Source organism: Pteronotus mesoamericanus, unplaced genomic scaffold (assembly GCF_021234165.1).
Source record: "Pteronotus mesoamericanus isolate MK-2021 breed Mesoamerican mustached bat unplaced genomic scaffold, CSHL_Meso_final contig_82, whole genome shotgun sequence".
In the NCBI taxonomy this organism is placed as follows: Eukaryota; Metazoa; Chordata; class Mammalia; order Chiroptera; family Mormoopidae; genus Pteronotus; species Pteronotus mesoamericanus.
Genome location: NW_026555265.1, coordinates 17,155,182 through 17,443,539, shown reverse-complemented (window position 1 = coordinate 17,443,539; position 288,358 = coordinate 17,155,182). Strand labels below are relative to the sequence as shown.

Here is a 288,358-nt window from a genome sequence, read left to right as displayed (position 1 = left end):
AATGCTGATGCTACTGATTAGTAGACCACACTATATGATCAATGGATCTATTAATTCACTATTATCTCTGAGCACATAATGACAAGGAGATGCTACCCTGCTTCGGGAGAAGAGAAGTTCATATCGCCGATGCTTCTTAGAATAAAAACCCACAGAACAATTGGTTCTGTTCCCAGTTAAATAGGAATTTATTTATTTGATTTTTTCAAAATTGGACTTTGAGTCCTTTTAACTAAAATTACTTTTCTAGAATTACTTTCAGATTGCAGCATTTGTATGTGGGGATATCTTGCAGGAATAAAAAGAACAGCTCAAGAAAATACTATTATTCCTTGATATTGGTTCCTATAAATATTATATATATTACATTTTGTATGTGTGGAATATTTAATCATTCAAACCTCAAATATCAATAAAACTGATTTTCAAAATCTGTAACATTCTCACTCTCAGTATATAATCTAATTACAGAGTTTGAGGAAACACAACCTAAGGTGAGATATTAAAAAATTGGAATATTTTTTCCAATTTTAAGTTTTGATGCTTTAAATTTTATAATTAAAAGCAAACCTTATATTGTATCAGTTTCCCTGATGGGAAGGTAGAGGCATGAGAACTGTCTTGCTCGCTTCAAAGGCCCACTCGCCAGGCTCCATGACCAGTCCTGGATCCTATCTGACTGAGTCTGGGATAGATGATATGTTAAGTCATTCCTACAGGAACTGAAATTGTTTCTCATAAACAATTATTTAAAAAAGGAAAAGGAAAACTCATAAGAGCTGTTAACATGAGATCTGATGCCCAAGAGGCAAAGCATATCCATCCCTGGAGGTGGCTGAAGGAAAATGAGACTAGTCCAGCTGGAAAAAAAAAAGAGATAAGAATTATTTAGTGATAAAACTTTACATATTCCATAAATTGTACTGACTCCAATTCTTCTACTAGTAAGAACTATCCAAGTGAATTCCTGTCAATGATTTGAAGTTCTATCCTCAAACACCTTAAGCATTGATGTGATGTAGTTTATGATTTAATGAAGGCTGAGTGAGAGGCCAGATACCTCTTTTTTAATTCTTTTTGTTCCTTAGGTGCAGAAAGTGCTTTGATTACATTGCTCATTATATGGCACATTGTATTCTTGCAAAACACCCCTAGTTTTTATTCTTCCCTTCCATCCCATCACTATTCTTATTTCCACCATGGAATGTGGCAAGTGCTACAAACCAGGACCTTTTTCATATCCTTTTCTTTTCCTCTTTGGAGCTCTGGTTTTTATCAGGACACCAATGTTTCTTATCCTAAGTGCTATTACTTGTGTCTTGAGGAAATCTCTACACCTCACTAGGCCTCACATCTCCATCTGAAGAATGAGCGATATAATAATTAATTTTATGGGTCAACTTGACTGAGTCACAGGATGCCCAGCTATTTGGTCAAACATTATTCTGGGTCCTTCTGTAAGAGTGTTCCTGGATGAAATTAAGACTTAAATTGACAGACAGTGTAAAGCAGATTGCCCTGCATAACATTGGTGGGCCTGAACCAGTCAGCTGAAGGCCTGAATAGAACAAAGAGCTAACCCTTTGCCGAGTAAGAGAAAATTCTCCTGCCTGACAGCCTTCAAACTGAGACATCAGCTCTTCCGGCCTAATAGTCTTCGAATTGGGACATCAGCTCTGCAAATTTTAAACTCATCAGCTTCTATAATCATCTGAGCCAATTTCTTACAATAAATCTATTTATACCATTTACATTATTATATGTTACTAAATATATTATATATTATAATAAATTAAAATAAACCTATTTATATATTTATAAATAAATTTAGATATAATACAGGGGTTGGCAAAAGTAGGTTACAGTTATTCATATGAAAAATTAATTAATTGTAAAATAAAAAAATAATGAACTGTGTTTCATGTACTCACAATTGTAAACCTACTTCTTCTGTCCCCTATAAATAATGTATAATAGTAAATAGTAATAAATATCTTTATAGATAAACATATAAAGTAAGTTGCTATGTATATAAAGAGATATATTATAATTTTATAGGTATCCTATTGGTTCTGTGTCTCTTAGGAATCCAGATAAATATAATGAGTTTGAGCCCTGAGCCTGAATTATCCAAAATCTTTAAACTCTGTGGTTGTAAGTAATACTGACCAGACAGGAATGTACTAATTGTGTTACCAAGACCCTTCTGGTCTAGGGGTTCTAGTTTATATTGATATTCACATCTTATATTGGTATTTGCAGACTCAAAATGTAACATGCATCTAGTAAAACTTTAGCTAGCAGGAACCCAAGATCATGTTACAAAAACATACCTGCCATTAAAGAAAAAGATAAAACAGGAGCAATTCTTTTAAAAATTAAAAGAAAAATAATATTGTCTTGGGGAGCTTTACTGTGTTTAACCTAGCTTCAATACCTTAGGAAATATTGGGAAAACGTGATCAGTTCACCAACTTCAATAAAAACTGTACAGCAACTGAAACTAATTCAACAAGTATAAATTGGAGATACAGCTTTAATCAAAGCCAAGTCCCTGCCCCTAATCTTTAAAGAGTGACTTTGGAAGTAGAAAGTTCACATCCGTTTAAAATCAGTTGTGTTTCTGGGTGTGTTATAGACTGAAGGTTTATGTTCCCCAAAATTTGTTTGTTGAAATCATAACTTGCGATGTGATAATATTTGGAGGTGGAGCCTTTGAGAGGTAATTAGGTTATGGGGGCAGAGTCCTTACGAATAGATGGGAGAGAACTCTCCAGCCCTCCTTCTTCCATGTAAAGACATGGGAGATGGGGGTGGGGGGAGACAAAAAACAGCAGTCTGCCACAAGGAAGAACGACTTCACCAGAATCTGACCATGAGTAATTGCAGTACTCAGTGTCTAAGAAGCAACAAGCTGCTTTAGCAGAAGTAACTCATTTTTATGTATTTGTACCAGGTGCTTTATGTATAGTATCTTAAGTCTTCTTAAAAAATGTTGTTATTCTCATTTTATGGAGGAGGAAACTCAGGCTCACAGATAAAGTAACTCACCCAAGGTCACAAAGACAATAATGAAGTCAGGACAAAAAAACAGATTTATCTGGTTTCAAATTCAATCTTCCTCCCTTTCCACAGCATTCTGAAAAATAGATAAAGGACTTTCTTCAAGGAAATTGCTCTAGCTAAAAAGAAAAGTAATCATTTTGATCTCTTTTAAGAGCAGAAGATATTGGGGGTATGGATCAGTCATAATTGTAGTTGAAACTTTTAAGAAATTAATGAATATTTATTAAAGCAATTTTAAATGGAATGCTTCTCTCCCTTTGATGATCTCTTTTACCCATCTCTCCCTACCTAATACCAATCTCCTCCTATGTATCCACTGCTTTAGAATTCTAGAGTAATGGTAAGGGAAGATATTTGGAAGGCGATTCCACAAGGAAGAAAAGTAGAAGATACAGACTCTGAAGTTTACTAAGTTGAATTACAATAGATAAAAGAACACTTCAATGTTTTCCTCCCACAACCAACTCTGGAATAGATTCTCAAGTGTACCCTATCATAGAATACATATCAAAAGATCAAAGATTATAACTAGTAAAATACATAAATCAGTGTTTCTTTAATTTTTATATTCTCTTTATTCATTATCTATTGTTACAATACTACTTAACAAAGCTAGATAAATAGGACATTAGAGGAATGGAGGTGTGAGAGATCCCCTTGGTCTCTCCCTTGAAGTTCCAACAATTTGAACAGCTATAACTCAAAAAAAGATTCCCTGTTCAATGCACAAACATGCCTAACAGATCCATTCACTGAACCATCAATGAATAGTAGGCAAGCAAGAACAAATGAGGGAAGCAAAAAGGGAGAAGGGCTGAGATAACCCACACACACAGCCCTGCAGCCAAGAGCTCACAGCAGGACTCAACCCAGAGAGGGGAGGAATCTGTTTGTGGCTGGTGGAGCAAAGAGATTCTGTGGGCACTCCTCTAGGAGTGAGCAATATGAGCCCTGGATGAGTACAGAGACCTGGACAAGGACACAGCACAGGGGCTCAGCCATGGTTGTCAGGCAGTTGGCATTCTAGACAGAGAAATAAAGATGTGAAGCCCTGCCACCCTATAGCCTCCCAGCGTTCACCTCTCTTGGCCCTTGGTGTTGACTTGTGGAGCGCATTATCTGCAAATTCAAGAGCTGGTATTAGAGAATCAATTTTTTCCCTGACCAAGAAGTGCACTCTGTGACTTGTTCCAGAGTCAGGGCATAGGAGGACCCCGTGGAGGTCCAAGGTCACCATTACTGGGAGGGCAAAACAACACAGAAGACTGCTGATCTGTACCAGCCCACCCCACCAGCAGCACACATTGTGACTACTCTGACAGCAGCATCTCACTGTGGAGGACAGCACTGGGATTTCACACAACTAAAAAAAATCATTTGATTCAGTGCCACCTACTGGAAGAAAACAGAAAGACCTCTTTGTATTAATCTGCTAAGGAAGTGCCACTCCTACATGGATGCCTAGATATAGAAGGAACTCATTGTATACCATGAATAACCAAGGTAGCGAGGCAGCTCAGAAAGAAAAAAAAAATCTCCAGAACACAAACTTAGAGACATGAAAATATGTGATATAAGTGACAGAAGTCATTATTGCTGTTCTGAAAATACCCAGTGAGCAAGAAAATACCAAAAAAAAAAGTAGTTCATTGAGTTCAGAAAAGAAATCAATGAACAAAATGAGTACCTCACCAAAAAGATTGCAACTTTAAAAGTCAAACAGAAATTCTAGAGATCAATAACTCAATAAAAGAGAATAAATTAGCAAGCAGAGGAAATAGAGCAGACCAGATGGAAGAAAGTATTAGTGATATCAAAAAGGGAAATCTAGAAATGATGCAGAAGAGAAAAGAAACAGACCTGAGCATAAAAAAAAGTGAAAGAACTCTATGAGAACTATCTGACTGCAATATCAATATAAGAATAATAAGCATACACAACAAGAAGAGAGGGAAAGGGAACAGAAAGCCTATTCAAACAAATAGTTAATGAGAGCTTCCCAAATCTATAAAAAGAACTAGATCCTTGAATCCAAGAAGCAAACAAAACATCTATTTACCTCAGCCCAAAGACGGTCTCTCCAAGGCACACTGTATTAAAACTGTCAAAAATTAATAACAGAAAAAATTCTCAAAGCAGTCAGGAGAAAAAAGGTAATAAACTATAAAGGAAAGCCCATTAGGTTATCATCAGATTTCTCAGCAGAAATTCTACAAGCCATAAGAGAGTGAAACCAAATATTCAAACTACTAAAAGAGAGAAATTACCAGCCAAGAATAATTTATCTAGCAAAGTTATTATTAAATATGAAGGAGAAATAAAGATATTTCCAAAATGCAGAAACTGAGGGAATTTATCACCAGAAGAGCTTCAATTAACATTGCAGAAAATAGCCAAGGAGGTTATTTTATCTGAAAAAAGAATAAAAGGTCATAAAACTATGAGTAAGATCACCAAAAACTTACATAATAAACAGGCAATTTGTGACAGCAAAAACATAAAAGGAGTGAGGGTAAAGGTCTGAATTTGTGAAGAGGATGGAATCAGGTAAATTCAAAAGAAAAAGGACTACTATATATATAAGAAAATTTCTTTTTCATAAAGCTAATGGTAACCACACAAACACACACACACAAAACAAAATTGAAACACATATCTTTATAAGAAGAGAGAAAACAGAGAGAAGAAGTATAGAATACCACCAAACAAAAACAACAGAGAGCAACACAAAAGAAGAGAACCAGTGGAGTCACAAAATTACCAGAAAACAAAAGATAAAATTGCCCTCATACATCAATAATTATCCTAAAAGTAAATGTACTGAATTCACCAATAAAGAGTCACAGAGTGGCAGATTGGATCAAAAAACAAAACCAAACCATATGCTGCCTTCAAGAGACATATCTAATGTGCAAAGACAATGCTAGACTCAAAGTGAAAGTCTGGAAAATAATTATCCAAGTAATTAACATTCATAAAAAAGCAGATGTAGCAGTACTTACATTTGACAAAATAGATTTCAAGATAACAAAGGGAACAAGAGACGAAGATGGATATTTTACAATGATAAAGGGGATAGTGCATCAAGAAGACATAACACTTTTTAATATAACATATGCACCCAATCAGGGAGCACTGGAATGTACGAAGCAACTACTAACAGAACTAAAGAAAGAAACAGACACAAATACCACCATAGTTGGGGACCTTAATATTACATTGACAGCTCTATATAGGTCATCCAAATAGAAAATCAATAGAAATATTGGCCTTAAATGACATATTAAACCACATGGCCATAAATGACATTTACAGAACCTTTCATGCCAGGACATCAGATTATACATTCTTCTCCAGTGCACATGGAATATTCTCCAGATAGATCATATATTGGGTCACAAAACTAGCCTCAACAAATTTAAGAAGATTGAAATTGGCCCTGGCCAGTGTGGCTCAATTTGTTGGAGTATCATTCCATAAGCAAAAGGTTATAGGTTAAATTCCTGGTCAGGGCATATGCTATGTTGCAAGTTTGATACCCAGTGTGGATGCATATGGGAAGCAACCAGCTGATGCTTCTCTCTCACATTGATGTTTGTCTGTCTTCCTTTCTTCCTTCCTCTTTCTCTTGAAGCAATGAAAAAGAGTCCTCAAATGAGGATAAAATAAAAAAGATTAAAATTATACAAAGCCTATTCTGACCACAATGCTTTGAAATTAGAAATCAACTACAAAAAAAGAAGTTTGAAAAAACTACATATATGTAGAGATAAAAGAACATACTACTAAAAATGGACTGGGTCAAAGAAGAAATAAAAAGTGAGATTGAAAGATATATAGAAACAAATGAAAATGACAATATTACATATTAAAATTTCTGGGATGCAACAAAAGGAGTAGTAAGAGGAAATTTACATAATTACAGGCCTGCCTCAAGAAACAAAAGAAATCCTAAGCAAACAACCTAACATTACATTTTAAGAACTAGAAAAAGAAGAACAAAAGCAACCCAAAGTCAGCAGAAGAAAGGAAATAATAAAAGTTAGAGTAGAATTGGATGAAATACAGAAAAAAAGACTATATAAAAAATTAATAAAACAAAGCTGGTTCTTTGAAAATATTAATAAAATATGAGAAACCCCCCAAAATGGAATTTATTTATAAAAAATTGTGTATTTATTATTACATGTTTAAACTTCAGTCACCTTCACAGTATTCCCCATTTGATACAGTATACCTATTGAGATGTTTTTTCCACTGCTCCAGTTTTTTAACTCATTGATTTTGATGCCTTTTAGTGTTTCTGCCATTTTTTGTTTCACCTCTTCCACTTGAGCAAAACATTTTCCTTTGAGGACTTTTTTCATCCAGTGAAACAAAAAAAGTTACTTGGGGCAAGATTAGGTGAATAGAGAGGGTGGGGCATGGGGGTCATGCCATTTTTTATCAAAAACTGCTGAACAATCAGCATGGAATGGGCAGATGCGCTCGTTTAGCACCCATTATGAAAGCACTGAGTCCTCACCACTAAACCACCAGGGAGTTTAATTGTGAAATAGGCAAACACGTTGAAAGAGTCTTTAAAAAAAAAATTAACTAAAACTGAATGCAGCCTCTCACAACAATGCCAGCTGGTACATTGATACAGATGGGTTCCTAGAACACTCACCTATCAGGGGAAGCCTGTACTACAAGGGGGGCCCGCCCTCCAAAAAATAATTCTGGGTTCTTTTTGAGGGGGTCCCCCCTTGTAGACAAACCCCTGACTAAGTCACTAAGAAAAAAAGAGCATAAACTCATGTAAACAAAATCAGAAATGAAATAGGAGAAGTTACCACAAACAACAGAGATACACAAAATATCATACTAGAATACTATGAAAGATGATATACCACCAAATTGAATAACCTAGAGGAAATGAGTAAGTTCCCAGAAATACAGAATCTTCCTAGACTAAATCACAAACAATTTGAAAATCAAAATAAACCAATCAAAAATGAGGAAATTGAAACAATCATTAAAAGCCTTCCAAAAATAAAAAGTCCAGGACTAGATGGCTTCACTAGTGAAATATAGTAAACATTCAAAGATTTGAAATCTATCTTTCTCAAACACTTCCAAAAATTTGAAAAGGAAGTAATAATTCCTAACACATTTTATAAGGCCAACATAATCCTGACACCAAAATGTGGCAAGGATAACACAAATTAAGAAAATTACAGACTAATATCTCTGATGAATACAGATACAAAAATCCTAAACAAAATAATAGCAAGTCAAATATAATATCTTAAATAATAGTACATATCAATCAAGTGGGGCTCATTCCAGGGGCACAAGGATGGTTCAACATATGCAAATCAATCGAAGTATTATACCACATTAACCAAACAAAGGATAAAAATCATATGATCTTATCAATAGGTGTAGAAAAAGCATTTGATAAGATACAACATTAATTTATGATTAAACTATTCCATAAAATGGGCATAGAAAGAAATTTCCTCAAAATAATGAAGACCATATATGACAAACCCTCAGACAATATCATACTCAATGGTGAAAAGCTGAAAGGTTTTCCTCTAAAATCAAGAACAAGACAAAGATATCTACTCTAACCACTCTTATTCAACACAGTTCTGGAAGTCCTAGCCAGAGCAATCAGACAAGAGAGAGAAATAAAAGGCATCCAAACTGGAAAGAAAGAAGTAAATAGAAAACCATAAATACTAAAAAAAAAAAAAAAAAACTATTAGAAACAATAAACGAATAAATTTGTAGGATACAGAATCGATGTACAAAAATCCACTGCTTTCCTGTATAATAACAATGAAATGTCGGAAAAGGAAATGAAAAAAAATTTATTTTGCGATTGCAAGCAAAAGAATAAAATACCTAGGAATAAACAAAGATGTGAAGGCCGTATATCCTAAAGACTACAAAGCATTATTAAAAGAGATTGAAAAAGACACAATGAAATGGAAATATATTCTGTGTTCATGGATTGGAAGAATCAATTATTTAAATGATTTAAAGAATCAGATTTAATGCAATCACCATCAAAATTCCAATGTCATTTTTTTAAAAAAATAGGACAAAAAATAATCAGATTTGTATGGAACCACATAAGACATGGAATAGCCAAAGTAATCATGAGGGAAAAAAATGAAGCCAGAGGTATTATATAACCTGACTTTAAATTATACTACAGAGCTACAATAATCAAAACAGCATGGTACTGGCAGGAAAAAAAGACACACTGACCAATGGAACAGAATTGGGAGCCCAGAAATTAAACCACATGTATATGGAAAAATAATTTTTGACAAAGGAGTCAAAAACCCTCAAAAGGGAAAAGAAATCCTCTTCAATAAATGGTATTGCAAAAATTAGAAAGCTACACGAAAAAGAATAAAACCAGATTACAGTTTGTTCCCAAGTACAAAAACTAATTCAAAATAGATCAAAGACCTAAATATAAGATAGGAAACAAGAAATTACATAGAAAAAATCTTACATACTAAACTTATGAACGTTGGTCAGAGAGAACATTTTATGAATTTGGCTCTAAAGTCAAGGGAAGTAAAGGCAAAAATAAATAAATGGGACTATATCAAACTAAAAAGCTTCTGCACAGCAAAAGCAACTGCCAACAAAACAAAAAAGCAATCAACTGAATGGGAGATAATATTTGCAAACAACAGCTTTGACAAGGAGTTGATATTCAAAATATATAAATAACTCATAAAATTCAATACCAAACAAACAAACAATCCAATTTATAAAAGGGCAGAGGCTCTAAACAGACTCCTCTCCCAAGAAGACATACAAATGGCCAACAGATATATGGAAAATTGTTCAATTTCACTAGCTATTAGGGAAATGCAAATCAAAACTACAATGAGATAGAACCTTACACCTAGGCAATAACAAGAGTTCAAGAGGTTGTGGAGAAAAAGGAACCCTCATTCACTGCTGGTGGAAATGTAAACTGGTACATCCACTATGAAAAACAGTAAGGCAGTTCCTCAAAAAATTAAGAATAGAGTTACCATGTGACCCAGCAATCCCTCTTCTGGCTATCTACCAAAAAACTTAAAAACAGTTATGCTAAAGAAATATGCACCCCTATGTTATTTGCAGCGTTACTCATGGTGACCAAGACACGAAGAAAACGAAAGGATCCTTTGGTAGAGGACTGGGAAAAGATGTGGTACATATATACTATGGAATACTATTCAGCCATAAGAAAAGATGAAATACTGCCCTTTGTGACAACATAGATGGACCTTGAGAATATTATGCTAAGTGAAATGAGCTAGAAAGAGCTAAGAAACATATGATTTCACTTATATATGGGATATAAAACTGATACTCATAGACACAGAATGCAGTATGGGGTGACCGGAGGGAAAGGGTGTGAGGATAGTAAAGGGTAAAGGGGGTCTAATACATAGTGAGGGAAGATAATTTGACTTTGGGTAGTGGACACACAATGCCATATACAGACCATGTATCATAGAAAGGTACACTTGAAACCTATATGATCCTATTAAAGAATGTCACCCCAATAAATTTAATTTAAAAAAAAAAGAATAAATTCCCACTCACAGGAAGGGCCTTCAACAACACACAGGACATCTCACTGTTCAGATATCAGAAGTCAGAAGAGGACTGAGCCACACCTGAGACTCCAAGGAAGCCCTGACAGAATCAGTTCCCAATCATATGGAGGCGATCAGCCCTGCAACCCGCATGGCTGGAGAAAACAGGCTGAGATGTCTGGCATGCTAACAAAAACAATCCAGACTAAAAATCAAAGACAAAAATACAACTCAGGGCCAGCCGGGTGCTTTCATTGATTTCAACCAGTCACAGCTGATGCTGGCAGGGCTCTCTTATGCATTTACAGCTGGCCGAGGGGTGCCTGGGACCTGGCCAAGCTAGAGTGGCCACAGGTTGGAAGACCCAACTCCCAACTCTGCTCCATTTGGTTCCTCATCATCACCCAGCAGGCTCACCTCTGCTCATTCTAATTCCTTGTTAAGATCGCAAGGGAGCAAAAACGTGGAAGGCTTGTGAAGCCTGGACTTGGAACTAGCATCTTTATTCTAGCCATATTCTGTTGACCAAAAAGTTACAAGGCCGGTCTGGATTCCAAAAGTGAGAAAATGAATATCACCTCTTAATGGGAAGGGCTGCAATCTCCAATTGTGAGCAAATAAAAACTATTCTTGCAGTCAACCTACCACATTGATTATCATCATGAATTTTGGAAAGTCCTTTATCTGCTCATTGACATGCCTAGTATTCATTAGGTCTACATTCCCCTAACCATGTTTGTGAGATCACGGATTTCAAGTTTTATTTTATATGCATTAAAAGCCATACATATTCAAAACTGAGGGAAGAAAAACACTATATACTAGTTAAAACTCTCTCACTAAAATACATTGAATGAAGATCATATTCAGAAGCTTTTATGGGATCCAGAGAGCTATGAAAAATCTTTAACTTAAAGTGAGCTCTCTCACAAGTGCTAGATCTTCCATCATAAGTAAAGCACTCAGATTTGGAAGAAGATACTAAGAACATAAACCTTGTCTCAAAAGAGTTTGTAATCCAGGCTGACACACAAGATCATCTTGGCTGGCACATTTGCTAATATAATGAGTAGAAACATTATGTGTGCCACACAGAGAATAAGTAAAGTGATATTCCAGAAAGAAAGTAATCAAATGGAATAAAGGGGTAGAAGATATCATGGATATACTTGGCTTTGAGTTGACCTTTAATTTGGGTAGAAGAATAATAAGCAACCTTGAGGTAAGGAGGTTGTAAAGTCAGAAGAAAGCCCCAGCCAGAGGCTCAAAGGCAATCAATAAACAATCCTAATTTATGCTCAGCAAAATGAGATAATGTTAAAATCAACATTATCTCCATTACAGTATATAAATTAGATTATATAACTGTTAGCTTTGATCTTCAATGTGGTGGTCAGTGAGTATTACCAAATTGAAGAGAGACAAGGAAGAATATAAAAGAGCTGTGAAATGGGAATGGACTCTACTTATGGTTAGGTGGTGCTGCATATTTTGAACCAAAATAAAGATAAGGAGAAAAGCTCACTACAGTATAAAAGTCATTAGCTAAATGGCATTGGAAAGCTCACAGAATAGGTGGAGAATTGCCAGGTCAAGATCTGGACAGAAGATAAAAGCTCAGAAAGGCAACATCAGCTTTGGGGACAATTTTTCATCTGGAAACATTAGCTACTAAGAGTCACACCAGCATTTTCGACAGCCTCCCATGAATAAAGACACCGAAGGTGGAGTCCTGGCTCACATTTTAGGTTGCAGCTCTAACAGCTTTATCCTGAGTTGAGGTCAAGTAAAAACTGCCCATTCACAGGCTATATGGCCCAGCCTCAGGGCATCTAAATCTTTGAAGTAAAAGTTATGATGTCCTGGGGCCTCTAGCATTTTAGAAATTTTGTTTTTAATTCTATTTCATTTTCCTTTCAGCTGAGTGTTCCTACTGCTGGACACAGACAGAATCTTGATGAGAAAGAACATACATCCATGAAAGTACTAAGATAATATAAAATGATTTACCATGTTTGCTACAAAGGGAATTTTACTTATCAGACTAAATCAGAGTAAAATGTTGCATTTTTTTCATTATAAAAACAAAAAATGAATAAAAATAAAAACTTTTCATTGATTCCAGCATGGGTCATCCATATAGGTGGTTTCTTTTTTATCTTCTTTACTTGACAATCTGTTTAAATGAATTTTTTCATGTGCTGTTATGTGACAATGAGTTGTAAGACATAGAATAAAAATAATTCTAAGTAGCACATGAATTATCAAGTCAGAAAGAAACAATACAGTTTCTGCAGAAACAATACACTCAGCTTTGTGGCATTAGTCTTGATGAAGTTTGATTTTTATGAGATAGGGATGTTTTGAGACATCCTTGATATAGAGTCTCCAGATAAAACCAAGAGGAGGCTCTCCTAAGCAATAGAAATGACTTGCAATACATGACAGTTAGTATGTAGATTTACAATCTGCTACTCAAAATATCCCAATATATCTTCTTGTTTAATTTATTTTTCTGATTCCCGAATATGCCAGAACAAAATGTTCTCATTCTTTCATTTTTAGGGACACAATTCTTTTCTTGCATAATTTTAATTGGCACTTGTCTACTCTGTTCTTCACAGAATTTTTTATACATGGGCTGCTGTGTTATATCACTAAGCAAAGCAGGAGCCATCGGATGCTGACTTGCAGAGGAGAATGGACCAGACATATTCAGGTATATTAGGTGGTAAATTTTCCATGGCTGAATCTTACATTACAATGCACTAAACAGGACTCTATAACTAAGATATTCAAACTAATTTCAGATATTTAGTAAAATCAATTAAGAATGATGACCATAAAAAACTGCAGGCAATTATAACCAGATTAAATACAAAATGTTCTTTCTCTCTTGACCTTCTTTGGTGATTAATTTTGTGGCTCAACTGAGCTAGACCATGGTGCCGAGTTGTTTGGTTAAACAACAGTCTGGGTGTCCCTGTAAAGGTATTTTTTTAGATGATATTAGCATTTGAGTTAGTAGACTTTGAATAAAGCAGTTTATTCTCCAAAACGTGGGTGGGTCTTAAGGGGAAATACTGAAGTTTCCTAAAGTAGAAGGAACTCTTTCTCCAAATTGCAATATGGATATTCTACCTAAATTTCCAACCTTCAAATTTAAAATTGCAACATCAGCCCTTACCTGAATTTCAAGCTTTTCAGTGTACGTTATAGATTTCAGATTAGCTAGCTCCCACAGCTGGGTGAGCCAGTTCTCGAAAATAAATCTTTCTCTCTATATGCATATATTTATATTCTATTAATTCTGTTTCTCTTGAGAACTGTAATATACCTTTAAAGTTACACAATGTAGTTACATGCAATAAATTTCAAATAGTCATTTGCAATACTTTGGGAAAAGTTATAGGATGTACCCAGCATGCATTCTTAGAGGGACATTTTAGTAGTATGTCTTTGTGATTTTTTTATACAAGTGGATAGTAACCACTCACCACAGCCAGTTTATTAGGTATAATTGTTTCATATTCCCCAGGAGGATATGTTCTTTTTGACTCTCCTAGATTTCTTCCCCCAGTCTTATCCTACTGCTGCTTTCATACTAATCTTTAAACTGCATTAAAATTTATTCTTTTCCCTCCTGAATAAATGAAAAAATTGTAGTTATGTATCTAATGGCCCTTTGGGGATTTCAAGCCAATGTTTTTATTTCTTTCATGAAAACAGCTATTGCCTTTAATTTTTATCTTGAAACACAGTAAATCAAAATATACTTAAATCTATGGAAAGAAATACTGCCCATTCTCTAAAGAAGTTCCCAGAAGATTATTATTAAGAGCAATGCACCAATAGCATGAGTGTTTGGAGCCATCTTAAGGAGACCTTCCAGTGGCGGGAGGGAACCAAAATCATTTATTGAAAAAAAGTGAGTTTGGAATGGAGAAATCTAGAAGAAAAGTGTTTAATGAGTGTGTGAAGATAAATGTTGATATTCTTATGCTCAACTCTCTTTTCCACTGTGGCTAAATGGAAAAAAAGAAGTGGATGTTAGACAATAGGATGAACTCTAAAAGGTAGACGTAAAATTGTTCCTTAATATATTATCTAACCTAGTGAGACACTATATCACTGATAGTTGTGGAAAATAAATTAAGCATAGGCAGCTAAGGAGATGTAGGAATCAAAAAGAACTGTTGACAAAGTTGCATAATCCATTAAATTTGTAGTATTTCAAATATATTTCTTTATACAGTCACTTGGAGATAATGATTAACTAATTAGTTGCTTCAAAACACACATGAAAAAGGTTTTAACAAAGTTACATAAGTATCCATGTTCACAGTATGGCAAGGGACAATTTTATCTTAGCAACTGGTACCAGTGATCTAAAAATGTTTCAGCCTTTACCGTGCACCAAAAAATCTCTTCTTAAACACATCCTCTAGATTTTTCCAATGTAAGTCAGCAAGTCTTCCCTTCCTTTTCATGGATACAGCACCAGTCCAACTGGCAGGGCTTTATTTGTTGTTTATCTCCTTTGCTATACTGACACCTAATTCTTTTCACAGGTCTCGATAAAGTAGGGAAGGGGAGACAGATGTGGGTAATGGGCTTCCTCTTCAAGGAAATCGCTAATGTGAGAGACGAACAGAATAATCTTTAATCAGTGAGAAAAGACCATCAGGGATAAAAACAGAATCTGCTTTTGAGGGCAGAGGATGCTTAGTGGAAGGTGGGTGAAAGCCACCTATGTGTTCTATTTCTAGTTCTTAAATTTAGATATTTGAATTAGTAATTTCCTTTCTCTAAGCTATCTAATCAGAAGGAGCCATGCAGTTCTAGAGTTCCTGCTACCATTCTTCAGTGGCAGCAATGCCTTCTCTCAGAACGTGTTCCTAGGTAAACACAGAATGATTGAAGTAGGAGTTTCACAACCAGTGCCATGAATTACTAAATTTCTGGAATATTAAAGGACTTTTAACTGTATACATCCAAATCAGATCATCCATCCCATTTTCTCCATATTTCCCCAAGGATATTTTGCTTGTGCTTGTCTAAATATCAATTAGGACATTGTTTTATAGTGAGTAACAAGTATATTGTGGCTAGCTTAAGCTGACAGATGACAGATAAGTACTGACATATTTAAGGATATATGAGGCCTGTCCAGAAAGTATCCAGCCATTATTTTGTGCTATGATAGACAAATTTATTGAAGAAGATACAAGATACAGTAAACATTGTACACAGAACAATGACGCCTCAGTCCCCTTCAAAGTAGGCACCTTGGGACCTCATCCAGTTCTCCCAGTTGCTATCAGCTGCCCCATCGTATTTTCCTGAATCTCATGGAGGGTCTGAAATCTCTTCCCTTTCAAAGGTGATTTTAGTTTTGGGGAAAAAAGCAGAAGTCGCAGGGTACCAAATCTGGGCTGTAGCAGGGACGAGTCACCTGAGCAATTTGATGTTTCACCAAAAAACTGCACAAAATGTGATGCATGAGCAGGCTCAATTGTCACGATGAAGCTGCCAAATGCCAGTTGCCCTTAGCTGTGGCCTTCTGAATCATCTGACTATTTTCCACAGAAGAATGCTCAAGCTTAACACAAAATCTGATTCAGATTCATTGCTCTATCAGCTCATTTTGAGTGCAATGGCCACAGTACACATGCTCACTCAACAGCATCTCCTGCCCCCACTGACTGGCACAGTGAAGTCATCATTGTTCACACATGCACATTCCAGTCCACTCTCCTCAGCTGCCAGGATACATCGATGTTGTGCAAACCATTCTCTTATATTAACAATGGCTGGACTTTTTCCAGACAGACCTCATATATATGTGCATATGTAGGTGCAGATAGATAGGTAGACAAATAGATGGCTCATCTGAAAGGGCATCTCTTAGCACCTCATCTGACTTAGATATGGGTACTGCTGCTCAGAATGAATTGCTTCTATCCTTATATGGATTACAGAATAAAATTTCCAAGTCATGTGTGGAAAAATCCAATGCGGGGAACTAAATCAGTATCACTACCTGGCTGCCAGGGTGTGCCTCCCAACAAGATTATACACTGTGAGAAGTTACCCACTAATAGTATAAAATACAGCCTCATAAGGAACATTGGGTACTAAAGCTTATACTTCCAAGAACTCTGAATTACTTCCATCCAGGACATGTCTTGTTTTGTTGTTGTTGTTGTTGTTGTTGTTTTGTTTTGTTTGTTTGTCTTGCTCCTAGCAAGGATCAAAACCAAAATTTTTTATTGTAATTGTTCAGTCATCATGAACCTATTAACTTGTGTTGATTTGTAAGACAGAAGTCAATCGCTGTCACAAAAGCAGAAGCCAAGTATCCTTTGATCACAGACTCATCAATAAGAGTCTGTCACTGTGTCTAGCATCTGACAATTCAGGAAGTACATCTTAATTGAATTTGTATTTCCTGTTTCTCAGGCATTTTGAGTAGGAGAAGGGTAGACCTTCTCTACCATCTAGTGCCGTGGCTTGCATCATTTTAATTCAGTTGGTGCCTTACACCCCCTAAATCCTGATTGTCTGCATTCCAAGCTGTGAGGTGTGGCAAACAGCTCAGTTGTTTTAATTCCAGAAACTGCTTAATGAGGTTTTGTTAAGCCTCCTGTTATTTGTACACCCTCAGGGAGAGTGGGACAATTATGGACTGTGTGTTTCAGTTCATGGGCTATATTCATTGAATATGTAAGTGATCCAAGCACATTTGTTTACTTGGTTTTAACATTCCCAGACACTGTTTTCTCAACACACATAGATGGAATACCAAATGAATCTTGTTCCTCATTTGTTCCCAGTAAAATGGCAGAAACAAAGGTTTGAGAAATTAAAGGATAATAAAAGATTATGTGGTAGGTACCAAATGATTAGTACGGGTAACACAAAGAGCAAGAAAGAACTTTGGTGGTGATAGTAATGGTGGGTAAACCCCTCCCACAAGTTCTGCTTCAGAGAGAACAGGGTTTTTGTGTTTTTGTGCATGTGTGTTCAGGTATAACTCAACCAGAACTTGTTTTGATTTGTGCTATTGCTAGATAAATGTTTCTGCCTTTATTACCACAGAGGAATATATTTATGTGTAAACTTATTCTGCTATTTCTGGAAATATGTGTTCCAACCAACTTTGAGTAAAGTCTTAGCCCTGAAGCTGTCGACTGCATTCTGCCCACAGTTGCCCTCCTTAAATATGTATAACTTGGCATTGCACATCAGGTTAAGACCTTGGAGGAAAAATCCTTAAGTTACTATATCCAAGGAGAAATGTCTCAGAGTGCGACATATGGAGCATTATGATTTTTTTGCTCAAAGTCAGACAGGAACTACATGTGTTTTTAAATCATACGTCCATCTGGTAGTTAATAATTCTTATAAAATGGATGATTTTGTGGGACTACTTCTGATCAAAGCTAAGCAGAACTATAGAGTTATACAAATAGAGAAAGAAAAAGATTTTTAATAAACTGGTATTACAGGATTTTTCAGTATGAACCCCAGGGTACCCTCTCTATAGCCTCTCTGGGTGAGTTTTATGAGTGTGAAAGTGTAAAAGAATGAACAACAAATCCTGTTGAACTGGTTCATGCTCAATCTCTAGCACCTAATTTGTTGTTGGATATACACTGACTTTAGGAGATTCCTAAATGCCAAGCACCATACTAAGCAGATTATGGGCACATAAGCATGTAAAGGAAAAGAATTCTTCAACATGGGACAGAAACCTCCATTAGAACCAGTACTAGGAAGGCAAACCTGAACTATAATTGATGAATTGATGGTAGCTCAGCATGGACAACTCTGAAACATAAAAACTTCAGAAGAAACCAGTCATGTGGAAGCCCCCACAATTTTGTGAATACTACCTCCTGAAGCTCTACCAGGTTCTCAAGGTGACAAAGGAGAAAAATACCCTTGGCTTCCCACAGACAAGAAAAAAAAGGAACCATCATGAAATAAATCACATCATTCTTTCTCGTTAACAAAGTCTACACTCAGGAGAAACTATTTAACCAGAGCCTACCTGCCACGGTCCCATCATAGCCTATCTGACCTGGAGAAAGGGAAATAACCAACTCCAGTTTACTCTAACCATCCTGTTTCACCTTGGAAACCCACATTAAATTCAAAGCCACATATAGAATACAAATAAATCCATAGATAAAAATAACCATGCTAATACTGATTAAAAGAAAAGAGAAAGTCATAATATTAATTTCAGGCAAAGCAGACTTTAGAGCAATTAAAGTTATCAGGGATAAAGAAAGGTCTAACATAATGATAAAGTTGTCGATTCTCCAAGAAGCTACAACAATCCTTAACATGTATGAACTTAACAACAGAATATTAAAATATGTGAGGGGAAAATTGATAGAATTTCAGGGAGAAATAGGTAATTCACTGTCATTGTTGGACACTTGACCACTTCTCTATCAGAAACGTCTGGGGCAGTAGGTAGAAAATTAGTAAGGCCATAGTTAAATACAACATCAATCAACTAGATGTAATTGACATCCATAGACTACTTCATCTAACAACAGCAGAGTACACATTCTTTTCAAGCTCATATAAAATATTTACCAAGATAGACCACATTTGGGGCCATAAAACACACCTTAACAAATTTAAAAAAACAAAAATTATGCAATTTGTACTCTCAGACAACAATGGAATTAAACCAGAAATCAATAACAGGAAGAAAACTGAAAAATCTCAACACACTTGGAGATTTAAACACACACACACACACACATACACACACACACACACACACACGTCTAAATAACACATGGATCAAAGAACTCTACAGAAAAATTTTAAACTATTTTGAATTTTTTAAAAAAATGAAAATATAACTTATTAAAATTGGTGGGAATAGCAAAAGCAGTGCTTGGAGGAAAATTTATAGCACTGAAAACACATATTAAAAATGAAGAAAGATCTAAAATCAATAATCTAAGCATTCAGGTTAGACTATTGGAAACTAGAAGAAGGAGAGCATATTAAATCCAAACTAAACAAAAGAAAGTAAATAAGTATTAGAGCAGAAATCAATGTAATAAAAATAGGAAATCAATAGAGAAATCAATGAAACCAAAAGCTGGTTTCTGAAAAGGTCGATAAAATGTATACTAACTAGGAACTCTCTAATTAGGCCTTTATAAGCCTTTAGAAAAGCTAACTGGTTTTTTCCTAACTAGGAAAAAAAGAGAGAGGATCACAAATTACTATACTCAGAAATTAAAGAGGGACATCACTGCAGATCTGCTAAAACTCACACAAGAAGAAATAGACAATCTAAATAAACCTATATTTATTAAAGAAATTGAATCAAAACCTGATAACCTTACAAAACAGAAAATGCCAGACCTTTTTATACTCAGTAATGCATTATACCAAACACTTAAAGAAATTAGACCAATTCTCTACAATCTCTTTCAAAAGATAGAAGCAGAAGGAATACTTCCTAATTCATTCTATGAGGCCAACATTGCGTGATTACTAAAACCAGACAATGGCATTACCAAAAAACTACATGTAAAAATTCTCAGCTAATCTTAGCAAACTGAATCTAACAATGTAGATTCATAACCAAGCAGGAAATTTAAATGCATATTGCTAAATGAAAGAAGCCGAACTGGAAAGTCTGTATAACATTCCAACTATATGACATTTCAAAAACACAAAAAGAAAAAGAAATCAGTGGTTATTAGTAGGAAAGTATAAAGAGGCAAGGTGCAGGAGAGTTTAAGGACAGGAGAATTCATGTCATTGTACATATTTGTCCAAACCCAAAGAATGTACAACACCAAAAATGAATCATAGTGTCAATGATGCAGTTTAGATTATAAGGATGTGTCAGTGTGGGTTCATCAGTGGCAACAAATGTGTCACTCTGTGGGGGATGTTGTTAAGGAGGAAGGCCAGGCATGCACGGGGGAAGGAGGTATATGGCAAATCTCTGTGACTTCCACCCAGAATTACTGTGAATTTAAAACTGCTCTAAAATATAAGGACTAATTTAAAGATGTAAAATCCATTGTCTGCTACATGCTGCAGACCTGATCCCTGGAGGCCAAGGATAACAATGTCTTTAAGTGAACTTTTCATTCATGTATTAGCTTACGGTAAAAGTACTTGAAGCACTTGAACTACTGTTCTATCTCCTATCTGTCCTTCTTACATGAACGTTACTAAGCTTTCCTTGCAACAACCGAAGTGCGAAGAGAATGAAAAGGAGGATGGGAAAAGATGTAAGTTAAAGTGTTAGTAGCATAAGATATCTGGAGAAGTAAAGGAGGACCTTCTTCACTTCTCAATGAGTTTTTCCATGAAAAATCCAAGGACTGAGCCAAACATACAGTGTTGCTCCTGAGCACCTTAAGCTTCTTGGAAAACATTTCACTACATAAACCAGAAGAGTTTTGTCACCTTGTACTAAAGACGACAGAAGCCTATGGAAGGTAATACTGGTGATTCGTGTAAATATTTTAATTTCTAACCTTGATTTCCACCTGAGACAGTATCTCAGGCATGGTAAAGAACTACAACTGTGACTGGAACAAGTCAGGTAGCAGTGTTACCAGAGGAAGACCCATCTGGAAATCGGTTCTTTTGGTGTCAAAACAAAATAAAACAAAACCCCATTTCAGGAACACCCACAAAGGAGGATTTCGGCGACAGTGGCACGATTTATTAGAGTTCAGAAGTACCGCCCGAGAGGAGAAAGGGAACACAGGGCACAGGTGCCCTTGAAGAGGCTCCCGCACTCCATAGGGGCTTCCCCAGGTACACCACGCGCGGCCCCTCACCCCGACCAGGTGGTTCAGCTCCGTCCGCCTGCAGGAATCTAGCTTCCAGGGCTGCAGGCCTGGACGCGCACCTGCAGGCCCAGGAGGGTCAGGTCCCAGAGCTGCAGGGCCATCCTCCCCAGCACCCGAGGCTCCAGTAGTCCATTTCAGTCTCTGCTCTCAGCTGGCATCAAAATTCTTAGCTGTGTGACTGTGGGGAAGTTAGGTAACTGCTCTGGGCCTCGTTTCCCCGTCTGTGTGTCCCCTGCCAAGGCTCCACGGCTCCCACGCGGCGCTCAGCCCGGTGCTCCAGCCAGTGCGCAGCGGCCACCCGGGAGATGGGCCTTTGCTTCTGCCTCACTACACTTCCCTGAGCTTGGGTAAAAGAGCAGGCTTCTTTTCAAAGCACCAATCTCTTTCCTGGCTTTTCTGGGCCTGTGTCTGTGCCCTCCCCCTAACCAATCTTTTTCTTGGATTTGCCCAGGCTAGTGCCCTCCCCCTTTAATGGTTACAGTTTTGGCTCCTACTGCACAGTCGGTTAGTAAAGGACGATCTCCTCACTGTTTCTTCCTCCTCCTGTTAATCGGGGGATGGAGCCTGTTGTTCCCTGGGGTGACTGGAAAGTGGGTCTTCCCTGCCCACGTGGATGTGAATGTTTTTGGCAGAGCGATACCGGCTATTTCCCTGCAATGACCGTGAAACTACCCCTTCCTCATTAATCCACCTTAATCAGATGTTTGCTGCATTCCTTTTCATTAACAACTGCTTGCCATCACAGTAGTATCTGAATTCACAAGAAACCTGTGTGCCCTTTAGAGGTCTGCTGGGGCACTGAAAGTATTAGCGGCTTGGCCAGTCAGGGAATAAAGATGAGAAGAGAAAGCTTCTAAAATCATACTTGCTTTCATTTTACTCTCTGGCAATAGTTTAACTAAAAGTGAAATAGACTTAGTCTCTAACACAACTGTCTCATCACATGCTTGCCTAAAAGTTTTGAAAAAGCTTCTTCTCTTTTCCATTTCTAATCAATATTTTACAATTTTGCCTGTAATTATTCTAATTTATTAATAAGATTAGTGCCTGGTCATAAGCACTCAAGCATTTGTTGAGTAAATGATGTTTCCTCCCATGGTTTCTAATTGCCTACAGTAGAGTCCAAATTCCTTAGCGTGATGCCTAAGACTTCAAGACTTGTTGCATCCTCTTCTTTTCTAAGTCTTTCTACATGTACCTCTTATCACATGTACCTCTTTCTTGACTTGGAGATTCTCTCTTATGCTTCAAATGACTTACATGTGCTGTTTTTGCTTTCTGTCTTATCCTTCTTCTTATTCTGTGTTGAACATTTATATTTTTCCTTAGGTCTGTTCCTCAATGAAATCTTCCCTGATTCTAAAGACAAAGTACATCAGTCCTACAAAAAAGTTCCCATGATACAACTTTGCAGTTAAAAGATGTATAAGCTCTGGAGATCCAAAGCAGAGCATACCGACTATAATCAACGATGCTGTATTACATACTTCAAAGTTGTTAAGAGACTAGCTTTTAAATGTTCTCACCACAAAACAGAAATGATAATTATGTATGTCACAGAGGTGTTAGCTAATGATAAGGTCGTAATCATTTTGCAATATATAAATGTATCAAATCAACACATTGTACACCCTACACTTGGGGAGTGTAATATAGCAATTGTATCTCAATTAAAAAAAAATTTAAAGTTTCCATTAAACTAGTAAAACTTATCCTGCTTTCCAAGTGCATTATATATGGTCGTTTACATAGTTGTCTCTACCTTTAGACAATATCTTTTGTGGGCAGAGATCTCAGCTTGTCTATGTCAAGGTATGGAGGGTGGTGGACTAAAAGTTGTGGTATTAGGAATGCCCAGATGAGACTTCTAGCCTCCATCATCAAGTTGTGAACTTAGTAAAATTAATTAATTTCTCAGTTTAGTGATCTTGTTTACAAATGCAAAATAAAATGATCTCAACTGGGTTGGCGTCTGGCAGATAAAGTTTCTCATCCTGAATAAAATGTAATGAAAGACAAGCAGTGTGTGTGTGTAATTAAAAGATTTCCAAAAGATTATTTTAATATTAAAAGATATTTAGATTTCATTGTCAAAGCTTAATCCCATTCAAAACGTATGATAAATGATGCATGGACAAATCTATTGTAACCACACACATTTGAAGTAACTGTGAAACTGAATGTTTTTGTTTTGTGAAACTGAAAAACTGTGGCTTATGAGATATACTTTTAGATTTCCTTCAAAGTAGCGTTTCTAAAATGTTTTCCTCCTATCATGTGACTTAAGTCATTTGCTTAACTTAGGTTTTAGAATCAGCAGTTCTTATTCAGAAAGACCCACAATTTTATCATAACATCAAAGTAACTGAATTCAATAAGATAGTAACATGGATATGAACTAGGCAAAGTCAAAATACAGAATTATACTCACTCAGTTCAGAATTAGAATTGCAGATTTTACATGTGAACCAAACTTATGCATGGTCTATAGAAAATAAGTTGATTAAAAGCTCATCAAGTTCCCAGAATATTTTATTTTTTGCAAGCCCTCCTATTATATTTGTGTTTGCTTCTTTGAGTCCTAAGTGTGAAAGTCAGGATAATTGGAGGGAAACTAAGATGAGTGAATTATTGTAACCAGAGATTTAACACTAAGAATTGTATAAAAGGCCATAAAATTCCAAAGCCATTTTCAAAGAGGAAATGTGTTGCCAGTTCCAAGAAAAAGGATATTTCAGCTTGAATTCAGTATGCAGTATCTCTTTGTTATAAAGTAATTGCAAGTCAATGTACTTTTGAGTGTCAAATTCAGAAATGTAGATCAAAGTGTAGAATTTATCCTCGTTAAATTCTTTACCTTTAAGTGTTTGAATTTCCTTTTACTCTATGCATACACACAAAAAAATTGAAGAATAAAAACCAAAGCTCCCATTTTTAAAAAACACCTCCACAATTTGAAATTTGGTTGTTCTCAAAGGGTAACATTTCTGCCAAATGGATGACAAGCTGTTGTCAAGGCTTAATGGGAAGCTTCTGTGGGAGTATGCGAGGGGCTAATGCACAGAAGCTGCATTACATTTTGAGCTCCCATACTCTTTGAAATAGAAAGAATCTAAATTTCAGAGCTTTGCTACTGTTTCTCAATAATTCTACTATTTATTCATAGACATAAAATATAAGCTTATAGCATTAACCCTAGAAATTAAAATACTTTTTAAAGAATTATTGAAATTATTTTCAGTGCTGTTTTACTGTTTTTTCTTGAAAATCTAAAATAATGTCCATGAAATTTAAACCACACTTATATTACAGATTAGTAATTAGTCCCTAAATAGTAAGTTAATAGGAAGTGTAAGTACCAAGACTTGCTGAGCATACCGTGACCAATGACAAAGATTCTTTGCTTGACCAAACTTTAATGAGGATCCCAAACCTTTTCCGGGGTCCACCTGTGTGCACTTATTTATAAAATTCAGTTTTAGCAAGAACCTTGCTAAGTCAGTGGAGCAAGAGTTCCCGATGCTCCATGTTCGATCACCCTGGATATCTCACTCGGTTACTGACCCTCCACCACCCGCAGGTGATGTCCAATCACCCTGGCCTGCCTTCAGCAAAGATCCTGTCAGGTTGCTTTAGCCAGAATCACCTTTATCTCTGATGTCTCCTCTAAGTAATTTTTCATCCACTGACCCCCACTCTGTTCCTCGGCTATAAATTTCCACTTGCCCATGCTGTATTTGAAATAAGCCCAGTTCTAGAGCAAGTTCTCTTTTTCCTTATTGCAATAGTTCTGAATGAAATCTGTCTTTACCATGTTAACTATTGTTCAACTCTGGTTTTCCCTGGCACCAAGGATCCTTAGGCCTTTTAGCATACTTGTATCATTAAATTCTTAGCAACCATTGAATGTTTTATTATTCTCATTTTAAGCTTAGAAAGATGGAGAAATTAAGATTTATTGAAGATCAAATAACTACTTAGTGCTGGAGACAGAACTCAAACCCAGTGTTTTGTGGCCTTTAAGTCTTGTTTATTAACAAAAGTTGTGTCATTTTAAATTTTTTCTAGTGATTCGAAATTTTTCCCAAGTATAGAGAACACAGGAGCAGTTACATTAAACAGGTACTTTTTTTCAATATAAGAGATATAGATAGCTTCCTGTTTTAAGATATCATAAATTTATCTTAGCATCAACACACACATTTTGGAAAGAAGCCATCATCATTTTACAAGGAAGTTCCCATAACTGAATCAAAACAAAGCCCTTGAAAACAGAATCATGTGAATCTTTATTTTACATGCTCTGGGGAAGTAAATGAAGAATGTTCACCCCACGTGGTAATGCTCCCTGCTGACCATCCCAACTCTGGGAAGAGTCATGCTGCATTCCTAGAATGTTTGAGGTCAATATGAGATTGGCCGCATTCCCATGCACAGTAAGGAAAACAGTGTTCAGATTTATCTAGCTGGTGATTACAAACTAACCCTTTATAACATACAGCTGCCTTTGACTCTAGACTCTACAAAATAGATGCCAATGTAACCTTATAGCAATAGCCTATCATTGATTTCTATGGAAACGCTTCTTATTTTGTTGTTGATAATGATGATTTATTATCTGTTAACCTCACAGTAGCCAGGTTAATTAGTTTAAGAAATTAATTGATTCCCAAGCTTAAGAATGAGACATTTTACCTCCAATCTGAGAAGGAAGGTGTGTTTTGGACATGGAAGTATAACGCTACAAAGAGCATGTGCTTGTATAAGCTAGATTGGCTCATACATGTCCTTCTGGTTTATTATTGTGCTTGAGAAGTCAGACAACCCATTCCACGCACTTTGTTAATTAAGGATAGTAAGTGAAATATTACATTCTAGCTGTCTATTTCCTTAAACATTATTCTTATCTCATATTCAGATGGGCTTAATCAAGGGTTTGAACCATGAACAGTATAGGGAAAGAAAAATAAATTCTCTGTATCTTCTTAGATTCCATGGCTGGGCCTGAGAATTACGCTGACAAAAACAGATTAAAAAGAGAAAAGCATACACATTTTATATAATATTTTATGTGCACATGACAGCCTTCATAGCATTAGCAGCAAAACTGTACCGGGTGTTATCAGTGGAGTACCTCGGTTCAGCAACCTTGGTACTTGAGTTCAGCAAAGAAAGAATTCAGAGCCAAGGAACTCAAACGAAAGAAGAGTTTATTTAGAACGCCACAGAGGTAGAAAGAAGTGAGCCAGCTGGGCTGTGTGGGCTCAGGAAACAAGTTACAGAGGCAAAAGAAGGGCCTTTGGCACTTAGAAAAAAGAAAGAGCAAAGGTATACGACTTGAGGGAAGAAAAAGGGGGAAGAACACAGGCATACTCCAGAGAGAGAAAGAGCACATGCTGGGTCCTCCTTCCTGAGGGTTTTTATCCCCTCTTTAAAGGTGAGCATCTCAGGGGAGATCCCAGGGGGGATTTCAAGAGAATGTTCATCAGCTTTTCCAGGTGTGTCCTTTTAGGGTCATGGCCTTTACTGATTTGTCAGCACTACAGGAGGGGTCACTAGCCATTGCATCTGGCTCCTGTGTCAGCCATGGTGTCTCTTCATCTGGTTTTACTCTTTTTCTGGGCCTGGAGCTGAAACACAACTGAGGCCTAAATGTCATCTCTAGTTTGGCCAAAATTCTGACTCCATGGTCAGCAGACCCAAGGCTTTGTTCTTTAGATTTCTTGATGTGGATCAGAACCTCATTGTCCTGAGGGCTTAATGCTTAAGGGAGTGGTCATGCAAGGGCTTGTATGGGAGTCTTATGAGGCTTTTATCTGGCCCCTATGTTATTCCTCTAAAGGGGTCTACCGCATGACTAGGGCCATGCTAGAGGAGGAAAGGACACCCTGGGAGCGAAGTCCCACCCCACAATTGTCAGTTGCTAGGCACACAAGGCTTTCCACCCTGGGTGACTTACATACCTGGCCTATCATCTTTGCTCTGCTCATGCCTGTCTAATTGTCTACTACAATAGGAAAAATAAACACCCAAAGAAGCAATTAAGTCTAAGAGTTTACATACATTTTTTAAAAATCAAAAATAATAAATACGTGGGGAAATGACAAGACAAAGGAAAATATGCTTATGCTTCTAGGGGTGGTAAAAAGTCAGAAAGAAACTTAAACATGTATTAGGAAAACTAATAGAACACAGAGGTTATTTTGATAGATTTGTTTTTACAGCTCCATTTGGTTTCAACTCCCTGACTTTAGTAATAAGAATGATCTTTTCTTGGTATGGGGAGGGTACCTTTCTCATGGGAAATTTAGTGACCTGCTTTTAGATAGAAAGGGGGAAGTCAGAGAGGACTTTCTGCATCTGCTGTTTCTCAAATCCCTTCAGCTCAAAATAATCAATATACCAAAGTGTCATATGTTGAGTGTCATTTTCTGAACATTTCACCATCTTTAGTAGTAGAAAATGCATGTACTTTTAGGTCTTGGAGTCTCAGAAAATATAACAAAATAAAATTCTAAGATTCCATTTAATTCATGTACACCATCAAGTAATGGAAGTCACTAGAAAAAAGCTGGGAAGATGCATAAACCTCCAATTTACTAGAATGTTTTACTTTAATAATTCACCATCTTAGAGTCCAAAAATTCACACAAATGAACTGTACTGCACACGGCTTACTAAAGAGAATTTTCCAGAGAGGAGATATGTCTAATAACAAAGAGAAGAAAAAGAGATTTTCACATGATTCTCAACACTCATGTTAACTATTTTATACCACATCTCTCAGTTTTATGAATTAACTAGACAGTTGCTGGTTGACTTGAGAGCATGTGAGTAACTACTACCAAGGGAGAATAAAACTGATATGAAAATATTGGCTATAATACACCTAGAATAGGACCATCAGTACAGAGAACTATTGAACAAGTATGTGATTAAAGGTCTAGTGAAAAAATGCCAAGATGACAAAGATGCTCTGGAGAACTATATATCATATGGAAAAACAAACACAATTGGAAGAATGAATATGCTAAATGTTGTAATGAGTACAAGTGGGGTTTTATATTGACTCTAACAAGCAGAATAGGAAAAGACACTTGGAGGCAGACCGCTATACCGTGAAGTCTTCTTGAATCCCAATTCCAATCTAAAACCACAAATGTAAACCTTGAGTAATTGATCAATACATCTTCCATTAAATGGTCAAAGCACATAATTTGCTACATGATGAATGTAAAGTTCTTTATTCTTCTGGCAGTATTTAATTTCAGAAATATATTTTAATGAAAAAAGTTTGATAAGCAGATAAGGCATTTGAATACTTAAAGGAATAATGTAAAGACAACAACATTATTAAATGAGTTGTTCACAGAATATATTATACAACTCTAAAAACATAAAACCAAAAAAATGACCAGGGTCAAGGGCTATTTGCCTGTTACTTGATTCAGATACAGATGTTTAATAATCAGTGAATAAGGCCTGAAGCTCAGTATTAAGATAATTGTCTTGTCTGATAATTGATTCATATAAACATTTCTAGGAATTACCTGCTTGATCATCTTATAAAAGAAGTTCTTTACCAATAGGAGTTTCTGAGTTAAAGTATATCAGAAAATTCCTTATATATCACAGTGACCTTGGGAAAACAGAGGTATCCCCATCCCTTGTACATCAGCTTTCTCCATTTTTATAGAGATCTATCAAATAAAATTTATGAATGTACTTGTAACATGCTGTTTTCCCAAACCTGTAATTCTTCAATTGACCCCATTAGGTTTGGTGTGAAGAAATATTCACATGACCATATGAAGTCAAGGTCAGGTCACAGCCCACCATCTGTCCGTGAGAAATGGACTGGGAGGTTGTCCATTACTGATCAGGCATGTCTGGCACTTAAGAGCAGAAACTGATCATCTTCTAAATTTAAGCAGTTTATGTTGGACACAGGAAGTCCTTTTCACATTAATGTAAAATAGGTCACCTATGAGGGGGGCTTTTTAAATAGAAATTGCCACTTCCTGATTATATGGTGCTTATTAAAGACCGTGCAGAGTGATTGCCATTAAATTATGCATTTGTTTGACTTTGTCTCAAAACCTTCAAGTTTATTTATGTCTTTTGCCACAGGCCCTAGAGACTTTCTGTTTTATATGAGAGAGCAAACTTTATATAAATTAACCAAATTCAAAGAAGTTTGGTTTGTACATTAGATGGTAAAATGGTAAATATGACCTTAACAAGGGCAAGTACAAGCACTTAAAATAAATCCCCAAATACAGTTTTTTTTCTACAGTCTTTTAGTTTTCTTAAAAATCTAATTTCCCTCATGACATTTCTGCTTATTACAATACCTACTTTGTATTCAAGATTTAACTTTCCCTTGAGGACCATATTTCAAATCATCAACAATATATGGCCTTCCTTGAAAATTATCACAAAAAGTAGAAAATAAGATAAAAAGTAAAGATGGAAGTACTGAGTGGCAACCTAGGAGCCTGTGCCCAAGTCACCAAGTAAGGGACTGTCTCAGCTCTCACCATGTGATTAAATCATGCCTTGGCCAAATTAAAAATGACTCCATTTAGTTATGTGTAGAATGGGTCAAAATCATCTTAACTGCTAGGATGCTACTTGATAGTGATCCACGCTGGACAATAGATAAGATATTCTTGTTTCCTTAATTGCTTGTCTGAGATCAATATGAATCATTGTCAGAGTGTCTTCTGTGTTGTTTGTATCCTACTTATCCCATGTGACATTTCCCTCATCTCTGGCTAACACAACTAACACAACCACCTTGGTTCTACAAACTTGATCCAATATTCTTAAATTTGTTATCTTTACTTTGTCTACCTCTATTGATCTAGGCCAAAAGTGTGTTGTTGCTGCTATGGCTATTTTGTCATTTGTTTTGTTTTTGTGCATTGTATCTCCAAGTCTCCCCGCATGAATACCTACCTGCCTATATCTCGTCCTTGCCCTGTCAGCTGTGGTCCCACAAGATGACAATAGATTGATTCAACAGGTTACTTGAACACTCTTGGCCTTACTTCGCTCAGTCATGGAATAGAGAAAAAAACGTCATTCTACATGGTTAAGAAGGTCAAGTGAGAAAAGGATTTATCTGCTCACAAATGAGAAGTTTTTGTTTATGACAACAGCAGAACTCTAAGATTCTATGAATGACAGTGGAAAAAATACCTTTCCTATTTACGTTGGAGAAGAGTTATGGTCAGGATGGAATGACACTAATATTCACTAAAGTCTGGAGGAAGGCATTTTTCAAGAAAAAGGGGTCAGTTATCGTCTCAGATTAAACAGCAATTCTTGGTACCTACACATGTATCCCAATTCACAAGCTCCCTTCTTGGTATAAATGTACCAGGAAAGGTCATTGTTAAAAGAACCCAACTTAGGAAGTAAAATGATAATTTTTAAACAGATATTGCATTTACTTTGACATAGCATAATGAATCATTCTTCTGAATCCCTAAAACTTGTACATATTGTAATAAACAAATCCTTGACAAATTATCTCGATTGTACTTTCAGGAACCATGTCGAGAAAAAAGTTAATTTCTAATTCTATACTTATGAACCTTAAATCTAGTCTGTTGGTATATTTCATTTAAAGAAATACCTAATTCACACCTGCTCTCTCTCTCTCCTTCTTCTAACTTTTCATTTCCAGTTTTACATCATCAATATATATTTGCTTTCTTCCAAAGGTTTGGCATTTCCTTATGTTCATTTGCCATTTGTTCAGATGAAAGAACAAGACATGAAGGAAGAGGCTTTGTTTTGCACACTTGATGTTCTCTCTTGGATAACTGAAGCCTTCACTATTGATATCTTTGAGAAGAAAAATATTCTAAGTATAAAAGAGAATTTGACCACAGTCATGGTCCTTAATTGCTAAACCTCATTTACAAAAGGACTTTACTGGACTCTGTTTAGAACCTTCATATAGAATAAATCAAGTATGGACTGTCATAGCAGATACTCCCCCAAATGTTATGCAAATAATGGTTATCATGTTAGAAATTCCTACTATTTGTGTACCAGAAGCCACATGTTAATTGACTCAACCTATGATAGGTACTCAGGCATTGGATGTTTCCAGATCATATTTAAGAGACCTGTGTCTACAAATAGAGAGATCCATAGATTTAAAACAATACGGGATAAACAAGATAGAGATGACCAGTTAAATTGCTCACTAACTCTATGATCTGCGATAAACCTCTTTACCTCTGTTTCTTCACCTGTAAATTGAGATTGGTGGGCCTCGATCAAAATACCACTCTGAAAATTAATATATGAAAAAGCATTTTATAAAGTGTTAAACCCTATAAAACTACAAGATTTTAGTAGTTGTGCTGTATTATTGTCATTAGCAGTAGTAATAGTAGAGTTGTATTGTATCATCCTAACAAGGCATATATTTTGAAACCATACCAAAGGCAGAGAAGGAAAGCAAGTGAGAACTTCTTCTTACAAGGAGACAGTTTCTTAAAAAGACAAATGTGATGTAGCAGTCATAAGGATGCATTTCATAATGTGAGACTTTAATACTTATCTAAAATGAAATATAAAGATTAATATCTTTCATTTGAAAATAAGCAGTAAATAAATCACCGGCTTCTATCATTTACTCTCCTGATATTGAAAAATTACCAACAAAATGTTTATTTTCAAAAATGTATATTTTATCTGGATATCACTAGTGTTAATACAGGTTGAATGTGTAAGATGTTTTCATCTTTTTCCAAGGCTACTTATTTTTACAGTTGGATTTTCTTCTTAATCCTTAGAATGAAAGAGAGGAAATGTAATTTTTTTGCCAGAAGCTTTTTTTAATCAAAATTGAATTATATTTGGATTCAATTTAAAGAAAAAAAATGTTTAGAATAAAATATTTTATCTATAACATTAAATACAAATAAAACTAAGAATAAATATTTTATACTTATAGATATGCATAACAATAAAACCAAACAAGTTTTCAAGTACAACTAAACAAAACATTTTAAATATTTAAATTAACAATGACAGATGTTACTGAGTGTAATAGAAAAATGCTGTCTTAGATCTATTCTGGTTTTGATCTGTTTCTGCATTTTTACATAAATCCTACAAATGTAATAATTGCCTATTCAATATACGTATTATATGAAGTAAAGCAGTTTCAAGACGTTACTAACTCAGAGTAGTGACAATTTAGTCAACAAGCAATTTTCAAGTGCCAAGCTAACACATAAAAAAAATGAGTAAAGCTATTGTGTGTACTTAAAGTACTGTGGCTTTGTTGAAATTGACATTACATATTTTTGTATTTTATTAACTTCTACCAATTAAAAGCAGCAAGTTTCTTCATTGCATATTTTTAACTTTATTTTTATTGCTGACACTCTTGCAGATGTCCCGTTTCCCCGGTTTGCCCACCTCTACCCAGCCCCCCCACCATTTCGCTCTGGCCCTCACCACGCTGTTGTCTGTCTGTGGGTTATGGATACATGTTATTTGGCTAATCCCTTCCCCTTCTTTCATCCAGTCGCCCTCCCTTCTCCCCACTGACAGCTGTCAGTCTGTTCCACAGTGCCCATTTTCTGTTGCTGAATTATTGCAGGTCAGTATTAGAAATATTTGCATCAAGCAGCCATTTGCCAGTGAATATGATGTGGTTGTAACATTTGACTCAAGTCTTTTCTATTTCAAGTGCTGTGAAATCTTTACTGTGTGGTGAGTTAGCTTCTGCTTCTCACAAACACACTATCATACTCCAGCGCAGACTTGGGCAATGATGTGACTGTATTGTTCATTATAATGTAGACATCTTCTAGATGATGCAGAATTTGTGGAAAGCAGTTTGAGACCCTTAAGATGCCATTTAATGACCTCAATCCGAAATACTGTGGTCTAAAGTAAATTCAAATTTGAGCTTACATGACACAAATGTATATGGTATCAAACTATAGTTTCCTTTTACTATAAGATTAAAATTATAGCTAAGACATCATAAGAACAAAATGATTGAGCTCTATTTCCTTAGGGAAAAAACACAGTTAATTAACCTAGACATAACTAGAGTAAGAGACCCTATGCAGCAGACAATATGCATTTAGATAAATTAGAGAAAACCAACATGTTGGTCTACAGCTAGAGCTGCAGCCTTTGTGGAGTTTAGGCAAGAAGAAGCTGTAATGAGGTTAATGGAGAGGTTAAAAAAGTACACAAACATATATTTTGTTAACTCCCTTCATTTGTTTCAACAGGTTATTAGGGAAAAGACTGCAGGAAAGAAAAAAAGAAAAACAAAAAAAAGTACTTTCCTTCCCTAGAAAATCAGTCAGCCCCTGAAAATTACCTCACAATTTACATAGAATAACACAAGCACATAGAGGCATTTTCCTTTTAAGTACATCCCAAAGAAAACTTAATGTGCAAAGTCTTTAGGAAAGCTATGTATATATACTGTCACAACAGTGAGAACAGCCATGGAACCATTAATTACCTTTTTTTTTTTACCATCTCCATCTTAATGGCCTTTGAGAAATAACTCAGCAATGAGCAGGCACTGTTTTTAAAACGAAACCAACTCTAATCCAAGTGATTATATTGACCAAGAAAATAGTATGACTCAGGGAGTGAACTAGAGCCCCTTATATCATGTTTGCTTTTTAAATCACCTATGGTCAATAAAAGATTATTATCTGGCAGTTATACCATTTTCCAAGTGATTGAATCACTCTGTCAAAAACAGGTACCAGAGCGAGAGAGAGGGCAGAGAAGGAGGAAAGGCACTCATGGACACGGACAACGGTGCGGTGATTGCAGGTGGGTTGGAGAGGGGTGGGTGGACGTGGGAGAGCATATAGAAAGGATAAAATGGTGACAGAAAAAAATTTTAAATAGTTAAAAAATAAACAGAAAAATCATAAAATGTCAAGAGTGAAAAAAAGAAGTGAGGTACAGTATATGATATTTATTCCGTGAATTTGCTCTTTTAAAGATCTCAGTTCTTAGGTTTTTGTTTTGGTTTTTTTTTTTAATCAATGCAAAAAGTATCATCTCTTATGTCTGAGATGATTGCTTTCTTACTGTGTCTTTTAATTTTACCTGTTTTTTGAATAATGATTTTTGGTAGTAATACATTTTTATATTATATACAAAGCCTCTCCAATGCAAAAATCTGAAAAAGAATTATTGTACTTTTCTTAGTCTAAAGTACTTTTTTAACCTTAACTGTTCAAGTCATCTAAATTTTCAGTTGTGTGAGATGCAGGTCCACGTCCTATTTTCATATCTCTCTTTTCCATCTTGGGACTTTTGACCTCTCAGCCTATATTTTTCCACAAGAGCTCACAGCTGACTTACTGGCTTATTTCAGTTTATAAGAATATCAGTTCTTTCAGCTTTAGTTTCAACAAGGGATGCTGAAAAACCCAAATCAATTCAGACCCAAAGAACTGGATATATAAGAAAAATTGCAAATGATAAGTAAATATCTCCATATAGCTGGACGGGAGCTCCTACCTCAAAATACTAAAATCATACCAACCAGTCCTCAGCCAATTTGTAAACAAGTTTTTTTTTTCCTTATATGGACTGTTTCTGAAAAATATAGGTTTTTAAAGTTCCTACATGTAATATGTTAGTATTTGGAACCTACTCACAACTTAAATTTAATTTAGACAATTTCAAGTATTAGACATTTTGAATGTTAAAAGTTTTAGAAATGACCCATCTAAATAGAGAATAGGATAATCTAATATTTTGCTTGTTTCAATGCATTCTGGAAATCCAGCACTTTGATCATTATCTGCAGATAGCCTGCTGGGTAAAAGCACTAGATTATTTCTATTTTATTTAGTGTGTGTGTGCATGCGCACCCTGAGAAAGCTGTCCAACTTTATCCATTGGTGTTTGGTTAAATCTGGGAGCCCATTTACCTATATGTAATTAAAGCAATATGCAATATACTATAACTATAATGAGATCTTTGAAATAGATGCTTTTTCTAAAAATCTGGAATCCCAGAGGGCTAGGTCAAGTTCCAGAATATTTTAGCACCTCTCCTGTACTTAACCAGCATGTGACTAGAAACTGAATTGACTACAGAACAAATGGATCTGAATAGTGCCCAGTCCCAGAGGTAAATTTCGTATTTACTTCATATGTAGTAAGTCCAAAAATTATCAATAATGACAACTAAAACAAAATCTGTTTCAGAATCTGTGTCCTTTGACTTAAATTAAGATTTCAGATAAAATGTTCTCTTTATTTGAAAATACAAGTAGAAATTAAATGAAAAAAATACAAAAATAAAAAAAACTACCTGTACTCAGTTAAAACTACCAAGTCTGCAGAATGTATGGAGACAGAGTCTGCAATCAAAATGTACTTAATTCTATATAGTTTATATGGAAAACACTGAATATAACTGACTCTAACTAAAACCATGACCAAGTCAACTGAATGCCATTTTCTTAAAACAACATATTAGAGCAACAAGTAAAAAGTAGATAAATTGGATTATATCAAAATTTTGTGCACTAAGGGCTCTATTAACAGAGTGAAGTAGGAACCACTGAATGGGGGAATATCTGTAAATTACATGTTTGATAATGGGTTAACATTCAGATTAAATATAGAAAACTCAACAACAAAAACAACCAAAAAACCTAAAAACCTGATTTTAAGATGCACAAAGAACTTGAATCTACATTTCTCAAAAGAAGATAAACTGCCAATAAGCACGTGAAAAGATGTTCAAGATCACTATTTATTAAGGAAATGCAAATCAAAACCACAATGAGATACCACTTTACACCGATTAGAATAGCTCTTACAAAGCAAAACAAAACAGAAAATTCTGTGTTTCAAATATGTGGGGAAATTGGAACTCTTGTGTATTGCTGGTGGGAATATAAATTAATGCAGCTGCTGTGGACAACAGTACAGTGGTTCCTCAAAAAGTTAAACATAATATTACCATTGTTTCAGAATTTTATTTTCTAGTATATACCCAAAAAGCATGAAAGGAAGAATTTGAACAGATAACTGTACACACGCATTCATATCAGCATTATTCACAACAGCCAAAAGGTGAAAGCAACCAAGTGCCTATTGACAGATGAATGGATAGACAAAACATGGTGTGTGCGTGTGTGTAATGCAGCCTTAAAGAAAGTTCTGACTCATGCTACAACATGGCTGACCTTTGAAAACATTATGTTAAGTGAAATATGTCAGTCACAAAAGAATAAATACTGTATGATACTACATATATACCACTTAATGAGGTACCTAGAGGAGTCACATTTATAGAGACAGAAGGCAGAATGATGATTGCCAGGTCCAGGCGGAGGGGTAAATGGAGTAATTGTTTAATGGATATACAGTTTCAGTTTTACAAGGTGAAAAAGTTCTTGAGGTGGATGGTGGTGATGGTTGCACGAAGTTGTGAGTGGACTTTATTGGCACAGAACTGTACCCTTAAAAATAGTTAGAATGGTAAATTTTATGTTGCACATCTTTTAAAATAAATAAATAATAAGGTATTTGAAAATAAAATAAAATATTTGGAACCAAATTTGGGCTTGTAAAATTGCCTGTGTCCCCATGAGTGGTTCTTGTTATCTTACTGTGTCACCTAGAAAATTCTTTAGCATAGTCTTGTTTTGTAAAATGTGGTAGTGATATCAGTTCCTTTTCTGCTTCCTTTAAAATATAAATGTATTTTACAATTATCCAGAGATTATAATTTATTGAAATCTTCTGTTTAAGACGGTATAAGTGAGCAGAATTGAGTTTCACTATCTAAAAAAATGGCCTATCATGGAAACTATCTTATCATTTGTATTTTTACAGTGCAGTCTTCACAATGTTTATTTCTACCTCAAGAACTTTTTCATGCAATGCAGGAAGTTTTTACCAGGTAGTAATGTCTTTACAACATATTCCAAAAAGCTTTGTCCCATGCTCAATATGATCATCTTCTTAGCCATTCATAAATTTATTCTTTTTTCATTAAAATCGCATTTTCTTCGTTACAAAAATTACAGTCAAGCAAACATCAAAAGTGATGCCCAGATACTTAGGTATTAGTAAAAGTAAAGTCAGAAAATAATTATTTTTGTCCATTTGCTACTAATAGCAATGATAGCTATCACCTATCTGTTGACTATTTTCATATTAGTGCAGCTTATGCAAAGCACTTAACTAGCATTATTTAATATCTTTGTTTATCAAGTCAGGTCATGAGTATTTCATTTCAAGGGATGCATTCTGCAATTACATTGACAGCCTCTGAAGCAAATTTTGTCTGTATTTTACACCCATCTTTATTTCCAGGTACCCAAACAATGAGATGAAATTAGCATCTATTCTTTGAGGGAGAATTCTTCATAAACATAATGCTTCTGGTAATAGAAAGTTCTCTAACATTTTACTCTAAAAAAGGGGGTGAGGGCAACAGAAATTCTCTTGACTTTTCAGTTGGGGAGTTGCTACTGCACTGTGCACATATGATAAAAGAGGAATGCTCTACTGTGAGAAAGGCCTGGATGGGGGATACTTAAAAAAGATCTGGGACTCTGTATTAGAAGTTCAAGTTAAGAAGTCCAGGAAGAGAGTGACTAATCCAAGCTTATACTAGCTAGTTCCTTTCGTATTCCTCTGGATGATGAGTCTTTGGGTAATCATTGCTGCTAATATTCTTCATTATACTTTGACTTCCGAATGTTGCATTGTTGCTGTTTGTGCATCAGGTCTAGTTTAGTATGAGAAATAGGTGTTCTTCATTTTGGTTTGCAGAATCTGTGCAATCCTAAGTTAACATCAATGTCACATTTTTAGGAGGATGTGAATGGCTCTGTGCAATGTTCAGGGTATTCAAGACTTTGAGAGTGTCTTGACATACATGAAAATTTTCAAATACTGATCGCTGGTGACACATTTACGGCCTCACCAGTTAAGATCCTGGAAAAATCACCAGATGAGATTCTTAAATGATAAATACCAATACTGAATCCTTCAGCTCCCTGAGAACATTCTTATGGATATGGCTTACTTAAATGACGAGAAAATGAATGGCCTGGGAGGCTTGATTAAAGTTGCATGGGAGAAAAAAACCTTGGCCTGGTTATGGTTTATAAAACTGACTTTTCGTGATGAGCTTAAAGTATTACACGTAGGTTGCCATGACACTGGCATGACTCATGGCGTCAACAGTCTTCTAAGCCCAGATTGTTCTTTGTTTGCACAGCAGAGTCATGACTACCATAAAGAGAAGACGATCATACTGGAGCTAATATTTATTAAAGTATGTGTGAATAAGAGAAAACTCCTTTATACGTGCACTTTCCTTTTGCTCTCTCTTCCAGGTGGGCCCAGAAATTATTTTTTTGATGATTTTTTAAAACTTTTTATTAGATTTATATGGCTGACACTAGTTAATAAAATGACATAGGTTTCAGGTGTACAATCATATTACACATCATCCATACATTATATTGTGTATTTAGCATCCCAAGTCTCCTTCCTAAATGCACTGCTTTTAATAAGTTTTAAAGTGTAGATTTCTTGCAAAATGTTCTAACATTATTAAGCTTTTATGAAATACATGCTTAAAAACACCACAGTGAAATTATTGCAGTAAGTTTCATTCTCCATAGAGGTCTTCAGTCAGAATTATACAGGCTTTTAGCAGCCCAATTCCATACTCAGCATGGGTATCTTCCAAAGCAACCTCTACAAATGTAATGGAAAGTCTGCTTGGATACCTCCAGAAGATACAGTGTGTAACCTTTCAAGAAAATACATTACAAATAAGTGAAATGTATATCCTTTATTTTTACACATGTTTTATTGTTATTCTTATCTATGAAATCAATCTTAACTAAAATTTTCAATCTTACAAGAAACATTCTTTGCTTGTGGAGGATTACTACATGATTGTGTACTGTTTTAAATGTTTTAAAAGTAGAGGAGAAAAACATTGGGAAAATCTACTTCTCTAGTTGCCTCCTTATTCTCTTCACAGATGCACCACCAAGGGTTTCGCAAGTGCTTTTAGCATTTTAAATAAACATAATAAAATTTTTCTAACAACATTATTGAGATAAAATTTACATATCATAAAAATCATCCACTTAGACCATACAATACAGTGCTTTTCGTATGTTCACAAAGTGGTGCAACAATTGCCATAATCTAATTTCAGAACATTTTTATTGCCCAATGTAAATAATTTTTAGTTTTGTTTGGTCTTATTTTATGAATTCTGTATTTCTGGATAAACATAAGAGGCATTTTATTAATTTTTCAATGGCTGTACCAGATCTAAAATGAAAGAAAAAAGACAAAAATTTAGACACTTGGCAATAACGAAATAAGAAATAATTATTTTATTTGCTGTGTTTAGAAATGTAAAGTTTTGGGGGGAAGAATTTTTAAATTTTAATTTAAAGTAGTGGAAATTCTAGAAAGTAAAATATGCCAAACAACGATTGTTATCATTCAATTGTTTTTGCACAATAATAGACTGGGTGTATAAGGCAAATTTTGACCTAAGATTACAAAGTCATTGGTTATAGATCTCTTTTGAAGGATTTGTAATATTCTAAGGAGAAAAATAAGTTACTTCGATTTAATTCTAGCTTTTGGCATATATATATAATCTAACAATAGAGTATTTCTATAGTGCCTGTTTATACAGAATTTTTTTTTTTTTGCAATCCTATGCAAACAATTAAAGACAGGATATATGTTGTATTACAACATCTAACTAGAAAAAAAGGTATGCATTCATTCAATATTCACCATTCTTATATAATTCTTACTCATTTGTGTGATTTATTTTACTTTTTTTGTTTTTATAGTTCAATTATTATTGTATTTTGCTCCATTACCATTTATCCCCCCATATCCTCTTCCACTTCCACCTTCCCTCCCTCCCCAACACAGTCACCACACTGTTGTCTATGTCCATAGTAAGATTTATTTTAAATTTGTATTGCATGAGTTGGAAGAAAAAGTTCAATGGTCAAGTTATTGGGAAGGATTAGTCATTTTTCCATATTACGGTCATTTATTACGCGTTATTTTGATAATTTTTTTCCAAACATGACTAAATGTGTTTACTCAATCAACAATAAAAATTCTTTTAAAAAATTTTTAGTTTATTTATTTTTTCCTGTATTTTATCCATTGCCATTTAGTTCTTTTATACTCCCCTTCCATCCCCGCAATCACCACACTGTCGTCCATGTCCATGAGTCCTTTTTCCTTTTTGCTCAATCCCCTCACCCCCTAAATCTCCACCCCCCAGTAGCTGTCATCTGCTCTCCATCTAAAATTCTGTCTCTATTTTGCTTCTTAGTTCAATTTGCTCATTAGATTCCACATACGAGTGAAAGCACGGTATTTGTCTTTCTCTGACTGGCTTGTTTCACAGCATAATGATCCTTGGGTCTGTCCATACTGTTGCAAATGATAAAACGTCCTCCCTTTTTTTTTTATTTTTTATTTTTTACAACCAAGTAGTATTTCATTGTGCAAATGTCCCGTAGTTGTTTTATCCACTCATCTACTGATGAACACTTGGGCTGCTTCCATATCTTAGTAAATGTAAATAACAAGGCAATGAACATAGGGGTGCTTATGTTCTTTCAAACTAGTGTTTTGGGTTCCTTTGGATATATTCCCAGAAATGAGATCTTTGAGCAAAATGGCAGGCCTATTTTTAATTTTTTGAGGTATTTCCATACTGTTTTCCACAGTGGTTACACCAACAGTGCAAACCAACAGTGCAAATTCCAACCAACAGTGCAAAAGTGTTCCCATTTCTCTACAACCTCACCAGCACTTGCTCACTTGAATTTTTAGATATTACAGAATTTTTCTGATTTTCAAACATTGCCCCATTCACTCCCAAACAAAACACACTTCTAAAATGGTTTTTAAAAATTATTTTTTTTAACTTTTAAAAATTAAAATACATGGTTCAATAAGCGCCTACTGAAACAAAATCCCTGGGCTTAACAGGATGAGAATGCAAATCTGTAATAGCGTCCCAGGCAGTTTCTATGAAGTTGTCTTATTCCTTTTTGAGAGAGAAATTTGCAGAACGCTGGGAAAATATAGCTCAGCAGGATTTGGGAAGCAACTTGTTCCCAGTTGTGGGCTGATATTTCATCCTGCCAAGGCCACAGCTGATCTGAGAGATACAAACGAACTCTTTTTTTTCTTAAATATTGTTACATATATTGGTGCATAGATTCAAGGTCAGGGCTAGCTGCACATTTGTACATGATGAATGTTAAGCCATAATGTTTAAGTTGTCGATTTGGTAATAACATGTGTTTTGTAAAGGAGTGTGATATTCGATAGTAAATTGTATCTGAGAGATACCACGAACTCCAAAGTCAGTGTTGATGTAGTTGTTTGTTTTTTTCCATGAACTTTGAAGTTGGTGTTGTAGATTTTTTAAAAAATTATTTACCATTGGAGATGGCTGGTAAAATACATCGATTTGATAATCCAAGAGATGTTGAAGAACTTCAGTGAATGCTACTCTAGTCATTTATCAAATAGTTTTGCAAGTGTTGTGAAAAGTATTTATGCCTTGAGTATAGCAATATTGTTTGCAGTGACTGTTACAAATGTTTTGCAAAGCCAACTATTGAAGATTCTGATCAATTAATATTAAAAGCATTTTGTTGGTTGTATGTTTTAGCAATATCCATGTTTCCATTATTTGAAAGAAAAGAATTTTATTCTTTGTTTTAATATTTCTTTAATAATTTCTAGATTACAAATGAAAATAAATAAAAATCATGTATTGTATTATATAAACATAATAAATGCAAATTTGTAGTGTTTTAAATTTTTTTCACATTTCAGTACATACTAATAATGAATGTATCTCTCAGATATACATTACCTACACTGTAATTTTTTTGACTGTGACCTCCACAAGGTTCAAGACAGAAGATCAGTAGGATGAAATTACTACAGAGGTAGGCACCTTCTGTGCCTTGTTCTCTCCTCTCTCTAACACTTAGCACCACATCACATACACATAAATATTTGTTGAATGAAGAATTTTCTTTACAGCAGAGCTCAGATTGAACCTGAGTTCACTTTAGAAAATAGTAGGTTTGTGGGCAAACAATCCAGGATGAGATGAATATTTCATATGACTATGTTAACCAAGAACTCTGATTTTTAAAGTCAAGAAAATTCTAGATGTTTTGGTGAAAAGTTCACCCTTATTAGATTCACCTTTCTTGATGTTTACTAAATCAAAAGAAAATGTACAAAGAGAAAAAAGAGTATGGTGGACGCCTTTCCTAAACCTTGAAGTGCTTATTTGAAAAATCGGTAGTTCCAGAATATTTAATAGACTGACAAAGGTTAGCCTTCAATCCTGTGCTTTCTCCTTGTTTTTTTATAGTTGAGAGAACATTGTGCAACATTTGCCTCACAACAGCAATGGTAACTGTTGACTCTCCTAATTGTTTGGGGCACAGCCTCCACTCTGAAGAAGATCGGGGAGAAAACAGAAGGAACAGCACAGCTGGTTCCTCAGACAGCGTGACTGGAATTCTTTCTTAGCTTTTGTGTTCGCAGAGAAATGTTATCTTAATCTCAATTGACGAGAGTGTTCTTAAAACAAAGCTCAGAGGTAAAAGGCTAGAGGAATGCTTCAGGGAGATCTAAGAAAAACAAAATGAATAAGAACTGCACAGCAATTACATTTAGAAACTGAAACTTGTCACCCACAATTTAGACACTAGATGAAAAGAAAAATTGTTCCTCTCTATTTTAGGGTTGAAGATTATAAAAGATCATAATGTCTTTTCACATTAAATAATGTTTTTCTGTTTCTGTAAATGCCTTAACGTCAAGAAGGAAGGAAGATCATTTAGTCGTACAAAATGGGAAAAAATAAATAAATCTATGTAGTGGCAATAATTAATTTATTCCTCCATCCTATAGTTACTAAATATCTATTATGTGTCTAGGTTTGGTCTAAGCAGAGAGAGAGGTAATGTTCAGTAAGGGCTCTAAAAGAGAAAATCTCAGGATCTTCTAAAAACCTGTAACTAGCAGGCACATCCAAAATCCAATGATGAGAAAAGTCCTCTCAGAACAGATCAATATTTGTAAATATAGAGATTTTAAAAATTGAAATGTGAAACATTTTAAAGCAGCATCATAAAATTGTCTTTCTATGTAACTTTACCTAATGTTATTGAAATATCTGGGTCCTAAGCATCTATAACTCCCAGAAGGAGAAAAAGAAGCAGCTCAGTGCTGTGTGAGGGAGGGAAGGATTTGATTTAAATGTTTCTAATAATCCAGACCCATTAAAATAGCTATTGGTCTTCACAAGGTTCAGACATCATGCTGATAAATGAAATTAGGAGAGAAGGAGAATTTTTCAGGAGTACATGCGAAGTGCAGCCTTGAATCATAAAGCTTTGTTTGCTTGTTTGTTTTTAATTTTAAATTATCATTGTGGGGTGATTAAATGAGTCACTATTCTCTAAGAATCCAAAGACCTTTCTTTCTTTCTTTACTCCCCTCCCTCCCTCTCTCCCTTCCTTCCTTCCATTCTTCTTCTTTTTCCTTCCTTTCTTCCTCTGTCACTTTTGCTTTTTGCAAACCTTAGATCTCTATGGAACGATAAACTTGACACTATTCCTAGGCAGGTCCCATGGCATTGCAGGGGAAGCAGGAGTCCCTTATGTATCGAGCGATGACTGGGACAGAGTGCAGGTAAGGGCTAATATGCAGGAAGAAAATTGTGGTTAGCACAGAAGGGTATCTGAGGATTAAGAGCAAAGAATGGAAACAAGATGTATTGAACATCATGTTTTCAATGCTGGGGATGCTTCCTTCTATCCTTTATTGTAAGATACTATGTTTAAAATGATAAATAACAAATGATTGGTAATAGTATCTCTAAGCTCCTTTATGTCCATTTTGTACTATTCTATCCTTATGACAAACCAGAGTCAGAGAAAATTTTAGGTCACAGGCTAAGAGAAAAAGAATAATGAAGGAGAGGAACTCCAAGAGTGAGAGGGAAGATGCCATAGTCTTTAAAGCAATGATCAAGACGCAGTGCCTTTCCAGTTTGGACCTGGGGAGGGAGAAAGGAGTTAAGACTGCAGCAGATCTCATTATCTAACTACTTCACTTAATTAGTAATTCTCCACTTTCAACCAGTGTTCTCAGACCTCAGTGTTTATGGAATTGGAAGGGTACTTGTTCAAATTGCAGGATGTTAAACTCCATTTAAGTATTCCTGACAGCTTATCTCTTTTTAACAAACACTAACTAAGATATGAAGTACAAGTTTCTTAAAGCAGAATGTAAAGTCCCTCGGGAAACAGAAAGAAATCAAACTGATCATTTAATAATCATCAGATTCTTTTGGCAAATATTGACAGCTCCCATCAATTAAAGACAGGTGTAGGCTGGCATTCCTCTCCCACACAACCTTGCTACCCCATGGTATGTTAATAATGAAAACAAGTTTTAGGTTAAGTCCCATCTAACACTTACTAACAAGCAAACACAAATAGTTCTGTAAACTGTGCTTGTGAGCATGGGGTATGAAGGCTGTTAAGACATTCTGAAAGCAGAGTAGCTAGCCATCTAATCTGGGTCAAGCAGCACCGTCTTTTCTGAAATGAAGCTGCATGACCAAATGGAGCTGTGAACCTAGAATGCTGCTCCAAAGATATTCGCTGTTGCTAGACTTGCCACATCCTTACACCATATTTATACATGGGTGTTGTTGCCTGTTTACTCCTCTTACAAACATTTGTAACTGATATTTGTAGGACCAAAAAGTAGAAGCATTCTCTACTGCTCTGATTTGAAGAGAAATGTAATGATTTCCCTTGAAATCATTATAGTTCACTTTTTTCTATATCACAGAATTCTGCTTTTCAAAAAAAATAACAATTCTATTTCTGTACACTTTATATTATTTTTTTCTAGTGTTGCTATAACAAATTACCACAAGATATAGTGGCTTAAAACAAAGCAAATTTATTATCTTCTAGTTCTGTGGAATAGATCTCTGACATGAATCTCACTGGGCCAAAATCAATATGTCCACATGGTTACATAGTTTGAGGCTCTAGGAGAGGATGTTCCCTTGCATTTCCCAACTTCTGCAGGCATTCCTCAGCTCACGTCTCTGTTCTCCATCATGAAAGCCAGCAGCATAGCACTCTGATCTCTGCTTGGATGGTCAAATTTGCTTTCTCTGACTTTGACTCTCCTACCTCTTCTTTCTTTTGTAAAGACCCTTGTTTTAGCATTGGGCAAATGCAGATAATTCAGAATAATCTCCCCAGCTAAATGTTTTTACTTAGTCATGTCTGAAAATTCCTTTTTAACCATTTAGTATTCACAAGCTCCAGGAATAAAATGTGGGCAACTTTGGAGAGGGCAATATCCTGCTCACCACATCCATCAGTTTGATCATCTAAGAATTTCTCCAGGCAGCAACCATTTGTAAATCATTTTGGATAATTCTCATTCTACTTGATGTATAGATATAACTATCCACCAAATTTCCTCTAAACCTATTTTCTGATTGTATATGACTTTGGGGACAGGGCCAATACAGTAACATTTTACATCTATGATTTTAGCATCCTTGTTTTTGAGAATTTGCTGAAATTTGTGTAACAATTCTAATTCTTATGTTGAAGTTTTTGAAATTAATAACTTTTAACATTTGTATTGTTTAGTTAATACCCTTAAAGGAAAGAATTAGAGAAACAGAGCTGTAATGCCCAATATTCTAAGCCAGTAAAGTGTGGTTTGATTATAAAAATTCATAATCTGCATTATATCAAACTTTGGGGAAAAAATATGCTGTCCAGAACGAAATCACTTCAGTATTTCCTGAACAATTGAAGGAAGTGATTCATAAGAGCTGCTACCTGTTGGCAGAACGTTCTAACCTTTTCTACTCTGGTTTGGTTTGGAAGCCAATACCTTCTAACATTCCTTTTTTCAGTGGCCAGCATTTTATTTTTTTCCTCCAGTTCCCAATGTTCTATGAGAATTTGGTCTTGCCAGTCTGATTTTTGCCAATCATGGAATTTATCAGCAACACAGATCCTTGGCTAAAAATTGTGGTCCTTTACTTAATTATGACTCCGTTTAAAAGAAAATGTGCTCTGCAGAGTAAAATTTAAAAATCAACTATCTACCAAAGGAGTATTTTTGTTAGCTCAAAGATGTTAAATTGTTCTTATAAATTAGTTCTCCATCTCCCTTTCCAATCTCATCTTAATTCTCCATGCTTTGAATAGCAAGGTGCACTTGCTGGGTCCACTTGGTTTATTGCTTCCCCTAAAAATAATTTGAATAGCTTAACTAGGCTTGTAAGTTTGGTTCTTTCTAATATTTTTATTTATAAGAGATGACATGTTCTCTCTCAAGTACAATTTAACATTTCTAGTGTACTTTGGCTTGCTTTGGTTTTTAAATTATGCATCTATTTCAATTCAAAGCTACTATTGTTTGTAATCAGTACTAGCCCAGGCAGATGTAGCAGAACCTACACTAATCAGTAAATGTTCCTTGGAATGTTTACAGTAATGGTTCATTGAATTTTATTTCATCATCCAAGAACATGTCTCCATTGATTTCAGAGAAAGAGAGAGAGAGAGAGAGAGAAATATTGACATGAGAAAGAGAAACATTGATTGGTTGCCTTTTGCCTATGCCCCAAATGGGGAGTGAACCCACATACTAGGTATGTACCCTGATCAGTAATAGAACAAACAACACTTCACATGGAATAATGCTCCGACCGAGCCATGAGGCCGAAGCTCATTGAGGCATTTTTTGAGTCAAAAGAATTGGTTATAAACCAAGCAGAACCCTTCAACTAGCCTCTGGAAGCAATTAACTATGAACACTGAAGTCAAACCCAGGTGTGTAACTGACTTTGCCACTGATTAGCAGTTACCATTCTTTATTGCAATGACTTGGGGCAAATTATTTGTTCTCTATGAACCTCAGTTTCTCATCTGTGCAATCTGAAAAGCACCTATCTTGAAAAATGTAAGATCCACATGACAGAACATAGGTAAAACTTTAGGATAAAACCCAAAGTAAGCATCTAATCAACAACAACTATTATCATCTTAAATGTTTTATTTTGGCTTTTAAAAAATTCCAAGTATTCTTAAAGATTTTTAATTCATACATGTTGTGAACAGTTGTAACATCCATAAGGAATATACCACATAGTAAATAAAACAAGATCACAAAAATATTAAACTTAAAAATTCAATATATAAAAATTAAATAGTTTGGTAAGGATATATTAAACAGAATTTTTTTCTGAATACATTATAGATAAGTATATGTATGTGTTGGGAGATAGGGTTTGCTATAAAGGTATGAGACCATTAATTAATGTATATAAAAGAAGAAAACTAGTCCCTTATCCCACACCTTAAAAATGCCAATGCAGGTATAAAAAAAATTATGTGAATGAAAAACTACAATCCAAATTGGGTTGGGAAATACTAACCCAAAGTACAAAATAAGTATATATGAATATGTACAAAATACACATGAGAATATATACACATGAATAAAGATAAAAGAATGCATAAACAAATAAGTCGGGGAGAAGAAACACGTCTCCCATGCAGAAGAATTCTCTTTACCCGTGTGGCCTCTTCTTCCCTGAGGAGGCTGAGCTTCTTTGCCACCACTCTCTCCCTGGTGGGTGAGCAAGATGTGGTGACTCATTTCCAAGAACCAGAATATGGAAGAAGAAAAATAGTAACTTCACAGTGGAGAAATCTGGCAGGTCTTATAGACATGCATGTACCTTTTGATATTTTAGGATAGAACAGCACTTTACCTGACATACTGTTTCAAAAAACCCTTAATCCCATTCTAACCATGAGAAAGACATCTGGAAAATTTAGATTCAAGGACATTGTATAGCATTCCTGGCCAGTGTTCTGCAAGACTGTCAAGGTCAAGAAAAACAAGGAAAGGCTAAGCAATTGTCACAGACTATTGGAGAATGGGAAGAAATTACTAAGAAATGTGCTCTCGCATAAGATTGGATTCAGCAACAGAAGGGGAAAACACTGGTGAAATCCAAATAAAATCTGGAGTTCAACTAATGTTGAACTAATGTGCTAATATTGATTTCTTAGCTTTCACAAATATATCCTTGTAACATAAGATATTAACAAAGGGGGAACTCAGGGAGGGATATAAGGGGACTCTCTGTAGTATTGGTGAATTATTTCTATAAACCCGAAGTCACTTCAAAATAAAAAATGTATTAAAGAAAAACTTAGAAAACAATATAAAATATCTTTATATTCTTATATTCTTTGGCAGAATCACAGTCCTTTCTTTTTCCTCCTCTCTTTGTAACAACAAAGATTCTACATGTTCTTGTCTACACACCTGAGCTCTTCAATGTTGTGATAATCCATGCTTCCTGAGGATTCATCCCCAGAGTGTTTTCCTTCCTCCCTAGGACTTCCTTCCTCTTCACCACTGTCCAAGGACATGAACACACTGGTAACGGAAAATTTTCTAATGCAAATCTGGCCAGTCATTGCCAGAAACACCTCTCATCTTTTCCTGTTCAAGCCATCTGTCAGGAATCCAAAAAAAGTGGCCTGAGAGAAATGTAGACCTCTTTTCTTTTCTTATCTCTTTTTTTGTTTAATCTTTGTTGTATTTTTTCCATTACTATTTAGTCCCCTTATACCCCCTCCCCCCAACAATCACCACGCTGTTGCCCATGTCCATGAGTCCTTTTTCCTCTTTTTAAATGAGTCTATATTAGCTTTGAGAAGGTCTTGTTTGCTTAGAATGACAGATGCAAGTATAGAGGTATGGAGATGAATGAACTAATCCAGATAGAGCAAATGGTGTACCAGGAGTGCCCAACATCTTGGCATCTCTGCGCCACACTAGAACAGTTATCTTGGGCCACACATTAAACACACTGCAACACATAATCACAAAAAATCTAACAATGTTTTATCATCTAACAAATTCACGATTTTGTGTTGTGCTGCATTCAGAGCCATCCTGGGCTGCATGCTGCCTGTGGGCTGCAGGCTGGACACCCTGGAACAGAAGGCCGTGGATTTACAGCATGGGAATAGAAAGGACAGGACAGATATGATTTCCTAGATCCTTGTTCATTGATGAAAAGCTGTCCAGAGGGAATGTTATAAAAGTGAGCCACCATCTCTGTGATACAATGAATATAAACATGTGAGAAAGCTATAAAGAAAAACATGAGAATGATAAACATAATTATTTTTTTAAAGATTTTATGTGTTTACTTTTAAAGAGAGGGGAAAGAAGGGAGAAAAAGGGAGAGAAACAACAGTGGGCTGATAGATTTAAACCTTTAACCCCAGCTCACTGTCTAAGATGAGAAAATCAGAAAACTTAAAACATGAAAGCTAAAGATTATTGGAGAAAAATTCTTAATGTGCTATTATCTGCAAGAAATAATAGAGTGAAAATTACTTGTAACCTAGTAAAACCTTCAGAAACCAATGACTCCTCTTGTTCATTACTTGCTATCATTATTAGTACTATGCATGGCTTGAACCATTTTTAGGATCGTATATGGGTTGAACCTATTTTTTTGACAATTCTTAATCGTTCACATAGCAAAATAAGGTAAACAATATTTTTGAAAACCACAGATGTGGTTCATATAGTATTCTTTTGGCTGGATAACTTATTATTTTAATATTTACAAGGGCTTTCTGAGAAAATACTCCTATGTGCAAACTATTATGAAAATGTTTGTATAAATGATAATAAAAGATCTGGAGAGAGGGGAGTGTTCTGCTTAAGTCAACGTTCATGCCATAGATAAAGTTTTCAAAACAAAAATTAATTCCAAAAATAAAAAGAATACTTCAGCCTCGTTGTTTTAATCAAAGACACCAAGCCACCATTTAAACTGTAGAAAAAAGATATCAGGTAAATTTATTTTATGACACTGAGATCATCATAAAAAAAGAGCCCCTCAACTTTAGGCATCTATTCTGTTTTATTATGCAATAAATATATTTTATAATGTAACTTGGCACATTTTGGGGCTGAAGTAAAATATACAAAAATATACCATAATATGAATGATACTCTAAAAGCAAACTACATGGCAAAAAAAAATTACCCAAATATCTATTAAGTAGAACTCAAGATAACAGGTTTTGTCTTCTTCATATACGTTTTTTCACTTCTTAATCCAACCTACTTATTAGCTCAAAATGTGTATTCCCTGAACAAAAGTTGTCTTGCAGCCCTGTATATATCTTGTGTTTTAATTTAATTGATACAATATCTGAGTACACATTGTATTTTTATTGCTTTAATTACATTGAACTTTTTCTTTTAGTTGGTTCCTCCCTTACAATGTTCTTGCACTGAAGACAGAAACTGCAGTTTTTTAAAGGATCTCTTTAGTTCCTTGCACAGCACATAGGCACACACTAGATGCTCAATAAATATAGAATGAATTGACTAACACATATATAATGTCTACTCTCAGGATATTTAGTATCCCTAAAAATTGTTAGCTTTAAGCATGAAGTTAGATAAGTAATACTGACAGGGATTCTCACCTTTATAAATGCTTGATTAGAATCTGTAATTGTATATACACTCCGTGATGGAAACTTCGATTCATCCTTCTAAAATACCATGTAAATTATGTAAACCAAAGAAAACTTCAAAGTGCCTTCTCCCCATGAACTATAATGCAATTAAATGCTTTTTGTATATTTTAGAAAGGGATTACCTCATCTAGAAAAATAACAAAAAATCATAAATCGGAACATTTCTGTAAAATGTAGCATTGAAGAGTGTGAATCTTCTCTTGTCTCAGACATACGTACATATTCTGCTCTGTGGGTTGCTAAGATACACTAAACTTAAAAGTACGGAAGTATGATTTGGCTCTTTAAAAATAGGCAAGGCAGCTTTTTTGTTTTTCACAAAATAAGTCTCTTGGGTAATATACACAATCTCCGTAAAATTATTTATTTTACTTAAATTAATTAAATTGTGTTTGAAAAGAGTTTAATTTTAAATTTAGTGTTGGAATTAGCAAAATTATTTGCAAGTATTAACCACATACTTCTGCCTTTTGATATCCCACCCTTTTTCTATGCAATCAGTAGAAAACAAGCAAGATTCATTTAAGTGAAAAGTCACTGATTTCTATTTCCACAAGTCGCTAATTCATACTCTCTTACATTTCTTCTCCTTTTTACTGAAAAAGAAAGATTACATCACAGGACAAAAACCATTTGTTTTGAGGTGAAGTGATGGTGAAACTGGATGGGGGAACACTGGGCTGAATTCTTAGATTTTGCCAAATTCTTGGCAAGTATATTTTTTTCTAGTTGATCCAGATAACAAGGATTATGAATAACTCTAAAAAGCCTAAATTATTCCTACTGTGGAGCCTGACCTCAGAACCCAGCATTTGTTTTTAGTTGTTAGCATTTTCTTTTTTTAACTTTTAAAATTAAATTTATTGGGGCAACCTAGGTTCGTAAAATTATATAGGTTTCATGTGTACAATTCTACATCATCCATATATCGCACTGTGTGCCTACCACCTTGTGTCAGGTCTTTCTCTGTCACCATATATTTGACCCCCCACCCTTTACCTTTTACAACACTCTTACCCCCCTTACCTCTGGTAACCACTACAGTGTTGTCTATGTTTTTCTTATTTTTTCATTTGTTGCTTTCAGTTTTATATCCCACATATGAGTGAAATTATATGGTACTTGACTTTTCCTGTCTGACTTATTTCTCTTGGCATGATAGTCTCAAGATCCATCTATGGTATCACAAATTGCAGTATTTCATCTTATGACTGAGTAGTATTCCTTTGTATATATGTACCATATCTTCTTTATCCGAGCATCTATCAAAAAACACTTCCATTTCTTGGCCACTGTGAATAATGCTGTAATGAACACAGGGGGGCATATTTAAGGCAATCCCCATCAAAATCCCAATGATATTTTTTAAAGAAATAAAATTTAAAAATCATCATGTTTTCACAGAACTATGAAAGACCATGAAAAGCCAAAGCAATCCTGAGAAAAATAGAATAAAGCAAGGTGTCATACTCCCTGACTTCAAATTATACTACAAAGTGACAATAATGAAAACAGTATGGTATTGGCAGAAAAACTGTTAATGTTTTCAAGCTGAATGAAACTTGTGGTCATGTTGCTGGACACAAGCCTCACAATCTGTTCATGGATAAGAAATAAATAGAGTTGAATTTTTTTTTACAGGATCCTGGGCATAAAAAGGTATTTATTTTTATATATATTACATATATATGTACATGGATATATGTATACATATGTGTATGAAAACCTGTATCTCTGAAAGTGTAAAAACAATATACATGTAAAATGTTATCAGATCCCTGGACCTAGAGATAAATGCAGAGCAAAAATCTCTGCCATGTACTTTATCCTAATCACTTAATTTGTTTTTTCCTTTTTTTTTTCTTAAGTCAAGATTATATTTGGTAACTCTGGGGAAGGGAACTAGATAGATAGGACATGACTAGGAAAGGAGACTTAATTTTCACTATCATCCTTTTGAATTGTTTTAATTTTGAATCATTTGAATGACTATTTATTTAACAAATTGATTTTAAACTATATTCTTCCCCAGTACTTCCTTCTCTATACTGTATTTATTTGATCTCCCCTACTTCTTCTTATCTTTCCATTGCTTTTTTTAAAAAAATATATTATCTTTCTTAGTGATTGCTGGGGGTATGGAGTATAAGGAGAATAATTGGTCATGGAAAAAATTATGATAAAGATTATATGTTTCTATTTTTAGTTCATATATTTCCCATTTTCTTTGTTTCCTTTTATATCACTGCTTCTCTTAATTCTTTTTTAAATCTCTTTTTATTTTTCAGTTACAGTTGACATACAATACTATATTAGTTTCAGTGATTAAACATTATTGTATAACTTACTATGTGATCATCCTGATAAACCTTGTACCCATATGGCACTATACTAGCTGCTGGAATATTATCGACTATATTCCTGATGCCTTATATTACATCCCCATGACATATTCTGTAAGAACCTATTTGTACTTCTTAATCCTTTCACCTTTTCACCCATTTCCCCCAACTCCCCTCCCATCTGGCAATGAACAAAATGTTCTCTGTATCTATGAGTCTGTTGCTGTTTAGCTCATTTGTTTACTTTGTTTTATAGATTCAATTATTGATATGTATTTTATTGCCATTTTATGGCTCATATTTTTATCTTTCTCCTTCTCCTTCTCCTTCTCCTTCTCCTTCTTCTTCTTCTCCTTTTTTTCTCCTTCTCTTCCTCTTCCTCTTCCCCCTCCTCCTCCTTCTTTTTTTTCTTCTTTTTCTTCTGCCTCTTCCTTTTCTTCTTCTCCCTCTTCTTAAGGAAAATTCATTAACATTTCATGTAATACTGGTTTGGTGGTGAACTCCTTTAGCTTTTTCTTACGTGGGAAGTTCTTTATATGTCCTTCCATTCTAAATGATAGCTTTGCTGGGTAGGGTAATCTCAATCGTAGGTCCTTGCTTTTTATCACTAAATATTTCTTTCCACTCTCTTCCGGCCTGAAAAGTTATATTGAGAAATCAGCTGACGGTCTTATGGGAGCTCCCTTGTTGTTAACTAACAGGTTTTTTTCTTGGTGCTTTTAACATTCTCTCTGTGACTTTAAACTCTTGCATTTTCATTAAAATGTATCTTGGTGTGAGACTCTTTGGGTTCATCTTGTTTGGGACTCTCTATTCTTTCTGGACTTGTATGACTATTTTCTTCACCAAGGTAGCAAAGTTCTCTGTTGTTATTTTTTTCAAATAGCTTTACAAGTTCTTCCTCTCTCTCTCTTCTCCTTCCAGCACCCCCACCGTGTGAATGTTGGTTTGCTTGTAGTTGTCCCAGAGGTTCTTTATACTCACCTCATGTTTTTTTTTTCCCCTTGCTGTTCTGATTGGGTGTTTTTTGCTTTCTTATCCTCCAAGTTGCTGATCTGATTCTCAGCTTCATTTACTCCATTATTGATTCCTTGTAAATTATCTTTTATTTCAGTTATGTATTCTTTATTTCTGACTGGTTATTTTTTTAATGGTATCTATGTCTTTTTGTGCTGTTAAAGTTCTCATTAAGTTCATTGAGCATCCTTATAACCATTGTTTTGAACTCTATGTCTGGTAGTCTTCTTGCCTCCATTTTATTTAGTTCTCTTTCTTTTTGAGATTCCTTCTGTTTTTTTCACTTGGTACCTGTTTTTTTTTGTCTCTGCATTTTGGTTGCTTCCCTATGTTTGTTTCTATAGGTAGAGCTTCTATGTCTTTCAGACTGAGGAGGGTGGCCTTTTGTATTAGGTATACTGTGATGCAGCCCAGTGACACAGCCTCCCCGGTCACCCAAGCCAGGAACTCCAGGTGTGCCCCTGTGTGTGCACTGCCCTGTTGTAATTGGGCCTTGATTGCTGTTGTCATCACTGGGAAGGATGGATCCCACGTCCATCCCCTGTAAGGACTGACTGTGGCTACAGCAGGAGCACTGTTGTGCAGGAGTCAACCCTGTGGAGCAGGACTTGTTGCAGCAGGTCTTTGGTGCTCACCACGTTCATCCCTTGAGTGTGCTGTTCATGAAGATGGTAGAGGTGTAATCTGGCATGGTCTGAAGCTGTCCACCAGGTTCACTGGCTTGGGGCCTCCCAGAACATGCAAGCATGCCCACTCAGCATGAGCTACAGAGCAATCTGCAGATGGCTGCTGCTTGTGCTAGGCTTGGAGGTGCCTAAGAGAAGTTAAGCTGTAAACCAAGACTAGCTGCCACTAGTGCTGGGCCTGTGACCACTTAGCAAGGGCTAAGGGATACAAAGAAGCCAGATGCTCCTTGTTTGAGACATTTTAGGAAAGCCCAAAGCATGAAGACTTGCTTCGTCTTGACCAGAAGTTCTCTGCCTCTCTTCATTCTTTGCAGAATGTATTTTTTTCATTTTTCTTTCATATAGCACTTCTCATTTTACCTGTGGCAGAATTCTACTTCTTTCCCTCTTCCTTCTTCACTATATACTCAGTCCAGGTGAACTTCACTGTCACATTTCAATTAGTGTCTACATATAAGAGATTTTAAAATATTTATCTCAGCTCATACTTACTTGTCTCTTTAATCCTCTAAATTCACATCTCTAAAGCCATGCTTTCAAGTGTAATATTCAAAGAACCAAACTCATTATTCAATACTCCATATCTGCTCCTCCTTCTCTTTTCCTTTTCTATGATTCTTAAGACTCAGATATTGACTCAGTCAAGTGTCTGATAGTAGAGACTTCTAGTAATGTTTCCTGATTCAGTATAAACCCACTGTGTCTACCTCCATTTATTTATTTACTAGCTTGTTATAATATATAATGCATAAATGAGGTACAAAAATACAAAAGATACAATTTCCCCAGTTCCCTTTCTCACAGAAACTATGACCAGTTACTGTTCTGTTACTTGTCTTTCCAAGATGGTCTTTTTCTCTGTAAGGATTTGTGTGAATACATCTGTGTATACATGTGCACACACACACACACACACACACACACACACACACAGACCACATACTGTTCTTCATCTTTTTTCATTCAGTAGTGTATTTTGAAAAATATTCTATATAATTAGAAAAAATTCCCTTGTTTATTTGTTCTCTTTTTCCTTTTAACTGTTGTAAGTTACTCCATTAAATGTGATATATGGTATGGCATTCCATTTAGTGTACAAAAGCAAAATGTATGACAATAATGCAAAGGCTAGGAGAGGAAAAACGGGAATATACTATTGTAAAGTTTTACACTGCACAAAGTATGATATCCATGTTAAGCCAGATTATAGATTTGTGCTATAAACACTAATACAACAACAAAGATGCAGAATATACTTCTTCAAACAGGCTTCTCAGAAACTTGCAGCAGCTACCTGGACATACCAAATTTCAATTTTAAAAGAGCAAATATTGCCTTTGTTCCACTCTTTTCTAAAACCAACAACAATTGCATAATGCATTGTGTTTATTTCTTGTTGTCCTCCTTTACTCTGATCAAATCCCCCCGCCACTAGTCACCCTTTTATACATATATACTTTCAATGCTAAATGGTTTCATCATTTCATTAAAGTTGACATTTCCCTTTCTATGTCTTTATTTGTATTAAACTCCTGATTGGCTTGAGAAAAAAGAAACAAGGAAGAAACAATGTCTCCTAGGAAAAACAAGGTAGAAACAATGTCTCCTATAATAAAACTTGAAGTGCCTATTTCTCCTTCAGGAATTTCTCCAAAGAGAAAAAGTTTCAAGGGTCTCTGCCAGAGGTGTTTGTATTTATTCACAGCTACTATGCTTAATGTTTTGGTTTTTATAAATTCTGGGTATTGAGTTTGAAAATCTTTATTATCCTTAAAGACATAATATGATCTAATTACGCAGGTACAAGGAAAGGAAAAACAACTGATTCTGTGAATTGTAAAACTAAAAACCATTCTTCCTTTTTCTTATATCATCAATAAATCTTCCCCATATTCCACTCAGCAAAATAACTATTGCCAAAATTGGTTTCAAAAATCCAAATATAAAACATCAAAAATGTTAAAGAAATTAAATACACTGTGCATCTGAAGTGAGAGTCTTAGGACAAACAGGCAAGGACCTACCTGAGCTGGTACAATCCTACCATTTCCTGATATTTGAGAAAACTAAACATATGATATCAACATGTCTTTTATACAATATATTTAACAATTGTTTTGTGGCACAAAGTTAGACTGCTTAAATGTCTGCTCCAAGTGGATTATAGAAAGATTCTTGAATATATCACTTTTTTATTTCACCTTCCACTGGGCTTTGTCACCAGAGGTCACTTTGTTACCCACCCCTAAGTGATGACTTCTTATGTTTCTGATGACATGATGCTGCCCTGGGAATGCCCAGAACACAGCTCTCACCACCGTATGTACATTTTCATGATCTCTATGAAATATTTGTCTCTTACCATCTGATATTCTGACCTTTCCTAATTACTCCAGTGGGGTAAAATATTTTTTCCCCACCAGCATTATATCCCAGTCATCTGGTAGCATTGACTTATCCCCATAGTTTCCAGCAATAAGACTGGTGAACCAACTTTTATTTTACTTACTATTTATCGCAGCTTTTACCTCCTAATGACTTGGGCAATAGTCCAAAGATGAATAGATCACAAATCAAATTGAATATCCTCACATTATCATGTACCAGTTATGAAAATAAATATTGAATAATTTGCTATTCCTCCTATAAGGTGTCATTCGGTGAAGTTAACCCTTCTATAATATACATGTCAATCGTCTACATTTAGTGTCATCTGCATTTGGTGTCATCTTCATTAACATATTCAAGCTGACATCTCAGACAACCTTAATTGCTCCTTCCCTGTGCTCTTTATGATAGCACTGACTGTCATTATTTCTTTACCCACCTGTAATACATGTGTTCAACTACTCAGGAGATCTAATATTTAAGAACTTCCTCTGTAATGGCATTGTGCTTAATACTGCACAGATTTTTAACACTCACTACACTCATTTAACCCACACAAAAATTTAATGAAGTAGGAACTATTACTATCCCATTTTATAGTTGCAGAAATGGAAGCGCACAGAGGCTAAATAATTTGCTCACACAGCAGTAAATGGAAAAGCCGAGATTCCAAGCAGTGCAGCCCCAGAGCTTGTGTTCAGTACTATAGATAACCTGCTTCTCCTAATCAAACATATACAACCAGCGATTTCTTAACAGAAACCATACTGGTGGACATTTAGGCTGATGGATATCTTTTGCTTTTATGGACAGTTATAATGAATATCTTTGTTAATACATTATTTTACACATAAGAGTTTTCTATAGAATAAATGTATTGAAGTAGAATTTGAGTTCTATATGATTTCCATTATATGTGGAATCTAATGAAGAAAATAAACCAACGAAGTGGAGAGAGTCTCCTGGATACAGAGAGCAGACTGACGGCTGTCCCAGGGGGAGAGACTGGGGGCTGGGTGAGAAGGGTGAAGGGATTAAGCAAAGGAAAAAAATTCATGGAGATTAACAGGATGGTGGTTACAGAGGGTGGGGAGGTGAAGGGGAAAGAGGGGGAATAAATGGTGATAGACTGAGAATTGTCTTGGGATGGTAAACAAACAATATAACATACAGATGATGTACTGTAGAATTGCATACCCGAAAACTATTTAATTTTATTAACCAATGTCACCTCAATAAATTCAATAATTTTTTTTAAATCAAAGAGTTTATACATTTTAAATTTTGATAAGTATTGCCAAAATGTTCTCCGTAAGTGGTGGTAAGAATTTAGATTCCCAAGAACCATAGATTAAAGCATGTGAAGTCGGGGGTTAAAAGCTGCTTAGTATGTCAGTAAAAAAGAAAAGAAGATATAATAAAAAAAATGTAATTTACAAGTTTTACATTATTTTTGAAGTGCATCCACCTGTTCTTTGCTTTTTGTTTCTGTCAGGTTCCCTGCTATGCTAAATTGATGCAATTATAAGGCCTTGAGCAATATTCAAAATCTAGGCAAGAGTATGTTTTTGGTACTTCTGAAGGATAGGGAAGGATGAAGTTATCTAAATTAGATCTGTTTCCACTTCAACTGTGATGTATAAACTAACAGACAGTAAATAGGGGGCCACTGTGTGTGCACAAGTGTGCACATGTAGAGGGAGAGGCAGCTATATCCAAAGAATTTTTGAAACTTACTCCCATATAAAATATAATTAAAGGGTTAGTAATTTTAAAATGTGCCTATTTTAAACTTGCATATGTGTTATTAAACTCAATACCATAGTTACCACAGCAATTGTTTAGAATTCAGACCAACAAGAGATCCTTTCCTGGCAGGAATATTTTATTATTGACATTGTTTGGAGATACTGATGCTGGCGATAATAAAAAGCAGATTGAATTTAGTCAGTTTTGTTATTGTTTTTGAAATCTCTCCCTGCAGAGCATTCCTTAATCCCAGTTCTGCCCTTGTTTTTCCACTGTCTGAAACCTACTATTCTCAACTGAGATAATGAATGTGAAAATACATGGCACTGGGTCTCAACAAGTTATTTTATGGTGGTGATTGCAGTGGTGAGTGTTAATCATTGGCAGAGTTCATCCCTTGCGAAGTACACAGAGGCTCCATTTTAAACCACTTTCAAGCTTAGTACATTAAATTAGGTTTGTTGTTTGGACTGTGACTGCAAATATATATTTGACCATTTTTCTAATGATACTATAGATTGTATTTCAATGCTCAAATACATACTACTTCTTAGCTGTTAAAATTAACTAGGTAAAGAAAAGGCTTTCCTTCTCATTTTCCTCTTGCTGTAATACCAGTATAGGAGAGCAATTCCAAAGTGCAGCTTATAACTGAGGACCTCAGTCAAAAAGCTGTTGCTTCTTTCCCCCAATTTCACGAGCTGTGAACAGTGTGACCTTGGGTAAATATCTTAACATCCATAAGCCTCAGTAAAATGATTATAATACTTGCTTTCATAAGGTTGTTGTGAGGATTAAATTAGATAATTCATATAGAGTAAGTTACACAGTATCTGAGCTACTGAATGACAAAGTATTCAAAATTACTAACTACTACTACTACTATTAACACTGAAATTAGAAAGGTCAAACCAAAGTAGTTCCTTATTGCACCCACAATTCCCACTCCCATCCTTCCTCTCCCTAAATTCTACATTGCTACAACCAAAATAGGTTAATTTATCCGGGTATTTTTCCTTCTTTCTTCTTCTCTCATTTTTGCTCTCTTTAGTTCCTGTATCACTTCAAAGTAGCAGTGTTTGTGTGTGATGTTGCATATTCATATTGTAGTTTTCTAATAGAAAGCACTAACTTAAATACTAAAATTCCAAACATTTCGTCCGTGGAATATTATTGCTTATGTACTTTAAAAATCTGACATCTGAGTTAAATTTTAGGAACTTATTTTTAAGTTAAGTACTTAACTTGTTTTTTTTTAAAAAAAAAAAAAAAAGACAAACCATGGGTCAGCCTGCATGTCTGGCAGACCAGGACCAGCATAAACCTCAATATGCAATAGCCTGTACTTATCAAGAGTCAGATGCAAGAAAATATTTTTCTAGTCCAAAGACTTTCAGAACAACTAAAATATAAATGTAAACATGGTAGTGCACCCAAATCTCCATCAGTTCCATCAGTGAGTAATGAAACTGAAGGTAATGCAAACCCTAAATGCTTTATCTGAAAACAAATAAATAACCTCAGCTTGACACCAATAAAATATCACGGCATTTTCAAAAGCAAATGTTGTTCAAAAAGCACTTCACAAAGTTATCAAATAAGATATGGGGCTGTTGAAGATGGTGATGGAGAATCATTTTGATTGGCTAAAAATGAACTCAGGGTACGACCACTGGCCCTAACTAGTTTTAAATCAGAAAAAGTTTCATTGGCAACTGAAGATTTTTTCACAATAATAAGCTTATTGTTATTCATCAATAATAAGTGACTCATTTTCACTAAAAAATCAATAATATTACATATTTAATACATTGTCCTCATTTTATATAGCATTAACTATATTTTTAATTAAAATTTCACTTTTATAAATCTTGCTTGCTAACTATATATTATATTGGAGTGTTGATTCTGTTGTTATTAAATTTATGTTATATAGTACCTTTATAAATGTTTTACAACAATAAATACTTATCTACAAATATTTTATAAATGGATATGTTAAATGTATTAAAACTCCAATACTGGCATTTGTTTTATTAGTTCTAACAGTTATTGATGGAAAACGGGTATAAATAGCAGTATTCCAGCATTGCTCAAAGTAAACAAATTAAACTGCCTCAAGATACAGGTATTACAGTCACTGTATACATGCTGCCTTGCTCTGGAGGGAAAAAAAGAAAAGGAGTATTTAAAATTCATCTTCAGTTTATCTTCAAACTCAAGTGATCTCATCTAATTTCTGGGTAAGCGAGAAACATGCCATATTAAAGTATGATGGTAATTTTTCTTCTATGTTAACCTTTTTTTTTTTCCTGCTTTTAGAGCTCTGTCAATGATTTTCAGTACATTTCACACAGGATCACTGAGGCAAATTTAAATGTGTCCTGAACACTCATTTGTCTCTGCATGTAAAAGTCAATCAAATGTCTGGTTTTCTTTTCATGTTGCAAATGAAAATGTGTTCTAATATACTGGTGTTGAAGGAAACAAGAAAGATTCCATGGAATGTTTTTGATGTCACCTTGAAGAAATTGTCATACACCATCTGCTGGTTTATTGAGCGTACAAAATGGCAATGTTGATGAATTCTTCTTTAATAAATGACACATATCGACGCAGTCATATCCTAATGACTAGAAGCATGCCAAGGTGCTTTGAAATACATCCAGTTTCAATTATCCATAGGTCTTTTGTATTTGTAAAGTGACAAACACTCTAAATAATCTATTTTGCTTTGTGCTGTGCTTCATTTATAAATGCTAGTGAGTATGTCTTTTAATCCAGCTCACAAATGAGGGTTAATAGTCTTCCTGTCCTCATTGTCCTTGTAGGTTGTCATCTGAGAATTCTTATTCTGTTAAGAAGAATATAGGCTGAAAAAAGTCAGTCTAGTTCAATGTCAAAAATAATTTAGAAGCCACCCTCTCCACTCTATTCCTTAGATTTAATAACATAAATGTGGAGCAAAACGACAATGTAGCCTAGAAATGAGAATTATTTCATAAATCATTAAGCTCAAACTCTTAAGTGACTCCCAAATAAGAATAAATTTTAAAACAACTTCTTAAGCACAGAGTTGAGAGTTCAAATGTGGGTGATGAGGGAGAAAGATTGTTGTTATAATTAATAACTAATTTTTTTTAATGAAGGAGACTATGATATGTAAAAAAAAAATCATGGATTACTTCAGAATCTCAATTCTACAACTTAGTTTATAAACACATAAGCTGAAAGGCTCAAAGGTAAATATAGAAATGTACATTCAATTATTGGCCCCCAGTTCAGCATTGCTTTATGACTGATGGTACTGACGGTATTAGTCAGGGCACTCTAGGCACCTTGAGCAGGAAAGGAATACAGCCACCTAATTATGTAAAACCCTTCTGAGAACTGGAGGTGTGGATTGAAGGCTGGGCCGGATCTAACCTCTGCCTGAACTAGGAGGGCAGGGAATCAGGAGTCACTGATAAAACTACTGAGTTACTTTAAAAAATAGTATAAAATAAAATTAAACAGTGAAAACACAACCAGGACTGCAGCTCTCCAAGAATAGAACCCACTACCAGAGTAGATCCCACAGCTCCCAGGAAACTGACCCTAGAACGCTCGCCCCAGAGGTCAGCTGCCTCATCCCGCACCGTTTCCCCCTGACATCTTCAGCTCTACTTCTCAAACGTGCCTGCTAGCAGCACACGGCATCAGGCAAGCAGGAGACGTCCCCAGCTCACCTCCCCGCTCCCTGATTTCAAATACAGAACCAAAGATACAAGAGAACCTGGGTATTGTGGTATTTGGTCCCTTTCCACCTCTTTCGTACAGAAAGGCCCACGAAAAGGATACAGACATGAATATCTTACACCAATAAACTATATTCAATATATTTACAAAGTGTTTCCACTATCAGAGTCATATATCCTCCTCATAAAAACCTACTGAGATAGGTAGTGCTATACCCATTTAACAGAGAAGGAAATTAAAATTTGAAGTTGTCCTATGTATAAAATTGCAGATAGAGTAAGGTGATAGGAGGAATAACTTGATTACACAGGTTTACTTTGGAATTCTTTCCGTGAATACCACACTACCTCTATTGGGGTTTGCTTAGTAAAGCCATTGTATCTTAATTATCAAACATTTATGAAAGAAAGATTCATTTAGTTAAAACTTAAAAAAGAAAGACCATCCACTGAAAAATAACATATACTTTTATAATAAATATGAAGAAATGGTTCTAAAATTAAATAACAGAATACATTTATTGAATCAAAAAAATATATCATCCAAAACTCATTACCCAAAAAAGTAGTTGTGTCAAAAAAATCTGAATATGGGGAATGTTCTCTTTACAATAGTAAATTACAGAAACAGGTTATAAAACACTGTATCATATTATCTCAAGTTAGAAAAAAAAAAGGTGTGTGAAAACTACCTCAAAAATAAATGGCCATCTCTGGATTATGGTAATTTGAGTGTCTTCGTGACATCACTCACTCATAGGGTTGCTAGGAGTCAGAGCTGACTCAAAGACAGGCAACACGCATTTAGTTAATATTCTCTCTTTTTCAAACTCATTTTAATTTTAAAAATATTACACATTCTTCTTAAGACAAAACAAAAACTTTTGAGAGTATGAAAGCATTAACAATTAATAGACATAGGACAAGGGTATATAGATGAATGATAGGCAGGTAAAATTTTCCAAATAAAAATAGTTTAAGATAAGTTTTTTAATGTGTGGTTCATATTAAAAAGGAAAACAGAAAAATCTCTCAACTCCTTCTTGAGATTTTTTAAAACAAAATCATAGGAATATTATAGATTTTAGATATCATAAAACATCACTTACATACATTATTTTTAAAATCCATTTTTATAAATATAAATTTCCTGATAACAAAACTAAAGCTGTATGTTAACAATAGACTTTGAGCTCAGTATCTTACCTGGCTATTTTGAGTGACTTGTTTATTCTTGTTCCCTTAACTCATTTGATATATAATCATTTATATAAAATTTAAATATTATTCACTAGTTTTTGTTATCCAACATAGCATTGTTCAAAATAAATTTCACTTTTTTCTATAAATTGTCATTGTAATAAGAAAATAAGTACTATGTGAACCTCACTAGCAACTTTGAAAATAAACTTTTTCCTATCCTTATCTGTAAATGGAAAATACAAAATAATTTTCAGGCAGGTCAAGTCATTTAATTAAAAGAGAATAGTGATAGTTTCAGCAGCAAGAATGGAACCAGGAAGAGTCAGACGGGATCTTGATTGATTCAGCAACCTCAAACTGTAAGAGAAAGTTGTAGAAGAGATGAGGTCAGGAAATAAATTACAGAGGCAGAAGAGGGGCCTTTGGAGCTTAGGAGAGAGAAAGGTAAAGTACCTGGGGGAATAGGAAGGGGACAAGAAAGGCACAGTCCTGGTCCTGAGGGAACGGTACACAAGGTCCTCTGTTCTAAGGGCATTTAAAGATGGGAATTTTAGAGAAGGTCCCAGGGGAGGACCTTAGTAGAATATTCATCAGCTTTTCCAGGTGTGTCCTTTCAGGGTTGTGGTCGTTACTGATTGGTCAGTACCAGGGCAGGGGGTCAGCAGTCATTGCAGCTGGTCTTGAGGCAGCTGTGACAACGCTTTTTCTGATTTTGTTGTTTTTCTGGGCCTGGAATGCAACTGAGGCCTAAATGTTATCCCTAGGGATTAATACTTAAGGGAGTGGTCGTGGAAGGGCCCTCATGGGAGTCGTATGAGGCCACTCTTCAGCCCCTGTTCCTCCTCTAAGGTCTGCTGCATGACTAGCGACATGCCAGCGGTATGAGAGGTCAGGGGCTCTAAACCTCATGACTAGCAGTATGCTGGGGAAGGAAAGCCACCCTGGGGTGAGGACGTTGTTTTCCCAGTTTTTCCAGTTGCTAGGCACCCAGGGCTTTCTGCCCTGTTGACCTTCTGTTCCTGGCCTATCGTCCTTGCTCTGCTCCTGCCTCACTGCCTCCCACAACAGGAACAAAAGAACGGAGTCTAGCGCCTATAATTTTTTAGTTTAGCTACTCTTTTAGTTAGTTCCATATATTAATAGAATAATATATGGAAGTGAGCTTCTCAACTACAAAATGCTATGCTTAAGCTCTTATTTTAATCAGAAAAGAACATATTCCATATTCCTAAACTAACGTTTTAAAAACAGACCATAATCCATGCTTCAATTAATAGAATGAAGAAAACAAATTTTAGTTTTTGTTTAGCTCTTTGGATGAGATTTTGTAGTAAATCAAATGTGATTTTGAAATTTTTTACAATTGGTACTTGTCTCTTGTAAGACTAAAAGGCTCCTATTTAATTTGCATCTGATGCTATGTGTTCATAGATGAATCACTGACAATGATATCTTCACTTGTATTTTAATTTCTAAAAGTGAAATAATTATGTAACTTTCCAAGAAGACTCTCGATATAATTTTATTGAATTAATATGTCTCTAGATTGCCAGTAGTTATTATATATGTCTAGTTAGAAAGCCATTGTATGTCTAGTTAGAAGGTCATTGTATGTTTTCCCCATTTAGCTTCAAATATTTTTGAAATAAAACCTTAAATGCTGAAGTTTATTATTAAATGAAAGTAAAATTCTGGTCATTTGAAACACAGTTCATCTTAAATACTTAGAAATAGAAAACTTTACGTGTTACGACAATAAACTAGAACTAAGGTGACAAATTTTTCCTTCTGGGACCTTGAAAAACTACATACAGCACATGCACACATATGCATATATATAGCTAAAAACTTTGGTTCAGGTAATGTGATTTCAAAAAAAATTCAGCTGTAAATTATTACACCAATAAAATATAATTAGCCAATCATTTACTTTCTTCATGAGTATACTCAAAATTAATAATACTATTTCTCCTCAGATGACCTTTCAGACTTTATCTCTGGACTGTAGCACACCGTGCTCTGCATAGTGCTATTCATACCTTGGTACTGAATTGAATTCCAATTTAAGGAGTTAAGTCATCCTGAACTTAGTAAATATTGTACATAAATACAAGTCTGAATATCCATGGATAATTTATAGCTTCTACGTCAAATGTTGATGGAAAGCATTTGAGAATAGTTTGTGGATTAAGCAGGGATGAAATTTCAAGGGGATTGAATAGGGATTAGCTGCTACTCTTTTGGAATCTCAGGCCTATGGAATGCTAGACCACTCAATCTCACAACTCAGATATTCTAACCCAACAGTGCCACTCACCCCAAAAGATTATGCCCTCTCTAGTGGTACCTCCATATCTGTTTCTTAATGTCTCATTTTTACTCCCCAAAATATATTCTGATCTCTTTCAGAGATAATTCTTATATTCTCCCAAGCTCAGCAGTCTCCTCTCTGACTCTCTATCCAAAAATGGACATTAGCCAAGACATTCTTAAGAGATGATTTGTTGTCTGTATGACCATTACTGACAGCACTGAAAACCTAGATGGGTGCAGAAGGTGCTCCTATGGTGATCACCCTGGAGTTAACACTGCATCGATGTCCATGTGGCCCATTCATTTTGCTTAACTACTAAGGCTCATTTTTTCCTCTCACTCTCCCCCACACATCCACTCAAGTTATTAAGCATCTGTATTTTCAAGTACTCTTTGTATATTTAGAGACTGCAAGAACATATTTGCCCAAACTAAGTATTATTATAATAGCTTATAAAGTCATGTCATTCCTAGCCCAGGGGATACAGGGCTTCATCTATTTATTTGGTTTATTTGGGGGGGGGATTTATATTTGTTTAGAATCATGAAATTTTCAAATTGAAAAAATGTATCTTCTCTATGTGTGAATAACTAAGATATATTAATATTAAAGGAGTTGGACACAGAGGTGTGCATATGAATTTGAAACAGATGGGAAGAGTGGGTAAATGTATGCTAAAGAATTCAATTTCAGTAAAACATGAAGCCAGAGATAATGTTTCCATAAATCTCACTCAGCACTTCTTCCTTACTCTCCCCTCACATTTTCTCCCATTCACTTCACCACCACCACCTTAAAAACCTTCAGTGGCTAGGATGATACAGACAGGGTAGGGAAGGAAAGTCACCCTGGGGTGAGGTGGGGAAGGGTACAAAAGTAGAGAGTGGGGTAGACAGAATTTTGAGGATTTAGAGGAAAGGCAGAAGGACTAAAGTTTTGTGCTGTCACTGGCACTCAGACTGAAGGAGTAGCCAGACCTCCTGCTGTGAGTTGGTGATTTCATTCCAAAGCAGCCATAACTGAGCTCTTTCCCAAGGAGGAATCAGTAACTTCTTGTAAAAGGCAGAACTGCCCAAGTGCAATCCCAAGAGAGTTACTGACCTGTTGTGAGATAGGCATCAGAATGTTTGAGAACACCTCCCAATAGTCCCCATTACAGGGAACAAGTTCAAACTGTTAGCAGATGGTTTGGGGGAGAGATGCTTGACACCCCCTAATTTTTATATTAGTAACATGGAAGAATTGTCAGAAGTACAGGAAATCATCTAAGTCAAAAGTGAGCCTGAAGTTGCCGTTGTATTTACAATATGAAAATTTTATTTAAAAAATAAGTATAAAGTATACCAGTTTAAAAATGATGTTAAAATGTTTTACAACTGGCACAGCATAGGTAATGACCAGTTAAAATGGACACGGGCCAGACTGTTAGGAAACAGCTTTAGGAGGCCTGGGGGGGGGTGTAGCAGAAGGGCTGGGCTAACCTCGGCCTTAATGTGTATTTCATGACTCTATTGACCTGTGCAGGCAAAACAGTGTTTGTACCATTTGAATTAGAGCCCCACCTTAATATAATCCCGCTGTTGATGACATTCCATTCATGGTTTCTAGCAGCCTGATCTCCTACCTTGCAACTAGCAGGAACCAGCTTGCTCACAGCAGCACACGCCTTTGCGTTGTTTGTTGCATACATATTTCGCTCCATGTCAATCATTTGGCATTCTGACATTAGATAGCTATGGTTTGTTTCCCAGAAACTTTGATTCATACGAACATAATGTTAAAACAAATTCTGTTGCTTTTCACGAAAACTCCAAGAGTTTGGCTACCATATTATTCAAGGGTACTAGTGTGTGAAATAATGGAATACTTAATCAAATATTCAGTCAGTTATGGCTAATACCAACATAAATATAGCAAATAAAATTTCACATCAGAAGTCTGCACCAAAATTTTTCAATAATGTAAAGGTTAGAGTAAAGCTGGAACTTTTAAAGAATATGTATTAAAATGTCCATTTCTTCAATTATTTCATATGTCTTATACTATACATGTAAAATAATTAGATATGCTTTCTCCATTTCAGTTATGTATGGTTTTTATGTGATTACTCCACCCAATTTACTGTTAAACAGAGTGATCATGGTAAAAATATACCTATTTACCAAATTAATAATGTCAAATAATAAGTACATAAATAACTATATATAAGAATTATGTGTACTTTTTCAATGCTTTTTAAATCTTTTTTAAATTAATCTCAGAATTTCACACATTGCTATATTACATACCTCCAACTAAGAAAGGGCATACAATTGTCTGAGTTTCATGTCTTCTAAAGCATTTTTACATGATTTACTTTTTAAAAAGTAAAAGTATAAATAATGCTAAATTATTTTTGAGAACTAAGAAGACACCTAAATAAAACAGAAAAAGAGAAAAAATAAACTAAAAATCAGGACAAAACACTTTTCTGTCTAAACTAGAGATAGTACTCTGAAGGAAGCAGAGAGCAACTGGACACAAAGACCCGGTTTCCACAGGATGATTCAATATGGAGGAATAGAACATACTCACAGTTTTCCTACCCTGAGTGTTAATATCAGTTAGAACACTTAGCTCACAAATAATAGAAAGTCTTACTCAACCTGACTCAGAAATTAAAGAGAATGTATTAGCTCATGTAATTAAAAAAACATAAAGGTGTGTCTTGTTCAAGTGAGACTTGAACTATAGGTGCATCACAAATGATCCAGTTTCTTTGTCTTTCCAACCTGCCTTCTGCCAAGCTGATTTCATGCTAACAATGGCTCTTCTTATAATACTGTGATGACTACATGCAGAACCCTGGGACACATGCTTCTTCATTTGTACAATGGTGAAATTGTATTTACTCAAATATTTCAGGATTAACTATCTTTGCACTGGCTGATGCCCCCCGCCCACCTCTTAAATGACACCTTGTATCAAGGGAAGTGGAATCAACTGACTGGAGTAGTCTAGGTCACATACATCATACCTAGAACTTTTCTTTAGCTTCCCTAGAACCATACAGAGCCATACAGATCACCTTCTGTGCCCAACAACACCAAACAAAAATCTGATACCATTGGGAATGGGTGCTGGGAAAGCATCCAACAAATGCCCTCCATAGTACAGAGGTGTGCGAATATTGGGAGGAAAGAAAACACAAAAATTGATGATTTATCAACCATGTCTTTGATATTTTGGTGTTATCATGAGAGCTTTTTATAAGAGATATGTAGAAAACAAAAATCAAAGGCAATATGTAAACATAACAGTCAGCAATGATATTCACTTCATTTGGTGCTATGACAGAATAAATTACCATGTGTTTTTAATAGTAGTTGATCTTTAGAGGTTTAATCATTGAATATTAAATATTAAATCTGAATATGTTGACAGTGTTAATTATGCATATATTGAAATAAATGGATCAATACAAAAAACAAAATAATACTTGGTTAATAAATACTGTGCCAGAACACCATATTTGTACTGGTTATAGCTATTGATATAAATAAGTAGGATTTCCTTGTACTTATTTTTCTGCCAACAAAAATTCAATTATGAGGAAAAAAATGGCTAAGGACTTCTGTTTAGATAAATGTTCTAGAATATCCTGAGGACTTTAAGTAGAATACATTTGAAATTAAAATTTTTAAGAAATGTATGAATTTGCAGTGAAACTGGTAAGAAAAAATTATTAACACATTTTCAACAGAATAAAGGAATGTGATGCATCTGAAGTCCATGTATGAAAATGATATTTCATTAAAAAAAGCTCTTATTTGAAAGAGATTGATGAGCTTAATCTAAAAACAAGAAAAACTATTAATGGTAGAACTGGATAGTTATGCCAAAAAGGAATTTCAAAATAATTTGTAAGTTCAAAACACCTTTCCCTTAAAGAAAAAATTCTAGGGGTAGAGGTGGGAAAAATTATAATAATTCAGTGTATAATTTTCTCATCAGAAGAATAGTATACAATTAATATTTATTCCCAACAGTTACTGGATTTTGAATTTATATTTAATTTATTTATAAATTTATATTTGTATTATATATATATTTCTATTTTGTAGAATTCAGATACTTTATATGGTACCGTATTGTAAGGATACTTCATATCCAGGGTCTCTGGGCTAGAATTTGTAACTAAAACTATGGAGCTAGTGTATTGTGCGAAGTGAACAGCATCAGCTAAAAGACTTTTAATGTTGCTCTCACAAGAATTTTGAACTTCAGTTATTCTGTGCATGTGGTTTACAAATTTTGTTAAACTTACGAATTCCAATATTTACTTTCATGAATACAATTGGCTGTTATTATTCCAAATTGTATGCTGCTAAACACAAAGGAAATTAACATCTTATTACAGGAAAAACAGATTTCTACATTAGTAAAATGCAAATTATCACTTGAAAAAATATTTCAGATGATGAGAAATGATGTTTTTCACCAAATATTACCTTTCCTAAAATTTTAGTGATGTGATTATCACTAACATGTTGACATTCTCTGTGCTGCAGGTACCTCTCCTCACATGCCCCACCATTACAGGAATAAACTTCTTCTTACTTTTCTAAAATGAATGATACAAATGTGACAAACATAGCCCCTTTAATATAATCACTGGGCTCTTTCATCCAACCTGTGAAAAGTCCATATGTGAGAAGAATTCCTTATTTCCTTCCTTTGGTCTTTCCTACTATCTCCTGTTCCTGTGAAAAGTCCATATATGAGAAGAATTCCTTATTTCCTTCCTTTGGTCTTTCCTACTATCTCCTGTTCCTGCCTTTAAAATTAGGTCATGCTTTCCTCTCTTTTTTTCTCCTCAGTTTATTCCTCATGGTTTTCTATTTCTCCATATAAAAGTCCTTCACATGCACGCTCACAACCAAGCCCTCTGCCTAGTTCTAACTTTATCCAATTTTCCTCACAAAAAAAATTATCTTTTCCTCTTTCCTTTTGTGAGGCAAAATTAATTCTGATCACATTCAATGTGTACAATGGTGATAAGAAGTATGATTTATTACAAATAAAGAGACCCAGGATTTTGTAGTGAGGTTAGACTCAGGAAAGGAGGGAGGAAGGAAGGAAGGAAGGAAGGAAGGAAGGAAGGAAGGAAGGAAGGAAGGAAGGAAGGAAGGAAGGAAGGAAGGAAGGGAGGGAGGGAGGGAGGGAGGGAGGGAGGGAGGGAGGGAGGGAGGGAGGGAAGAAGAGGGGAAGAGAGGGAGGGTGAGAAAAAAAAGACTGGCTCCATTAATTTCTAAAAACTTGTAAATAGGGTTTCTTCAGAATTTAGAAAAAGGACTCATCCATTTTCTATTTGTGTAGTTCCCAAATACTAGAATTTAAAAAAAAAAGAAAGAAAAGTATTTTTCTTACTTGTTTCATATCACAAAAGTCACGAAACGGATATAAAGATGTTTGCTTTTGTATTTTTACTACAAATGTACTATCTTGGCTATTGTCTGTATTACATAAGCTTTTGTTATGCGAGCTTGGGAATTAGAATGTGTACAAAAAAAGCAACATATTCTTTGTTCCAAATAATCAATTTAAAAGTCTGCTTTTGAAACACAGCTAATTGATATGCTAACTACTTATATCAATATATAGTTATAAAAGAGGTACATTTATTATAACATTATAGTACTTAGCAATGTTAAACACTCTAAATGACAAATTAAATTAAATTCAGACCTTGTTTACTTACTGTGGAGATTTTTAGCTGATAAACTCTCACTAATGCTACTTTGTTTCTTCTAGATTAAATTAAGTAAAAAGCACAAAATATTTTTAAAAATATAATTGTTTTATTAATATCTGGATAACAATATTTTTTCCTTTTGGAATATCCATCCTTCCCCTGCCATCTAGCCCTTTTCCCCTCCCTCAAAAGCATTGACACATTCACAGAGGGGTGATTCTGTATCATCCATGTTAGAGATTCTCCCCGAGATACCAGCAGCAGAAGTAAACATTGAGTCCATTTCTGATTTTAATAAACTAAGTTGTCAAATTTCACTTATGATCCTTTTTATTTTCTTTTCAAATATGATAATTCAATCAACTAAATATCTTCTGTCTGGCACAAACATCCATATGCTTTATCAACTATGGGAAACATTTTTCCTTTTGTCTGCATCTGTAATTAGATTTAACCACTAATAATCAGACTGTTTTGAATACTTTGAAAGGAATGCTTTCAGAAACCAAGTAGTCCTTTAGTGCTCATTTGTTCTTTACTCAGATTAAGGAGAGAAGATGGCAGTGTCCGTAAACATGGCTCACCTTCTCACACAACCACATCAAAATTGCAACTAAACTATAGAAAACCACCATTCAGAACCATCAGAAACTGGGCTGAATGGAAGTACTACAACTACGGAATTAAAGAAGAAACTACATCAAGACTGGTAGAAGGGGCAGAGACACAGAACAGGCTGGTCCCAAACCCACTTTTTGATAGATGAAAATCAGGAGGGATATCTCAGGAGCAAGGGCTCTCAGCCCCATACCAGGCTACCTGGCCCAGAGTTCCAATGCCAGAAAGATAAGTCTCCTTAATTTCTGGCTGTAAAAACCAGTAAGGATTGAGACTGTGGAATAAAGAAACTTCTGGAATCCCAGACAGTCCCTCTTTAGGGGCCTACACACAGGATTTCTCAAACTCACTCCTGAGCTCTAGCACCAGAGCAGCAGATTGAAAGTCATAAGAGACATACAGGGAGGAACTGAATTGTCCAGCCTCAGGGCAAGAGCTGGGGGACAGCTTTCTCACAGATAGAAGTGCTGGCAGAGGCCATTGTTCCTTTTCTGGGCCCTCCCACCACGGAGCCAGCATCTGGCTTCAGCAAGGCCCATACCCACTCACTAAGTTGTCCCAGGTTTGGCACTCGCAGCAGTGTCCTTGGCTTTTCCTGGGCACCTCCAAGCCCAGCACAGGTAACAGCCATCTTCAGATCTCTTTGTAGCTAGTGCTATGTGACCCTGGACAGAACAGAACACAGGTGGTAGCTGACCTTAAAAATACAAATAGTAATCAAGGCTCAACCACAAGAGATGGGTGCACACAGCACACACTGTGGGCACACCTTGAGTACTCAGCTTGGGTAATAGGGGAGGCTATGCCACTGGACCCTACTACATTAGGCCAATTTATCAAGCTTGGGAGGCATAGTAGCTCTACCTCATACATAAAAATAAACATAGGGAAGCTGTCAAAATTAGGAAACAAAGAAGCATGGCCTAAATGAAAAAACAGATCAAAACTCCAGAAAAAGAACTAAACAAAATGTCAAAGGGACTTATCTAAGAAAGAGAAGAAGATCAAAAACTATGAAGAGTAAAATGACAACAAACTCGCAACTATCAACAACTGAACCTAAAAAACAAAAACTAAAACTAAGCAAACAACTAGAACAGGAACAGAATCACAGAAATGGAGATCACATGGAGAGGGGAGAGAGGAGGAGGAGAATGGCGGAAAAAGGTACAGGGAATAAGAAGCATAACTGATAGGTAAAAACAGTGGGAGGTTAAGAATAGTATAGGAAATGGAGAAGCCAAAGGCCTTATTTTTATTACCCATGGACATGAACTAAGTGGGGTGAATGTAGGAGGGTAGGGGGGGTACAGGGTGGAGGTGGGTAAAAGGGAGAAAAAAATTGGACAACTGTAATAGCATAATCAATAAAATATACTTTAAAAAGAGAACTAAACAAAATGAACAAAAGTAATCTATCAGATGTTGGATTCAAAACACTGCTTATAAGGATGCTCAAAGAACTTAGTAAGGATCTCAAAAACATTTAAAAAAAAATCCAGTCAGAAACAAAGGATATACTAAATGAAATAAAGAACAATTTACAGGTAATCAACAGTAGGTAGATGAAGCCAAGAATCAAATCAGCAATTTGGAACATAAGGAAGCAAAAAGCAACCAATCAGAGCAGCAATAAGGAAAAAACATCCAAACAAATGAGTTAGGAGCCTCTGGAACAACTTCAAGCCCACCAACATTTGCATCACAGGGGTGTCAGAAAGAAAAGAGAAAGAGAGAGAAATTGAAAACCTATTTAAAAAGATGACAGAAAACTTTCCTAAATTTGCGAAAGAAATAGATATACAATTCCAGGAAGCACAGAGAGTTCCAAACAGTATGAACCCAAAGAGGTCCACACCAAGACACATCATACTTGTAATGCCAAAAGTTAAACACAAAGAGAGAATCCAAAAATCAGCAAGGGAAAAAACAGTTCTTTAAAAGGGAGTCCCCGTAAGACTGTCAGCTAATTTTTCAAGAGAAACTTTGCAGGGCAGAAGGGATATGCAGGTGATGAGTAGCAAGGACCTAGAATCAAGACTACTCTACCCAGTAAAGCTATCATTTAAAATTGAAGAACAGATAAAGAGCTTCCCAGACAAGAAAAAACTAAAGGAGTTCATCATCACCAAACTAGTATCATAAGAAATGTCAAAGGGTCCTTTTTAAGATGATGAAAATCAAAAATTTGAACAATTAAATGACAATAAATGCATATATATCAACAATTGAATCTAAAAAAGAAATAAACAAACAAGCAGAACAGAAACAGACTCAAAGATACAGAGAATATTTTGATGGTTACCAGAGGGGACGAAGGTCAGGAAGACAGCTAAAAAAGTGAAGGGGTTAAGAATTACAAATTGGTATTATAGTTACAGAATAGTCATGGGGATGTAAAGTACAGCACAGGAAACAGAGTAGCCAAAGAACTTACACCCATGACCCATGGACATTGACAATGGTGTGGGGATGGCCTGAGGGAGTGGGGTGGGGCTGGGTGGAGGAAGACAAAGGGGAAAATTTGGGAAAACTAGAACAGTATAAATAATAAAATATAATAAAAAAGAAGAGATTAAAATTATTTTAACCAATATGCATCTAACAATGCCAAATCAAGCATTAAGATACAAATTATGCAATAAGTGTCTTAATGTGCAAAAATAGCACGCTGTAATAAGTTTCTGAGAAATGCAATTTATGTTCAGAGATTCACAGTCCATGTTGTGCAATTAATATGCATCCATATACAGGAAAAAGCACTTGATCACTAATATATTCACTGCTGAGCTCAAATCTATTCCTTGCAGTTAATTAAAGTTAATTCTTACTGTTAATTAAATGAGATCACCACAGGTCTTTTTTGAACTATCTCCATACTAAAACAAGAAGTCAAGCACTTTAAGGGCAGAGTGGTTTTATTAACACCAATAGTGAATGAAGACTTTCAAAAATTTTTTCTATCTTGATAAGAAGAGGAAAAAGTAAAATTCAAGATTAGTTCATTCATGTTTTACATTTATTGATATTATAATGAGGTTGTCTTAATCAATTAGGGCTACCAGTACCACAAACTGGGTAGTTTAAAACAATAGAAATGTGTTCTCTATTTCCTGAAGTCAAGGTATTGGCAGGGCTGTGCTGTCTCTGAAGTTTCTAGAGGTGGACCCTTCCTTGCCCCTTCCAGACTGTGGTAGCCCCGGGTGTTCTTTGGTGTGTGGCAGCAGAGCTCCAAACTCGGCCTCTGTTTCATATCACCATCATCCCTGTGTCTCTCTTCTCTTCTCATAAGGACACCAGTCATGGTGGATTAAGGGCCCACCCTACTTTAGTGTGACCTTATTTTAACTTTACTGATGAAATCCGCAATGGCCCCGTTTTCAAATAAAATCACATTCTTAGATACTGGGGATTAGACCTTCAAAATGGGGGACATAATTCAAACCATAGCAGAAAGCTACCAACATAACACATTTGTTTCCCACATGAATTCTGAAATAATTGAGAAATCTAAACAGAAGACAAATGGTGAATAAAATGCCACTTCTGCTGATGATAAAGCTCACTTTGGAGAATCTGACATATATGAAAGCAGGTAATGTTCCTAATGCTAGGTACTGAAGTTACATTTACTTATTTATTTGGTTGCAGACAGTGTTGGATTGCCACAGATCTCTTCATGTGATTGCTTGCTCATGAAGGACATTCAGCACACAGAGGCAAGCAAAACCTGCCCCATTCTTTGTGTACACAGGCTGGCTGTCTTTCCCCCTCCCAAAATAAAAAAGAAAGGAAAAGGCTCAAGAATGTCATGTTAAGTAGAGCTCTCTCCACATATAAGAAACATCAGGAACAGAGAAGAAGTTTTTCCATGACAATTAACACACGCTTATTAAGACATTTTTATTATTATTAATACAACTAGTAACGTTTCTCCTGTAGCTTAATTTTAAAGATATTTTCTTAATATTTCTTTTTTTAAAGATTTTATTTATTTATTTTTAGAGAGAGGGAAAGGGAGGAAGAAAGAGAGGGAGAGAAACATCAATGTGTGGTTGCTTGTCACGTGCCCCACACTGGGGACCTGACCTGCAACCCAGGCATGTGCCCTGACTGGGAATTGAATCTGAGACCCTTTGGTTTGCAGGCTGGCACTCAGTCCACTGAGCCACACCAGCCAGGGCTGTTTTCTTAATATTTCTATTAAAATGTATAAATAGTTTATTCTACCTGTTCTGCAGAACTTTATGTTCTATGCTTTACAGAATTTTAGCCTGACTTTAAGATAAAACTATCTACAATATTTTATGTAATAGAAAACAATTTATAATCTCAAACCATTAAAACCCATTTGACATTGAATAACTTAGGGCTCGTCATAGGAAAAGCTACCAGGGGAGTCATTTGGCTAAAACTATGAGTTCATGAAAGATGTTAAGCACTGACTTTAAAAGTATTTTCTAAAAGGAGTAACATAAAATCATACAGAATTGAAAAAAGTTATGTGTTCCACAACTTTAAAGTTGTAGCCTAGTACCAGACCATATAATCTATAGTAAGCAATTAATTTATTGTTTTTATAAATTCTGGAATTAACTTGTTTTTTTAATTTTTATATATTGATTTGAAAGAAAGAGATGGTAACATCAATATTTTATCATTCATTGGTTGATTCTTGTATGTGCCCTGACAGGGGTCCAACCTGCATGCCAGGTGTGTTGGGACAATCTTCTAACCAACCTAGCTACCCAACCAGGCCTGGAGTTAACTAGTAAATAAAAAAATTATACTGTCATCTTCAAAGGGTTAATTTGTTTCATGGAAACAGGAAAGGTAAACTACAATTGTATTAACCTTTCTTTAAAGATAACTTCATTTTTAATTATATGTTAGGAATGTCAAAAGTAAAAAACAAGGGGGCTATGCCTCTCAAAAACTTTAAAAAATGCACAAAGTTAGAAGCATTTTGTTTCTGAGCTGAGGACTTTCTGCTAAGGGGAGGATGTGGCAGGCAACCTCTAGGATGACTATGTGAACCCTATCACCTGGTATTCACCACTTGTGTATAATCATTTCCTCTTGAGTGTGGGCTGGAATTGAAGGCTTGTTTTTAATAAATAGAATGTATCCAGTGTAATAGTACGTCACTTCCAAGATGAAGTTTATAAAGACCATGGTTTCCATCATGTTTGCTCTCTCGTATCTTTTCTTGGTTCACATGTTCCGCCAGTAGCCCTATGGAAATACTCATGTCATGAAAGATCTAAGAAGCAGATACCCTGCCCTCCCCTCCAGTTGGGCCTTCACATAAGACCACAGCCCAGCTAACAGTTTAAATACATTCTTACTAGAAACCTTGTTTCAGAGGCACCCAGTTGAGCTATGCCCAGGATTCCCAATCCACAGAAAGCCTGAGTAAACAAATGTTTGTTGTTTTAAGTCTTTAAGCTGTAAATTGTGGAGGAATTTGTTACACAACCACAGACAACTAATAAGGGAAAGGAGAAAGGCCAAAGATTCTCTATTGTAATATAGCATTAAGATCATGCGTTTAGAAGTAAGTTTTTCCAATAACTTGAAACATTTCATTTAAGTAGTGCATAATTTTTTCTTGATCAAATACTGAAGACATATAAAGAGTAAAAATCAATTTCTTATCTCCCCAAATTCTACATTCCTCTCCTGAGTTAATAATTAAGTTATTTTTCCAGACCTTTTTCTCTGCATTAACATTTTTATATATAATGTTTTATTCCACAGAAGTTATATAAAATATTCTGCAATTTTATTACTTAACTTGTCTGAAAGATCTTCACACAGCTGCACATAGATATCTAACTTATCATTTTACCTTCTGTAGTATCTTTATCTATCTCACATATAATTTATAGCTACCTAGGTACCTACCTGCAATATGCCCATTACATAATCTTATTTAACCACATCTGTACTGATGTACATAGGAGTTGTTTCTAGTATTTACTATGACCAAAACTGTTGCAGTTAACAGACTTGTACTTATTTCTTTGTGTTTATGCACTATTATATCCTGAACATAGACATGTACGTGTGAAATCTCCAAAAGCATGGACATTTTTTCAATGAGTTCCCAACTTGTCCTTTTTTTTTTTTAGAAAGAGGGGAAGAGAAAGAGAGGGAGGGAAACACAATGTGTGGTTGGCTCTTGCACACCCCGCACTGGGGACCAGGCCCACAACCCAAGAATGTGCCCCGACTGAGAATCGAACCCAGTGACCCTTTGGTTCGATCCACTGAGCCACACCAGCCAGGGCCCAGCTTGTCCTTTTTAATACATAACAACTTTCTCTGTCACAGCAGTATACTGGAAAACTGGTTTTCACTCACACTTATGTCAACACTGGATATTTTCCATTTTTGAACACATTCCACACTCCTCTCACTAACATGGATTAGTGATATTTTATATTTCTTCTTCTAATATCTATAATTTTGTTTTTAAATTGTTTAGATCTTTAAATCATCTGTCAGTTTTCTAATAATGTTTATAATTAACTTATAGGTCAAATTTGGAGAAGATAATAACAACAACAAAAAAACTCTTCCAAAACTGAAAATAGGTAACATTTTTAGTTGTCTTTAAAATAACCCATAAAATATAAATCCTGTTGTATCTCTCATTTCCTTCTCATTAGAAGAGGCTGAAGTTTCTCTACATAGTTAGTAATGAATAAGTATTGGCCTAATTGAATTAATTAAGTTGCCTGTGAGATTTTGTGTCAACTGCCATCAAAATGTATAGTGATGACTTAGAGCCCAGACCTGGTTTCTAAAACAATTCTCCACTAAAAAACAAAAAATAGGATTGCCAGAGAAATGCATAATTCATAGCTGAGGCAGGGCAAGTATTGTGACAGAAAGTATAGAAGAACTCAAAGTATGACTCAGATATGCCAAAAATCACAGGTGTTGGCAAGAAGTGGCTCCAAAAGGTCAAACTAGAACAATATAGGAGGAAAAATAAATAACAAAAGTAGCTGACTCTAATCTATTGAATGAAATAAGAATCCAGAAGTCTATGCTCATAAAATTAAATATTTGAAAATAAAAAACAAATGGGAAAAAGGAAAATTCTTTTTTGGGATGCCAACTAAATGAGAAGGGATAGAAAATTACCATTGGGCAACCATTAGAGCAATGTTTGATTTGATCAAGAATCACCAGTGAATGATAAATCTAGCGAGTGAAAGTTTTATGAGTAATGGATTGCATCAGAGTTATCCAGTGAAATAAAACCAATAGGTGTAGTTATGAACAATGTATAGTTCAACACGAACCTCAACACTTAATTCTCTAAGGAACCTGGGAGCTCTCTTCCCCTCAGTTAAATTTTCCTTTGATACTGTGATTACTATGAAACCTATAATTTATGGGTTTCAAATTGTTGCAAATCACAAAACAGCATAAAACTAATAGAAAAATGTTCAGAATTAGGAGACTAGGCTAATAATCTAGAAACATGAGCTCTGTTCTTATATTTGGATAGTAAGCGTTGCAGATTAACCCCACTTTGCTCATGTGAATACTGTGACTCTTACTGTCCATGAACCATTTTATAATATTTTAACCATTTTAAATTGAGGTTATCTTTGGATATGTTGAATTTTAATACAGAAAAAAATGAGACTTCTCCAGAATATGATTATGATACAGATATATTTAGGAATTTTTTTAAATTATAAGAACAACAGAAAGGGAACAGCCTTTATGATTCTACCCACTGACTAAGCTTCATTGAAAACTCTGGGTACTTCACGCATAGGAAAACTCGAAAAATAATTGGGAGGAAATAATTCATTTTTTAAAATACTAGTTTCTATTTTCATTCCTGGTTTTAATGTGGAAAATTCAAACCAGAAATATTATTTGTTCAATATTGTTAATTAAAACATTCTGTATCTGTGAACCACATTCTGAGTTACACTTTTAGACACCAAAAATAACAATGGATAAGAATATATTTTCAAGAATGTAGCATTTGTTTTCTAAAAAGGAATAGTAGAAATTTTGACATTTTTGACAATGGATAGATATACTATTTCAAACTGTGTGGTCATGGTTCTGAATATGAGTGTAATTTCTTACATATAACAATAGTTATTTCATAAAGAATTATACTTCAGTGAAAATATGAATTGGAAATTATTATTGTTTAAACATCATTTACTGGTACTGAAAGTACTTGTAATTTTAATAGTCTTATAAATTCAATCTGATCTAGTAAAGGGCAATGTAAAATTTCATCTATTACATAGATTCTAATTTAGGAAATCAGCAACATATTAGTGCATTATACTCTGGTGATAAACGATCTTAATGTCTTTTACCATTAAAGTAAACAGGCTCCAATCAAAGCCTAACATAAAAGGATTAACCATTTTATAGAGGTTATTGTATACTAAAATATTAGGTTTTTTAATGTAAGAAAAATAGGTGCAGTTGTCTACAGTTGTTTTGGACAACTATTTAGATATGGGTTGAAAGAACTGGACAATGGTGGAAAGAAGGGAAAGGGACTAAACAAAGAACATGTATGAATGACCCATGGACATGGACAACAGAGTGGGAATTGACTGTGGGAGGGGGTGTGGGGTGGGATGGGTGGAGGAGGGCAAAGGGGGAAAAATGGAGACCACAGTCATAGAAGAAACATGATTAAAAAAATAAAATAAAACATAACAAAAAAAGAACTAGAAAGCTATTCTGTTTTCTAAGTATTGTTCAGTAGTGCTTGTATTTAGAGAATGAATTCTGAACTTAAAAATACACATGATACCAAATAGTTTTCAGTTGTCTTTCCATTTGCTCAAGAAGATAGTTTTGTCAATGTATGTAGTTACCACTTATTTTAGTAAAATGGGTGCCTTAACAAGGCACTTTTGTTATTGCATTTCTTCATTAACAATAAGATACAGGTTTTTAGAAAGTTATGATAGAATTGTGCTGATCTCTTTTCAGTACCTGAGCCTATTTGTGACTAAAGGCAGGTGTTGTAAAGATGGTTAACTAAATCCAAGGGACTGGCTGAACTCAAAGTTCTGACTGTTAACTAAACCTATATATGGAATAAACCCATTACTTTACCCACTACTTTAACATGCTTTCATAAAATGGTCAGAGGAGAGTAGCAGTTGCCTAAATGGAGTATCTCCCTATGTAAGATGCTTGCTCAACTAAGATTTATTTGCAGTATTTATGTTCAGAGTTGCATTTTTATTCAAAGAACTTTGATTCCGTGGCTATTGCACTGACTCAAGCTACTGGCATCTTTTCCTTGGACTAATGCATCTCGTTCCAGCTTCTCTTGCTCAATTATATTTTTAACATAGCACTAGAGTGACTTTTTTCAACATCACATTACTCCTGCTCAAAACTCTCCTGTGATTTTTAATTGCGCTTAAAATCCAAACCTACATGATGTGGCCACAACTTCCCTCTGCAACTTTGGGCCCTCTGGTTCTCTTCCTGTCTCTCTGATATGCCAGCATGTTTTCTCCCTTGAACCTTTTGTATTCTGTGTCACCTCTACTCTTCCTCCAACTTTCTGCAATGTGTTCTTCCCAACACTCAGGCCTCAATCCAAATGTCTCCTTCCCTATAGACTCCCTGTCTGGTTACATTCTTGCACTGTGTTCATAATAGTTATCACTTTCTGTCATTATCTTGTCAGTTTATCTTAATGAAAACATAATCTCCATAAGTCTAAAGACATTCGTCCCCAGGACAATGCCTGATATAAAAAAAAACTCGGTAAATATTTGTTTTATGAATGATTCTTCAAAATCAGTAGGATTTTTCTTCTGCTGGCTAGTAACTATTACTTCTGGTGAAACCCTGAAGTCTTACAAAGTGGCCCTTGATTGTACATTAACAAAGAATTTCTTTAAAATTAAGATAGAATTCAACACTTTCTTTAATGTTTCTGTTTTTATTCTCTTTAAAATTAAAATATATGTATAGATAAAGTTCTGTTTTGTGAGTTTAGGAGAAACATCAAAATGCCTGCCTTGTGTTCAGATCCAATTACAAGGGAAATGTTATCACTCTAGTGTTATGAAGTGTGTAGGTATTATTTTTCTTTAAGCATTTACATAACACAGATTCTGATCATTGCTGAATTTGTAAACAACACTTAGTTGAGAGGAGGAGGTGGCAAAAGACTGTCTTGCTTCATTACAGTGGAATAATATTTAGTCATTCTGTTGTTTAAAATGTAGAACAGGCAGTTCACACAGGTCTTCATCTTGGAAATGACAAGAATTAGATTCTAATTGTTCCCTGACTGCATATTTTCCATTGTAATCATAGGTTTAGACACAAATGAAAACTATGCACAAACCCCTCTCAGGTTATTCGAGCATGCCTAGTCAACATGGTCTATGGACTAGGCTCAGATGCCCAAGAAGAGGAGCCTGCCAAGTCCATACTTACATTGTCCACACCTGGCATAGTTCCTTGTGATGAATGAACAAATGAACAGGTCACAGAGGTGAGAACTGATCAGCCTATCATATCAGTTATCAATGAATTAAAAAGTTTGTTGTAAAATTCCAATTCCAAGCCAGCGTTTTGTTATTTGAAAATTGTTCATTGGCTCTAATGTTGGCAGTCTAAACAACCCATTAAAAAAAGCAAGTTTTGAATTCATTTCTCCAACAACATTTATCAAATGCTTTTTCCTATGTTAGGCAGTTTAGATACAGTAGTGGTGGGGAACTACCCCCTTGGACCGTAAGGTCATCTAAGGAGAAAAAGTGTGTTCAGTCACCCAAGTATATAATTTTGAACTGTGATAAGTGCATTTGAAGAAGCTCTGACAGTATGTGACAGGGACACATGATTTAGTCTGAGGATGCAAAGAAGTCTTGGACATGAAGGTGACTTTTGAGTTGAGATTGGGAAAAAAATGATTAGGAATTAAGTAAAGTTAGGAGTTCAGAAGAATTGAATTTCTGGGGAGAAAAGAACATGAACACAGGCCTGAGGTGGGAGGGTGAATGGAATATTGAAGGAACTGAAAGAAAATGAGTGTAGCTGGAGATGAAGCACTGAAAGAGAAGGATTGGGCCTACGTGAGACTGAAGAGCTTGGCTGGAGCTAGAGCAGGAGCAGGTTGTATAGATATTGTTAAGGGGCCATTAATATATCTTAAGTCTAGATACCAGGATCAGATTTTCTGCACAGTTGTTCCAGAAACCTGTTGTACATGGAACCTAGTCCAATGAAATTCTTCTACTGGAGATCTGGGAACTCTGTCAGGTGGGAAAGGGAGCTAGCCAATGGCATCTGACCTCTTAACCCAACCTCTTCTTGGTACACAGATGAAAAAGCTCTTACCATAAGCTAGGAGGAACTAACTTTGAAACATAGGCTTGATGTACACACTTGGGGGTGGGGACACACAGAGCTTGTCATAATTATGGAGTCATGATGCCATAAGCAATCACAAGTGAAATTCATAATCTTAAGGTCTTGGGATGAAATATTTTTCAATTCCAAATAATTTTTTAAAATTTTCTTTTTGCTACATAAACTGAAATGTAATGAATATGTACTTTTAATATGTTTAATTTATAGAAGCACAGAATTTAAACATGAGATTATACTATGACCTTCAGGGTCTCCTATGACTTTGCTACTTAAAATGTGACCCAGGGGCCAACAGTATCAACATCATCTAGGAACATATTAAAAAGTCAGAACCTCAGAATCTCAACCCCCAGTGAGACCTATTAAATTAGAATCTGCATTTTAACAAGATCTCCATGTGATTTGTTTACACAATAAAGTTTGAGAAGGATTGCCTTAGAACTTTATTCATGTTCAGCATAGAAAGCTCCATATGAATTATTGAAAGGGTTAAGCTGTATGATGTTTTTGTTCAATTTCATTAAATGGAATACTCTGCCCTTTCAATGCCTACATACTTAATACTGAGCTGTAAGAGTCAAATTGGAAGAGCTTCGTAAATTAACATTTTAAAATTTTCCTATTTCTCAAACTTTTCTTCTCCCTTCCCTTCAATAGGCACATTATTTACACATCCCTATTTAAAATGCACTTTGTAGCCCTGGCTGGTGTGGCTCAGTGGACTGAGCGCTGGCCTGTGAAGTAAAAGGTTGCCAGTTCAGTTCCCAGCCAGGGCACATGCCTGGGTTGTGGGCCAGGTTTCCAAGACAGTTGTGTGAGAGACAACCACACATGGATATTTGTCTTCCTTTCTCCCTCCCTCCCTCCCTTCCCCTATGTCTAAAAAGAAACAAATTTTTAAAAAACTAAAATGCACTGTGTAGTATACATGAATGTGTTTTAATGTCTTCCTGAAAGAGGGATAATATTATTTCTGGAGTCATACATTAAACAGTGTATTTATGATAAAAATGAAAAATGTCATAAATATAAAAGGTCTTGAACATAAGAGGGCTCTTTTCCATTCATCTTAGGGATAGATAGTTGTTTTATAAAAGAAAGTTTGTTAATATTATTTTTAACTTGGCAAAGGAAGTCCCAGGACTTAGGCTGGAGCAGATTTCGAGTGAAAAAAAAAAAAGATATGTCATATCAAAATAAATATGGATTTGTTATCTTGGTCCTTGTATATGTGTTCTGTTTGCTATTACAGCAAATTATTTTTTAAAAAGTTAATGGCCTAAAACAACAAAAATGTATTGTCTTTTAGTTCTGTAAATTAGAAAGCCAACACAGGTCTTAAAGGACTAAACTTGAGATGTCAGAAGGGCTAAGTCTCTCTGTCTGGAAGCTCAAGGGGAGAATGCATTTCTTGTCTTTTCCTGCTTTTAGAGGCCACCAGCATTTCTTGGTTGTGGCCCCTTCCATCTTTAAAGCCAGCAATAGTTGCTGTCTCCCTCTTTGCTTTTAAAATCCATGTGATTATGTTGGATCCACCTCCTTTTTTTTTAAGAAAATTTTTTATTCTCACCTCAAGATATGTTTTTATTCATTTTAGAGAAAGAGAGACAATAAGAGAGAAAGAGAGAAATATTGATGTTAGAGATTTGCAACCTGAATTCCTCTTTGTCATGTAATATAGCATATTCACAGATTCTGAGAATTAAACCATGGACTTCTTGGAGGGATCCTTATTCTGCTTACCATAGTCCTTGCAGGGAGGAGTGACGCCATGGCACGGGAGAAAAGTAGGGAAGACATTCTGGGGAGAGGTAAGGATTGGGCAGTCCCTGCACAAGGAGGCAGGCTGTGTTCTCATGAGGAGGAGATCCAAGGAAGAGTTCCCCTAGAGTAAGGACTGATTGTCAATGAGACTTAAAGCTGATTTTTATTGTAGTTTTTGATATCCCACTTTGTATTGATTCCTGTTCTGCCCATTTCTACATTAAGCCCTAGCATTTCATGAAAAATCTGTTACTAAGAGCAGCTTTTTGTAATGAAGAAAGAAGGTGGATGAACCCATGTCCATGAAACCTGGAGTAAAGCCAGTCTTGTAGAGAACAGCTGCAGGGAGAAGATGATTAAACGTGAGTGAAGCCAGCAGATTCACAGCAGGGGAGGACAGGAGATTACCTGCCATCCCTGCACCTGCCACTCAGTGTTCAGGGGAGGTACGCCATGGCACTTCATTTCAGTTAATAGAATTGATCATTAACATAACAAATACAGAAAAGTCTCCTCATATCCATTTGGCTCTGAGATACAAAGGCAAGTAAGATGTGTTTTTTTCTTTTCAATCTGAAGGAGGAAATTGACAAGTAAATACCTGTCATAGGAGCAAGTATGCACAGGGAGCATCGGAGAGCACAAGGAGAAACTTCCAAAGTAGATTGCACATACATGCCAAAAAAGGCTTTCTAGGAATAATGTTGGAACCATGCATGGGAACATGAGTAGGAGTATATGTGTACATGGAGGGAGGAGTAGGGCATTTCAGAAAGAGCAATGGCAATGTGTGAAAATGTGCAGTTCTAACACAGATATTGGAGATGTACTCCAATTTTATCTTTGTTGCCCGTTAATCCATTCTTGCCTTGGTCACAGTGATGAAGGGCTCCTTTTCCTCTAAAAATGAATCATCTGATCCCATCCACTCTGTCACCTAAGGGTCTCTGTGCTGCATCATTTTTCTTTCTCCCATTTGAGTCTTCAGTCTTTTCCTAACTTCTGGATCCTTCTTTTCTGTATTTAAATAAGCACTCTAATATCTCCTATGTTTAACAATTTTGTAATACCAACTCCAGCCCCACCTCTCTATTCTGCTACTTCTTCCTCTTTCTTCCCTTCCCAGCCCAGCTCCTTGACAATTCTCTACAAACTTCTCTACACTAGATTTGTCTACTTTCTAACATCCCATTTCCCTCCAATTCTTGGCTGAGTTCCACATGCTCCCTGCAGACCTGCCTAAAACTGCTTTCCCTGAAGATACCAACTTCCTTGTTGAAATCAAGTGGTATTTTTCAGTCATTAATTTTCTGAATTCTCACACACATTTGACACAGTTGCTAACTTCCCCTGGGGAACACTTTTCTTCTCTCTTCACAGATGATAAGACTCTGATCTCCCACCTCCCTGGCCAAGCCTGCATCTCTCTTTTGGTGTCTTCTTCCTCTGTCTCTCCATTATTCTAGTGTGTGTCCATATTTGTTTTTTATTTTAAAGGTTATTCAATGAAAGATTTTTTGTTGGAAAAATACTTCATGTATGTCTTACAATTCATTGTATTAGGATTGAGTCTAAAAAGATTGCTTTAAATATACAGGTATTTCTTCAAAGGGCCGATGTCATAATTAGAAAAATAAGTAAAGTCTACAGAGATTACAAATAACTTTGTTATAAAGAATAGAGTATGAGAAATATGATAGTTCATGCTTGTTCCCATACACATTTTCTCCCAGACATTTCTGTTACTGCTATTTTAAGAAAGAAAATATGCCAACTTGATTTGAAAATGCTGCTCAAGTGTGGGAACAGTGCAGTGTAGTGGAGACAAGAGAGTAGGAAGCAATTGTGCTTATAAACTTTACTTTGAAATACTTAATGAGCAACATAACAATAATCAAAAGTAACATGCTAAGAATATTTAAATACAACTGCTATTTTATGATATTTCCAAGTTAGGGGCAATTTTTCAGAAGAAAAATTAAATTATCAATAGCAAATAAACTGCCATTTCTAATTCCTGTCTAATGATTGAGATTGGTTTTCTAAAATAGTAAATATTCTTTGAAAAAATCATAACCTTTTTTTTTTCTGGTATTGAGAAATAATTTACTACTTATGAGGCTCTATCACATCCCTCTGCCCATACAATATAATGATTTTGAAATAAGAATTCACTTAAGAAAAATGAAGTTTTTATGCAAACTAGCCAAATCCAACCTGTAACTACAGATTGAAAAGATTAAATGGTTGGGGCCATCGGAACAGCAAAGCGCCTTGCACCAGGAATTCAGTATGAATGAATGGAGACCCTGGTCTTGGGCAACGCAACAATATTCTAATGGTAATAGAGTTATCACACATATGCTAGAGAAACATGGTTTTGTAGATACATCCTTTTAGGTAGAGGCACAGTATTCATGTGGTATATTAGCATTGACATTTTGACTTAAATTCTACAGGAAAGTAGCAATTGCACTAGAGATAGAGGGCACTTTGCCTAATTGATGCATTCCCCAAAATGCATTGGCAACTCACAATTATTTTGTAAAAGTCATGACTTTTTACTGTTTGGGATAAACTCACCTGCACTAAGCTAAATTCTGAGACCCAGGCCCTGACTGAATCCAATGTCATACATAGACCAAATAATAGAATCAATGTCTCTTGCAGTAAAAAAAAGAAAAAGGAAGAAAAAAGTCCTACATTAATATGTTAGTTCTCAACACCTTAAAATAAGAGAACATTTCACTTAAAGAGGCAGAGTTTGCGCTGGGAGAACTATCATATTATATTTTTAAAAACAAAATTTAACTCTTAAAAATGATTTGAAAACCACCTTTCTGTTTTTGGCATTTAGTACCTAGGACATAATAATACTCAAATGTACACAATGCAGAAGCTTGAGGAGGAAGAGGTTTAATTAAGAGTTCAGTTTTGGATAATTTATGATGCAGGTATTTGTAGACACCCACATGGAACAGGCAGATATTAATTTTAAAATTTTTACAGAGATGTCATGAAAGCCATGGAACTAAATGGCATTACCTAGAAAGTGAATATGCATAGAGAATAAAATAGTTCTAAGGCAGACTGACTCAAGGTATGGTAGAGCCAGATCCCGCAAAGGCAACTGGAAAGGAATGGCCAGTGAGACGGAAGGCAATCATAAACAAGGAGGGTCATGATGTGCAGGAAGAAAGTGTCTTAAAAAGAAGGGAATGAACATGTGTGTCAGAAGTTATTTTTAGGCCAAAAGCTGATTATAGGTAAGGCGTCCAAGACTGAGAATTGACGACTAGACTTGGCCACACAGAGGTCACTAGTGACCTTGAACAAACAATTTTTATGGAGAGAAAGAAATAGAAAGTAGATTGGGGTAGCTTTAAGGAAGTATAGGAAAATAGGAATTATAGACAATGAGTAGAGACAATTATTTTTGAGAGGATTGGTTGTAAAGGGGAAAATAGAAATGGAAAATGGAGCCAAAGGAGATGTAAAATCAAGGTGAGTTTTTGTCCATTTTTTTCCTCTTCTTTTTCTTTTTAATCCTCACCTAAGGATATTTGTTTATTCATTGCTTTCTCGGGGGTGGGGAGAAAGAAAGAGAAACATCAATGTGAAAGGGAAACATCAAATGGTTGCCTTCTTGTACATGCTCCGACTGGGGATCAAACACACAACCTACGTATGTGCCATGACTAGGAATCAAACCCGTGATCTCTTGGTCTCTGGGGAGATGCTCCAACCAATCGTGCTACATAGGCCAGGGTGAGTTTTTATCCTTTTTTGTTTGTTTTTGTTTTTTGTATAGAAGGGGCACAACTGCACTAGCAAAGTCTTTAAACAGGTGAGAGGTAATAAGAGGTAGTAGTTGCCTTAGGACCAAGGGTGATCCATTGAGTTTAACTACAGGAGAAAACACAGGATACGTGATTACCAATACAAGTTGGCAGAGAGATACTATTTTCCATGAAGTTGAAAACAAGGCCATCGGTTAAGTATGAAGAGGAAACTGGGGGTATTAGAGGTTTTTGTAGAGAAGCAAATATGAAATAATTATGAAAGAGTAGGAGACTGACCTAACTCAGAGAAATCTCAGAAACTCCCCTTTTATGCAAGTCAGATACCTACTCAGGGGATCCTCAGACTGACGAAACAGTTTGAGCCCTTTTTGTAGTGGTTCATTCCATTGCAACTAGTGAGGAATTACTATTAGTTTCCATTTTTTCATAATCCAAAAGTACTAAGCTCCACAGTTTACCTTCTTCATTGCCCTACAGAAGTTCAGGGCTTTAGTTCACTTCCATGATGAATACAGATCCATTTAAATTTATTTCTATATATTTAAACCTATACTAATAGAGCAGTTCCAGAAACAAGCAAGGTGACTGAGTCATACTGAAGCGCCCTGCTTCCTGGGATTGGCTGATTGAAACCACAGCCTTAGACAAAGGGTCCCATCTCTTACCCACAATTGGCCTGGAATATGAAACAAGGTATCAAATTATCATAGAGCCACAGAGATGAGGAAATCCTTCAGTCTAACATGCCAAAATAACGATTATTTAAATATGGACAATGTTGGTGGTTTGTTATAACATCTGGGTTTGTTATAAGGGACCACCTCATGCAAACCCAAAACAAAAGACAAAAATAAAACTTTCATTGTCTGTATGTAAGAAGAAAAAAGTATTTTTCCTGTTACCCTTCTAGGTTCTTGGTTGAATCTTTGTAAAAGCAGACAGATTAACAATAAAAAGCATACAAATGTGTTTAATATAAGTTTTATGTGACATGAGAGCCTTCATAAGAGAGTGACAGCCAAAGGAGCAGTTAACTCTAAGTGTTTTTATGCTGGATTTGATGCAGAGCGGTAACTCGTGGAAAAATATTATAGGACAAAAACGGTGTGAGCTAAGCATAGTAAACTGGGGAAACTTAGCAAAACCTGTTCCTTCATTTTCAGACATAAGGATGTGCCTTTCCTCTGGGTATAAGGAGAAACCTCTCACATGAGAATCTCATGACCTGCTTCAGGGGAGAAGGGCGAAGAGGTCTTTCAGTACCTGCTATTTCTCGGATTCCTTCAGCTTAAAACAATGTGCCAAGGTGCCAGATTTGGGGCAGCATATTCTAAACCTCATCAGGAACAACACTTTCCCTTTATTCCCGAGAAGCTTCAATAATCAAAATAACCCTGAGATTGTGACACCACATGTGATTTTCAAAATATTTTAGCTTAAGAAACCAGAACAAATAGTTTCATAAATATTAAGTGAGAGAAACTTGATCAAAGTTTTCATATATCATGAGCTATTTAAAGAAATATAGTCATATCCAAAATAAACTGGAAGAATAAAATAAGAACATTTTCTTGATTAATGGGAGTATAAATACTGTAACCTATGAAGAAAATTTCATGAAATGGTAGTGATTGGGATTGCTATATTTATTAATTGAAAAACAATTTTTAAATAAACAACTAAAAGCAAGTTTCACTGTATCAACAACAAAACTTGACAGAAATTAAACACTAAACTTTAATATCAAACACTGACAGCTTTTTAAAAATAATATTTATGTTTTAAAATATACTTAAATGACAAGATTCTTAGTTTCAATATAATACTCTTAAATCTTGAATTTAACCATTACATATGCCTACAAGTTTAGAAAAATACAATTAGAAATAAGTTTGGCTTCCGCCTTCAGCTTTGATATGTAAAAAACATAGAAATTGTCACTGCTGTCCTTACAATGAGAAAAAAACTGGGCAAGCTAATAACTCATGCTTATTCTTGAGCTCATCAGAGAGCTGAGGTCACAGGGCACATTGCAACCTGGAAACCTGAAGAGGCAGGTTTACCCAGAGAGATACAGGAGAGACTTGCTGACCGGAAGTGAAAACTGCTGGAGCCATAGACTGGTAGGAGCACCGGACCAGTAATTTGGGTGAATAGCTAGAAGCTGAGCCTGGATGAGGGCAGGAGTGAAAACCTCCTGGCGGCTGTAGTTTTAAGAGGGCATCACATTTTCATGGGCTTTGATTCTGGTATCTCCACAAGGCTCTCCCTATGAAGACCGAAGAAAGATCAGTGTAGCTTGCCCAGGGAGGGGAAAAGTAATTATTGTGAAATACATGAACCATTTTAACCATAATAAAGGAATACTCTCTTGGGAAAAGGACATTTTTAGATCCTTATCCCAGCTGCTGGGAGGGAACTCCTCCCACTCCACCCCACTCCAGGTTTTCTGCTTCACCTAAAGTGGGAAAAAAAACAAAAGCATAGTTAACAGGGATCATGGCTTCAAGGAAAGAGACTGAGGACTCGGCAGCTGGGGAAGAGAGCACAGAACAGTGGGTGGGGGAAGCTATACCACTAGAGCAGTGATGTTCAACTTGTGTGCCATGGCACACTGGTGTGTTGCAAGACTTTTTAAAACATGCAGTACCTGACTATTTGGTCAGGGTCATGGACCTCTCTTCCCTTAGGTTGTCAAATAAAAAAAAATTGGCAACAGCAAACACAACAATAACCATCAGTTGTGAATAAATCAAAATTATACCTATATTTTTTGTCAGATGGGCAAAAAATATATACTTTTTGGTGTGCCACATAATTTTAGTATTAGTTTATGTGTGCTGAAAGATAAAAAAAGGTTGAAAATCGCTACACTAGAGAAATACTTATGAAAGTCAGAGTCCAAGGACAAAGGCCAACTAAAACACTGACACTTCACTGAAAGATTATCAAATGCTCCACCTCAGCCATATCATACCACATTCCAACAGGGCTCCAGTCTAACAATAGTTATACGTGTAAGCCCTGCACAAAGGAGACTTTCTTTAAGGAGGTGTCCTTAGGGAAGTCCAATGTCAAGGAGAAAAATAAAACAAGCACATTAAAGGAATTTGAAGCTTCCAACACCTATAGCTACAGCAAAAAATTAACCTAAATCCTCACACTAGAGGCCCATTTGCCTCAGTTCTAATTATTCATACATATCATATTCACCTTTCAATAACAAAAATTACAAGGCCTGCCAAAGGCGAGAAAAAGTATAGTCTGAAAGCACAAAGCAAGCATTAGAACCAAACTGAGACATGACACAGACTTAGGATTATCAGACGGGGACTTTAGAATAATTGTGATTAGCTTTTCCACATTACTTACAGAGCGGTCCATACAGCGTGTACAGGATTCCCATTGTAACTTAAAGAGAAACTTTCACAATGTCCAGATTCTTCGATGTTCTTCAAATGAAGGAGGAGAGCGTCATCAAATTTCTTGCAGCAGGAACTCATGTAGGTGGCACAAACCTTGACTTCCAAAGGGAACAGTACATCTACAATAGGAAAAGTGATGGCATATGCATCATAAATCTGAAAAGAACCTTCTGTTGGCAGCTCAGGCGAAGGTTGTCATTGAAAACCTGGCTAATGTCAGTGTCATGTTGCCCAGGAATATTGGCCAGTGGGCTGCGCTGAAGTTTGTTGCTGCCCCTGCAGTCACTGCTTTTGCTGGCTGCTTAACTCCTAGAACCTGGAACCAGATCCAGGCCGTCTTCTGGGAGCCGGGACTTCTGGTGGCTACTGATCCCAGGCTTATCACCGCTTCTCGGAGGGACTCACGTTAACCTACAGACCATTGCTCTGTGTAACAGTCTCTTCTCTGTACTATGTGGACACAGCCATCCCGTGCAACAACATAGGAGCTCACTCAGCACGTCTAATGTGATGGATACCAGCCTGGGAAATCCTGTGCATGCACCAGACCATCACGTGTGAGCAGCCATGGCAAGTAAGGCTTATCGCTACTTCTCTGGAGACCCTGAAGATTTTGGAAAGGAATGGCAGGCAGCTGCTGAGAAGGCCTTGACCAGGGAGGAATTTCAAAGTGAAAAAACTGCTCCAGCTCCTGAGTTTACTGCTATTCAACACAAGACTGGTCTGAAGACTGGCAAGTGCCCTCTGTGCCTATTCAGCAGTTGCCTACTGAAGCCTGGCGCCCAGCCTGCTACTGAAGCCTGGTCCACAGCTCCCGCTGCTCAGGCCATTCAGTGGGTAGGAACAACCACCGAGGGGTCATTAGCTGTTACACAAAAAATGGAAATAAGGTTAAGACAAAAGAAACAGAATTATCTAAAAAGAAATTTAATAAAATAAACTAACTAATTAATATGGTAAGGGCCCTAATGGAGACAGCGGAAACATGCAAGAATAGAAGAGCAATGTAAGCGGAGATAGAAAATCTGAGAAAGAATCAAAGGGATATGCAGGAAATCAAAAACACTGTAACAGAAATGAAGAATGCCTTCTACGGGCTCCTCAGCTGATGTGAGATGGCTGAGGAAAGAATCAGTGAGCTTGAAGATAAGTCAATAGAAATAATTTAGTTTAAAAAAAACCTAAGGATTGGAAAACATTGAACTTGTCTAATATATCGACTCATTTTCCTTCAAAAAATTGAATTAAAGGATTAAAAAAGCATTCTACTTTTGGGGGATGCTAATAATGTAAATAATCATCTAACTCATGCTTTCAAGGCTATTGCAAATAGAAACAAATAATTTTAACACAACTAGCATAGACGAAACAACTTTAGGCATTTAAATACCATTTCATCTCTAAAGAGCAATGCAGCATAAGTTAAATACAGTTAATTTTTTCTCTCCCCTCAGCCTGGCTATTTCCTCACTGCTTAGAATTGTGAGCCCTCATTCTTCTGGCATTTGTCACCTGGAAGGTGTTCCCCCATTTGTCTCCTCCTCTGGTGGGGGACTGGAGAGGGAGGACACTGGCATTTTCTTGCACGCCTACCAAGCGCCACACTGAAATCAGTGCTTTACATGTTATTTTAAAAACCTCCTCATTGTAATATAACATATATACAGAAAAGTGCAAATATATGTTATGTATTTTCCTATGTAGACCTTGCTGCATTTTCCCAAAGTGAGCACATGTGTGTGACCAGCACCAAGTCAAGAAGTAAAATATTACAAGCACCCAGAAGCCCCCTTCTAGTCATTAATCCCTGGCCCCCTGCAAGAGTAACCATAATCCTGACTTCCACCAGCATAGATTTGTTTTACCTGTTTTTGAGTTTTATATAAATGATATATGTGGTATTTAATCCTCACCATAACTCAGAAACAAGGAGCTGGGATTTGCCCTTCCTTACACATGAATAAGCAAATGCAGAGGGGTTGAGTAACTTGCCCAAGATCACACAGGCGGTAAAAGGTGGAGGATGGGGTCAAAACCAGGCTTGTCTGGCTCCAAAGCTCATGCTCTTTCCTCTATATCTTGCTTCTTTCTCCTGCTGTACCCCAACCCCTTGCCGCCACTGCTATGTGTCTGGGCTGGGAATCTCTGAAGTTATTGGTCCTCATAACTCATAGGTGTCTGGGATGAGAGCCTTGTCTCCCTCAGGACCTCCCTGCTCAGGACCCAGCAGAATGCCTGGGGCTTTCCGGGTGCTCAGCACGTCTACCGCTAATATTTAATTAGGAGAGTTAGAACAGGATTCTACATTTCTTACACTGTCTCAATAGCATCCTGACCAATTTTTAAATATCTTTGCATTGTCTTTTTTTTTTTTTAACTAAATGCCCTATATCCTTCATGCTATATCCTTACACTTGCCTACTGCTACTCCGATCCTTTCTGAGATTAAAGATCAGTTGTCAAACATTGAGACTAAAAGCTCTTATTTACAGCCTTGACTCCTTGGTTACCAGTATTTAACATCACTTCAGGTAGGGCTTGATTTCAGCCTAGCTGTTCATGTTTGCACATTTAGGTAACTTGCTTCCGAATATCTGTGATACTGAACTGTGAAGGTCAGGTTATTGTTAAGTGGACTTTTTAATGTCTTGTAATGTCAGAAGAAAAACAGTGCAGCAGTTTCTTAAGACTAATAGCTTTTCCTACTTTCATTAACTGAAATTAGTATTTGAGCTCAGGTTTACATATTTCACATTTCACATATGTGAAATTTTGTCCTGTTGTAGAGATGGCTAAGAAAAGGTGGCCCCTGTCCTTACAGCATGATTAAGGCACCTATGAGTTATGAGGACCAATAACTTCAGAGATTCCCAGCCCAGACACAGCGGTGGGGGCAAGGGGTTGGGGTGCAGCAGGAGAAAGAAGCAAGATATAGAGGAAAGAGCATGAGCTTTGGAGCCAGACAAGCCTGGTTTTGACCCCATATCTGTGATATTAGAATCACCTTGAAAGCTTTTTACAAATTCTGTTGTTCAGGCCTGTTTGGAGTGGGAACTCTTTGATTTGGGGCCCAGGCACCAATAATTTTTAAGAGCTCCCCAGGTCATTCTAATGTGCAATCGTAATCAAGATTAGAATTACTAGACTTTATAGTAAGAAAAATATTACACAAATAGATTAGGAAGTGATGGGAAAGAATTACACATGCATACATACATTCATGACATTTCAGGGAAGAAAGAGTTCAGATACAATGAAGAAATCGGCAACAAAGATTTTTAGAACAAAATACCTGGCTGAGTGGAAATGCACTTCTGGAAAGGATAAACAATGATAAAAGATGGTAAAAAAAAGTGCACACGACAATGAACTTTTTGAATGATATAGAGAGGAGGTGGACCCCAAAGACAGTACTGCCAGGGCCTGTAGAAAATAAAATAAGACAGGGAGCAGGGTCCCAAGTTGAGAAGACCTCAAAAACTTGAATTTTAGGGTGTTGTCAGTATAAAGTATTTCTTAAATAATTTGTTTGCTTTGTCTAAATATTCAGAAACTGAAATCCATTATCCTGTTGCCTCGCTTCAGAATTAACCATCGTTAAGGCAGTCGAACCCCCTGTGTTCCCTTCCATAATCATAACTGTCCCACACTCTGCGGAGCTAATTATCATCCTAAATTTGGTGTTTATTATTCTCATTCATTTCTTAATACTAAGATACATAGATGCTCACGTTCCTAAACAAAACAGAATTTTCAAGTTAAAAAACACAAAGTATAGAAGAAAATAAATATGGCACAAAGAAAAAGGTGTTTCAAAAGTTGGACATCCCAGCTGTAACATACAGGAAGTTTCTGTGTCAGCCAGGTATATTTGGACTTGCATACGAAATTGGGCTTAAAAAGAAAGGGAGAAATATTAAGAACTGGAAAGAACATCTTAGTGCCTTAAATACAGAGTATGAGGAAGCAGGGTAAGTCAAACAAAGATACTAGGCTTTGACTCGTAGAGATTAGAATCGCGTTGTGGTGTTGACAGATTCAGTGAATCATGAAGGAAGAACTAGTTTCCGGGAGGTTAGATGTTGTTTTGTCAAATTTGGCCCTGTTGGCCATTCCCTCACTGTTGAAGCACTCTCCCCTCTGGTCTTCTGCCAAACTTTCTTTTGACTTTGTTTATACCTCTCCCTACTGTTCCTTCTCAATGTCCCTCATGGCCTCTTTTTGGGTCCACCTCTTCCAGCTCACACTTTCCTGGAAAGACTCATTCACTCCCCGGGCCATAATACACAAACACTGATGATCTCCAAATCTGTGTGGCCACATAAATGTATGTCTGCTCTGCTCCAGACATGGATTTTGAATCGTCCGTGGGAATCTAGCCCCAGAGCTGCACTCAACTTGTCCAAATTAGTTTTACCACTATCTAGTCCCCTTCTACTTTATTTATACTCTTTATTATTACTTATTCCCACTCTGTTTACTTTCTATTTTAGCAAATTATCCCAAAAATCTATCTTCTTACCCGAGCCTTACGCCATGTCTTGCCAAGTACTTAACGGCACTTGTTTCGGCCACCCTCCCCAACTCCCTGCCCTGCCCTAATCCCAGGTTCTTTTTGTCTCTTCCCTGGCCTATTATAATTGCCTGGGAACTTATCTCCCTAGACCTAGTTTTGTCCAATTCCTATATGTCTTTTACATGCTCTCAGAGTGATTTTCTTAATTATAAAACTGACCATCTACACTTAGGTTGAAAAAAAAAAAAAGACTCCTCATCACCTTCTGAAGAATCTTTCCATTTTTTTCTTTTGAGATCTTTTTTTAAGGATTCTAGAGGTGACTCAAAGGGGGCAACCACTAGTACCAAGTTAGAAACTGAAAGGGCAGACAATTCTTTTGCAGAGACATAAAAAAGTTGGATTAAAAAGCACAGACCCATTTCCCCTCTCCTATCCCACTATTAAGTAATTCATTCTCAAATATTTATTGAGCATTTTTCATATGCGGGACAGTCCTCTCAGTAGCATTATATGTTAACTTTCACTTTCACTACAACACATAGATGTAGGTAATATTATTATTCCCATTTTATATATGAGGTATATAGATGTTAAATTACCCAAATCCACTCAGTGTGATGGAGTCAAGAACCAGGACTTGAGTGCAGGTAATTTGACTCTACAATTTGCTATTCAAAGTGAGTTACATGGACAAGCAGAATTGTATCACTTGTTATATTACTAAAAATGCAGACCCTCTGCCCCATCCTATATGTTTCCAATCAGAATTTAACTTTTTACAAGATTCCCAAGTAACATGTATATTCATTCATGTTTGGAAAGCACTGCTTTTGGGTCTGGGTTCTCAACCATTATATTGTCCCCATATATAATTAGTTAAATTTCTCTTTTTTCTTCAAACATACAGGTTGATTCTCTTTTTATGGGAGAAAAACAATCCCCCAAACCTTTCCATTTTACTTTTCACCAAAGGGACGATAGCGGGAAGAGCCTCATCTGTATGTTCTGTGTATGCTCAGAGGGTGAGCTCCCAGTAATGAGCTAGGCCTCTCTGAGCATTGCCTCTTTTTAGGACTGCTTCATCATTTGACTTGAACCTGGCATCTAACACTCTCAACACAATTAGAACAGTAAATTAAGGAGCTGGAACTTTTCCGGTCAGGGGAAATATGAACCTTTAATCCTAATGGTTATTAGTTTTTGGTGTAAGTGCATTGTATAGCTCCAGAAGAAGAACTAGGGACTGATGTTCAAAATGACCACTGGTCACTTCATGGTTGTCCAAACATTTGATATTAACTTAGTACCAGTTGTTTAACAGGCAGGAGGAAGGGGTGAAAATAGCTATGACCTGGGGTCCAAGTGTTTGGGAAAGTGGGAGATTAGTTGCCATTACAATTTTAATTGACATCACAATCACACATCACAATTTTAACAGTGACTTAAAGTGACATGTATCTTCTAAGTTAATATGGGAGGGGAAGTGGGTTTCAGGATAAACTGTAGATCATTCACCTGGATGAAACTCGTTCATGGAGGCTTTTTGGGCTAGCCTCAGCCTTGACTCCTCACCCACCTGGAGGCTGTCCCCAGCCCTCTTTGGGTCTCTCATGAAGCACTCTAAACTCTGCCAAGCAGTAATGGGAAACGGATGGCTTACCTAAGATTTTGCACACAGAGGGAACATGTTTCTTATCACATACCATGTGGCAGAAACCTAAGCAAAATCCTTACTAGACATAAGGATTTTTCATGTCTTTCCTCCCAATCTAAACAGCTCATTCCCCTTTTTCTTTCTTTCCTCCTTTTTTCTTTCACTCAGTATCTAGCAAACCACTATATTGTTACCAGTATCAACTGTAGTCCCCAAGTTTAAATAATTAAAGCAACTTATAAACTGCAGAGTTAAAAAAAGAGACTAAAGTGTTTTTCCTAGCTTGTTTCACTAAGCATGATACCCAACCTGATTTTCAAGACCCTGCCAAAAAAAGCAAGCCTCTTCCTAGGTTAGGGGAGGGATGTCTATTGTTAAGACAATCACAACTAGACTGTTTTTTTTCTTACTGCCACAGTCTCCTTTATTGTGGTACTTTTTCATGTTTTTATACAACTAAATTAAAGCTTTTATCTTGTGATCAAAGGGCTGAGTGGACATATCACTCTCAATATTCAATCAATATGGTGCCTGGTCTTTGGATGTATGTATTTTTGTGACAAACATTTGAAACAGGTACTACAATGACTTTGGGCACTTCACACTCACTTCAATCAGAGAGGGCCCCATATATATATCATTTATACGTTGAATTTCCACATGATATTTCTTAGGAAAAGGCACTGCAGTTCTAGACTTTGTTTTCAAAGTATCAAAAGCAAGTGATAGACAACATAAAGTCTGATAAGCTCAAGCATCTTCGCATGGTACAAGGCTCTATATTACCTGACTTTTGCCAGCCTTCCCAACTTTGATTCCTACTGTACTCTTCTTGCTCCCAGCATGCCCACATACTGCCAACCCACACTCCTGAGGTGCCCAGAAGGCACATGGTGCTGCAGCTTCTGTGCCTTTGCTACCGCCATTTTGTCCATTCACCTTGAGATAGAATTTGTATTATTGCTTCTATAAAAACTTCACTATCTTAGAGTTCTCATTGCTGGGAAAAAGCACGATAGACTGAGTGGCAGTAAGAACAGAAATTTATTTGCTCACAGCTCTGGAGGCTGGAAGTTGGAAATTAAGGTGACAGCACAGTCGAGTTCTGATGATAGCCTTCTTCTGGGTTGCAGACTACTGACTTCTCATTGTATCCTATGCTGAAAAGAGGGCTAGAGAGCTCTCTGGGGCCTCTTTTATAGAGGCTCTAATTCACTCATGATGATTAGTTCATTCATGAGTGGTTTGCCCTCACGACCTAATCACTTCCCAAAGGCCCCCACTTCTTAATACCATTACGTACAGGATTAGGATTTCGAAATATGAATTTTGTTGGGGGACACAAACATTCAGTCCATTACATTGGTCTTCCCTTTTAAAGTGATCACCTCTGTCTTTGTTGTCCTGAACATTCTCATATCGTTGCACTTATATCACTGTATTTACCTGCATTTTATCTCTAGTAGACAAGCTTTCTGAGAGCAAGGAGTGTTTTCCTTATTTACTCTTGAACCTAAGCCAGTGCCTGACTAATGTAAATGTTTTTTTGAATCTTTGAATGGATATTCATTTGAATGGTCATGTCCAAACTTAAATGACAACAGACTTTGACGAAAGAAAAATATTGTAGGTGTATGGTTCACATTAAGATATAATTCTGCATAAGAAGAGTTAATGTATCATGGGTCTATTTTTTTTCCACTCCTGGATTCTATTTTTAAAGTGTCTTGGGTAAGCATACAACATTATTAGTTTAGTCAGAACTAGTATCAATAGTGCATTACAGGATAAAGGTGTGATTTCCAAGTGGTACTTCATAAAATCTGAGATGGCTCTCTAAAATATCATCTCCTCCCCCAAGAAAAGGTTGGGAATGAATGTGAATGAATCTCAATTTTTAAAACATATTTCTAAAAGTCTCTATTCTGTTGACAAATAGAATTGTTCTTAATTAAGAATAATTCCACATATCCCCAGGTATAGTGTCTGCTTGTTGAGAAAATAAATTTATCTACCCACTTTGATTGTTTCTAATGTAGCATCCAACAAAGGTACAATTATCTTCCCCATGTTATAAAAATCAATTTAAACACTTAAAGTATTGTTAAAATGCCTGAAAAAAATGATAAACAATAAGAAAGATTTATAATTTAATTCTCATTCTAAAAGATAGGACAGACATACATTTGTGTTTGACTATATGCCAATAAATAGAATGCCTGACAGCACAAGAACATTGAGAAATATAATCACTGTGTTTAAAAGGGAGAACAGTCTGAGTTAGGGCAATAAATTAATGCAGACCAGACCACTTATATTGTGTAATTAGTATGGGCTTGAATTAAAATTTTGAGATTGTTAGAGTTCTTTTTGAATTGTACTAAAGTTGGAAAATCTATTTCTAGGCCTGTGATTTATTCATATTCATTACATGAGTCACATTTATAATTAAATTTGGAGAACTGGCTGGATAGTCATCTAGATGTAAAGGAAAGAGAACAAAAATCTGTTTATCATCGTAAAAATGGAACTAGTAAAAAAACAAATTAATGTGTGGAAAAATGAGCAAGTATTAGTATGCTATTTTATTTAAAATATGAAAGGCAACTATTCACCTTTGTAAATCCAATAAATGCTGTTTGTGTCACAAAATATAGGCAAAATGTACTCTTTTAAAATGCCAGTTTTATAGTGAGGAAAGACCAAAATACTAAAAAAACAAAACCCAAAAATCTAAAAAACATTTTTAGTTCTAAAAAACAAAGGCAATAATTCCCAACTATGTATACTTTACTTGCATTCCAAAGCCACGTAGTCCAAATGTGAGAAAATGTAGTTTTTTAGTTGAGTTGACAAGAATATGTAGAATTCTCTAGATCTTTGGTTATCAGTATACAAGACATATATCTCATTGTTGGCTTTGAGGATGTCCCTGTGTGCAATTTTTTTGTCATTAAGTTTTCTTTTTCTCAGTTGTTTCAACAAATACTAACACTGAAACTCAGAAACCAATTCCTATTTGTTTTGGTGCATGTCTAGGATCAGAGAGGTTTTCAATTTAATATTTAAACACTTTACTAAATATTTAAACAGCAAAGTACTTGTGCTGGGTAAATTCTAACTAAAGTAAGATGGAAACTATTTCACTGTTCCTGTGTTACTAACTGTAAGTTGGGGATTCTCAGATACGAGGTATCTTGACTCGTGCGCGCGCGTGCGCGCATGTGCGTGTGTGTGTGTGTGTGTGTGTGTGTGTGTGTGTGTGTGTGTGTGTGTGTTATCATTTTAGTTTATTCAATGTAATTTCCAGATTAATTTTGGTTCAAGTTGAAGAAGCAACAAAATTAGTTGGAGATTAAAGTGATTCTTTTTAAACTTTTGTTTAGCTATATGCTTTTGAATAAAATAAAAATTTAAAGAGTAAAGGAAAATCCCTTTAAAATCCAAATTCTTAGCCATTGGTATTCAAGTCTGCTTTCATGTATTTATTTTTTTTATTTTGAATAGTTGGTTAATACCTTGCCCTTAAGCATACATTTTAGAGTCTAAATACTTCCAAATGAAATGCTTTGTATTCTTGTTAACTAACTTCATGAACAGCATCAAAAGTGAAAGTAATAAGGCTAGAATTTTATGAGGGATAGTTATATCCTAGAAATGTTAGGACAAATTTCATAGTGTACTAATAAGTCCCATCAAAGCTCTGTATTTTTAATGACCAAAAATTCATGAATTTAGATTGCGAGGTAAATTCAGGTTGGTAGATAATAATAAAGGGAATGTGGATTAGAGGTAATCTTTTGATAGCAGTGTGGTTGTAGCACAGAACTGCCCTGGTAGAATATTGGAAGAACCTAATGCACATTAAAGATTTTTACCAGTGTATGAATCTACTGAAATGAATTGAGGGTACATGTTTTTAAGAGCATGAAATTGTCTTCAATATATATTATTAAATTAAAAGGAGCAAGGTAAAGGAGAGTATGTGTGATACTATCTTTTTTTTCTCTGGTTTCTATCTGCTTATCTATGAACAAAGGATAAAAAGAAACTGTAAGAACAATTGTTTCCCAGAGGAAAGGAAGAGGATTTGATGAAATAAATATTTTCATCTATATATTCTTTTGAAATTTAAAACTTGACTCTGTATGCATGTATTATCTATTTTAAAAATCTACACAGTAGATGCTGGAGACCCAGCCCTACTGAATCAGAGTCTCTGGGGTCTGGCTGAGGTACCTAAACTTCTATAAGCTATTAACTCCCATTTGGCACTTATTGCCTTCTCTTAAGAGATGCTCACATGGCCCTGGCCAGTGTGGCTCGGTTGGTTGGAGTGTTGTCCAATAAACTGAAAAGTGGCGGGTTCAAATCCTGGTCAGGGCACATGCCTAGGTTGCAGGTTTCTCCACGGCTTGATCCCCTTTAGGGGCACATGTCAGAGGCAGCTGATCAATGTTTCTCTCTTACATTGATGTTTCTTTTCCTCTCTTTCTTCCTCCCTTCCTCTCTCTCTAAAATAAGCATGTTCTCAGGTAAGGATAAACAATTATTCATGCGAAAATATAACTTTTGTTTCTCTCAACTAGAGAAATGCATAGGATTGGGGGTGAGGGAATCTTATGCTTCCTGTGACAAGGGTTGTCCAGAAAAATAATTGTCATTCTGCTATTACCTTATGTTATAATGAGGAAGCATTTCTGGAAATAAAATTAAACATAACAGGATTATGGGGTCATTAAAATGCTTTATTTTGCTGACCAAATGTCATTAAGTGCCAACAATATGATATTTCAGCTAAGTTTTATTTATTGAAAGCCATAGTAATGAACTAATTGATCCCTAGATACCTGCAAGGGCGAACAGTAAAGTTTAAAGCTAAGACTGTAGGTCTTGCATATGTGTGGTTATCAGATATAGGAGAAGTCCCATTACAGAGAGGTTCCCAATCTCTAGGTGACGGACATAGGGCAGTGCCATGGTTTTATGCCTCTTCCTCTTTGTCAGTGTTCAGCAGGATGCACATATTCAGGTTCTGCATGACATCCATGAAGATCTGGTGTCCCATTATTTTCCTCTTTTGGACACAGCACTCCAAGTCAGGCCCTTTCTGACCATCAGGCAACCTCAGTCCCCTGATGAATACTTGGGCAGGGGTGCTTCTCCAAAATATCTCAGGATCCAATATGGTGAGGCACTCTAAACATTCTCTTTTTGTTCTATTAATCAATCCCTTTGGAGGTGGTTCAAATGGGGGAAGATCCCAAATGCCTAGAAACTTTAAAGACCCATCCTCCCCACGGGAGCATACTGCCCCTCCCTGAGCGCATAGAATGGTCTTTTCAGGAAGACGGTGGGAGTAGTAGCCACACTCAACTTCTCATGTGAAAGCGAAATGGAAGCAGTCAGTTAGGCCTTTCATAGACTGTTCTGAAGGTACAGTTTTAAAAACCACAGCAAAGAATGCATTACTTAGGCAATGAAAGGTGAGTCTTGTGGCTTTAGCACCCCTTAAAAGGACCAGAACCCTTTCACATCTTTATGGTATTAGCCAAATGTTTTGTGGTGCATAAGGGAGTTAACAAGTGACTCCATTCCTCGTCTCATACATATGGAAGCTCATTAATTTAGTTAAATTGAGGTTAGGCTCAATCTTTTCTCTAAATTATGGCAAGAATCTACCTTTGGAAGGGAACATGTACATGGATATGGAGAAATGTGGGGGCTTAGGAAGAGAGGGTAAATGCATTAGGTTTTTTTTTTCTTTTATCTTCGCATGAGAGCATGCTTATTGATTTGAGAGTGAAAATCATTAGTACACACACCAACCAGGGACAGAACTTGCAACCTAGTTATGTACCAGGTATTGAATAGTGACCTTTCAGTTTACGGTACAACACTCCAATCAACTGAGCCACACTGACCAGGGGTAAATATATTCGTTGTAAAATAGAAGAAATGTTGTTGACTCACTGCTAATCTGAATACTTGCCAATGTAAATTGGATGTTCTTGTCTATCTCTTTCTTTGGCTATATAGTCACTAAAGACAGAAACTTCTTATATTCTCTTGGGATTCCCTAGACTAGAATGTATAGCACAAAACTTTGTTGAAGGAAATTTAAAATGCCCCTTACCTATTCTTGGGAAACTTGTTTAAGACCTGAACTCCTGAAGATGAAAGAAGGCCTCTACTCCAGTGCAAGGGCTAGGCTGACAGTTTGAGTGACCTGTCTCTCTGGTTTGTCACTTACTCAACTTTCCTTCTCCTTCCAACATTTATGACTGAAGACTGTGCCAGGCTGTGTGGGGTAGACAGAATTCCAAGAAGACCCCCAGGGACCCACACCCTTGTGTTATCCCTCCACCGTGCTCCCTTTAGTGTGGGTGGGACCTGGAGCTTGCTTCGAACCAATACAATATGGCTAATGTTTTGGGATCTTATTCCCAAGATTATGTTTTATGGAAAATATAAAGGTATATTGCAGATACAATTAAGATCTCTAATCAGTTGACTTTAAAGTTAATCCTGAGGGGGATTGTCCTGTGGGGGTCTGACCTAATCATATGAGCTCTGTTAAAGAGGTTAAGAGACTCTCTTTCCTGCTATGCTTGGAGGAGAAAACTGCTGTGACTTCCACAGCTGCCTGAAATCTGTTCTGCTAACAGCCACATAAGCTGAGAAAAGGATCCCTGGCCGGATGAGGTCCAAGTCCAAATGATTGCTTACATGCAGCTGTGGGAGGCCCTGAGCAGAGGCCCTGGGAAAGGTGCGCCTGGACTCTTCACTCATGGAAAACTGAGATAATAACAGCAAGTTATTTTAAGCCACTATGTTTGTGGTAATTCGTTATGAACCATAAAAAACTAATACATAAATTATGAAACATTTTTGGCAACTCTTGTACCTCTGTATGATTATATTATATTTTTACATGTCTATCTTTTGATACACTTCTTGAGATCTGGACTCCTCTTTGATTCTCTTTGTGTCTCCCTTCACTTGGTACACAAAAATTTCTTGGATGTTCTTTGAATGAATAAATTAATGATGAATTCCTTTTTGCAGTGTTCTGGTTCTTTTTATGTTCAGTCCTTCTACTAACAAACTACTCTTTCCACCTCCTAGTTTTATTCCTTTCTCTGACTGTTCCCACCTGGAGAATAAGTTATATTCATTAACCAGCCATGTTTTGGTTAAAATTAGCAAGCATTAGCACTGAAAAGTCTAATGTAAGTTTATTCTCTTGGGTTTGGGAGTCCATGTGAGTGATTCAAATTAATGTATCTTTTTTCATATTCAATCATAAAGACATCCTTCCTTTGAGATGTCATCGCCTGTCACTTAGCAATTGTTAGGACATTCTTAAAATGTATTTCCCATAGAACTTGTCCAATTAGAAATACTACAAGATACAATTACATTATACATTCTGTTACTTAGGAAAAACTGGGCCAGTCAGGGTTCCTTGTTATAAGTGACAGAAATCAATTCCTTCTTTAAGAAAGGAATGTGTTGGTAACCAATCTGGCAGCTGACAGAATAAAAGAAAGGAGAGAAATTTCAACATGGAAAATAGGTAGGAACCAGGGAAGTGTGTGGGGTGAGTTAGAACTGCAGTTATCGAGCTAACCTTCAAGCAGCCAGTGCAGAGTGTTGCTGTATCCTTGGCTCCACACTGGACACCACTCAAGAAGCCCTCCCCCATCACCTTTCCATCACCCCCGCTCCTATCACCAGAGAGAATCCTAAATTACTTCTTTATTTTCCTCCTTAGCTAAAGAGTCAGTGTGTCTGAGCAAGCATCTCATTGGCAGAGTTTATTCTGTGGATTGGAGGGAGCAAGTATCTGACATTTTGGTTTCTGTGGCAGTAGGTGGGGCTCTACATCTCACCAAGTCACAATGTCCAGTAACCCAAACATGAGGTTCAGGTGGTGGGCTGCCTCTGCCCAAATCACAGCATCTGATATATCTGGTACAAAGTGTTGATATTTTCTAGAAATAGGCTTAGCTTGATGACATTGTTGAATGAAGATGTGGAGCAGATATATGAGTTTAAGAAAAACTTGACATATGGGCACAAAGATATAAAACATCAGAGCAAGATTATTTGATGGCCAAGTGTAGTTACATAAAAAGGAGGTAACACAAAATGGTTCTGGAGACTTCTCGTCTTCCTTGAAGTTGTCATTCATATTCACAGTTGTGGGCAATCCCATTTAAGTGGAATGAGGATTCTGCATTGTCCAAGAAGTGTCATTGCTCTTCCCAAGGGTGCTCCTCCTGCCCCCCCCCCCCACCATGTTTCTACTCACCAGCCTGTTACAGAGACTTTGGCTACAGAATTTCCTGCTCATCACATGCAGGTAATTGGGTCAAAAAAACACAGTGGATTCATAGTCACTTACTTCAAGTTTCTTCAAAGCAAAGGCAAAGGAAAGATCAAGTTCTTCATACCTTAAGTCAGTAGGCTGGTACATGAGGCCCATGCTGTCAGTTACTTCTGCTTTATTCTTTCTCCACCAAGGCCTATTTCAAAGGTCACTTTCTCTATGAAACCTTGATTTATTTTCTCAGACTGAGTCGTTTGTCCATTTTTCTTCCTCTGACCTCCAGTTATTTATAAATAAATGTACTTATTAACATCTTATATTGCGTTGTCAATATTTCTGGTTCTCCACCAGATTGTAAACTATGTCAAAGACTGTGTTTTTTAGGCAGAGTTAGGTGTTCTCTATTCCTTATTTTTTTTTCATTACCTTGTACAAAGTGACATTGTTTCCATAGCTGACTCCCCACTAGTTTTTTTTTGGGGGGGGGGGGTGTTGCGCAGTAGTAATCGTTTGTTTTTCTTTGGACTTTGTCCATGGTACTGAAATTTGAAAGAGCCCTTAGCAAGGAATTACTGATTTATCTTAAGTGGACTTGTTATAAACAAGATGTATACTATATTCCCACTCATTTGGCCAATTTATTTTACATATATATAATAGTGTAATACAGTTGTATTTATTAAATATACTACGGTTATTGCTTAAAGCCAGTTTCTAACTTATACAATTCTATTAACTACAAAAATATTATAATGTACAACAATATCATACATTTGAATTGTACTCTACCACTTTCAGATCACATTCAAATACTTCATTGTTGATTCTTTTAACAACTGAAAAGGTGGTACCACATTCTCTGTTTTATTCTTTCATCCACACATTTCTAGGGCTCCTCTTTTATACATGACAATATCTAAATGTAGAAATAAACTAGCTTTGGATTAGCAAGAAGACTGACATTGTTTGACATTTCACATATCTCTAATGTCTGATTTAACAGAAAACAGCAGAATTCTCTTGTCTGCTTCTGCATTCTATCTCTTGCCATATATTGTTTGTGTTGAAGTATGTGAGGACAATCTGGTCTCACACAGATATGTACATAGTTGTAAAGGGAGCATTTACAACCTCTTGCAAAACCTCTTGAAAGGGTTTTTAAGAACCTGTGGGAATCCATCTACCACCTTTACAAATGGCTGGTCGATAGTGTACGGGATTTCAATGCAGAAGCTTTCAAGCCAGGTAGACCGCCTACCTGAATCCAAACTGGTTTGGTGCCCTGGTTGTGTTCTTGGCAATTTACTTAAACAATAAGCTTCTTTCTCTGTGGAAATAGTGTAATTATTCTAACTTTTTATTTTACAGGTTTGAACTTGTGTATCTACTTAGATGCAGATTTATATTATTTTCCATTTGAGGTTGGGAGTCCATGGATGCTGAGGGCTGAATGTATGCATTGATATATACTATTTCATATACATATACTTTATTTCAGAGAGAGTGGGGGGGGAGAGAAAGAGAGAGAGAGAGAGAGAGAGAAATTGATGTGAGAGAAGCATGGATCAGTTGGCTCCCATATGTACCCTAGCTGGGAGTTGAACCTGCAACCCAGGCATGTGCCTGACCAAGAATTGAACCAGAGACCTCTGGGATTATAGGACGATACTCCAACCAGCTAAGCCACATTGGCCAGGGCTAATTATTCCAACTTAAAAATTAAATGCTCGAAGTGTAAAGTGCTTAGTGCCGGTTCTGGCATTTAGTATGTGTACAAAAAAAAAAAAAAAATAGTAGCTGTCTCTAATGTATCATAGACTGTTTTCTGTACTCCTCTCAAAATGGAAGGCCTAGAATAGTCATCCCAACTCACCAGACAAGAGACCAGTCATAGAGGGAATGTTCTGAAGTTGAAACCAATAGATCTCTCTTTAAAATATCCTATCCTGTTGTCACTTACATAATATTTATTCCCAGTCAGCATTCTTATATAATTATAGCTGTTTATAATATGATAAGACAAATTGAAGGCTATGTTAGACTTGAAAAAAACCATTAAACTTTAATATTCACATTAAAAAATTGTGTGGTTCTTGATGAAAAACAGACCATATTAATATGCTGAAACATATTTTATAATATAGACATACTAAATAGACTAAAAATATTTTTCTGAACACCTAGAAAGTAGGAAAGATTTTTAAAATTTGTTTTTATTTTTATTTATAAATTTATTTGAATAACAATTGAGTATTCATTCATTCACTATAAACATCATTGCCCAGAAAATAAGTATAAGTAACATTTTTAACTAATATTTTCCCTTTTGTATTGTTCCGACTTGCTTTGTTTGTCCAAAAATAAATTTCTGATTTGTCGTATTTTTAGTATATATTTTTTAAAATTAAAGGCATTTACACCTGAACTTTGTATCTTTTCTACTATCCAAGAAAGAACATAAATAATCATAAGGGTCAGAAACTAGCAGTAAAGTAGCTGCCTAGGAATAACTATACAAGTTATTTTGTACATAATCTGATACATGAAACTATTACAGAAATGTCAGTGGAACAGTCCCTTCCAGACTGTCAGATTTTGTAAACTTATTACTTAACTCTGCTTCTTGCCTTGTTTTCCTAGACTCAGTATATTCAGTCCCGGTTGACTAATTCTTCTTTTTAGTCAAGAAGACTAAATATAGTCTTCTATATTTATCTTAAGTGGACTTGTTATAAACAAGATGTATACTATATTCTCACTCATTTGGCCAATTTATTTTGCCAATAATAAATTGGGTCAAAAAAACACAGTGGATTCATAGTCACTTACTTCAAGTTTCTTCAAAGCAAAGGCAAAGGAAAGATCAAGTTCTTCGTACCTTAAGTCAGTAGGCTGGTACATGAGGCCCATGCGGTCAGTTACTTCTGCTTTATTAATTTCTCCACCAAGGCCTTATTTTGTGCCCATCTACACTGGTTTTAACTTCTCAATTAATAGGTCACAAGGAAGCCCTGCTAATAGCAATAGCGAGAACTTCTCATATAGATTATGTACTTATTTTTTGCCTTATAGTATTCTAAATATTTTACATGTTTACATTAATAATCTAATCATCAAATAACCCTATATTATTATGCTCATTTTATAGATGACAGAACAGACCTAGAGAACATATTTCAGTAAAGGTCATATCAGAAAAACAGAATACTCTCTAAATATTTAAATCAAGGGATACTTAATCCAAAGAATTGGCTATACAGGTAATAGAAGAGCTGAGAAGCCAAACAAGGACAGTTAGTTAAATCAGAGTTTAGCAACAACAAGAGTATGCAAGAACTGATTATAACTCTTATATGCACATGCACTCTTATATGCACATGATGGAAGGAAGCAAGATTTCCAGCAGAAACTTAAACCAGGGTATACCAGCCTGGTATAAGAACTAGAACCCCCCAAAAATATAGCCCTAGGAGATGTCACCTAAAGGGAGAGGGAGAAGAAGAAAGAGAAATAGTCTGGCTTCTCCCTATCCCTCACCCCACAATACCACACCTATGCCTCTCATTGGCCAAATCCGTTCTGGAGACAACTGACCTGAGGGCATGGAATATGCAGATTCAGAGCAAAGCAGTTGAAGTGCGAGGAATGTACCTGATTGAAAATAGGTACATTTTAGATGAGTTGCTTAAGATCACAGAACTAGCAGTCCCTGGGCTGTTCTTTGGGATTTGTATATGTGTAGTGATCATGTGCTCTGAAGGGGAGAGACAGAGGTCTTGGGAAGTGACCTGAGTTTATGTAGTATTATCTATCTGTATAGGCTACAGGGTAATTTTAGGAAAATGAATGCCTAACACTATAGGAAAGACCAAAAGGTAGGAAATGAGAAAGGGTGTAGGGACTCTAAGCCATTTTCATTATCAGAGTATGACTTTGAGCATGTTCAAAGTAAGGGGAGCAAGTGATTCACACTCCACTTTCGTGCTGGCTCTCAGTTGACAAAGTATAGCTTTTTATCCAAGTAGAACTTGGTTTTAAAGTAGACCTTGCAAAAAAAAAAAGTTTACATTGGACTAGATTCTTATTTTAATTCACAGAACCTCTTTTCCTTAAAGCTATTCTAATTGGAAGTGTCAGGATTGACATAAAATGCAAAAGTACTATTTTTAAAAGTGTGTCAAAGGATATTCAGTGGCACAAAGGTGTAAAATGTAGGATTAAGTAGATTAAATGACTGTTTTGAGCTGAATTGTGTTCCTCTAAAATTCCTGTGTTGGAGTTCCAAAGCCTAGTATCCCAGAATATAGCTGTATTTACAGATAAGGCCTTTAATGAGGTGATTAAGTTAAAATGAGGCTGTTAGAGTGGGCCCCTAATCCAATATGGCTAGTGGCCTTACAAAAACAGAAAGAGGAACCAGGAAATAGAGGCACTGAGAGTCAACCACATGCAAAGAGGCAGCAAATGGGTGACACCTGCAAGCTTTGACTTTGAGCTTCCAGAGCTGTGAGGAAACAAATTTCTGTTGTTTAAGCCACCCAGTCTGTGATATTTTGTTATGGCTGCCCTAGCATACAAAGAAGCAATATCTGGAGACTCTCAATGTTGTGTAAGTCACCATTGACTGCTGGAGATACTAATAATGACAAGCTTTGTTATATAAAACAATATGGCTGCCAGAACTGCAAAGCCGTACAATTGGAATGAGAAGTTAAAGTTAAGACATACATGCAAAAGCCTAAATAAAACTTCTTTTCTCTCCTTCGTGGCTGCCCATTTAACTCAATAAGCATTTTATTGTACATGTATCTGGCAGATAGCACTCTTACAGGTTCTGATCTATGAACACCCTATCTCTAAATGGTACCACTGTGACATCATACAAAGCTCCTGTTGAATAATTGCCTATGTTTTTCTTACTGGTGGAAATAATTTATTCCAGAATGCCAATCATCTAAAGAAAAGAAAAATTATTCTTATCCTCCTTAAAGTAGATTTAAGAACAACTCTTTTGTCATGGAAATTTTTCAAATCTACACTATGAATTGAATGTCTCTTATTCATGTCTTACAAATGTGCTTTAGCAATATATTAGATTTTTGTGTCCAGAAATGCATTTTCAAACTCTTTCTAAACAAGGGGAAATCAGTAGTCAAAATAGAACAATACCAATTTCCTTGGTTCACATAAAAACACAATACTGAATATTATAAGAAACAATTTGATCCAAAATAGAAAAATAGACAGTATTAAAAACTAAATTTTAAATTTTATGCTAAATTTATCACTTTATGTGTTTACCTGAATGTCAAGAATCCAGAGTAAAGCAACAGTTAAGAAATTATTAAATAATATCCCTAGGCTATCATTCCAACAATTGTACATGTTAAGGCTGACTCATGAACAGCAAAACTGACATTGTGACAAATTTTTAAATGAAGTAGAATCTGGCAATGGATTTTATACGCAGATTTATCTCAAATTCTCAAATTTCCATTTTCTATTCATTCCAATTATACTCTTCTAAAAAAGAATGCCTATAATGAAACTTGAAATTTTCTTTTCAAAGTTCTACAAAATAACAATTAAGGGTAAAAAAAAATAAGTAGGGAACCATCAGAAGTAAGATGGAAATGAATCACCAAAGTGGGCATGTATGACCCCCCTGTAAAAGAACTTTATTTGATGATTACCTAGAAAGTGTAGGTAAGATAATTCTTTGATGAAACTAAAATTTTAATTCAGAGGAACACATTGCCAAATTCTTGAAACTAGTCTTTAATATCTGGCAATATCTTTTTTTTAAAAAAACCATAATCCTAGATTTTTATGTTAGATTTAACTTTCTTAAATTGAAATGTGAACCTGATAGATTTTCTTTTTAAATCTAGAATACAGAGAAACATGAAGTGGATAGGTTGAAAAGAGTTTTAGTCTGTAAATCAGGAAAAGTGGGCTCTAGTGTGCCTTCTTTGAAAAGTCACTCTCTTTGGGTCTCAGCGTTCTTGCAAAAAAAAAAAAAAGTGCATTCTGTCAGAACTGTTGCATTGTTCCTAAAATACTGTTTCCAACCATCTCATTTTCTGAAATTATTCTGACTAGACATAAGATATCAATAAAATAAAGGTTGTAATTTGTCAAAATCATATGACCAAAAAACATGAAAACTAGAGGAAAAGATCTCAAAAAGTGCTTAAAGATAATCTAAGGTGCAAAAATGGTTGTAATGTGCGCAGATTTGTTACAAAGCCCTAAGGGTTATTTGATTTATGATTATTAAATAAAGCCAAATAATATTTCAATGGTTATTTACCAAGTTTGCTTTTCTTGTCAACAAATTTATACCAGGACTTGCATACGTGTGTATTGAATTTGTGACAATATGCACTGATTATTCCACCCTCTCACTGGAGAACCCTCACCTCCTATCCCCATGTTAGCTCGTAAAGATTTTAATTTAATTTTATTTTTAATTTTTTTGTGGATAGAGATCGCTTTGTCCACATTAGGTAAGTAGAGAGATATATGTAGATATATATATATATATATATATATATATATATGGCAATGGATTTTATATGCAGATTTATCTCAAATTTCCATTTTCTATTCATTCCAATTATACTTCTTCTAAAAAAGTGTGTGTGTGTGTGTGTGTTCATTCCACACAGGGTGGTCAATTGCTAATTCGACGACTGGGATATTACAATGTATTGTAGCATCTAGGCAGTGATACTTTTGTAATGTTGTCTGTTGTATAGACCGTAATTCATTTATATCAGATCTTCAGGAAATAATGCTTATTTCTCCAGAACCTAGCAGCGACTGGCACATGTTTGAATAAATGACGTAGAAGGAGAATGTCAATATTAGTTTATGTAATGATTAGTAAAGGAAAAAAGTACATTGTAGCAAAAGGACTTCTGACAGCCATCTCCTTAAGTCACTCTTGACTTTTCCCTTCGGGCAAGTTTATTGCTTGGGAAATTCCTAGAAGTCGCGGGCAGAGGACGGGAAACACAGAAAGAAGCCGGGGTTCGTGGCCCAAAAGGGTTTTGGGACGTTACGGAGCATAGATGGAAATGTTCTGTCTTGGAGGAGTTCGGAGAGCTGACGATCCGAGAAGTCCTGGGCACAGGGAGCAAAGCTGCCCTCCCGCTTCGGCTTGGAATTTCGCGGAGCCAACCACAGCCATCGCGTAACCAGCCGCAGGAGCGGCTTAGGGGTCCTGCCTGCGGGGCGCGCCCTCGCTCCACCCGGTAGAGCCGTGCCCGCGCCAGCCGGGGAGGAGCCCGGCCTGGGGGGCGGGACTCCGAGGCGGCCCCGCCTCGCCCCGACACCCCGCGGGTCACAATGTAGGGTTAGGGAGGCTGGCGGGAGGGGCTCAGCGGGGGCGGAGTCGCCTGGCTGGGGCGGTGACCGTAGTTGGGGGAAGGGAGGGGAGAAGGACTCGAGCGGGAGGAGGGCATCGCCATTCTGTCCGGCCGTTCCCTCCGTTCCCTCTCCCTTCCCCGCAGTGGCCCGTGAGCGCCAGCAAAGGAGCGCGCGCGCGCGCGCGTGTGACGCGGCCCGGCTAGCTCGCTCCCCCCACCCGCGTCCCCAAGTCTGCTGCCCGCTCAGGGCTGGGGCAGCAGCGGGCCAGCCGCGCTGAAGGCGCGCCGTACAGAGTCGTGAAGTCGCAGCCGTGGCCCTCGCTGTCCGCGCCTCCCCGCCAGCCCGCGGTGCCCGTGCACGCCAGCCGCCATCACCTTCGCGCCTGGCTGGCGGGGGCGCTGTCCTCCCCAGCCGTCCGTGCTGCTCCTTGGAGCTCGGCGGAGCGTCGCAGCCAGAGCCAGCGGAGGCGCGAGGAGCCGGACGCAGCCGCCTGCGCCGCGGGGGCCATGACCGTGGAGCAGAATGTGCTGCAGCAGAGCGCGGCACAGAAGGTGAGGCGAGCCCGCGAGCCGGCGTGGTCCGGCCCCGCTCCTCCTTCCGACGTGCGACTCGCACCCGCCTGGGTCGGGAGCTGCCCGGCCTCCCCCAGCCGCCGCTCGGGCCTCGGTTGCCCGGGGCTCCCTCCTCCGCCACCCACTGCCCCTACCCGTCGCCTCTGGGGCGTCGCGCCCAGTGCTGAGATGTTTGTGGAAGCAGGGTGTAGTTAGCGGGTTTCAAACCACTTCCTTCTTGCCGATTGTTTTTTTTGTAACAACCGGTGGCTCGTATTTATTGAGAGCGACCCTCACGTTTCTACACTCTTCAGTGTGGCTTCTTAAACTTGTCCTCCTTAAAAAAGAAGAAGAAAAAAAGAATAGCCAGTTGTCATCCCTTCTGAGCACAGTTTGTATTTCGAAGGTAGAACCATTCCAGGCCTGCTATTTGCAAAAGGGTCGCCCTCCCGAATTGCTTGCCTGGCGGGGCAGGTACGTTTACCAGGTGGACTCGATGTACAGAGATTTGGTTGTTTCCCTTTCCTCTTTCCGTTTCTTTATCTTAGTACAGGAAATGCCCCTTAAGAAAGGAAACCTTTCTGGCCATATTTATTCCAGGAATCTTTTGTCCCCTAAGTTTGACCTTGTTCCATCTTTCACCCTTTACTCTGGCCTCACTCACACATTAAGATGGTCACTTAAAACAATCTGTGAAGCTTCAGATGTTTTATAGTTAGTAATGAGAGACGCTCTTTTTATTCTAGATTTTGTTTTCAGAATCTCAAGTGCACTATCATGGCTTGAACTATATATTCTGAAGAGTAGTTGGGTATGACTTAATTTTTTTTTTTTTTTTTTTTGTCATTTGTGTGAGAAGCATTTTGGGTAAAAGGAAAACATTGCTGTAGTCGTGTTGGAATTACGGGGAGATCTACATTTTACTGTGAGCAGCTACCGAAGCGATGTGTGGCTTATCTGGTTGAGCATGCATGCCCCACCCTGCTGTAGTTTTGGCATACCTGTGCTTATAGAATAAGGCCTTCTGTCTTAAAAGCGGTCTATGTATATGTTCACAGCCTGTTAGGTTTTTACTTTGAGATTATTCTTAGAATTTTATGGTAGTACTTCAGGTAATTGAAGATGCTCAGAAATTTTGGAGAGCAAGGACTGCATTATTATTTTAGGCCCTTTGGGAAAGTTCTCTTATAACTCTTGTGTGTTATAGTTAACTGTTACTGGTAAATTTAGAAGGTTATTGCAGACAGCTGTTTATTTACAGTGAAATAATTCTAGATTTAATAACGGGAGTTGAGAACAGTTTATCTGCTAATCCCCTGTATTCTGTTTTGAATTTGTTAAACTTTAGTTTTTGATGTTTTAGTTACTATGTGATAAAGTGTTAATATTTAGAACAGGATTTTGTGGTCATGTATAGTAAATTATGTTTAATAGGTTTGGTATCTTTTTTGTTTATAGTTCTTTTCAGTGTTGAACATTATAGCCTATTTCGAAGTGGGAAATGTAGCTAATTTTTTTACATCTCTTAAATTTGAACAATTGCAAAAAGTTTGTGAGTTTTAAATTGATTTCGACTAAAGTACTTCTTTAGCATAGAATCATATAATACAGATCTGCCTGATTCAGAGGTTTATACACAAACTTTTAGGATTAAGAATTAAATTACTGAAAGTGATCTTGGCCATCAAGTCCAATTTTCTTGTTTAATTAAACTTCTCCTTACATAAAGAGTGCAGTAGTTAATTTAAAGTATTACCATTATGATGCTATTTTTAGTGTATGTCAGATTATTTCATTGATATTGGGGAATTTTTTTTAGAGCAATATAATTTTTATACTTCCATCATGGTATTTATATTTTTTAAAGAAACAATGTGTTTACTTTCTGTATTAATATACTATTTGTTATTTATGTTAGAGCTATTTTTAAAAATATTTATATGGGTATGAATACTTTATACCACCTACTTAAAACAAATTGATACATTTATATTCACCAAGCTGGTAACTAGGAAGTAGACTTCAAGCTAGTAACTAGGAAGTGAACTTCATACTTTAGAAGAAACAAAAGTGAAACTCTTTGTGTTCACTTTGAAATTTTATGAATTATCAGTAAAACAAGACTTGTCTAGTGCATATTGCATAACCAAAACTTTAGCCTGTTTTCTGCTCTCAAAAAATGTGTGTGTATGTGCTTGTATAACATTAGTTTTATGTAAATAGTTGTATTTTGGTGGTTGGAACAGTTCCCTATATTTTCAAAATTCTTTTTTCCTCCAGAGGATATTATGATTAGTGATAATCTTTTTTTTTTTAAAGGGCATCACAACACAAAACTTTCATAGGTCTTTGTTTACCTACAGGGCAGCTTGTCACAATATAATACAGCTCAAGGGGCTGTCTTTTCGTCCGATGTGCTCTTTGCTTCATGCTAAAGCTGGGCTATGACGGGGTTGGGAGAAGTAGTACAACTACCGAGAGCTGCTTTTCTGAGGTTTAGCAGATACAGGTGAGGTGGGGTTGGAGGCAGATTAAGCATGGTTTAATCTGTCATTCGGTCGTGAACATGTATCTTCAGCCTTTATGCTTGATATTTTTCTAAGTGTAGGATCCTTAGATCTCAGAAATTTGATACATAGATTCAGGTCCCAGGTGAGGATTCTTTAGGGCAGCAATAGAAGCCTTCTTTCCAGGGACCTAATTAATTTATAGAGTGAAGTGAGCTGGATACTATTTACTTTAAATGCATACTTCTGAGTTGAATAAAATGTAAGGTTCATAAGGGCAGGTATGTTGGCTGCTTTGTTTCACCATAGGGCTTATAAAAGTTCCTTGCACATAGTAGGTTTTAGTAAATATTTGATGGTGAGAGAACAAGTGAATGTTTTCTCAAAGGGATGCAACTGCAGTACTTATTTTAGTTCCCTCTGAATCTTAAAATTTAACATTACAGAGAAACAAGGAAAGTTCCAACTGGAAACTGTTGGAATATAGGCAGTGTAGTGAAAAGATAATAGGATGTGGGTAGGATTTAAATCACCTTACAATGACCGTGGGCAAGTCATTAAATGCCTCTGAATCATCTTTTAAAGCCTCAAAATTAGTATGACTAGACATGAGCAACTTTTTAAGATCTAAATGTTTAGTAGATATATGCATGCATTTATTTAAGATAGGGAGGATAAAAAAATAGCAGAGGATAGAGGAAGAAGGAATTTTATGGATCACTCAACTTTCAGTTAATTTCTGTGGGAGTTAGGTGGGAAGAATGTCACATATTAATCAAATTAAGAGTTAAAACAAAATTTAAGAAACAGCACAAACTAGATTCAGAGTAAGTTTCTTAGATAAAATAATGTGGTATTTTCTAATTTTAGGTATCATCTAAAGTTATAAAAATACAATACAGCTTTCAAGAGACAGTTAACATTATGCTTGGTCTGTCCAGCCATATACTACGAAAAATAGAGACATTTATTGAAGAAGATACAAGATATAAGAAACATCGCACATAGGACAATGATACCTCAGTCCCTTTTAAAGTAGGCACCTTGGGACCTCACACAGCTTTCCTAGCCATCATCAGCTGCCCTGTCGTATTTTCCTGAATCTCATGGAGGGTCTGAAATCTCTTCTCTTTCAAAGGTGATTATAGTTTTGGGAAAAACCAGAAGTTGCAGGGCACCAAATTTGGGCTGTAGGGGTCCTGCGTCACATGGGTGATTTGGTGTTTCACCAAAAACCTCTGCATGAGACATGATGCATGAGCAGGTGCATTGTTGTGATGAACCTGGCAGTCACCAGATTCCCATAGCTGCATCCTTCTGAATCATCTGAACAGCTTCCGCGTAGGAATGTTCAAGCTTAATGCAAAATTTGATGCAGATTCATTGCTCAGCTGGCTCAGTCATTTTGAGTGCAACAGCCACACAGTACATAAGCTCTTTTAACGGCGTCTACTGTCCCCACTGACTAGTACATTGTTCCCATATGCTCACTCCAGTCCACTCTCTTTGGCTGCCAGGTTTCACTGAAGTTATGCAAACCATTCCTGTTATATTAACAGTGGTTGGATTTTTTTCCAGACAGACCTCGTACAAGTCACTGTAAACATTACATAAAATGAATGTTCTTTAGCACTAAAGAGTTGCTTGTCTTGTTATTAGTGTAAGACTTGGTTTGGACAGAGAGGTAGGTGTCCAGCTGCTTATTCTCTTCTTACTCCTTTCCTTTCTCATATAATTTTGATTTGTGTACTAACATTGTATCCAGCTTCCCTTATGAATTTTCATCAGTTCTAATACATATTTGATTGATATTTTCAGCATTCTATGTTTATAGTACTTATCATCTGCAAATAATTATTCTGTCTTTTCAATATTCATATCTTTTTCACTTACTATTTTATTGCTTTAGCTAAGATTATGGAATACTACTAGGATTAATTTTAGTTTCTGTTATGTGTTTTTTTTTTCATTATGACATGGAAATTTCCTTATAGATCAAAGTTTTTAAAATGTTTTGGAATCAGATTTAGCATGTTGACTATCATATGTCCTTTATTTTTTCCAATGACTGATGTGATATTCTGTACAAATGTTAATAGATAACTTGGGGAATATTTACTATATATCATATTAAGGAATTATGCTAAGAGTTTTTTAAACTTTGTTTTTTCATTTAATCTTTCCAACCAACTTATTAGAAGAGCGCTTTATTTATTTTCCCTTCATGTTGTGGTTGAGGAAACAGTATTAGAAAAGTTAAGAACCAGAGCGACATTTCATTGTTAGTGTGGGTCGAGAGTGGGCTTTAAACTCAGGGTTGTGAGACTAGGAAACACCTGCTCTTAACCATTGTGCTCTATGGCTTTCTGATAAAAACTCATTTAGTGATGATACCTCCACATTCATTGTACAAAATTTTAATCTAGAATTTGGTATCAGTATTCTTAAATGAGATTGGTTGCATGGTTTGCTTTTGTGCATATGGGCTTCCAAGGTAAGGTTAGGTCATAAAATATTTAGAATGTTTTTGTGTTTTTCTGTGCTTTTGGAATTGTTTACTATAGGATTAGGTTAAATCATTCAAAAATGGTGGTATTAAATGAATTTTTGTCATTCAACATAAGTACTTGTTACTTTGAAGTTTTGACTACTATATCAAGATGACCATTTTGTTTACAAGTTTTAGGTAAGCTTTCCAAATTTTCGTTATCTTTTAGGTTTTCTACCTCATCCAGGTCAAGTTTAAGAACGTTTTATAGATTCAAATTTTATTTCATTAAAATTTCCATATATATTAGCCTGATATTTTCTCTTAAATCTATATATATGTAGATAGAGACCTTTCTTATTCTTGTTTGTGTTGTTTTGTTTTCTCCGTAATGTTTGCTAGATGTCGATCTGTTTTGTTGGGCTTTCAAATCCAGCTTTCTCTTTCATGTGTAACTTTTGTTTCTCTTCTACCTTAATAATTTTTGCTTTTGTCTTTAAAAATTCCACCTTTCTGAAAAAGAAATCAACAGAGACAAGAGGGAAGGAGGGAGGGGCGGGCAGGGAAAGGGAAGGGAAGGGGAAAGTCAAGGAACATGTAGCAAGAACTCATGGACAAAACCAAAGGGGAAGCACATATTTTTCTGAGTGTCAAAAATTGAGTTTTTTCCCCTTCAGTCACCATTAAGATAAGACTTTTTAGCATAGTTTTTTTTTACAGCATTACTGGTTTTATTGAGATAATGTAGAATTGTAATTCTAAGTGATAACCTTTTAAATTTCTTAAGGTATACCTTATGTCAAAAGTATTACTTAGTTGTGTTACAGACATATTAGGAGTTAATTATCTTTTTTTAATTAGATATTTACTTTTACTTTTAACTCTGTTTTTCTGTACAGTATAATAGTTTGATGTTACTTTTTAAATTTTATGTGCGTGTGTATCTTTTTAAAAGTCCTGCCTAGGTTTTTTGATTTGAAGATTTTATTGGTCTTTCAGTAAAAAGATACTTTAAAATTATTGCTTCTAATTTCCTTTTTCTCTCCTTCTGTAACTATATTATTTGAATATTAGATATAATCTATTTCTCACTCACATTTTATCATTTCTCTCTCTTTCTCTCTCTTTGTCCTATGCGCTGAGATAACTTTTTAGTTTGATTGTCCAGGTTATTGTTTTTGTAATGCCAATTTTATATTTACTACCTCCTTAGGCGGTCACATATTTTTGATGATTTGTTTAAATAATATACATGTTATTTGGTTTTGAAGTGCATGGAATTTAATTAATTACAAACATTGGTTCATGATCAGCTGTATATGCAAATGTTTTATTTATGAAATTGCTTATTAATTTTCAATAATAAACATACATGAACCCACTACTTAAAAGCTAGAACTTAGAAAGTAATTTATATATAAACATATAGCCCCCTTATCCCACCTCTCTGTTTTCATAAGAGACTGTAATCATCTTGAATCCTGTGTTCATTCTCCCTATGATTTCCTTTTTATTGCATCTCTATGAATTCCTGGAAGTATGTTTTTAATTCTAGTACTTTAAAATTAGGAACTTTTTCCTACCTTGATATCTAAAAGATACCGTCTATCATTTCTTTTTTTAAAAGATTTTATTTATTTTATTTTTAGATTAGGAGAGGGAGAGAGAAGAGAAGAGAAAAACATCAACGTATGGTTGCCTCTTGCACGCCCCCTACGGGGGACCTGGCCCACAACCCAGGCATGTGCTCTGACTGGGAATCAAACTGGTGACCCTTTGTTTTGCAGCCTGGTGCTCAGTCCTCTGAGCCACACCAACCAGGTCATCTGTCTTTTTCTATTAAGAGTTTTTAAAGTTATGTTTGCAACATTTTGAGCTTATTTCATCTGCTCTTAATTCTTGTATGTGCTATGAGGTAGGGATTCAATTTAATGTTGTGTGTGTGTGTGTGTTTGCGCGCGCACACATATATTTATTTATTTATTTATTTATAAATATATATGTGATTTTTTGTTGTTAATCTTACCTTATTGAAAAGTTGCATGCTCTCTCCCGCTGAACTGACATGCATCTCTATCATATTATAAAAATATTGCTTAAAATGCTTTCTTTCCCCTTTGCTATTTTGTTCCATCATTCATTTTTTTAATACTGCTCTGTCTTCATTGCTCTAGCTTCATAATACTCTCTAGTACTAGTGAAATAAATTTGCTTCTTTTCTTCCAGTGTGACATGGCATTTTATTCTTCCTTAGAAATTTTATAGTAATCATACCAGTTTTTCTGAGAAACCCTTGTTTGAGTTGTTCATCAGTTCCCTTGAATCCGTAGACTAATTTGGCATTAGTAACACCTTTATGATACTGAGTCTGTCTACAAACAGGGTATACTTTTTTATTTAGATCTTCTTTCCTATCTCTTACTCAGAGTATAATTTTAACTGTATAACATAATCTTTATTTTTTCTAGATTAGTTTATAATTTCTGATAGTTATATGTGGTGCTCTAAAATATTTGTTATTTGTTACTGGTATGTACAAATGCAGCTGGCTTTTGTACCTTACCCTTATATTCAGCCACCTTGCTAAGCATTTCTATTTTAACACTTTTCCAGAGATAATTTTGGACTTCGTATGTAGAAGATTATACGCATAAGTCATGATGATTTTATTCATTTACTTCTAATTTTTATGCCTGTAATTACATTTTTTTCTGGTACTAGGTAAGACCACTAATAAATATTGATTAGAAATGATGATAATGGGTATTGTGTTTTACTGCTGATTTTGTAGGACGTTTCATACTTCAGTACCTTGTGCACTTCTAAAATATTTAAATGTGTTAGCTATATGAACATATGTTATAAAGAGTGTTCTGTTTCTAAAGAACTAAAGGTTATTGTGTTGTCTTAAATTTTGATGCTTGCATGTCCTTTCTTCTTTGGATCCAGGTGACTCCTGTGAAAGTTTTCACTCAGGCATCCTGGGCGGGGGTGGGAGTTGAGAATAGCTAGTTTGTCAGCCACTTCTCTGTCACTCTGTGTCTTGTGTTTTGGAGTTGTATGTGTATGAATCATTTCTGACAGTTTTTTAAATGTGTGTGCAGCATATGAAAACTTAAATATGCTTTAAAGAAATATAGATAACTACCCTTTGTACTACCTGGACATGAAATAGAATATCTTATTATTCTAGAAGTTTCCATTGTGCCTAACCCACACTATCCCTCCCGTCCACATCCCACTAGCTATTATCTTGACTTCTTGGAGTTAATATTACTGTAATATTTTTTTTAAAGTTAACACACCCATTTAAACGTATATAATTAGATGAATTTTTGGCATTATAGCATAGCTCTGTCACTCCAGAAGACATGTGCCACACTTTCCATTTAGTATCTGCACACTCCCTGTTCCAGGTAACCGCTGATCTGATTTTTAACACTGTAGGTCAGATTTGGCTGTTTTAGGTCTTCGCATGAATGGTTTGGTCCCTGGTCAGGGTGCGTATGACAGGCAACCAATCAATGATTCTCACTCATATGTACATTTCTCTCCCTCTCCCCTAACTTTCCCTTCTGTCTAAAATCAATAAACATGTCCTTGTGTGAGGATAAAAGAATAACTTAATTAATCAACCTAGCATGATATCTAGATGAATGGAGTTTGTAATAGCCAGTATAGTGTATTATGTATGTGTAATTAGTATGACCAAAAACAGTATTTATTGGTTTTCAGTAATTATGATACATATAGCTGCTAGGAGTTATATAGTATTCTTGTTTGGAAGTTCTACTTAAAGCATGTTCATTTTCTTTTATTAATATAAGAGATTTTATTTTTGGCCTGCAAGTGAATTCTGAAAATTTATGTAAGGAAACTAGAGATACAAAAAACTTTAATTGGACAATAGAGAAGTATTTTAGAAATCAGATTATTAGCATCAGAACAAGTTAAATACATATTTTATTTAAAATGCAGAGATCATAGTTTAAAGATATGATTTAATTCACAAGTTTTTTAAAATATATATTTATTGATTTTTAGAGAGAGGAAGGGGGAGAGAGAGAGAGAGAAACATCGATGTGAGAGAGAAACATCAATTGGTTGCTTCCCTTACACGCCCCAACCAGGGATCGAACCCACAACCTAGGTATGTGCCCTGACTGGGAATTGAACCCATATGACCTTTCAGTGTACAGGATGATACTCAAACCAACTGCGCCACACCAGCCAGGATGATTCACAAAAGTTTTCTTTTAACCACATGTTTTTCAGAATATAGCACTCTAATTAAAAAAAACACACTATTCCAGAAGATTTTTTTTGCAAGTTGGGTTTTCGGAACTCAAAATGCATGTTCCCATAGAAACCATGTTTCATGGTGTTGGGTTCTTATTTGGCCTGGAAATATATTTAATTCTGTGAGAACTTAGTTTATAGCATTGTGGAACAATATATTTGGGGAAAATTGCTAATGATACATTTACTTATTTTATCTGCTAGTTAATAGGGATGGGGGATTCCTTTTGGGGCATAGACATCGTGCAGATGTTAGGTTGGTTTTGGGATTGGGTGGCAAGTAGAGGGATTTGAACTGTGAGATGAGGGAGGAGGGAAACAAACATTTATTGAGGAGCAACTATATTCATTGCTTTTTGCTATGTTTCCCATAAAGTATCTCATTAATATTTTTAATTACATGAAAGCTTAAGAATGTTGCTCTAGGAGTCTATGAAAAGATAGGAAAAGGCTTTTTAAATTTAGAATTTCTGACATTTCTAAGCCTAAATGTAAATAGTGAAGAATAAAAAATCATACCTTCAGATTTATACACCCACAGAGGTATGTGATTAATATAGCACTTGAAATGCTGTTAACCCAAAATGATCAAGATAAGCCTTGGCTCTGTGGCAGTGAAAAATACAAGATAACCCCACCCATTCATGGGATTACTGTATAGGTTATTTGTATTTGGGAATTTCAGCAATACCGTATGTGCTGTATACTCAAATGGAAGCAGGAACAGAAGTAGAGAATGAGCCTCTGGAATTCTAGACAGGATGTAGGAAGTATAGAAAATTTGCTTATTAGTAAGTGGGCTTGATCTATGTATGCTTGTTGTTCCCGTCTCCAGTAATTAGTTGGTACCTCTTTCCTGTGGATGAGCCCAAGCTTTGTGATCTAACTTACTCCAGTTCACCCCTGCAAACTCTGCTCTATTCATTTTTCAGTCAGTACTCATTGAGTGCCAATTACATGCCAGACACTGTACTACTTACCAAGAATGCATCAATGAGTGAAATAGAGGCTGTGCTCTCTTTGGACTTACTCTCTAATCATTCACCATGGTATATTATTAAAATCTGTGGTGCCAGGAGAACCTCCAACCTTAAGAGAAGGCAGCTGAATATACCAAAAAACAAGAAAACGAAAAACGCTTTGAATTAGAAAGCAGACCAGTATTTTTCAGACTGAGAATAAAAGTTAGAAGACAAGGTGGGACTAGAGATAGCTGTGCCATGTGAAGGGCCCTTTAAGCCATAACAATTGTACTATAGGGAAATTCTTCAAAGAGGTCATAGAGTATTACATATGAAGGGAAGTGAAGGTTATGTTGTCCCCCATAAATTACATATTTAAAAAAAAACCAGCAGGTTCAGGAAATAAAAGTTCTTGTTTCCATGTGGTTTAGGGTTTGTTTCTTTGTTTCTTTGGTTCTTTTGTTGTTGTTTATATAGCTGGTTAGAGGCAGGATTGGGGCTTACAAAGAGCTACATGAGGGACATATTATGTACTTGAAATTATCTGTCAGTGAAGTTTGGGGATTTCTTGTTACAGTAAGAGATAGCATGAACTAAGGCAGTTTGGTGTTATCAGGTAGATACAGAAGGTACTCATGAAAATAGATGTGTGTGTGGTTACATACATTCATGGCAGTAGTATAATTAATTTTTTCATTAATTGGCAACATTGAAATGTGTATCACTTAGTGCCTAGCAGCATTTTAGTGCATGTAATTCTGAAGTTTCAGAATGCTTTGAGATTTTCTACAAAATTGGGTTTTTTCCCCACCTTGAAAATTTGAACTCTTTCTTAGAGGTCATAATAAAAACTGCCTTTTTCCCCCTGAATATGGAAATCTTTGACTTTCTTTTTCTCTGCACTAAACCCAGTGTTATTTATATCTGGAAATTCAGTTAGAAGAACCAATAACTGACTTATGAGTCATTCATCCTGCCTTGTAGTCAGTGGCACATCACTTTTTTTATACCATTATCTAAGCATGTTACATCAACAGAGTAGTGGAATATGGGGCTGAGTTTTCTTTTTTCCTGAATCTTTAATCTCTGAAATCAGGTATAGAAAAGAACAAATATAGAAAGAACGTGGGCTGTGGAATTTGAAAAACCTATTTTTATTCCTGACTCTGTACTTAATAATCTCTTGACGTCTCTGTTAGCTATAAAATGAGAGTAACTACCTAGAGGGTGTGGCTGAGTGAATGTGAGCATGTATTAAATGAGATTATATACTGAAAGCACTTAAAACAGTGTCTGGCATACAGCAAAAGCATAAGAAATGCTGGCTCTCTTTCCTTGGCCTAAGCCAGTGATCATTTTTTGCATCTTCAAAAAATTATGGCAATGCTATATATGTTGTAGTCTTTACTGAAATGTATTTAAAAGAGACCCAACATTAGGTATGGTTAATGGGAAAGGAAAAGAATTTCTGTGAAACTTTCTAATCTTTAATTTATATTAAAATTATTAGTGCCTCCTTTTCCCTGTGGTGCATAGTACTATATTTTGCACATAGTAGGCACTTAAGGATGCCATCAGGCAGTAAAAATAACATTGGCAAAGGAATCTGAAGGCCTGTATATAGACTTGGCTTCTTTGCTTATTGATTTTTGTGGTTTTTGCAGCCACTGACTCTCTTTGAGCATTGCACCTTGATCTCCTTGGCCCAGCAGTGTAAAGAGGTTGCACCCACCTCATATGTTAGTGAACATGAACTTTATACAAGGAAGACCTCAGAAGTTAGAAAAGGAGCTCTACGATGGAAGTGGTTGGATCCACCTTGGATCCAAAATTGCTGGTCAAGGAGGACAGAACCATACGTATGCAGGGCATCTTTGGTTGAGGATCAGGGTGTATCACAGACCAGAAGTTTGGTAAATAGAGATGTGCAAACCTTGAAAGAAAGACGAGGATCTTAATCACAACAGAAACAGCAGCAACAAAAGCATAGTTGCAGGGAATGAAGGTGCAGGTTTACAAAGACAAGAAGCACAGCTGGGAGATGCCAGTAATAAAGTGGAAAACTTCACAAATGAGGTGGCTTCCATACCGTAAACTAAAATTTTTCTTACAGCTTACCTCTTTTGATCTATTCCCCATTTCTTGCTAACTTACCTAAGAAAGTTCACCTTTTCTTTTTCTTACTTAGCTGCCTTCTCCACCCCAATGCTTTTCTCTTTATTGTTTCATTTTCAGTAAAAATTCATGAGATCATGAACCATGCAAGAGCTATTCCTGGGTTATTTCTTCTAGGATATTTAGCTGACTTTATTGTCAAAGATAAATAGAACACCACATGATAACCACCTTTCAGGGAGGTTGCTTTTGTTATAAAATGCTCAGTATTCTTAATGCACTCTGTATTAGCTAGTGGTCACCATAACAGCCACTCCAAAAGTTAGTGGCATACCAAAATGTTAGCATTATGTTCACAGATTTGCAGGTTGGTTGCATGGCTCTTTTCCACATGTACCTCATTCTTCTGGGGCAACTGGGCTACCCAGGTCATGTTCTTTTTAGGAAGTGGCAGAAGTTCAAGAAGACCAGCCCAGCCATGCAATCTCATCTCATGTCTGTTCCATGCTGTCTGCTAATATGTCATTGGTCAAAGCATGTCACATGGCAAGCACACCCTCATTGCAACAAGGAAATACAGCTGTTTCTCATGGGAGGAAATGAAGATGGCAGAGTGTGGTGGATAGAGTGACGGGAGAATTGGAAGTCTAACATAGGCTCTGTAATCTTTTCAGGGCTTTATATTTGTGTTTACATTATACCTTGTAGTCATTAATGTGCATGGATGAGATCCGTCCAGAACTGTCCACCCATGCAACATGAAAAATAAAGACATTTAGCGAAGAAGATACAAGATACAAGAAACATTGTACATAGGACAATTATGCTTCACTCCCCTTCAGAGTAGGCACCTTGGGACCTTACAGTTCTCCCAGTTGCCATCAGCTGCTCCATCGTATTTTCCTGAATTACATCGAGGGTCTGAAATCTATTCCCTTTCAAAGGTGATTTTAGTTTTACATTTCCTAACCACCTTTACAACGAGGATTGGCCTTGTGACTTTGTTTTGCCCAATGAGATTTTAAGTGAAAGTTACTTGAATAAATGGGGTGTGTTAAAGAAGGCAGAATCATTTCACAAACACTTTTTGTCCTTTGCTCTTTCCTTCATATTACTTAAAACTTGGACAGATGCTGGAAGAAGAGACATGGAGAGAGAGACATTTGATGACTCTCGTGTATAAGAATGTTTAGTGGGAAGATAGGAGGAGCTTAGATCTTTGATATCATTTAGGATGTCCTTATCAGATCTGGACTCCTCACCTCCAGTCTGCTTATATTAGGAAAAAAAGATTCTACAGTATTTTGAATCTGCTATTTATTGGGATTCTGTTACATGTAACTGAATATAATTTCTAATTTGTACATGTGGTTTCTGTGAAAGATTTTTAGATTAGGTTATCACAAACTAGAACTTAAAATTGCTTTTATATTTTACTTAATTTTGAAATTTATTTAGGACTCCATCTGATTATATACACACTATGAATATTTAAATTATTGAGCATGTTTTGAAATGCACATTTCTCAATTCTGATATCAGTAAATCTGCATGCAGAAACTTAAAACTTTTGAAGTAATTTTAAATTTAAAGTTGCAAAATTATTATAAAGAACTTTTATAACTTATTTTTTTCCTGAACTATTTGAGAGTAAGTTGCATGCCCCTTTACAACTTAAATACTTTAGGATGTACTTAGGATAGTGCAGTTATCAAATTCAGGAATTTAATATTAATACAATATTGTTACTAAGCAGTCCAGATTCATATTTCTCCAATTGTCCCAATAACATCCTGTGTGGTTTAATATGAGAAGCAGTCTGGTCTCTCACATTACATTACACATGCCTTCTCGGTCCCCTTTAATCTGGAACCTCATCCTTTGTCTTTCATGATGTAGACATTCTGAAGATAATGGTCCCTCAGTTTGGATTTGTCTGATGCTTCCTAAAGATCAGATTCAATTTGTGCATTTTTTGTCAGGAATACCCCAGGTAATAGTCTTCTTGGTGTATCATATTATGTATCAGGAGGCACACACTATCATTTTAACCCATTACTGGTAATATTAACTTTGATCACTAGGCATAGGGGTTTCTGGCAGGTTTCTTCTTTATAGTTACTCTTTCTCCCTTTGTAATTCCGAAGAAGAGAGCTTGAAACTGTGTAATTATCCTGTTTCTCATTAAACATTCACCCAATAGTTTTAGCATCCATTGATGATTTTTGACTGAATTACTGAGATGAATGTAAAACATTTTCAAGAAAGATTTTGTCAGATCCTTTAATCTAGTGATGCCTTGTTTTTCATATCATAGCCATTGAGCTGAGTTTATTTCATGGTGCTCTCTTGGGAACGTCTTTGAAGAAATATAGAGATGCAGGGAGGAAAATGGCTCTTAATTGGGGTAGTTTAGGGAAGGATAAGATAGTGGGATCCTATCCATCCACCATTTTTTCTCTCCAGTAGAGTATAATTACTATATATCTATAGACCAACAGAGTATAAACAGGTTTGAAGCAAATTTGGGCAACTGATCAATTCTATTTAGAATCTGTTATGACAGATTAGAGAATGAGATGATTCTCCTTTTACTCAGATAACTCTTAGTATCCCCATGATGGTCATAAACCTACCAACTGCATGGCCTGCCAAAAGCATATCTTTCTCAAACATTCCCAGTGCCTGGATGCCAGCTGACCCAAGAGAGGGAGGAATCACCAGAACTGCCAGATTTCAATCAGTAGTGCCATCCCCTATTGAAGTAGCACAGTAGATAGTTCTTCTTGGGTTTAGCCATCATGCAAATCACTCCTTTTCATCTTGGGAGACATAAATGAGGCTGTGAATAATAGGCCAGAAACTTAATTCAGCAAGAATTATTCTTGGGGAGTAATGTAAAAGTTCCCTTTCGGTGGAAACATTAGAATGGAATAAGGGCCCCCACAGCAAGGATTCATTCTCCCTAAAAGAATGAAGTTTGTTCTGTCTCCCTCAAGTTCCTTTTATTCTAATTTACTTTGCATTTTCTGCTCCGCCCCCACCCCTCCCCCCAAAAAAGTCATTTGCATTTTTGGATTTCAGAATATAATGCTTTTGGTCTTTCCCCTCCTCTAGCACCAGCAGACATTTTTGAATCAGCTGAGAGAAATTACTGGAATTAATGACACCCAGATACTACAGCAAGCCTTGAAGGTATGTCTCCTGTTTTATGACATGCAGTTTGTGTTACACCCTCATTTCTGTGGCCTACCATATTTGAAAGTTGAGCTTTTTAGTTATACCATGTGGTAGTGGTAGAGCTATAAGAAAGAACTTTTTATAAAGAAAGAGCCTTACTTACACAATTTTGAGCATGTTAGCTTGCAGCAATGCAATGTTCTGAGATATCCTGGAATGACAGATAACTGTCTTCACAGGAGACACTTTCCATGCAGAATGAAGGGGTGTGACTCCAAATGCTAATAGCTGGTTTTACTGAAGGGCCCTGAGTTAGAGTTTAAATGGGGGTAGAAGGTAGGGAGGAGAAACAGGAGGAGGTAAGGGGAGGGGGAAGAAGCAGAAAGCTACTAGAGGGTCAAAAGCTTACATACTTTTTTTTCCAAGAAAGAGAAATATAAATTGGTTAACATTCAGCTTATTGTACCTTGAAAATAATCAACATCGAACTGTTTAGTATATGCAACAAATAAACTGTGTTATTTTGGTTGTATCTTATGAAGTATCCTCATTTCCACACAGAGATACCCAGACGAGTCAGGTCACATGGATATGCGCGTTGAAAAAGATCAAGCTCAAGAAAGATATTTAGGAACTAGATGTGGCATTTTAAACTTAGAGCATTTGTGCCACTGTAGCCTGGACACAACTTCGATCCTTTGGAAATTGCTCCATGAGGCAAATTAATAATGTGATTCTGAGCCCAGAGTTCATTTGTTTCTAGAAATTTATCTTTTAGATGAATGTAATCATAATCATAATGATAGTGATCATAACTAGCACTTATTAAGCACTTAGAGTAGTAGATGCGATTCTGAATACTTTGTGTGAAATAATTTTCCTGATAACTCCATGAGGTATTATTTTCGTCCCCTTTTAAAAGATGAGGAAACAGATTACAATGACTTGATAAAGATCACACAGCTAGAATATGTAGGAGCTTAGAATAGATACCAAGCAGCCTGATTTTGGGGTGCCACAGTTAATTTCTGCTTGTACTAGAAGCTTTGCTTTAGCTTTTTTCCCCCAGAAAAATGATGAAACATTACTGTTCAGAGCATTAATACAGGTTTTATCAAGCCAGTACTAAGTATTTGGAGAGGGAGCAGAAGTGTCATACCTCAGTTTTTATGATTATGACATTTAGGTGATTCCCAGTGTTTTCTTGACTCTGATATATGACTTAAGCACCCCATGTGCATTTTCAGAAAGTATCTTTCCCATTCTTTGTGACTGAATATGAGTCTATACCTATCACCTTGTCAGGGCAAATTTAGGGAACTTACTTTTTTTTTTAACTTGGGAAACATAGAATATGTTTAATTATATAAGAATAAAGAATAAAATTAATTCTTGTTCACTTTTGCTTTGGGGTAAGTTTTGTGGCTGTAGTTTTGTTATTTATTTATTTTTGTTTTTTTACTTTTGTTTCAGGTACCAGTAGCTTGGAGTGGGTAGGGAAAACAGTGTGCTTAAACCTTAACTGTTGCCCAGTATATAGTTGTTAAGATGGTTAATAATGACTTAGTTACACTGACAAGTAGTTTCCTTTTGGAAGCCACAATGTATTCATTTCAGCACCTTAATTTTAAGTATCTATTTTAGCCCTACAGAGGTAGTAGCCTCCAGGTTGTACAAATCTTAGTTGTACTCAGTTTCTCACTGTACAAAATAGTATATGAAAAGCACTTAACACATTTATTTGCACATAGTAAGTGCTCAATAAATGTTAGCCATTGTTATTGCAAATTATCTTACAACTAGTTTACTTATCTAATTATAGCGTATGTTATACCAATATTTTGGATGAGTCATTCATTTAAGACTCTTACAATAATTGTGATAGATAACAAACTTTAAAACGGGTGCTTTTCAAACTGCACTCTGACTTTTTTTCTCTCTTCACGAGCTACTAGAATTGGAGTTGGAGTGGGCTGGGTACTTCATTCTTCCATCGCTCAGGCCCTATATCTTGGAATTGTCCTTGTCTTTATGCTTCTACCATCCCCCATATTTAATATGATTGCAAATGATACTGGGCTCTGCTGCTGCCCTTTCTGTCCTACAGTCTATTCTCACTGCACAGCCAGAGGGGTCCTTTTAAAACGTAAACCATCTCATGTCATTTCTGTCTATTACTCTCCACTGGCTTTCTGTTACACTTCATGCGTGTGGTCAGGTTCTTCAGGCCTGCTCAGCTTTCTGTGTTCTGGCATTAGTTAAAAAGATAACTTCATTATTAACACTTGTATTTTTCAAAAGATTTTATTTATTTATTTTTAGAGAGGGAAAGGTAGGAAGAAAGGGAAAGAAAGAAACCTCAATATGTGGTTGCCTCTTGCACCAGCCCCCTTGGGACCTGACCTGCAACCCAGGCACGTGTCCTGACTGGGAATTGAAACTACAACCCTTTGGTTTGAAGGCCGGCTCTCAGTCCACTGAGCCACACCAGCCAGGGCTAATGTCTGTATTTCTTAATGTTATTTGAATTAGCTGTCATAGAGTTAGTAGTATATTTATTGTTAAGTGTACAGAGAATATAGAGCTATAACTGGGCAAATCATTATTTTGTTGTTTTAGAAATTCTTAATTCCCTAGCATCTGCTTTTTTCTAAAATAATGTTAGAATAAAGTGATATCCAGGTATAATTTCAATGAGAACTACATAAAATTTATATAGTGTTTATAATTTGGGTACGGTTTTTCTTTTGTTAGTATTGAGTATTTCTGTCTAGGATTTTGCATGTCTCTTATAATATTATCAAGCTTCAGAACATTTTGCTGTTTTCTTTTGACAAGCCTTTTGACATTTGCTTGCTAAGTTTGCCTGTAGGTATGCATTCAGCATCCATATTAAAGGGATTATTTTTTAATGTCCTTGTTTGCAGAAGTACTGTTAGAAATATTCAGTTTTTTACCCCTTTATATGGCAAGCTCCAGAAAACATTTAAGTTTTTTTCAATGGTTTAAAAGTATGTTTGTGATTGCTTTTTGTTAAACAGTTATGAAAGTAATGGAAAACTAAGGAATTAGTTATAGATCTGATTTTTACATTATATTAGTAGTTTTAATAGGAACAGGAATTACAATTGATGTAGTATACTTTGAATACAATGAACTTACAGTACAAAATTAGAATCTTAGTAATTTCAAATATGAAAATTATTTTTGCTATTAAGTATTGTGGAGAAAATTACATAAATCATGTGAAGATATATAGAAAATTTTCAAAATATTTGATGTTCTGTTCTTGATATTTGAAGGATAGTAATGGAAACTTGGAATTAGCAGTGGCTTTCCTTACTGCAAAGAATGCCAAGACCCCTCAGCAGGAAGAGACAACTTACTACCAAACAGCGCTTCCTGGCAATGACAGATACATCAGTGTGGGAAGCCAAGCAGACACAAGTAGGTTTACTTTCTTTTTCTTAATAATTAAGGATGTAATGAAAAATTTCCTTGGGAATATATTTATTTGTATAAGCAGAGGTGAAGGACAATAAAAGAATTACTTAAACTTGGTTCTTATTAATGTACTTGAAAGGAGCAAATGTTTTTATTAGCAGCATTATCTATTTTTTCCAGTTTCCAGGAGTACAAGATTGTACTTAAGTTATTTATCCTGCCATAGAGCTTTTCATAATAGTATTTGTTGTTTTGAAATACGGAACAGCTACAGGTGTTATTAAAGAAACAAACTTTTCTAGAATTTAAATGGTGACCATCATTTCTTTTATGAATTATATGTTATTAGAGGCCTTAAGATTATTTTTGAAGATAAAATATTATTTCTAATTACTGATAGATTTACCATTTAATAGAATTTCTTTTCCCTCAACACCTGCCCCTCCCCAAAATAAACATTTTGGAAAAAGATTTATTACCATGTAACAAAATAAGTAAACACATACACATACATACATATGGAAAATATTACATGAAATTCCAATTTTTCTTCAAAGTATGAATACTTTATGAAAGTAAATACTTCAATTTATTTTTTAATACTTTAAAAATATGTTCAGTAACCTCCATATATTATTATGGTGTAATAACTGCACTCTATAAAATATAATATTTATTTTTATGCGTTCTGGATTTGAGATGTTTGATTACTAACTTGTATTTGGCATTTGAAGAGAATTCCTGATTTTGTTTGTAGACTTTTATAAAGTTTAGAAAGTAGGCAGGAAGAGTCCCTTCATATGGATGTTTCTACCTATTGATTGGCATTAAAAACTGCTTAGTGTTTGTTAGTAAAATATTTTCATTTCAAATTTTCAGGGTAATCTTTATATTGTTCCTGAACAAATGACCTTACGTTAGCCAAAGCTAGAATACTCCTATCCTACACAGAAAATAGATGATGGGAAAAGTTTTATACACTTCAGACAGACCTTGCTTATGTCCAAGTTCAAGACAAACTATCATCTGGCCTCAGTCTGGATCTCTTAACTTCATTTTCTACTGTTTTCCTCCTCACTTTATACCATGATAATACAGGATGGCTTGATGTTCTCATATACCCAGTGCTATTTAATGTCTCTTGTCTTTACATTTGCTGTTCCTTCTGTCTGGAATTGCCTCTATCATTTACTCCAGCCTACTTTCTTCTGGAATGTTTCTCCTGACCTCTAGGGTGGACCAAGTGCTTCTCTAGTACCTAGAGCATACTTCTGTCTTAAAGAGTACAGTGTTATTTTCTAATTATTTGCTTATGCCTTTTTTGCTTACCAAACTGGAAGCTTAACAAGGCAAGAGAGCATTGATGTTCCCACCATCATACTGGAATGTCATAGTTTCTCAAAAAGTGTTTGTGGAAATATTCTTATATGTATAAAAAAGCTATTTCAAGATTGATGAAAGGGAACAAGCTTGTTGCATGATAAAGAGAAAAAAATGATTTTTTAAAAGGTGAAAAAGAGAAGTGTATAAATAGAGGAGGAATTGGTATGTGAGAATAACATATCTTTCGAGGTTCTGAGACTTGAGGGAAAACATAATTAGGTAGAAAAAGGAAAAATAGAATGATTTTGATTGGGCAACTTCTTAAAGTTAAGGAAACAGTCATGGTTCAGTGTTCTAGCAGAAAGGATGAAAAGTTTTTAGAATGAGAGTTATGAATTCTTAATATAGTTGGTAGACTTTGTTTCATGAGATAGCATATATAGGTATTCAGAGGAATTAGGATTATAAGGCTGTTATAAACAAAAGAAAACCTCTCAGTTGCTGTGAGAAAAGTCAGCAAACAATGTTTAAACCATATGTTAACACCTGGTCAAGATTTTTGCCAAAAGAATAGGGAAAATGTTATGGATAAAAGGACGAATAGGTGCTCTGAGGGGAAAGACCACCTGATTTCAGAAGGCATATGTTCCATTTGCTCAGAATTAATTTTTTGTTTTTGCATGTGTGTAGCTCTTGGAAAATATCCACTAAGTAATTTTATATTCCACATGAAAGAAATGGTAGAAAAATAGAGTTTCTGGTCTCATCGCAACTGATTGTTGTATTGAGCAAATTGCTTGCTCTTGTGGTTTCTTTATTGATAAAATGTGCTATTTTCCTAACCATATGCTACTTAACATTTAATGATTCAGTAATTTGGATAGTGTGTCCATAAAGTTGGTGTAAGATTATTGAGAAAAAACTGTTGTTGAAATATAATGTAGTGATTGTATTATTAATAGTATCAAACTGGGAAAAAATAGCTGGTGAGGTAACAATAATTCTTTTCAATTTAACAGATTTATACCGTATTTTATAAAATTTTAAGAACTACAGCTACCTTTAAGAAGTAACCCTGATTCAACATTTAAATTTTATAGTGTCATAATGTTACATGGTTTAAAACTAAGAAACTAAGGAGATACCATGCATGCAGCAGATTCTTTAAATTACTATGCCATTATTGCTGCAAAAAAACAAACTCTTTTTTTTGTATTTTTAATTCTGGGAAAGAGTGGTAATACACATGGGTAGGAAAGAGAAATAATTACAAATGAAAATGTATTCAAACACAAGCCTTTATTGACAAAACTACGTTAAGTGCTGAAGGAATGTGTAGTATTGGAGTGATGCAAGTGTTAGGAAGTTTTCGAGGGATTCTTCTAGATATAAAAACTCCTTTTGAGCATTTTCTTAATTTTATGTGAAATACATTGTTATTTGAAAGTTGGCCATAGTTTAACTTATTTCACTTATTTCTTTCAAATATGCAAGGGTTTTTATTTTTTTAATTCTTTTTTTGCTAAGTATATGTCTGCTTTTCTAACTTTAAGTGTGTCGTCTATAACAATGTGGACAAAATATCTATACTTTGAAATAAAATCTCTTATGCAAAATGCATAATGATTCTTTGTTGGTATAAGCTGGAATATAACTTTATAACTATGGGTGTCTATTAAAGGAAATGAAATACAATTTTTTTAGTGACTAGAAAAATTTAGCTTTTTCACTAAGATCCCCTAGAAGTCATGTTTAAGGCTTGTAGGGAAATTTTCCTGTTTGCGTACCCAGGCACATCAGAAAATAATGTAAATCATTCCATTTGATTTGAAGAACACATATTTGTGAACCTCCTTTTAATACTGAAGAAGTAATTACATTTTCAGTAGTTAGTAGGACAACAATTGGCCTTTCCAGTGCATTTTTACCTTTTATTTTTGAGAAAAAGGAAACATTTCAAGGATACCTTATTCTCTCCATATCAAGGAATTCAGGAGTATTGTACCTGGTGTCTTTATATTGCTTTGGTAACAGTCCATACTATAATTTAACACTCTGTTGAAATCTGGGAAAATGCCTAAATCACTTATAGTGTTGTTAGCAAAAATTTTAGACACTTTTTTTTCATTGCTTAGATCTCCTGTCCAGATTGGATATTGTGGATTTTTCAGATTAGTGCCTCTCACCTACAGCTTTAATTTTAAATAAAATCATGTTGGAATTTTGCAGTACAAAATATTAATGCAATAGGATCTAGAAAACAATGCAAGATATTGAGATACCATAGGTGTGCTTAATAGTCAGAGGAAAGGTTCTATGAGATCTTTATGTCGTGGCAAACTCTGTCATAGACATGATGGTACATGGCTATTACCAATTTGAAATCAAATAGTTATATTTTTTCTTTCATGACCATTAAATTCTTTTGAACTTTTTTAAAACAGGAAAAAAACAGTATATGCCTACCAGAACGAGATGTGCCACAATTGAGCAATCAAAGTATGGATCAAAAGATAAGAGAGATTTAGGTAGGTAATTTTAACACAGAAAGTAATGCCACCTACTGGCTTAAGTTTTAGAGAACATGGTGTGACACATTGGAATAAGTGTTAAGTGGTCGATCCTTCACCAACTTTGCATCATTGCATTCCCCCACCCCCACCCCAAGGAACTTGAATACTTTGTAAGGATTGCCTAGAACATGAGAAGAATGTTGAGGTTATGTCCTAGAGCTGTGGTCTGGCCTGTAAGTATTTAAAGCACAAGTGATAATAGAGCCAAGTCTAGTGCTATCATTCCTGCTGAGGGTAAATCCCTTACGTTAATCATTGTAGGCTTTTATTAATCGAACACTGATATTTTTCCCGTTCCCCAATTTTTTAAATAACTGCAGATAGAAAAAAAAATGCAGTGAAAGTTAAATCTCTTTTTCCATCAAGATTTCTGATACAGAAAACTATGTTGGAGATTCACCAAAAATCCAGGTTAATCTTAGAAATAAGATGCTACAGTGGTGTGAAGTTACTTGTAACTATTTGGATATAATTAGGTTTACATTTCATTAGACAGGCATTATCAAATGACTTGAATAACTTTATGAATTTTTGCTAATTTTAGGGCAGAATGATAGTCATGGTCTTTGCTCTTTTTGTTGACTAATATAGAATGTTAACTAATTTTTCTTCACAATCCAAGTTGGAAAACAGTAAAATTGATGACAGAACTCAGGAATGGCTCAATTTACTATTTATTTTCCTAATCAATGCTGCCATTGTAATTTTAGCAGCTATTATTGAAAACAAAACAAGACTATTTAGAGCTGAGCTGTTCAATATAGTTATCAGTAGTCACCTGTGGCACTCTGACTGGTGTGGCTCAATTGGTTGGGTGTTATCCTGCAAACTGCAAGGTCATAGGTTCAATTCCCAGTCAGGGCACATGCCTAAGTTGCCAGTACAGTCGCTGTTCAGAGAGTGTAGGAGAGGCAACTGATGAATGTTTCTCTCTCTCTCAACATTGATATTTCTCTCCTATATAAAGAAACAAAACCTTTTTTAAAAAGTCACATGTGGCAACTTAAATTTAAATATAAATTAAAATGAAACAGTATTAAAATACTGTTTCTTTCACCAGACACATTTTAAATGCACAATAGTAAGTGCATGTGACTAGTGGCTACTGTATTGGACCGATAATAGTTCATTTCTATTATCACAGAAAATTACATTGGACATCACTGTTTGAGAGATCTGATGAATTTAAAAAGTGAGAAGATTTGAAAAGTATAGGAATATCTTAAGAGAGCTGACTGAAGGCAGAAGAGAATGGGAGAGTGGAGTGTAAAACAGTTTACATTGCTTATGTTATCCTCTTTTAAGTATTCTCTTAACATGGTACTTTATTATGCTGTCTTTCATTTATGAGAAAAAATTTTAGATGGATAGAGCATATATTCTGAAGTCTTCTAATTAGTTCTGTGAAGATGTCTTACTAATTTTTATCTCTATTCCACGGTCTCTAGATTTTTTTTTATTTTATTAACCAATATTTGTTGGTTGCCTAATATGGATCAGGTACTTTACCCTTTTAGGCCATTGAAAAACACAAAGAGTCTCAGTTTATACAGGGGAAGGCAGAGAGTAAACAATAAATAAATAAGGCCAGGTAGTAGTGTTTGATTGAGAACATTACAACAGGGTAAAGAGACAAAGTGTGACTGAGATATAGTTGTAGGTCAGGCACTGGATTTGGTATTTTAAATACAGGGCCAGTCAAGAATGTCTCTTGGATGAGGTCATAGTTTATAGATACCTAAGCAAGGTGAGGGAGTGAATTTCATGGGTGTCTGAGGGAAGTGCATCTCAGGCCAGGGCCTCAAGGCAAGAGTGGATCTGGCTCAGGAGGTGAGTAGTGAGGACACACCGTGGCTGAAGCAGAGTGAGTGAGGGTGAGAAGGGTCACGTTCTCAGTTCCACTGTCCTGCTCACTATCCCTGTGCTTACATTTGCCTTTCTCTCTAAGGGCAACCCCGTCCTTCTGGTGGCCCAGTGGTTTTTTTTGTTTGTTTGTTTGTGTTTGTTTTTTTTCTTTTTTACAGCTCTTCCTAATTTCCCAAAACAACCAGTTAATTTGCAGTTGTATCAGCTTTTGTGTGTGTGTATATATATTTTTTCTTTCAGTTGCTCCTGCCCTGGTACATACTCTTATTACAACTCTTCTCCAACACCTTAACTCCTAACTCCCAATACTGGGTTCTTTCTACTAATATCACTCCCCTGCCTAGAAATTTTGCTGGTGGTAAATACAAATTTGGCTTATTAAAAAACAAAAAGCATTTCTCCCAGGTTAGCCCCATGTAAACAAGGAAAACCATGGAAAAGCTTATTGTTTATTTTGAAATCAAAATCTTTGTAAACATTGTAGTTCAACTAGATTATGGGCTAAATTAGCTTTTGTCAACTAGTGTAGATGTCTCATTGTCATTGAACATATTATTTTTATGGGGAATGAATTATGATTTTAACAATCTCATACATTTGAAGTCTAATTTATTGGTAAATCGATTGTTGCCTGTCTTTTGGAGTTAGCAGAAAAGTTTTTGGTAAAATTTACTCAAATGGTAACTCTTTGGAAAGTGAATGATTTATGAGGGTAAATGTTTTGTGTTGGTGCATATATTTCTGACTTTATGGAAAAATGTTTTAGTTTGGGCAGTCTTGAAAATGTTGGAGATTACTGCTTATAGGCTTTTGTAACGGGATTTTCTGCAGTACTATTCAACTAACACTAACATGCTTGTGTACTTAATTGGGTTCACGTTAATATTGGGTTGGCCAAAAAGTTTGGGTTTTTTTCTGTAAGATGGCTCTAGTAGTACTTGGTTGTCTTTAACTTCATTCAAAACAATTTTATTATATTGTATTGTGACAGCTGTCATATCTCTGTGCATCTAAAAATTTATCAAAATTGGTAAATTTTTATGTAGTCATTTAAATATTGAAGATGGAAGAAAATATGCAACATTTCCAGCATATTATGCTTTATTACTTCTAGAAAGATAAAAACGCAACTGAAATGCAAAATAACAATTTGGCAGCATATGGAGAAGGTGCTGTACTGATCTAATGTGTCAAAAGTGGTTTGCAAAGTTTCATGCTGGACATTTCTCACTGGATGATGCTCCACAGTCAGGGAGACCCATTGAAGTTGATAGTGATCAAATCAAGACGTTACTTGAGAAGGCCAGTGTACCACACGGGACATAGCTGAGACACTCAAAATATGCAAATCAATAAAGTTGTTGGTGAAAATGAAAAATGTGTCTTTTATTTTATGGAAAAAACCATATGGACTTTTTGGCCAACCCAATGCTAGAAGTACGGTTTGTTAAAACAGAGTTTAATGTCTTCCCTTGACATAGATATAAAAATATTCATAGTACTTTGGTATTTGGATAGAACTGCTACAAAGGTGAAATTTTTATAATTGACTTTTGCCAATTAGATAGTTAATAGTCATGCTTATTCTCTGTTCTGTTTTGTGTGTAAGCATATTAAAAAAATCATAGAGGGCTAGTTTTCATTGTGAAATTGATAGTTCATTATGTGTTTTATGGAAATCATCCTATAAGGCCATACAAAGAATAAATTTAGGGCTTAAGTATTTTATTGAAAGGCCATTTTTTCCTTAGTGCTGGTCTTATATGTATTTGGTATATGTGTAGGTTATAATAGTCATATTTCGGGATTGCCGTATTGTTCTAAAATATCCTATGGAAAGAAGATGCTTTATTAAGTAATGGAAATATAATGAAGAAAATTATTATAGTTACATTAAAGCTACAGGCAGATAATAAACCTTCATTGCTTAAAGGAAGTAAGTCCTGGCTTTTCAGTTGAAGACCAGTCATTTCTGGTCAACCAATTTTTTTGCATTAATGATTACTATTGCTTGTTTCTTTCTCTGCTCAGACTCAGTACTTCTGACAATAGATGTGTGAGTTTTTTCCCACACACACAAACAATTCTCCAGCAGTGGCTGGATGTCCTAGAATTAAATCCAGTTCGGAAGCTATCTACAGGTTAAGGGCCCAGTCCTACAAGACTGCTACCACTTTAGAAGCCATTCACAAGTAGTGAGTCCCCAGGTTACCCATACTTTGTCTGACTTGGCCACACACTGGGACTTCTCACAAACCCTCCCTCATTTGATCATTTTCTATAGTGGCTCATAGAACTTGGGGAAACATGCATATTTACTGGTTTATTACATAATAAAGGATATGATAAAGATACAGATGAACAGTCAGGTAAAGAGGTCCGTAAAGCAAGGTCTGGAAGGGTCCCGAGCACAGAAGCTTCTAGCTTGTAGAGTTAGGGTGCACCACTCTCCCAGCCTAGCATGTGGATATATATGTTCACCAACCCGGAGGCTCTCTGAGCCCTGTATTTTAGTTATTTTTCTGGAGGCTTCATCAGAGAGGCACAATTGCTTATTGACTTAATCTCAGGCCTTCTCTCTTCCCTGCAGGGTAGGCAGTGGGGCTCAACGTTCTAAGCTTTTCACAATAGCTTGGTCTTTCTGGGAACCAGTGTCCATTCTGAAGCTACTTAGGAGCCTTTTACTCCGGTGAGGAGTAAAAGATGCTTCTATTTGAACTGCAGGCTCAGTTCAGGAAATTTCAAGTGTTTTAGGAGCTCTGCATCAGGGACTGAGGTCAAAGACCAAATGTTAGAACAAAATTTGCATCTTTATCACTTACTTTGCTCTTTGCATGATTTTATAGCACCATGCATTGGTAATTTGGGAAATATTTCCTTTCAAATATTGGAGGAATCTATACATTATAAAACAAATTGAAATTTTTAGCATCACTTAATTTCATCAGAAGAGCTTTTTAAGTACTGGGAAGATACTAAGTTCATAATGGTGGAAACAAGTTTAACAAAGGTCCAATTTTTGTTTGAAATTTTCATATTAATCGTTGGCAACAAACTCTTACTTGTTTTCTTCCAAGTTACAGGCTCACTTTGTTTACTTTTGAGAAAATGCCTTCTGAACACTGATGTCTGAATACTCACAGTTTGTAGTTTGCTGATTTTTTTTTTTTTTTTTTAGTAAAAATAGCGTTTCATGAAAAAATCAGCCAGCTGAGCCTGCAGCTCAAGTTTTGCACTAGTGCCTGCTCTAAAGCAGTAGCCTGTGCGGATACGCAGCCAAAGTACTTTCCATTTTGTGAGAGTATTAAAGAACATGTAAGTCAGTGTTTCAGATTTAATAAAATTTTCCCCTTTTTATCAAGGAATTACGAGAAATTAGGCTTTTTTTTTGAATAGTGTGTTTGTGTAGTTGTGGAGAATACAATGAATTGTGCATACAACTTGGTTCTGCTGCTTTGATTTGTGCTAAGCAGCAGCAGCTTTGGGCACTGTTTTCTGCATCATCAGTGCAAATGTGAGCCCAATAGAATAGGCAAGTAACATATTAGTAATACTGTAAGGATATTTTTTTTACTTTGGGAACCCCCTTTTTCTCATAGGGTTATGGGGATCCTCAAGGACCCATGGACCACACTTGGAGAACTGCTACTATGCAGACGACACCACTTGATTTAATAGTTAGAAGACTTAAATTGAAGCCTGTCTACATTCCTTATTCTTACAATGTTGTACTTCATTTTCACAACTTCAGTTATCTCATTTATGAAATAGGATTAAAAACATCTTGCCTTGTTAATTTCTTTTTTGTTGAGTTACAATTGATAAAATATGAATAGCTCTAAAAATGACTGTTGCTATTCTAATTTAGTTTTCTGCTCTAGCCAGTTTGGTTCACTTGTCAGTCATAAAACAGTAAACACTCCTGATCACTTCAAAGAAGTTTAAACGTGGATTTTGGGTTCTTCAGAAATCAGTGAAAGGACTGTAGCTCAGCCTTCCAAAAGGACCCCCAGATTCTGGCAGGACTGGCCAGCCAGAGGAGCTGCTCCCTCTGCCACAGTCAGGATGGGCGTGAATCAGGGGCCTGCGCCTGGGACCACGGAGTTCAGGAACATGCCTCTGTCGCTGCAGCCCAGGGAGCAGGCTGCCCGGATTAGCTGTGGCTGGACATTGGCATGCAGAGTCTATTTGCCACTTCTCTATCTCTTGGCATCCCTTCAACAGGAAACTGGACACTGGAACAACCCACATCTGTTCAATTGTATTGGAGAAAACAGCCAAAAGCAGGATAACGGTTTCCCCTCACTCCTGCCTTCCACATCTCATGTTAGTGCATCCAATTGGTAGACCTAAATTTTTCTCAGAACTTTAACCACAACTGAGTTGGGAAAATAGGTTTGTGTGTGTGTGTCTCTCTCTCTCTCTCTCTCTCTCTCTCTCTCTCTCTCTCTCTCTCTCTGTGTGTGTGTGTGTGTGTGTGTGTGTGTGTTTTAATCTTTACAGCTTTTCTAGTTGAAGAGAGCACACTAGGAGGATGAAAGAATGGAGTCTGAGGGCTAATTGATCATACCTGCCAAACCGGTTTTTCTGCTTCTTTGTGCTTTGCAAATTATTTCCCTGACTTCCATTATTCTTTCTTTACTCACTCATGTTACAGTCATTATTTAATGACTCATTTTTATTACCATTTCATGCCTCTCTTGTCCTACCTTTGTCTTCATTAACATTCGTACTGATTCATACTGGACCGGGTAGCTACACCCAGGTGACATCCGTCTGCAGCTGTGCGCTCTAAGTGGCCTTGGATTTTGTAAGTCAGACTTAGGAAACCTTTGGATGGCTGGTGTACGTCGTTGGCATGCTTCATCCTTTCAGTTACCTTGCTGTATAACTTTGTTCCACATTTTATTTGATGGAACTTTTTTTGATGGAATTTTTTTATCCTATTTATTACATTTTCATGAGATTTATTATACTAAGGACATTAAAAAACCTTCCATAGCTAACGATTATTTCTAATATTTTAAATATTCTTGTAAGCTACTGTTTGGAGGGAAAAAAACCGTGGATAACAATAGAAGTAGGCTTTTGAAACTGCCAATATACATTATTTCTTGCTCTTTAAGTGTGGGATGTTCTTTTCTAGTATCTGTATAAAACCTTTTAGCCAGATGGTAAAATGCAGGTACATTATTTCCAGTGCCCTACCCCATTTTATGTCTCTTGTAAAATTCCAAGATTACACAGAAAAAGTTAATTTTTAACGTGCCTCAAATACAAATAAACAAACTGAATACAAAACTTGTTCAAAATATCAGTAAGCATAATCCCAGCCATGCAAAGATAAGGTAATAATAGCTATACTTCTTTCTCTTTCTTATAATACTGTTTTGTAAACCCGTACTTATCAACAATTTATAGTTCCTATCATTGTTTACATGACAATGGGAATATTGTTGGCATCTTTTGCATTAAGGAAATTGACCAGTTTACATTGGCAAATTATATTAAAAAAGATTTTCTAATGATTAATTACAGCCTTTATTTTTTGGATAAAGAATACTCATAGCATCGACTATTTTCTAACAAAAGTATCATTTATTTGTATATTTCCTTTTGTGAAATGAAATATTGTTAAATTTAAAGGACTGCGTATTTATTAAATACTGCAGAAGGTACAGAAGTACTTTTAATAGAAAATAAAAGATCATAACATTTTCTTCTTTCTTAACTCCCCCTCTTCAAAATTAACCACTGTTAAGAGTTTGATACATACTTCCAGACTTTTAAAAAAATGTACCTGTTTGTATGTATTCATGTGGAGTGTATTTAGTATATATAGTCGGTTTCTGAAACATAATTTTTGAGAGCTCAGTTGTTAATTATTATGCTATGACAGATAATATATAGGCGCTTGTATGGACGAACAGTAGTATATTTGTGTTAACTTTGGAAAGCATAAATGTAAATGTTTATGTTGATTTTGATTTTTGTTAGTAAAAAACTTACTAGCTTTTAATCAGAGACTTTGTAAAAAATATTGAGATTCCTCTGCAATGAAAAATATTTATGCTGCTGTTTTAGGTATATTTTAGAGAAGATCATTAATTTTCAAAGTATACCAATTTATAATCTCTTTAGTGTGGTTTTCATCTCTTCTAAGACACTCTTAATACATAATTAAGTTGGTGTTATCTTTTGTTTGAAAGGGTATGTCGGGTATAAAAATCCATGATAAGAATTACCTTCCATTTTGTTTGACTTTTAATTTTGAGTAAGATAGTTTTGCTTTTCAGATGTGATTGATCTCACTGGAGATGATAAAGATGATCTTCAGAGAGCAATTGCCTTGAGTTTGGCGGAATCAAACAGGGCATTCAGGGAGACTGGAATAACTGATGAGGAGCAAGCCATTAGCAGGTAAAAACATAATTTGTATAAAATAGATATAAGTACTATTTATAATAGAAATAATAATTGGCTTTAATTTCAAGAAGCACAAAGATATACTTTGTTATTCTAAATAAACAATATACTTCAGTATTGTTTTTATGCAATATATAACAAAAATTTTCATATTCTAGTTCCAATTGCATTTGAATCTTAGATTTTAGGATTTGAAGTGGTAATATGGGGCATACATTTAGGTGTATATTTTAATATTTCTTTGATTTTCCCCCCATCTCTTTTTGTATCCATTGTCCAATTTTATTTATAGTCATTTATAGCTGGAACCAGCCAAGTTTTCCTGTAAAGGGCCTCTAGTACATGTTTTGGCTTTGTTGGCCATGTAGTTTCTGTTACAGTTACCCCACCCTGATGTTGTAGTGCAAAAGCAGCCACAGATCACACATAATTTAATGAGTGTGGGTATGTTCCAATAAGTCTTGATTTACCAAAACAGGCTGCCAACTAGATTTGGCTGATGGTCCAAATTTTGCCAACCACTGATCTATAGTATGGTGGCATAAGTTTTTTTTTTTTCATTTTTTTAAAAGAAGTTGGCAAGATCCCAAGATGTGTGATGGAATGATAGAATACATCTTTTAATTTAATAATAGCCAAAACTTTTTAGTTTGAAGCAATTTGACCCACAAGGGGATTAAATAAGTAAATTTGATTTTATCTTAAAACAATTCTAATTTTAAAAAACTTATTTAAATTATAATTAACTATAATCTAAACAGCTCTTTGGAGGCATTGATAACTCTCTTACTGAAGGAGAAATTTATCTTTTAAGAGGTTAAATGATTTTCCAAAGGTACAGGACTCCGTTGGGTCTTATGACTCCAGAGTTCTTTTCCCTATAACACAGGTTAGTAACAGAATATACCAGCTTTCTCAGATAATTTTCCTTGGCACAATATCAATAGTTAACTTCTAAATAATCTTAAATTACTTATAGTAGGAGATACTTCAAAATGCTTTGTTTATGCTGTGCTTTAATACTTTTAAATGTCTTTAATGTCTTAGTAATACTTTTAAATGTCTTTAAATGTTACTTTGGAAACTACCTGTAAGACTTACATTAAAATGGAAAGACTTAATTAAAATTCATTAACTTCTTTAGTGTGGCTAATATCACTTAATGACACTAATTTTAAGTGAAAACCAAAATCACATAGACATTTTACTTAGGCTTGTTTTGTGAAAGATTTGGAGAAATTATAAAATTAGTTTTTGTCTCAAAAATAGATGAAAATGAAATAGTTGTCCTAAGTAATTATAAAATTTGATAGTACTTAAGCTTTGCTAAGAAATGTTTTAAACATGAACTATATGAGATGGGTTTCATATTTAAGGGGTGTGGTGATCAATTATGTGAAAAAGAGGTGGTAAAATAGTATCAACAGTTTTATGTCAGGTGTTTTCTAATTTTAAAATAATATGTACTAATTAGATAATAAAAAGTAAAAAGGATTTAAAAAGTAGAGGATTAAGACTATTTCTAATCTGTTACTAAGTTCAACCTATATGTTTTAGCTTGTTTTAGATACTCATTTTTGTCCAGGTAGGAAAAATAATTTCTTAAGATAATGCTCTTTTAAAACTTCTTGGTCTTTTCATTTTTAATGTACTTTTAAAATAGTAAATATTTTATGAATACTTTTTATTGTAGATAACATGACAAAAGTTTTAGAATAGTGTAATTTTACATAAAATTATACTCTGTAGAAATAAAAAGGTATTAATTTACTGTTGCAAAATGTAATTTTTCTTGGTACATGTAGAGTTTATAGTTTATAGCATAAAATGTTAAATGTAAAGTATACAGTTAATAAACATGTACACATTTTATAATTTAAAGTTTAAAAATTAAATGCAAAATGTACAGTTAATAAGCAGGTATATAAATCACATTGTATCAGAAAACAGGGAATATGAGAATTCTAGCTAAACTTTGGCAGAGATATGTTTACTTCTATGGGTCTTCATTAAGGGTAGGACTTAAGTTCAAAAGGGTTTTAAAATGATGCATTTTAATGGAAAAAAGTTATATATTATGCTTAAAAGTAAATTTAAGTATTTGTTTATTACACAAGTTCAGATGACAAAATTTTGCCAAATTAAATCCTAGAATCATTTGACTATGTTTATATTTCAGTAGACAAATTTCAATATGAGTTCACACATTTGGAACACAACATTGTTGTGTATAATTAAATGAGAGCCTGTCTTTTTACATATTACAATCCTGTGTTTAGACACCCATAAATTTCATGGAATAATTTTTTTAAGTTGATTATTTTTATTTTTTATTTTTATAAGAAATGTATGCTGTATTTACATATAAACATTTATTGTATAAATTTATAATTATATGTATCATCTGTTGTGTTATGTCACATAAATCTATGCTTACACACATTATGAAAGTATACTTCTTAATATAATTACGTACTTTCAGGATTGGATGTATTTGTAATTATCTCTTGGTTTTTATTGCTTAGGTGGTGAATGAGTAGAGTGTGTGGATAGTTGTGATTGTGTTGTGATTGGTTTAGGTCTGTGGCATATTTCTTGTAAAAATGGATTGCCTCATGAAATTAAAGTGGCTTGATAAGGCTAGGTTCTAGTTAGAATTTGTTAAAGAGAGCATACCTCCAACTGTTTTCAAAAAATATGGTAGACTAACACACATTTTCTAGTGGAAACAACCAGAATGTGTTGTTTCTGTTGGATGTAAAATTTAATAAGATCTTTTTAAAAGTATTACAAAATTGGTAAGATGGTAAGACTAAAAATCAAAGTGAAAGAAAGAAGGAGCCCAAAAAGTAAGTTTGGAACACTGAAAGTCACTTTTTGACATGATGAATAAATTTGAATTTTATTTATGGTATCCTTTAGAACGCGGCCCTGAATGTGGGGAAAATAAGTTTAGGCCATTGTCAGTGTAAGGTAGGAAGCTTTAATAGGAGCTCATTCCCCTCATTAAAATGATTATGCCAAGGAATGACATATTCATAACAAGGGTAAAATGAGAATTATCCCTCCCCATGTAAAACCCCATGAGCACAATAAAGAGAGCTGCCTTGGCTCTGAGGAGTGCTGTTGCAGGTAGTGGAACTTGCCCTTGAAGAACTGTATCTTGGTTTTGAAGTTGAAATCTGTGTTACTTGGATGGTCCAGTACATCTTAAGTTGGGGATTTAGTTTTAAAGTATGTGATTGGTGTTGTCTCTAGCCCCTGGCAGAATCAAAAATACGTTCTCTATTTAAGAAGCTGTGTTTATCCTTGTCCTCAAAGAACTCCTCTTGGTAACTTTTGAAGCTCTATAAGCCCCACCAGTCAAAATTACCAAGTATACTTGGAAAAAAGTTATGCAGCAAAAATGCTCTCATTTGTTTAGCTATTGTGATTGATAGAATTATGTTTTAACCTTAAATGAAATAAGGAATGCTTGAAAAAAATGATCTAAAACATTTGAAAAAGAACTGAAAATATCCTATGGAAATGAAAACTGGAATTACTAAAATTAAAAAAAAATACAACAAAGGTTTAATAGCAGATTAGAAATAACTAAAGAACATGTTAGTAGATTGGAAGATATATAAGAAGAAATTATCCGACCTGTCATGGACAGCTGTAAAGATGGGAAAAGTTTGCCAGATTTGGAAAATAAACTGAGTGGGTCTAATGTACATTAATTGTCATGATAGGAGAGGAGAGTGTGGGTCAGAGGCAAAATGTAGAGAGGTAATCACTAAGAGTTTTTAGATGTGAAAAGAAAACCTGTAATTTTACGAAGCCCAGCAAATCCCAATCATGAAAGTTAAAAGAAACCAGCATTTAGATTCATTATAGTGATACTCCAGAACACTTAAGACTGAGAAAATCTTAAAAGCACTCAGAGGAAAAAGGTGGAATTATCCTAAAAATAGTACAGTGAAAGTGACAAAAGACACAAATTAACACAGCAAATAAGACATATGGAAACAATAAAATGATTTCCAGTGAATGGAAACAAAACTACCATAATTCTGTACTGGGCGGAGCAGTGTGGCGGGGCCTCAGTGTGACATTCTTCTTTGTGATGAAGGCTCCAGGGCAGTTCTGAAAGACCAGAGGTACTACCCTCTCTCCCCTATCTCCTACACCCCCAGGCTGGGGCGGGAGGTGGGGGGGGGGTGGCTCATACTGTCTCCACTGCTACAAATCAGTGTGTCCCATTCCAGTAATAATTTCACCTTTTCCCCCAGCAATTTTCTACTTGCATCCCACCTTGCATTCAGATCAGGCACAATAGGAACAAACACATTTTTCTAAAATTATAGGGACTCTTTGTGCCTCCCACTTTGGCCAACATGGGCCACTGATGAGGAACTGGATGAGAAATGTACTAAACCAAGTGATCATTATTTTTATATTCTAAGACCATTTGGTCCAACAAGGAAATCCAGGTGTCTGAACTGGATGGAGTTAAGTTTGGGAGCCACCTGGAGGGCTTACCAACCACAGCAGCCTAGGGGAATGAAAAGGGTGGAATCTGGAATTTTTTAAATAGGCATCTATTACTCCCATCCTTTTCCTCCTGATCGTTACCTAGGAAGCAGCTGTGAGGTGGGGCCGCCTTAGAGAGGTGTGTGGAGCATGAGTAGGCGAGGGGAGCAATTACAAACTTTTCTTAAGTTGACCTGTGAGGGTGGTAGGGAGCATAGAAGGTCCATTGAATAATATGACTATTGTCTATTTTTCAGTGGCTTTTATGTAAAAAGGTACGTCATTGTCAGATTACAAACGATTTATAGAAGTTGAAAATAGGAAACTGATTAGTTTCGAGGGCCACCAGGGTGTGTCCAGAGTTGGCTGATCACACTTGAACAGCAATACTCTTAACTAGAAAAAGTGTCAACAACTGTGAGGCACCACTCGTAGTCCTAAGAAGGGTTGGGGGGTGGGGGGAGCGGCCAAAGATCCAATGCGGTGAACCTGCCAAAAGTGGGCAGGCGCCACAACTCGTACAATGTGGCCTCCCTTAACTGTGCGAGAAACAGGTCAGGTTTTGGCAGGAGTCATATATGTCTGAATGTAGTGGTAGCCTCTGGGTCAGAAACATGAGTCCCTTAATTTGTACTCAGAATATGATTGTGGGCATGTTGCCATGTTGGGTATGATGAGAAATTGCAGGAGTGGTGGCGATCTGGATGGCGCAAGCTTGACGAGTCCTCGTTTTAAAGAACAAGCACCGCTGTACATCAAAATAACTTAAAGACTGATAATTCCAAGGGTTGGTGAGCACATACAGCAACTAGAACTGTCCTATGCTGTTTGTAAAATGGGTAATGGTACAACCACTTTGGAAAACTGGGAATTTCTAATGAATTTCAACACATACTCTGCATTTCCACTCCTGAATGTAGACCCTTGAGAAAGCCGTGCATGGTAGCTTTATTGATAATAAAAACTGTGAAAAAGAAAGAACCAAATATTTGTTAAGAGCAGAATAGTAAACAGTGATGGTATATTCATTCAATGGAATGCCGAGCAAAAAATGGAAAACATTTTTGTGGTGGTTGGAAGAATGTGCCGGAATCCACAAAGCAACACGTCGAGTGAAAGAAAGTTGACCTAGAAGAATAACTGCTGTGTGATTCCATTTATGTGATGTTTACAAGTCAGAATGGTGATTACCTGGGAGATAGAGCAGACACTGCTGGCTAAAAAGGGCATGAGAGAATTTTCTGGAATAATGGAAATTTTCTGTATCTTGATCTGGATGGTGGTCACATGAGTGTGTACATATGTAAAAAATGTCACTGATCTGTACATTTAAGATTTCTGTATCTTATTATATGTACATTATTTCTCAATAAAGTATTCTTACCAAGAAAAATGTATTTAGCTATGTTAATTGAAAATCACTATATACGAAATTGTATTTCTATATATAAGAATGACTGAGAAGATGAAATTTTAAAAAGCTACGGTTTATAACACAAAACTATTAAAGACTAAGAATAAATTTATTAAGAAATATGCAAGGATTTCCAAGAAAATTACTAAATATTGAGACAGATTAATGAATATTTAGTAATTGGAAATATATTCTGTTTCACAAATTGGAAGGCTTGAACACTCGTAAAACTGGTCAATTCTCCTTAAATTGACTTAGGGGTTTAGTGTGATCCTAACAAAAATACCAATAGATTTTTTTTTTTAAGGAAATCATTATGATGATTTCTCTCTCTCTCTCTTCCTTCCTCTCTCCTTCCTTCCCTCCCTCCCTCACTTCTTTTTTGGGTTGGTCTATACAGCTTAAATGAAATGCATGTTTTCCAGTGTGATGCTTCATGAAAATGGACTTAGAAAATGATCTAAATGGGATGTTTTCAATATTACTGCTATAATGCAATTAAATAACAATACAAAACAACATAGAACAAGTAAAAAAAAGACACACAATCAGTACAACGAGAGGTTAACCGAAAGATGAACATTTACCATCAACAGGCTCTTTAAGCTTTCAGTGTAATGTGTGGCAGGAAAAGCAACAGCAAACATTTTGTCATCTTTTTATCTGTTTGTATTACTGAATGCCATGGTTATGACCAGTGTTGGGAAGATAAGAAAGCATGTGAAGTGTGGTAGGGTTTAGGTTTTGATCTGTGGCTTTTGGGATTGCATTTTGGCGCTCTGCCTTTTGGTATAAGCTACATCTGAGCTATTTGAGATTTGCAATGTTTCCCCTGGCCCCCTCTCTGTCTCTCTACTGGCAACCTTAATACCTGGAAAGTAGCCATTACGTACTTTAAACTTTAAACCTGGGTAGTACAACTGGCTTTATTTTTGTGAGGCCAGGAAAGGTACTCTCAGGTAGACCTGGCTTTATAGAAAGTTCATATTCATTATGCCAGTACTGGACTATCGAAAGGAACAAAGAGTTTGAGAATAGAATAGTATTTGAGCAACAGGTTGGGCTTTTGCTTAAGAAAAATAACAAAGAAAAATGACAAAGAGGTATCTTAATCATCGATTTACTTTAAACACTTTTTTAGCACCAACTACTTACCATGTGTGCTCCTGGGATGAAACAAATCTGGGTTTCTACCCTCCAGATACTGAAAAGAGACAGGTTGATTAACAAATGTTTTTTGTACAGTGTGATATTATTAAGCCCTTTACGTGCCAGGAGGAAGCAGCAGGAGGAAACCTACTGAAGCATGTTTTAAGTCCCTGGCGATACAAAGCTGGATGTGTGTAAAATAATCTCCAAATCAAAGAGATGACAAAGTCATGGCATTCTTTCATTCACCATCTTTTAGTGTCATAATTCTACCATATGGTATGGTTTAGGAATATTATAATAAACCTATTTTTTTAGAACCAGTGACTGATGATATCTGCCCTATGACTGAATTGAGAGTTATATGAATATATACTTTCTTATATATGACATCCCAGGTATAAATATGACAGGATATTCCTTATATCTTAGGTAACTTTAAGAGCAATGAGCATGTATCTCCTGAGCCCTGATGAGTTACTACAGTTTGTACCTAATTTTACCTGTGTAAAGAAAGGTATACAGGAATGCTGGGGAGATGGTGTCTTGCGCTTCCAAATTCCTCTGTAGAGCAGTAACCCCAACAGCGCAGGAAAGCTCCTTGGTACTAGAAAATACATTTGAGGCCATACATACTCCCACGTCCTATGGGGGAAGTCCTGTAGAGCACATAAGGGCACTAAAACACTTTCATTGTCTCATTACCTTGAGGCAACATATACATTATATCATTTGTATGTATACATATAAATGAAGTGTATTGTTTTGGTGGGAAAGGGGCAGAAGAGGAGGTTGAAGGAATTCCTGTGTGGAAACATTAAAAAAACAAACTTCACAGGTTTTGGTAATCTTAACCGGGTCTGGAATAAGAATATATTACCTCAGTGCAGGCTAGATGCAGATTTGGGATGAGTTGGTGACACTTAGGCGGAACATGAGACTGAGTTTTACTCAGACTGGTATTGAGGCTGAATCTCACCTTGTTATTTCTTCAGGTGACATATATGGATTTTAATTTTTGCAGATTTTTTGTAGCAGTCAGGTGTTCTCAGGTTTTCTATAGTGTCCTTGTGACCCAATGCCTAGTCACTTTGGTAAATGTGATCTGGCCTGTTGGCATTATTAAGAAAAGTTTGTTTCTTCTTAGTATTTTATTGTAATTGGTAGTTAAAAATGTATAGTGGTAGAGGTTCAGCCACGAGGAGATTCAGTATTGAGTGTAATTCTCCTAGACTTTTGATCAGTTTATATTTTAAGAATAAACTCTAGAGTCCTCTATTAAGTGGTCATTGTACAAGCCACCTAGTATGTGTACAATTGCTAGATGCCTCTTCTATCTCCTATATGTGACCACTGCTGCTAATTTTTCCCTGCTGTTTATGGTATCACTGCTAGTTTTCTCAGAACTTACTGCTTATTTTAGTGCATTCATCTCTAATTACCAAGAAGGAAATACAAGGTTTCTTTATACTTGGAAGGATAGATATGCATTACAAAGAAAACACAAATTTCAAAAGAAAACACTCTCATTTATAAAGTGAATAAAATATGAAATATACCATCTTACATACAGCTTTGTGTTATATTTACCTTTTTTATACTCTGCATTAGCTTTCTGAGTATAAACGAGTTACCTTGTACAAATTCAGTCTGTTCCAGTTGATTATTACTGTGGTACATGTAATACCACATGTATCACATGATGATGAGCTGGACAGTCTTGACCAGTAGGAAGTCTTCAGTGGCTCTGTGACTTTTTATGTCCCCCTTATGTACTTGAAAGCTTGTTTCTGGTAACAGTGGGATGTTCTAGATAAATTTTGATTTTCTGCTGCCCCAGTTCATCTAATTAAATACCTTCCAAAGAGTCATGGTATCTTTTAGTGGTAAATAGTTTGAGAAAAAGCCTCTAGTGGCTGACGTTGCATTTGAGAGTTGATACTATGCAAAGCCTATTGCTCGTGTTTGAACACTCTTAATAGTGACAGAGATGTAAGCTGTTTATTTTTAAATATATGAGCTTACTTTGATCTTTACATTTTAACATGCTGTTATCTGCTTTTTAAAAACTTATTTCCAAAGAAAGACTCTATCCATATTCATGTTATTTTAAGTAATAACTTGGAATCTTACTGCATTGTATCTAATGTCATGTAAATAATGCTGTTTGAGATAAAAGAATCATTTACTTTTTCCCCATAATGAAGGAATATAGTTTTCTTATTTTGACATTAATCTGATAGGGTAAAATCTTTTTAGATGGTGAACCCCAAAGGTTGGAAAACCTCATTCTTGCCAAGGTTTTTATAATTAACAAAATGTGGTAAGGCACCTAAATATTATTTTTGCTTATTTAGAATAAAGGTAACACATTCCCTGAGCAGGTAATAGTCTTTGTTTGTTTATAGGTGGGAATTGGTGTTTCCCAGCATGCTGTTATAAGAAAAGATGATTAAGCAAAGTCCTTGCTTTTGCCATATTTAGATATATTTAAGATATTCTGTAGGTGAGTTTATTTTGAAGAGGTTGTTACTCTTTTATCATTCTGATACGTACATATTTATTTCCCTCGGCAAACTTTTGAGTAAAGAAGTGAACACATAAGAATTCTCTTCCTTTGTTCAGCTGTCATAGAGTAATAAGTCTCTAGAACTGAAAAGAACCCTACAATTTACCTTTACTTTCTTTATAGAAAAGCAAATTAATGGTCAGTCATAAAAGTGCATTTAGTTCAGTTTTTAGTATTTTCTTGATGATCAAAGTGTTATAAAAACTAATTATTTTATTATACTGTAAATATGCACTTTAATACAGTGATTTCTCAGAATACTTTTCTAGGTGCTCTATTCCTGGTACTAAGCCTTTAATTTGGTGAAATGTAATTTAGCATATTTTCTGTTACAAATATTGTCTTTACATTTGAATTTCCTCTTTCTTAGGGGAAAAGAAAGAAAATGCATGTCTCTCGATCCTTCAGCATTACCACTGCTCTATTTTTAAAGAAAACTAACCTCTACTGAGTAAAGATAGTCCTAAAAATTACTTCCCCAAATATATTATCTAAAACTTAAGTAATTAAAAATTCTTTGTTTATGCTGTTTCCTAGAGTATAGTACTAAATTAATACTGGGGTTTTTTTTTTCATTATTTCCCCCCATTACTTAAGAGTTCTTGAAGCCAGCATAGCAGAAAACAAAGCATGTTTAAAGAAAACACCTGCAGAAGTTTGGAGGGATTCTCGAAACCCTTATGACAGAAAAAGGCAGGACAAAGCTCCTGTTGGACTGAAGAATGTTGGCAATACTTGCTGGTTTAGTGCTGTTATTCAGGTAAGGATCTTCATGCAGATCTTATTTAGTGGGCATAATAGCAATGGCGAATGAGTTGGGGTTGTGTTTCTTTTAGGTTGTGTACTGGAAACATAACTGCTGAAGGTTTCAGTATGCTTTTCTGTCTAATGAACTGGTTTAGAGATTGCAGCATTCCTCATGCTCCTCTGTTCCTCACTCCCAGGATGGAGCTTGAACAGTAGGGCATGACCTGTGCCTTCCTTGGAATTATTTAGAATTAATTTCTTCTCCCTCCCTGCTGTTAGGAATTGTTATCAGAGTGGAAAGAAAATATTTCTGTACCTATTTTCTTGCAAATTTAGGGAAGGATGTAATCAAGATTTGAAATCAGTCCTGTCAGATTTATTTGTATATAATAGAAAATGTTTTTTTATAGAATTTTGTCCTTTACATATTATTTTTAATAAAGGGGGGCATTTTATTTGAGGAGGGTATAGATTAATAACACATTTTTTTTCTAACATGGGAAGTCCGTAATGAAATGTTTCCTGAGCCCCTTTTTCTAAAATGAAAAATATCTGTATGCATAGATATCCATGTTCTTCTTAATTTTGACTAGTTTTTCTTTTTTCTTTTTTAGTTTTATGTGATATGTCTGTTATTAAATTCTTTACTATTCTCAGATGTTGATAATATTCATCAGGTTGCAAAAACCTTGTATTAAAAAGAATCTCCATAAATGAAATAAAATAAGCTATGAATAATAACAATCTCTTAATTTTTATTACCCTTTAAGAAAATTAATATTTTGTGTTTATTTTCCTAATACAGTTGAATTACAGCTTATTATTTAGTGTTCCTGATGATCACTTTTTAAATCATTGAATGTGTATGCCGTTTTTGTTTATAGTCAAAATATCTCTTCATTTTGTAGCTTTCCAAACCTGTAAAATGACTGGATAAACTTGTATACGATGTTAAAACATCTACTTGGTTTTTACATTTTCTATAAGGTTGTTAATTGTATTTTCTAGGCAATTAATGTGTACTTTAACTTTATTTTTACTTCAGTGATATAATTTTGAACCCCTTTTGCTTCTGACACATAATGCCAATACAATTTGATTTCCTTTGGTTTTCTGGATTTACGCCTCTTTAGTATACTATGGTATACATGAGTTAGTAACTAATATGCGGTTTTTTGTTTTCCAGGCCATTAAAATGCTAAGGAATACCCGGATTAATGTAAATCTGTAGTGATACCTTTGTTCCCATCCTTGATTATGCACTAATTTAGCTACATGCCAACAGTATCTAAAATTTTATTTGCTATTTTAGAGTCTCTTAGAATAGAATACCTTGCTTTACTTTCACTGTTACTAAGTCTTTTGCATTTCATTGTCCAATCTAAATAATTTAGACATCATTTTAAAATAGGAAGCACAGTTTTATGGCTGTGATCTGAATGTTCATGAATGTGCTTTGCTGCCTGCATTTGGACAAGCAAATGCTATTTTGGCCAATAAATGAGGCTCATTGATTAGAAGCTTCTCTTAGAAAACTGTAAGAAGAAAGAAAGCACTTGCAAATAATCAATATTTGTTATTTAGAATAGGTGCTCTTTATTTCTCCACATCATATTTTAAGAAAGACACATTTTAAATGATAATTAAGTTAATATTCATAGGTTTGAGGAGAATCACTCTTTGTTTTCATAAGATAAACTTCTCTTACTATCCTATTTCAAATTTGAAAGAATTGTTCATCTGTTTTTACTTTGAGCGATGTTTGCTGACCTTAGCTTTTGCTTTCCATTTCATATTTTTGGGGGCATTTTTTTTTTTGGTTGGGAGGGAGAATGGACTGGAAAAAATTACCCTTTTTAACTAATTTTGGTAAATTGTAAAGTTGTAAAAGTAAGTTTTTGTAAAAATTACAGAAAAATATTTTTACAAATTTAGTAAAAAACTTTTACAAAAAAAGTAATTGTTTTTGTAAAAATTAGTTGTAAGTTTGGTAAAGTTAGTTGAGGTAATTTTAACTAATTTTAAATTTTATCTGCCACTTAACTGTATCATGGCTTTACAGCATTTCCAAGCAAGTATAGGAGACTTGGGGTTACTTATTTCTTCTTTTGGAGAAATCTAGACACCTAGAAGTAACTTCTAACCTTGAAAAAGCTGAGGTATAATGAAGGATTAAGATACTGATTTTTGGAGGTAAGGAAAAACATTAAGCCTTACATTTTGGAAAATTATGGGTAGAAAGAAAACTTTGTCTGAAGATCACTTTGTTTTGTTTTTTACTGTGATTTTAAAGTCTGTTTTAAGTTGCTTTATCATGTAATTTCTGGTTGACAAGAATACAAACATCTTGACGGTATTAAACACATCTTCTAGGTTTTTCTGTAACAGAATATAGTATAGTGTCTGACACCTTGGGAGGAGCCCATTATGTAATTATTGAATGAATGAATGAATGAATGAATGAATGAACCAAAAAAGGAGCATATATCATTTACGGTAGAATTAATGACCTTAGAAGCTTCTGTCACCCTAATGATGTATATGGGATTGAAAAGATGCCGCAGGCTTTCAAAAACAAAAAAATTCAGGAGATCATTTAACATGTTTATTCATGTCACTTGCTGTTATCTCTTTAATTTTCCTCAAAGAACCCAAATACCTAATTCAATGAGAAAACCAAGAATTTCATAGCAGTAAAAGGCTTATAGTGAGAAACAGCAATAGTCTGTCCTAAACATGCCTACCTGATAGCCCTGTGGCAACTACAAACAGGTTCAGCTGTTTCTCCTGTTATATTCATTTTTAAAAATGACATGCCTTCCTGCTGAGATAGGTAAGGATTTAGCTCTTCCATTTCACCTATCTAGAATTGCCTTCTCTTTGGCCTGCCAGCACAATTATAGTACAATTTAAAGATAGTAGTCAGTGTTTATGTTTTCTGTGGCTTTGTAAATATTACAGTGATTTACTAGGACTACCCTTCTGCAATCCTTTGTTTTCTTGGAGTTTGCCACCATTTTTTTCCTATTTTTCTGTATACTTATTCTTGAAATTTTCCAAATGCTCCAACATCTCTTAATGGTCTTATCAATAATATAGCCTATATGCTCAAGTGTATTAGCTCAATTTTTTCTTAAGTCTTCTACCACAGAAGATTTCTCTGCCTCAAAATCAGACTGGATTCTGATTTGTTGTGGCTAAGCGTGGTTTCTGGCTTTCCAACGGCAGGTCTAGAGAAAGGGGATTTGGGGAAAGATCAGTTAGGGATTTGTTTGCATGTTTTTACTTAATATTTCTATTTGTATCTCTGAATCTCAACCCCTCTTTCTATCCTAATACACACTACAACTGATTTTATAAACCTGAGTCAGTTAGGTTCAGTAATATTCAAAGACTAAATTTCCTATATCCCAAAGAATGAGGTAGCAGTTGTCTGGGATGGACATAGGCATTTAATTGCTCTGTATGCAGACTTTTATCTTTTAATCATTCCATCTGCTTTACCTACCTCACCTTGAAATGTATATGATACCATTCTATTTTTTAAATAATCCACCTAGGAAAATTTATCTTGCTTCTTCTCGGTATCCTCTGCTATAGGCCATTTATATGTCCCTTTGCTCTCTTGTCATCAACCCTTTTGTTTTCTACAAATTATTTGAACTTTCATCTCTCATAGCTCTGTTATTTGCAAGAATCTAGCCAAACTCCATTTCACAAGTGTTCTTCAAAATTCGCGTTTTAGCTTTGGACTGAATACAAAAATACTTACTTTCAGTGTGCATCAATCACAAACACAATTTAGGCAGTAGTGACGGTTACCCTGTCCCACACCTTTTGAAGGAATATGTTGACCAATGCATTATGACTGTGATTTAGGGAATAAAGTGTTTGGAACTTAAAAAAATTAATTTCTGTGCTATTGTTATTATGGTTACAAGTTCTGCTTTGAGTAATAGCTTAGCAGGTTGTTTTAGGTCACCTACCTGGTCATACTTTGCTGGAACCCAAAACAAAACAGCGCAAAAATCAACTTTTTGAAGGCATCATATAATTCTAAAATAGAGGAATTTTGAGGCTAAGTTCTGAGAGAACAGGATGTTCAAAGAACATGCTTCACGTTTTGGGCTGATTTTTATCCTTGAGGCAATTCCAAAAGTAGCTGCTGAGTGGCTGGGAAACTAAGCACAGTTTTGCACAGACTTGGAACCCTAGTAAACACCTCAGATTTTCAGATTACTAAAGGGATAGAAGAACCTAGGATTAATGGAGAACTGAAAACAGTTTAAAAAAAATAAATAAAAAGAAAAAAATTCATAGTTTTTTAATTTCAGCTTCATCTCAGAGTTGATTAGATTAAGTTGACCTGGGATTTCAGATGGCCCCAGACTTGTTATAAGTAATAAGAACTTTGAATTTTCTCCACTTTTTCACATATAATGTCTAGCACTCAAGTCATTCATATTGAGTCATGCCAGACGTAAGATGTCTCCAAAAATTAAGGGAAAATAATGGGCAGGAGAAATATACCTACTGGGAAACATGAAAATTGAATTGTTATAATAATTATTAATATGGTCAAGGGCTTAAAAGCATGATTGAGAATTTTGATAGAAAACTATAAAAAGAAGAAAATAGAAATTTTAGGATTGAAAATTACAATAAATAAGAAACCAGCACATTAGACACAACTGAAGGGAATTCATCAACTGACCAACTGGTCTGAAGAGTACTTTGAGACTAAAGTCATGAAATACAAGTGAGAGAATTTGGACATGTGAATAGTACGACCAGCACAGTATATTCATCGTTCTGTAGGGGGAATAAAGAGGGAAAAGGAAAAAAGCAATATTTGAAGAGATAACACAATTCTAAACTTGATGAAAGAGGTGAAGCTACAGATTTAGGAAACAATAGACATCAAGTAATAAAATATAAAGAACTTGCACCAAGGCACGTCACAATAAAACAGAAAAAACAATAGACAAAGACAAGAGAAAATCCTAGAAGTTGCCAGATGGAAAAGATATATCACTTTTATAAGGAACAAAAATAAGTCTTAGAGCTGACTTCTCAGCAGAAATGCTGTCTTTAAAGTGTTAGAAGAAATAACTGGCCATCTAGGATTCTATAACTAGCAAAAATCTTACGAAAATGAAGAGAAAACAATTTTCAGTCAAGCAGAAGCTGAAATAATTCATAACCAGCACACCCACACCAGAAAGAGATTCTAATGGGTGTTCAGGAAGAAGAGAAATATTCTCCAGTGGGAGCTCAGAGCATAGAAGCAGTGTTGGGATTCTTCTAATTTATCGGTATTTTTTCCTCCTTAAATTCCTCCTATGAACAATCTACATTTTGACTCCCTTACTTATATCCCATTTCTTCAGTACTCTTTGCTGCTCTTCTCCATGTACCATTATACTGAAAAGTGGCATCCCAAATGCCGAACCCAAAGGTTGTTTTCCTGCCCTTACCTTATTGGAATGTGGCAACCTTTGCGAGTATTGCTAATCTTGTTCTTGAAATTTGCCAGTGATTCTTTGATGAGAATGTTCTGTGGTACTTTATATCTTTGTCAAGAGGCCCCTGGTGTAGGTGTTTTTTTAATGCTCTGCAGCTATTTTGATACTTAGATATATTTGAAAGCCCTTGTTTTTTGTACTCTGTTTTCTTCTGTGATCTCATACTCTACTTCCCTTACTGTTCTTACTTCGTCTTTCTCATAACACTTTTTCCTGTAGCATTTAAATGCTTCTTTTTTTCCCTGAGGTTCTGATCTTGATCTGCTATTATTGATTTCACATTATTTCTGATTTATAACATCTACTGTCATTGTTTTAACCTGCCATTACAAAACTGTAATCTCCACAAGGGCAGAGAATTGATATATTTTATTCTTTACTGCCTGTCTCCCTTTGCATGTAGTGGGTGCTTAATAAACATTTCTTGAATGAATGAATGAATGAATGAATAAATGAATTACCTCGTGTTCATATTATTTAATTAAGAACTATTTTCAGATCACGAGATAACAAAAATATTTTCCAACATTTTCTATTAGCAGATTTACAGTTTTACCTTTCATATTTACATCTTTAATCCACATATATATCTATAACTATTATAGTAGGCCACTTTTCTCAACAGCCAACTACTAAAAAAACAAACAAACAAACAAACAACTTTTGGCTTATTGATTCGGGTGCTGCCTTTATTGTCTATCAAGTCGGCTAACCCATCTTTGCTTAGATTTAATACACTATCACTTCTTGTACAGTGACTTTTAAACTTTATAAACTGTGACTCAGAAAAGGAATACATTTTTCATTGTAAAGTATACAATGAATTCCAGCTTTATCTTAGAATTGATTAGAGTAAGTTGACCTGGGATTTCCTGCAATGAAATTTATAAAAAATACTCTGTATTTGTAAAATATCTACAATGTAAAATATCTACAATGAAATTTATAAAAATACTCTGGTGAATTTACTGTGTATGATGTGTTCTGATATTTTCCATTGTATTTTATTTAATTTTTTAAACAAGTGTTTATCATGATGATATTAATGGATTTTAAGCAATAGTTTAAAATCAGCTCAGCAAGTCTTACCATGGGTACATTTTATATGCTCTTAGTATGCACTGTGTGAAAAATATTACTATATCTTGGAGTCACATTTATATCTCTCTTCCTTCCAGGTTGTGTGTCTCCTTGAACATAGAGATAATATTCATTTCTTTGTGTCTCCATTACCAGGCATATGGCCCATACATTTATTTGTGCTATATTTTTATAGAATTGATATCTCTACATAACTTATAGTAAACATGATATATTTAAAAAGTTCTAGACTTTGCATTTGTATACCTTTTATTTTGAGGAAACTGCATATTAGGCACAAAATAACATAAAGAAAGCTTTTAATATATAGTATGCTTTTCTGAGTTGTCCATGTATAATTTCTGATTTGCAGTACAATAAATTTGTTAATGATCAAAAACAGTATGTCCAAATATAAGTAATTTGACTTTTTCTCAGGGGGAACAATAGAGGTTCTGGCAGAAGTAACACCTGCTTGAGTGTTGTTGGTAGGGTGTTAATATGGATGTAATTCTTTATAGTTTTAATTTGAACATTTCACCTGAAATGTCGTATGGTGTGCTTGAGTGTGATATTGTTATGTTACCGAATTACATGCTTATGATTCTGTAATAAAAGATTTTGTCATAAAAAAGGGGCGTTATTTGTGCTGGACCCTTTAGGCCTTATTGCACCAGTTGGATCAATTCTGTGATAAGGTGTACAGTTGCTAAAAATAAATCTCTGAAATGCATCATATTTTTACAGTTCTGTTAATAGAATTTTTTCCTTAAGTTTCTTAAATTGTTGTTTTTTTCAGTCATTATTCAATCTTTTGGAATTTAGAAGATTAGTTCTGAATTACAAGCCTCCATCAAATGCTCAAGATTTACCTCGAAATCAAAAGGTAAAATTAAACAGAGGGTCTCAGTTTTTAATCTGTGTTTATTTTGGGCGGATTTGCCTCTTATCAAACCTGAAACATTGTCAAATTTGAATATCAACTCATTATTCTCAATTACTACTACAGTAACTTTCTGTTCTTTGTCAGTGTATTGTAAATATGAATTTTTCTTCACCTGTATTATGCCAATTTTTTGTATAATTTCATACTTGCTTTTTTCTTTTTCTTTTTGGACTGACCAATTTCAATAAACTTTATAGGCTGCAATTTACAATTCAAGATTTTTTTTTTGTCTCCTGAAAAATTCTGTTGAAATCAAAAGTTTTTTCACTTGCTTTTCTGTAGACCGGCCCTTTAAAAGCTTAGTTTTGCTCTGGCCGTCTTTGCAGTGCAAATCTATTTTGTAAGTTAATATTGTTGGGTAATATAATTCGACAGTATAGACAACAAGGCCTAGTTCTCTCAGTGGACCTAGAGGAAGACAGCACATTACTCGATCTGTCTCTGCTCAGTTTCCGTGTCTGAAAAGTGTAAATAATAATAGCAATTATTTTTATAAAGTTGCTGTGAGAATTAAATGAGATAAAACATGTAAAGGGTTAGAAGTGCCTAGTACCTAACAAGTACCAGTTGTCAACCTTTGTTAGTTAAACTTATATTGTTCATACTAGCTTTTCAAAATATAGGACTGATTTGCATGAAGAAATTAATTATGGAGATAATATACTTGAGTATAGGTCCTCAGTGATCTTCTCATAAAAGTACTGTATAAAAGTACTGTATCCCTAAAGGGGACTAGGTTTCATTAAAGTCTTGAACTTTGTGTGACCTGTTTTTGGTAGTAACAATTAATTATTAATTTATGTTTTTCTCTTAGTGTATAATTTTGAAAATTACTTTTTCTGCAAACATATGAAACATAATTCAAGGTAATGGGAATAGAGCTTGATTTATAACCAGGTTTCCAGGCTATAATCTTTAGATTATAAAGTATCAGGCTGATAAACCACTTTCAAAAGGAAATGAAGATCATCTGACAACTCCTCATACCTCTCAGAGAAATTAAGCAAAACCCCTTCTGTCTTTACAATTTTTACATCATACTTTTTGGAATAGTGCTTCCCTTTATTGCAGTTTGTTAATATCAACAGCCCTCTCTTCTGATGTATCAGTTGGAGTATATTTATAATTTATATAACATTATTTAAAAATATTACTTTGTTACATATTAATATGTATCTTGACCTTTTCTTTTATGTCCTGGATTTTAGTGCTTTACAGAGTTTTAACTTCTTGTATTCTTCAAAGTGTTAACTATAACCGAGTTACTTTTCTAATCTTACTTAGTAACCATTGTGATATCCATGCTTATGTACCAGAGCTAGTTTTGGGGTCATGAGAATGTTCAACTGAATGCTAGAAAAATATATAGGTCCAATGTTAGCACCTTTGTAGGGAAATTTATTTCTTGCAGTGGAAGGGTCAGCATGTCCAGGTGTCCCTTTAGCTTAAGGAATAAAAAGAATATCTACTTCTATTCACAAAAGACACTTATTCAGAAGCATACTGCACAATTTTGTAAAAGACTGTTCCACAAATGAGGCTATTCTTTAATTTGGAATGGTGACAGTAATACATACTGTAATATGACATCTTTAAAGCAACCATAGGGGATTTATAGGTAGTTATTCAGCCACTGATTGGTACTGTATTTAGTTGAGGTGATAAAAGACACAGGTTTTTAAAAAGGTGTCAGTGTAATTGTTTTCACTTATTATTTAATAGTGAATTTATATTTAACTTACATTTACTGCTACATGGAGTTTGAAAACTAATGTGCTAAGGTACAGCATACCCTTGGGGATCACTTTGATCAATCACAGAGATGTTATTTGCTTGTACTGCTACGCAGGATATTTTTTTAATCAGAAATTAAAGGTTACTGCAAATACTGTATTACATTCATAGTGAGAGAAAGAGATGGAGTCCTTGAAATCAGTTTTTATTTTAGGTAGACTTGGTTGTTTTTTCTAGAAGTTAAAACTAATTTTATCCATTCACATTTATTTGTACTATTCACAATGTTAATGTCTAGGAGAACTGTGAGGTACCAGAAATTGAAAGATAGATTCTCACTGTAAACATCTCACCCTCCCCACCTTCACACATATTGTCTTTGACTTAAGAAGTTACAAACTGATGGCAAAACATACATCAAATGTTGACAACACAAAGATGTGTAGGCTTATAATACTTAGAAGTAATCTTTATATAAATAGCTAAAGTTTTATAGCTAAAGTTTTATTATTCATAAGTTTGTATTACTTGAAGTCTTGATTTACAGCATTTTCCAAATAATATCTCCCCACTTTTTACTGCTCACAAATGTGAAGCATATGAGCCATACTGTATTACTTCACAAATACCTGGAGGATTTTTGAATTTACAAATAATGGAGGCATTCTGGAATTTCTGTCTGCAGCCATGATGAAGTAACAGAGACTGGATTTACAACTCTGTAAATTTTACATGATTCAAAGCATAAAAAATGTTTTCTGACTAAGAAGGAAACCAACAATAAGATATCTAGAAAATCTCCCTGATAGTTTGAAATTAAATAATATATCTTTAATCCAAAGGACAAAGAAAAAGTCAAAAGAGGAAGTTCAGAATATTCTGAACTGAGTAAAAATTAAAACATGACGTATCAAAATTAGAGAGATGCAGTTAAAGCAGTGGTTAGTGGAAAATATATGAACCGGACACCTTATTAGAAAGTAAGAGTGGTTTCAAATTAATTACAGCTTACGCATCAAGAACTTGGCGAGAAAAAGCAATTAATTTAACAGAAGAAAAGGAATAATAACAATAAGAACATAAATCAATGAAATCAGAAAATCAGAAAGACAATAGAGAAGACTAATGAAATCAAAAACTAATTCTTAGAATTGGTAAAAGTGATGAACTTCTAGGTTGACTGAGCAAGGGAGAAGAAAGAAGAAACAAATTATCAATATAAACAGTGAGACCTGGTTGATGTGGCTCAGTGGGTTGAGTGCCAGCCTGTGAACCAAAGGGTCACTGGTTCGATTCCCACCCAGGGCACATGCCTGTGTTGCAGGCCAGGTCCTCAGTGGGTGACCCAAGAGGCACATTGATGTTTCTCTCCCTCTTTCTTCCTTCTTTCCCCTCTGTCTAAAAATAAATAAAATATTTTTTTAAAAAAAAGAGTAAAAGAGGGGCATATCACTGCATATCCCATAGATAATGAAAGAGAATAGTGGAATATTATAAACAACAGATAAAAATCTTAAAAACCATAAGCTATCCAAGATCACTGGATGAAAAAATAATGAGTATCGCTGTATTATATTTTAAAAATTGAATTTTTATTTAAGAACCCTGCCACCAAAAATTTAACAGCAAAATAGTTCACTAGTCAATTATACTAAATGTTTAAGAAAGAAAATACCAATTCTCTAAATGTTTTTCCAGAAAATTGAAGAAAAGGTAAAACTTCCCAAGTCATGAGCCCAGTGTTACTCTGAAATCAACAGTATTGTAGAAAAAGATATTCAAAGACAACTACAGACCAATATTTCTCACAAATATAGAAACAAAAGTTGTAGCAAATTTTGGTAAATTGAATCCTGAGATATATATAAAGGCTAATACCTAATTGGCAGGTGGGGTTTATCCAGGACTGCAAAATTAGTTATGTGTTCAAAAATCAGTGTAATTCACCACATTAACAGACTAAAGAAGAAAACCATATGATTATCTTAGTAGCTGAAAAAAGGGGGTTTGACAAAAAGGTAACGTCTATTTATGGCAAAATATCTCTAAAACTAGGAATAAAAAGGAACTTTCTTATCCTTATAAAGCTCACTTATGAAAAATATACAATGAATATACTTAATGGTGAAAGACTGAATACTTTTTCCCAAATATCAGGAAAAATCAAAGATGTCATCTCTTACCACTTCTCTTAAACATTAGACTGGAGTTTTTAACCAGTGTTGTAAAGCAAGAAAAGGAAACAAGCAGACAGATTGGAAAGTAAGAACTAAAGCTCTGTGTGTGTGCATGTACACGTTTATGACTTGATTGTCTATGTAGAAAATCCAAAGTACCAAAAAAAGAAAAATGGTAGAAGCAATAAATTATCAAGGGTATATGATACAAACATTCAAAAATCAATTATATTTCTAAATACTTGCCATTTAAATAAAAAAAACACATATACAATAGCATAAAATGTAGACTTTTGGGGTAAAGTAGGCAAAAGATATATATGGAAAACTACAGAATATTACTGAGAGAGCCCTGGCTGTTGTGGCTCAGTGTGTTGAGCACTGGCCTGCGAACCAAAAGGTCACTGGTTTGATTCCTGGTCAGGCCACAAGCCTGGGTTGTAGGCCAGGTTCCCAGTTGGGGGTGCATGAAAGGCAACCAATTAATATTTCTCTCCCTCTCTCTCCCTCCCTTCCCCTCTCTCTAAAATATATAAAATCTTTAAAGAAGACTTTAAAACTTATTTTAAAAAAATATTACTGAGACAAATTAAGGAAGTAAAGAGAAATATAGCATGTTCATGGATCAGGAGATTCAATATTGTTAAAGTATCAGTTGTCCCCAATTTAATCTCTTTATTCAGTGCATTCCCTGTCATAATCCCAGGAGGCTTTTTGATAGTAATTGGCATACCGATTCTAAAATGTATACAGAGAATCAAAATAGATAGGATAACCTTAGCAATTTTTAAAAGAAAGACAATTTTGGAGGAGTAATTATCAGGCAACAATGATCAAGGAACTCTCTTATTGGAGAAAAGATAGTCCATATAGACCATGGAGCAGAATAGAGTTAAGAATAGAACTACACATAAAGGATGAATTGATTCTAATCAGTGTTGCCAAAACAATTCAATGGGCAAAGAAAAATCTTTTAAATTAATGGTGTCGTAGACAGCAAAATAATTATCAATTCTTACACGATATTATACAGGTATCCCTGCTTTAGAAATCCAAAGCAGATTTTTTTGCTGTTATGTAAGAAAACTGTTCCAGTACTAATGTAGGTCTTTTGTAAAAGTGAAGTGGCATAATTTGAACTTTAGGAAAGGGGGGGATACTCTTCACCTTATGTCATTTTGACTTAGGTTTTATGAGAACACTCTACTTATAAGGGTAGTATGAGAAATCTGTATGAGAAAAATATAATGGGTTATAGATCTAAAAGGTAGAACTATAAGTATGAAAATTATTGAAGAAGACAGAAAATTTTGGTGTTTTAGGTTTAAAGGACTTTTTAAGTAGGACAACAAAAAAGCACAAATCATAAAAGGAAAAATGATAAATTAGACTTCATTAAAATTAAAACCTATAATCTTTGAAAAAATGTATACAGAAAGAAAAAGCAAGCCACAGACTAGGAAAAAATTTTAGCAAAACGTAGTGTATCTAGAATATGTCCAGAACTTCTATGAGTCAATAGTAAGACAAGTAACCGGTTACTGTATTGAGAAAAATATTTTAACATATATGTCACCATATAAGATATACAGATTACAAATAACCACATGAAAATATGCTCACATTATAAATCATTTGGAAAATGCAATTTGAAGCTACAGGTTCTGTGTACCTGCAAGAAGAACGAAAGTTAAAAACATAACTTACATGTAAGTGTTGTAGAATGTGGACCTAGAACTATCATTATACAACCAATGGGAATATTGTGTAATGCCTCTGGAAAACATTTGATTGTTTCTTAAAAACATCCATAAAGCTAGGCCTTCCTTTCCAGGTTTTTACTCAAAAAAAAAAAAAAAAAAAAGGAAAGAAAAGCATATGTCCACAGAAAGATATGTACAATAAATATCCACAGCAGGTATAACAGGTTAATGGGTGAATAAGTGTGGTATATCCATACAATGAAATACCACCAAGCAATAAAATGGAATGAATTTATTATTAATGCACAGTCACATGAATGAAGGTCAAAATAATTATGCTTGTTGCAAGAAACCAGACTAAAACAAATACGTAGTGTATGATTTGATTTATGTACATTTCTAGAAAATAAAGAGTGACCATTGTTGCCTGGGATGATTAGGAAGGGGAATGAGGGATGCAGAATCTATGGGGGATGATGGGTAGGTATGTTACCTTGATCGTGGCGATGCTTCCATGAATATACACATCTGAGGCTCGTAAAATCATATACTTCATAATGTACACCATATTGTAAATCAGTTATGTATTGATAAATGTGTTTGAAAACAAAGAACAATGTTAGAATAGTTTTTATGTGTGGTGGTATTTTCATGATTTAGGCAAATGCAGTAGCTGCTTTTAACACCATTTACAGTTTTGCATTTACATTTGCATTACATTTGAAATTCTGAAAGATTTTCTAGCCACAAGAATTATCTGAGAGAAAAATATTATATTAAAGTATTTTATTTTTCAAATATGTTTTTCAGCAGAATTCCACTTAATTTTCAAAAATCATTTATTTTATCCATGTCACTTGGCAAGGAGTGTCTCAAAACACAGCGCTGACTTTAAGAAATAGTGATAAATGAAAAAATTGATCTCAGGAAATTAAGGATATATATGGAAATTATTTTATGAATTAAAATGTGTAGTATTTACATTTTTAAAACATATTTTATAGGACAATTGTAGGGGAGTAGAAAATACCACAGAAAAATAATGGGTTAATTTTCAATCTCATTTAAAACTTTTACATTTAACTTTGATGGAATTTATTATATTTAAATAAAGTCCATGTTTTCCATAACTTAGCATTTTTATGTCATGTAGTGCACTTTGTGATCACTATATTGGTATATCGTTTTGGATCAAATGGCGAGTATATTTGGAATCAACTTTATTCCCCTACACCTATTTCTTAGGATTCCTTTTTGAATGCATTCTGGAAGCGGCTATTTCTATACCATTTATATTAGTCTGAAAACAACTATACACATTTACACACATTTTATAATACTGAGAACTCCAACTCTGCAAACTTAGAAAACTCTTCTAATATTTAAATTGCGTAAGTTTTGTCTGTTAAAATTGTTACTGCAAGAGCTAACTGAAGTAAGAATTACTTTTGTTGCTATGAAGTGTATTTTTACTATTATGTGAATTACATTTCTTTTAAGTTTCCTGTTTTAAAATAAATTGCTCATGATTGTTATATTGAGTTGTTTTTATTCTTTGGCTTAATCAACCAGTAAGAAGTGAATGAGTGCTTTGTGTAGCAAAACATTGTGGAAGATACAGCAGTTCTTATCTTTGAGAACTATACAGTCTTATTGAGAAACACACGATTTCAAAGGAACACTAAGTGTATAGTGGAGGAGGAAGGATTTTTGCTTAAGCTGTTTTGAGGTTAAGTACTTAAAATCAGTGCCTTGCACCTAGTTAGCACTCATTTATTGGTGACAGTTGTTACTGATGTCCTCAGCAGCATCTGGGCCTTGCTGAATGGAAAGGATTATAATAGACTTGAAAGAGGAGGATATTCTTGGCTGGGTAATGACATCATTTGCTATGAATATGAGGCATTTATCCTGAAATTGTGATCTTAGCCTAGGTCCTTTGCTGTGTTTGCACTTGACCGCTTTGAGTCTCGATACCAACACCTCTTTAATTAGGATGTAAGAATGCTGGGCTCATTCCTAAACTACATTACTTAAATTTTTGTTAATTTTAAAATGAATATCTGTTTGCCAGTAAAGATTTTGTTAATCTTCATTTAAAGGGTTTTTTCCCCCCCAATAGGAACATCGGAATTTGCCTTTTATGCGTGAACTGAGATATCTATTTGCACTTCTTGTTGGTACTAAAAGAAAATATGTTGATCCATCAAGAGCAGTTGAAATTCTTAAGGATGCTTTCAAATCAAACGACTCCCAGCAGGTAGCTGTATTGCGCTTAATTGTTTATTAACCATTTGTGTTTTACCTAATCTGATTGTTCAGTCAGCAGTTTTTTTAAAGATTCATGCAACTGAAGATGATGTTATTCATCTTTATTAAAATAAGCTGGAGCCATTTAAAACATTAATTTAGAAGATATTTTTAATTAAAATAATAAGGTATAAATCATGATTGAAACTGGTAAGTTAAAACAATAGGTAAAAGTAAGAATGCTCTAAAATGTGTAATTAAACATCTTCACATACGTATGATAACCCAATGCCAATGCACTGTACCTGCTTTTGATATACCTGTTTTTGCTGTCAGGGAATGGTTTTCCTTAAAAATTCAGAAAAAGTTTCTGAACTACATTATCTTTCTTGTTGCTTTTATTTTCCAATCTTTACGTATTCATTTCTTTACAAGAATATTGGGAATTTTTTTTATAAAATAGAAAACTTCTATAAACAAACCAACCTTTTCACATATAATTTGAGAAGTCAGAGAAATTAAAGAAGGAAAATGGAAGAGAAGCAAGAACAGCAGTGTTGGAAGCCATAGCAATGAAGCAGTAATGGGCGGAGATAAAACATTTTATAAAAGCCACTACACTTGCAGTGTAGTCTTTGTAGTAGTTGGATGTATCTCCGTTAGGTAGATGTGTGGAGAGGGTGATGGGAGAAGGGTTTTGAAAAATGCGTGATTCTGCCACTGAGCCACCGCCTTCTCTGTGCTTTTTTATTTTTTATTTTTTTACGTTTTATGGTAAAGATAAATGAACAAAAATAGTGCCTATGATGATGTTGGTGGAAATGGGTTCCTTACACGGAGTTGTAAGAAACGTGTTTCAGGGACCCACATAGAGGAAGAGGAGGAGGTGTAGTGGTAAGATTTATTGGGGGAGAAATAAAAGACTGTCCCCAGGTTCCCAAGGTTTCATTTCTATCTGTAGCACTGTGGAAGGTTAGTTCAGCCTTGTCTTCTCAAACCCAGAAGACCAGGGTTTAAAAATTCTGTGCCATTGGTTCAGTCCGTGCCAGACAGTTCAGTCTCTGCCCCGCGTCCAGCTGGGCCCCCGCCAGCGCTGCATCGCTGTGCCCAGGCTGGCGCTTGGAGCCCACGTGGCTGTTAGGGTCACGTGACTGCTTTAAAGCCCACCCAAATGAATGGGTGAGGGAACACGTTACTAAGAGGCCTTTGTTAAGCTTAATGTTACCGCAGGCTTTCAGAGTGACCAGTCTCTCTCCCAGTCTTCCCTAGGCTCTAACTGGGTCCTCTCCGTAACCAAGCTGATAACTTTGCCCACGCTGGAGTCCTCCGCCCTGTGGTTGCCATTTGCGGGCTTTCCTCCCCTAATGGGCCCGGGAGGGGAGCAGAATGGTGTGATGCCCCACCAATGCCTGTTGGGTTTAGTGTCTTAGCTGTTACAACCATTCTTAAATAGGTCAAAAGAAATATTATTCCTAAAAATGATTTCAAACCACCATTTTAGGACACTTTCTGGTTCTAAGTGTGCTTTTTACTTTTTTTGGTAGCGTTGTTTTCTTATTTAGCATGTGTACTCTATTTTCTTATGGCTACAGAGTACACGATTAAATTTGAAAAGGATACCTTGGTTTATCTTTCTTTTGGAATTGCTTTTTCTTGTCATTTTCTTACAAGGCAGCACAAGCTTCATTGGGAGCCTTGCCTATGCTTAGGTAGACTGGTTTTGTTTGGGGGGAAAGGAGACAACTAGCTGTTAATGCTGTGATATACTCCAGAATGGCACAGCGTGAGTGCCTCTGCTTTGGGCTAGCAGTGTAGAATCACTAGTTTTCTCATCATAGATTTTTTTTTCTCTACAAGGTCTTTTAAAGTATTTGCACATCAAGTGAGGTGGACATAGATTTGATTCTCTCTGTTCTTAAGACACTTGAATCTGAAGTACACATCAGTGACATAGTAGAATAAACCTGTAAGTGAAATAAGCATCAATATGTTTTTTTAAACAGGAATTTATACTTACATTTCACATTCTTTCTAATTATATCATATTTTGACATATGCAGGTGTCTTGGGGGAACCCTTTGGGATATAGTACTGCCAATTTTAATCATAATTATCACTTTTAATTTAAAACTAGAATGTTATAATAAAGGCCTAATTATTTTTCTCTTGATGAAAGCAGGTAGAATTATTTTATAATTATAAATTTTAGATTGATTGCAAAAAAAAAAGACAGGGATTAATTTCTTCTGAAGAGTATTGTGATAATTAGGAAACCTTTTTGTTTCTTGTCAGATAACCTTGAAAGATACATGAACTTTAAAAAAAATATGGAAGGTTTTAAGGTGCTGTAACTTGCTAGGATAACTGACACGTTACAACAAACCAAGTGACTTTAAAACAGTTGAAAATGTTCTTAGTTCTGGAGGCCAGAAATCCTGGATAAAGGTGTTGGCAGGGCTATGCTTCCTCCAGCAACTTTAAGGGAGGGAAGCCTTCCTTGCCTCCATCATCTTCTGTTGGCTCCTGGTGTTGTCTTGGGGCAGCATAACTCCAGTCTCTGTCTTCTTTTTCCCTGTGTGTCTGTGTATTTGCTCATTTTCTGTGTTTTATAAGAGCACTCATAATTGAATTTAAGGCCTGTCCTAGCCCTGGATGATCTCATCTTGAAATCCTCACCTTAATTATGTCTGCAAACACTCTTATTCCAAATGAGTCTATATTCAGAGGTTCCAGGTGACACATATTTTGGCAGGCCACTGTTTAACCTACTACAAATAGTATGGATGTTTATAACTGGATTTTTTGCTGAGTTCAGTTGTTTTTAACTATACAACTTTGGAGTAATTTATTTAATCTTCCTAGACCTTAGTTTCAGTATTTTAAAGGTATGTAGGTAGGCCTACATGCTCTTTAAACAACTTTTAGATGGAAAACATATGATAGTAAGTTTGTTTTATATTTAGGGATATTTTGATAATTAAAGACAAATTGCTTACACTGATTTATCGATTTTTACCCCCTAGGTTCTTTATGAACCTATTTTGTATGTTTCAACTCATATAGCTGAAAGAATTATGGTAGCTGATAAGTAAAATTACTATTGGCTATTCCTGTTTAGGGGAGCTAGAACTGACGGGGTGACAAAAAGTCACAGATGTGCTAGTTCTGAGTGGAAGATCAGTTTGAAGTTCATGGGACGGTAGACTCAATAGTTGGGCAGTCAGTGATTGATTAAACTCAACCTAAGTTAACATTTTTGTTAAGTGGATATGGCTTTTTAAAAAATGAATTAGGAAAAGCATATATTCCTTCTAAGAGAGAAGCCAGTAATAATTCTTAATAAAATGAAGAACATTTTGGTGATAGGGGCTTTTTTTTAAAATAAAGATTCATTACAGAGCTTTTTTGAGAGAGTAATAATTCTTTTTAAAAATCTCATTTGTAAGTTTGAATTTTTTTCCCTAAAGTGAAACCCAGTCACAATGATTATCAATACAATGCTTGTTTTTCTCAAATACTGACTATATATGCTCTGGTTAAGTTATAAATATTTCTTACATTTGATGTGAAAGATTTCATATGATACCTTTGTGAAGAGTCAGTAATTATACCTTTGAATGTCTGGCTGTAATTTTGATTGCAATATTTAGTATTTTTGTCAATAGGCTCAAAAATCAATAAGACTTTTTTTCTTTCCACAGCAAGATGTGAGTGAGTTTACACACAAATTATTAGACTGGTTAGAAGATGCCTTCCAAATGAAAGCTGAAGAGGAGACGTAAGTTACCATGACATTTATTGATAGGGTTTTAAGAGCTTTATAAGTAGCACTCATTTTCTTTCTTTTATGTATTCAGTGTCAACAGAGAAATAGGAACCTGAGATAGACACATGGGAACCCAAATGTTAGCTCTATGTTATTGACAAAGGTGTTTGAAATTTGCGGCCACAAATACTGGTAGCTTTAGATTTCCACTATAAGATCAGAATCTAGCCAGAAAGATTGAAAAACTGATCCCTGAAAGGGCAAGTCCCATATACCCTCTCCTTTTCCTTCGATTCAGTGAGGAGAGGGACATATTTCAAATAAGACTTAAGATTTCAGAGGAAATGGAAAAGTTCTAGCCTCTTTTTAAAACAGTTTTCAGTTTTAGAAAAGGGGGAGATAATGACTAGGGTCCAAAGAAAATTAACAAAAAGTAAGTTAATATGCAAGACTTCAACCTCAGAATAGGATGACTCCTTCAGAAGGAATAAGGATTCAGGAGGTAGTCAAGTGGCGCTCTTCTAAGTCTCCAGATAAGAAGCAGTTGGTGAGTAATGTGTTGAAGATAGGACACTATCGGAAGTGCTGACAGAAAATCTGGATAGATTTGAGAGGAGAAACTAGGGGTTTGAGGGTGAAACATTTAAAGAACTACTGAGAGCCCTGGCCAGTGTGGCTCAGTTGGTTGGAGTGTCATCTCATAGACTGGAAGGTTGCTGTTTCGGTTCCTGGTCAGGGCACATACCCAGGCTGGGGGTTTGATCCCTGGCCAGGGCACGTACAAGAAGGCCACCAATCAGTGTTTCTCAAATCGATGACTTTGTCTCTCCTCCCCCTTCCTCTCTCTAAAAGCAAGAAATTTTAGTATTAGAACCTTAAAGGTACAGGGAACGTGAGCTTTTGAGAAAGAGGAACCATAGATTAAGTACACATAGGTTCTCCATTAGTCTGACTGGACAGTAATGCTGGTGGAATCTTTCAGCTCAGAAGGTGGACAAAGCATGCTCGATTAAGAGTGGCTTTGCCCTTCCCAACAAGTCCAAATAAGCATGTGTCATACAAACTGAAAGTCTGGGACTGAAACGTACAGTATTAGAAAGATCAGGCACTCATGAGCACAGACTGTGTCGGGTCCTCTTGTAAGGGCATCCTGCATAATAACTCATTTTAACCTTTAAAGTAGCCATGTGATTTTAATTACAGATACTATTTTCAGTTGACAAGTGAAGAAATGGAAGAGTAAATTTAAGTACTTTAGCCAAGGCGACACTAAATAGCAAAGCTGAGTGCATGATAACCACATGCATTATTATTCTCTTAATGTTTTCTTCATTATTTACAGATCCAAAAATTATAACCATATTTGTTTTTTACATGCTATAGAGATGAAGAGAAGCCAAAGAACCCCATGGTAGAATTGTTCTATGGAAGATTCCTGGCTGTGGGAGTACTGGAAGGTATAGTCACATGTTTGCTTTTTATTACAGTAGAAGAGATATTATCTATTAGCTCCTTTATCTTGATACTGTTTATTTGTTGAATGATTGCTAATTTCATTTGACCTACACTGTCTAGAATTCTGTTACATTGCTACTACTAATCATTTATATACAAAGCACAGAATAAGTGATGAAAACAAAGGTACAGAGTGATTTATCACATGCTAATTGATACTTAATATTATCCTGTTGTTCTTTCTCTAGGAAGGCTTATATGATTGGTGAACTATTGGGATACAGGGATTAAAGGGGCAATTGGTAGATTTTTTAAAAATAATACTGTCGTTGAATACTGTGCTTTGGACTATTACCATTGTTTTTGAGAGTCTCAATTCTGAATGTTGAAAACTGTGTTTAACAGTTTAGCATAATCAGGATATTGCAAGGTTTTTTTTCCCTTTTTATTGAGTTTATTGGGGGTAACACTGGTTAACAAAATTATACAGGTTTCAGATGCACAATTTTACAACACATCATCTGTACACAGTATTGTGTGTTCACCGCCCCAAGTCAAGTCTTTGTCCATCACCATTTATCCCTCCATACATTCTTCCACCTCCTCCTCCCCTCAGAAATCACGAAGCTATTTTCCTAACCAAAAGTTTTCTTTTTCTTTTCCTTCAGCCCCTCCACCCTGCCACCCAGCTCCATCCCTCATAGCTGTCTATGACTTTGTCTCTATTTTACTTGTTAGTTCATTTTATTCATTAGATTCCACATTGGAGTGAAATCATATGGGACTTGTCTTTCTCTGACTGGCTTATTTCACTTAGCATAATCTTCCCCAGGTCCGCCCATGCTGTTGCAAACAGTAAGATTTCCTTGTTTTTGATGGCCAAGTAGTATTCCATTAGGTAAATGTACCGCAGCTTTTTTCCATTCATCTACTGATGGACACTTGGGCTGCCTCCAAATCTTGGCTATTGTATGTAATGCTGCAGTGAACATAGGGGTGCATATATTCTTTGAAATTGGTGTTTCAGGTTTCTTCAGATAAATTTCCAAAAGTGGAATAGCTGGGTCATAAGGCAGTTACATTTTTAATTTTTTGAAGTAACTCCATACTGCTTTCCACAGTGGCCACACCAATTTGCAGTCTTACCAACGGTGTAAAAGGGTTCCCCTTTCCCCATTGTTGCCAACATTTGTTTGTTGATTTACTGATAATAGCCATTCTGACAAGTATGAAGTGATAGCTCATTGTGATTTTAATTTGCATTTCTCTGATTAGTGACATTGACCATGTTTTTATATGTACAGTGGCCGTCTGTATCTCATCTTTGAACAAGTGTCTATTCAGGCGCTTTGACCGTTTTTTAATTGGATTTATTTTTTGGTGTTGAGTTTTATACGTTCTTTATAAATTTGGGTATTAACCCATTTTCAGATGGACCCACGAATATGTTCTCCCATTCAGTGGGTTGTCTTTTCATTTTGTTGGTGGTGTTCTTAGCTGTGCAAAAACTTTAGTTTGATATAGTCCCATTTGCTATTCTTTCTTTTGTTTCCCTTGCCGGAAGAAATACATCAGAAAAAATATTGCTACAACAAATGCCCCAGATTTTACTGCCTATGTTTTCTTCTATGAATGTTATGGTTTTGAGTCTAACATTTAAGTGTTTAATCCAAATTTATTCTTAGGTTGCTTATTCTTATAAGTTGGTTATTTAGTTTTATTTTTTGCACATACCTATCCACTCTTTATTGAATAAACCATTTTTACTTCATTGTATGTTTTAGCCTCCTTTGTCAAATATTAATTGACCATAAAGGTGTGAGTTTATTTCTGGGTTCTTTCTTCTGTCTCATTGACCTATGTGTATGTTTTTATGGTAGTACCATGCTGTTTTGAATACTGTGGCCTAAGAGTATAGTTGGGTACCAGGTAGCGTGATTTCTTCAACTTTGTTGTTCTTTTGCAAGATTGCTGTGGCTATTCAGAGTCTTTTGTGGTTCCACATAAGTTTTTGGAATACTTGTTCTGGTTCTGTGAAATATGCCAGTGGTATCTTGATAGTAATTGTGTTGAATCTATAGATTACATTTTAATTATGTAATTCTTCTTATTCATGAACACAGTGTATGCTTCCATTTATTTGTATCTTCCTGAATTTCTTCAGTCTTACACTTTTTCAAGTACAGGTCTTTTACCTATTTTGTTAAATTTACTCATATTTCTAGGTATTTTTTATACAATTTTATATGGGATTGTTTTCTTAGTTTTCCTTTTTGGTAGTTCAATATTGGCATGTGAAAATGCAGCTGATCTCTGGATACTAATTTTGTATCCTGCTGCTTTACTGAATTCATTTATCCTTTCTAGTACTTTTTTGATTGAATCTTTAGGGTTCTCTATATACAGTATCATATCGTCTGCAAATAGTAACAGTTTAACTTCTTCCCTTCCAATTTGGATGCCTTTTATTTCTTGTCTGATTGCTGTGGCTAGGGTGTCCATTACTTTTTGAATAAGAGTGGTGAAAGCAGACATCCCTGTTTTCTTCCTGATCTTAAGGGAAACACTTTTAGTTTTTGCCTGCTGAGTATTATGTTGGCTTTGGGTTTCTCATAAATGGCCTTTATTATCTTGAGGTATGTTTCCTCTATTCCCATTTTAGTGAGGGTTTTTATCATAAATGGGTGCTGGATTTTATCATACGCTTTTTCTGCATCTATTGATATGATCATGTGGTTTTTATCCTTCATTTTGTTTATGTTGTGTATCATGTTTATTGATTTGTGGATATTGTACCAATCTTTTGTCTCTGAAATAAATCCCACTTAATCATAGTGTATGATCTTTTTGATGTATTGCAGTATTCGTTTGCTTATTTTTGTTGAGGATTTTAGCATCTCTGCTCATCAGGAATATTGATGTAGAATTTTCTTTCTTTGTATTGCCTTTATCTAGGTTTGGAACTGGGATCATTCTGGCCTCATGAATGAGCTTGGAAGTCTTTTCTCATCTTGGATTTTTTTAGAATAGTTTGAGAAGGATAAATGTTAGTTCTTTTTTCAATGTTTGGTAAAATTCACCTGTGAAGCCACCTGGTCCAGAACTTCCATTTGTTGGGAGTTTTTAGATTACTTGTTTCAGTTTCACTGGTTCTACTCTGTCTATGCAGATTCTCTGATTCTCCCTGATTCAGTTTTGGAAGATTGCATGTTTCTAGAAATTTATCCATTTCATCTTGATTGTTGAATTTTTTTTGGCACATAATTGTAATATTTTCTTAGAATATTTAATATTTCTTTGGTGTCAGTTGTTGCTTCACTTTTATTTCTGATTTTATTTATTTGAGTCCTCTGGTTTTTCCTTGGTAATCTGGTTTAAGGTTTGTCAGTCTTGTTTCAAAGAATCATCTCTTGGTTTCATTGATCTTTTGTGTTTTTTTAATACTCTTTTGTTTATTTTTGCTTTGATCTTTATCATTTTCTTTCTTCTACTCACTTTGGTCTTTGTTGTTCTTTTTTGAGTTCCTTTATCTGAAAAGCCAAATTGTTTATGTGAATTTTTCTTTCTCTCTTTCCTTTTTTTTTTTCTTTAGATAGGCGTGTAATTCTGTGAATTTCCCTCTTTAGGACTGCATTTGCTGTGTCCCATAGATTTTGGGTTGTTGTGTTCTCATTTTCATTTGTTTGAAGGTATCTTTAATTTCTTCCTTGATCTCATTGTTAACCCATTCATTGTTTAGCGACATATTATTTTAGCCTCCATGTCTTTTTTGTTTTTCGGGGTTTTTTCTTGTGATTGATTTTTACTTTCATGCCACTATGGTCAGAGAAGATACTTGATATGATTTCAGTTTTCTTAAAATTATTGAGATTGTTTTGTGTCCTACCATGTGGTCTGTCCTAGAAAATGTTCCACATACATTTGAAAAGAATATTTGTTCTGCTGCTTTAGGATAAAATGCTTTGAAGCTATCAATTAAATCCATCTGATCTAGTGTGGCATTTATTGCTGCTTTTTTTGTTGTTGTTGATTTTCTGTCTGGAAGATCTATCCATTGATGTCAGCTGGTGTTAATATCCCCTGCTATGACCGTATTACAGTCCATCTCTCCCTTTATGTCCATCAAGGTTTGCTATACACATTTAGGTGCTCCTATGATAGGTGCATAAATGTTTATAAGGGTTATATCCTCTTGTTGGAGTTCTCCTTTTATCATTATGCAGTGTCCCTCTTTTTCTCTTATTATGGCCCTTGTTTTACAGTCTATTTTGTCAGTTACAAGTATTGCTTCCCCAGGATTTTTTTTCATTTGCATTTGCATGAAGTATCTTCTTTCCACCCTTTCCTTTACTCTTAGTCTGTGTATATCTTCTGAAGTGGGTGTCTTGGGGACAGCATATGTGGGTTGTTGGTTTTTTTTCTTCAATCCATTCAGCTACACTGTATATTTTGATTAGAATATTTAAGTCATTTACATTTAAGGTGGTTATTGATAGGTACATGCTTATTGTAATTTTATTCTTTTAACTTACTATACTTTTATTCTTTTAACTATATTTCCCTTTTCTTCTTAAAGCAGACCCTGTAACATTTCTTGTATTGCAGATTTTGTAGTAACAAACTTCTTTAGCTGTTTATTGTCTGAGAAGCTCTTTATTTCTCCTTCATTTTTAATGATAGCCTTTCTAGGTAAAGTAACCTTGGTTGTAGGTCCTTGCTTTTTATCACTTTGAATATTTCATGTCCACTTATTCTGACCTGTATTGTTTCTGTTGAGAAATCAGCTGAGAGTCTGATGGGAGCTTCCTGTAGATAACTGCCTGCCTTTATCTTGCTGCTTTAAAGATTCTCTTTTCATCTTTAACATTTGCCATTTAAAGAATGACATGTGTGCCTCTTTGGCTCCACCTTGTTTGGGATTCTCTGCACTTCCTGGACTTAAATGACTTTTTCCTTCACCAGGTTAGGGAAGTTTTCAGTTATTATTTCTTCAAATAGGTTCTCAATCACATGCTCTTTCTCTCCTCTTTCTGGTACCCCACTAAGTTGTGGATATTCTTACATTTTGTGTTGTCCCAAAGGTCTCTTAAACTTTTCTCATTTTTTTCAATTCTTTTTTCTGTCCTGACCGGTGTGGCTCAGTTTGTCAGGCATCATCCCAGAAAGTGAAAGGTCGCCAGTTCAATTCCTGGTCAGGGCACATGCCTAGGTTGCAGGTTAGGTCCCCAGTTGGAGTATGCAAAAAATGCAAGCAGTCGCTGTGTCTCTCATTCTGTTTCTCTTCCCTTGCTTTCTCTTTAGAAAGTAATAATAAAATAAATAAATAATTTTAAAAAATTTTTGCTTCTCTGATTGGGTGTTTTTTTATACCTTGTCTTGCAAACTACCAATTTGATCATCTGGTTCATCCAACCTACTCTTTATGCTTTCCAGTGTATTTTTCATTTCAGATAATTGTATTCTTCATTTCTGACTATTTTTCATGGTTTCTTTTTCTTTTTTCTTTTCATGCTGTTGAGCACCCTTATCACCATTACTTTAAACTATATTCTGCATCTGATAAATTGTTTTTCTTCATTTCATTTAGCTCTTTTTCTGGATATTTTTCCTGTTCTTTCTTTGAGGGTTTTGTTTTGTTTTGTTTTGTTTTGTTTTGTTTTGTTTTTGATCTGCCTTCTTGTATTTGTTTCTGTGTATTAGATAGATCTGCTGTGATCCCAAGACTTTGTGGGGTACATGTCCTGTGGGGTACTATATGGTTCAGTCTCCTTGATCACCTGAGCTCCGTGCTTCAGGAACATCCCTTGTGGGCTATGTGGGACCTCCTGTTATAATCCAGACTTGATTGCTATTGGCCTGTTTGTGAGTGGGATAACCCGCAGGCTGGCAGACTATGAGATTCAACCCTGACCACGGTGTATAAGCTGCTGTGCAGGTGCTGACCACATGAAATGGAATTTGCCTCAGCATGGTTTGGTGCCTGCCAAAATCTCCCTTTGGATATGTGTCTTGTGAATCTTATTGGATCCTGCTCTGATGTTGTCTGAAGCTGGCCACTGGAGGTGCTGGTTCAGAGCCTCTTGGGAGGGACTCTGGTGCAGGTCAACATAAAATGCTGCCAGTGCCTGGCCCTCAGCAACCTGTTTAGAGCTACAAAGCAATTCTTTAGACTCTGCTTTTCAAGAAAAAGTTGTCTTCTAATTTTAAAAAATCAGTTAAGAGTGATACTACTCCATCCACCATAAGTGCTCATTACTTAAAATCTGGGCCTAACCAGTTACTCTTTGATTTTCCTAACAAGGGATAGAACTGAGTCAGTAGATATACTTCAAATAATAATATTATGAAGTCCCAAAACATCAGTTTTTGAGAACTTGTTTTTACTGAATGGTTCAGTGCATCAACATTTGGAAGTTCACCCAAAGTATAAAATTTGGAAAATTGATTTGCCTTTTAGATCTTAAGTAATGAATTCCCACAAAGTTTTGCTTGAATATAGTTTTATAATTTAGAATTTGGATAAAGGCAGAGATGAGTAATTATTCAGTCATTTAAAAGGTTATATTAAGGTGTGAGTATATTTTTGTTTGCTTCAAATCTTAAATATTCCTTATATAAGTGGTGGAATAGTTTACATAATACATTGCTTTCTAATTTGGGATATTCACACTGTAATACTGATGTTTATTTGAAGAAGAACACTGTAGCTGAAGTCACAGAGCAGCTCTGATCAGGTTGTGCCTGGGCACCATTTATAATACCCTTCACGAGCATTTCTATCTGTATTATCTTGATTCTCGAAAGTAATTGTTCTTAAAATGCTTAATTTGTCAATCAGTGTTGAAGTCTTTGTACAGTAATTTTTCAAAGCTATTTTGCTACATAAATGTAATTTTAATGCATGTCCACATGAACTATGTGTTTGCTTCATTAAAAATAATTTACATTAGAGCACTTTCTGATCACTTGTACACATATATTCCTAATGCTTTCTTTTAGATCAGTAAGTCCCAATTGGAGTGATTTCAGTTTGTTTACTAAAGAATTCCCTTACAAAAATTTCTCAACTTTTCCACAACTTTTAGTCCACTGACCCCTCCCTCCATTTAGTTCCTCTCAGCCCTTTTCTTGATTTTCTTTGTCAATTATAATTATTTGTATAAATATCTAAAACTTCCTTTTTCACATTCCCTTCTGGCACCATCTCTCTGGTTATTCTCTGTCATTAAGCTACTCATCTTTTCTCTGTATGTAGTGAGTGCCTGAATATTGCTGAGGAAAAGTCACTTAAATGGACTAACTATAGTAAATCAAAGAATTTGTAGTAGATACTAAGCTTCATTGGTCCCAATTCACTCACACTGCCTGGCAGGCCTATTTGTTTTGTTTAATCACTGTCTTCTATCCTGTTTTCTGCATTAACAATTTCCATCTTTTCTACTTTCAGTCTAACTTCTTTGTTTCTTCATTGTCTGAAAAACACCTTACCCCAAATTTCATGAATTTCCTGTGAAGCTAATAATGAAACCTAACCAGTCATCTTATGGCCCTGAATCTTTTTTTTTTTAACAATATTGCATCATAGTTCTTAAAAACGGTATCATCAATTTTATTTGCTTCAAACTCCACAACCTAGATCCATTCCTAATGCAACTGCGTTTATACTTGTCTTTTCAGATAATAGAGGAATATTCAGTCCTATATCAACAGGCTACGTATATGTTCTCAGAATCTCATTCCTTCATGCTTTCACTCAGACCTTACTCTACTTGTTATCTTGTTGGTAGTTTTTTGTTGCTGTTCTAGTTGTTTTGTATCTTCAGCTTTTCCCTCTTTATTGTGTCTTCCTCACTGATCTTTAGACATGATTTGGTATCACAGATCCTAAAAAACTTCCCTCTTTACACAGCCTTTCCAGTTAATCCCATTTATACAGTTAAGCCCCTTTAAAGAGAGGCTTGATTTCACCTGCTAACTCTCCATCTATTCAAACCATCCCACTTCCACTTCTGGCCCAGACTTCTTCTAAAAGGAATCTCTTTAAGATTATTGTATTGATTTTTTGCATGTGTTCAGGTTCGTTGGATCCCTCTCAGTTCTCATATTGAACTCTTACCAGCTATTCTACTGACTCTACTCTTTCCTCCTCTTCCTTTATTTTCGATTCTTAAAAATCTCTGACCTCTATGGCACCATGTTTTGTTAGCTTTTTAAAAATTTCTATGTGAGCATTTCTTAGAAGTTATATTTATTGTCTCATATCTAAGGTAGGACATCTTTGGGACTCAGCTTACACCCTCTTCCTTATCCTGTTTACTAATTCCCTAGGCAGCTTAATTTACTCTCTTGATTCCTGCTATCAGTAAGCCAGCAATTCTCTCATTTATAACTTCGGACCAGAGGATTAATCTTACAGGCTCATATATGCAAGTATCTTCTCAACTTGAAATATCTCTTAAACAATGATGGCCACTACTACCATAAAACAAAAAAAAAAAAATCCACTGTGCTTTCTTCAGTGGTGTCCCTTTCTGTTCATAAACACCAATCCAGTTGTTGATGCTAGAAATCTGAGTCTCATTCTTCATATCTTCCTTACTCTTCTGTCCACCATCCTGCATGGGGGCGAGTCAGTCAAGTCTTGCTGGAGCCCCCTGTTGTATATATGCATTAAGGTGTCTATGCATTAATTTGTCTGTTTTTGTACAATTTTACTAGTAACACTCCCACGTTACTTTTATTTCTAGATGAACTCGGTAATAATCTCCTAGTAGTCTACTGCTCATTTAACAAAGAAGTCAGAGGATGTTTTAAACACATAAATCTGATCTTATTATTCTTAGATTTAACAATTCAGTGACTTTCTATTATACTCAGAATATACTGAAAAAAAAATTAACAAGGGCTGTTAGACTTTGTAGATTTTGACCCAGCTACCTAAACTTTCATTGTCATCTTCCATTGCTTCCCCAAGCTGTAGTGTCCTCTTCTTAGTTCTTCAAACACGCCAAGTTCTTTGCAGCTTTAAAGTCCTGTGTGTGCTGTTCCTTGGCCAAGAATACTCCACAGTTGCCTGACACTCTGGCCTGGCTAACTCCCACTCACTATTCAAGTCACAGCATAAATGTCCTCTTGCTATGGAAGTCGTGTCTGTTCTCCTCTCCTGACCTAAAGACTAGGGCAGCTCCTCTTTCTTGTCCCCCTCACAGCAGTCTGTCTCACCAAAGCTTTTATAACACTTATGGCAACAAACAATTATTTACTCATGGTTATATGTGCAGTTAATGTGTGTAATGTCTTCCTTCCAAAGATGCTGAGAGTTTCCTCAGCTCAGGGACCATTTTTCTTTTGTTCACTGGTCTACGTATTCTCAGTGTTCAGCACAGTATCTTGCCTTTAGAAGGTACCCTTTGAAAGAGTAAATAAATAAATAAAAATAGGTGTGTATTTATACATACACACATACATGTGTATGTGTAATTACATAAATATATATATGAGTGTTAATTGAATATCTTGGCTGGATGTGAATGTACATATGCACATGTATAAACCAACAGGAAAATTATACAAACTCATTACTCCACGGAACATAATCAGTCAGAGTTACAGTTTTCAGGTTCAAGAGATAATTCATATATAGAGTTAGTAGCTAAAAGGCCACGTTAAGGAGGAGTAATCTAATTAATTTTCCCCCCTTCTATAGGTAAAAAATTTGAAAATACTGAAATGTTTGGTCAGTACCCACTTCAGGTCAATGGATTCAAAGATCTACATGAGTGCCTAGAAGCTGCTATGATTGAAGGAGAAATTGAATCTTTACATTCAGAGAATTCAGGAAAATCGGGCCAAGAGGTGAGTTTAGCATTTACGTTATTCCCCTCCCGCAGGTCTTCCTTACAGTGCTGTAAAGCACAGTTTAAGGCCCTATTCTGTAGTTACGTAATAATTGAGAGAGCATACTCTGAATATGTGTTTGCACTTAATGATGGTAATTTAGATATATTTGGGAAACCTGCATAGTTAATATAGCCGATAATCTATGTTAAATTGTCACAAAAACAAGTGTTCTCAAAATCTTCTGTTAAAATCTTCCTATAGGACATTTTTCAGTCTTTAATTAGACTTTTCAATTAAGGTACCAGTCATTACAGCATGCTAGTCTTGAAAGTAAAGAAGAAAAGCACTGATATTAGGGTTGAATTCTATATAGATGTATGTTACTTATATTAAATATTCTTGGAATTTGTCCAGGCATACATCGGCAAAACCAGAACCCTTCTCTTGTAAAATTGCTGTGTGATATGTGAAGGGCAGATGGAAAAACTTGCTTTCTACAAAAAAGAATCAATTTGCAAAATATTAATATATTTTGCCTGTTTATCTGTGACCACTGGTCTCTGTCTTACTACCCAGCTCTGTCTCTTCAGCCCCATCTGTATGTCCATCTACCTATAGATGTGTTTATCCATCGGGGAATGGTAGCGCAGTAGAAAGCAAAGGACAGACATGTGTCTCCAAAGTCAGTCATCACTAAGCAATTGTGGGTGGTTGTCTCTTTGCAAGCTCCATGCATGAGGGCAGGATCTTCAACGAAGCTGTTCACTGCTGTGTCCCTAGTGGATAGTGTGGTAACTGCAAACAGAATTGTGTAACGCATATTTATTGACTGAATGAATGAAATGTCTTAGTGTTATCAAAAAAAATTCTGAGGTCTTCATTCTTGAATAGGTGCTTAGTAAATATTAAGTGATGCTATCTCTGTTGTTTATGTAAAAAGGGACTGGGTTCTTGTATCTTGAGAATAAATTAATTTTGTCTGAATTGTGTGATTTTTTTAAAAAGATGTAATTAACCATTTTTTGTTCTAACTCCTTTTCTTCTCTCAAACACCCAAACAAAAACAGAAATAAATAATATTTACTATTTTGGGTTTTTTAAAGAGGGAAAGAAAGAGAATATATGAAATAATTTTTTTCTCAACATCAGATTGTCTACCTCAGTAATTTTCTACAGATCCTTAGGCCCTACTGTAACACTGTCAAATCAGAATCTAGGGTAGAGATGTGGTACGTTGCACAAGAGCTCCGCAAGTGATTCTGATATAGGCCTGTAATTAAGAATATATAAATAAAGCTTATTTATTTTGATTGGGAAACAGATCTCCAAGGATTGCGACTTTCCCAGGATCCCATAAGGGAACAAGAAAGCAGGCGTCCTTAAAGTGTGATCTGCTTTCTATTATTAAGTAAAGCGATGATGGATGGACAGGTTCGGGCAGGGAAAGGTGGGATGGCATATTCCTTACTTTGTCAAAGTAGCTTGACAGATTTATTGGTAAGTAATCTTTGTCACACATTCCTAGCTTTTAAAAATGTTTTTCTTACATTGAATCTGAATTTCATTGTTTCTTTTTAAAAATCTAGCGTGCCCTTCCCCTTTGTCTCATAATCTAATTCCTTATACTGCATTATATGCTTTCTGCTTAGGCTTTCCCATCTGACCTGTGAATACAGTGGTTGTCATCTGCTCTAAATTCAGCAGTTTCTAAGCAGTCTCAGTAATATTTCTGTTACCAGTTTCCTAGATTTGCTGAACACAGTAGTTTCAATAATAATTTAACCTGGTTTAAGAGAATCGCCAACTAAAATTGACTATCTTAAAAGTTTCTAATAACATTTTAAAATTCTAGTCTTATTTCATTCATTACATCCTTCAGAATAACTATTTTATTTCTTCTTGAGTCTCTACAAAGACCAATGAAAAATATTTTAGGGTTTTTTTCCCTAAATTGGCATAGTCCCTGATAACACCTCTTACACTGTTATTTAGTAAAAATTGCTGATTTTATTTTGATACAGAAAAAATCTTTTTTGCGGAAATATTTGTGGTCAACTAATTGAGAAGACCTTTAGTCTCCAGAATTACCATGTTAAAATATTCAGTGGGCTGTAAGATGTTAAATTTCTGGAATGACATAACAGGGGACAACTGAATAAATTAAAAATGATTATATGTAAGACAAATACTTATAAAATATGCTTCCAAAATAAATGTTTTTAAGGTAAAAGGGCAAATGAGTAAACACAATTAAATGACTGAAACTATTTTTGAATTGGAATAGGAAGCTTTATGTTTCTCATTCTTAGTTTACATCTTGGCTTTGTTTGGTGTTCTAGGGGAAATTCGAAATGACATATATGTTTTTTCTGGGTGTCCCCCCCCCCCCGCATAATGTAATCTCACAAAAGGAAAATTTGAAACATATTAATAGAAAAATTAGCTCTTACAACTCATAAAAATGACTGTATTCTCTCTAGAATATATTTCTGGTAATAGGACATATTTATAGTCATGATAAATTCAGAAGCACCTTTGTTGCCAATGCTAATTATGTAAGTTTTTATTTATAAATTGCATTAGTCTATTACTCCTGTAGGTTTATTATATAAATATAAATATACTAAATATGTTTAGGGATGTGGAGAATATAAGCATCATTTTTACCTTTAATGACCTATGTCTCACAGGCATCACATACCAGTCATTAGACTAAAGAAGTAAATACGGTTTTTTACTGCATGGAAAAATAATATTTTGAAAGAAAAAAGTCTCACTGTCTTGTTTAATATTCCACTTATGTACTGCTGTACTTATAATCCTAAAGTCACAGAGCTATAGAGACCCATAACATTTTCTAAAATGACTTTAGAGAATGTCTCACTATCTTTTCTTTTCCCTATCAGCTTGAGAGCGAGGAAGTGAAATGCTTCTAATTAGGTAGTAGGAAAAACTGTCCCTGGTGTTAGAGAAATGCATTCACAACAAACACATGCTACATAACATATTATGAACATCCTTTTGTAAGGTATGGAAGCTATTTCCTGGATTTTTTATGGTCTACAGAGAAGCATACTCCCAATTTGGGTGATTTTGTTTCCATTGGCATGGTAGGTTCCCATGAATTAAAGTACATGACTATTTTATTTTAATGGTGACTTTTAAAGTGTTGCAATAAAATATGAGAGTAATAGTTCTTGAAATCTACTTACATACTTGAGAATCATCAAATAGAACAGAGAATCATATCCTAAGGTGTCAAAATGTCACATTTCTTTATAATATATATGGAGTATGTTTTAATTTCTTTTATTTAATCCTCACCTGAAGAAATGTTTATTAATTTGAGAGAGAAACATTTTTGTGAGAGAGAAACAGCGATCCATTGTTTCCCGTATATGCCCAGACTGTGGATCGAACCCACAAACTTTTTGATGTATAGGAAGATGCTCCAACCAGCTGAGCCACCTGGCCAGGGCTGTTTTAGTTCTTAATAGGAATTTTAGGTGTGGATTAAAGCTAACTAAAATTTTTGCCAATGCTGTATGTGAACAAAATAAATAAACAAATCTGTTCAAGAAATTTTAAAACTTAAGAGATGTTTCTGATATTAGATCTTTCATAACTTTCTCTAGTCAACCTCAGATAATACCCATATATAAGATAAAACAAACTCATTAAATTTCAACTTATAGTTGAAGATAAACCAAATCTAACTCAGGCAGTCTCAGTTCAGGTAATCATTAGCATTTGGGGAAGCAGAAATAGTTTTAAGTAACCATTTATTTTTATAAACTTTATTTAGAGAAAAGTAGCAACTTCCAAGATTTTAGTTAAATCCAGTTTGCCAAATGTACATCATTCCCATTTTCTCAGTGTTTGAGTATAAATTAGTGTACTCTCAGCTTATTGACATTTGTGTAGTATCATCTTTTAGCACTTGAAACCATTACACATAATTTAATATGTACCAATTTATTTTTATAGTAGTAAAAATACATACATTGCATGACTTATAATAAGCACTTTAAACATATTTGTTACATCATTTTGTACTTCTGTATTTGTTGATTCACAAGTTTGTTCATTTTTCTTTCTCTTTAAATGTTTATATAAAACTTGAATCTGTTTTATGAAAATAATTTTTTGAAGTTTTGCTGTATCTCATGCTTAACTGAGCAATTGCCAAAGTTTGTTGGAGGAGTTGGTTCATAGCAATGAGTCATTTAATTCATTAAATACTAGTCATTTAAAAAGATTTCAAATATAGTTACCATAAGTATGAACTCCATGTTTATTAGTGATAGATCTTTTTCTTAGTCAAAATTCCTGTTGCAAAATTGAATTTAAAAGTTACTACTTTTTAGTATGAGAATTGTGATTATATATGCTATAATATTTTTCCTTTATGTACTACATCTTACAAGTTTGTCACAGGTGTTTGACAGTATGACTAATTATAATAAGAACATGTACCATTCATGTTAGTAATAGTCATATAATATTGAAGAAGTCAGAAAACTTGAACTACTAAGTTATGATTTTCACCAATAGCTTTCTCTTTGGGTTAGATTCTCATGTAAAGAATTATCATGGAAGGACAGTTAGAAGATTTTTCTTTTTCCTGGTTGTATGTTATCCTCATCCTTGAAGTTTTCAAGAGGTGTGAAAATTTTAGGAAGAAGTTGAGTTTTATCTAAATATCGTAACTAATCAGTTCTTTGTGAAGTCAGCATTCTGATGATACATATAAAAAATGCCAACATCCTGAAACTGGCAGGGCGAAAACAGAAAGGTGATACTAAGGCTTTTAATTATTGTTTTCTTTCAGCATTGGTTTACTGAACTGCCACCTGTGCTAACATTTGAATTATCAAGATTTGAATTTAATCAGGCATTGGGAAGACCAGAAAAAATTCACAACAAATTAGAATTTCCTCAAGTTTTATATCTGGACAGGTATGGTTTGGTATACCGCATGACTTAATTTTGAAACAGTTGAGTAACCAAGTGAAGAATTACTGTGTTTTAAAGAAGAATTTTTGCTTAATTTCCTTAGAATTAATCTTTGCTTTTTGCATAACATGTCAAGTAGTATTTGTCAAGAAAAATGTAGTTCTTTTCTATTTAGTAAGGTATAGTTACTGTAAATAATGTTATAAGGAAGTTTTTAAAAAGATTTTTTTGTATTATAATTCTGTCAGAATTTTCAAAAATACTATTTTGTACTGTCTGACATTTTATTATAAAGTTTTGAATGAATTAATCTTCTGTAGTATTGCCTAGACTTAATACTGTATCTACTTCCATGATATTTAGAAATACTAATGATTGCTACTTTTCTTTTTCGTGATAGATATATGCACAGAAACAGAGAAATAACAAGAATTAAGAGGGAAGAGATCAAGAGACTGAAAGATTACCTTACAGTATTACAACAAAGACTAGAAAGGTATTGGAACTTTTATAAAACTATGAGCTAACTATAGAAATTTATTTTTTAGAGATTATCTAGAATCTTAATTTTAAGTTTTTCTTGAGTAATTTAAGATTCTAGGAGTAGATAATCATTCTGAATGGATATATCTGCTAGTATAGTTTAGTTTGAATTCTGTTACAAACTTAAAATAATTTATAGTTGACATTAGAAGATTATTTTAGTATTTAAAATTATTGTCACCAAGAACAGGTAAAGCTATGGTGCTGAAAAAAGATATAAAGACAAACCAGCTTACAACTGAGGTTCTTTTTTCATGAGACTAAATTTTACTCTTGAAATTTCCATTAATTTGGAAAAACCAAAGGGGAAGAGCTGAGGGAGGGGTGGGGGGGGGAAAGAGGGGGGAAGGCAGAGACAAATGTATTTAAAAAGTAAATAAATTAATTAAAAATAAAAAAAAATAAAAATAAAAAAAAAAAAGAAAAGAAATTTCCATTAAGACGAGAGGTGACTAAGTTTTCCTTCTTAACACAGAAGATACAAAGTCAAAGGCCCACGAGGGCCTCATGGAGTCTTTATAAAGAAGGAAATCAGGTCATATATTAAGTGGTGAGCAAAGGGTGCGTAGAGAGCAGGCCCTGGAGAGGGAGTGGCTGCCATCTACACTAGTGGGCGGTGTCATGATGAATAACATCTCAGGATTGTCTCATGGGTCAGATAGTTTCCAAAAGAAGCCAAAATCTAGACTGCCTGATGTTCTGTATCTCAGATACAGATCCGCATGCTGAAATGTGACCTGAGAGATGCCAATTTGCAACTGCTGATCTAATCTTTGTTCCCTTGTTTTACTGTTAATTTGAAAACTAATACCCTACAACTTTCTTACAGAAAAATAATGTATCATTTCAATAATTCTTATTCTTAAAAGTATATGTAATTATATTGAGAAATAATCAGAGGTAAAAAATGTAGGAAGATAATATTAGTCACCATGAAACCAGATGACAGATCTAAAAATAAAAATAGTCTCAGGGGATGAAACTGTCAGTTTTCATTTTCCTATTTGGTTACATGTTAGAGCACCCATTTAAAATTTGGTGCAGTGTATACACACATTCAGTCTTAATCAGCTTTGGTTCCTTTTCTTTGGAGAACATTTAATTTATTTCTTAAATGTATATTTCATCTTACTATCTTCATTTGAAAATTAATTTCATTGTTGAGATTTATTGAAGTACCTGTGTTATGTTTTACAAAAAGTATTGAAAAAAACAAATTGACTTTATATACAAATTAAAGCATTCATACATTTTATGGTTAACAGATATTTAAGCTATGGTTCAGGTCCCAAACGATTTCCATTGGTAGATGTTCTACAGTATGCATTGGAGTTTGCCTCAAGTAAACCTGTTTGCACTTCTCCTGTTGAAGATATTGATGCTAGTTCCCCACCTACTGGTTCCGTACCATCACAGGCATTACCAAGGTAAAAAGTGTTTTTGAAACAAAATACGGCCGTCTGTCTACATTACATAATAATGTAATTGATGCCCTTTGAAGAAGGTTTTATAAACATGTTGTGATTGATTTTAATGAGCCCTAAAAAGATTAGATATACTTAGAATATTGTAGTCTTCTGGGTGCTTTCTTATTTCATTGTTTCAGTAGATTTTCTGGTTATGGGTTGAATTTTTCATGTTTTTTCTATTCAGAGTTGTACTTTAGGTTGTTTTAGGTATGTTATCTGTTTCAACCTTTTATCCGCAATAATACTGTTATATTAGAATTTTCTTCTATAATGTAGGCTGGTGTTAGTAAGGGAAGGTCTTTATAATTTTGGTACACATTAAGATTTGTTTTTCTTGCTGTTAAGTAAATACAATCAAGCTATTTTTACTATAAAGCCACAATTTCTTGCGTATAATAATGTAGTCTTTGTATATTAAGGATCTCATTAGGATATAAGGTTAATCCACATTTCTCTCTTTTTTTTTTAAAGATCTTTTCTTTTTGAAATTATAAGCCAATTTCATGCTGTGTATTTGGCACAGTCTTTATCCAGAGCTTCAGTTTGGAAAGTTTAACAATATTTTATGCTTTAAAAATACAGCACAACAGAACAACAGGGAGCCCCTTCTTCAGAATTGCCAAGCACATCACCTGCATCAATAGGTGCCATCTCATCGAGACTGGTAATTCACAAACCATTCACTCAGTCTCGGATACCTCCAGACTTGCCCATGCATCCAGCACCAAGGCACATAACAGAAGAAGAACTTTCTGTGCTAGAAAGCTGTTTACATCGCTGGAGGACAGAAATAGAAAATGACACCAGAGGTAAGAAGGTTCTCGTAGCATAGTTACTGTTGCCTCATGGATATGTATAAAGATACGATTGAAAACGGAAATTGCTCTGAATTTGCTATGTAAATATTATAAAGTATTTTTTTTTCTAGAAGGGTTTTCTAAAAGATAAACTAGTCTGGCTTCCCATTTTTATGATCTTAATATCAGGTTCAGAGAGACCGAAAGACTTTCCCTGGATTACTTAGCTGATTAATGCCATAACAGATGGTCTGATTTTCTAGTTTAGTGCTCTAAATTTATATCAAACTGGTATTCACAGCTACTCCATTGGTGAAACATCATACAACATCATATTTTGTACATATAAATTATGTGCTAACCCTGATGTTTACACAATGACATTCAAGTGATAAAAATGTTCTTTAGGCTTAAGAATTAGAAATGTGAATTTTAATTTTTAATCTGCTCTAATGAAATTTCCAAATATGAGCTCAGTGCCAGCCTGTAATGAGATTTAACTGGCATGTAGCAAAATAAGAAAAAGAAGGACAGTGCTCCATGGGGGGTGGGGAGTCCGGGCCTGTGTGTGCTGGTGTTAAGTTGCCATCTGTCCTTTCTTGGAAGGAACTCTCCTTTATTCTGAAATGATCTCCTTCCTACTTAACTATTGTTCAGATGTCCTTTTTAATTTTTTTAAATGAAGTGATGTTAATATTTTATGGTAGGTTTTATTGTTTTTTCTTACATATCAAAAATATAATACCCTATTACAGTCCCCAGGTTTTTCTAAGGTTTTATTTATTTTTAGAGAGAGGGAAAGGGAGGGAGAAACATCAATGTGTGGTTTCCTCTTGTGCACCCCACACTGGGGACCCAGCCCACAACTCAGGCTTGTGCCCTGACGGGGAATCTAACTGGCCACCCTTTGGCTCATAGGCTGGCACTCAATCCACTGAGCCACACCAGTCAGGGTGTCCCCAGTTTTATCCTAATATTATTGATCTATAATAAAAGAAAAAACTAGGATTTTTAAAATTAGAGGTTTAAATTTAAAAATAGCTACTCCATTTTGTGTGCCCCACTTGGCACTTTATAAACAGTATGTAAATAGAGAGCAGTCCTAATTTAATAGTCAGTAAATAAGATATGATGGTGACTAACAGCTTTAGTAACTGTAAAGATTTCTCTTAATGTTTTTCATATATAAGGGATTTTTTATATTTTTTAATGTTAATTTTTTTATTGTTCAGTTACAGTTGTCCCCATTTTCCCCCATTACTGTCCCCTGCCCTACCCACTCCCCTTCCCAGACTCAGTCTTCCCGTTCATTTTCTTTGTACATGGGTCCTTTATACATGTTCCTTGACTTGAAACATACAGGTTTTCCTGAACACTGTGCTGCTAGGTTTGGCATAATTTTCTACTGGACTTGGTAGATTGTGTTTGTTTTATAAGATTACATTTGGAAGGGTGGAAGCTAGGAAACTTTTGACACCAACATAGTTGCATTGAGAGAGGAAAGAAATGAACAGATTTGAAATACTCTTTGGAGAATACTAACAGTAGTAGGTCACTGACAAGAGGTAAGAGGAAGAAATCAAAGATGATTCCCATAATCATTCATAACAGTATGAGTGTCACCTCCAGCGGGGAGATAGGAATATGATGAGTCCAATTCTGGTGTTTTAAATATTTAAGGACCTTGGGAGACATTCATGTGATAAGGTTTGGACCTATAATATGTATCAGGTAAGAAGATTTTCCCAGGACTATTTGCTGTTTTATTTATCCCTGTTAATATTAGTTCTTAGCATTATTTTTTAAACCATTGTATAGTATTCCAACATATGAATGTGATGTGACTTATTTAATATCTCTTTCGATACTGCTAACAGTGCTGGCCTTGTGCATTCATGTTTATTTACTTTTATGAGTACATTATATTCTTAAAAGTGCCATTCTAGTCCAAAGTGTACATAGTTTAAATTTGACTATTTTAAAACTGTCCCCCCAAAATATTGAACCAGTTGGCAAACATTTCCACCAACAGTGTGAGGAAGCCTGTCTCTCAACATCCTCCCTAGCCCTGGGTACTTTTTAGCCTAGTGCCCTTTTAAGTTGGAGGAAGAAATGGTATTTCGGTGTTTTACATTTCCTTAATTATGAGTGCAATTTTATTTTTCTGTAGATTTTTTGTTTGTAACATCCGCCCATTTTTTATATTGAATTGTTTGTCTTTCTCTTCTTACTTAATAGAAACTGACATTATGGGTATCAACTTGTTGCCTGAAATATATGCTGGAGATACTGCTTTTCCTGTTTGTCTTTGTCATTTGACTTCTTTTATGTTGGATTTCCTTTGCTTTTGTAATGTAGATTTTCTTGAGTTTGGGGAGAGAGTTTTATTTTTTCCTTTATGGTTCCTTGATTTTTCTATCAGGATTAGGAAGGCCTTTCCCCACCCTAAAATGACTAGTATTTTTTTGTAGTCTTTCATGGTTCATTCCTGATTCTTTCCAACAGATTCATAGTATAGTATAGTTATGCCATTATACTGTAATTAACCATTTCCCTGTTGACTGATATTAAGGTTGTCTCCAGTTTTTTAATTATATGGACCATATAGCTGTAAATATCCATATCTCCAAATAATTTTGTAGGATAGGTTACTACTGGAAGTAGAAATAATGAGTAATGGGAGTCTTAGAACTTATTTCCATTGGTGATTATAGTGGATTTTTATTCAATTATATGCCTTAATAGGATATGTAGTGAAGTTATTTCAGTTTGAAGTTTTTCTGTTTTATATAAATAGGTAAGGGGTTTTAGCTTTAATTTTCATTGAAACCTTTTTTATACATATGAACAAAGTTTAGTGTTACTTGTTCTGCACATTTTCTAAAAGAACCATGTTGTTTTTGTCCTTTATTATGAATTCATGCTGTATCTTTTATTAAGGAGAATTATACATATTTATTTTTACATAGACTTCAAATAATAATGTTTTAAGAACTGTTTTAGGAAATTTTTTTATTCTAATATACAGATAGGAAAACCTTTCATCTCTGCCTTGTAAATCTCACTAGAGACATACTTGATATCAATCATTATATTACATCTTCTATTCTTAGATTTGCAGGAAAGCATATCCAGAATCCATCGAACAATTGAACTAATGTACTCTGACAAATCTATGGTTCAGGTAAGTTAAATTTTGAGCTAGTAAGCATTATAAAAATTATTTTCATATTTTTATTTTATCTTAACCAAATTTTTCCTATATGCTTGGTTATAAAGTTGCTGAACTTAAAGAAGCCATATTAGTATTTCCCCAATTAAATTGTATTCTTATACTGTATTTATTGCTTACTCTTTATTATTTTATAATAAAATTTATGAGAATTTTCTTTAATATTTAAAATAAAATCATGACAGAGTTATAAAATTATTTATGGATATTAAGATTATGGGAAATAATAGTATAGGGCTCGATTACATTTTAAGTTCTGATATACTATAATAAGCCATATTACAGCTCAGCTATCACTTTATAATTGTGAATATTTAGACAAATTACGTGCTATATATATAAAAATATCCGTAAGCTTTTTATTCAAAAGAAATAACTGAGATCAACAAATACATGTTCAGTGTTTTGAAAGTGATCCTATTAACATACCTCTCTGCTTTCCATGTCTTTAGCTTTATTTCATAGTTTATTTTTTTTTCCAAACACTTAATCTCAGCCAATTTTCTCTTGTCAAGAAACACATGCCCTTATGGTGTCCTCTAGTAGTATGTTTTGTGGGTTTCCTGGAATGGTGATAGCAGATTACCTAACTGCCGTTTAACTCTCCTGTTTTCCCATTCAGGTTCCTTATCGCTTACATGCTGTTTTAGTTCATGAAGGCCAAGCTAATGCCGGTCACTACTGGGCATACATTTTTGATCATCGTGAAAATAGGTGGATGAAGTACAATGATATTGCTGTGACAAAATCATCATGGGAAGAGCTAGTGAGGGACTCTTTTGGTGGTTATAGAAATGCCAGTGCATACTGTTTAATGTACATAAATGATAAGGCACAATTCTTAATACAAGGTAAGAATATGAAATATATAGGGTGGTGTACATTTTTAAATAAGTAGCCCTTTTATGTGACTCCGTTCTCTGGCATGTTTAGTTAGGTATAATTCACCCAGGGGGTGATGGATATGGTTAGAAAGTGCTATTGGGTTATTGTGAGTAAACTGAAGTAATATGACCGGGGCTGAAAATTGTAATATATTTTGCATTCAAAGTTAACTATTTATTAACTATTATAAAATGTAAATCTGACAGATTTCTCCTTTCTTAAAAACCTTTAATGACTACATCACACATTGACTCATATTCAAATTCCTTACCCTGACATACAAGACCTCCATTTTCTGGCCTCTGATTGTCATTTATCAGAGGACTCCAGCCTCATTTATGACCATTGTCTATTTCAAAGTGATATTTGAACTTCTTGGATTCTGCTCACACCAAATCACTTCTTTCAGATATTTATATCTATATGTTCTTATGTTTTTATTTTTTGTCAGTAATGTTCTTGTTTCTTGTTTCTTTTGCCTGATTCCTGCTCATGTGTCAAGATTCAATTTAAGTGTCATTTGCTCTGTCACATGTGCTTTATCTTTCTAAAAGTAACCATCCTTATATTCTCATAACATACCTCTGTCAGATACTTACTGTGTGTTGGAATTGTGTTGTTTACTATTCTTTCCCACTTTACTCTTATTTGCTCAAAGCCAGGGACCATGTCATACTATGTCTTAATCTCTTTAATTTTTACATTCTAATTTAGGCTTTGCATATTGAAAATACTTAATTGTCCAAACTGATAAAGTCAATTTTCCTTTTGTGTTTAATCATTCAGCAAAACTAGCTAGGCAATCCACTTATGACTGAAAGCTAAAATTTATTTTGTGTGTGGAGTAGAAGTTAAGTAACTCTTTGAAATAATATTTATACAGTGTTTAAAAAAATCTTGCTATGTTGATTAGTTTTCAAATTGCATATAAATATATCGCTATATGTAACTGCCTCAGATGAAGAATAATTTTAGTTCTATTTTGAGCTTAATAAGATTGAGTTATTTCTTTTCATTTTGTGATAGGTTTTACTTCATGAATAATCAGACATTTGGTATTTTCTTTTAACGGAAAATAGTACTCTGTCAGTGTTTGAGTAGCAATTTTGGCTTTATATCTTGCTGCATTATTTTACTCTTCATATTAAAAATGAAATCCGACAGTATTACCTATAATGTATGAAATATTTGTATCAGCTTTTCTGAGTTTGAGTTTTCTTTTAATTTTAGGTAATATTGATTTGCTAAATGGTAATAATTCATACTTGAAATCCCATTTGAAATGCATTCTATTTTGAGCTTTGCATTTTTCCTTTAATTCTTAATTTTATATTAGTTTTTGAAATATAATTTGCAGAGGAGTTCAATAAAGAAACTGGGCAGGCCCTTGTTGGAATAGAAACATTACCACCGGATTTAAGAGATTTTGTTGAGGAAGACAACCAGCGATTTGAAAAAGAACTGGAGGAGTGGGATACACAACTTGCCCAGAAAGCTCTTCAGGAAAAACTCTTAGCATCTCAGAAATCAAGGGAGTCAGAGCCTTCTGTAACAACAGGTGCGTTCATTTTATTAAACTGTGTTGTATTACCAATATCATATTTATTATTGATGTTTTATTAAAAATGATCTGAAACTCCATCACTCGGAGGCAACCACAGATCACAACTTAGCTTACCTGTTTGCAACACATCACTGTGTGCATATACATTTGACCCTTGAACAATAGCATAGGGGTTGGGGTGCCAACCACCTCTGCAGTAGAAAATCCACATGTGCTGTTATACCTTTTTCAAGTTAAATGAAATGATTCTAAAAACTCTCCCTCTACCTATGCTTCCTCTTTAAATGGGCTTGACCCTTCTTGGCAGGAAGCTTGGAAAAGCTGTGAAACCAAAATTAATATATATTTTGAGTATACTCAAATATATATTCTTGATTGTTTCATAATTCTTAAGAGAAAATATATATACTAGATTGTTTCATAATTCTTAGAGAAAAGTTATTTTTCTAGTAGCTGGGGAAATGAGATGGATAAACACATTTTGTTTATGCTCATTTGTCTCTTTTTTAATAACTCTGAATGGATCTTCTTGAATGACCTTTATTTTTTTGGCAAGGTCTGCGTGTTTTGTTTTATTTTTTTTTTAGTTTCTTAGGGATCATTTTAGGCATTTGTTTAATTTCTTTACAGACAAATTCCCATTCAGGATTACCTAGGCAGGTTTTAGCATTATCATTTGAACTTAGAAGGAATTATTCTTTCCATGGGAGATTTACAGTATCCCAGTATGCTATTGTGACTAATGCAGATATGCGCAGCTCTATTCAGACTTGTAACTTATTTTTATATAAATTGAATAAATGAATCCTTGATATTAAGAGGCATTGATTTAGAATTTTTAAAAGACCAAAATAATGGTATTATACCAGCAAAGATACCAATGTTTTGATATGTAAGTGCAATACAGCATTATCTAAATAGCCCCTTTTTCATCCGGTGAGGTCTCCCATTATTAGTAGGACTGCACTTTCTTTCCATACATTAAGGGCCACTGTATAGAACAGATTTCACAACAATGCAGCTTCATTACAGTGACTTTGTCCACTTCAGTAGGAAATGACATAGCTCAGTTGCTATAAAGAGGCTTCTCAGCTCAAATCACAGTGTAGTAATTGCATTGTATTTCCTTTCGATTTCAGGCAATGCCATCCCTTTGTGACTTCCTTCCTCCTCTTCTGTACATACCCTTCCCAAGCCATTCCCCTGAACTTGCCCCAAGATGTAGCTACTGTGTTATTCCCTTAATCTTTACATAACTCTGTTTGCATGGGGCTGTTCTCATTTTTAGTGGGGTAGTGGGGCTGCATAATTGGCGTAAGTGGTAGTGGTACTTAAGGACTCAGCTGAGGCTGAATCCTCCATTCATTGGTTAAACTACAACTCTATCCTTGGTTCATCTATATTTACGGAACCAAACAACTAAATTCTATGGTCTCCTCTTCACCTGGTCTGTTTCTCACAAGGCTCTCTAAATTTACAGATTAACACATTTTATTTCTACTGAGTCAAACTAATACATATTCCCACATAAATGGGCAGTATTAATTCCTACCTGACAGGGCTAGCCAACTTTGCCCCACCATTTACGTTTGCCATCTTCTGTTTTCTCAGAATAAAAGGCCACGTCTGTATGCGCCACATCCTTTTTTCATGATTGCAGCATTCTACCATACACATCATGTGCTGTTTTGTAATTTTTTAAAAATCAGTAGTGGATATTGGGCATGTGTTTTCATGTCTCTTTCTTTAGTATTAAAAAAAACAACTCAAAGAAAATGCAAATATTTCAGAGAGGAGCTAGAACAACCAAAAAATAAAGAAACTAAAATGGTCAATTCACATATAACTGTTAACAATTATCTTCCAGACTGGGTTTTTAGAAAGCAATGGCAATACTGCCTTAATAGGAGACATTGTGTCTTCCATGGAAATGCTAGAAATATGCAATTTGTTTGAGTTAGTGGAAATAGAACTATAAATTTGGGATTATTGTTTAAAATGTTGGTTTCTGTTACCATATTATCTTACATGTCATATTACGAAATTCATCCTGTGTTGCAGGGTAATTTAAGATATCACAGTTGAATAAGGGATCTTATTATAATGTTCATTGGAACCACTTACTTTTAGTGGACAGATTTTACTTTTTAACGCTCATGTCATCTTTTCGCTGTTTCTCCTCACAGTTTTCCAAGTAGTTTGTTTAATTTTTAATTGTACTTTCAGAATATCAAAGAGAGCTTGTATTTAAGTCCCTTGGGTGCGCCCAAGGGTTATGAGGAACTAGTGAAGCAATAGAAGGAAGTCTTGCTGATAAAATCCATCAGAGTGATTTTCTTCCCTCCCTGCAAATGTTCTCAGTAAAAGTATAATGTAAGAGCCATTAATATCCAATTTCTTCTGAGTGATATTCCAATAAGAATAGAGCTTATATAGTATTAAATAAATTAGTATTTTGTTCCTCTTCTGCTAACACGTACAATCCACAGGCGCTAGTTCTCTAGCATCATTCATTATCTTATTGCAACAATCATAAATGATGGGAAAGGATTATTTGATTTATCTCATGATACTTCCGTAACCTGCTTACTGCAAAGGAGAACTTACCTGGACCTTCATGTTTGGGTATCTATTGAACAGTTCTTTATTAAAGGTGTATACATCAGAATTACCTGGGGGATATTTTTTCTGAGTACAAATAGCGTAGTCCACCTAGTACCACCTAAGACTTACTGAGATCAGAATCTCTGAAGAAAGGGTCCAGAATATATAAATATTTTATATCTATTTTATTTAAAAATAGGTATAAATATATAAAATACATATATATTTTAAAAGATCCTCAGGTAAGTCAAGGTATACTTAGCAGCATGGCTCTCAGCTGTATTTATAAAAACAAAGAAATTAATCTAAAGGAGAGAAGAGCTATGCCAGAATTACTATTTTTCTGTGTTATTCCTATTTTACTAAAAAATTATTTGACGTTCTTACATGTATAGAGTATTCAAATTTAATAAAAAGTAACTTGAAACAAAAGAATAAGGTGAAAATGGATAACATTGGTACAAAATGCGTATCATAAGATTTCATAAATTTGTCTAGAGGTATCTTGCTTGAGACTTTGCTACAAATAACTATCCAAAAGTTAAAAGTAAGCAAATGTTCCAGGGAAGTCCAGCTTGTTTCTCAGAGTAAGACCTGGTAGAAGGAGCAGAGTTCTTGGTATTCTCACGTTCTTTTAAACAGGGACTGTGTGACATTCCTATTTAAATCTCTAGAATCGAACATAATAAATGACACATGGTAGATGCCCTTCGTATGTTTTTTTAATTGAATTCATTCCCTACAGAGATTTCAGTAATGCGTTTCCTAAGGGTGATCCTCTGTGTATGGGAATGCCAACATTTTATAAGTATAGTCAAAATTTACTGTACATTAAGGAAGCAGGCTAAGAATGCGTGGTTCAGATATAGCTATGTCTGGGGTAAATTTTAGGTTTAACTAGTTTTTAAGCCTCTACTCCATCCCCTCTTCCCAAGATTCTGTTTGTGGTGGCGCCCAGGAATCTGAAATTTTACAAGTTTTGGGCAATTCTATGTAGCCCCCCGAGCATGGCTCCTCATAAACCACTTCTGGGGATTCACTGATTTTAATTACATTTCTAGAAATGAATGGACTGCATATCTTTAAAACAGTTCTCTTTAAATATTCTTCTAAGTGTGAATAAATGTAATGAGTATGACTCATTGGCAAGTCAAGGTTTTAGATACTTAAGGAAAATATGAGATGTTGCTTTTTTAAAATCATTGAAGAGCAGATCCATACATTTTAACAGAAAACCAATTGCTTGCCGAGTTGACTCTCCTCTTAAAATGTTAAGGAGCATAACCAGAAAAGAAGCTTAAGTAGAACACTTCCAAGTCCTTCCAAATAGCCCCACCATTTATACAGGCCAACAATGATGAGGCTTCTGTAGGGTTAAAGGATGCAGAAAAATCATTGTATTTACAAACACACAAAAAGCCAAACTTTTTGTCCTATTGTTATTTTTAACAAAGTTATCAAAATTGCCTAAATATATAGTAGAGGAATAGTTTCATGAGCCCTCCAGACAGAAAAACTCAATATAACCAGTAAAATTTATATTAACATGAATAATATTTATTATATTGTTAAAAACAGTACATGAGAATAATTTTGTTTGAAAAAATGTGGGTAGGTTAAATCTGAAAATACATAATACTAAAAATATTAATAATGCTTATGTCAGAGTAGTAGAAAGAGCTTTTTATTGTTCTCATTTTGGTTATTTGTTCCCATCAACAAGTTTCCTCTTCTGGTTTGACAAAGTGAAGCCAAAATTTTTCCTGTGTTATGAGGACCCTTTGTTACAATCTGGCTCCTTAGTAGTTCTTCCAGGACTACTTTCCTATGAGTACCTTATGTTTCATCTAAAATTATTCATCACCAGATTATTCCCCAGTCTTCTTGCTTGTTCGGAACCTATCATATAGCATTGTTCATTAAGTATCCTTCATTTAAAAATATCCTCTACCAGTATTCTTGAAGTTTTGCCTATGTTTTTAAAACCTTCCTCATGTCCCAGTCTTTGTGAACCCCCCCAAAATTACCTTTGTAGCAACTGTTGTCTTTTGCATCTGAATCCTAATCTATTTCATTATCAAATTTATGTTGTACTTGTTTTTTAATTTTGCTTAAATTAAGGCTCATTATATAGTGTAAAAACTCAATAGCCAGGATTTTATTAATCTTTTATCTGTCTTTACAGTGCTTTTGCATATGTTACTCCCTTTGCTTGGAATCTTCTTTCCCATCTCCAAGATAATCCTCTCTACAAGTTCTTCAGGACTTCCAGAAAGTGTTTCATAATATGCAACATCATCCCGAGTGTGTGTATTGGGCCCACAGTGCTTTTATAGAGCCTTGTGCATAACTCTGTTATTGCATTCAGTATTTTATACTGTAATGAAGTATATATTTATTGATTTTATTGAGAATACCTTAAAGTGAGTGAATTTATGTCAAAATTTTTTTACATTGGTAATACCAAGCACAGTACTGAAAATGGCACAGGCTCAATAAGCATATCAGAGATGAAGTTTGGGTTTTTGTTTCAAACTTGCATATATTATACCTTTACAGGTTCTATTATTATAGCACCACTCAAGTAAGTTCCCTGAAAGATTATACACAGGGGAAACAGAGGAAATAATTCTTTCTGTATGACATTTAGGCAACATCATTCAGGATTACTCATAAGGTTTTTGTACCCAAATTTTTATATAGAAGGGAACCTTGACCTTAATGTTTTGATCAGGTAAAGTCACTTTTGCTTCTCGGGACTTATTGTCCAGGTTTTGATGAGTTAGACCATTGTCAGACCAGATAGATTTCTTGGCCCTCATAGCATTAAGTTCACATGCTACTGTCAACCATTGATGTTTTATCTATTACAATGAGAAGAGACAAAGGTGGGAAAGCACAGGTAAAAGCATAATGAATAAGAAGCCTAAGACTTTCTTTATGTTGTCCATTATGCAAGTCACTGAAAGAACTTGCAGTCCAGCCACAAAATACAGAAATGAGGACATTTAACTCCCTTTAACTTCCCTCTTCATCAGACACATTGTAGGCATTCCTTTCTCTAATTTTCCTTGTTGTAATATATTTTACCTCCATCATCCTAGATACTCAGGCCAAAAACTTGGAGTCATCTTCACATTCAGTTTCCAGTCTATTTATGTCCAAACTATATCTTGAATCTAACTCATGTTCCTACCCCATTGTTGTCTGTTTTCCAAAAGAACAATCTTCTCTTGCTCATGCTGCTCTAGTACCTTCACTAATTTCCAGTTTTACTTTCCTCTCTAATCCACTCTTCACACTGTAGCTGGAATAAACTTTTTTAAACTTGCCGTGTTGTACTGAAAACATTATTTGCCCTTCCATATCTCTCCTCTTGTGCTGGACTGCACTCCGGCCATGCTGGCTGCCTTTCAGATACAGCTGTTGCTCACTGCCCAGGCCATTTATGCTTCTGTCTGACAAACCCAACCCATCACTCTTTAGCTAAAGAGTCATTTCATCTCATGTCGCATCATTTGTTACTCCTCCTCCACTTTATTCCTAGAGCATATTATTGTAATGTTGTCATAATACATTTGTGTGATTCTCTGGTTAATGGCTTTCTCCATAGTTGACTGCCAGCTCCATAGAGGCCGCGACTGGCTGTATTGTTCACACTCACCGTCCTGCTCCCAACCTAGTACCAGGCATATAGTTAGACGCTTAATTAAACTTTATTGGATAAATGGATGACTATGCATATATGTTGAAATTACAGTATTTTCTTTTGAATAATATTTTGAGAGGCTTCTTAGAAATTAATCAAATATTGGAAAGGATGACAGAAGCCCTGTTGTGTCCTACCAGTTAGTTGAAGAAGGACTTGCTTATTAACCAGTTCCAATGATGTAGGACACTTTAGTGTACTTTGTTATTCTTCACATCCATTCATTAATTTATTAGTTCATTTGTTCCATTAAGTTATTGTGTGCTCTATTATGTGCTAGGTGTTGAAGAAATAGCAATAGAAAAGGGAGATAGAGTACTTGCTCTCATATCCAGCAGGGGCTATGGGCTTGAAAAATATAATAATAATTAAGTCATAATTGTGCTAAGTGCTATTAATAAGAAAGTGTAGGTTATTTAGAGCAGTGGTTCTCATCTGAGAGTGATTTTGTCCCTTAGGGGCATTGACAGCACTGGAGGTCACACTTGGGGACAGTACTGCTGACATCTAGTGGGCAAATGCCAGGGCACATGGGACAGCCTTCCAACTCCCCATGTCAGCGGTGCCGGGATATGGTATAATCAGCAATACTTTTACAAGGAAGTAGTGTGATTAAAAAAAAGATAAATTAGTTATTAGATGATGGGAGTGAGAGTAGGTAAACAAGCAGGCAGAGGGAAGAAAATAAGGAAAGACTGAAGGTTGAAAGTAAGTCCTTTCAGTGTACTCAGTAAGCTGGAAAAAAGGCTGGTATATGTCCCTCGTTGGGCAAAGGGAAAAGACACAAGGTTTGTGTTGGAGAGGTAAGAGGAGACCCACTTAAAGCCTTTGGAGTTGTCTATGGAACACGCAGTAAATATTCGGAGTACGCTGTTGCATCTGTGGGTCTTATTGTCAGAAAATGGGTAGTAGATACTATTTTGGGAGTTCTTAGCAGGGATATTTGAAATCTTGAATTTATATTGATACCAGTTTGCCAAGTTGTAATTGTTTTTCCTCTTACAACACTCAGCTACCAGGTGCAGATTCAGAAAAGAGAGGAGGTTGGGTTCATTCAAGATTAGGGTTTTGTCAGGTGTGGGAACTGATACTGTAGCCAGAAGAACAGCTAGTGTGCTCTCTTTGGAAACCACATTCTTTGGAATTTGTACAAACCAAATTCATTTTTTTTTTCTTTTGGTAGAATGCTAGTGGCTTTCCCAAAATGAAATTTTGGTACATGTGGCAGAAAAATTTACAATGAATTCTGTATTATAAAGTATAATGGGTACTTTCTTCAGTAATTATTTGATTACTTTTGGATTTTTTTTTTTTTTGTAAATTCCGAAGGAAGTGCTGTGTGCTGAAGTGTGTATCCCTTTCAGTAGAATAGTAAAATTACTTATTGCCTAACTTTGAATTAGAAATAAATAGAAGAGTCATCTTAGTACAGACGCTCTGATTTTATCAGCCATATAATTGATTTCTTTTCTCATAAAGGACAAGCAGGAGAAGCAGAATATCTAGAGCAGCCATCAAGAAGCGATTTCTCAAAGCACTTGAAAGAAGAAACTATTCAAGTAATTACCAAGGCAGCACGTGATCATGAAGATAAAAGTCCTGAAACAGTTTTGCAGTCGGTAAGAACTTTTCTTTTAGCCTGTGAACACCGCCGTGTGCACGACATCCCCAGCCTGTGGCGGAGAGTGGCCTTGTCTGGGACTCGGCCAGTGGTGCCAAGGGAAGGCTCTTCGTCCACACAAACAGTGACTGAGGCATCACCCAATTCCCAGGCTGTAGTTTTCTCAGCTATAATTTAAAAAGTGATTCCTTTTAAAAATACGTGTCTATCTTCCTGTTAGGGGGTTAAGAAAAATTACAATCATAGACTAATTTGGTCATTGAGGAACTTAAAAAGAGAAACAGAACATTTAGCATTACAGGTTGACCCTTGCCCAGGTTTGGGGTTCGGGGAACCAGCCCTCTGAGCAGTTAAAAATCTACATATAACTCTTGACTCCCCACAAGCCTTCCTGGTAATAGACACAGTCAATTAACAAATATTTCACATGTTGTATGTATTCTATCCTATATTCTTACAATAAAATAGAGAAAAGAAGATGCTATTGAGAAAATAATAAGGAAGAAAAACTACATTTACAGTATTTGTTGGAAAAAATTCCATCTATAAGTAGACCTGCACGGTTCAAATCTGTTGTGGTTCAAGGGCCCGCTGCGTTTCTCCGGTCCCTCATGCCTCCTCCACCTCTAGTCTTATTACATCGGAATAGCTGGGAATGAGGTCTGATCTTCGTTATTCCATGCACTGTGTTCAACAATAAAATACCAAATGCCCAGGGTTAGAGTAGCATTAGGATAAAATGATCTTACAATATGATTTATGCATATTTAAATAGTATCCTATTCAAAAATTGTCATTGTAAATCTGTTGGTAGTTCTCAGTTGTTTTTTTATAACAGTGAATTGATCACATCGGTATTGCACTGTTGTCAGTGAATATGACATTCTGGGGGATGTTATTTCAAGAATTTGGCATTAAAAAAACTATTTGGTTGCTGTAGTCTTATTTTATTTTATTAGTGAGCACAAGCAGCTCTAGTATAGGTTTCATGATAGCTTCAAGTACTTTAGTATTTGAACATTCCCCTTCTGGGGAGTTAAAGAGAACAGGAGATACAATTTTTCAGCACAGTTTTCTACTTAGTATATGAACTTAATTCAAACAATAACCTGCTAAATGCACTGAGATCTTCCATGTAATACCTCCAGTCACCAAAGTGTCCAATTAATAGGGTATTATGTTATGTTTTGATGAATAAAAATAATCAGAAATTACTTTTCTTCATTTTTCTGTTGAATACTTTTATCATCTTGATATAAATAACAGTATATTAATAATAATTTTTTGATCTACCCCAATTTTGCAAATGTTGTATAGACTCTAAGTGAGCTTGAGATGAACACTGGCTAACAATTAAGTGGAAAATGCTTCTTTTAGTATATCAGGGATGTCTGGCTCTTGTGGGATGGTAAGATAGGAAAACCGAGGGAGGGAGAAAGGGCAGAGAAGAAGGTACAGGAGAAATATTTTTGCCAGAAATAAAAAAATTAATTTGCCAAGGTCTTTTTGCTAATTAGGATATTTATTTGTTAGGCTTATATTATGGTTAATAAATATAAACCTTTAAACTGATGTCAGAAAGTCAAAATGTATTGCCTACATTAATGTAGAATTATGATTCTTTTTTGTTTGGCTAATCATGTGTAATTTAAATTTGCAGGGATTAGCACTTAAGTTTTGATTGCATAGTTTATTAATAAGGATATCACCTTATAAGCTAGTAACCTACTGCTTCAACTTTACTTGAGAAAGGAGGATAGCATGGAGAGACTATGATAGACAGCTAGCATAAATTTCTTTCCATTTGGCTCATCTTCTGGAATAGCACCAACATTTGGCCCTATTGTCCCTAGAAATCTTGCACCATGTCTAAGAATATGTTAACCATGGCTGCCCGAAGCAGCCTGTGTCCTTCTCATGGCCAGTTGCTTAGAATCATGGTAACCACTATTGGGTTTTCTCATTTAAAGGTATACTTTAAAACTAAATTGCATAGATGAAAAGAGTCTTCACACTTTGAAATTAGGTAGTCCTGATTTTTGAATATTGGTCGTCTTATTAGATATGCAAACTTGAACAAGTTGCCTAATTTCTCTAAACCTCAGTTTTCTTTTACATAAAATGGAAGTGATTATGAAATTAATTCATATCTTCTTTTAAAAAATGCCTAGTGTGCCATCTAGGCACTCAGTTGCTGTTAGTTTCCTTCTGTCATTTAAATACTAAGCATTCCACAAATATACAATATGTTAAGCTTCAGCCTTAGTATAAAAGGAAATCCCTGGAAAGCTTAGAATATCAGAAAATATAGAGAGATACTCTCCAAATGTTGAAATAGCTTTCTTTTTAGAAGAATGTCCATAAATTTGAATAAAATATTTTAGGAAATTTGAAATCTATAAAAAGTGTATTCCAAGAAAGAATAATGCACAGTTCCAATATCCAAAGTTAAACACTATGAATATGTTAGTATGTTTTCTTTCATTCTTATTTTTAAATGCAGGTTTGGAATATATAGTTAAGTTACTATTACATATACAATTTTATGTCTTAATTTTTTAGTCATTTAACATTATAACCTAAACATTTTCCCATATCATAAACTGTTTAAAAAACATTTAATGGTTTAGTATTATTCCACTGAGTGATTAAATTCTTGTTTACTCTCACTGTATATTCAGTTCTACTTTGACATTATTTCAAGTAGGCTGCTTGAAATGAAACTTTTTTCATATTTTAGGTTATGTCTTTAGTTTCTGCATAGTTGAATTATTGGGTTAAAAGGTATGAGCATATTAAGGGGGCCAAAGGGCATGCAGTTATATAGCTTCCTGACCACTCTTTTATGTGACCACTTTTTTAAAAAAACATACATTTAATGGATTTCAGGCCCTCAATAAAAGTCTTTGTATTTTAATTATTTTTGCAACTTTTAACTGAGGAACTTATTTTTAACCCCTTTCAAATTTAGCCTTTGTTAAGGTGTTCTTACAGGGCCTGATATGAATCAAAAAAGATAAATATACATCTACTTTACTTCAGTGAACCCTTAAATTCTTTATATGAAAAATTTTTATGGTACCTTAGGACATCTGAACTTGAAAACAGTATTACAGAATTTTTATATGTTCCCAAAGCTTTTTCCAATTTTCAGCTTTTACCCATGTAATTAATCACTCTTGTGCTGTTGATACTCTTCTGTGGTAGCCCTGGCTGATGTGGCTCAGTGGACTGAGGGCCGGCCTGCAAACCAAAGGACCACCTGTTCAATTCCCAGTCAGGGCATGTACCTGGGTTGCCGGCCAGGTCCCCAGTCAGGGGCGCAAGAGGGAAGCACACATAAATGTTTCTCTCCCTCTCTTCCCCTCACTGAAAATAAATAAGTAAAGTCTTTTTAAAGAGAAGAAATTCTTCTGTGGTAACTGGAAAGGTTTATATAACATTGACTTTTTTTTTGTAAGTGTAATTTTTCCCCAAAGGGAATGTGTTGTTTAACAAGGATCAGTATTCTAAGGAATGTATTTCCCAGTTGCTATTTGCCTTAAATTGATCTTTTCTCTTCTTAACATGCTATGTTTTGGATTACCTTTCTTATGAGAGATTTTTCACCACAAAGTCCATACAGATTTTTAAATTGACTTATGTTTCACTCTTGTGAATGTAGACCTAGGACAATTATTATTCTCTTAAAATGTTAGAATTAAAAATTCTTAATTAAATGCCATTGGCCAGGCATAACTCTATAGGATATTTGTGATGGTAATATTGGGTTGAATTATTCAAATATAATCAATTTAAAATAGCATAATAGTATAATAATATTGGTAATGCCTGTCATTTATAGAAACAGTGATTATGTACCAGGTGTTGGGTTACCTGAATATTGTCTGAATATAATAACCAACATGCAAGTTGGTTATTTTCTCTTGAAAAACTGAGAACTCAAATAAAGTAAGGAAATCTTTTCTAAAAAATGTTAGTTAAAAATACCATTTATTTTAAAAGGAGAAGTGCCAGTGTGGTCCATTAGTTTTATTTTATCGTTTAATTAAATTCTTTCTGTTTATGTACTTATGGAGAGTCAGAATGTGTTCATATTCCTAATGTACCTATATTTTAAATTGAAACAAAAGCCCTTTATTTTATCTTATTAAAGTTATCTGCTTATTTTATATCAAAACTAAAATTTACTTTTCCTTAGGAAAACTTTTATGGTGCAATTTGAAATAAGCAATTTGCTCTGAAGCATTTTAGGTACTTTTGAAATTTGCTTATAGGTAAATTGTGAATATGCTAGTTATAAATCTAGTCAGTAAAATAAGATCTGAACAGTATTTTGAATGAACTGTGTAAGTGTTTTTGGGGGGACTTTTCTGAATTTCATGCCAGCTTCCACTCTATTAGTGTGGATTAGTGAAATTTATAGAATTTGTTAAAAGAAAAATAAAGAAAACATTATGTTGTTAAAATGGTATCACTTTTCAGCAGCTTTTTCAAAAACAATTCATTGGACATGTGATGTAAATATATGGTACGAGGTCATAGGCTGTACAGAGTGAGTTAAGCACAATAGAGTATGGATATTAAGTGGATATACATTTGATTACAAGACAGGATAGAAAAGTAAAATCATAAGCAAGAAAACCTACATACTCTCCTGAGTTCAAAGGAAGGTTATATATTATTTTTATGGAGATAGCAAGAAAGGCTTTATGAAGTTGTTAGTATGTTTTTAACAAAAATATATATATATATTTAGCTATGAAGATAGCAGTTGGAAATACACTCCACTGTTTATTATTTTTAAGGATTTAGAGTCTAAGATGCTTTGCGGGGGCGAAAATGAAAACTTAATTTAGTGTTTGAGATGTAAAGGGAGAGCTGGAGATCTTCTATTATCACCTATAATGCATTTGCTTCTAATACTCAGTTTTGGGTGGTTTTATTTTATACTAAGCAAGTGCAGGTATTTTTGAAAGACTGGAGAATCTCTGTACTTAAATGGGGTGCTTCCATTGTTCTCTTTTCTAATGTTCATGCTAATGATTTTCTTCTGCAGAAACCTGAAGGTACTCCAAGCCAACCACCTTCTAACCAGCAAGTTGTAGAGGTGGCGATTCCTCATGTAGGGAAATTTATGATTGAGTCAAAGGAGGGGGGTTATGATGATGAGGTACCTTTGTCATAGCACTCTGCACTGTTCCTTCTTACTTTTTGCCACTTAATACAAGTACTTTGGGCATGCCCGCACCCGCACACTTAACGTCTTTTGCTACAGAACATACAGCTTTGCCACCCCTCGTCTGAAATTACCAATTAATTGCTCACAGAGCTTTGAATTTCAAATGGAAATTTAAGCAGAAAGCTAATGGAATTTTTAAAAAGTATAATGTTATGTTTCTAATGTTCTTTTATGCAGATACAGGATTGGTTTACTCTCAGGTTGATACATTGCAATAAGGTTTGTTCGAATAGCAAAAATTTTGAACATTTTAAAAATAATTTTTGTTTTTCTTTCCAGTTATACTTGAATTATTTATTATAATCCTTTGCCCACCATTTCCTGCCAAAAGAACATACATCCTAATTGCAAAGTGATAATTGATATTTTTACTTCTGCAACTTCCATGTGACTATGAATTGAATGATTCTTCAACAGTTGCTGAATGACTACCAGTGTTTTATACACAGTGGGACCTCCATTTTATCTCTTCTTACCTCTTAATTAATTACTATTAATTCTCATATACTTAGTTTTCTAACAGTATGCAGGCATTTTTGCTTCTCATGATATGTTTTTTTGGGAATCCAGATGAAAATTTACTGTATTCGGTCCCCTCATATTCTCCCTGCACCTCCATTTTTCTCTTAAGACTCTTACATTTTGGTATTTTCCATATTTCAGGGAGGGTCAGGAAAGCTGCTTTGGCGTAACGATAGAGAGCACCTTGGATTCTATCATTTATTAGTTTTTACTGGCATAGATAAGAATTAAGTCTTCTAGGCTTACTCCAAGGTTATAATTAAACTATTATATTAGTTAAAATGTCTTTATGATACTAAAATCAGGTGTGATAAAGACATCAGTTTTACTGTGTCAATGTAAGAAAGTATGACTATAATGAGAATAAGAAGCAGGTATCTGAGATAAGAACTGGTCAAAAGAATTTTTCTTAAGAATTTTGTTATTGCAATTCTCATTATATAATCCAAAATAAATACCATGAGTAATAAGTTCAGTCAACCAGAGATGATTGATGCAGTCTCTTGATTAATATAATAGCTCCAGAGTGCCTTGATTATTTCATTTTGCAGGTATTTTAAAATATAAACAGCTAAGAATAATAAACTATTATGAAAGCAAAAATACACTTCAGTATAGTACTTAATATCAATATGTTGTCCTAGTTAACTGTTTTAATACCATATTGGTACTTGAAAATTTTGGAAATTATTATGTTTTTAATAAAAATGCTAGTTTATTTATCAGGCACCTAAGTGCTTGTTTTAGGATGAGCCTTCCGGCATTTAAAAAAAATAGAATTGTGATTAATCATTTAACACTCTCCTTTGTGCAATGCTTATGCTGCCAGCAGAGTTTTGCTTTGTTTTTTAATTCACTGGAGTGGTGGTTTAACAGTGCATGTGCCTTGGAACTAAGTCCTATGGATACAGGGCTACTGTTACGGATGTTTGGTTGTATGGTTTTGCAGGGATGCTGAGGCAATGGGCAGAAGTAGAGTTGAAGGTGAGCTTATGCTGACTGAGCTCCTCAAGCCTTAATGAAGAGGCACCTTTTTAAATAAAAAGATTGTTGCTAGCTCTGTATGGTTCTCTTACTCATAGAGCAGCACATTTTTCTAATTGGTCCAGAAGGAAGAAGGTGTCTTTTTAAAATGATTTGATTCAGAGAAAATGCCTTTTTGCATTTTGCACAAAGGCACCATATAAACTAGATGTGGCCCTGTATAGATGATTTTGAAACATACTTACATGCATATTGGATTGCGTTTGCTATAAAATATGCCATATTTGATTATAAATAATGAAAAATAAAGGAATTCTAACTTGCATGTGAAGAAATTATTGTGGTTTTTACATTTTTTTTTACATTACTCATTCAGAAATTCTTACTTTAAATCCCTTGTGGCAGATCATGATGACACCGAACATGCAAGGTATTATCATGGCGATAGGTAAATCCAGAAGTGTATATGACAGGTGTGGCCCTGAAGCAGGGTTCTTTAAGGTACAATGAACATTTTCATTTTATTTTCTTATTTTCTAAATTAGACGACTTAAAGTATTTTATTTACTTGAATTCAATTTGATTTCCTGTGTAATTTTCCACCGTAGCCACGGTCACCTGATGCTCTGGGGGTTAATTTTGTGCATGAATCCTAAGACTGATTATTTCTTTTAATCCAAATAATTCAACAAAAACAAAGCATTTTACCTGAGTTACCCTCGTAGTGCACCTCTGATTTGTTAGGGGAAATTTGAATGGTGTTTTGTGCTTTTATTGTATTTGAAAGGAATAAAGGGTATTGATGAACAAAACTAAGAACTGAGTAACTTTCTGATAATAGTTTTTTTTTCCTCATTGGTAATACTGTTAGTCAATCTTACAATATTTTTATTTAATTTTATTATCACATGGTGCTAAATTGCTTTTTTATTGGTTGGTTTGTAAAATGATTGATTCGTGTATTATCTTTTTATTTTTCTAATCTCTTGTGTTTTCCGTACGGTTAATTTTTGATATCCTAGTCATTTCAAGACATGTGAGAGCATCAAGCTGATGCATTATTCAGTGACTCAGTCTTTTTCCCCTCTAAATCCGGATCCTTACAGTGTTTTATTGCAATATTATTTGCTTTTACATATTTGAAAAATGAAAACACTGTATATTTTGTCGTTTCAGTTAGATTAACCAAAAATCTACCCATATTTTTCTACTCCTGTCACCTTGTTAGTCTTTGTTTTTTCTATTTAAAAAAAGCAAGGTTACTGAGTTATAATTCACTCCAACCAGCACATGTTCCCTTAACTTTACATAAAAATCTAAAGTTTCCTCTTAATTTTTTGTACTCTGCCATCATCAAACTCAGCCAGAAAACTGCTTATTTTCAGTATTTCTTTCAGTATATAGTACAAAACAAATGCCTTCTGCATAGTAGCCTATATCAACAAACACTTCTGCACTTGTTTGGAGTAGAATGACCCACCATCCTGGTATGCCCAATACTGTGGGAAATCCTGGGAGACAGGAACCTAAAGTGCTAAACTGTAGAAGTTCTGGCAAAATGGTCCCAGGACAAGCTGATCACCCTAGTAAGGTCCCTTAAAAAAAGGTTAAAAAGTTAATCTTAAACAAAACAAAGCAAAACAAAAAACAAGTTTAAAAATTCATCCTTATTCCTAGGTAGTCTATTTTCTTTTCTTAAAAAACATTGGGTATATGCCTTCTGAAGTTTTCATCTATTTCTCATGGAAAACTTATCTATCATTTACAGTGCCATTGTCATTTTTTATCAAGTTGGGTATCTTTAAGTTGAATTGGAAGTCTCATTTTTATTAAATTAATCTCTGCATATATTTTAAAGAGTCCACTAATTATACATACTACGAACACTACTCACCCCAGCCCTTCCCCTGTGGTAACAACTTTCAATTATTTTATCTAGTCCTTTTGGCATTATTTCCCTAACTTTAAATAGAATGCTTGTTTTTGTTTGTTTATTTGTTACAATTCTTAGTTTACACATTTTCTTTGAATTCCCTGCCATGGGATGTGAACAATGAGCCTCTTTCTTATCCCAGCCCCACAAACAGTTCCCATCTCTCCACTTTCATTGTCTGTCCCCCCTGCTCCCACCCCGACATAAAATCTTGTCATGTCGATTAAGTCATAAGTCTTTGTATTATTTCTGTGTGTGCTGCTCGGGATTGAGCTAAATTCAAAACGTTATTATTTTACTTTGTTTAACCTCAGCTTTCATTCTCCTTGGAGTCAGTTTTGTATTTTTGGTTTGCTTAATTTTGTATGTGTATCACTGTTTCACTTCTGAACTCTCCACCATTTGCTAAAATCCTCTCGTATTCTTTTCTTTGTGAATTTTGTCTTCTTGGGGAAGTCTGTCTGGCACTTTGCAGCCTGTACTGGTTTTCCTTTGCCCTGAGGTCTCCTTTCACCTTCGCCCCGGGGGTGCCTTTTACATCTTGTCCTGTGTGTATTTCCAGATGAAAATACATCTGGAATATCTCATATATTTCTTTTTCTTGGTTTACCCTCTTTTTTAATGCAGCAACAAATTTCTAAAGTTTGTGTACATTTTATTTTTACACATGTGTAATTGAGGATTATATATGCATGTAACTATGTAAATATTATCATTTGTTTATAATTAATGTGTATTTTTGGTATAGTAAATGACTAGTGTTTGGAAAATTCTAACTGATAATACATAATTTTAGGAAATCTGTCATGTGAATAACAAAAGTAATATGTGCAATATGTAGTCACTCAACAATATAGAGGTGTCCAGTATGTATACATAGCACATCTTTGTTGGGTTTACTTTATGTTGGCCTTTTAGCTAGGAAAAAAAACTTTTCAACTCTGTGCTGGAGTACTTCTAGATAGGGATTTCCTATAATCAGACTAATTGTTACTTAGTATTGGTTTCCTAGTGGTAGACCTGTGATGAAAGTGTTAACTTCTTTACTGATAAAAATGTAAGTTGCAAAGTGAAACTGACATCAGGCTTGGGTAGTGGGCTTATGAGGCTTCCCCTGGGAATTAGAAGTAGCCAGCCCAGTCAGTCAGTTGCTGAGTCAGCCCCCACAAGGAGTCTGCACTGTAAAGGTATAATATGGAAGAGTTAATAAACAGGCAGATCTGGAAAAATAAATGAGGAAAAATACTCACCTAGATCTTTCTCCCAATTTGACTATTTGTTAGGATTAGTTTTCACTGTTAACAGAACCCGCCCCCCCCCAAAAAAATAGTGACTTAAAGACAGAAGTTTCTATCATACAAAAATGAAATCCAGCGAAGGGCAGTGCAGGGCTACTGTGATGAACAAAAATAAAAGCCAGACGACATAAAAGAATAATATTCTCAAAGTACTAGTTCCTTGTATGTGTATGTACAGGGGTGGTAGGTGGAGATGGTAATTATAATTGTGGGATTAGTTTAACTTTTTTCATTTCCTTAACACTTTCATATTATGAATGTGTTTTAATATTTATTTCATTGCTTCATAACAATTGTTTCCAGTTGACATAACTTTCTCACTCTTAATTTTGAAATGCCTATTATTACTCCTTTGTTTATTCAAGGGATATAAAATACATCTGGAATAGAGAGACCCAAACAGACCCACGTATAAATGGTACTTAATGTGTGATAAAGATGATATTTCAAGTCAGTGTTTATAGGATGCATTAGTTAAATTTTCATGTGTGGACTGGCTATTTCTCTATTTAGAGAAAATGAAATTCTATATTAGGAATCTAAACAAAAAAGTAAAATCCCAAAAATACTAGAATTGAAGAGAGGCATAATTTTGGAAGTGTTCATATAAGCCCAAAGCCATGAAGAAAATACTGGTATATTTTAAAAGATTTTTTAAATTCTACACAGTAAGACACTGAAGACAAATTTAAAGATAAATGACAAAATACAATTTGCAACTTACAGATGAATCAAATTTCTTAGCAGAGTAAATGACTAATTTAATTTAAACAACAAAAAAAATCCTTAGGGTTTCCTTATTTAATGAGAATGTCTCGAGTTTTATTAAAGTACATTGAAATTTTTAAAGATTCCTCTTACAAATCTACAAGTACTGTCTTAAATTCATAATTAAGAGGGTTTTTTGAAACTGGTATGGGAATTTAGAAATTTTTTAATGCATCTATTTGAGATGCTGAACAGGTTTCTCTTTAATTCTTAATCTTGGAAATAAAAGATCTTAACAGTGACATTTTAAAAAATCATTGTGAACACCATCTACTCCTATATATTCTCTTTATGCACAGTGTAGCCTATCAAAAATGAATATGGATGTTAAGATCCATGTTCACAAATAAATTGATACAGTTTTTATATTTTTAAATTTTTTATTGTATTTTTTCCATTACCGTTTAGCCACCTTATACCCTTACCCCTCCCCCCGCAGCCACCACACTGCCATCCACGTCTGAGTCCTTTTTCCTTTTTGCTCAACCCCTGCACCCCCCCCAACACCCCCGGCCCGCCTTAGCTGTCAGCCTGCTCTTCATCTATGAGTCTGTCTCTGTTTGGCTTGTTAGTTCAATTTGTTCATTAGATTCCACGTATGAGTGAAATCCTATAATAATTGTCTTTCCCTGGCTGGCTTATTTCACTTAGCATAATGCTGTCCATGTCCATCCATAACTGTCGCAAAGGGTAAAATTTTCTTCTCCTTTACAACCGAGTAGTATTCAATTGTGTAAATGTCTCGTATTTGTTTAGTCCACTCATCTACTGATGAACACTTGGGCAGGTTCCAAATCTTGGCAATTGTAAATAATGCTGCAGTGAACAGAAGGGTTGATAGTCAGATTAAACTAGCCTTTCATATGAGGGGAGACCCCAAAAAATGGAATTATCTTCTGGAGGGCAGGCCCCTTGTAGAACAGGCTTTCCCCCATTAGGTGAGCGTTCTAGGAACCCATCTGTGTTGTTGTACCAGATGACATTGTGAGAGGCTATGTTTAGTTTCAGTGAATTTTTTTGAAGACTTTCAGTGCATTTGCCCACTTCACGATGGGTGATTTACGAGCACACCTGCCCACACTGCACTGAGTGTTCACCAGTTTTTAACTACAAATGGCATGACCCCTGTGCCCATCTTCCCTATTTACCCAATCACACCCTGTGTCCCAAGTGACTTTCTTTTTGTTTCCCTGGATTAAAAAAACCTCAGAAAGAAACGTTTTGCTGATGGGGAAGAAGTAAAACAAAAAAACTGCAGCAGTGTAAAAGGCATCAAAATAAAAGCTGTTCCAAGCAATGCAAAAATACCTTGATATTGCATCAAATAGTACTTTGAAGGTATCTAAAGTTTAAATATATAAGAATAAATACACAATTTTTATAAATAAATTCCATTTTTGGGGTCCCCCTTATAGTCAGAAAGGAGACTCTTCTCTGTTTTCAGGCTTTGGAGCAGTTTAAAAATGATAGAAACTATCTTGTCCTTAAATATTTGGCATAACAGCACAGCTCTAAAACAGTGTGGGCCTGATTCCTTTGTTGAGTACAGATCGGGAGCAACCTTTTCAGTTCTATTGTTTTGCTGGGTCTCTTCAGTTTTTCTACCTCTTGAAGCAATCATGGTAATTTGTATTTTAGTAGATGATCATCTGTTTAATCAAGATGTTATAGTTTATTAGCATAAAGTTATATGTATTATTCTTTTATGGTTTTTAAAACTTTTATCTGTATTTTTGGTATTATCACCTTTCTTATTTATGCTGTTGAGCTTTCTCTCATTTTTTGGTCTTTCATTTAGTTTTTTTGAAAGAAAAAGAATTGATTGTGTCCAATTGCTACATTATTTTATTCTAATTTATTTTGGATTTTGTCCTTTCTTTAGCTTCTTGACATTAATTTTATTCTGCTTTTCTTAAGTTGGAATTTTTTTTGATTACCAGTCTGTGTCATATATTTTGTTATCTCATATTCCCAATATTAATATAATTTTGATACTTTGGGCCCAAAAATTACTTATTTAAAACAGGATTTTTAAATTCCTAAGTGTTTAATTGGAGAGTTCTCTTTAGTTTTAATTCTATTTGTATTGCATTGTGGTAAAAAAACAAAAAAAAACCATAGCCTACATGATGCTGATCCCTAGAATGTGAAGTGGGTTTTTTTCATCTCTTGGTACAGTGTCAGTCTTTAAAAAACAGTCCATAAACATTTTAAATGTACATATTTATTTATATATAGACATACTCTTTCTCTGTATTTAACATTATTTTAGAGATAAAAGCATTAAGACTTGGAGAATTATGTGACTGGTTTTATGTCACAATTAGTAAATGATATCCTAGCTTTCAGAATCTTAGTCTAGCCAATTTTCCCTTATAGCTTACAGCCTCCAGAGTATATTGTGTGTTTGTATATGTGGTATCTGCTAATGTGTCTATATGTATAGTTATGTCAAAATAAGCCTCTGAGAAGTTATAAATTAAGAATGATTTTATAATTGATTTAGAAAAGTAAAAGAATGTTTAGGTAGAAATCATTTGACTCTATAGAACTGAAGATTTCAAAAAAGAGACTTAAACTAGTCTTACTGAATGAGTCATCTGTAGACAGATGGGGAGTGAACAAGACAAGACATCATGCATGTGGAGAATTTAAGAAACAAAGGCATGTGTGCATCTGGGGAGAAGAGCCTACCCTAGGTGGATGGAGGGGTCTTCGTTGAAGAGTAAGAGGAAGTAAGACTGAATAGGTAACGTTGGGCCTGATTAGTAGGACCCTATTAAAGGACTGGTGAAAAGAAATTTAAAAATTAAATGTAAAGCAGTTCTGTCGCTTCGTGACCAGTGTCACATTCATTTTCGTAAATGTGTGGCGGTGTCGTTGCAGTATGTGTAATAATTAAGGAAAGTATGGCAAGAACAAACATAATTCTAAGTATAAAGGCCTCCGAGGAATTAACATGAGGCAGATTTAACAATTCAACAGTATTAACTGTATTAATAATAGATTGTATAGAGCCCTGCTAAATATACCGACACTGAAGGAATAGATATGATTGAGGTATATTTTAAAAGTTAGAAAATTAAATTTAAAAAATGAGGAATGTACGCTGGTAAAAAATGGTTTGTGTGTGTTTGAAAAATTACTCCTAGAAATTAAAACATAACTTTACTGGTTTAAACACCTATAGATTGTAAATTTAGCATTTACTTGTGAAAATTAGGACCTTAAGTAGAGCAAAATCAAGAAATAAACATAATCTTAGAGTAAAAGAAGATAAATGTATATCCCAGCTCTCTAATAGAAATTATTTACTATTTATAAAATAATCACAGTCTTTATTTTGAAAGTGGGTAGGAAATGGATAACCATTTAGTATTATTTCTATCTGTAAACCATAATATTTAACATACTCAATACAAATGTAATTTATTTTGGCATACTAATTTTGGTCAAAACCACAGTATCTAAAATATTCAAAACACCCTGTAATAGCCCATAACAGTCATTGTCTAAGCGCATAATAAGGAAGAACAGTTGAATTTTTTTGTTTTACGTTTTTTCTCAAGTTTAGTACGGTTATTAAATGAACATGTGCCTTTTTTCAAATTGGGAAAATAGGGAGGTTATTTTAAAGAGTTCTAGGCAAAGCTTATGTCTGCTATAGGTATGCCAAGAAGTGAACTTTGATAATCTTACATGTCAAGATATAGTTAATTTTCATGGCTGTTTTTAACCATAGCTCTAAGATTTAGAATGACATGTATATTCTTAAGAATACACACACACACACACACACACACACACACACACACACTTTATTTATAATCATAAGCTATATGGAAGGACCTACTAGCATTCTTCTTAACAAAGTATTACAATATATACCTAGAGCATTTTATTTAATGTTTGTTAGTTATATTTTCTCCCTTATCTAAAATAGTCATATAGGTGGTAATATCTGTATGCCCAAGAATTGCTTAAGAAAGGCATACATTTGACAAAGAAAAACCCTTGCAATAAAATAGATAATCTGTAATATATTTTACATGCAGCCTCCAAATATTTATGGTTACTAAAGCTAAAATTTAAATGCCTAATATAAATTAGTATTTTAAAAATTATCTTTAATCATACAGGTTTCTTGTATATAGCACTATTCAATGTATATAACTGTATATTTCTATAGGAGCAAATATTTTCAAATCATTTGCTCATGTATGGAAACATATTAGTATTTATTTTCCATCATAATTTGTTATAAATTAGCCATGGCTGGTGTGGCTAAGTGGATTGAGCACCAGACTGTGAACCGAAACATCATGGTTCAATTCCCAGTCAGGGCACATGCCTGGGTTGCGGGCCAGGTGCGAGAGGCCAGGTGTTCCATGTGTCTCTTGCACATTAGCATTTGTCTCCCTCTCTTTCTCCTTCCCTTCCCTGCTCTCTAAAAATAAATAAATATTTTTTAAAAATAAAAATAAATTATGAGGTGTTTCCATCCTTAAAGAAAAAATACATGCCAGCAACAATGTGATAATAATAGTGATAATATTCATTAATAAATAATTATATTAATATGCAAATTTTTAAAGCAATAGGGATTCCTTCTATGGTAACTACAATCTTGAGGCTTGCGTTTTCACGCCTTATTTGTCGACTATTCAGCTAAAACTTAATTATAGTAATACTATTAGGCATTCAAGAGCCAGCCATTGTCTTTGGGTATCCAAGTGGAGCCCTAGAACTGGAATATTAGAGGCCACATCAAACCGATACTAGAAAGTATAGGATAGGAGATACTTAGTATGTCAATCTTAGGATACTTCTGAATGGACTTTGACCAGGCTTTTAATTGTTTAAGTTTTACATAATTATTCTCACAGTAAACTTAAATGTTTTATTTATTTCTCCACTTCTCTGTGTGGAAACAAAAAGAACATTTATATAATGAACTAGTAGGGGAGGGCTTCTGTGGTTACTTTCTTACAAAATTCTTTTAATCTGAGGAACATAGAACAACATTCTTAGATGTACTGCCTTGTTTATAATACTTTGAAAGGAAGGAGAAGCATATTTGTCTGCAGTAACAATTGAAGTTAAAACATTGAAGGATTTAATTGTTATAATTAACAAAAACTGACATTGTGTTGCTTTTTCTAGGCAATTAAGTTGGAGTATTCAAGGCTGGTTAAATTGGCCCAAGAAGATACCCCACCAGAGACAGATTACCGTCTCCATCATGTAGTGGTCTACTTTATCCAGAACCAGGCACCAAAGAAAATCATTGAGAAAACATTGCTAGAACAATTTGGAGACAGAAATTTGAGTTTTGATGAGAGGTAATTTAAAAATATGAAATATCTAATTCATATACTCAAATTGTTCTTGCCTTTATAGCTCCCAATGCAATATTTGAATGTTTATTTTATACATACACAAAGACATTTCAATAAATGAAGCACAAAATTACTTTACTTAATTCAAACAGTTGTTTTGTAATTTATCTACAGTTTATAACCATGACTTTTAAAAGCTTGAACTTAAAATTATTCAGATCGTTTTATTACATTTTAATTGTGAACCAGGGTATTGAACTAAGCAACACAATGATACAGAAGAGTACACTATATTCACTGCCTTGTAGGACTCCATATTTAGAGAAAAGAATTTCTCAACCTTTACACTATGAATATTTTGAGTCAGATAATTGGTTAAATTAATTTTGACTTGCAGAAAAAATATTTTATCTTAGAAGCTTCTATAAAACTATTCGCTAATGTTAAAATTTTAAATTTTAATTCAGAATGGGTACTATTTTAAAAAGGTAGGTGTCAGGTAAAGATCAAAGTGTTGGAAGTTATTTTAGAATATGAAAACATGTATGCTGTCTTGGAGTTCACTATCTCATTTTAATTCTGAAATAAGTGATTATCCTTGTATGACAGTTTCAAAAACACTAAATGAAGAATATGTTTAGCAGAGGAGAATGTGAGGAAAAACAGACATCTAGGATTAATTCCTGCCTCACCATGGATTAAGTAAAATAGTTCAGGTAAATGGTTTTGAACGATACCTACTAGACAGTGAGTGCTCAGAGAGTGTATTGGCTATTTCAGTTTTAATAGGGGGCATCGTTTATTTTGTTACATATGACTACAAATAGCTCAGAAGTATAACTGATTATGACCCTTATTATCTATTTGTTAATGCACTGCATTCCAGTGAATATATGCTATTGAATTTGGGGAAGAGCTTTGTGGAATAATCACGTTTTTTTCATTCTTTTGCAATTATTTGTCCAGGGGACTGCAAATAGTTTGTTTTGATAACCTAATTTCTGTTGTGCTTAAAAGACAAAGTAAGATGCATGTGATAACTAAATATATTTTGTGGGGATTTCTTTAGCTGTAATTCTGATCATAAAATTGGTTGGAGTGTTTCCATTTTTATCTGAAATAATAGGCACATTTTGAATTCTATTTTACTATTTGCAAGTAATGCCATGTGGGGGGAAATAAAATTTAATGTCTCTTGTGCTTGCTCGATAAATTATTTTCAAAACAGATTTTTCTACGTATGCAATCTTTATGTATAGAATATAATTTAAACACTATATATAAATATAACATAGTAAATTTAACTGAGAATGACTGAGACTGTCTTTTATATATACTTTGTAACTATCCAGCATTGGTCCCAAAATACATTTTTCACTTAAGTTATTTGGGAGTTGTTTCCCCGGTGACAGTGGATTTCATTTTCACGTGTTGGATAGTTTTGTTTCGTATAACATAGATTTTTCAGTTTTTATGGATTTTGCTTTTGATTTAGGAATATATTTCTTTTATTTAAAGGTGTCACAACATAATGAAAGTTGCTCAAGCCAAACTTGAAATGATAAAACCTGAAGAAGTAAACTCGGAGGAATACGAGGTAATGTGCTTTTGAGAGGCTAAACTGTAGATGGATAACTTCTGCGGTCCCCTGAGCTTCCCTTCACTTTGGCACAGCTGATAGGCACCTGAGAATAGGAGGCACACGCTGCGGTGAAATAGCCTCCCACAGTTTTTCCCAGCTAACAGGTTACAACTTGGTTAACGGGGAACCTGCATTCTTTCCCCACCCACCACACCTGCTCCGGGAGTTCTTTCTCTCTCTTTTTGCTTTTTCTGCTCCATCTCTTCACCTCCCCAGCCCTCCCCCCTACCCTGGGGCTGTCAGCCTGCTCTCTCTGAGTCTTGTCTCTATTTTGCTTATTAGTTCAGTTTAGAACCTGCATTCTTAAATGCTGTCCTTTACTGAATCCATGCTGTATTTTTTTCTTCGTTTCATTACATATTTATGGGATGGTAGAAATTTATTTTAATCAGTGAACCACACCTATATTTGTCATTATTAGACACTGTTGTGTGTGTGTGAGGGAGCGAATACTGATACTGCACTCGCAGTAATTTTGTGCACAAAATTCTGTCTTAACTTTGATTTTAAAAGTAATACCTTTTTTAAAATTTACCAATTCAAATACTGTTTTTTCAAACTTTAAACTTACGCTATATATATGTTTCATATGTATATGTATATTATTAAATACAATATTTATAATACATTATTCATACATGTATTTAACTATATAGTGTCTTTAATTTATAAACTTAAAAATACAGTAAATTTTTAGTTGTTTTCATGAGTGCTTTGATTAATGTTTGGTCCAACTTAATTATTTTAGATTCCCATAAACAATTATGGTAATTCACCATATTATAATAGATAAAAGGGAAGATACAGAAAGCACTCGTTTTCTTTAATAAAAACCCTTAGCTAACCCAGAATACAAGGTGATTTAATCTGCTAAAAAGTGCCTCAAAAAACAAAATTACAAATATATAGAAGTGTGGACATTGAAAGCTTTCCTTTTGCGAAAAAACAGGGATATCTGCTATCACCACTTCTACTCAGAATGGTACTGAAAGTTCAAACAGGGCAGTAAGGCATCAAAAATAAGCAAAAAGTAAAAGATCGGAAAAGAAGGAACAAAGTTATTATTTTTAATTTTATAGCTATATAATACAAACAAAACCTACAGGTAAATTTATTGAAACTAATAAGAGAGCTTTGCAACATGGAAAGCTGTGTTGAAATATCAATTTTAGTCTTTTATACCAATAACACATAATCAGAAAATGAAATTTTGAAAATAACATCATTTACAACATTGGCCAAAACTATGGAATACCTAGAAATAAATTTAATGAAAGATGTGCATGACTTGAGGAGACATTAAAGAAGATTTAAATTAATGAATACTATGAATCATGTTTGGAAAACTTGGTATTATAAAAATGACAGTATTCCCCTAAATGGTTTATTGAGTCACTGCAGTTTCTATCAAACTTTTAGCAAGTTATTTTAGGGAGCTTGATAGACTGATTCACAGACTTTATGGAAATACAATGATCTCAGTCTAGTCCTGACATTCTTGAGGAAAAACAAAGCAAGAAGACTTATTTTACTAGAAATAAAGATATAATATCTTAACTATTATGTTTATAATAATATTAGCTTAAGAATAGGTAAATTAGAACAATAAAGCATAATAAAAGATCGAGAAACACATCCCCAAATCAATGTACACATGACATATGACAGAAATGGCAAACAAATTGGTTGCTAAGTCTGCCCCATTCCCAAAATTCAGGTTACATGGGACTTAATTTTTAATTGTGATTTGATTCTACAGTTCCTCCCCAGGGTTGCTTTATCATATTGGATTCAGCATATTTTTATTCTGAAAACTTATATTTCTTCTAACTGTAGAGCCATTAAATCTTACAGGTATTCACATAGCATGTTTTTGGATTTTGTTGTATCTCACATCTTTGTCTTGCTCTAACTAAGGGATCAGCAAACCTAGGCCTGAAAACCAAATACAACTCACCATCTAGTTTTATAAATAAAGTTTTATTGGCATACAGCCATTTGTTTATGTGTTTACTATAGTCACACAGTTGAGTAATCTGTAAATCCTAAAACATTTAGAAGTTTACCAACTCACAACTTCTAAGGCAATTCTAATGACAATAAAGTGGCAACTTGAATACTTTCCCAGGAATGCTACTTTTATCTTTGGAAAATAAATTTTGCCCTTATTTGTTATTAAGGTCTATTAATAGTATGAAAATAATGCCTCAGAAACTTAAAAATTAAAGTGGTTTACATTCAGGGACAATACAATTAGTCAATAACTGATCTATATGTTTCTTTAATTTGCTTAGAATAATGTGTATATAAGAGCTTTAACACTTTTATTATCAGTATCTCGTTTAGGTTAATCCAATATTTCAGTTGTGGTTTTCTTTGAATCAATTTTTATTTAATAAGAAAAAATTATCATGATTTTTTTTTTTGTTTTCTAGAGTTACACGATGTCAGTTCTGAATTGTTTAGTCCTATTATTTGCCCTATAATAGGCTTTTTGGAGGTAGGACAGTGAAATATGAAATGCATCTATCCTTTTTACTATGACTCAGATGCATATACTATTCACCTGCCACATTTAAAATAAAATTTGTCTTTAATCCATTTTTCATTTATTCTTGTGTATGGTGTTAGTCTACTTTCATTTTCTTTTTTCTTTTTTATTTTTTTGCCCATATCTGTCCAGTTTTACCAGCACCATTTGTTGAAAAGACTGACTTTACCCCATTTCATGTCCTTATCTTCTTGGTCAAATATTAATTGACCATAAAGGTGTGGGTTTATTTCTGGGCTCTCTATTCTATTCCATTGATCTATATACCTGTTCTTGTGCCCGTACCATGCAGTGTTAATTTTATGGCCAGGTAACATAGTTCAATATCAGGTAGTGTTTTTCCTCCAACTTTGTTTTTCTTTCTCAAGATTGCTGAGGGTATTTGGGGTCTTACGTGGTTCCACATAAATTTTTGGAAAATTTGTTCTAGAGCTGTGAGATATGCCATTGGTATTGCTATTTTAATAAGAATTGCATTGTGAAACTACAGAAATCCTAGAAGAAAACATAGGGAGTAAAATTTCAAGTATGTTTTGTAGCAATTTTTTTGCTGGTATATCTCCTTGGGCAAGGGAAGCAAAGGAAAAAAATAAACAAATGGAACTATATCAAACTTAGCTTTTGCACAGCAAAGCAAACCATCAACAAAATGAAAAGGGAACTCACTGAATTTGCCAATGATACATCTAATAAGGGGTTAATTTCCAAAATATAGAAAATTTACATGACACCAAAAAGACAAACGACCAAATTTAAAAAAGGAAAATGAGCCTGAATAGACACTTCTCCAAGGAGGACATACAGATGGCCAATAGACAAACAAAAAAATACTCAACATCACTAATCATCACAGAGATGCAAATTAAAACCACAATGAGATAGCACCTCATACCTGTCAGGATGGCTATCAATAAATCAACCAAGAACAAGTGCTGACAAGAATGTGAAGAAAAGAGAACTTTTTACACTCTTGGTGGGAGTGCAGACTGGTACAGCCACTGTGGAAATCAGTATGGAGTTTCATCAAAAAAATTGAAAATCGAACTGCCTTTTGACCCACCAATCCCACTTCTGAGGATATATCCAAAGAAACCCAAAATACTGATTTCAAAGAATATGTACCCCTATTCATTGCAGCATTATTAACAATGACCAAGATCTGGAAACAGCCCAATTGTCCATCAGTAGATAAGTGGATAATAAAAAAAAAAGCTGTGGTAGATTTACATGATGGAATACTATGTGGCCATTAAAAAGGAAATCTTACCTTTTGCGACAGTATGGATGAACCTGGAGATTATTATGTTAAGTGAAATAAACCAGTCAGAGAAATACAAATATTATGTGATCTCACTTACATAGAGAATCTAATAAACAAAATAAACTGATGAACAAAATAGAAACAGAAGCATAGATACACAGAACAGACTGACTCTGTCACAGGGGAGAAGGGCTTGTGGGACTGGATAAAAGGAAGGTGAAGGGATTATGTTTAAAAAAATGCGTATAACACATAGACACAAACAACAGTGTGATGATAGCCAGAGGGAAAGGGGGTGAAGGTAGGTGGAGGTGGACAAAGCGGGGGTAAATGGGGATGGAAAGAGACTTTAAGTGACGCATGCATGATGCAGCATGCAGATGATGTTTTATTGAACCGTATTCGGGTTTTGTAAAATTATCACCCGAATGAATTCAGTTAAATCAATAAAAGAAAATTCAACACAAATATGGCGAAATTAAAAGTTAAATAAAGTCATTATGATAAAACTTTGTTTAAATTCTGCATCAAATAATAGTCTGCAAGCTTTGATTCACATTAGAGTAGTAACTTTATTTATATCCTACATTCAGTGTGAGGTAGAGATACGAGTATAATGCAGGGTGGGGCAAAGATAGGTTTAGAGTTCATATGGAAAATAATATTGTAATTAATATATAATAATCCAAGAATAAACTGTGGATTGTGTACTCACAACTATGCCTACTTTTACCCTACCCTCTGTTTTCATAATGATGCTCTTCTGTACTGAGGAATTTTAGAGAGAGAACCAGATTGATTATTCTGCCTTGTATATCTGTTGTCTTCTGCTGAAATCCTTGTTTAATTTTTCATCAATGTCTAATACTTTTTATGTTTATTCTACTAATAAGTAACCTTGTTTATCAGAAATTAAAGTATTTAAATTTAATCTTTATTGATTAAATTATTGTCTCATGATTTTTGTTGATTAAATTATTTTTCTCGTGATATTTAAGATCTCATGATCTTAATTTCTTTTTCTCATGATTTTTTAGAATTATATTTTATTGAGTATACTGTTACAGTTGTCCTGATTTTTTCCCCCTTTACCCGCCTCTGTCCAGCACCCCCTACTCCCTCGGGCAGTCCCCCCACCATTGTTCATGTCCATGGATCACGTGTGTAAGTCCTTTGGCTGCTCCATTTTTTATACTGTACTTTCCATCCCCATGACTCTTCTGTAACTACCTGTTTGGACTTAATTCCCTCACCTCTTTACCCATTTCCTCACACTCCCCTCCCTCGTTTAGCTTTGGTTTATCTTAATTTTGAACTCTTTGCTTCTATTAATTCATGAGAATAGTGTATTACTTTATGATGAAATTTTACTCTAGTTTTTAGTATCTTCCTTTGTAAACCTTTTAATATTTTCTTTCACCTACAGGATTGGCATCAGGATTATAGGAAATTCAGGGAAACAACCATGTATCTCATAAATGGGCTAGAAAATTTTCAGAAAGAAAGGTAAGGAAAACTGGACCCAGCTGAAAAGAAGAGCTTAATTTTTGTCTTAATTCTATTCAGATATGACCTTATCTATAGAAAAGATTTTATTCACATTATATTTTTTTCTTTTATTTTAAAAGTTTTAGATTTCCAGAAAAATTGGCACAGTTAATACAGGGAGTTTCATGTATTCCCACTTACAATGTATTTTTTATTTCAAATTAAATCTGCATGGTTGGTATTAGTATCTTTACATCAGCTCTGAAATACTACGGCTGAAGTTTAGGATGAGGTAGGATTGGATAGAAGCCTAGAACTTTGCTGGAGATCCAAGGAGCTCGTAGCCCAACACGTGGAATTCTTTGTATTCCCTAAAATCTACCTTCTGGCACCTGGCTTTTTCACATTCCCCCTGAGTCTAATCCTGACCTCAGTTCAGAAATAGTTTTTCCAATCTGTCTCTTTGCCTGAACTTTCCAGGACTGTAAAAGAATATAGCTGTAGAAAACTGATCTCTTCTAAGCATTGTGACTGCAAACCTATTTTATATTGGTTTTTTTTTGTTGTTTAAATTGCAAATGGTTTAAAGGTATATCTACTTAAACTATAATATTGTTATTTATTATTTTAATTGTTACCAAGAAGAAAGGATGGATATTGATTTATGTACCATTATAGATTACTCACTAGTTTACATTTACTTACTTATCCATATATTTCTTAATTTATATCCTTTAACATGAACTTGCTTGACTAGTGATTTGTTTTTAAAAGTGGTATATTTAAAGTAGTGCCATATTGCAACAGAGTAAAAGATCTATTGAATTCTTTCTTCCTGCTCTCTCCCCTTCCCTTCCCTCTTCCCTTCTCCCTTCTCTTTCCTTCCTTTTTCCCTACTGAGGTAATGAAAATATTTTTTCTTAAATGACAACCTAGACCTTTATGTCTAGAGCTGCGATCTCCAACGTGGTGACCATCAGCCATGTGTGACAATTTAATTAAATTTTTTTAAACTGAAGATTTAGTTTCTCAATCAAACTAGATTTGGTGAATGTTCAGTAACTGCACACAGTAATTACCGTATTGGCCAAGACACAAGCACTTCCTTCCTTACAGAATTTCTGTTGGGCAGTGCTGCTCTGTTCATGGGACAGCACACAGTACTATTATTCCTTCACTTACCACAATTTCAAGTTAGTACACAGAGTAAAAAGTAGTATTAATACTTGGATGCAAAGTATTCAAGTCCTAATTAGTGTATAATTTATAACATAATTCACTTCATATTGGTCATTGAAATAGAAAACTATTTTGATAATAGCTCTCTTGTAAATTGTTATTTTGATCAAGGCTTTATTTCTTTAATAGAAATATTTAAATTCACATTAGGATTTCTCAGATTTGTACTGATGTGAGAAAAGTATTAATGTGATGTTATAATTCAATAGAGTGTCTAAGACCAAAATGGTATTTTAACAAAAAAAAAAAAGAAAGAAAGAAAGAAAATAAGCTCCCCAGTGCAGTAACTTCATCACGGTCACACAACTGACTAGCGAGAGAAAAATTAAAATAGAAACCCGTGTATTTCTGGATAATTCAATGAAATCATTTAAGCACAAAAAGTATTATTCATTTATCTCATTCAGAATTAAAAAGGGGAAGCTGTCACTTTCTAGCTGTCTGCATAGTGTCTATATTAGTTTTTTTTAGTTAACATCCATTAAAAGTCTTTAAAAAGATGTAACTTGGAAATACCTTGAAATTTTATACTTTCCTTATCTCAAATATTTGTTCAATAGTCAATATTCTAGTATAGCAAATGTTGATTAAATTGTCAGGATTGACTGGAAAGTTAGTATTGGTGACAAATAATATTTATAGAATATTGTAAAAAGAAATGTTAATTTTGTCACCTTAACTATAGCAGTTACCATAGCTAGCAACATGTAAAATATTGCCAATAGGTTCTGTCAAACTTGTTTTTAATGAAAACACAACACTTGAAAGCTGTGAATGGAATATTTATTGATAGGTCATTGTCAATTCTGTGAGTACAGAGGTAAGATCATGTTTGTAGTAACCATAATTTTACAGTAGTATAAGTAAAGGTAAAAAGGGATCCCTGGCTGGTGTGGCTCAGTGGTTTAAGCACTGGCCTATGAACCAAAGGGTCGCCCATTGGATTCCCAGTCAGGGCACATGCCTGGGTCACGGGCCAGGTTCTCCAGCAGGGGGCACACAAGTGGCAACCAGTCAATGTTTCTCTCCCTCTCTTGCTCCCTCTCTTCTTTTCTCTCTAAAAATAAATAAATATCCTCCACCACCACCACCACGACAAAAAAATAAAATAAAAATAAAATAAATAAAACCTTTAAAAAAAAAGGGGAGGGAAGGGAAGTCCACCAGACTACTACATAGTCTTATTTTATCTCAAATTAGAATGTGTTAAATGGACTGCTGACTCTTATTCTGATTCATTTGAAAATACATTTATAAAATTTTAAAAGTTGATAAAATACAGAACATTTTCTGTACCTCAGTAGAAAATTGGATTAAGGTTATGGTTTCAAGGCTTTTCTCAGAGAAGTGATTCAGGTCCGGGAGGCCAGATACGAATGTCATGCAGGAGAGACCTTTGTAACAGGAAACTTAATTGCTATAAAAGAAAAAACAGGTGTGCTGGCGAACTACTTCAACTTAGTGGCATATATAAAATAACATGTAATATTACTATCGCTTCTTTTTTTCATAAATAAAACAAAAAATCTTTAGGCAAAATTGTGTCCATATAATTTCATAATAAAGTTTCATAATTTGGGATTTTCTCAAAAATAAATTCTGGAAGAAGCCACTTTTAATAAATGTATAAAATAACTTATTTTTTCAAGACAGTTTAATGTGTATAATTTGATTTATACAAATCATACAAATGCATAATTCTACATTTAACCATTGGCATATAGAATTGACTTATATTTGAACACATGAAAGGAAACAATAAGCAATAACACTGATTGAGCGTTTACCCTAGAGTTTTGTAATATTTCACTTTTTAGGATGTTCCATTTTTCTGAAGATATGTTATGATTGGACAAACTAACGCAATGGAGATATCTTAAAATATGTTTCATATTTTGGCTATAGAAATCTGTATCTGTATGGATTTTTTCCTCTAGCATGTTAGGAGAAAGGTAATTAATTTAAAGGCAAATACAGCACTCAAACATTTTTTCCCCTCCCTTTATCAATACTAGTTTGAACTTCATAATAGCTAGAGTTGATTATTATAACAAATTAATACTACTTGTATTAAATATTTTATACAAAGGCCTACCCTTTCAGCCTTTTCTTTTGTTTCCTTTACTAGGTTTCCCAGACTTAAAAGCATTCTTTCCCTTTTTTACTTTCCCTATGTCCCTTAGATATTCTTCCCTCTACTTTTAAATTTTTCTCAGTGACTAGAACTGTGCCTGTGGCATAGGAAGAAACCTGACCAAATAGTCAGTGAATGAATGAAATGATGTGATCAAAAAACAAAGTAACCCTCTGCCTATCATACAAAAAAAGGACATATGTTAAACAAGTAGTTAATTGACTTTCATGTCAGTCTTAATTTTGAATCTAAGTGAAAGACATTAGGAAAATAAATGCCAAAGCAGACAAAAGGCACTACCTGAATTCATCAATTTTGACCTGTTCTTTCAGGTTTTTTTCCTCTGTTTTTTGATTTTTGTATTTCACTTTTAAGACGTAACTATCTCCTGGGTTCAAATGTGTCTGCTTTTAAAACAAAGCTCTCAGACTTACAATGCATCAGATGATAGGTTTATTGTAATGTTGTTCTAGATAATCAAAATGTAAATATATAAGATGTTTTATAATTATAGTTGACTTTTATATGAAATACTAATGCTATATGTTTCTTATAATTTTTAAGTTATATAGATTCCTTGCTGTTCCTTATTTGTGCTTATCAGAATAACAAAGAACTCTTGTCCAAAGGCCCATACAGAGGACATGATGAAGAGTTGATATCACATTATAGAAGAGAATGTTTACTAGTAAGTTGAATGCACAGAGTATTTGTTTTTCTAATATCTTTATTGTATTTTTCCCATTACCATTTAGCCCCCTTATACACCCCTCCCCCCAGCAATCACCACACTGTTGTCCTTGTCCATGAGTCCTTTTTCCTTTTTGCTCAATTCCTCCACCTTCTAACTCCACCCCCGCCCCCACTAGCTGTCATCTGCTCTCCATCTATGAGTCTGTCTCTGTTTCGCTTGTCAATTCAGTGTGTTCATTAGATTCCACATATGAGTGAAATCATATGGTATCTGTCTTTCTCTGACTGGCTTATTTGTTCAGTTCCATCCTTTTGCCTTACATTGGGCAAAGTTCCCAAACTGATAAATAAGTGATTGACTCTATAAACTCTAATGAGGTAAGAATCATGATGATGTCTGTAATCTGGGTCTACTGCCTTAAAATGAGAGAATACACTCAATTCTTTATCTCATCATCTTTATGGAACCTAAGTATTGCATGTGATAAACCGTAAATGTTCTTAAAATGAGATCAGAATGATTACATGTTTGTATTTAGATTTCTTCATCACTCTGACACTCCCTTTTCAGTGGGAGAGGAGAGGCTACATAGAGCATGAGGAATTATTATGATTCCAGAAAAATAGTAAGAGTTCTGAGTTTTTATAACTAGCAGTGTATTGTGTGTACATAAGTCAAAGGATCACTGTGATTTTTATAGTACATAAAGGACACATTGTATTTTTTTATCTTAGTCATTAGTTTTTTTCCTCAAATATTTTTTATTGTCTTTGTGCTGAAATATTATTATTATAAACTTGTAAAAGTCTTTGTAGCCTTTTTTCTTTTTTGGCACCAGCATCTTACGCACCATATTGGATGAGTGGAAAGAATATAGAGTTGTCAGAGCTGCCTGATTTTAATTTGTTTCACTGTTTCCTATACCCTCTTCTCCATACCCACTGTATTTTTGCCGCAGTTGAGGTTCTTACCCTCTCGACTTCAATTGCTACTTTCCAGTCTATCCTCTAATATATACCACTGCCAGAATTTTCTGAAAATAAACCTGATTATGCCAAACTTAATGTTCAATTTTAAAATAATAATATGTCTTAGAATGCATAGAGCAATAAGGGGAAAGGCAGGACAACTGTAACTGAACAACAATTAAAAAAGAGAGAATGCGTATTGTAAAAGTTATAGTATTGTATATACTTTAAGGCCTACTTCATTTAATCCTCTTAAACACTATGTAAGGAAGGTAATGGTATCACTTTTCAAATAAAGAAACTGAAGCTAAGAGATTACTTATTTGCTCAAGATTAGGTAAGTAGTTGATGGCTGAGTTAGGCCTAACATATGCCTTTCTCCTAACTAAACATAAATTGCACAAGAATGATATAAACATAAGAAATAATATAATTTTTATATTTGAGATTCAGCTTAAAACTATGATCATTTAAAAATCATGTTTATCATGCTAGAAACATAAAGTTTCAAACCTAAGCCCTTAAATATTATAGCTCTTAACTGTATTCCTTATCTGTCTCTTATGTCTGTATTTCTTATCTTAAGACTTTCTCAGCTCTAGACTGGGGGTCAGCATACTTGGCCTGCACTCCAGCCCATCACTTGTTCTTGTAAATAAAGTTTTATTAAAATATCACCATACTCTGGATGGACCTGGAGAATATTATGCTAAGTGAAATAAGCCAGTCAGTGAAAGACAAATACCACCTGATCTCATGAATATACGGAATCTGATGAACAAAATAAATTGATGAACAAAATAGAAACAGAAGCATAGATACATGGAACAGACTGACAGCTGCTGGAAGGGGTGGGGGACTGGATGAAAGATGGTGAAGGGACTGGCCAAAGAACGTTTATGCGTGACCCATGTGACCCGTGGACACGGACACTGATACGGGGAATCACTGAAGGAGGGGAGGACCTGGGGCTGGGTGGAGATGGGCAGAGGGAGAGAGAACAAGACGGGGACAACTGTAATAGCATAAACAATAAAAAAAAAAAAACCATGCTCATGTATTTATTATATATGGCTGCCATTGTAAAACAGTGGCAGGGTTGAGTAATTGCAACAGAAACAATGTGGCCGTCAAAGCCTAAAATATTTCCTACCCGTCCTTTAGAGAAAAAAACTTGTCCCTATACCAAATTGTAAGCTCATACAAGTTTTCTGTGTTGATCACTTGAGTGGCACGTGCATCTAGAACAGTTTCCGACACATGCGTGAACTCAGAATTTTTTGAAGGGATAATTGAATTTATTGTTTACCTTTATATCTTTGTACCAAGGAATATAGTCTTTCTTATTCAGTTGACATATGGAGATGATGAAGAGTTTTTTAAAATTCATATGGAGTTTGAATTTCTTTATTTTTCAAATTACTTTCAGTGATTATTCAATTTTAGTATTGGGGGAAGTTCATCCATGGGAAATAAGTAAAAATTGGCCTCTATAGTGGTGATCAATATAAGCTGAACATGAACTTTAAAAACATGACAACAATATTTTCCCCGCTTTTTTTTCTTTATTTCCGTTAATACACATAGCTTTTGTAAGAGATTTTCCTGCTAACTAGAATAGACCGAGATCATTTTTCCTGATTGCCATTTGTTCTAATACTGTTTGTGAACATACTTATTATGTTGTCTTCAGTATTTGCAGTTATAGGTATTTTTATTTCGTTAAAGAAGGAAACCTGTTTTTTTTTTTTCTTATTGTATTAAGAAATTAAACGAGCAAGCTGCAGAACTGTTTGAATCTGGAGAGGATCGAGAAGTAAACAATGGTCTGATTATTATGAATGAGTTTATTGTCCCATTTTTGCCCTTGTTATTGGTGGATGAAATGGAAGAGAAAGATATACTTGCTGTGGAAGATATGAGGAATCGATGGTGTTCATATCTTGGACAAGAAATGGAATGTAAGTTTAAACAATGCTAGCGGACATCTGAGTTGGATGGAATTAAATGCAGTTAAAATTAAATGTTATTTATTTGTATCATGTTTATATTCACTAATATTCACATTATTCCTTTTTTCTTATTTACAACCTAAGCTATGAATTCCGCCATTGCCATTTATCTTTTTATCTCTTCCCTCAAAGTGGTAATTGTTTTATATACTTTAAAATGGATCATCAACTGGGCACTTCAAGTTTTATAAATCTTGTTGAAGATAACAGTTTTCTCTAACTTGCTCTCTGTCCTTAGTTACCTCTGTTTGTATTTTGCAGCAAACCTCCAAGAAAAGCTGACAGATTTCCTGCCAAAACTGCTTGATTGTTCTACAGAGATTAAAGGTTTCCAGGAGCCCCCGAAGATGCCTCCCTATTCCACGCACGAACTGTGTGAGCGATTTGCCCAAATCATGTTGTCCCTCAGTCGAACTCCTGCTGATGGAAGATGAACAGCACACACTTTCCCTAAAACACACTGTATAAACTTTTTTTTAGTTTTAACTCTTGCCTTCCTGTCATAGGAATTGCTTGTTGCTGCTATCATTTTTAACTTTTTTTTTTTTTTAATTTTAATGACTGCAAAATACAAAATAACTATAAGATTTTAGCTGGACTGCAAACAATAAACCTGAGACTCGCATGGCGCTCAGACTGTGTTTTAACCAGAACTCATGTATAATTACAAATTTGATTGATTTTATTATGGCAAAACCATGTTTTTGCCACTTTTCTGTTACAGTATTACTTTGCTTTTATCTTTATCTACAGCTTTCATTTAGTCTGGATCTTTCCATGACTACAGCCATTTAAGTGTTCAGCACTGTGTACGATACATAATATTTGGTAGCTTGTAAATGGAATTAAAGAATAAAGTTTTATTTATGGCTACCTACGTGTTTGTAAGCAGGTATATTGTATATTAGTGTATTATTTTAGTTATAATATATCAATGAATTTTGGGAATTAAGATTGGGGGGTGAATAGATTAATACAAAATTTTGATTTTGCTCTAATGTTAGTATATTGGATATTTACTAAATATTAGACACTTAAATATATATATATATTTTTTTTGACTCAGTTGTTAAACTTAATATGGCACCTAAACCTGTTGTGAATTCAAATCATGTTTTCACTGAAATGAGTGGCTAAGCCAACCACACTGAAACTTTTAACCTTTTCTTAGATTAACCTTTTATTTTCTTATGTATTTACAAATAGTATAGCAAGGTGATTATTTCAAGAGGTACCAGAATAAGAAATACTTGAATAAGGGCTATTTAAACATGAAACTTGTAAGAAATATGTATATTTATATATACACATAATACACACATGTACACACATACATTCTTCATAATGGAGGGCAATGTTTTGCATTATATAATCATTCTATTTTTGTAAATTGTATACCACTTTAATTGAAAATGTTATACTAATCAGTGCTGTGAAATGAGGTTGATATTGTTTACTTAGAATTTATGAGTATCTTACCTGCTATTATTTACCTCCTTTTCAAAAAAGAAAAAGCTGTAGAACATTTTATAGATGGAAATTCTGTTTAAGAATAATGAAGTAATATTGTGAATGAAAATCAGTGCTTTAAAAGTAATTATATTACCAACAACCTATTTTTGAACTTACAAAAATTTCTTTATAAACAATGCTTTGTCAGCATAGTAAAATATACCATTATTTTACGTGTATGTTATAGCGTCGCCAAAAGTGCTCTTTACAAGTGCCTCCCGCAAAAGCTCCTGGATAAAGGAGGAAAAAGAAATTATGAAATTGTTATATGATGCTCCCTTGTAAAGGTATCAATGTATTGCTAAGGTATTAATAACAAGGATTTGGTACTATTTCTGTTGTAAATATAAACTTTACATATCGTAGCTATCAAAATGTGTTTTGGTTTAGATTTTATATTCTCTACTTGAGCAGAATTCGTATTCTGCTTTGGTTTTTAAGTTCTGTAAAAACTTTAGAAACTTTATATGTATCATCAAAGCTTTTATAAATTATCTTCAGTATTTGTGATACTCTATCATAACAGTAAAGTGGTTTGTGTTTATCTGTATAACTGACTGCTGAGACACAAAGTGCTCAAACACCGTATGGAAATTCCTCCTTTTACGAGCCACATCCAGAGAATCATATGTGGCTCTTGTGCTGAAGGTAAGTTTTATTATTATATTTACTTTGTTTTTAAAAACCAGTTTATAATTCCTAGTAATGAACCTGAAGTTACAGAAGTAACCTTTTTCAAGATCTGAAGAAACTACTTGTTTTTACGTAAGCTTTAATCTAGTCTTAAGGTTTAGGTCAATGAAATTTCCTTATATTATTTACAGGGCTAACTAATTTACAGGCAGTAATTTCAAAACTTGGAACCTCATAAAACTGCTGTCTGTGGCAGATTTTACTTTGATTTAAATGACTTATTTTGATGACTACAGTCTTCCCTTCCCATCGCCTAAAAATTACATTTGAAATAGTAGAAGGTGCAATTCAAATAGAATTTAAGACTTGTAGGAACTTTTAAACACAGGTCTTAGGGAGATGTGGCCATGAGTGAACCTATGAGATCCCACTCATACTTTTCAGATTCATCAAAATACTATAATGACCATACACTGAATCAGTTTTCAAACTGTAGTCTAAGGCCAGCAGCTTCAGCAACATCTGGGAACATGTTAGAGCTGGAAATTCCCGTGTCCCACACCAGACTACTGATTCAGAAACTCTTCAAGCGATCTGTGTTTTTCCAAGTCCTTCGGGTGATTCAGATGCCTGCTAAAGTTTGAGAACCACAGCACTAAATAAAACTATTGGTACCACTTTATGCATCTTAAATTGATGCTATTTGATTTCCTTTACTTATCATCCTTTGTTTATTGGAAGATTTTCTTATTTCCCTCACTTGTAATTTCAAAGAAGTGATTAAAAATTATTTTCCTTAGTTATAGATTTGAGACTTAGGTGGCTTCTCTCCCTTATCTCATTCTCCAGGTCAGAGTGTCTATTTTATGAGTCAGAATTGTTGATTTCTGCCTCTTGGTCCTCCAGTCCTTTTCCAAAAGGACAATCACTCCAATGCTTGGGAGAAGTGAGAAGGGGTACCCTTGTGTAACCATTTAAAAAAAAATGTATATCATTAAGCTGCTAAGCTGATTAAACATCATTTGTGCCCACAATAACTATCCAAAGTATGTGTATTAGTTTGCTAAGGCTGCCTTAACAAAATATTATAGACTGGCTTAAAAAACAAATTTATTTTCTCATCGTTCTGGAGGCTGGAAGTCCGAGATTAAGGTCTTGACGGGTTTAGTTTTCTCCAGAGGCCTCTCCTTGGCTTGCAGACCTCCTCCTCGCTTTGCCCTCATACGGCATCTTCTCTGTGCATGCAAGCAACCCTGGTGTCTCTTTATCTTTTCATAATACCAGTCATGCTGGAGTAGAGCCCACCCTGATGACTTCATTTACTCTTAATTACTCCTTTAAAGGTTGTATCTCCAAATACGGTCACACCCAGGGTGAGGGCTTCAACGTATGAATTTGGTTGACATAGGAGACAAAATTTTTCCATAACAACATGTGGTGGCCCAGTTCATGTATCTGCCTTTTAAAAAGAAAAATATGATTGTTAGCCTCTCTCCTTTAGCCTCAGGATTATAGTTCTGTTCTTATATCTGCTTTATCATTTTCATTAACTTTCACTTTAGGCTAAAAACTATATTAGAATTACAGCATATCAATTAGACACTGCTCACAAAGCATTCATCTAATCAGTTCAGCGTGTTTTTATTGAACAAACTTTGCCAAATGAATGCAGTAGTCCATGTTGACTTGTCTTTGTTCATGTGTTTATTTCATTAGTTTTACTTAACATTGTATCACGGATCTGTTTCTATTTTGCTAGTGTTTTTATTCTTACCTACTCCACATCCTTTTTCCATTCTCCACCTTGCCCCCAGCCTGGACGTACTACAGTTAACCATCGTGGCCACATGTGTTTCCGTGTGTTTCCATGTTTGGATAATGTTACCCTATACAGTGAATAGACATAAGCAGTATGTCTATTTTGGGAGAGGGTTTTTTGGGAGCGGAAGATGGATTGGGAGGAGAGAGTTACTGCTTTTACAAAAATGAGATACCATCTATTTTACATATCCTTTCTCTTTACCCCTCCTGTAGTTTTCTAGCCTCAAGTACTTTTTCTAATTAGCTTTGATAGAGGTGACTTATAATTAAACAGTAATAAATAATACAACACTAATTAAAGTCAAATAAGGCATGACTGGGAGAGCTATGTACACAATTGAATGCGCTCATGCACACATATGAGAATTTCCAAAGCCCTCATTCATTCCAGGCAGTTCTCAGTGCCTATTTCAGGCCTTCACTACCATTCTCAACCTCCTGTTCAATGCCAGCTCCAGTCAGAACAGCATGATGCTTTTCTTTGCCTTACTAAGAAAAGTGAGGACGTTGGGGAGGATCCCCCCCTTCAACGTTTCTCTTTTGTACATGTAAATTTACAGGCAATTCTTAGTTAACCAGGATGTGATAAGGGGATGGATGTTATTGCAAATCCAATGTTATGAGGAAAATAGAAATGTAATATAAAGTGAACTTATAAATTTAAATTTCATCCTTTATTTTGGGGGCAATTGCTTTTCTACAAAATTCAAAAAGTTCACTTTTTTTTTTTTTTTTTTTTTTTTTTTTTGCTGTACTAGCCCAAGGCCTGTTCAACATCAGTTTATCTTTTAGCAAGTGGTCATCCCGCTTTTTGAGGAACATGGAGGTAGGCTAGTATTCGTAACCCTGTTTTGCATCAGAAGCATGTGACAAGTCTTTCATGTGGGTCCTTAAAAGACTTTAAAGTGAGGACTTTTGGTAAGTGCTTCTCCAACTTGATCTGTGGCCCTACCCTGAGAGACTAATTGAATCTAGCTAAAGCATTCAGGTGGAGAAATTTACTTTTCACATTTGTCTGTATCACACAAAAAGGCAGGGGGGTTAAATTTACTGGTTGGCCCTCAGCCACAGAGCATACTTATTTTGGTATGTCCTTCAGCCAAAGCTGCACTCAAATGTTTCCATCTTTAATCAGCCAGACTTCTCTGTTTCTCCTGAGTGGTTTAAGAGCGCAGGCTCTGGAACCAGAGTGCCTAGGTCCGGATCTCGGTCCAGCGAGCTGTGTGTGGACCTTGATTGAGGTCACCCTTTCTGTGCCTGTTTCTCCATCTATAAAATAGAATTACAGTATAACCCACCTTATAGGATTCTTAAAATTAAATGGGCTTCTATATCTAAAACACTTAGGTACCCTCTGCTACATAGTGTTCAGTAATTGTCGGCCCTTTTTATATTTTGGTTTCTCTTGCTCCTGATTTTTAAAATCTCTGCCTTCCTGAGACAGGCTTTTCTGAGCTACTCTAATTCCTACTTGCATTCTTTGTCATTTTCTTCCTGTTGCTTAAATATCATGGTTGTCAGGTCCCTTTGTAATTCTTCACCTCTCCTAGATGGTCATGTCTTCTACCTTGTCTTCCTGCACTGCCTGTATGCTGATTCACAAATCTGTGTTTCTAAGCAAACCTTCCCTTTGAATTCCAGGTCCATTTATATTTCCAGTTGTTTGTTCAGCATACAGACTTGAATGTTTCACAGGCCCTTTAAACTTTGCAACCCAAACCTGAATTCATCACTTATTCTCAAACCTGATTCTCTTATATTCTTTTGGTTATATTATAATCCAAAAGTGGGAAATTCTCCATTCTACTTTTATTTCTCATTGATTACAAAGTGTCAGCAGGTCAATTTTTTTCTTTTAATCCTCACCCAAGGACATGTTTCCGTTGATTTTTGGGGGGAGAGAGAGAGAGAGAGACATAAATTGGTTGCTTCCCATCTATGCTCCCTCTGGTGATTGCACAACCTAGGCATATGCCCTGACCAGGGAGCAAGTCGGCATTGCCCCATACCTTTCAATATATGGGACATGGCTCCAACCAGCTGAGCCATGTGTCCAGGGCAACAGGTCAAATTTTTTAATACTTGCTTTATTTCTACCGTTGATGAGGTCTCATCTTTTAACTTGCACAGTTGGATTTGGCCCCTAGTGACCTCTATTTGATCTTGTTCCTACAATCCATCGTCCACACCGTTGGCAGAATTATCTTTCAAAGAGTTTTTACATGTGTATCTTCTATTGCTGTACTGAGCTTCTATAGAGGAACACAGTATCTCTTGTTTTTATAACCCCAGTACCTTTTAAAATGCCTGGTAATTTGTAGAGGTGAAGCCTGGCAGGTTCTCCAGCACTCCAGTCACCTTAGACCTCCGTTGCCCAATACGAGAGCCACTAGCTATATGTAGCTATTTGACTTTGAACCAAATAAAATTCACACTAGCCACATTTCAAATGCCCAATAGTGATGTGACTGCTGGCTATCGTAAAACGCATATCATGTGTTTTAGAATATTTCCATTACTGCAGAAGGTTCTGTTGCACAGAGCTGCCCCAGCCCCTTACTGGCAGGAACATCTTCCTCTCTTAACACCCCAGAACATTGACATACAGCCTCCAGAGTGCTAACCTGAGCAAGCTGGCCTTCACCATTTGTGTGTCTATCTTGACCCTGCCATGAACCACTTTACCACATTAGATAGCACCAATAGCAGCATTTGTCCAATCAGGGAAGGCTACGCAAGGTATTTCAACCAAGGAGAAGTGGTAACCCAGAGATTCTAACCGCAGGATGCAGCTACTCCAAGGGGTAGAGAAACAGAAGGTAACATAAGTCAGGACTACCAGAAACTTGGAGCTCCAAGTCCTCATGGAGTTGTTGCTCAGTCTGAGGAAGTCCCCCACCAACTCTTGCTGCTTCTGAGGGATGCAATGAAGATAGTTCTAGAAGTTCATAAAGTAGTTGAAGACACTGTTAGATCAATACTGGTAGCACTGACAAGCAAAGCCTAAAGTAAATCTTGTTTTTCTACCAACTGTCCTCTAGTAGAACTTACTGGCAGTACCTAAATGGAGTGGAGCAAAGGGGTCAAGAAAATGCAGTTTGCAGGGTCCCAACACCAGCATCAGAGCAGAGAACAGAAAGGTGGAACTGAATTGGAGCTGAGAGACGATAGGTAAAGAACCAACGCACTAGTTCCTCTCAAAGGAACCTCTCAAAATTTCCTTTTTATCCAAAGACGTTAATCCCTAAAGCATTGAATATTCAGGAATATATTTGTAAACTATCTCTGGGACCTCAAGAGTAAATGCACTAGTTCTGGTTGAAATCATGTTGCTCTTTTCTAAATGTCAAGTGAGACATTTATGATGCTATTTAATGCTTTGTTATTAAAATCAGCAATGGGGAATGTGTACATAAAATGAATTCATGCCCATCCACACTTTTTTTTTTGCATGCATGCATGCAACATAATCTGCCAGGTAGCATGTATATAAGACAAAATATGTGTAATGACACAAAAGTAATAATCTACCGAAATTCATCTCTTTACCCAGAAGTAGACACAAGATTTTTTATGTTGATGCCTCTGGACATCTTTCTATGCATGTGCACACGTACACACATAAACAACCACAAGTGATTTTCATGAAAACGAAAATATAATAAATGCTTATTTTAAGAAGTATATGTAAATCTACCTTACTAGTCTAAGATATTTGATTATAAGGAAAGTGTACTATAATTTATTCATGAGCATACAATGTAGGCTGCTACTTACGTCTATGTGTATACTATTTTTATATTTTTGTCTGTCTGCTTAATTTCTAGGTGTATAGTTTCTGAGTTACTGAGTATATGGATTTAAAATACTGAGCTAAATTGTCAAGCTGTTTTTTACCAAAAGTATTCCAGTTTACATTGCTTCCACTAGTGCATGACAGCGTGTTTCTTCACAAGTTCAACAACATAGAATATTGTCAATCTTTCAGATTTTTCAGTGATGGCTGCAAGTTTATTATATTATTTCTATTTTTAGTGAGTGAATATACTTCAAAGTGTTAATGGCTGTTTCTATTTGTTGTATAATTGCCTTCTTACGCCCTTTTCACTTTTTCTTGTGGGAGTTCATGTCTATAAATTTGCTATTGTTCTGTTCATATTAGGGATCATTAATCTTTTATTACACGCATTGCAAATGTTTTTTCTTCTGTCATTTTATTGTTTATAATATTGCTTTATGACTTTTAATTTTTAAACATACCTGTTGACCTGCTTTATAATATCTACCTTTGATATCATGTTTAGAAAGAGTTTTCCCTGTCCGAGATTATAAGAATACCCATGTTTTCTTCTGGTATTTTTATGATTGTTTTAATGTCGGTCTATAATGCAGTTGAAAATTATATTAAATAATTTAAGGAGTGAGGTAAAGATTCACAGCTTTCTTCCAAGATTATCTAGTTGTCTAATACCACTTATAAAAATAATAATTCTATTCCCTTATTGATCTAAACTGTGATCTCCACTAGATAATAAATTTTTATATTTGATATTTATAAACACTCTATTCAGTTCTATTTGTTTCCGTCTACTCATTACCATTACTAATTTAATTATTATTGTTTTAACATTAATTTAAAATATTTTCATAAGTAACATGTTTTCCTGTCTAATAAGTTACTCCTGAACACACCCTTAATACTTATTTTTTCCAGAATTTTCTGTACTTTTACAGATAAATTTTAGAATTCAATTTTTTTCAAATATTTTATTGATATTTTTATTGCAATTACATTGGCTTACATGGATTGTTATGCAGAATAATTATAGAGTTTTTACACAACTGAATCTTTTTATCTAAAAAGAACATTGCCTGTCTTTTTATTAATATGTTCTTCAGTAGCGTTTTAAAATTATCTTCATTTGTCTTTAATTCTAGGTATCTCCATGTGTTTTAATGTTTTTGTGGTGTTTATGGATGAGCTTTTTCCACCTTGAAAAAAATGTTTCTAATTGAATATTACTGACCCAGAGCAGCGGCTGTCAAACATTTTGGTCCCAGGGCCTCTTCACACTGAAAAGTTACTGCGAACCTAAAGGAGCTTTTGTTTGGGCCGGTTATATCTACTGCTATTTGAAACTGTAAAAATATTTAATATTACTTTTAAAATGATAAAATAGCAACATAACATTTATGTTAACAAAACTGATATATTTTAAGTGAAAAATAGCAAAATTTTCTGCCTGGTCCTTATTTTGAAAGCTGGTATTCTTACATCTCAAGCCTAAGGTTTGAAAGGAAATAAAGTACTACTTAAAATTGTCCCCACCTCTCATAATAGTTATGAAAATTAGGCCCTGCTCACACTTACACACAACACGTAATTTAAAATTTGGACTAGTAATCATTAAAAGATTGATTATTTAATAAATAAGAACCATTTTTCAAAGAAGCAATTTGATTTCTTAGAAAAATGAAAACTGTCTAAGTGTAACAATTTGGAACTTCAGTATGCCTTCAATAGTCCTGGAAATTTCACTCAATAAGGAAACTCCTTTTTGGGTTGCACTTGCCGTATCCCACGTTTGAATGTGTCTCCAGGAAGGTTACCTGGTGTGCGTCAGTGCCCTCGAGTACTGCAACTTTGCACTATCCATTGTTCAAATACTGAAAATAGATATTTCATATATTTTTATCGAGTTTCGTGGGCATTGATGGCAGGAATGTTATTCTGATACCAGCTACTCCCTGATGGCTAAATCACAGAAGTCTGTAAGTCTTTTAAACAGTAGCATAAGGGAGTATTCTTTTAGATATTAACAATGGATTTCTTGACACAGAAAAAGAATTCAACATGATGGAAATTTTTGATATATTGTGAACACATTAAATTAAGCATTCTGTCCACCAGAAGATTCCCTAAAGAGAATGTTATAGCAGACCGCAGCAGTGTAAAAGAGGGCAATACAATAAACTATATACAGACGGGGCTTAGGTGAGATGACCCCAGTCTGATCGGAATATCCTGCAAGTAGGTCTGAGAACAACCGTCCAAGTTGGGAGAACCTTCCATTTGTGGATGAGTACCAAAGGGCATAGACACTGCGGTGCTGCAAAAAAATCAGAGAGTGCTGAGGCAGCCTAACCCTCCAGGAAATTAAATGCTCAGGAACCAAACTATTCCAGAAGGCCAAAGATAATCCTGGGTAAAAAGCTGCTGGAAATAGAATACACTTAAGATGAACCTAACTCAAAAGTAATCATCTAACCTACATAAATTCTTACTCTTGCTGGTGTACCTGCCATAGTGGCGTTCCTGCGTCCCCAGGTATTAGTATCAGTTTAGATACAGTGTCCAACACATCTGAAATGCCAGATTATATTGTGTTCCCCAATGCACAGTCACCTTGGCAAACGGGCACAAGTCCCTTTAGGGGGAAGTTATGGCTTAGCATATGGATACTTCTGCAAAATGAGGAACTTTCTTAAGGGAACTAGGTCTTCATTCAAGTGGCTCTGAAGCTGCAAACTGGCTTAAGTCTTGGAATTGGTGGAGGGGCAATTACAATTTTTTCTTCTGATGTAAAAATGGACTTGAACAGGAGCTTTACAAAAAATATGTACAAATGATTGCTAAACATGAAGAAGCGCTCAACCTCATTAGTAGTCAAGTCAATTCAATTAAAACCACAATGAGATACCACCCAATGCCCACAAGATTAGAAAAAATTAACATTTGGCACTATCAAATTGTGGTGGAGTGTGTATATAGCAATAGGAACACACAAATTATACTGTGGGTGAGTAACTATTGCAACCGCTTGGGAAAAGCATATGGCATTATTTTAAGGCATCCAAGTTATGAGTACATTCTTCATTAATTTCTTAGTACTTTTCCTAATATTTGGGTACATGTGTATCATGATTTTTGCACATACAGGAATGTTCTTAGAAGCATTGTTTACACAAACAAAAACTAGGAACAACCCAAATATCTGTCAACAGTTAACCTAAATTTGAGGATATTCCTATAATGGAATACTACACAGCAATAAAAAGAAGCAAACAACAGCTGTCTATGTCATGGGTGAATCTTATAAAAATAACACCGAGTGAAAGAAGTGAGATAAAAGTACACATAGCATAATTCCACTTGTCTACTGTTCAAGAAAAAAGCCAGGTAAAATCAAAATATAGGAATCTATTCATGAATGTTAAAACCAAAAAAAATTAAAAAAGGATCGCCACATATAAGTCCAGATAATGGTTACTCCTAGGACGAAGGAAAGATGTATGATTGGAAAGGGACAGCTGCACAGCCCTGGACTTGCTTCCAATTTTATGTGGTTTGGCATGTTTTAATTTTCTGTATGTACATGTTTGCAGTTAGAGTTTAAGTGTGGAACGTGAACCAGAATTGTCCCGCTAGAGACGTAAATTTAAGAATCATCAACTCTGAGATGCAGTTGAAGTCGAGGGAATGCATGACATGTAATAGGACTATGTAGAGAGAAGAGAGGAGGCCCCAGGACTGAGTTCTCCGTAGGATTAAAAGGTGCTATGTTGGAGGGAAAATCAGCAAAAGAAATAGAAATATCAAATGAACTTGGAAAGGCTGGTGTCTTTTAGTCCAAGACAGAAGAATTTTTCTAAATGTAGGAAGGGGTCATCTCTCATCTATGATAAATGCTTCTGTGTAAAATGAAGACAAAGAGCAGATTATCTTGAGAAGGGTTGTTTCAGTGGAGTGGTGGAGACAAAAGGCATGTTGGAATGGCTTCGAGAATTCAGTGGAGACTTAGATTTCCAACGACCTGGCTGGCAATGCCGCTAGAAAATACTCCCCATTAACAAGATAATTATCATATTGGATAAAATATTGAAACAGTTTTAATGCATCCTCTAGTCTGGAAAGAAAATGAGAAATAACCTCAATGGCCAAGAATCAATAAAGCCTGATTCCATTTTTATCAGCTACGCCAAAAGGAAGACTGAACTACTTTTCTAGTCTCCCTATTTAAAAAAAAAAAAAAATTCCAACCGTATCTGGTAGCTCAGTTGGTTACAGTGTTGTCCCAATATACCCCCCCCAAAAAATTACAAAATTGCTGGCATATGTAAGAAAATATTGTGATGACTAGATTTAATTTTGTTGGCACTTGTCATATTTTTATGACCTTGCTATTTCTTTTACTATTCTAATATTAACTTTTCTACATAATTTCACATTTTTTATTTAAAAGCTTTTCTTCTCACTGCAGCTGGTTCTTTGGGCCCATAAAATTTGATTCAGTCCAGGAAACAGGACAAAGGACATTACATTATACCTAGGACCTGGACAAAAAGAAAATGCGTCAGGAAAAAGGGAGGAACCCTACCGAGGGAAATGCGTGCCTTTTTCATCTTTTCCTCTGGAGGGAGTAATTTACAATCACAAGCTGCTTATCTGGAGATGTGGGTTTGTGGCTACAGTTTACTTTGCATACATGTTCTGAAAAATCTCAAGATGAGAACTTTTCATTTGCGGTAGCTACAGGTTGGCAGCGACAGCAGTTCAGAATCTGGCAGTAGCAAACTCAAATCCTATGTGGGTCAAGCAGCTTGCACCCCAAAAGACAGGAAATAGAAAATGAAAAGTGTTGGCTGTCAGAAACCTGGTTTTTAAAATGATTTTACATAAGCCATGACCAAGAGGTAACATAAACATTTGCAGAAATCAACATAAAAAAATCTTTCAGATGTTGATGCTGGGAAAGAATTTGACTTGGCTTTGATGGCATTTATGCATAGAAGAGCAAGGATTTTAGAAAGATAGAAGGATTAAATATTTCTATAAAAGTGGCCTTAAAATCTCCTTACAGTCTGTCTGTAATCTCACATTGAGGTAGACACAGAGAAGAGGCGCCCATATCCCCTTTCAAGGGGGCGATTTACAGCAGGCCCTTCGGGGTCCAGCCTCAGGACAGAAGGCTGATTCACTCAAGGACATGCCCTCCCTGGAGTTCCCAAATCAGGGTCCCCTTGATGCATGGAGTGAAAGTCAGGCCATTCTGGCCCAAAGCAGAGCCGTAAGGTCCGGAGTCCTACACTGGGTTGGCCACGACTTGGATGCTAATAGTTGTCCTCTCTTTCAGTCCTAGTTTTCCCTGTTGCTTCCACAGTTGTCTTTTCTGCACACAAACTCTGCCTCAGTGTGGGCGTCAGAAAGCCCAGCCTGTGACATGTTTATCCAATTAGATTTAATTAGGGTTCTCAAGTAGATGGATGCAAAAAATAGAACCAAATTCTTCTTCTAAGCAATTATGTCTCATTACAGGTTAACAAGTTGTTTGTTCTGGGTAGTGAATAAGTATACTCTTAGTTTCATTAATCCAAATTAGATCATCTGGTTAATAGTACTCAAAATGAAAATGGTTGCACTAGAGACCCTCTTAACAAAAATTTACTAATAATTCTGTAAAATTTCTCTATGCCTTCACCAGTGTGTGTATATTGGACATTTCTTTGATCACTATTGATAATTTTTTTAAATGCTTGTAGTCACGGAAGGGTAGTTACACTGAAAAAACTTGACTGTTGTGCGTCTTCTAAATTTCCAGTAGGTGGTGCCATAATACTGCACTTAGGGAACAGTTTTTATTTTATTTTTCTAATATATAAAGTGGAAAAATAAGAAAAGCTAATGTACTTGCTCAAATATATGTATTTTCACTTAAAAATCTTCTTTATTTTTCTTCTAAGATAGCACCATTATAAAAACATTAATTATTTATGATATGTTTCTTCGGTTATATTTTTACAAGTAAGCATGTAGTAAGTGACAGCATTTTATTGTTTTCCCTAGAGTTGTACAATAATACACAATCAGTCAAAAGAACAAGATGGCCAAAATGTTTCCAGAAATAAATTTCCCATAACCTTTATTTACTCTCATAAGAGTCTTTTTTTCCTCAGACATAAGAAAAAAGAAACTGTTTTTGTCCTGGAAGTCACGCAAGAATGCAAAACCTGTAACTGGAATCATTATAACCTTTATTTAGCAGTCAGAATTTACTTTTAGTTGCTCTTTTGAAATATCTTGACCTTGTTGAAAATCCAGCTATTTTTAGTTGAATTGATCGTCGTCTTAATTTTTCTACCTTACATTTCCGTAATTCTTATATTTGCTTTGGCAATATAATACATGTTCAAAGATACTTATAACTTAAAGCAGCAATTTTCAACCTTTTTAATCTCATGGGAAACACAAACTAATTAATAAAATTCTGTGACACACCAAAAACTATACTTTTTGCTGATCTGGCAAAAAAAATAGGTATAATTCTGATTCATTCACATTGGATGGCTATTGCTGTGTTGTCTGTTGTCCTTTTTTATTTGACAGCTTTAAGGAGAAGAGGTCAGTACCCCTGCCTAAATAGTCAAGTATTGCATGTTTTAAAAATTCTTAAAATGCTGAAGCCCTAACCTTCCAGAATCTCAGAACATGACTGTATTTCTCAATAGGGTCATTAAAGAAATTGGTTAAAATCAGGTGCTTAAGGTAGGCCCTAATTCAATGTGACTGGTGACCTTATAAGAGGAAATTTGTACCCAGACATATAGAGATGAAAGACAATGTGAAGACCCAGGGAGAAAATGACCATCTAGGGACTTCCACACAAGATGGAGGCATAGGTAGATACACTTTGTCTCCTTGCACAACCAAAAGAAGGACAACAACAAATTTAAAAACAAAATATAACCAGAACTGCCCAGGAAATTGAACTGTATGGAAGTCCAACAACCAAGAAGTTAAAGAGGAAACATTCATCCAGACTGCATCACAACACAGTGATCTGGGTTGCCCCACCCTGGCGAATACCTAAGGCTCTGCCCCTTCCAACATAACAGGCGTGCTGAGACAAAGAAATATGGCCCAAATGAAAGAACAGATCCAAGCTCCAAAGATAGAACTAAGTGACAAGGAGATAGCCAACCTATTAGATGCACAGTTCAAAACACTGGTAATCAGGATGCTCACAGAAATGGTTGAGTATGGTTGCAAAATGGAGAAAAAAAGTGAAGGCTATGCAAAGTAAAATAAAGAAAAGTATACAGGGAACAAACAGTAAAGGGAAGGAAACCAGGACTCAAATCAATGATTGGGAGCAGAAGGAAGAGATAAACATTCAACCAGAATAGAATGAAGAAACAAGAATTCAAAAAAAATGAGCAGAGGCTGAGGAACCTCTGAGACAACTTTAAACGTTCCAACATCCAAATCATAGGGATGCTAGAAGAAGTAGAAGAAGAGCAAGAAATTGAAATCTTATTTGAAAAAATAATGAAGGAGAACTTCCCTAATCTGGCCAAAGAAATAGACTTCCAGGAGATCCAGGAAGCTCAGAAAATCCCCAAAAAGTTGGACCCAAGGAAGCACATACCAAGGCACATCATAATTACATTACCCAACATTAAAGATAAGGAGAGAATATTAAAAACAGCAAGAGAGAAGAAGTGAGTTACCTACAAAGGAGTGCCCATAAAACTATCGGCTGATTTCTCAAAAGAGACCTTGCAGGCAAGAAGGGGCTGGAAAGTTTTCAAAGTCATGAAAGACAAGGACCTAACATCCAAGATGACTCTACCCAGCAAAGCTATCATTTAGAATAGAAAAGAAGACAAAGTACTTCCCAGATAAGGTCAAGTTAAAGGAGTTCATCATCACCAAGCCCTTATTATATAAAATGTTAAAGGGACTTATCTAAGAAAAATAAGATAAAAAACTATGAACAGTAAAATGACAACAAACTCACATTAACAACTGAACCTAAACAACAAAAACAAACTAAACAAACAACTGGAACAGGAACAGAATCACAGAAATGGAGATCAGAGGGGAGGGTGAGGGGGAGAATGGGGGAAAAGGTGCAGGGAATAAGATAGTAGGTACAAAATAGACAGGGGGAGTTTAAGAGTAGTATAGGCAATGGAGAAGCCAAAGAACTTATATGTACAACCCATGGACATGAACTAAGCAGGGAGGGGTATAAGTTAGGGGGTGGAACAGTGCAGGGTGGAAGGGAATAAAGGGGAGAAAAAAATGGAACAACTGTAATAGCATAATCAATAAAATATATATATTTTTTAAAAAGAAAGAAAATGGCCATCTACAAGCCAAAGAGAGAGGCCTCAGGGGAGACCTATCCTGTCAACACTTTGATCTTGGACTCTTATCTTCCAGAATTGTGAAAATATAAATTTCCATTTTTTAAGCAAGTCAGTCTGTGTACTTCGGTATGACAGCCCTAGCAAACTAATACCTAAACCAATGCTTGGATTATTTTTTTTTTCAGACCTCAGAAACACAGTGAAATACTACACTTTTGGGACAGCCATGGATGTACATGGAAATTATTATGCTGAATGAAATAAGCCAATTAGTGAAAGACAAATATCATATGATCTCACTTATATGTGTCATATAATGAACAAAATAAACTGACCAGCAGAATAGAAACAGAGGGATAGATTCATGGAACAAACTGACAGCTGTCGGAGGGCAGGAGAGTACTGGATGTAAAGTGGTGTAGGGATTAACCAGAGAACATATATGCATAACCCACGAACACAGACAGCAGTGTGGTGATGGTTTGAGGGAAGGGGCAGTGGTGAGGGCTGGGTGGAGGAGGGGAAAGGCGGGGAAAAGAGGGTATCTGTAATAATGTTAAAAAATAAAAATTGAGTTTAAAATGGACAAAGAACATGAACAGACATGTCTCCCAAGAAGATAAATTGTTGACAGATACATGCAATGGAGCTCAACTTCACTAGCCATTAGAGAAAGGCAAACAAAAACTATAATGGGATACCACCTCACACCTGTTAGAATTGCTGTTATGAACAACACAAGTAAAAACAAGTGTTGGAAAGGATGTGAAGAAAAAGGAACCCTCATTTGCCGCTGGTGGAAAACAGTATGGAGGTTCCTCAAAAATTTAAGAATAAGGTTACCTTGTGGCCCAGCAACCCCTCTTCTGAGTATCTAGCTTGGATTATTCTTTTGGTCTCTTCTATTGGTGCAAATGTTCTCAAATCTTCTCTTTGCAGAAAAATAAAACAAAAAATGTAAAATGCAAATCTGGGCAATTCACACAGAGGTTGGGCCCACAGATCTGATTCTAACAAAGGTGGTCTCTAGCAGTGCAAGGAGGTCAACTTTTTCTCTTGCCTGAATGCTCTGGCTAGGACTTCAGGACTCTGTTGAATAGTAGTGGTGAGAGTGGACATTCTTGTATTGTTTCTGATCTTAGAGGAAAAGCTTTTGGTTTTTCACCATAAAGTATGGTTTTAGCTAAGGTTTGTCATATGTGGCATTTATTATGTTGACGTACCTTCCTCTACACCCATTTTACTGAGTGTTTTAGTCATAAATAAATGTTGTATCTTATCAAATTCTTTTTCTGCATTCTTTGATATAACAATATGATTTTTACCCCTTATTTCATTAACATGGTGTATTACATATATCAATCTGCATATGTTGAACCCTCCTTGGGCCTCTGAGATGAACCCCACTTGATTGTGATGTATTATTTTTAACGTATTGTTTTATTTGCTAGTATTTTGTTTAGGATTTTTGCATCTGCATTTATCAGAGATATTGGTGTGTAGTTTTCTTTTTGTGTGTTTTCCTTGCCAAGTTTTGGCATCAGGGTTATACTGACCTCATAACATATGTTAGAAAGTACTGCCTCTTCTTCAATTTTTTTGGAAGAGTTTTTAAAATATGGGCATTAAGTCATCTTTGAATGTTTAGTAGAATTCACTAATGAAACCATCTGGTCCTGGACTTTTATTTTTTGTAAGGGTTTTGATGGTTGTTTCAATTTCCTCACTGTTGATTGGTCTATTTAGACCTCCCAGCTCTTCATGATTCAGTCTAGGAAAGTTATCTACCTGTAGCAACTTGTCCATTTCCTCTGGGTTATTGAAATTGGTGTCATATAGACTTTAGTAGCATGCTTGTATGATCCTTTGAACTTCTGTGGTGTCTTCTCCTCTTTCATTTATGATTTTGTTTATTTGAGTCTTTTATCTTTTTTCCTTAGTGAATATAGCCAGAAGTTTATCAATTTTATTAATCTTTTCAAAGAACCAGATCTTTGGTGCATTGGTTTTTGTATAGTCTTTTTGATTAATATTTCATTTAATTCTGCTATAATTTTATTATTTCCTGTCTTCTGCTAACTTGGACAGTTTTTGTCCTTTTTCTAGTTAAGATGTAATGTTAAGGTGTTTATTTGGGGTTTTTCTTGTTTCTTGAGACAGACTTGTAATGATATAAACTTCCCTTTTTTGCTGCTTCTTTGCATCGCAAAAGTTTTGATATGTTGTATTGTCATTCTAATTTTCCTCTCTACATATTTTGATCTCAATTTTTATTTCCTCTTTGACTCAGTTGTTTTTTAGTAGCATGTTGTTTAATCACTGCATATTTGAGGGGGGGGGTTCCACTTCTTTTTTGCAGTTGACTTATACTTTTATGGCATTGTGGTCAGAGAATATGCTTGGTATGATTTCAATTTTCTTAAATTTATTCAGGCTAGTTTTGTGTCCCAACATATAGTCTATCCTTGAGAATGTTTCGTGTGAACTAGAGAAGGATATATAATTTGGTGTTCTGAGATGGAAGGCTCTATAAGTGTCAACTGTCCATTTGATATAATGTGTCATTTAAAGTCAGTATTTCTTTATTAATTTTCTGCTTGGATTGCGTACCTAGAGCTGTCAATATGGTATTTAGTTACCCTACTATGGCTGTGCTTTTGTCAGTTTCTTTATTTCTTTTGGTGGTTGCTTTATATATTTCCATCTCCTGATTTGATGCATACATATTGAGAAGCAGTATGTCTTCTTGATGTAGTGACCCCTTTATCATTATGTAATGTCCATCTTTGTCTCTTGTTACCTTTTTTATTTTGAAATCTGTTTTGGCAGATGTAAGTATGGCTACACTTGTTTTCCTCTGGATGCCATTTGCTTGGAGGACCACTTTTTACCCTTGCACTCTGAGTCTGTATTTGTCTTTGCAGCTGAGATGTAGCATATGGTTGGATTTTGTTTTATGATCCAGTTTACTACTCTGTGTCTTTTTATTAGTGAGTTCAGTCCATTTACATTTAGGGTAATTATTGATGTATGAGGATTTATATTTTGTTTTCTAGTAGCTTAGTACCTCCATTGTTTCTTTTTTCCCTTGCATTTCCGTCTGCTATTTTAGTTTGGTGGTACCCTACAATTTTTTCCTCTGTTTTCTCTTTTTTTAAGTTATGTTTCTCAGTTTTGGTTTTGTGTGTGTGTGGTCACTTTCAGGTTTATGCAGAAGAAATTTTATATATACAGTAGTCCCTTCTCTTCTGAAAGCATCTTATCTCCATTACTCTTTGAAATTCAAACCTTTACTGCTGCCCCTTTTTGTGTTGTTGTTGTCATAAATTATCTTTATTTGTGCTGTGAGTTCATTTCCAAGTTGCAGTAGATATTGTCTTCTTTGCCTCTCTTTTTTAAAGTTTCTACCTCCTTTAACCTTTGTGTGATATTTAAGTATATAATACCCTATTCTGAATAAAGGTTGTTAATATTCTGCTTCTCTCTGCTGGTTGGTGATCTTACTCATAGTTTTGAGTTCCTTGTTTTTTTTGTTTCCAGGAAAATCACCCCCTTGAATATTTCCTCTAATGGAGACCTTCTGGTGGTAAATTGCCTCAGCTCAGCTTCTTTATGTCCAGAATAGTCTTTATTTCTCCTTCATATCTCAAGGATAACTTTCTTGAACATATTATTATTAGCTGGTAATTTCTCTCTTTCAGTAGTTTGAATATTTGATTCTACTCTCTTCTAGTTTGTAGAGTTCCTGCTGAGAAGTCCAGTGATAATCTAATGGGCTTTCCTTTATAGGTGACTGTCTTCTTTTCCCCAGAGACCTTGAGAATTGTTTCTTTGTAATTAATTGTTGACAGTTTTAATACAATATGCCTTAGAGAAAGCTTTTCTGGATTGAGATGATTAGGTGTTGTATTTCCTTCTTGGATTCAAGGATCTAGCTCTTTCCATAGGCTTGGGAAATTTTCATCAACTATTTGAATAGGTTATTTGTTCCCTTCTTCTTTTCTTCTTCTTCTGGTATGCCTATTCTTACATTACTCTTTCTGATAAAGTCAAATAGTTCTCATAGAGTCCTTTCATTTCTTAAATACTCAAGTCTCTCTCTTCTTCCATCTGTGTCATTTCTAGATCTCTGTCTTCAATATCACTAATTTTTCTCTCCATCTGGTCAGCTCTATTTGCTAAGCTCATTAGTTCATTATTTATCTCTTTCACTGAGTTCCTCATCTCCAAAATTTCTACTTGGTTCTTTTTTAAAGTTTAAATCTCTTTGGTAAAGTCCACATTTTGTTTATTGATTTTATTTCTGAGCTCATTAAACTTCCCATTTGTGTTTCCTTGCATCTCACTGAATTTTATCAGAACTGCAATCTTGAATTCTTTGTCATTTAATCACATATTTCCATGTTCTTACATTTATTTTCTGGAGATTTTTTATTTCTTTTCTGAGCTGTCTCGTTGCCATGGTTATTCATTATGTTGATGGAAACACAACATAAACAACACACAACACAACAGAGAAGATCCCTTCTCTGCCTAGATATATATGTATCAGTGACACTTCTTCAGTAAATTGATAAGAAGTCTTTCTATTGTGTTCCAGTAAGTGGTGGTGAAGCACAAGATTTTTAGTTCCTCTTGGACTGCTCTGGTTTTTCAGATCTCTGCAGGGCAAGGGAAATGTCCTGTGTTCCCTGGGAACATGGCTTTCTCCTCTGATCAAGTCACCTTGGTCTCAGGACACCAACCCTGAGAGGAAATGTGGTGGGCGGTGGGGTTCCCAATCTGAAATGCTGGTGCCATTCCCTGTAAGCACACACTGCTGGCAGTGCAGCCCTAATGGATGGGGAGGGATAACCTGAGAAAGGCTGGCCAGTAATTTTGTGGCTTTGCTCTTTCAGTAGTAGTGACTTGCAGACCTCAGCAGCCTCCCCTTTGTATCTCCGCCTATCTCTTGGATTAGTCACAAAGGGTACCATTTGCTCGGGGAAAAAATGTATTTCTTTAGTCTAGTTCTCAGGTTTGCAGATAAAGTACTCTGCAACCTGACCTTGGCCACTACAGCTTCTTCTGGGAAAATTTCCCAGCTACTAGCTCTGGAAAAATGAGGGGAGATGATCAGGCTCTAAGGCTTTGTTTTCTGTCTGGTGATGGCAATTGCCAGACAACCATGGCCACACCTCTAGGCTTCATCCCTGCCCAGGTCACTGGGTTCAGCCACAGAGCATACTCCTCATTCCTACAGAAATGTTCCCTGTATCTCTCTACTCCTCCCAGCTAAAGGGAAAGCCAGCAGCAATCTGATTTCTGCTCTCTCTGGGTTGAGACCCACAGTGAGTGGGGCTGTTTCCATGGCACCATCTCAGCTCGTCTCCCTTTCCTTCCTCCAGGTTCGCTTTCACTTGCCTAGCTTCAAATGTTTCACTGTGCAAATCTCTCAGATCAGCTTGTCTGTTGAGCAAGGAATCCTTTGTTGAATTGTAACCATTCAAATTGTTGAAACTTCAAGGGGAGAGGGCAAGGGGACATCTCACACCAATGTTTCACGGATGTCACTTTGTTAACCCTCTGCTAGTTCTTACCTTTTTTTAAATTTTATTTTTATTGTATTTTTCCATCACTATCCTCCACACCATACCCTCTTCCATGTCCACCCTCTGCCCTCCCCACACAATCACCACATTGTTGTGTCTGTGAGTTTTTCCCTCTCTGTTTTTCTTTTTTGCTCAATCCCTCCACACCACAATGCCTACCCATCCCCACAGCTGTGAGCCTGCTTGCTGTCTATGAGTCTGTCTCTAACAAATCTGTTGCTTGTTAGTTCAGTTTGTTTATTAGATTCCACATAAAGGTGAAATCATATGGTATTTGTCTTTCTCAGACTGGCTTATTTCACTTAACATAATGTTCTCTAGGTCCATCCACACAACAAAGAGTAAAATTTTCTTTTTATGGCTGAGTAGTATTCCATTGAGTAAATGTCCCACAGTTGTTTTATCCACTCATCTAGTGATGGGCACTTGGGCTGCCTCAATATCTTGGTGATTGTAAATAACGCTGCAATGAACATAGGGGTAGTTAAGTCCCTTTGAATTAGTGTTTTGGGTTTCTTCAGATATATTCCCAGGAGTGGGATTACTGGGTCAAAAGGCAGATCCATTTTTAATTTTTTGAGGTAACTCCATATTGCTTTCCACAGCAGCTGTACCAATCTGAATTCTCACCAACATGCATGAGGATTCCCCTTTTTCCACATCCTCATCAGCACTTGCTGTTTATTGATTTATTGATGATAACCTGTCTGACAAATATTTGGTGATATTATATTGTGGTTTTAATTTGCATCTCTTTGATATTTAGTGACATTGAGCATCTTTTCTTATGTCTATTGGCCATCTGTATGTCCTCTATTGAGAACTGTCTATTCAGACACTTTGCTCATTTTTAAAAATTTTTAAATCATGTTTATTCTATTACAGTTGTCTCAATTTTTCTCCCTTTGCCTTCCTCCACCTATCCCATCCTACCCCCTGCTCCCACAGTCAATTCCCACTCTGTTGTCCATGTACAATGGGTCATTCAAACATGTTCTCTGTCTAGTCTCTTCTCCTTCTTTTCACCATTGTCCTCCTTCCCTATCCCCTCTGGTCACTTTCAGTCTGCTCCATGTTTTCATGCCTATGGTTTAGTTTGTTTGTTAGTTTATTTTGTTGAATAGATTCCACTTATAGGGGAGCTCATACATACGGTCTTTGTCTTTCACTGACTGGCTTACTTCACTTAGCATAGTATTCTCCAGTTTCATCCATGCTGTCACAAAAGGTTAGAGTTCCTTCTTTCTTTCTTTTTTTTAATGCAAATTGATTTTATTTATTTTTTTAGAAGTCAAAATCCATTATAAAATATTAAGAAATTTAAATCCATTATAGTCTCAGCAATTAAAACAACATAACACCAGCACAGAAATAATTAAGTAGATTAATGAAATAAAATGAGCATTCTAGAAACAAACATATATATCTAACAATGTAATATATGATTAAATTGATATTTCAAATCAATGGGGAAAATAAGGCTTATTTAACAAATAGGGTGCATGGACCATTATTACTTGAAATAAAACAAATATAGAGCCCTATTTCACACATTATACAAAAAACATTCAGGTGACTTAAAAATCAATATGTCAAATCTAAGGAGTTTTAGGAGAAAATACAAACTAATATTTTTCTTACCCTGAAGTAAAATATTCACTCCAGAAGCTATAAAGTAAAATATTGACAATGGGACTAAGACATTTAAGCCTACATAGTAATATACATATTAAAAAAGTTAAAGGACAAGTAATAGAAGAGGAAAGTATTTGCAACACATCTAAACAAGGGTTATTTTTTTCCTTAGGGAAAAATTTCTACAAGCATTTAATCAAAAAGTCATTTAAAACTTTAAAAATAATAGAAATAGGCAAGAAATATACAAAAACAGGTTTAGTTTCAACAAATAACAGCACAATTAAAAAACACATCATTGTTGATCAGATTAATAAGTATTAAAAATATTGGTAATATCAAGTATTGGTGACTGTGAAAGGATCCGGGTATTCATAGACTCTTTTTCTTCATCTTCTTAAAGCAGTCCCTTTAGCATATTTTGCAGTACTGGTTTGGTGGAGGTGTATTCTTTTAGCCTTCTTTTGCCTGGGAAACTGCTTATTTCACCTTCCATTTTAATTGAGAGCCTTCCTGGGTAGAGCAGTCTTGGTTGCAGGTCTTTGCTTTTTATATTCACTTTGCTTTGCATATTAACTTGGAATATTTCTTGCCATTCCCTCTGGCTTGAAGATTTCTCTCGAGAAGTCAGCTGCTAGCTATACCAGAGCTCCCTTTATGTTACCATCTGTTTTTCCCTTGCTGCTTTATGATTCCCTGTTTGTCTTTGATATTTGCCATTTTAATTATGATGTGTATTGGAATAGGCCTCATTGGGTTCCTCTTGAATGGGACCCTCTGTGCTTCCTGGACTTGTGTGACTTTTTCTCTCCTCCAATTAGGGGAGTTTTCCACCATGACTTTCTCAAACAGGTTCTCTATCCCTTGCTCCTCTTTTTTCCCTTCTGCTATCCCTATTATATGGATATTATACAGATATTATTATGCTTCAGGTTGTCCTGCATTTCCTAAATGCCTCTTCATTCTTTTTGAATCTTTTTTCATTTCCTTGCTTTTCCTGGGGGCTTTCTTCTACCTTATTTTCCAGCTCACTGATTTGTTCCTCTGCTTTACCTAGCCTGCTTTTGATACCTTCTACTGTGTTCTTCAATTCAGAAATTGTATTCTTTGTTTCCTCTTGTCTCTTATTGATAGTTTCTATGTCCTTTTTCACGCTGATATAGTTTGCAGTAAGTTCCTCATAGTTTCCCTATAAATTTTCGTAATTCTCTCTGAGCTCACTGCGCTCATTGAGCTTCCTTAGAACCGTTGTTTGGAACTCAGTATCTAATAGTTTACTTGCCTCTATTTCATTTTGTTCTTTTTGTAGGGATTCCTCCTTTCTCTTTGACTGGGGAGTGTTTCTTTGTCTTCCCATTATTTGTGAAACTCTTCTTGCTGCTGCTTCTTAAATTGATATGTCTTGATTTCCTGACTTTGCAATGTGAACTTCTATGGTAGGAGGCCACTGTTTTTCTTTCCAGATCTGGCTCTGATGATGTCAGATTTTAATCCTATCTGACCTTAGGCAGTCTCTTTGAGACTTCCAGGAGTCTACTGTCTGTGGTTCTCTCCTTCAGCTGTTAATCTAGTCACTCTCCACTTAGCAGGCTGGCTTAAACACCACAGCGCGGGGCGGAGTCTCTCCTGGGGGCAGGATTATTCAGTCCTCTCACGCTGTTGCCACTCAGGGGAATGGTATGCTTGAGCCAGGTGGCTGCTGTGGTATGGGGGATGAGTCAGCACTGGGATCTCGCCAGCTACTCTCTCAGTTCTCTCCCCAAAGCCTCCTTCCCCAGTCTCTCCTCAGGCATCTCCAGCCCGCTCTGCCCCCACCTTTGCCAGAGACCAGGGTAAGTGGCTGCAAATAAAAATTTATGCTTTGGCCCTTTAAACGGTTCTTTGCATCTCCATCTGCCTAGCTCTGGCAGAGAGCAACCCTGCCACTTTTTGCAGCTGGCTGTTATCTGTGTACTTTCTGGGCTCTGGTGCTGTAGGCTGGAAATCCCCACTTATTGTTTAGACTCCACTCTTCTCAGAGGGATCCAACTAGCCGTTTCAATATCCTTCTGGTGCTGCTGCCTGTGGGAGCCCACCTGCCTTCTCAAGTCTCTACCACACTCTTTATCAGTTAGGTTGTGTTAAAGCTGATTCTTCTGTCTGTCCGAGGTTATGAGGCTCCCCTCTCGCTATTGTTCAGTTGTTTGTTCCAGGTGATTTCTTCACAATTTAGCTGTAATTTCAGATGATCCTGGGAGGAGGTCAGTGTGACTTTCACTCCTCTGCCTTCTTGATTTTTTTTCTCTTTGCTCATTTTTTAATTGGATTTTTTTATTTTTCTTGAGTTTTTAAAGTTCTTTATAAACTTAGGATATTAGTCCCTTACAGGATGTATCAGCAAGTATGTTCCCCCATTCAGTGGGTTGCCTTTTCATTTTGATGGTTTTTCTTTGCTGTGCAAAACTTTAGTCCCATTTGTTTATTTTTTCTTTTGTTTCCCTTGCCTGAGGAGATATATCAGGAAAAAAAGTAGCTACGAGAAATATCTGTGATTTTACTGCTTTATTTTCTTCTAGGATTTTTATGATGTCAAGTCTAACATTTAAGTCTTCAATCCATTTTGAGCTTATTCTTGTTTGTGCTGTAAGAAGCTGGTCTAGTTTCATTGTTTTTGCACATATTGGGTTGGCCAAAATGTCCATTTAATTTTTTTCTGTAAAAAAAGACGCATTTTTCATTTTCACTAATAACTTTATTGATTTGTCTATTTTGAGTATGTTGGCTATCTCCCAAGTGGTAGAACATTGATTGCTCTCAATAAATGTCTCATTTTGATCACTGTCAGCTTCAACTTGTCTACCGCACCATGGAACATCATCCAGCAAGAAATCTCCAGCATGAAACTTTGCAAACCACTTTTGACACTTTTGATTAGTCACAGCACCTTCTCCATACACTGCACAAATCCTTATTTGAGTTTCAGTTGCGTTTTTATCTTTTTTGAAGTAATAAAGCATAATATGCTGAAAATGTTGTTTTTTTTTCCATCATCAACATTAAAATGGCTACATAAAAACTGACCAATTTTGGTGTGTTTTTTTTAAAATGCATGCTGATATGACAGTTGTCACAATACAATCTCACAAAATTGTTTCCAATGAAGTTAAAGACAACTAAACACTACTAGAGCCATCTCACAGAAAAGAACCAAACAAATTTTTGGCCAACCCAATATCTGTCCAGTTCTCCAAACATCACTTATTGAATAAACTATCTTTAGTCCATTGTATGTTTGTGCCTCCTTTGTCAATTATTAATTGACTATAAAGATGTGGGTGTATTTCTGAACTCTCTATTCTGCTTCATTTATCTATATGTCTGTTTTTAACTGTTTATGGATATTAAATTTATATCCTGCTACTTTATTGAATTTTATCTATTTCTAATCTACTGATTTCCAGTGCACAAAGAATACCTGATAAATAATTGTTAAGTGCATTTCTCCTTTCCAACTCCTTTTCCACAACAAATTGCTTCTTCAAATTCTAAAACTTTTATAGGAGTAAAATTGTAAAAATTTAAATAAGGTTATTCTTTTAACACTATTGCAAGCCTCCATTTCACTTAAGTCTGTTTTGGAATGCCTAACCATTGATAGTCTTGAGTAAATTAAGGCTACAAGATCATAAATCCATTATGTCTGTAAAATTAGAAATCAGTTTAAGCACAGAAGCATTTCTTTAAAACCTCAATCAGACACCACGCTGTGGGTCCTTTCCCAGTATAGAGCAATCCCATAAATTTTTGAACTCAGTTTTTCCACATTTTTATCATTATTTCTAACATAACATCTTTTAGCAAATTATAAAATTACACACTATAAAAAATATAGTGGATAATTTTCATTATTCAGTACATGAACAAATGCTGGGTAATGTCAAGGGAACAAATGTGAAATATTTCCTTTGTTATAATAAATGATGCATTGCTTAATGATTGAGACCATATTCTATTTGCCTCTGTTTCTAGAAGTACCTGGCATAGTCCCCTCTTCCCAGACACATACACACTCACATACTCAAACAAAGCTGAATTAAGACAACTTAACAGGTAGGAGTCTCAAAATGAAATATATAGCTCTCTGCTGTTAGGACACCAAAATATAGATTAAAAAAACATTAATGCCTAGACCTGGAACAATGAATGTTCAAGAGAAGTAAAATTTTCAAAGCTAACAATTTTCTCTACTTATCTTGGTTTGGCATGTCAATCACTCTTTTGCATATAGACTCATTCATCAATCCTGTTTCAGGAAAAGCAGAACATGAACTTTTTTTTTATGACATGGCTTCTGGGTATTTAATCAGTGAGAATATACACGCATATAACACAAGATAATTTATATTACTGTTAGTCTTAGGAACTCACCAAAGTCAAAATACTGAAAAATCTGTTGCTGCAAATTGTAGGTTTTTAATTTAAAAAAAGAAAGTGTTGTAATTAAGATAAATATTAAATGAACCACTGAGAGGCAGTAGAGTCCCAAAAATTATTCTTTCTTCCCAAGAAGATAGGTTTTAATTTTCCTTTTGAATTCAGAGTATACTAATAATACTTTAGGGATGACAAAATAATCTGTGGTATCTCATTCTTACAGGTTCTCTTTCTACACGACCAAAGAAAAAAATCAGTTTAAAAAAACTCTGTAAAATTGAAAACTGTGATGTTAAGAAAAATGATTTCACAGCAAAAGCACAAAATAAACATGTATTATCAAGGAGGACAGAAAAGGGAGAATTTAACATTTGTTAAGGATCTTATTTGAGCTAAGCATTTGGTTTTAGCAATTAATTTTACTGACACAAATTCAGTGGAAAAACTTGAAAGTAAGAATTAAATGACTCAGCTATGAAGGTATAAGGCAGATTTGAACAACTAAACAAAATGAACTAAGTAAAACATTCCAATTGAATCGCTAGAAAGAACTTTTTTGGTTCCTGCTCAATACGCAGATGATGCTGTGCTGCTCTCAGGTGGCCCCTGTGAAAGGAAAACTCAAAGGAGCACAGCATGGAAAAAATACATTTTTTCTCTTGCAGCGTTTTGCAACAATGACTCCAGAAATCTGGCTATACAAAAAATAACAAGCAATCACAAAAGGTACTTAAAGTAAAAACCAAAATACAAAAAAAAAAAAAAATTACCAAATTTATAGTTAGTCAATTCAAGTTGAGAAAAAGAGCAGTTTGCTAACTTGATTTGTATACATATAATGATCAAAGGTCATTATACTTACATTTTGAAGTATTTCAAGTCAGAGAGTCACTTAGAGAAAGGGCTCAAGGCTTCACTTACTTTGAAACTCGTACTCTACACAATGTTTTTGCGTTTTAAAGTATATCTAAAGATATGAATGGGGTTTTTTGTTTTGTTTTGTTTTTTTGCCAACAACTGTTATATGAGGTGCTTAGTCAAATGGCAGCAAAGCAAAGGACCCATTTTGCTTTCTCAGTTGTTGCTTCTAGTCATGTTTTATTCCCACATAAGTGAAGATTTGGCCACATACATTTATTTAGCTATTTTCTAATTCAGTGTCAATAATTTGATGTTTTGTTTATTTGAATGGTTTTAAAATTTATTTTATTTTAAGTAAGAAATAAAAATGTCCTTCTTAATATGGTTAATATAACCAGAGCCATATAAAACTAGACTTTGATTTTAATTTTTCTCTTGAGGCTTTGTAAAGCTTCGAGGGCCATAAGTTAATCATTCTTATTTGCCAGAAGTACTTTTATTGCTCCTGTTACTATTTACTAAGGCTAGGATTCAAATACACTCCAAAGTAATCCAAGTTTTGCCTGCAATGCACACAAATGTAAAAGTAATTCTCTAAGATCTTCACGATTCCGGTCCTGCCAGAAAGTGACATTCTTTCTTACCTGTAAATTTAAGAAAACACAAATCTTAGAGGAAGTACTGGGGAGAACATTGTGGCATCATTTCCACATAAGAAGAATACTCTTTGTATTTCAATAATGAACTTATCATGCCTCACTAAGTAACATTTCTATTGAAAGTATGAAAACAACTATGCTGTAATAAAAAGCAACAACATGTTAAAGGCATTTTGCCTAATATTTAACTATTCTAAGAATTTTGCTCAAAGACCTTTGATTTTTATAACATCTATTTCTTAAAATTTTAAAATTATGTACTAGTTTATTTTGTATATTAAGGTATTCATTTAGGACTTCCACTGAATTGTAAGGAGTCCATTGAACAAGATATTATTTTAAAAATTTTCCAGCCTATAATAGGATAACCTAGTAAAACTGATAAATCAAGAAAAAAGGTAAATGTTCTCATATTGTTAATTAAGCACAAATTTCTCTTTAGAGTCATTCAGTCTTAGGTAATTACTTTTTATTCTTTGATCTTGGGTTATTTACTGTATAAAGTCATCTTCATGCATGTGTACTAAGAGTGCTAGTAATTCTGTCTGAAAGGAAAGTTCTCCCAGGAGGAGGGCACCTTTCTGCTTAAGGCTGTTCCATTCAAAATCAGTAGTTAAGAACAGGTGGGAGCCCTGGCCAGTGTGGCTCAGTTGGTTGCAGTGTTGTCCTATTACTGAAAAAGGTAGTGGGTTTGATTCCCAGTCATGTGCAATGAATTGATATTTCTCTTTCGCATTGATGTTTTTCTCTCTCCTATCCTCTCTCTCTAAAAAGCAATGAAGAAAATGTCCTCAGGTTAGGATTAAAAAAGACAAAGAATGGGTGGTAAATGGCTATTATTTAACATAATACTGGAAGTCTTAGCCAGTGTAGTCTCGGCAAGAGAAGGAAATAAAAGGCATCCAAATTCGGAATAAAGATGTAAAACTGTCACTTTTTACAGATGACATGATTCTTTACATATAAAACTCTTGACCTGGCTGGTGTGGTTAAGGGGATTGAGCGCCAGCCTGAGAAACAAAGGGTTGCCAGTTCGATTCCCAGTTAAGGCACATGACTGCATCACGGGCCAGGTTCCTAGTAGGGGGCACACGAGAAACAAACACGCGTTGATGTTTGCAGGATACAAAAATCAATGTACAAATTCCATTGCATTCCAACATACTAAAAATGAAATTTCAGAAAATCAAATAAAAAAACTTTTGTAATTGCAACCAAAAAAAAAAAAAACCTATGAATAAACTTAAAAAAGAATGTGAAGGACCTATGCACTGAAAATCATGAGATATTATTTTTTTAAAAATTGAAGAAAACACAAAGAAATGAAAAGAGAGTCCATGTTCATAGATTGGAAGAATCAACATAGTTAAAATGGCCATATTACACAAAGCAATATACAGATTTAATGCAATCACCACCAAAATCCCAATGACATTTTTTAAAGAAATAGAACAAAAAAACCTTAAGATTTGTATGAAACCACAAGACTGTGTCACACTCTCTGACTTCAAATTATACTTCAAAGTGACAATAATCAAAACAGCATGGTTTTGGCAGGAAAACAACACACAGACCAATGGAAAAAAATTGAGGACCTAGAAATAAACCCATGTATATGGGAAAATAATTTTTGACAAAGGAACCAAAAACATACAATGGAAAAAATAAAGCCTGTTTGATAAATGGTGCTGGGAATAATGGAAAGCCACATGCAACAGAATGAACTTAGACTTCTGTTTGTACCCGCATACAAAACTTAACTCAAAAGGGACCAAAGGCCTAAATATAAGACCTGAAACAGTAAGTTACCTAGAAAAAAACATAGATACTGAACTTATGGACTGAGATCTTATAGAGGATTTTATGAATTTGACCCCAAAGGCAAGAGAAGTAAAAGCAAAAATAAATGAATGGAACTATATCAAATTAAAAAGCTTCTGCACAGCAAAAGAAACTGCCAACAAAACAGTCAACTAACCAAATAGGAGAAGATGTTTGAAAATAACAGCTTTGATAAGAAGTTCAAAATATATTCAAAATATATATAGAACTCACACAACTCAACACCAGAAAAACCAAATAATCCAATTAAAAAATGGACAGAGAACCTAAACAGACACTTTTTTCAAGAAAACATACAAACTGAACTAAGAGGCAAAATAAATACAGACTCATAGATAGAACAGGCTGATTGCTAAGGGTTGAGGGGGTTGTTTTAAGGGGTAAAAGGGTCAAGCAAAAAAAAGAGAAGAAAAGCTCATGGACATGGACCACAGTGTGGTGACTGCAGGTGGGAGAGGGGTGGGTAGAAGTGGGTAGAGGTGGAAGAGGGTATGGGGGATAAATGGTAATAGAAAAAATACAGTAAAATAAAAAAGAAATTAAAAAAGAGGTAAAAAACAACTTCAGCGTGCTTTGGTGGATGACTGAATAAAGAAGATGTGACATAATCCTGGCCAGTGTGGCTCAGTTGTTTGGAAAAGCAGAAACTACTTTTTGAGTATAGGGTTGAAAGACCCTGATAACTGTATTATAACAATGAACAAAATAAGGATAGAGAAAAGTAAAATACCTCACTGGAGTTTCATACAAATTAATTTTTTAACAATTTGGTAAAAGATTACCCTGAGAATAAGAACACATTAGTGACAGTGAGGTCACTGACAAGTCTCTAAGGTCTTTTCATTTATCCTGTAAAATGTGTGTTATGATTGTCACCAACTGGCCTATTTTAAGTCCAGAAACTCTTTATAATCCATTTATTGATGATGACTGTGGAAGTCTACACTTTACATGACTGTTTCTATTTTTCCTAAAAAATACAAATGTACAGAAACATATACATTTTGCATATCCTTACAATAGGGAAAAAGAGCATCTCTTTTTGATATGTCAACTCTTTTTCTATCTTGGGCTTGGCAAATAGAACAGTTTTGACAGTAGTTAATTAACATAATGGCAAGATCATTAATATTGGGTTGGCCAAAAAGTTAATTTAGTTTTTTTCATAGGATGGCTCTAGAAGTGCTTAGTTGTCTTTAATGTCATTCAAAACAATTTTGCATTGTGACAGCTGTCCTATCAATTGTGCATTAAAAAAAAATCAAAATTGCTGAATTTTTGTGTAGCCATTTTGATACTGAAGATGGAAGAAAATAAGCAATATTTTTAACATATTATGCTTTCTTATTTCAAGAAAGGTAAAAACACAACTGAAATGCAAAAAAAAAAATGGATTTGTGCAGTGTGTGGAAAAGGTGCCGTGACTGATCGAATGTGTCAAAAGTGGTTTGCGAAGTTTCTTGGCACTATCGACATTTTGGCCAAATAATTCTTTGCTTTGGGACTGTCTCATGCATTGGAAGATGTTTAGCAGCACCCTTGGCCTCTATCCACTAGAAGCCAACAGCAGGAGATAGCCAACATACTCAAAATACCTAAATCAATAAAGTTATTGGTGAAAACAAAAAAAATGTGTCTTTTATTTTATGGAAGAAAGCTAAATGGACTTTTTGGCCAATCCAAGCATACACAATTATTTTTAGCATCTCTCCATTTATAAAATATTAAATAAAATTATGCATGTCTAGTAGTTTTCTGTGTGTAAAAGATACCCTGATAGTTTTATTATTCTGGTTTCAAGTTGTCACTCTTACAAAGAGGCAACATTATGTCATGAATTTTTAAAGATAATAAATGGTTATAAGAAGCAGTTATAATTTTGATTTAGACTGAAAGTAAATATGTTACATTAGGAAATCTGGCCTTTACAGAACTTAAATTTAATCAAAAAATGTATTGAAAAGCATGAAAAAAACACCAAAAAATATCAGTAGCCTCCTGAGCGAGACTGTTTTTATGATTATAAGAAACTTTTGCTATACAAGAATAGAATAATGTAGTGCTGCTTGTCAACAGCAGCCTGCATTGAAAGATTAGTTTTTCTTTGACTATTTGTTTTTTCCTCTTTGTTTTCTGTAAGCTTCCTTTGTCTAACAATTTTAATATATTCATATTTATTTTTAGACATACAACAAAACACATATAATTAAAAGCTATTTTTCAGATGATTTCAGAATGCAAATGGCTTCTTCCCCTCTCTGTAGAAAGTAATAGGCTTGCTCAAAATAGCTAAGAAGAAGGAGACAACTTTTCTTCTCCCCTGAGATACAGGGAAGACAGGTCTTGACTGGAGGAGTCCAATGTACTTTCTTGGCCAGGAAAGATTACATACATTAGATACTGAGTAAAGTGTAAGTCCACTCTTCAAAAGGAACAACACACATTCTTATTAATTTGGCACATGAGGAAACCATGAATTAAAAAATGGTAAGTGCCATCTAGGTCAAATTTCTTAACTATTCACGCTGTTTGAAAATGGTGAGAATCAGAGGTTCCACATAAATGTCTAGTAACATCATTTGTTAACAAGCTAACAGTTAAGGAAAATTATTTACCTTAAATATCCCCCGGGAAAGATCAAGAACACTCATTTGGTACAATTTTATGCACTAAGTCACATAAAAGTGTGTCCTGTGAAATTGGAACAGGTGAAATATAATGAAATTGGCAAATAGGTTTAAGAAGGGTTAAAAACACTTTGAAAGTTTCAAACTTCCTTTTTGTAGACTCTATGTTAACTAGCCATACTTTATGGTTAAAACATCCCATAATGCTACTGCAACGATTACAAAAGGGCAAGGGGAGGAGACGTAATTAATTTGTCTCATGCAGTTGGGCGTGTCCTGTACATTTTGATTCCTGTCCATTCCGCAATACCACACATGCATATTTTACTACAAAAATATGTCTTGTAGTTTCAACATATCACTCAAAGTAGCCCACGTTTTGTCAGAAATTACAGTATACACATCACCAGTTTATGGTAATTTTTAGGATCTTAACATCCCTCAAGGGGAAAAATTAGGGAGTTGAAACATAACTGAAGATTCTTTGTAAGAATGATTGTTCTGCAGAAGAGCCAATTTGATGTGACTTGCTTTAAGAGAGAATCTAAGTGGGGCAACAATATCAAAAGAGCTGTTTGAAAAGTTTTAATGCAAAGAGAATGCTTTCTTTCTCATCTGTTACTAATTACAGGACTAGGACTTGCACAAATGGAAACAAATTGCTTTATTTCATAAACCATCTTTTGAATAAACATACAACTCTAAAAAAGAAAAACTCAAATTAAATATCTCATGTATTTGAGTCAGGCCTAAGCCAAAGTGCCTTCCATAAAAAAACAAAAAGAAAGAAAAGAAAAGAACAGATGCTGAAAAGTAACATCAGCAAGATGGCTAGAATAGTATGTTTCAGTTCTAATGACCCCACAGAAACACCAAGTTAACAACCAAACACAAAAGAAAATACCTTCACAAGGGTTTTGGAATCCAGGTGAGAGGTAACAGCAACTGGGTGAAACAGAGAAACAAACAAACAAACAAACAAAAAAGATGCATTGAAAAGAGTAAGAAGAACTGTTTCACTTTACCTGTATCACCCCTCTGAGTGCAGAATCAAGAAAGATCCCCTTAGCCCATAAGTTCCCCCAAGAGGGAAGAGGTGTGAGGTGAACAAAGATTCTGACCTGACAGTTGGTGGACCCCATCAGCCAGACCACCCAGAATCTTTGGCGGGGCTGACTGGCAAAGCGCCTTCCCTACCAAAACCAGCCTGAGAAGACTGGAAGACTGAGAAGACTGAAAACGCTGGTCTTTTCTTCAAATGCACAGACACCAGTACCTGAGGCTAGAAGGATCACAAGAACCAGGGAACAATGACACCACCAAAGGAAGAGAATAAAACCCCACTAATTGACCCTAAAGAAATGGAAATTTTGCTACGTGATGATTCAAAATAATTGTCTTACAGAAGCTCAGTGAGATATAAGAGACAGAGATTAAAAAAAACTAAACAATCAGGAAAACAATCAATTAGAAGAATTTTACAAACAAAAGCAAAAAATAACATAGAAGGTAGATGAGACTCATCTATGCACTCAAAAAATCTCATTTCTTTATATATTAATATTACAATATTTTATAATATTTATATATTACAAAATTGTACATTTATCAGATTGTGTTTTCAAAGGCTTTATGCCTAAGACATTCCTAAATTAGAGTCATTATATAGGATAAAAACAAATTTACGATCCCTTGAAGAAAACAGTTAAATATTCAATAGTAAAATAAGTTTATCTTAAAGTATCTGGGAAAAGCACTTATAGTGTTAATTTGTAGTGTTTTAAATTCTAATTTAAAAACAATTTTGCCATTATACAGATCGGAAGCTTCCTGGGAACAGCTATCCTCATGTTTTTGTTCTTTAAATTTGAGTTGGGAGCCTGCGGAAAAACAATGACACTTTGAGGACCGTGAATAAAAACAGTAGGCCAGAGGAAGCTCTGATGATCACAGAGAGTTATCACGGGATGTAAAATGTGTTTATCTGTCCTACTCTTGGGGAAAAAATAACATTCATAATTCACAGTAAGTTGACATGTCATTGTAAAAAAAACACAATGTGTTTAATCTTTAAATGTAAAGAATTATCTGTGTGGATATACACATAATATTCTCTAGCTTTGTCAACTATAAGAACCTAAAAATGATTTACAATGACCAACCCAGGAGCAATAAGCATATTAAGTGTCCATACCATGAACTTGAAATAATATTTTACAGTGAAAGAAACCAGGACTGCCCTGGCTGGTTGGCTATCCCATTTGGTTAGAGACTCATCCCAACATACCAAGGTTGACAGTTTGATCCCCAGTCAGAGCACATACAAGAATCAACAAAGAATGTATAAATAAGTAAAACAACAAATCTTTCTTTCTTTGTCTCTCTCTCACCCTCCTTTCTCTTCTCTTTCTCTAAAATCAATAAATAAAAAGTAAAAAAAAAAAAAAAAACCCATAACTTCTTTAAAAATGACTGATTCCAGTGCAAAAATTGTACTAGTTGAGCCATGAACACCCTGTCTTACAAGATAGTAAGGAAGCTATCAAATACTATGAGGGTCCTTACAGAAGGATGCAGGGGCCAACTTGAAGAAGCTCCAACTGACCAAATATGGAACAGTTTAAACTTTAACATGGAGAATTGCAATGGATTGCAACCTATCAATAATGTTGAAAGCCATGGGTTCATAATATTTAAAAAGTACACCAATGAACTAGTCACTTTCTGAAAATGGCAGTGAAGCAATTCATTGCTTAAAAACTATGTCAAGGAAAAGAATAAGAATTTATCCTGACTTTCCCATATGAACTGTGCTATTGGTCAACCTATAAGTATGTAAGAGGAAAAGGCTCTTTATAAAATCATTACAACTAACAAATGAAAAAGAAGTGGCACAATTAAAATACCACCTTTTAAAAAACCCAGTGCATTTAACAAGTCCAGGCATTAAGCATTAATGTTGACCAGCAACAAAAAGGGAGAGAGAAAAAAAGACAGCATATCTATTTTGGTGGAAGAACACAATCTCACCTACGGTATGGCCAAAGGAAGAGAGGGAACCCAAATCTGAACAAGACATTTAATGTAGCTGCCAATTTGCAAGGAAATACAGAAGGTAGAGGAACATGTTGAATTACATCATAAGTGTGCAAAGTGAATATATAAAAGTTAATTGTATCTCTATATGCTAGTAATGAACAATTCAAAAATAAAATTAAGAAAATTGTTCCATATACAATGGCAAAAAATAATAAAATAAATTTACCAAAAGAAGTATTAAACATATTCTCTGAAAACTACAAAGCGTTGTTGGAAAAAATTAAAGAACACCTCAATAAATAGAGAGATACTATCTGTTCATGGACCTTTTCTTCCTCATAACTTTGTTGAGAGTACACAATCCATTCTTTATCTTTGACAACTTTTAACGTAAGTGATTAAATGGAAAAATAACAAAAAGCTCATTCCTTGAGTGAGCTCTTACAAATAAAAATAGAGCTCTAAGATCACAATAGGTTTATAAGCATGTGGATAAAAATTAAAATGAAATAAAATATTTGGCCTATTATTGAAGAAGCCTTGTTTGTTTTGTTTTAAGGATTCCCATTGTTAATATGAGTACAAATTAGTGGAATCATTTTGGAGAAAATCATTCTATCAAAAGATTGACAAATATTTTTGTTCTTTGATTCAGTAATTTACACCACCTTCTGGGTCTTCTTAAATATAAAGGAAAGCTTTTATATACAAAAAAAATATGGTGTACCATGTTCAGCATAGCCATATTTTTAAGACAGGAGATTGGAAAGAGTTCAATTGAAGGGGAACGCAAAAGCAAAATATGGTACAGCCATGGGATATATTATATAGCCACTAAAAAAAAAATCTTCAAAGAATGTTTAGTAATGTGGAAAAATGGTGAGTTAAAATGTTAGGTGAAAATAATCAGAATAAAAATAACTTCACAGAATTTCAATAATATAATGTGTATAGAAAAGACAGGAAAAATGTAATCAAGATAATAATAGTAGTTATCATGTGGTCATGTTTTCTTTTTTCCGACATAAACACTTTGATGTGATAAGTATATGCTTACTGTAAAGGGAAAAACACACACACAAAGGGATTTTCAAGAAAAAAAGCGACACAAAAAATAACATGCTAAATTAAGAAACAAGTGTAATTTCTTAAAATAAAACTTGCTTGATTATTTATTGTCTCACCTGTTACTTGAGTAAATGTATAGGCATTTTTTCCAAGTTAATCTCTTTAACTTTATGCTCAAAGTGACCTTTAGTTTATAATTTGGAAAACATCAGAAAATAAACTTTCTTTACCAAATATGATCACTAAAAGAATGTACATAATTCTTAGGCATGACTCCAAAACTGATTTCTAAAATTCAAAATGTATTATTTTAGGCAGAATTCCATTTTTCAACAATCATAGGCAAATTAAGAAAAATCAACTCCAAATGTTACTGATTCATTTACACTTACATCATCAAATTACTGAATCCACTTTCAAAGGAGACTTGGTATAGAAGTCTCTTCGGTGAATTTATATTTGCCTCTTAATATTGTTATAGTATTTCAAACTAACACTTTACCTGCTCTCACATCGTTACAAAGAATTTGATTTATGGATGAGCAATTCCCTCTCAAAACATAATTTTCATTATTCAATCTTAATTTATCTCAATGAAAAGGAAAAGGCAAAGAAAGTAGAAATGCTACATCATTGTTTTGGTTGATTTATATTATAAAAGATAAATATACAGCAACTACATTTTGAGCAGAGTCAGAGCTTGAGGCATAGCTTTTTGTTGCTGTTGAGTCTACTAATATTGTGATAAGTAAAGATGTGCCCAAACAAGTCTATAAGAACAAGATTATATTTAAATGTTTACATTTGACATACAAGTTATAAAACAATAAATTCTGCTATTCCCAAAATAATTAGAAGATTTATAAATATATTAATTGAACATATAAGGAGGTGGTATAGTTTAATATGAAGGTCATCTTATACGCTGTCAGAATATCTCCGGAATTTCATGTAAAACATAATTACTGTAAACTTAAATTTACATGTAAAATGTGCAGATACAGCAGCAGATTTTAACCCAGGATACCTGGCTCCTACCTCTCACTCATGATGCAGCTTCACCTCTCACTCATGATACAGAAGAATTCAAGGCAGTAAAGCTCTCTGACCAACGCTGACATTGAAAATGTTTCTCACACTGTTATTTTGGTGTTTTATTTTTTTTTTAGGTTTTACAATAGTTTGTTGTAATTTTTCCATTACCATTTGTCCCCTTTATACATATTTCCAGCTCCACCAACTGCCACCCCCACAATCACCACACTGTTGTCCATGTCCATGAGTCCATTTTCTTTTTTGCTCATCTCTCCAACAATAAGTCCCAACCCCCTAGCTGTCATTCTGCTCTCTGAGTCTATCTCTATGTTGCTTGTTAATTCAATTTGTTCATTAAATTCCACATGAGCAAAGCCATATGGTATTTTTCTTTCTCTGACTGGCTTATTTCTCTTAGTATAATGTTCTCCAGGTCCACCCATACTGTCATAAAGTATAACATTTTCTTTTTTTTTTAATGGCTGAGTGGTATTCCATAGTGTAAATGTTGTTCAATTGTTTTCATCCACTCATCTCCTTACTGATGGACACTTGGCTTGCTTCCAAATCTTGGCTATTGTAAATAACCCTGCAATGAGCATAAGGGTGCTTATATTCTTTTGAATTAGTGTTCCAGGTTTCTTCAGATAAATTCCCAGAAAGGGAAACACTGGGTCATGCAGCAGTTTTATTGTTAATTTTTCGAGTTGACTCCATACTGCTTTCTCCAGTAGCTGTACCAATCAGCATTCCCGCCAACTGTGCAAAAGGGTTCCCCTTCTTCCCCAATCTCACCAACACTCGCTGTTTGTTGAGATACTGATGACAGCCATTCTGACCAATAGGAGGTATATCTTAATTTTGGTTTTAATTTGCATTTCTCTGATGACTAGTGATGCTGAGCATCTTTTCATATGTCTATTGGCCATCTATATGTCCTCTTTGGAGAAGTATCTATTCAGCCCATTTTTTAACTGGATTGTTCATTTTCATTGGTATTGAGTTTTATAAGTTCTTTATAAATTTAGGATATTAACTCATCAGATGTATCAGCAAATATGTTCTCCCATTCTGTGGGTTGTCTTTTCATTTTGCTGATGGTTTCCTTTGCTATGTAAAACGATTTTATTTTGATATAATCCCATTTGTTTATTTTTTTGTTTCCCTTGCTTGAGGAGATATATCAGAAAAAATACTGCTGCAAGTAATGTCCAAGATTTTACTGCTGATATCTTCTTCTAGGATTTTTATGGTTTTGTGTCTAATATTTAAGTATGTAATCCATTTTGAATTTATTTTTGTGTATGGTGTAAAAGGTGGTCTAGCTTCATTTTTCTGTATGTATCTGTCCAATTTTCCTAACACTGTTTATTGAATAAACTGTCTTTAGCCCATTTTATTTGCTTGCTTCCTCTGTCAAATATTAATTGATTATAAAGGTATGAGTTTATTTCTGGGCTCTCTATTCCATTCCATTGATCTGTGTGTCTGTTTTTATGCCAGTATCATGCTGTTTTGATTACTATGGCCTTATTGTATAGTTTTATATTAGGTAGCATGATCCCTTCAACCTTGTTCTTCTTTCCAAGATCACTATTGCTATTCAGGGTCTTTTACAATTCCATATAAATTTTGAAATATTTGTTTTAGTTCTGTGAAATACATCATGTGTATCTTGATAAGAATTGTGTTGAATCTATAGATTACTTTGGGTAGTATGGACATTTTAATGATGTTAAATTCTTCCTATCTGTGAACACTATATATACTTCCACTTATTTGTATGTTCTTCAATTTCTTTCTTCAGTGTCTTACAATTTTCTGAATACAGTTCTTTTAAATTCTTGGTTAAATTTATTCCTGGGTATTTTATTCTTTTTGAAGCAATTGTGAATGGGATTGCTTTCTTAATTTCCCTTTCTGATAGTTCATTGTTGGCATATAAAAATGCAACTGATTTCTGGATATTAATATTATATCCTGCTACTTTACTGAATTCATTTATCAATTCTAGCGGTTTCTCAATGGACTCTTTAGGGTTCTCTATGTACAGTATCATGTCATCTGCAAATAGTAGTAGTTTTACTTCTTCCTTTCCAATTTGGATGTCTGTTACTTCTTGTCTGATTGTTGTGGTTATGACTTCCAGTACTGTTAAATAAGAGAAATAAAAACAGATGGCCCTGTCTTGTTCCCAATCTTAAGGGGAACACTTGTAGTTTTTGCCCATTGAGTATGATACTGCAGTAGGGTTGTCATATATGGCCTTCATTACATTTAGGTAAATTCCCTCTATTCACACTTTGCTAAGAGTTTTTATCATAAATGGGTGCTGGATTTTATCAAATGCTTTTCTGCATCTATTGACATGATCATGTGGTATTTATGCTTCATTTTATTTATGTGTTGTATCACATTTATTAATTCGTGAATGTTGTATCAACCTTGCATCCCCAGAATAAATCCCACTTGATCATGGTGTATGATCTTTTTGATGTATTGCTATATTCAGTTTGCTAATATTTTGTTGAGGATTTTAGCAACCATGCTCATCAGGGACATCGGCCTATAATTTAATTTTCTTATTTTTTAGTATCTTTATCTGGTTTTTGAATTAGGATCACAATGGCCTCATAAAATGACCTTGGAAGTCTTCTCTCCTCTTGAATTTTTTCAAACAGTTTGTGAAGGAGAGGTGTTAGTTCTTCCTGGAATGTTTTGTAAAATTCACCTTTGAAGCCAACTGATGCAGAGCTCTTGTGTGTTGGGAGTTTTTTTCATTACTGCCTCCATTTCACTAAGTGTAATCTGTCTACTCAGATTCTCTGATTCTTCCTGATTTAATTTTGGAAGGTTGTATATTTCTAGGAATATAGCCACTTTATCCAGATTGGCTAATTTGTTGGTATATTGTTGTTCATAATACCTTCTTACAATTTTTTCTGTTTCTTTGGTGTCAGTAGTTACTATTCCTCTTTCATTTCTCATTTTATTTTTTGTTCCAGTGCTCTAGGCTGAGGAGCCCAGCTTGAGGTTTAAACCTCACACTTCTCAGGGGGAAGCCCCTGGCCACTGCAATACCCCTTCAGTACTTTGGCTGCCTTCCGTGGGAGCCCAGTCTGCCCTCTTTCACTTCAACACCTCCTACCAGTTTTTTTTTGTGGTGATATGGTTTCTCCTGTACATCCTTGGTTATAAGGCTTCTCTCCAGCTAGTCTTCAGTTGGTTATTCAAGGTGTTTTTCTATATTTTATTTGTAATTCTGGTTTGGTTGTAGGAGGAAGTGAGAGTAGCTTCCACTTACTTCATTGCCTTCTTGGATTCTACTAATCAGCAAGTCTAGTAGTCAGATGTGCGATAGGTTCTATGAAGTCCATGGCTTCTAAGAACACTGAAAGTGAAGAGACCATAAATAATGTGATAAGGAAGTAATTGAGGGTGAAATGAAATAAGGGTCCTGGTGTTCTCCAAGAACAGTGGAACTCCACAAAATGCCAAAAGATGACCCTACACACACAGGTCTGCTCAGGGTTCCATAAATCTATCTAGGTAAAGAGAGAAAGAATTTCAGATGCAGGAGGATATTATGGACTTCCCTTATTTCAGCTGAGATGATACCCCTCCAGGAGTTCTTTTGTTATAGAAAATATTATACAGATACAAGATAGCAAATATATAATTTGAAACCAAATAAATGTGACCATTTCAATTGCAGGAAAACCCCCGAAGCATACCGCACCAATACTCTGTTACTCAAAGTGTGATTTTCAGACCAGCCAGATGGGTATCACCTGGGAGCTTGTAAAAATCTAGATTATGGGACACCTCATAATTATTGAAGCAGATTATGCATTTTAACAAGTGTATCAGGCAATTCATAAGCATATTAAAGTTTGAGAAATGCTGCACTATACAGATATACCCTTTTACCTTGTTTACCGGATAGATAGTTGGGACTATCAGATAAAAGCTAAGAAAAATTTCAGTTTCAAAAGTTCAGAGTGAGGTCATCTGCATTTGCTTCTTTTTTTAAGCAACAGTTTATAATAGCTTAATTAAATATTTTCATAAGAAATAATTACTTAAGTTCCTAACCTACAGATAGAAAAATATAGAAAAGTTTTGCCTTGGCCAGGTGGCTCAGTCGGTTGGAGCGTTGTCCCATGCACCAAAAGGTTGTGGGTTTGATCCCCAGTTGGGCTGCATATGGTAGGCAATGGATCAATGTTTCTTTCATATCGATGTTTCTTTCTCTCCTTTTCCCTTTCTCTAAAATCAATAAACATATCTTTGGATAAGGATTAAGAAAATGTATTTAGAAACATGGAAAAGTTTTATATTTATTGAAAGTCTAGTTTCAAAATATTGATTATATTGATTAGAGGCCATATACAGTCAGAAAAAGACTCATATACCTAAAAAAAGAGAGACAGAGACAAAGGGAATGGGAATAAATATACTCAAACATATGATTAAAGATAGAAAATACTACCATGAATCAGAAATAAAAATAGAAATGGCAGGGAAAAGAGGGAGAAATAAAAAATAGCTGATTAAATTTAGGGAAGAAATGGAAAAAAAAAACCCAAATTATCTCAGAGATAAAAAATATAGGTACTCGCTCATTGGCACTGTCATGGCAGGCTTCCTAAAGAATGCTACTGACCTTGTGGGATGGGCTGTATGTGAGAGTCCACACAAGAGGCTAAGAATATCATATACGAAGATTCTTGATGTTCTTGAGCAAAACCCTAAAAATGCAGCATACAGAAAGTATACAGAACAGAAAACAAATAAGAAGCTGGATATGGTTAAAGCAAAGCCAAATATTAAAAAATTGGAAGACCAACTTCAGGGTAGCTAAATAGAAGAGGTGATTCTTCAGGCTAAACATAAACTAAGTCTGGTGAGGAAAATGATACAATGGAAACTATGGGAACCTTGAGTGGAAGAGCCTCCTGCCAACCAATGGGTAATATTATCATCATCAAATGACTTCAGTGTGTTTAAAGGAAACTAATATAATTAAATGTTCTCATATATATATATATATATATTTTAAAATCATGTTTATTCTATTACGGTTGTCTCAATTTCCCCCCTGCCCCCCTCCACCCATCCCTGTTCCCCTCTCCCACAGTCAATTTCCACTCTGTTGTCCATGTCTATGGGTCATTCATACATGTTCTTTGTCTAGTCCCTTCTCCTTCTTCCCACCATTGTCCTCCTTCCCCATCCCCTCTGGTCACTTAGTCTGCTTCATGTTTCCATGCCTGTGCTTTATTTTGTTCTTTAGTTTATTTTGTTGAATAGATTCCACTTATAGGTGAGATCATATGATATTTGTCTTTCACCGACTGGCTTATTTCACTTAGCATAATATTTACCAATTCCATCCATGTTGTCACATAAGGTAGGAGTCCCTTCTTTCTTTCTTTTTTTAATGCAGATTAATTTTATTTATTTATTTTTTTGAAATGTCAAGATCCATTATAAAATATTTAAAAATTTAAGTCCATTATAAAGTCTCAGTAATTAAAACAACATGACACCAGCACAGAAATAATCAGGTAGATCAATGAAATAAGATGAGCATTCTAGAAAGAAATGTATATATTCTGTCTAACAATGTAACATGATTAAATTGATATTTCAAATCAATGGGAAAATAAGGCTTATTCAACAAATAAGGTGCATGGACCATTATTACTTGAAATAAAACAAATATAGAGCCCTATTTCACACATTATACAAAAAATATTCAGGTGACTTAAAAATCAATATGTCAAACCTAAGAAGTTTTAGGAGAAAATACAAACTAATATTTTTCTCACCCCAAAGTAAAATATTCACCCCAGAAGCTATGAAGTAAAATATTGACAATCTGACTATATTAAACATTTAAGCCTGGATAGTAATATACATATAAAAAAAAGTTAAAGGACAAGTAATAGAAGAGGAAAGTATTTGCAACACTTCTAAAAAAAGTGTTAATAGTTTTTTTTGTTTGTTTATTTTTAGGGAAAAAAATAACAAACCTTTAATCAAAAAATGGATAAAGAATACCAAAAAGTCATTTAAAGCTTTTGAAAATAATAGAAATAGGCAATAAATATACAAAAACAAGTTTAGTTTCAACAAATAATGAAATAACAATTAAAATAACACATCATTGTCACAATCAGCTTAAAAAGTATTTTAAAAATTGGTAATATCAAGTATTGGTGACTGTGAAAGGATCCGGGTATTCATAGACTCTTTTTCTTCATCTTCTTAAAGCAGTCCCTTTCGCATATCTTGCAATGCTGGTTTGCTGGAGGTGTATTCTTTTAGCCTTCTTTTGTCTGGGAAACTCCTTATTTTGCCTTCCATTTTAATTGAGAACCTTCCTGGGTAGAGCAGTCTTGGTTGCAGGTCTTTGCTTTTCATGACTTGGAATACTTCTTGGCAGTCCCTTCTGGCTTGCAGTGTTTCTTGTAGAAGTCAGCTGCTAGTTGTATCATAGCTGCTACCTGTTTCTCCCTTGTTTCCTTTAGGATTCTCTCTTTGTCTTTGATAGTTGCCATTTTAATAATAATGTGTCTTGGAGTGGACGTCCTTGGGTCCCTCTTGAGTGGGGCCCTCTGTGCCTCCTGGATCCATGAGACCCTTTCTCTCCTCAAATTGGGGAAATTTTCCATCATTACTTTTTTGACGAGGTTCTCTATCCCTTGCTCCTCTTCTTCTCCTTCTGGGATCCCTATTATGCAGATATTATTGCATTTCAGGTTGTCCTGCATTTCCCTAAATGCCTCTTCATTCTTTCTGAGTCTTTTTTCCATTTCTTGTTCTTTCTGGGAGCTTTTCTCTACCTTATCCTCCATCTCACTGATTCAATCCTCGGCTTCATCCAGCCTGCTCTGGATTCCTTCTACTGTGTTCTTCAATTCAGAAATGGTATTCTTCATATCCTCTTGTGTCTTCTTGATAGTTTCTATGTCCTTTTCCAGGCTGATAGAGTTTGCTGTAAGATCCTGATAGTTTCTCTGCAGTTTCTCATAGTTATCTTGGAGCTGGCTGAGCTCATTGAGCTTCCTTAGAACCATTGTTTTGAATTCAATATCTGATAGTTCCCTTGCCTCTATTTCATTTAGCTCTCTCTGTGGAGAGTCCCCTTTTCCACTCAATTGGGAGGAACTTCTTTTTCTTCCCATTTTTGTGAGAGCCTATTAATTAATTAATTAATTAATTTTTGCTTTTGCTTCAACTGATCTGTCTAGATTTCCTGATATTGTGGATTAAACTTCTATGGTAGTAGGCAGGTCTTTTTATTTATTTGTTTGTTTGTTTGTTTGTTTATTTTTTCTTTTCTTTCTGGGCCTGCCTCTGATGATGTCAGTTGTTGACCCTATATGACTTCCAGTCGTTTGTTTGAGCCTTCCAGGAGTCTACTGTCTGCGTCTGACTCCTGCTTTGGGCAGCTGTGTGACCCCTTCTGCCAGGGATCCACTATTTCTGTGGATCACTCTGCACTCTCACGCAAGCTCCTTGAGCATGCTCCCTGGCCCGGCAGGATCCCCCACCCCGCCTGGGCTGGAGCACCCTTGCCCCAGCCCAGAGACGCTTATTTGTGACTTCATGCAGTAGTATGGCCCCCTGCCCGGCAGGCACCCCGGCACTGGTCAGTTTAGGGTGTTCTATTGTGTGCTTTCCCCACTTTGATTCTTTGGATGCGTTGTCTGCCCTCGCCAAATGGAGACTATGGAAATGGGAGGAAGTCAGCTCCAGGACTCTCCGGTTAATCCTGTCTCCAGTTTCTTCTCCAGGGTCTCTGGGCAGCTCTGTGACCCCTTCGGCCTGGGATCCACTATTTCTGCGGACCGCTCTGCACTCGTTGGCCCACGCAGGCTGGTTTACGCCTGCCCTCACAGATCTGTGCACTCCCTCACAGGCCTGGTGGGTACCAACCTACAGGAGCCTTCGCCAGCCCACATACGTCCACACACAGGCTCGCCAACCCTCGCCGGCCACTCTGCATGTGTGTGTGTGTGTGTGTGTCCGCCTGCATTGGGTGGTTTTGGGCTGTTTATTGTGTGCTTTTCAGTTTTTGGCTCTTTGGGGGTGTGACCTGTTCATGCACAATGGAGACTACGGAAAGGAGAAGGAGTTAGGATTCCCTGGTTCCCCCTTCCATTCTTTCCCCAATGCCTCTGTTTCCAGTCTCTCCTCAAGGGTCTCTGGGCAGTTCTACGACCCCTTCGGCCAGGGATCCACTATTTCTGCAGACCGTGTTGTATTCTCAGGCCGTCTGGCTCCTGCGCGCCTGCTTCTGCCTCTTTGGGGGCGCGCCCTGCCTATGCAAAATGGAGACTATGGAATGGAGAGGGAGTCGGGACTCCCCAGTTCCTCCTCCCGTTCTTTCCCCAACACCTCCGTCTCCAGTCTCTTCTCAAGGCTCTGTGCAGCTGTGTAACCCCTTTGGCCAGGGATCCTCTATTTCTCCCAGCCAGTCTGCACTTATCCCCCCAGCTCACACGCGCACAAGCTGTGTGCAGAGCGCACAAAAGGCAGGTTAACTGATTCCCTTATGCCTGAGCGAGATGGTAGCTGCAGAGTGGGAGGTGAGTTATCACCCGGGCTCCACCGGCGACCGTCTCAGTTCTCTTCACAAAGTTTTCCTCACCAATCTTTTCCCAGGCACCAGCCCACCCTGCTGCCGCCTCTACCCAGAGATCAAGGAGGGCGGCTGCCACTGCAAATTTTTGCATTGGCCCTTTAAATGTCTCTGTGCATTCCCAGCCGCCTGTCTCTGGCAGAGAGCGTCCCTAAGCTTTTCGGGGTTGCGTTTTGTCTGTATTTTCTTGGTTTTAGCTGCTGTAGTTTAGGGGTCCCTGTTTATGATTCAGACCCCGTTCTTCTCGGGTGGAGCTAATTGGTCGTTTCAATGTCCCTCTGGTGCTGGTGCCCGTGGGCACCCAGCCCACCCTCTTGAGCCTCCACCGCACTTCTCACCCGTTGGGATGTGCGAGAGTTGAATCCACTGTCTGCTGCTCCGAGGCTCCTCTCCCTCTATAGTTCCATTGTTTTCCAGGTGATTTCTCCACTATTTAATCATAATTCCAGTTTGGTCTTGGGAGGAGGTCAGCGTGACTCCCATTCACTCCTCCACCATCTTCCTCTCCCCTAAAATAATTAGATTTTAAAGATAAACATAAAATCCTCAAGACCTCCAGGCAAAAAATAAATAAATAATTTACAGTCAAAATAATTAAATTAACATCACACTTTTCAAAACCAAATACAAAACTAAAAATTAAAAATTAAAAACTAAAAATTCTTCACTCGGCAGCCCTTCTTGAGGAATTCACTACAGAATGAACTTCAACCAAGTAATGATTGGTAAATCTTCAGCAAAGAGATCAATGATGAGTGCATTAAAATATATAAATGTACATCTAAAACTAAATGTGGGATAAAGGTGGAAGACTCAGGTACAAACATTGTATACTCTGACAAAGCAAAAATTAAGCAACTAAAAAAATGGAGTACAATGAGGAATGAGAGAGAAAAACAAAAAAGTTCATGGCTATATAGACATTAAGTTGACATAAATGTATGCTTAAAATAGTATCAAACAGACAGTAAAAGATTAGAGAAGAAAACTGAGAACTAAAGGTATTTTTTAAAGTAACCTTTACCAAAAAATACAAACAAAAGTAACCACCAGAAAAAAAAATACAAACCTTCCTAGAGACAAATTATAAATAAATAAATAATCACATAGAATATTCATCTCATAAAGACACATAGCAAATGCATCAAAATATGCATAATCACAAAACATCATGACAATTGAGACCAAATATATTGCTCACATTAATAGATGTGAATGGACTTAACTCTCTTATTTAAGAAAAGAATTATCAATCTGACTCACAAAATAAGGCCCAAATATATGCTGTGTACAAGAGACAACCCTAAATTGATCCAGAGAGGCTAAAAAATAGAATGATGGGCTTCACTTCCAGGAATATGGAATAGACATACTTTTCCCCATTTCTCCTAACCCTGAATACAACTAAAAACCCTGCTCATT

At 35.1% G+C, this 288,358-nt stretch overlaps 1 protein-coding gene and 2 pseudogenes across 2 annotated transcripts; all 3 read left to right on the top strand.

Annotated features, from left to right (window-relative positions):
• The first annotated feature begins 93,459 nt into the window (after positions 1-93,459).
• On the top strand, positions 93,460-115,224 carry LOC129079824 (40S ribosomal protein SA-like; annotated as a pseudogene).
• Positions 115,225-115,407: 183 nt separating this feature from the next.
• USP25 (ubiquitin specific peptidase 25) lies at positions 115,408-240,421 on the top strand. Of its 2 annotated transcripts, XM_054585220.1 has the most exons (26): positions 115,408-115,886; positions 131,375-131,452; positions 134,740-134,884; positions 146,940-147,063; positions 157,314-157,476; positions 164,868-164,954; positions 172,751-172,888; positions 176,580-176,656; positions 178,028-178,101; positions 187,806-187,954; positions 192,771-192,898; positions 193,296-193,391; positions 194,704-194,865; positions 195,490-195,716; positions 198,818-198,888; positions 199,559-199,787; positions 201,179-201,379; positions 209,178-209,317; positions 214,379-214,492; positions 216,473-216,568; positions 225,230-225,408; positions 226,924-227,002; positions 232,286-232,365; positions 236,285-236,408; positions 239,148-239,343; positions 239,656-240,421. In XM_054585220.1, the coding sequence occupies exons 1-26, from the start codon at positions 115,842-115,844 to the stop codon at positions 239,826-239,828; spliced, it is 3,375 nt and encodes a 1,124-aa protein (XP_054441195.1). In that variant the 5' UTR covers positions 115,408-115,841; the 3' UTR covers positions 239,829-240,421. The 2 variants fall into 2 exon arrangements, with proteins under 2 accessions (XP_054441195.1, XP_054441196.1); XM_054585221.1 differs by lacking the exons at positions 214,379-214,492; positions 216,473-216,568.
• A 42,498-nt stretch (positions 240,422-282,919) lies between these two features.
• The window catches only part of LOC129079823 (NADH dehydrogenase [ubiquinone] 1 alpha subcomplex subunit 5-like), a 17,947-nt pseudogene continuing 12,508 nt past the window's right edge, over positions 282,920-288,358 (top strand).

Excerpts from the sequence above, each read along its gene's own strand:
- USP25 (XM_054585220.1), top strand. The coding sequence starts at position 115,842 with ATGACCGTGGAGCAGAATGTGCTGCAGCAGAGCGCGGCACAGAAG. Across the intron at positions 209,318-214,378 it reads CTGAAACAGTTTTGCAGTCG|AAACCTGAAGGTACTCCAAG; the intron begins GTAAGAACTTTT and ends TTTCTTCTGCAG. Across the intron at positions 239,344-239,655 it reads TCTTGGACAAGAAATGGAAT|CAAACCTCCAAGAAAAGCTG; the intron begins GTAAGTTTAAAC and ends TGTATTTTGCAG.